Consider the following 243,793-nt stretch of genomic DNA (forward strand, 5'->3'; position numbering starts at 1 on the left):
ATTTTCTAAAGCCTAGATGGAGGGGTAACGGAGAACGGCCACACCCTGGAGTTCAACAGCATCCCTGTTCACTGCCTCTTTGTGCAGAGTTCACGGCAGACTGAGAAACACCAGATCTCTTAAATATCTTTGCCATGCCTCCTCACCTGAGATTTTCCCTGAATAGGATGCCTTCCCATCCACCTCTTAGTACAACCTTCCCCAGTTGCTATCCATATTTATGCATCATGTTGAAGCAAGTCAAAGCAAGTCTTCATGCACTGTGTTCCTTCTGGAGCCTTTTAGTTGCCACACCCAGATCTGCCAGCAGGTGGCGGTGACACCTCACGTTTTGCTCTTCCGGTTCCCAGCGAACAAAAGCCTGCCTGTCAAGGCACTGCGCTGGGAGCGATGCCTGCGAGATCTCTCTGTAGTCTACCGGGACCCAGGGAACTACCACCCCCCGTTTTTGCAGAGGAGGAGGCTGAAATTCTGAGAGGTTCAATTAACCGACCAAAGATCACACCCCCCTCATTAGAGGCAGCGCTGGAGTGGTGGCTGCCTTCAAGCCCGCAGTGTTGGCTCTGCGCTTTGGTGCCAGGGGCGCAGTTTCCTGAAGAAAACTCTGCGCCGGCCGGCTTGTCTTCTAGTCTTCTAGCCCTCCAGTCCAGGCCCCATCTTGTTTGGCTCTCACCGGGGACTAGATGACCGGGTTCCACGTCCTGAGCCACATGAGCTGAGGGAGGGCTCCCCTGGCATGAGCGGGGGGTGGGGGGGCGGGGGTGCTTACTGAACTTAATTATTGGGGGGCGGGGGGCTGCCAGACATCCCCTTGATGAAGAGGAGATGAGCAGGGCCACACGTGGGGGTTAGTCTGCCAGGCGGCCTAAAAACAGTCGCGGTCCAGGCTGGAGGGGTGATGTGAAGAGTCCTCAAGGCCCCCCAACTTCCCTGGGGTGCCCGCAGCTCTTATGAGCTGTGTGATCAGCTTCGCTTGAGAAAGTGTCTGAGACCCGGGTGGCGGGGGGTGGGGGGCAGAGAAAGGCTGGGGTCAAAGAGGTGTTGAGAGAAGGGCAGGTGAGTGAGCAGGAGGGGGATGGAGCCAGGGCTTGCCAAGGCTCTCAGTGTTCCTGGGGCACCGCCACAGGGGAGGTGATTGCATCAGCTGAGAGAAGGGAGGTGGGAGCCCCTGTGAGGAGAGGGGGGTATAGGGAAGAAGAACCGGGGGGTGTGTGGGGGAGGCGCGGAGTTTCCAGTTGGCATCCTGGACTTGAAGAACCCCGGTCCCTACCATCCCCTCAGGCTCTGAGGCTCCCCTCTGGGTTCCGGGTCCCCTTCCTGTCTAGATTATCCAAAACGAGCATCACTTGTTCAAACAGCCGCGCTCCCCCGGAGGAGAGGCAGAGACGCAGCCAGCGTGGTGGGGGGCACCTGCGAGGCTGGTGCGGGGTGTCTGGGTGATGACGGAAGCCGAGAAGCTGATAGAGCCCAGAGTCCGGTTCTGTGTAGGATGTGGAAATCCAGGAGGTGGAAGGCGGAGCTCACAGGCAGGAAAGGCGGCCCCGGAGGCACAGGAAGCGAAAAGAGAGGTCAGGGGGCGGGACCAGGTCTCCGACAGGAACCAAGGAGGGTCCCGCCCTGCCTGCAGGGGGAGCTGTTGGCCTCCCCTCCCTGCCTATTGCCCAGGAGGCTCAGCCAAATGGACCTTGGATCTCTCTCTCCCCTGGTCTACTGAAAGGAAAATGAGGCTCTAGGGGTCAGCCTCTGAAAGTGGCCTCTGATTTTTAAGAATAATCCTCCAAGGACTTCCCTGGTGGTCCTTTGGCTGAAACTCTGCACTCCCAAAGCAAGGGGCCTGGGTTCAAATCCCTGGTCAGGGAACTAGATCCCACATGCCGCAACTAAAAAAAAAAAAAAAAAAGATTCTGCATGTCACAAGAAAGACCCAGCACAGCCAAATAAATAAATTAAAAAAAAAATTTTTTTTTTAAAGTGGCCCTTGAGACATGACAGCAATACCAGCACATGTGGCTATGCTGGGAATCTCCAGAAGCCACTTCTGAAGTGGCTGGGCTGGGACTTAGCTTGAACTGCGTGACTGTGTGAGGAGTGATTGCTTATGAACCCTCTGAAGTAACTGGGACTTCAGTCTGTAGAATGCTTTTGCAGGAATTGTCTGGAATAGTGGTTCTAACGAGTAGGAGGAAGGTTGCGGGGCACGGCATTTAGAGTCCTCACTGGTCAGAAAGCCTAGGGCAAAGCACTGGAGAGGATAGGAACACAAACCCAAACAGGACAGACAAAGGGTGACTCACTCCCACCTTGTACCTCCAATACTGTCACCAAAAGAGACCCCAGGTCCCCCAACACTCCAGCCCCCTTTCAGACAGCCCTGTTGACAAAGAAAGAATGCTTAGCCCCTCAGAGTAGAATCCATACCGTCTTCGTGGCCAGAGTTGAAGCATCTCTTAGATCATTTCAGTCCTATATGAAGGGGAAGATACCTATGCAGCCCTGGGTTGCCTCTTTAATTGAATCACCTGCAGGCTCCAGAGTCTGTGTGTGGTTGACTTCTGCCCACCTCCTGACAATTCACAAAGCCCTTTAGCCCTCTCACTTGTGGAATCTCACTCAAACCTCTCATGATGGTCCTGGAAAGTGAGCTTTACCATCCCAATTCTATGACTGAGAAAGCCAAGGCTGAAAGACAAGAAGTAGCTTGCCTTGAGCCATGGTTGAATGGGGGTGAGTGGGTCAGACTTGAGCCAGATCTTTAATCCCAGTACCCACCACCCCCACCTTTTTATAATCAGAGTCAAATGATAAAAAAAAAAAATCTCAATTTGGTGAGTTCCTAAAAATTTAAGTTTTATAAGATTGTCATATATTCTGTGATTATTTCCTTCCTGTTTTTTTTCCCTTAAAATGTCATTTCTTCATGAATGATGCTTATTGTGGATTAACATTTTTATGTAAGGTTTACTTGGCCAGACTGAAAAGATATATTAATATATTGGGGACTTCCCTGGTGTTTGAACCAGGAAATCCCAGGAAGCAGCAGCCTGCAGTTCACAGTGGGCTGCTGGGTCTGCTAACACTCCCTGGGAAGCACTCGAGGGCATGTGTGTTATTTCTGTTACAGCCCCAAGCCTGAGGCGTCTGCCTGGCTTAAAGTGGGAGCCACATTTTTCTGAAATTCCCTTGCTTTTTCTATGATCCAGTGAATGTGGGCAATTTGATCTCTGCTGCACTTAAGAAGGCTTTCTTAATCTCTCCTTGCTATTCTCTGAAACTCTGCATTCAGTTGGGTATATTTTTCCCTTTCTCCTTTGCCTTTTACTTCTCTTCTTTTCTCAGCTATTTGTAAGGCCTCCTCAGACAAAAATTTTACCTTTTTGCATTTCTTTTTCTTGGGGATGGTTTTGATCACTGCCTCCTGTACAATGTCACGAACCTCCATCCATAGTTCTTCAGGCACTCTGTTAGATCTAATCTCTTGAATCTATTTGTCATTTCCACTGTATAATCATAAGGGATTTAATTTAGGTGATACTTGACTAGTCTAGTGGTTTTCCATACTTTCTTCAATTTATGCCTGAATTTTGCAATTAGGAGCTCATGATCTGAGCCACAGTCAGTTCCTGGTCTTATTTTTGCTGACTGTATAGAGCTTCTCCATCCACAGCTGCAAAGAATATAATCAATCTGATTTTGGTATTGACCATATGGTGATGGCCATATGTAGAATCATCTCTTCTATTGTTGGAAGAGGGTGTTTTCTATGACTAGGATGTTCTCTTGGCAAAGCTGTTAGCCTCTGCCCCACTTTGTACTCCAAGACCAGACTTGCTTGTTACTCTAGGTATCTCTTTCCAGTTTTGCATTCCAATCCACTTTGAAGAAAAGGACATCTTTTGTTGGTGATAGTTCTAGAAGGTCTTGCAGGCCTTCGCAGAACCATTCTGCTTCAGCTTCTTTGGCATTAGTGGTTGGGGCATAGACTTGGATTACTGTGATGTTGAATGGTTTGCCTTGGAAATGAACCAAAATCATTCTGTCATTTTTGAGACTGTACCCAAATATTGTATTTGGATTTTTTTTGTTGACTACAAGGGCTACTCCATTTCTTCTAAGGGATTCTTGCCCACAGTAGTAGATATAATGATCATCTAAATTAAGTTCACCCATTCCCATCCATTTTAGTTCAGTGATTCCTAAGATGTTGATGTTACCTCTTGCCAACTCCTCCTTGACCACTTCCAGTTTACCTTGATTCATGGACCTAACATTCCAGATTCCTATGCAATATTGTTCTTTATGGCATCAGACTTTATTTTCACCACCAGACACATCCACAACTGTCGTTTCCACTTTGGCCCAGCCACTTCATTCTTTCTGGAGCTATTTCTCTGCTCTTGCCCAGTAGCATATTGGACACCTACTGACCTGGGGGCTCATCTTCCAGTGTCATATATTTTTGCCTTTTCATACCATTCATGGGATTCACAAGGCCAGAATACTGAAGTGGATTGCCATTCCTTCTCCAGTGGACTGCACTTTGTCAGAACTCTCCACCATGACCCATCCTTCTTGGGTGGCCCTGCATGACATGGCTCATAGCTTCATTGAATTACACAAGGCTGTGATTCATGTGATCATTTTGGTTAGCTTCTGTGATTGTGGTTTTCGTTCTAGAGGCTGTGGGGTTGTAATTCTTACTTCTTCTGTCCGCCCTCTGGTAAGAGGCTTGTGCAAGCTTCCTGATGGGAGAGACCAGCTGTGGGGAAAACTGTGTCTTGCTCTAGTGGGCAGGGCCATGCTCAGTAAATCTTTAATCCAGTTGTCTACAGATGGGTAAGGCTCTGCTCCCTCCCTGTTAGTTATTTGGCCTGAGGTAGCCCAGTCCTGAAGCCTCCAGGCTCTCTGGTAGGACTAAAGATGACCTCCAAAATGACCATGTGCTTCCCAGGACTGCTGTGCCAGTGTCCCTGGGTCAAGCCGCTGCCGACCCACACCACAGGGGCTCAAATGCTCACAGACAGGTCTTACTGCCAAGAAAATCTTTTGGGTCTGTTTTTACATTGTGACATTTTAGCAATTAGTTATTCAAAATTCTTCAAGTTCTGGGAAACCTTGAGACGGTGAAAGAAGTAATGCTTCTTAAAGTTCAACAATCAAAAGAATATATTTTAATGAATCTCTGAAAGCATCACTATGAAGGTGAAAATAGGAGGACAGTTACCATTGGGTCCGTGTTTGAATGGTCATATCTGTTCCTGGCTGTGTGATGCTTACTCAATTGGCTCCCATTGATTGTGTACATAAACAGCTCATGGAAGTTATGTCCATTAGCAGGTGGCAGTGGGACAGGCTTGGTCAAGCCTGGTTTAGAAGACATAAGTCTGTCCACCAATCCATATCCACTGTTGTCTGGAGAAGCTCATATCAACCTCACTGATGACATCAACTTCCTCCCATTTTAAGTTGGAAAAGAGCTGATCCATGTGGTAACGTCACTTCCGAGGGTAAATATTATGCAATCAACGACAAGAAAAACTGACAAGATTAACATGCTTTTATGCAGCAAAAGTTATCAAGGTAACAGCTGCTCCTGTACCCACTCAAAGCCACCATCCAAGATCATCACTCTCCCCTTCTTGTTTCATGTGCCAGTAAGAAACTTCATCAACAAGTTGGCCACAGTGCCCTCCTGACAACAGGGCTGGTCCTGAGAGCGGGCTGAATATAAGGGTTTATCCCCAGCCAAGTTTACTCTGCCTTAAGCTTCTCGCAGTCAAGGAAAAGGAATGTTTGGGCCAAACTGCTTCCTGGCAAATAAGGGAGCAATGCCCACCAGAGCAGCCTTTCTGGACCCTGGGCTGCTTTTGTGTTTTTGTAATAATGTGGCCCTGGAATTGTTTGTGCTAAGTCACTTCAGTCGTGTCCGACTCTCTGCAACCCTATGGATAGTAGCCTGCCAGGCTCCATGGGATTCTCAGGCAAAAATACTGGAGTGGATTGCCATGCCCTCCTCCAGGGGATCATCCTGACCCAGGGATTAAACCCACATCTCTTATGTCTCCTGCATTGGCAGGCGGACCCCTTACCAGTAGCACCACCTGGGAAGTTCTAGCATCACCATTGTGCCACATTCCAAACCACACAGGGCACATTGCCAGCAAAAATGCAAGACTTTTTTTTTTTTTCCATGCTGTGTGACATGCAGGATCTTAATTTCCTGACCAGGGATCAAACCCGTGGCCCCTGCATTGGGAGCACAGAGTACTTAACCACTAGACCATCAGGAAAGTCCCACAAGGTTCTTTTTGTAAATAATCTTCAGTTCATGTCATGTGAATATTTACATATATTTGGGGTTGCCTCTTACCTTGGAAGAGTATAATTGCACATGTTCTGTGTTCCACAGGACCTAACCCTGTGCCAAACATTTATGTCATAAATGTTGCACTGAATGCTGGATGAGTTTGAAGTCAGCACATTATTGAAGCCCCTATGGGGCAGACTCCCTGAGAGTATTTCTTATCGTGTTAGAGTTTGAATCTATAGGAAGTATCACAGATGCTACACTCCTGAACTACACCTTCCATCTAAGCACACCGGAGGAAATTGGAAGCTGATCAGAGGAGAGTCATATAGGTGAAAGAAATGAAATCATTCGAATGTCACTTGGTAGTTCCAGAAACAAAAGTTACTCCCAGAGCATATATAGCCTGGAAGGTTCTAATCCTAACACATGCTCCTAACACATCCTAGAACAAGTTGATGGGTCCTGGCTTCACGATGATTCCAGAGAAGTCAGCAGAGCAGCTACAGTTCTGAGCACATAAATATTGAATATCATGTGCCTATAAAATACTGTGCAAGTGGAAAAAGAATTTTCACTATTTTGACCAACCACTGCTGAAAACTGTGGCTAGTAGCCTAGAGGAGAAATAATAAATTTCTTCATGGTTCACAGTTTACAAAATACTTTCACATACCATATCTCATCAAATCCTTCTAACATCCAGGTGAAGAAGGTGTTATTTTCAGAGGAGGAAGGCTTGGAAATGTTGCAATTTACCCAAGTGCAGTGGGAAAATAATGTCTCAAAACCAGAATATTTGACTCCCGAGCTAGGCTCTTTTTCTTCTCAGATATATAAAGCTGTATTTTAAAAAATTGCTTCCATTACAAAGCTTAAAGTCCGGGAAATGCCTTTTTCCCTACCCAAAGAGCTCATAAACATATAGAGGAGAACAAATTCATTTTTAAAAGACTATTATTAAAAAGGCAAAAGATACTCTCCACAGGCATGGATTTAGATCATCCAACCCTAAGAAATTTACTTAAATGAATCTAAAGGACAATGTGGACACAAACCCAAATTGGTTGAAAGTTATTATCTTGCATATTGTTAATTCAGTGCATCATGGAATTGTTTTGTAGCCTTTCTTGTCTTTTTAGGGAATTCTATCAAATTTTCAGAGTTTCTTGTGGGAAACCTTTTGCTCTCTACTTGTAATTCATTCCAGCGAGTGATTCCTGATCTGCCTTAATCGTAGTTGCAAAACACTGGAGCAAAGAAAACATCCAACCACAGAGGATGTGTTAGATCAACCCCAATGTCTTGGTTTCTCTGCTAGAGTATAGAGAATTCTCCCTTTGATCACTCAGCTGTGTCACTCTGGAATGTGAGTTCCCAGCTGGGCTGGTCTCGGTCCCTGCTGCTCCCCCAGGCTCAGGCTGGAGTCCAGAGGCCATGTGACCACAGGAGTGACAGACCTTCTGCTCAGAATTGCTCCTCCCCGTTGGTGGATAAGATGGGGAGCCACTTGGTAACACACATCACCAACACCAAATATTAAGTGCCATGCAGTGACAGACTAATAAAACACACAAAAAATCCATGCCCTTTACTAACTTCAGCTGTGGATCAAAGCAGTCTTTTTTATCCTAAGCAAGATTTCATACACTCTTTGTCCTCTTATCTCCCTATCCCATCACATCTGTATGTTGTACACACATACACACGTGTGTTCGTGTGTGCGAAGTCACTTCAGTCATGTCCAACTCTGTGCAGCCCTATAGACTGTAGCCTGCCAGGCTCCTCTACCCATGGGGATTCTCCAGGCAAGAATACTGAAGTAGGTTGCCATACCCTCCTCCAGGGGTTCTTCCCGATCCAGGGATTAAGCCCGTGTCTCTCATGTCTGCTGCATTGGCAGGTAGATTCTTTACCACTAGTGCCACTTGGGAAGCCTGCATATACACACACAGGCCCTCATTTCTGAGGCCCAATGACTGGAAGGCTATAAAATGAAAAATGATGGGGGAGGAAGGGTGGAGGAAAAAAAAAAACAGCCAGCTAGATGGACAAGCCTCTGAATCTCAGGGGTACTAGCTAATGTTAGTGTAGCTTAGAGACCGCCTAGTCATTTAATGAAACAGAGAAGAGAGAGATGCATTTGCTATTCTAAAAAGCCACAAGTCAGTAAATGCAAATGTGCCCTATTGGAGAAAACCAAATTAAAGGAACCACTGGGAATTCTCTGCATAGTTAAGCAGAACAACTTCCCCCCTTTAAGGCCATATTTACCCTTCAGAAATCACATACCCTAAAGCACAGAAACCTAGACATGCATCATTTTCAGGAAGGATGTGTTGCATTAGCCCAGCCCCATCCTTTGAAGGAAGAAACACAAATCTATCATTGTCCTGAAGGGCTGCTGCAGCTGCCAAGACAGAAAACTCCGGGGCTCACATCTGACCCTACTTCCAGGTGACCAGTGTCCTCGTGGTCAGAGGCTTGGCCTTCCTGAGCCCACGGCTACACTCCAGCACAAAGACACTTGGGGAGACTGTAGATCAGAGAAGTGCCATCCCAAACTGGGAACAGGTAACAGGCACTCCGTGGGGTGTGGCGTGCTCGTGCCCAAGTTCCTGAAATTTGCCAGTGGGTCTATTGCAACGAGTGATTCAAGATGTCTTTTTTTTTTTTTTTTTTTGCTTAAACTGCTAAGGAAACTTTCTTCCTGTTGTTCTGTCTCCATCTCCAAACAGCCCCTCTTGGTTTCAGGTCACAGAAATGTACTCAGCTTAGCCCAAGCTAAAACAGGACAGGTGTGAGGATTTTGAGATCTCATAAGGAAAGAAAAAAAGAACTAACAAAACCAAAACCAGAATGGGCAGGGGTGTATCTGCCTTTATCTGAGTCTGTGTCTCTTGTCTCTCCAACACTGGGTCTATATCACTTTTCTGGTAGGAGTTTCTCCTCTTGCTTTCTGTTCTCTGGCAAGAGATTCATTCCCACAGCTTCTAGAGGATTTGCCTTCAATGCGGGCAACTAATGGAGAGTGACACCATCTCTGATTCTCAGTTCCAGATTCCTAGAAAATATTGGGTTGGCCAAAAGTTTGGGCTTTTCTGTAAGATGGTGAGAAAAACCCAAGTGAACTCTGTGGCCAACCCAATAGAAATTTTTGAACAACAAACACAAAAAGTACCCCCAGTCTTTATGGAACTATAATTTAGTAGAGAGAAAAAGACACGAACAAAATAGGCACATAAATTTATAAATTATAAAGTGAGAGGAAGTAGTATGCAGAAGTACAGACTGTTATGGTAGAGAAGAATGGTTTGGAGGAATGATATAGACTGAATGTTTGGGTCTACCCCCAAATTCCTATGTTGAAACCTAAGCCCCAGTGTGATGTATTGGGAGGTGGGGCCTTTGGGAGGAACTTACATCATGCAGGTGGGTCCCTCATGAATGAGATTAGTGCCCTTTTAAAAGAGACCCCAGAGAGCTCCCTCACCCCTTCTGACATGGTGAGGAAATGACCGTCTATGCACCAGGAGGAGGGTCTTCACCAGATGCAGAATCTGTAAGCTTAATCTTGGACTTCCTGGTCTCCAGAGCTGTGAGAAGTACCTTTCTGATGTTAATAGGTCACCCAGTCTGTAGTATTCTGTTATAGCAGCCTGAACAGACAAATACTGGAAGGATATATAACTTGGGGGTTTAAGCTGAACCCTGAAGAAGTAGGAAGTAGTCATTCAAGGGGAAGGGGAAGAATATGGATGACCAATAAGAACCTACTGTACAACACAGGGAACTCTGTTCAATATTATGTAACAACCTAAAGGGGGAGGGATCTGAAAAAGAATAGCTGGATGTATAACTGAGTCACTTTGCTGTGCTCCTGAAACTATCATAACATTGGAAATCAACTGTACTCCAATATAAAGTTAAGTTAAAAAAAAAAAAAAAAAAAAAGAGGGAAGGGGAAGAATATTCCAGGCCAAGGAACCACACAAACGAAGCCGCAGGGCAGGAGAGAGCTGAGTTTATTTTGTTGTTGCCATTGTTGTTCAGTCACTCAGTCATGTCTGATTCTTTGTGACCTCATGGGCTGCAGCATAACAGGCTTCCCTGTCCTTCACCATCTCCTGGATTTTGCTCAAACTCATGTCCATTGCGTCAGTGATGCCATCCCACCATCTCATCCTGTGTAGTCCCCTTCTCCTCCTTCCCTCAGTCTTTCCCAGCATCAGGGTCTTTTCCAAAGAGTCGGCTCTTTGCATCAGGTGGCCAAAGTCTGTTGGAGCTTCAGCATCAGTCCTTTCAATGAATATTCAGGATTGATTTCCTTTAGGATTGACTGGTTTGATCTGCTGTCCAAGGGACTGCCAAGAATCTTCTCCAGAACCAGAGTTCAAAAGCATCAATTCTTAGGCACTCAACCTTCTTTATGGTTCAACTCTCACATCTGTACATTACTACTGAAAAAACCATAGCTTTTACTAGACTGATTTTTGTCAGGAAAGTGATGTCTCTGCTTTTTAATACACTACCTGGGTTGGTCATAGCTTTTCTTCCAAGGAGGAAGCGTCTTTTAATTTCATGGCTGCAGTCACCATCCACAGTGATTTTGGAGCCCAAGAAAATAAAGTCTGTCATTGTTTCCATTGTTTCCCCATCTATTTGCCATGAAGTGATGGGACTGGATGCCATGATCTTGATTTTTTGAATGTTGAGCTTTAAGCCAGCTTTTTCACTCTCCTCTTTCATCTTCCTTCTTTAAGAGATTCTTTAGTTCCTCTTTACTTTCTGCCATTAGGGTGGTGTCATCTGCCTATTTGAGGTTATTGATATTTTTCCCAGCAATCTTTATTCCAGCTTGTGCTTCATGCAGCCTAGCATTTCACATGATGTACTCTGCATATAAATTAAATAAGCAGGTGACAATATACAGCCTTGACGTACTCCTTTCCCAGTTTGGAACCAGTCCACTGTTTCATGTTCAGTTCTAACTGTTGCTTTCTGACCTGCATATGGGCTTCTCAGGAGGCAGGTAAGGTGATCTGGTATTCCCATCTCTTAAAGAATTTTCCACAGTTTGTTGTGATCCACACAGCCAAAGCCTTAAGTGTAGTCAGTGAAGTGGAAATAGATGTTTTTCTGGAATTCTCTTGCTTTTTCAGTGATCCAATAGATGTTGGCAATTTGATTTCTGGTTCCTCTGTCTTTTCTAAATCCAGTTTGAACATCTGAAAGTTGTCAGTTCACATACTGTTGAAGCCTCGCTTAAAGGATTTTGAGCATTACATTGCTAGCATGTGCAATCAGCGCAATTGTGCAGTAATTTGAACATTCTTTGGCATTGCCCTTCTTTGTGATTGGATTGAAACTTGACCTTTTCCAGTCCTGTGGCTGCTGCTGAGTTTTCCAAATTTGCTGGCATATTGAGTGCAGCACTTTAACAGCATCATCTTTTAGGATTTAAAATAGCTCAGCTGGAATTTGATCACCTCCACTAGCTTCCTTCATAGTAATGCTTCCTAAGGCCCACATGACTTCATGCTGTAGGATGTCTGGCTGTAGGTGAGTGACCACAACATCGTGGTTATCTGGGTCATTAAGATCTTTTTTGTATAGTTCTTCTGTGTATTTTTGCCACCGCTTCTTAATCTCTTCTGCTTCTGTTAGGTCCTACTATTTCTATCCTTTATTGTGCCCATCTTTGCATGAAGTGTTCCTGTGGTATCTCTGATTACCTGGAAGAGATCTCTAGTCATTCCCATTCTATTGTCTTCCTCTATTTCTTTGCATTGTTCACTTAAGAAGGCTTTCTTTGTAAAGTAATTAGCCTCCAACTAATAAAAATAAATGAAGAAAAAAAAAAAGAAGGCTTTCTTATCTCTTCTTGCTATTCTCTGGAACGCTGCATTCAGTTGGGTATATTTGAGAACCTTAAATGCCAGGGTGGCCCAAGGCTGAATTGGGCTGGGTCTCAGAAGTTGTGCTTTGCTAGGTCTGACAGCCAGGTTGTGAATGTTATTGGCAGTGCAATAACATCATTTTTGTACAGCATTTTTTGTTCATTTTGGAAGATCATTCTAGTGACAGCATAAATGGGTAACTGGAAAGGAAAAGTGGAAGCTGAAGGTCATTGAGGAACACCTGAGGGTCTGGAGGAGAAACTATACTGGCTTCTTAGTCCAAGATTATGGCAAGAGAGATGAAGAGAAGGATTCGAGATTAACTTGGGAGACAGACATGACCGGTGTGTGGATGTATTCTATTGGGAAGAGCAAGGAGTGAGATAAAAGGTAGAATCAAGAGTGCTCCCCAGATTTCTGGGTCTGAGCAGCTGGGTGGGTGGAAGTACCAGCACCAAGACCAGAGCCCTGCAGCAGTGAACGGGCAGCAGGGGAAACTGCTCTGCTTTGCACACATGAAACATCAGCTGCCTCTGAGACATCAGAGTTGAAGAGTAGGTCATTGTACTTGTGAATGTACTGCGTAGGGAGAGCTCTCACCAAGGATAAAATTTAGATCCATCAGGATAAAGAGGGTTTTAAAGTCATGGCAGTGGCTGAGTTCACCCAAGGAGTAAGAGTGAGAACAGTGCCCAGGGCTGAGGGTGAGCACGGTAACATCTAGAGCTTCAGTCAGTTCAGTTCAGTCGCTCAGTCGTGTCCGACTCCTTGCGACCCCATGAATCGCAGCACACCAGGCCTTCCTGTCCATCACCAACTCCCAGAGTTTACTCAAACTCACATCCATTGAGTTGGTGATGCCATCCAGCCATCTCATCCTCTGTCGTCCCCTTTTCCTCCTGCCTCCAATCCCTCCCAGCATCAGGGCCTTTTCCAATGAGTCAACTCTTTGCATGAGGTGGCCAAAGCATTGGAGTTTCAGCTTCAGCATCAGTCCTTTCAATGAATATTCAGAACTGGTCTCCTTTAGGATGGACTGGTTGGATCTCCTTGCAGTCCAAGGGACTCTCAACAGTCTTCTCCAACACCACAGTTCAAAAGCATCAATTTTTTGGTGTTCAGCTTTCTTCACAGTCCAACTCTCACATCCATACATGACCACTGGAAAAACCATGGCCTTGACCAGACGGACCTTTGTTGGCAAAGTAATGTCTCTGTTTTTTAATATGTTATCTAGGTTGGTCATAACTTTCCTTCCAAGGAGTAAGCGTCTTTTAATTTCATGGCTGCAATCACCATCTGCAGTGATTTTGGAGCCCCCAAAAATTAAGTCTGACCTGCTTCCACTGTTTCCCCATCTATTTCCCATGAAGTGATGGGACCAGATGCCATGATCTTAGTTTTCTGAATGTTGAGCTTTAAGCCAACTTTTTCACTCTCCTCTTTCACTTTCATCAAGAGGCTTTTTAGTTCATCTTCACTTTTTGCCATAAGGGTGGTGTCATCTGCATATCTGAGGTTATTGATATTCCTCCCAGCAATCTTGATTCCAGCTTGTGCTTCTTCCAGCCCAGCGTTTCTCATGATGTACTCTGCATATAAGTTAAATAAGCAGGTGACAATATACAGCCTTGATGTACTCCTTTTCCTATTTGGTATCAGTCTGTTGGTCCATGTCCAGTTCTGAGGTAGAGGAAAATCAGCTAGGAGGTCTGAGGGGCAATGACCAAAGAGGAATGAGGAAAAACCAGGCAAACAGGGTGTCACAGAGCAAGAAAGGGCGGGAATTGAAATCTGGAATAATGGCTGCTGATATAGTCACCTAGATCAACAGAAATTCAAGGATGGTGCGTGGGGATGGTGCAGCCAGTGCTCCAGAAGCTGTCTGTCATCCATAACTAGTGATGTGTGTGCATGCTAAGTCGCTTCAAGTCAGGCCCAATTCTGTGCGACCCTATGGACTATAGCCTGCCAGGCTCCTTGTCCATGGGATTCTCCAGACAAAATTACTGAAATGGGTTGCCATTTTCTCCTCCAGAGGATCTTCCCAATCCAGGGATCAAACCCACATCTCTTACATCTCTTGCATTGGCAGGCGAGTTCTTTACCACTAGTGCCACCTGGGAAGCCCCATAACCAGTGATGCTAATCCCTGTTTTCGTCCTAGCCCCATCCTTTTTACAGCTATTCTGGGTAAACTTTTAACTGTAAACATCCAGTGATCTATGTGCCTACCTACCCGTCCATCCACCTACTCATCTACTCATCCATCCATGCATCCACCTATCCATCCATCCATCCATCCATCCATCCATTCATCCATCTACCTACCCAGCCAATTATCCATCCATCCACCCACCTACCTATCTGTCCATCCACCCACCCATCCATCCACTTTTCCCTCCATCCTCCCATTCATCCATTTATTTATCCACCTATCCCTCCATCCATCCATTCATCCACCTATCCACCCATCTATCCCTCAGCCCCTCGTTCCATCCAAGCCCTAGACTTCCCGCTAAGGTGCAGGGCACACAAGGGTCCCTCAGTCCTCTTCCTTTTATTTATTTATGTATTTGTTTCTTTGTATATTTTTACTAGTTTTTGTTTTCTACCTCTGAAGGCATTGTGCAAGATTCGCCTCACATACACACCATGATACCCATTCTGATGTTTGGTCTTGATAAAGCATCTCGGATCCCAGTTTAATTACTGTGTTGAGTCCACAGTAGTAACCAGAGCAATAAGAGGAACACCATGATTGAACAGTCTTCCTCTTAATGAAGAGAAGGAGCATTTCTAGCTTCTGCATTACACACACTGTGTTTTCACACAGCCGAGATTGCTTCTAGCCCATTTAAGGCTCCTCACCCTCAGTTCACTCAGTTTCTCTCAACATTTGCATTTTCTTTCAGCCTGTCAGCATGAAAAGCTCTTCTGTAGCGATGCCTTAAACGTTAGCACGGTACCTTCACAGAGGCCGTTGAGACTCCTTCCTGTTGTGCTTCACTTGATAGCAAGCCTCATTCTCGCCTTGCACAGTCCTGGCTTAGCCAGCATCCTTGCTCACAGCCAACATCCCCCCCAACTGCTTCCTCCAGAACCACAGCTTCTCCTCCCCTCCTGCTACCACCTGGACTTCCCTTTTTATAGGTCACTTACCCATCCAGCTTTGGAACGATGGCAGGATTCATTTCAACTCCCCCACATGTCCCTTGGTAAAGAATGTCTCTCCAACACAGGAGACTCAAGAAATTCGAGTTCGATCCCTGGGTCGGGAAGATCCTCTGCAGGAGGAAATGGCACCCCACTCCAGTATTCCTGCCTGGAGAATCCCATGGATGGAGGAGCCTGGTGGGCTACAGTCCGTGGGGTCCCAAGAGTCGGACGTGACCGAGCGGACACAGAGCATGGCACACGATCCTGAAGGATCCTCTGTGACACAGGGCATAAACTGGGACGTAAGATCTGAGGATCACCCCTCTCATCTTCTACTGTGTCAAAATTTACCCGTTGCCACTGTCCTCTTTCCCTAGAGAGGTTCAAAGCAACTTACACACAGTTTTTTCACACTGCACCCGCTGTAGCCCTGGGACTCTCTCTGCCCCTCAGTCCATCCCAGTTATGCTATGTCCAGCCCAGATGCTCACACACCGAGGCCATTCTTTGTCCTTCTTTAGGGCAACACATCATGTAGCCCTCAGCTTCTTTACATTCTCTTTCCCCTAAGCTCTGAGCCAACTCCATCAGCAGGTTGCCTCACACACCTTTTGGAAGTGGTAGGATTGTAAATCCTTAGAAAAATAGATAGACTCCATAAGCTTGTGTTTGCTGTGACAGGTGATGAATTAGGGGGATTCAATTTCCAGCAAGCGAGAGTTGTTATCACTGCAATGGCTCTACCAAAAAAAAAAAAAGTTTTTTGGGGGTCTTTCAAAATAAAACTACCTCCAGTGATTTAGGGGAGGCAGATTAGATAACTTTTCAAAATGCCTTCCAGCTCTGAGTTGCTACTATTCATTTCTCCCCAACTCTCCCCTCTGATTTCAGAGGTTATGCCCTGATGAACTTACCTATCCCTCCATTGGTGTTATCTGTTGCCCCAATTTTATTGATGGAATGAATTGTACACCCCATCAAAAGCATATCTGAAGCATACTCTGGGGTCCACATTACATCTGGGAACCCTATACCCTTTTATTTCTGTCTCTGAATGACAATTAAGCATCTGGGAACATACTTGACCGTGTCTTGGATCTGCCGATTTTGCTGATTTTCTTTGCCTGTTCATCACTCAAAATTTCGAGTGAATGGGCACTTCTGTGAGGCACTGAAAGTCTCCTGAGAAATAATTAAGCCATGAAATGTTTTGCTTGAGAGGGTAACTGTGAACTCAGAAGTGTACTCCTATGAAGCCTTCTGAGTTTAAAAGCCAAAGAGGACTGACTCACGCCATCTTGCCCAGGACAGGTGTGTTGTGTGGATTAACTGAGTTCGTGCTACTCCAGGATTCACTTGTGTGATGTCCAGAAATATAGCCCAGTGTTGGTGATTCAGTGGCGAGCACAGATGCCTTCCTAAGACATAGCATCTTCTGTAACAGGAAGAAAGTGCAGGGGGCAGGGAGAGCTTGTGGGCTCTGGAATCAGACACACCTGGGCTTCTAACCCAACCCTGCCTTCACCACATCACAACTTCACAGTGTCTTTCCTGAATCTGCTGGCCCCTTACTTTCAGACTTCCCAGCCTCCAGGATGGTGAGAAATAAATATTTGTTGTAGAATTATTTTTTTAACTTAAAACCTGCTAAGCCTTGGTTTTGCTGTCTGTGAAATGGGGATAAATGTAAAGATTGCTGTAAAGGTTAGGTGTGCAAATGAATGTGAAGTGTTCAGCCGGTGTCACCAGCATCCTGTGTGCATTAAACATGTCACGACAACTCCTGGCCCCTGAATTAAACCAGGCATGTCTCACTGCAGGGTTTCATTCAAAAGAAACACAAATTCCATCACAGAAAGTTGTGGAAGGTAATATGTGCCTTTTCTGAAAGTGTCTCAAGGAGGCAGGGAGAGAGCCAGGCCCCACGGCCAGTCTAGTTCTATCTCTTTGCCCCCAAATCTCGATTCTCACCCAGAGACCCTAACTCTCTACACCTGCCCCAGCCCCCTAGTTCTCACACTTCCCTTTTTACTCCCAAAGCACCTCCAGCTCATTCCAGCCCACTTCCCTGCAACCTCGTCTGGGGGTGTCTTTAAAACCTAACTTGGTTCTAAGCCATGCTAGACACATAGTGAAAGTGTTAATCACTCAGTCATGTCCAGCTCTTTGTGACCCCATGGACTGTAGCCCACCAGGCTCTTCTGTCCTTTGAAGGCAAAAGGAGAAGGGGGTGACAGAAGATGAGATGGTTAGATAGCATCACCAACTCAGTGGACATGGATTTGAGCAAACTCTGGGAGAGAGTGGAGTTAGCCACTATCTGGGAGATATCTGGAGATAGCCTTGTGTGCTATAGTCCATGGGGTCTCAAAAAGTAGGACACAACTTAGCAACTAAACAAGACATGTGGCAGCATTTCTAAATATTGTGGAGGCTATTAACTTGAGGGAAGTTATTTTTTCCCGTTTGTACTGAACGAGACTTGATTATAAGGAGAAAATTTATAGGAGACTCTGAAAGGACGGAGGAAAAAGCAGGACAGAGTGGAAGGCAAGGTTCTTCCCTGCTTCACAAGACAGAATGGCATCTGTCCTGCCAAAGCAAGGAGGGCATAAGTGCCCAGGACTTTCCCCCAGGAGGAAGGAAGCGTCACTGATCACAGCGAGATGGAGTGGCTTTCGTTCCAATCCTCCGCAGAGTTTGTGATTACTGCCTACCATTACTTGCGAGAGCAGGGCTTCCTGCCAGAGTTCTGAGAATGCCCTGGAATGCCCCTCACCTCTCTCTTCTTTCAAACCCAAGGTGGAGTGTACATGCTGACTAGGCAGCAAACTCAATGTATGTTTGGTCACTTCACTGCTCGTCCAGGCTCCTCACTCCCAGGTCAGGCTGACTCCTCCAACGTCATATTGCATCTCCGAAAAGGACTGAAGCATTCAAGGATCTGGACCCTAAACAAAGTTAGTGTGCAATAAGCAGCTGCCCAGAGCCCTCTGGGGCCCCAAAGCCTCCTGAGGCTGTGGGTTTGATCTGGCCACCGTGAGAAGCGTATCTGAAAGCACATTCAGCAACCACTCTTCCATGCAGAACACAGAGCCTCCTCTGGTGACCTTGGCTGTGCATTTCATCTGCTGCATCTTAAGGTGGACAGAGGGTGGAAAGAGATTAAAGTTAATTGAGTGCATCCCGTGTGCTGGGAGCTTTACATATGTAATATCACTGAATTCTCAGGCTTATAATAGATAGATGCTATTATTCTCTTTCACAGACGAAGAAGTGGAAGCTGCAGGTTTTTAAACAACTTGCTCATAACACCTAGTAAGAAACAAGAGCTTGGGTTTGAAGCCAGTATCTGATTCCAAGTGTGTATTTACTTTTCCCATAACTCCATACTGTTTCTCTTACTTTGGTGTTTTACGTTAAAATTAGAGCCTGTTAACTCTTACAGGCCAACTTTACATTCCTAAATTAAAGCTTGATAGAGAAACCCTCAAAAACTCATTTGCACAGGAAAAAACAAAAACCACACACACCGAACTCAAAATCAACACTTGACCCAATGCTCAAAACGTTGCCCATATCCTGCCACTTTCATCTCCAGATTTATTTACCTAGAGCTGACTCATTAGAAAAGACCCTGATGCTGGGAAAGATTGAGGGCAGGGAGAGAAGGGGATGACAGAGGACGGTGGTTGGATGGCATCACCGACTCAACAGACATGAGTTTGAGCAAGCTCCGGGAGATAGTGAAGAACAGGGAGGTCTGCTCTGCTGCGGTCCATGGGGTCTCAAAGAGTTGGACACGACTGAGCAACTGAACATGTTCAGTATGGACACATGACCGTGACACCTGACATATGAGTCAAATAGAATTTCTTTGCAAATGGAGCAGGACACCCGTTTTTTGAGAACATTATGGTCCATGTTTCACCCCGGTGCAGGCTCACAAAGGCAGCCACAATGCCCAAATCACACTGAGCATTCCACACTGTCATTTGCCATTTCGGGAGCCAAAATCTGTGCAATATTTTTTACAAAATGTAGAACCAAATGGCAAATGGCCCTAATTTCTTCCCTTCGAAATCACATTGCCCAGTGGACTCCCTTTTGTTACCTGGTTAATGAAATTTCCACACCACCAGGTGAAGAATGGAAAAGAAATATATATCTCTGATTAAAAAGAAAGAAGAAGGGTCCCTTCACCATTACCCACCTAGTCTGGAAGTTCTGCACGGAGTGTCTGAGATGGCTCCATTAGCGCTTTTTTATAGAAAAGGTACTTCTTAACTGGCACCTGGCTATCTTGGTCTTGTACTTCTAATTTGACCTTCTCAAATGACATTGGGGTCTATAAGGTGATATGGGGGAAGGGAAGGTCTGAAAGAGAAGGAATAATTGTAGATTGAGGAAGGTCATGGGCTCCAGGATCTTTTTTCTTTTATCTCTTCCTCTGTCCCTCGTATATGGGACCAAGAGGTCTGTCCTTACTTGCCAAGCTGTTGGGCAGAGAAAAGCCTCCTGCAAAAATGAAGCAAAGCAGGCATGAAAGAAGAAAAAGTGAAGTATCATCTCCCCGACTATCCGAGGCAGTGTTTAGGAGACAGGAAGAGAAAGTCAAGCCCAAATGTCCTCCTGCATGGTGTCTCACTGCATGTCCCTGGAGGTTTTGTGCGTATGGCTGCTCCACCCATAATTAAACAAAGTGGTTTCAGAGGCTCCCCGCATGGTGAGTAACATGTGGTGGCCTCACCTCCCAAGACAAGTCACTTGCTGTTCTGCTTCTCAACTCTCCTGTGAGGTCCCAGCCAAGGACAGGATCCACTTTCTCCAGGCTACCTGGTGTACTCCCACATTGCTACCTGGTGTACCATTGATTCTGCATTAATGACAAAAGTAAAAAGGATGCTGACACCCACCAATAAAGGAACCAGAGAAACTTCTGATCCTCTTGACCCATCAGCAACTTACAACTTGAAGACAATCACTGAAAACTTAGGTTGGAAAATACATTACCAGTTGAGTGAAAGTGAAGTCGCTCAGTCATGTCTGACTCTTTGCACCCCCATGGACTATAGCCTACCAGGCTCCTCTGTCTATGGGATTTTCCAGGCAAGAACACTGTAGTGGGTTGCCATTTTCTTCTCCAAGGGATCTTCCCAACCCAGGGATCAAACTCGGGTCTCCATCATTGCAGGCAGACACTTTACTGTCTGAGGCACCAGGGAAGCCCTAGATGGCAATTAAGATTCTTAACCAGATGGAAGGCAGGAAAAGCACAATACCAAAGTGTCTCTTCTGCTCCCCCAGCTACTTGGAGCAGCGAGGCCTTACAGCCAGCTGAAGTAGACACTGTGCAAACAGTCTGTGCCAGAGACCTCAGGTACCTGTGATCAGCAGCAGGGGAGAGTTGGTTTGGATTTATAGATTCTGTAGCAGGAGATCATTACTGTATATACATATCCAATTCTGCAGAAAGAGTTTCCTTATAATCCCCTGACAACTTTCTACAAGTTTGTGCAAAGTGGGAGGCAAGGAGCTTATTGACTTAAAACCTGGACTCCAGTAGGAGATGCCCATGGGTCCCAAGAAAGTTCTAAAATTTGAGGAGCTCTGGCTATAAACCTGGTTCCTGTAATGTGAAATCCCCTCGTGTTGTAATTTTGTGCCTCAGTGTTCCTATCTGTAAATTGGAAAGAAGATCACTAGTGCATCCCAGAGGACTACCAAAATGATAAGAATTTAAAAGGTTAAATGCATACTGCAGGTATAAATTACACATGCAGTATATAAGGTTCCTTTATTCTGAGACATCAAAAAGATATATCACTTTGCTAATATTTACTGAGCATATGCTGTGAGTGGCCAGGAGGTGATGGGATGGACCAGGAGGTGATGGGATGCTGTGAGTGGCCAGGAGGTGATGGGATGGACCACACAAAACCTCCAGGGACATGCTATGAGATTGTGTGCCCGAGAGGACATTTGAGCTTGGCTTTTTCCCCTCATCTCCAAACACTGCCTCAGATAGTCAGTGAGTTCATGCTCTGCTTCATCTTTTTCTTTTTTTTTTTTTAATTTATCATTTAATTTGGCTGTGCTGGGTCTTTGTTGCTGCTCAAGGTCTGGTTGTGGCTTCTCTTCATTACGATGTGTGGGCTTCTCATTGTGGCCTCTTCTCTTATTGTGGAGCATGGGCTCTAGGGCTCATGGGCTCAATATGGATCTTCTCAGACCAGGGGTCGAACCTGTGTCCCCTGTATTGCTAGGCAGATTCTTGACCACCAGACCACCAGAGAAGTCCTCTGCTTCATTTTTGCAGAAGGCTTTTCTCTGCCCAACAGCTCAGCAAGTAAGGGCCGATCTCTTCATTTCACTTATGAGGGACCGAAGTGATAAAAGAACAGTTTCTGGATCCCATAACCTCTCTCAGGTTGCAGTTATTCCTTCTCTTTGAGACCCTTCATCCTCACATCTCTTTACAGAGCCCGATGTCATTTGGTAAGGTCAGATCACTTTGGGAAGGTCAAATGTGACGTCCAATGACATCATCAGCTGCTGGTGATGCCACAGTGGACAGAATAGCAAAATCCCTGTCCTGTAGCAACTTACATTCTCGTCATGAGAGGCAGAAAGTGTGTGATCTATGGTATATTTGGGGTGTTGATAATAACACCTTAAAAATAAAGAAGGTGAGGGAGGAGCTGGAGGGTAATGAAGTTGGGAGAATATTGCTGTTGCAGATGAGTGGCCAGATACAGTCTGTCTACAATTTGGAATTTAAGCAGAGAGCTGAACACAATGAGGAGGTGAACCATGTAAATATTGGAGGAAGGAGCATTCTAAGCAGAGGGAACAGCAAAAGGCAAAGTCTCACCACTCCTTAGTAACACATTCAGAAAAGGGACGAAGATTGGCCGCCTCCAATGGAGACTGAGAGCTGAGGTCCAGAGAGAGATAGAAACCCTGTGCAGGCGCTGAAGGGCCAGGGTCTGGAGGAGAGCAGTGTAGTGACCCAGAGGTCTGGCTGTGGTCCCCAGTCCCTGCCACTCGAGCAGGTAGCTGACAACCTCAGAGCTGAGCTGTATTAGCCTCTGTGGTTTTCTGAGACCCATATTTCTCAGACTATGTAGGTCTTCTATGTTTTTCTGTAAAACAGTTGAATCATGTGCGCCTCTGAAAATGGCAGTGGGAAACTTGGTTAGTGGTCTTATTTATACGAAGTATAAGTACACTTATACAACCATCTCATCCACCTCTAGTCTGCCCATGAGTAGGCAGAAAGCAAAGCACCACCAGGGCCCCAAACTTCCTACTCAAAGTGCCCATTACCCTCTTGCTAAATATTATTATTTTTGCAAAAGCTTTAGCTAAATTACAAGCCACTTTATAGTCTGAATATACCCCACTGTAGCATGTATATTACACTGAACTATACAATGTTTTGAGGTTTCTTGGGATGGGAATAGGTGTAAAATTACAGTCCATTATTATTATATATTTCTTTTCATTACTCTTTGTTATATTTCTTAGATCTAAGCAAAATAATTCTTATTCTGCTGACTGTTTACAACCTTCAGATATGAGTAGATGGTCCCTGAGTTTCCCCAGATCATCATTTACAAAGTTCCACCATTCAGCTCTTTTAATCGTCCTCCATAAATCCAGTTTCCCTCCTCCATCACTCTTGTATCTTTCCTCCCAACACTCACCCCATTTGTCGGTACCCGGCTGGTAATTAGATGCTCAGAGCCAAGCACAGCCTTCCAGGTGGAGTCTCAGCAGGGTCGTCTGTTACTCCAAGCATTGCTTTGCAAATCCATTTCTTTTTTTTTTTCCCTGGGTCCCACATTTCACTTCAGACAGGATAAGCCAAAGACAGTACAATGGAGAAAAGCACAGATATTACCCCGACCCATAGAATGGGTCCTGGGAGGGAGAATGACAAAACTGGGCTGTGTTCCATTTAGAGCCTAGAAACTGTCACAGGAAGATGATGTAAGGAGAGCAGGGATCCATTTTCTCCTCCATCCTCAGCGGCTGAGACATTTTGTTGTAAATGTTACGAAACTCTGCCTGGGGCTGAGCTGTCTGGGGTCTCTCTCCTTCCAGAAGTCAGCAGAAGCTGCCTCTACAGTGTGATGAGACACAGAGGAGAAGGTCCCAATCACAGGCGCGCTGAGGGCACCAGCCAGCCCCTTGTCCACACCCCTCGCCTCTGTGCCTGCTCCTTCCTCTCCCGAACCACCTCCAGGGCACTTTCCTAGTTACTTGCTCACCATATCTGGAATCCCTTCATTTTTCTCATCAGCGGGTCTAGGAAGGAGAGGAAACCACATCACTAGACAGCCTAGATGAGTTTATATGAATCAGCCACACCTTCTTGGCAATTTTGTTGGCTCAGTTTTTTCCTCATCTTGGGTGCCGACCGCAGCCCTGTATATAACATTTATCACAGGGTAGGGATCTGACAGACACCGGGGAGATGACCTGTAACGGTGTATCTGGATGTGTGTTTAAACCAGGCAGCTCTGGGCTTTTTATGTTATTCTCCCATCAGCCGTGTGATTTGGGGCAGGTGACTTCACCATCCAGGCCTCAGTTTCCTCATAGATAAGACAGAAAAAAGCATCTCACTGGGGTTCTATGAGTCGCAAGAAGGCATAAGTAAAACCTCTGATATATAATCGGCATTTATACAATGTTTGTTTCTCTCCCCTAGAGGGAAACCCGATCATGGTGACTGGCTCTGGTAGACCTCACAATCTCTCACACTTGTAAACTTCCTGTAATCATCTCTACTTAGGGAAAGTTAGTATTTGGAGAGGGAAAAAAAATTCAAAGAACACAGTCTAATCCATTAGCAAGACAGCACAGAAGTTCATAACCTAACTTTGATCAACAATTTGGAAAAAGGAGTTTCCAAATACTTGAGGGATCATTTCTCCCCCTTGATGTGATGTTGGAATTTAACTCCCATTAACCATTACAGGCTTAATGAGTCGCATCCTGGGGAAACATACCTTCTGGTGCTTAATGAACACAAAATAAAATATTTCCTTTTATCTTCGACATCTACCAAAGGCATTTCAATAATGATATTCATATTCATGATGCATAAGACCCTTCCATCAGCTCAGCAGTGTCACCGAGGCTCCTACAGAATGCCAATAAGGACGCTGAGATCCTTTCAACGAGACTGTGATATGGGAGCTGCTCCTGCAGAGGAATCACAGGGTCCCAGGTCAACAGAAGGTAAGGAACATTCTATAGTGTCTTTCCACTCGAACCAATGGAATTTGGTGGCCTTGAAATGATTACCTTCAGATAGAGCACAAATCACCCCCTGGCAAGATAAAAACAAGGGAGTGGCAATAGTGAAGGTCATTATTCCCCAAGCATGAGGTTCTGCAGTTTTCCCAGCCGGGACTTGAAGGGGGCAGACTAGGGGGTTTAAAAAGGACTAGGAAAGGACCAGGACAAGTGAAGACACAGAGGTGGTACAGGAAGTGGGGGTAGATGGTTCTAGAAGAGTGCTGTCCAATAGAACTTTCTGTTCCCATCTGAGGTTCTGCCGATGGAATGTTCTCTAAATCTATCCAAAATGATAGCTGCAAGCCACACATTCCTATTGAGTACTTAGGATGTGCCTAATGTGACCAAGAACTGAGTTTTCTATTTTATTTACTTTTAAATTCTTTAAGTTTATATAGCCACACGGGAATAGCAGCTACCATGATGATCGGTGTGGTTCTAGAAGAAAAGGTTAGGGGAAGGTTCACAATAAAGAGGGTCACACATCCGATGCCATGCTTTGAACCTTATCCTGTGGGCGAGGGGAAGCTACTGAGAAGTGTTAGACCGGAAAAGACTAGTGGCCAGATTTTTGAAGCACTGTGCAGGATACCCAAAGCACAGAAACTTTTTTTTAATATTTAATTTTTAGTTGTAAGTTAATTACAATATTGTGATGGTTTTTGCCATACATCAACATGAATCGACCATAGATACACATACTTCCCCTCCCTCTTGCACTTCCCTCCTACCTTCCTCCCCATCCCAGCCCTCTAGATTGTCACAGAGCACCAGCTTTGGGTTTCGTGCGTCATGCAGCAAATTCCCACTGGGTGTTTATTTTACATATGGTAATGTGCGTGTTTCACCTGGCAGGTGGAGCTGGTGGTAAAGAAAATCTGCCTGCCAATGCAGGAGACATAAGAGACACAGATTTGATCCCGGGGTCAGGAAGATCCCCTGGAGGAGGGCATGGCAATTCACTCCAGGAAGTGAATTCTTTCCTTTTTGGAAGGAAGTTTGGATTTTTTGGTTTCTTTTTCTGTGAAGATACAGGAGATCAATGAAGGCTTTTAAATAGAGAAGTGAATCTTAGGTAAGTCAGCTTGGGCTAATGATCAACCTCTCTGAGCTTCCAGTTCACTGTTTGGGGGTTGCAAAACTGCAGATAACGAGGTCCACCTCACCTCACAGATCTGTCTGTGTCAGGACTGTCCTGAGCAGAGGAAGTATTAATCACCCAGTCGTGTTCTCTTTGAGACCCCATGGGCTGTCCATGAACTTCTCCAGGTGAGAATACTGGAGTGGGCTGCTAAAACGCTGGTTTTCTAGATTCTTCCAGCTGCCTCATCAACACGTGGCATCTCTGGTTGAGGTGCGGCCTCCTTTCTCAGTAGTCACCCCCGCGGGCCTGACGTGGAACGACTAGAACTTCCTCTTTTCCAACCTACCCCTCTCCTCTGAACCACTCTCCTCACTGTTGCATGAAATTGGGGGTGTTGGGGGTTTGGGGAGGAAATCAGTGCTGACTACGTGTGTTAGTCACTCAGTCATATCTGACTCTTTTTGTGACCCCATGGACTGTAGCCTGCCAGGCTCCTCTGTCCATGGGATCCTCCAGGCAAGAATACTGGAGTGGGTAGCCATTCCCTTCTGCAGGGGAATCTTCCTGACCCAGAGATTGGACCTGGGTCTCCTACATTGGAGACAGATTCTTTACCATCTGAGCCACTAGGAATACTCTATAACCATGACCAAAAGAGCATCTGTCTTGTTACAGGGTTTGTTCATAATGAAATGCTAAAACTTTTAACTACCAGTAGTAGTTACCAGTCAGAAACTCTGACTACCATAATGTCTCAAGGGAAACAGCAAACTCTAGGAGATAGTGAAGGACAGGGAAGCCTGGTGTGCTGCAGTCCATAGGATTGCAAAGAGCCGGGCTAGACTTAGCGACTGAACAACCACAAAACTTCTAGCAAAAACTCAGACTACCATATTGGTGCCTCAGGGGAAACAGTTGATACTAATTATGAGTTGCTTTGATTTTGTATGAAAGAACCGCCTTCCCTCCCCCTCCCCCTCAAGACCACGCCAAAGCAGGTGGGGTAGGTTTGTGAACGACGGAATCTTCCAGGTCCACATTCAGAGAATGATTATCCTCCAGCAGGAGATCAGGGACTGAGGCTCCACTTTCCCAGGGCATGATGCAACTTCCAGCAATCAGAGCAGCTCAAGGAAAGCAGGATGCAAAAACCACACTGGGGGAAAAATAACAAACCAACCGTGTTGACACATCATCAAAAGCTTTGGAAAATATTCTGCATAGGAACAAGCTTTCCTTGTATTAAAGAGGTGGGCAGGAACATAAAATCTTCTCTGCCTCGGAGGTCCTCTGACCACTCCTCATTACCACTCACTCAAGGAGCTGTCTGTCCTTTATAAGCCATCTGTCATGGCTGGAATAAAAAGCAAAGAATGGAAAGCATCCTGGAGGAAATCGGTCCTGGACAAGCAGGCTCCTCGTGTGTGACCCTGGTGGGGCTATGCTGTGGATGCTGAGGCTTGAGAAGCTCATCTTCCAGTTGTCTTCTCTGTCTGTGAGAACTTGTTGACATCAGTGCCACATGGAAGAGAAACTACTTTCTGTTTCAAGTTTTAGAGAGATTGACTGTATAGCTCTGCCGGAAAAATAAGCCGGAGAAAATGAACTCTCAGGATATGACGCATAAATATTGTGGTTGTTATTTATTTGCTCAGTTGTGTGTGACTCTTTTGCAATCTCATGGACTGTAGCTTGCCAGGCTCCTCTGTCCATGGGATTTTCCAGGCAAGAATATTGGAGTAGGTTACCATTTCCTTTTCCAGAGGATCTTCTTGACCCAGGGATAGAACCCATGTCTCCTGCTTGGCGGGTGGATTCTTTACCATCTGAGCTACCTGGGAAGCCCATGATGAATTATAGGAAAGAGCATTTTCACATCCCAGCTCAGCTGCTAACTGCCCTGGAACAGGTTATCCAACTTCTCTAAACTCCAGTTACTTTGTCTGTGCCTGTAAAATGAGAAGAAAATACAGCTCTCTCATAGAGATGTGGCAAAGTAATATATGAGATGCTGTAACATAAAACATCTGGCAAAATGCCTGGCACAGAACTGCTGTTCAATACTTGCCAATTATCTTAAAGAACGATTATCTTAATGATCTTAATTTGTTCATTCGACAGGTATATTGAGTGCTCCTATGTACAAGGTACTGTTCTCTTTGCTGAAGGTACACGCAGAGTCCCTGGTTTCCTGGAGTCAAACTCTAGTGGAAGACACAGAAAATTTAAAAAAAAATCCATTAAAATATAATGACCATCATGTTAGGTAATGGTAAAGAAAATAAAGCGGGGGTGGGCCAGATGGAATGTCAAGGGATGCTATTTTAGATATGGTGGTCAAAAATGGTCTCTCTGAGGAAGTAACAATTAAGCACAAAATTGAAAGAAATGAGGAAGAAAGCCATGGATATGCCTGGGGGAAGAGTGTCCCAGGCAGCATGAATAGCAAGTACGAAGGTCCTGGAGCAGGAATGGCCTCAACATCCCGCAGGGGTGGGGGGCCCCGGGGGAGGGGGTGCGGGTACAGCAAGAAGCCCAGAGCAGTTGGAGAGTAAGTGGCCCAGGGAAGAGTGGAAGAGGGGTACCAGGGGCTGGGTCATAGCTGGAGTGTCCCGGGACACCCTGGTGGTTTCGTGGGAGTTTATCTTGCATCTCTATGAAGCTGAAAACCTCGGGGGTCAGTGGAACAGAGCAGTTAAGACTCCAGACTCTAGTATCAGACAGATCTGGGTTTTAGCCACGCTCACAACTTTGCATCACCTTGGAAAGATCTCTTAATCTCACTAAGCTTCAATTTCCTCCTCTAAAAATGGAGCTCATAAAAGTGCCCACACCTATCTCACTGGGTTTTTATGAAGATTAGATGAGAGAAGTTGGGAAAGGTACCGGACATTGCATAAGTGTCCATATGTTGTTGATCAGTCGCTAAGTCAGGTCTGACTCTTTGAGATCCCATGGACTGCAGCACGCATGCCAGGCTCCTCTGTCCTCCACTATCTCCCAGAGTTTGCTGCAAGTCATGTCCACTGAGTCAGTGATGCCATCCAACCACCTTATCCTCTGTTGCCCTCTCTCCTCCTGCCCTCAGTCTTTGCCAGCATCAGTTTCTTTAGCTATTACCACTGAGGACAGCAGACCCATGCTCTGCACTTTTATCCATCAGCACATCCATATGAAGCTCTTTCCATGGACATGCCTTGTGAGGTATAATCCCATACTCCCTAGCATTGTGTTGACCACACAACCCAATGTCTAATGAACTTTTGTAGATTTACAAAAGAGCAATAACTTTCTAACCCAGCAATCAATTTACTGACAACTCTATTTGGAACCCAAGAACCAGAAGGAAAACAAAACATGTCTTTAAATTCCCCAAACACCAGCCAGAAAGACTGCACACTAAAGCTCCTCCTTCCAACTCTCTGTAACCTAAGAAACCAACTGATGGAGCACATGATTGGGTTTGAAAACGTTAGGAATAAGAGCTCCTCGGCCTAACATTTTCAAACCCAATTACGTGCTCCATCAGTCGGTTTCTTAGGTTACAGAGAGTTGAAAGAGACAGTGGCCAAAGGCCAACACACTTAATGTAGCTTAATGTATAGATGGCAACAGTGCAAAAAAACATCAAATGAAAACCATAGGAAGCAAGGAGGAGAACTCAAAAAGAAAACAGGAATCTACTCACTCACCCCTTTATTCATGTATTCATTAATTCAGTTACTCAACACATATTTATGGATGACTATTGTTAACTAGGTACTATTGTTAAGAGCTAGGTACACAAAAGTGGCAAGACCCTCATTCTTGCCCTGGCAGAGCCTGTGGTGTGGTGGGGGAAGACAGGCAAGGAAACAATTTCAATACAGCGTTAAGTTAGAGGCCGGAGTGAGCACAGAACACTAGAGGGCGCTGGAAGAGCGTCGATCAGCCTTCATCCCGCAGCGTTCGTTTCCTGGAGAAAATTGGAGGCCATTTAGCATCAGGGCTCTCAGAGGCCGTGGTCCATCCAGTGACTCAGTAAGAATCACCACACTGCAATAACGGATGCTCAAAACTACAGTGTTCAGTGCACAAGATAAGGATCGTCAATGTTCCCTGTATTTTATTTCATAAAGCAAGGAATACATGAAGATTTCCATTAAAAATTATTTCAGTACAATTTTCAGTTCTTAAATTGATGCATTATCTGGAAATTTTTGCTTCATTGCAATCTTGCCCTCGTGGCACTAACATTTATTTCCTAGTGATACAAAATCTATGAGGGATTATTGTTAGGCCATAGTTTTTCAGACAATGTATGAGGCTTACTATATAATATTTTGTCTTGCATATAAATATTAGATAAAGTGCCTACTTTTTTAAAAAAACTGGTTATGGGGAAAGGTTTAGAAAGAACTATCCTTTGCTATGGGAGTCCTGTGAACATTTGGCACTTTTTTTTTCTTTATTGTGGTAAAAAGACAATATTTTAATGCAATATTTTAAAACATCAAAATCAGTGCAGAAAAAGCCACAATGAATGAAATAACAGTTTTCAATACAGTGAGGTAGGTGAGGTGACTATGCAAATTGAGGGTTGGATCCTGGTTTTTTTTTTGTTTTGCTTTTATTTTTTTTTATTTTTTGGCTGCACTGAGGCTTCATTGATGTGCACAGGCTTTCTCTAGTTGCAGAGAGTGGGGGGGCAGCTCTCTGGTTGTGGTGCATGGGCTTCTCATTGCAGTTGCTTCTCTTGTTGTGGAGCACAGGCTCTAAATGCACGGGCTTCTGTAGTTGTGGCGTGTGGGTCCTGGATTGTGCAAGCCTTAGGAGTTGTGGTACATGGGCTTAGTTGCTCCAAGGCATGTGGAATCTTCCTGGACTAGAGACTGAACCCATGTCCCCTGCATTGGCAGATAGATTCTTATCCACTGTACCACCAGGGAAGTTTCTATTTTGTTTTTATTGATGTGCAATTGACATACAATATTATATTAATTTCAGGTGTACAACATAGTGATTCATTTGTATATAATGATCACCACAACAAGACTAGTTGCCGTATGTTATCATACAAAGTTAGTACAATATTGTTGACTATATCCCCCATGCTGCACTGTACATCCCTATGACATTTATTTTATAACTAGAAGCTTGTACTTTCTGGTTCCCTTCACCCATTTTGCATGCCTCCCCCCACTTCCCACCCCCCTAGAAACCACCAATCTGTTCTCTGTACCTATGAGTCTGGGTTTGGTTTGGTTTGGTATGTTTGTTTGCTTTTTTTTTTTTTTAAGATTCCACATATAAGTGAAATTGGGTGGTATTTGTCTTTCTCTGTATGACTTGTTTCACTTAGCATGATACCCTCAAGGTCTATCTCTATTGTTTGAAAATGGCAAGATCTCATTCTTTGCTAAGGTTGAGTAGTGTTCCATTGTGTATGTATACGTGGATATGTGACAATGTGCATGCATGCTAAAGTCCCTTCAGTTGTGTCCGACTCTTTGCAATCCCATGGACTGTAGCCCGCCAGGCTCCTCTGTCCATGGGATTCTCCAGGCAAGAATACTGGAGTGGGTTGCCATGCCCCTCCTCCAGGGGATCTTCCCAACCCAAGGATTGAATCCACGTCTCCTATGGCTCCTGCATTGCAGGTGGATTCTTTACTGCTGAGCTACTGGGAAAGTGCCTACATATGGGTGTGTGTGTGATATATATGCACCATATATACCCATCTTCTTCCATCCATCTTTAGTTTGTTTCTGTATCTTGACTATTGTAAATAATGCTGCATTGAAAAAGCCTGGTAGTATTAACGCTGCCAATCTAAAACATGAATCTAAAACCTGAGTCAGTCAGTTAACTGGGCTATGTTTCATGGCTAAGTCATGTCCAGTTGTCCACTTCTTCAGTACTGAAAAATACATACAATTGACAAGTCAATGCAGTGTTGATTGTTAGAGCAAAATACTGTCAACAACCTAAAGATCCAACAACAGGGAACAAAATGTTAAAATGGAACATTCTTCAAGATTTATTGTTAAAGAAAAAAATGAGTGAAAAAATCTACATATTTTATAGTAAGTGGAAGGATGCCCAAAACATTAGTGACAATGGTAGCCTCAAAGTAAGGGTGCTGGGTGACTGAGGTTCAGGAAAGGGAAGGAAATTATTTAACACTGGTATCCTTTGTACCTTTTGAATTTTGTATCATGCGCATGTGTTACAAATTCAAAAATCTAGAAAAAAAAATTTTAATGAGGAAAAAATAAGAAATGTCATCAATTGAAAAGGCAACATGGTGAAATGGTGGAGCAGATTGATCAGGTGTCAAATAAGGGCTGAACAAGGACCCACTCCTCCTGGTTGTGTTGCTTAGAGCATGATCCAGGGTCAGAAGCCACCAGCCTGCAGAAAGAACCTGGCTCAAAAGTCCATGCTTTAAAAATGTGAATTAGATGGACTCCAAAGCAGATATGCAAATGACTGGTGAGCACATGAAAAGATGCTCAATGTCCATAATCACTAAAGAAATACAAATCAAAACCACCATGAGATACCACCTTACACCCATTAGGATGGCTACTATTAAAAAAAAAAAAAAAAAACAGAAAATAAGTGTTGGTAAAGAGACAGAAAAAAGGGAATCTTTGTGCATTGTTTAGAAACAGAAAATGGTGTGATTGCTGTGGAAAATAGTATGATTGTTTCTCAAAAAATTAAAGATAGAATTACCATCAGATCCAGCACTTCTGAGTATATTCCCAGAAAAATTGAAAGCAGGATCTCAATGGGATATTTGTACACCCATATTCATGACAGCATTACTGACAACAGCCAAAAGAAGCAACTCAAGTGTCCATCACTGAATGAATGGGTAAACAAAATGTGGTGTGAACAGACAGTAGAATATTATTCACCCTTAAAGTGGAAAGAAATTCTGACACCTGTGACAACACGGTTGAACCTTGAGGACATTATGCTAAGTGAAATAAGCCACTTAAGTCATCTCAGGAGGCAGATCTTCAGAAAACTAAGATCATGGCATCCAGACCCATCACTTCATGCAAATAGATGGGGAATCAATGGAAATAGTGGCTGACTTTATTTTGGGGGGCTCCAATATCACTGCAGATGGTGACTACAGCCATGAAATTAAAAGATGCTTACTCTTTGGAAGAAAAGCTATGACCAACCTAGACAGCATATTAAAAAGCAGAGACATTACTTTGCCATCAAAAGTCTGTCTAGTCAAAGCTATGGTTTTTCCAGTAATCATGAATAGATGTGAGAGTTGGACTATAAAGAAATCTGATTGCCGAAGAATTGATGCTGTTGAACTGTGGTGCTGGAGAAGACTCTTTAGAGTCCCTTGGTCTGCAAGGAGATCCAACCAATCCATCCTAAAGGAAATCAGTCCTGAGTATTAACTGGAAGGACTGATGCTAAAGCTGAAACTCCAATGCTTTGGCCACCTGATGTGAAGAACTGATTCATTGAAAAAGACCCTGATGCTGGAAAAGATTGAAGGTGGGAGGAGAGGGGACGACAGAGGATGAGATGGTTGGATGGCATCACCATCTTGATGGACATGAGTTTGAGCAAGCTCTGGGAGTTGGTGATGGACAGAGAAGCCTGGCGTGCTGCAGTCCATGGGGTCGCAAAAATTCAGACATGACTAAGCGACTGAACTGAACTGAATTGAAATAAGCCAGTCACAAAAAGACAAATACTGCATGCTTCTATTTCCATGAAGTATTTAGAGTAGTCAAATTCACAGAAGCAGAAACTAGAATGGTGGTTTCCAGGGGCTGGGGGGGGAGGAAGGAAGGCTGAATGGTTGTTTAATGGGTACAGAGTTTCAGTTTTGCAAGATGAAAAAGGTTCTGAGAATGGATGGTGGTGGTGTAAACATATTTAATACCACAGAACTGTGCACTTGAAAAGTGCTGAGATGGTAAATTGTGTGTAAAATACATGTTACCACAATTTAAAATAAAATTTAAAAAAATTTGAATTTGAATGTACCCAGAAACAGTTTACACCTTCCGATTCCCCTCAAACTCAATACATTTAGCAGTTTCACACATTTACCTTGAAAATCAGTTTCACGTTGACCTCACCTGTCTGGCCCCACATGCACTGAAATTTGTGAGTCTTGGCAAATGTATTTAAACTTTTTGACCCTCAGATTTTCTTGTAGGAATAATAATCCCTATCTTCCTCACATAACTGATGGAAGGGTAGGTGGGCATTTAGAAACTGAAATGGTCACTGTGATGTGCTATGTTCATCGCAGGGAAGAGCTTATCAAAGTGTTCCACCAGGTGGGTTAGTAACATAGCTTAATGCCAGAGCCAGGGGAAAGGTCACAGAATCAGAGTAGGAAAATCAAAATGAAATGACTCAGTGGGTTTATTTTATTCCCTTAAAATAGTATCAGTTGTCATCTAGGGGTGAGGGAAGGTGGAAGATTAGTAAGCAACTTAGAGACACATTACATTTGATGCAAACAAGCATGATTGATTCTCTGACATCATTCTTTTCCTAAAAGTGGTTTAAGAGTATCTTTTCCTCTACAGTCAGTCTCTCCCATCAGGAAGCTTCCATAAGCCTCTTATCCTTATCCATCAGAGGGCGGACAGAATTTAAACCACAATCACAGAAAACTAATCAAACTGATCACATGGACCACAGCCTTGTCTAACTCAATGAAACTATGACCCATGCCCTAATGGGTCATGGTGGAGAGTTCTGACAAAACGTGGTCCACTGGAGAAGGGAATGGCAAACCACTTTAGTATTCTTGCCTTGAGAAGCCTATGAACAGTATGAAAAGGCAAACAGATATGACACTGAAATATGAACTCCCCAGGTCAATATGTGCCCAATATGCTAATGGAGAAGAGTGGAGAAATAACTCCAGAAAGAATGAAGAGACAGAGCCAAAGCAAAAACAATGCCCAGCTGTGGATGTGACTGGTGATGGAAGTAAAGTCCGATGCTGTAAAGAGCAATATTGCATAGGAACCTGGAATGTTAGGTCCATGAATCAAGGTAAATTAGAAGTGGTCAAACAGGAGATGGCAAGAGTGAACATTGACATTTTAGGAATCAGTGAACTAAAATGGACTGGAATTTAATTCAGATAACTGTTATATCTACTACTGTGGGCAAGAATCCAGAAGAAGAAAAGGAGTAGTCATCAACAGTCAACAAAAGAATCTGAAATGCAGTACTTGGGTCCAATCTCAAAAGTGACAGAATGATCTCTGTTTGTTTCCAAGGCAAACGATTCAATGTCACAGTAATTCAAGTCTATGCCCCAACCAGTGATGCTGAAGAAGTTGAAATTGAATGGTTCTATGAAGACCTACAAGATGTTTGAGAACTAACATCCAAAAAAGATGTCTTTTTCATCAGAGGGGACTGGAATGCAAAAGTAGGAAATCAAGAGATACCAGGAGTAACAGGCAAATTTTCCTTGGAGTACAAAATGAAGCAGGGCAAAGGCTAACAAAGTTTTGCCAAGAGAACGTGCTGGTCATAGCAAACACCCTCTTCCAACAACACAAGAGAAGACTCTACACATGGACATCACCAGATGGTCAACACCAAAACCAGATTGATTATATTCTTTGCAGCCAAAGGTAGAGAAGCTCTATACAGTCAGCAAAAACAAGACCAGGAGCTGACTGTTGCTCAGATGATGAACTCCTTATTGCCAAATTCAGACTTAAACTGAAGAAAGTAGGGAAAACCACTAGACCATTCAGTTCAGTTCAGTTTAGTCGCTCAGTCGTGTCCGACTCTTTGCAACCCCATGAACCGCAGCATGCCAGGCCTCCCTGCCCATCACCAACTCCCGGAGTCCACCCAAACCCATGTCCATCGAGTCAGTGATGCCATCCAACCATATCATCCTCCTTCGTCCCCTTCTCCTCCTGCCCTCAATCTTTCCCAACATCAGGGTCTTTTCAAATGAGTCAACTCTTCACATGAGGTGGCCAAAGTATTGGAGTTTCAGCTTCAGCATCAGTCCTTCCAATGAACACCCAGGACTGATCTCCTTTAGGATGGACTGGTTGGATCTCCTTGCAGTCCAAGGGACTCTCAACAGTCTTCTCCAACACCACAGTTCAAAAGCATCAATTCTTTGGTGCTCAGCTTTCTTTATAGTCCAACTCTCACATCCATACATGACCACTGGAAAAACCATGGCCTTGACTAGACGGACCCTTGTTGGCAAAGCAATGTCTCTGCTTTTTAATATGCTATTTAGGTTGGCCATAACTTTCCTTCCAAGGAGTAAGCGTCTTTTAATTTCATGGCTGCAATCACCATCTGCAGTGATTTTGGAGCCCAGAAAAATAAAGTCAGCCACTGTTTCCCCTGTTTCCCCATCTATTTGCCATGAAATGATGGGACTGGTTCAGGTTATGACCTAAACCAAATCCCTTATGATCAAATCCCTTACTGTGTAAGTGGAAGTGACAAATAGATTCAAGGGATTAGATCTGATAGAGTGCCTGAAGACCTATGGATGGAGGTTCATTGTACAGTAGGCAGTGATCAAGACCATCCCCAAGAAAAAGAAATGCAAAAAGGCAAAATGGTTGTCTGAGGAGGTCTTACAAATAGCTGAGAAAAGAAGAGAAGCTAAAGGCAAAGGAGAAAAGGAAAGATATACCCATTTGAATGCAGAGTTCCAAAGAATAGCAAGGAAAGATAAAGCCTTCCTCAGTGATCACTGCAAAGAAATGGAGGAAAACAATAGAATGGGAAAGACTAGAGGTCTCTTCAGGAAAATTAGAGATATCAAGGGAACATTTCATGCAAAGATGGGCTCAATAAAGGACAGAAATGGTATGGACATAACAGAAGCAGAAGATATTAAGAAGAGGTGGCAAGAATACACAGAAGAGCTGTACAGAAAAGATCTTCATGACCCAGATAACCACGATAGTGTGGTCACACCTAGAACCAGACATCCTGGAATGTGAAGTCAAGTGGGCCTTAGGAAGCATCACCAAGAACAAAGCTAGTGGAGGTGATGGAATTCCAGTTGAGCTATTTCAAATCCTAAAAGATGATGCTGTGAAAGTGCTGCACTCAATATGACAGCAAATTTGGAAAACTCAGCAGTGGCCACAGGACTGGAAAAGGTCAGTTTTCATTCCAATTCCAAAAGAAAGGCAATGCCAAAGAATGCTCAAACTACTGCACAATTGCACTCATCTCACACACTAACAAAGTAATGCTCAAAATTCTCAAAACCAGGCTTCAACACTATGTGAACCATGAAACTTCCAGATGTCCAAGCTGGATTTAGAAAATGCAGAGTAATGAGAGATCAAATTGCCAACATCCGTTGGCTCATCGAAAAAGCAAGAGAGTTCCAGAAAAGCATGTACTTCTGCTTTATTGATTACACCAAAGCCTTTGACTGCTTAGATCACAATAAAATGTGGAAAATTCTGAAAGAGATGGGGATACCAGACCACCTGACCTGCCTCCTGAGAAATCTGTATGCAGGTCAAGAAGCAACAGCTAGAACCAGACATGGAACAACATATTGGTTCTTCTGGGAAAGGAGTACGGTCAAGGCTGTATACTGTCACCCTGCTTATTTGACTTATATGCAGAGTACATCATGCGAAATGCCAGGCTGGAGGAAGCACAAGCTGGAATCAAGATTGCTGGGAGAAATATCAATAACCTCAGATACACAGATGACACCACCCTTATGGCAGAAAGTGAAGAGGAACTAAAGAGCCTCTTGATGAAAGTGAAAGAGGAGAGTGAAAAAGTTGGCTTAAAACTCAACATTCAGAAAACTAAGATCATGGCATCTGGTCCCATCATTTCATGCAAACAGATGGGGAAACAATGGAAGCATTGAGAGACTTTATTTTCTTGGGCTCCGTAATCACTGCAGATGATGAATACAGCCATGAAATTAAAAGACGCTTGCTCCTTGGAAGAAAAGCTATGACCAACCTAGACAGCATATTAAAAAACAGAGACATTACTTTGCTGATAAAGGTCCGTCTAGTCAAAGCTATGGTTTTTCCAGTGGTCATGTATGGATGTGAGAGTTGGACTATAAAGAAAGCTGAGCACCAAAGAATTGATGCTTTTGAACTGTGGTGTTGGAGAAGACTGTTGAGAGTCCCTTGGACTGCAAGGAGATCCAACCAGTCCATCCTAAAGGAAATCAGTCCTGATTATTCATCGGAAGGATTGATGCTGAAGCTGAACTCTGATACTTTGGCCACCTAATGTGAAGAACTGACTCATTTGAAAAGACCCTGATGCTGGGAAAGATTGAAGGCAGGAAGAGAAGGGGATGACAGATGATGAGGTGGTTGGATGGCATCACCGACTCGATGGACATGAGTTTGAGCAAGCTCTGGGAGTTGGTGATGGACAGGGAAGCCTGTCATGCTGCAGTCCATGGGGTCGCAAAGACTCAGACACAACTGAGCCACTGAACTGAACTTTCCTGGTACTGAGATTTAGCCACTGAACTGAACTTTCCTGGTACTGAGATTTACCATCTCAATGCAATAACAGAATTTAACAAACATCAGTTCAGTAACAATGAAGAGGATTACTGGGAGGCACACACATTAAAGAGACATAGTTTCTGCCGTCAGGAGCTTGCCCCTAGCCCCTAGCATGCAGGACTGTTTCTTGAGGTGTTTAGCCTGATTTGTAGTTTCTACTATAGCCAGTACCATTTTCAACCCTTCATCTGTTTTGTATCTAAGAGTTTTGTAAATAGGAGCAGGTTTTTCTAGAGGTCCTTCATTATTTCCTCCCTCCGTCTCTCCCTTCACTCTGTCCCTTCCATTCCTTCCTTCCTTTCTATACTTATTGAGCATCTGCTATGAGTCAAATGCCATTGAGATATGGAAGGTACCATGGCTAATAAGACAAAATCCTTAACCTTATGCCACTAATACTCTGATTAAGAAAGTTTCCTTCCTTGCCAAAACTCTGTAGTACTCTGAAAAAGGTCATCCATCTTTGAATAATGTCCTTGAAGAAGCTAGATGACATCAATGTATCAACACACCAGGGCACTGCTTGACTCTGACCTATGAAACAAGTAAGAAAAATATTTGACTTTATAAAGAATACTGTACATATATTTATAATGCGCCTTTCCCATGCACAGCTCCAAGTGTCTCAGGATTTATGTAATGGAGGAGAAAATCATCCTCATGTGAAAGGTATGAAAACAGGTTTAAAAAAAAAAAACTCAAGTGACAAATCTCTGTAGGGTTGTCAACTTGAGGACACTTGTCGAGGAATATCCCACAGGAGTCATCTTACTTAATTTTTATCAACAAGTTGGTTAAGTGGATTTAATAAGTGATTCAAAATATGTCTGAGTGGCTGGAGCTAAAAGCACACATGGCTTTTAAGACAACCTTGACAGCCTTTTCCTGCTGACAACCCAGGGGTAAAGATGATGAACATTCCCAAAACAATAGGTCCTCCTTGTAAGGGAAGTGGTTGGTATGAAGGTTTGAACACATTAAGCCCAGCTGCTGTCTAAGATGTTGCTATTGATTCAAAGAGGCTAGAATTTAGAATGGAGTGTAGAAAGGAGCCTGGGAGATGAAGCCTTGTCTGCACTTCATAACTGTGGTTTTATGATCAAACCATTAAAATACTGAAGTTGACATGACACCTAACAAAGTCCCAGGTGTCGACTTAGAGCCTCCCAGCTCCAGAGACACCTCTCATGGTTCCTCTTGTGATGCTGGAGGTGGAGCATCTGGCTGTGTATCCTCTGCCAAGTGGTGCATTGTGGACCTCAGTCACAGTGGTGCTGCAGGCGCACCGCAGGAGGTGCCTTGTCTTCCTGGATCCAGGGCTGTTCCCTCTCTTCTTGTTCCTACAGCACATGGGACATCCTGTGGCAGTGAATTCCATGGTTCTGTTCCAGGTGGTCACCAGGAAGTTCTCCAGAGCCCCAGCCAGCTTCCTGGAAAGTACACCCCCACAGCAACTTCCCATGATTTGGTCAGTGCTCCAGCCAAACCCTAGAGGGTGGTTCATAGCTAGTTTCATCAGGACCTTACAGAACTTCTCTGCTAGCCAGAGGGCTATATAGTCATGCCCTCTGCAGGAAAGCCCAAGTCTCAGTTTGCAGGAGAGAAGGTCCTCTCTTCTAGATTTGTTCCTTCCTTGGGTGGTCTGCTCCTGTCCTAGGTTGTAGCTGTTCTTCCTATAATCTTGGGAGTTTCTTAACCCCTTACAGTAATGAATCATCTTTTACTAGTTAATACTTTTTTATATTAAACTTTTCTTGTTTGTTACAGTATGATTTCTGTTTCTTGATTAACAACCTTGATTAATTCACTGATACCCAACAGAACTGTGTTTATGTTCACCAAAAGTTATGTACAAGAGATTTCATAGTTGCACTTTTCATAGTGACCAAAATGTCCATTACCAAGAAATTGTAGTACATTAATACAAGGGAATGTTATCCAGCAATGAGAGTAAATGAACCACAAGTACATGCAGTGACACAGATGAACTGACAAGCAATGTTAGGTGAAAGAAGCAGAAACAGAAAAAATATTCTGTATGATTCCATTTATGTCAAGTACAAAACCAGGCAAAACTAATCTCCGGTGCTAGAAAGTAAGAAATGTGGTTATGCCTGGAGGGGACTAATGATTCAAAGGAGGCACAGGGATCTTGGGGGTACTGGTAATGCTCTGTTTCCTGGCCAGGGTATTGGTTATATATCATTGTTTATGCAAATTTATTGAGCAGCGCATTTTTGACGTTTGTATTTTAGAAATGATTCAAGCTGAAAAGTATTATGTAGCTATTGAAATTATAAAGTGTGACTTATTTGACTCAAATAATGATAGCTCAGTTGATAAAGAATCTGCCTGCAATGCAGGAGACCCCAGTTTGATTCCTGGGTCGGGAAGATCCACTGGAGAAGGGATAAGCTACCCACTCTAGTATCCTTGGGCTTCTCTTGTGACTCAGCTGATAAAGAATCCACCTGCAAAAAAAAAAAGAATCCACCTGCAATGTGGGAGACCTGGGTTTGATCCCTGGGTTGGGGAGATCCCCTGGAGAAGGGAAAGGCTACCCATACGAGTATTCTGGCCTGGAGAATTCCATGGACTGTATAGTCCATGGGATCACAAAGAGTCGGACATAACTGAATGACTTTCACTTCCCAATGAAGTCAAACTCATTCATTCAACAAAAAAATGTATGTACCTATCATATACCAGTCACTGTCTATAGTGCTAAGGATCTAGAGGTGAATTAGTTATTATGGTTCCTGTTCATAAAGGGGCATAGTTTAAAGGAGGAGTCTGACATGAACATGGAAACTGCAGGGTAACATGATTCACGGGTTGGTGCAGGGATGTACGGGGTGCTAGACACATAGAGGAGGACGCTGTGAATGGTGCACTGAAAACTACACACAGGTGACATTCCAGCAGCGGACTCCCCCCCGCACACTGTAGAAGCATCTGCTTACTCCTCCGTCCTCCACTGCCATAAAGGGATGAGCAGGAGTTGGCTAAAGTGAAAAGGGTGTTCCGAGCAGGCCAAACAGCATGTGGAGATGTGAGTTTTGAGTCTCCATAAACTCAGAGAACAGAGTGTTTAATGTGGCAGGAATCCAGGTAGTACTGGAAAGAATGGCAGGAGAGGAAATTCCAATGTAAACCGAGGCTTGACGGTGACACATCTGTATGCCTTCCACAGAGTGTGAATTTCACACAAGGAGCCAAGAAACAATGTATAATTAGTCTTCCAGGATGCCTCTCTACCCACATGTAGCTGATGCTTTTGCTAGTCCCTTCTCAGAATGAATCTGAGAATCATTCTTGGCCAGTGGAACCAATAGAATTTGATGCAAGTGATATCCGAGGCCACTTCAGCTTCTGACTTGATTTCTTGGAATGCTTGTTCTAGGGGGAGCTAGTTGTCTTGTGGGAAGTCTGGCTATCCTGAGTTCACCTTATTGTGAGGAAGCATAGCCTAAGAGAGGCCATGAGGAGAGACCCTTCACCAGCCCAGTCAAGACTTCGGATGACTCCAGCCTCATCTGACATCTGGCCACAACTGCATCCAAAACCCCAGTGGAGAACGGACTAGCCATGTGTCGGACATTGTCAACATACAGAACTGTGAGTGAGAGAAAATCTATTTGTTCTATACTATCTTTTCTAAATATTTATTTATTTTGGCTGCACTGGGTCTTCATTGCTTTGCACACAGGCTTTCTGTAGTTGTGGCAAGTGGGGGCTACTCTCCACTTCTGGCATGTGGGCTTATTGTGGCTTCTCGGCTTCTCTCATTGTGGAGCATGGGCTCTAGGCTGCTCAGGCTTCAGTAGTTGGGTTGCACAGGCTTAGCTGCTCCATGGCATGTGGGATCTTCCCAGACCAGGGATCGAACCCATGTCTCCTGTATTGGCAGGCAGATTCTTAACCACTGGACCACCAGGGAAGCCCTATTCTATGTTTTCAATTGCCATATTTTGGGGTGGTTTGTTACACAGTAGTAGCAATTGGAAGACTTGTTGGAATAGCACTGTGACATAAAGAGTCTGAGTTTATTTTTGGAAACAGTGTGGAGATAGCATGGAGGGTGGGCTAAAGCTACCAAGAATGTGTTAGGAGGGGAAGTGGGCATGGATGTAAACTGAAAGGAGAGGCTGGAATCTAGAGATACTTGTGAGGCAGAAGTGTTGTGAAAAGAAGACTGTGAATATCTTTCAGGGTTTTGCCCAAAGAGAACAGGTGGTGGATAATGTCCTTAATAGAAATAAGGGCCCTATTTGAGAGGGTAGATAATGAACTGTGCATATGCTGATGTTGAGGGGGTTACAAGGATTCATTGGTGAAAATGTCTGATAAGCAATTGGAAACTTTAAGGCACACAGGAGATTGGGGCTGCAGGTGTATATTCATGTACCATCTCAGTTACAAACAGTGATGGTTGAAGTTATGGAGGCGAGGTCATCAATAGAAAGTATACACAGCAGCAGGAGGAGGGACAGATAGTGGAGGTTTGTTAGGAGAATTCAGTGGACAGAGCAGGAAAAAACCAAATAAAAACTGAAAAAAGATTAAGTCAGAGAAGTAGAAAATTCATGTCATATAGGCAGAAGGACAAGAGAATGTCAAGAGCATTGAGCTCTCATTATCAAAAGTCATTGCAAGATCGAGTAAGGTGAGTCTTGTGGTATTTAGTTTTTACAATTAAGCAGTCACTAGGTATCTTAATGGAGAAGACAATGGCACTCCAGTACTCTTGCCTGGAAAATCCCATGGGCAGAGGAGCCTGGCACGCTGCAGTCCATGGGGTCACGAAGAGTCAGACACAACTGAGTGACTTCACTTTCACTTTTAATTTTCATGCATTGGAGAAGGAAATGGCAGCCCACTCCAGCGTTCTTGCCTGGAGAATCCCAGGGACGGCAGAGCCTGGTGGGCTGCCGTCTATGGGGTCACATAGAGTCTGCCACGACTGATGCGACTTAGTAGTAACAGCAGCAGCAGCAGGTTTCTTAAATGAGACTGCTTTCAATAGGCTGGCTTTGGTCAGAGTAAAATGAAGAAACAATGAATGTAGATTACTCTTTAAAGATATTTGGTGTTAAAGTGAAGGAGAACGACAAGGTAGTTTATTTAAGCATGATTGTAGGCCATGGGGGAAAAAGGAGACTTGCTGGCTGCCTGAAAGTGAAAGTCACTCAGTCATGTCTGACTCTTTGCAACCCATGGCCTATACAGTCCATGGAATTCTCCAGGCCAGAATACTGGAGTGGGTAGCCTTTCCCTTCTCCAGGAGATCTTCCCAACCCAGGGACTGAACCAGCTCTCCTGCATTGCAGGTGGATTCTTTACCAGCTGAGCCACAAGGGGTACTAAATCCCTGAGCCAATGGGAGGGATGGGATAAAAAGGTCTTCAGAGTCAACTATTTAATAGGCATCTGGCCGGGGTCCGGGCGGTGGGGGGGGGGACATCCCATAGACAGAGGGGCCTTGCAGGCTAGTCTGTGGGGTTGCAAAGAGTTGGACACGCCTGAACAACAGCACACACACTTCAAAGTGTGGTGGATGGATCTGTAGCATCACCAGCACCTGGGAACTTGCTGGAAATGCAGAACCTCAGGATCTGCACTTTCACAAGATCCCCAGATGATCATAGCTTTTAATTCTCACAACCACCAGGTAATATGGGCATTGCGGTGTTCTGTGCTTAGTCGCTTCAGTCGTGTTCAATTCTTGGTGACCTGGACAGTAGCCCACCAGGCTCCTCCGTCCATGGGGATTCTCCAGGCAAGAATACTGGAGTGGTTTGTCATGCCTTCTTCCAGAGGATCTTCCCGAACCAGGGATCGAAGCCAGGTCTCCCGTATTGCAGGCGGATTCTTTACCATCTAAGTCACCAGGGAAGCAAGATGGGCATTACTAGCTCCCATCTTCACCTATAATAAGAAACCGGTTGTCTTAGCTGAGCTGATTAGTGGCTGAGCCAAGACTGAGTACTAGAACTTGCTGAGTCCAAGTTCAGTTCAGTCGCTCAGTCGTGTCCGACTCTTAGCGACCCCATGGATAGCAGCACGCCAGGCCTCCCTTTCATCACCAACTCCCTGAGTCCAGAGTTCTTCTCAAAAGGTAGAGAAGGAAGTTCAGAAAATTTGCACTTTCTCCCAATTCAGGAGAATTGTCAGATCCTAGAACACTTCTATTTATCAATCACAGGTGTGTTAATCTAGTGCCCTCAGCTGTGGGTTTGCCCTGAAAATGATGGACGAATCCCTTTCGTAGCCTTTGGCTGCCTCAAGGGAAACAACATTGACAGCGTTGGAACTTCACTTCCCAGAAGGCTTCGCGGCTCGCTACGGCGCGAGGCATGACGGGTACCTCGCCTTTCTCTCCGATTGAGCTGCCCGGCAGAAGTGGAGTACGTCGCAGCCTGACGTACGGGCGCGCGCCATTCTGGGCAGTGTAGTCTAGCCTGGACTCGGACGCCCCCTCGTATGAATGGGGCTCCGGTTGACAGCGAACTACAGCTCCTTGACCGGCAGCGTTGGTGGCAGCCGCTGGGAAAAGGGAGACCGTCACGACCCCGGGAGAGCGGCGCTCCAGGACGGTGGTGATGTTCAGTGCCGCGACGAGGCGGTAGCCGGGCTTCCTGGGGTAGTGGTCTAGTTGGGCGCTTCCTCTGCGCTCTCGCTCCGCTTCCCCTGTCCTGGCCATGCGCCCGGCCTTCGCGGTGGGCCTGGTTTTCGCAGGCTGCTGCAGTAACGTGATCTTCCTAGAGCTCCTGGCCCGGTGAGTGACCCCCGCCGGTCGCACAAAAGAAGCGGGAGGAGGGGCGCCCCCGAGCGCCGCAGCCCTGTCCCCCCCCCCGCCCCGCCCCGTCTTGTTGCCGTTCCCTCCCGGAGGCGCGCGCGGGCCGGGGTGGAACCGCCTGCCCCCGGGTCTGCTCTGGACTACCTGGGACCTCTCTGAATTGGCTGATCCGTCATCCTATGCACCGTCAGCTCTCCTGCCCAACAGTTTCTCAGCATCCCTCGAGGGGAACCCTCGGGGTGTTTGCTGTCGTCACCCCCCGTTTCATACCCTGGAAGATTGAAGCCTGTAGAGTTTCCTACCCCCCAAGGTCGAAGGGAGCTTGTGGCAGAAGCCAAGATTCCCCCCAGCTCTTCTCGATCCTGCTAATGCCTCTTGTATGACTTGAGCAAAGCTTGGACTTAAAAAGCAGCCTGACTTGGTTTACGCTGCAAAGAAAGCTTCAGTTGTATTAAAGTAGGCTGCAAAACATTTGTTTTATTGGCCTTAGAGATGGTTATGATACTTCGCCCAGCATACCTCTTGGGGATGTAGTAGAACGAATTCTTAGACAGAAAGTGGTCTAATTGACCGGGACAAGACTTTCCAGCATTAAGATACTATTAAATAAATTAGGAAGCTTGCAATTTGAGGCGTAAAACTTTATAAATTAAGAATGGTTATGACACTTTCCCAAAGGACACTGCTGCTGCTGCTAAGTCGCTTTAGTCGTGTCCGACTCAGAGACCCCATGGACTGCAGCCTACCAGGCTCCTCCGTCCATGGGATTTTCCAGGCAAGAGTACTGGAGTAGGGTGCCATTGCTTTCTCTGTCCAAAGGACACTAGGGTAGCTTTATTGAGGCGGCACACAAACAGTGTTAAGTAACAATGTGCAAAGGTCATTGAGCAGAAACTGTTACAGAAAAGGCGACAGGTGGATTGGAAAAGCTCAAGACTGAAAATCTCATGAGTTTCAGCCTTTGGCTCTGTCATTCCCCTGGCTGTGTGACGTTTTCAAGTTATTTAGCCTCTCTGTGCTTCCCCTTTTCCACCTATAAAATAATATCTGTGCTGTTTAACACCTTGTTTTAAAATCTGCACAATTATCTTCGTTGCCCATCAGAACAATCTTATGTACAAGATAGATCAACAGTTATATTCTCTGTTTTACTGAAAGTGAAACACGTCCCAAGAAATTAGGTCCTCTTTTATCACTTGTAAGTGGCAGAACCAGAACTGGAACCCAAGAATCTAAACTCCTAGTCCAAGATCTTTTTCAGCCTTCCTGTTATTTTTAAACTGGAGTAGCCCATAGTTTTGGTCACCCAATTCCTCATGTGGTGCCTATGAGACTTGTATTTTATTTTCATGACACTATTGATTGATTAAGTTATTCTGAAGCAACCAGTTTACTTAAGGGAATTCTGTGGGGTTAATTTTTGCAATTACAGAGCTTGAAATTTTATTATGCAAAAAGTGTTGATAAAGATCTGTCATTTGTCATTCTTGGGAGTAAGTGGTGGGGGATATGAAAATGAAAGGAAAAGATGCATCCAGCTGTCAGCTGGTACACTTCAAAGGAAGGTCACTTTGGAAATTGGTTTAAAAATATAAAAATGTGATGAAATCAGGTCAGCCATGGAAATGAAGGTCAGAGAATAATAGTGTGTTTATGTTGAATATACCATTAAATTAAATCTTGCCAAAGGCTGTATGACATCAGAATATGCTAGCAACTGAGAGCCTTTTTTTTTTTTTTAACCAGTTGTGAGCCCTTAGCTTAATTATTTAGTCTTTCTGAGTCTGTTCTCTGAGCTGTGAAAGGATAGTGATAGCTCTGCCAGCCTCACAGGGTTTTGAAGGACTAAATGCCTGAAGCTCATATTCGGTTTGTTCCCCTTCTAACAACTTTTGTTTCAGTATTCGTATACTCGTTTTATTGGGCTTCCCGGGTGGCTCAGTGGTAAAGTATCCGGCTGCAATTTAGGAGATGAGGGTTCCATCCCTTGGTCAGGAAGATGCACTGGAGGAGTGCATGGCAACCTACTCCAGTATTCTTGCCTGGAGAATCCCATGGACAGAGGAGCCTGGTGGGCTACAGTCCATGGGGTTGCAGAGTTGGACATGACTTAGTGATAAACAACAACTCTGTTTTATTAACTATTCCTGAAAAGTTGTGGGTAAATATAACTGTACAGAATGTTTTTATGCATTATTCATTTGAATGTTTGCATACAATGGTAAGGGGTACATTTGCTAATTTAATGAGTGGGGCCCCAGACTGAATAGCAGTTTTTTCCTAATTTGCTTGGGCAACTCCAACTTAATCATGTTTCAGATTGAGAAAATAAGAACTGGTTGGACTAGATAGGCTTCAAGGTTCTTTGTAGATTTGGCTTCCCATAATTCCTAACTCTTATCTTGGGACATCATAGTGGAAAGCTAATAAAATTTTGTAGAGCAGGCACTGTGCTTCTTCTATGGTTTTCTTGGAATCATTAGGTATGGAACACCAAGTATGAATGGAAATACTAAAGTGACTTGTAAAGTGAGCATTTTTAACCGTTCTCTTCCAAATTGGAAAACAAATTTAGGTTTTTCTTTCTTATTTCATACCTATGATTGGGACCTATAATAAAATACAAAGCACCCATGCAGTGTATAGGGCAAGCATGAAGTAGGGAATGAGTGCCTTGACCGTCCTTCTGAGAGAGTTCACCTTCTACTTTGGAATCAAGATACACATCAGTTCCCTATCTAGGTGAAGTGTCTTAGATCAGGAAAACAATCTGAAACATTTTCTTTTTTGTCATTTTATTTTTTAATCAAGTGCCTAATGTTAAATCCAATAAGGACATTTTCTAAAAGTAAAACTTTGGATTCTTGCCAAAGAGAATTCAAACAGAAATGATTTGCAGTTAGTGATTATAATTCCTGAGGAATAAAGTTCAAGAAAATAAGTGATTTAGGGGAAAAAGATCTAGGTTTGTACTCTGATGTTTTCAAATGAATTATTCAAGTTAATTGTTCCATCGGTAGCTATACAGCATTGTGTTCTTGAAAAGTTCTGTAAATTGATTTCTTAAAAATTGAATTACGTGGGCACATTAGGGAGATATAAAAATCCTATGGAAATAGAGACAAAGATTAGATTGTCAAGGGGGGGGAATGGGGACTGGTCCCTAATGGATATGGGATTTCTTTTGGAATGTCCTAAAATTAAATAATGGATATGACTGCACTACTCTAAATATACTAAAAACCACTGAATAAAAAAAAAAGTGTGGGGGGGAACCTTCTTGGCAGTGCAGTGGCTAAGACTCAGCACTTCCAGTGCAGGGGCATGAGTCGATCCCTGGTGGGGGAAGTAAGATCCCACATGCCATGTGGCAAAAAAAATAATAATAATAATAATAACAATGATAATAATAAATAGAATAATAATAAAATAAAACACCATTTATTTCCCGGGTAGCCCTGAGAGACTTACCTAACTCAGTGTCATATGGCCCTCAGTCTCTTTAGCAATGAACTGGGCATAATAATACCTACTGTGGAGACAGGTATTATTATAAAATAACACCCATGAAGCCATCATAATCAAGGTAATAAGCATATCCATCACCTCTAAAATTTCCTTGTGTTCTTTTTTATGATAAGAACACTGAACATAAGATGTACCCTCTTAACAAATTCCGAGGTGTACAATACGGAATTGTTAACCATATGTACTACAATGCACAGGTATGTTTTGAACTTACTCACTTTGTATAACTGAAAACTTAATACCCGTTAAACAACCCGTCCCCATTTTCCCTTCCCCCTTGACCTTGGCAGTCTCCATTCTATTGTCTGCTTCTGTAAGTTTGATTTTAGATGCTTCATGTAAGAGGAGTCATGCAGTATTTGCCCTTTTGTGACTGACTGACTTCATTTAGCATGTCTTCCACGTTGTTGCAAATGATATCATTTCCTTCTTTTTTAAGGTTGAATAATATTGTATGTTTATACATTTTCTGTATCTATTCACCTGTCCATGGACATTTCAGTTGTTTCTGTATCATCATTAAGTATTGCAAATAGTGCTGCAGTGAATATGGGGGTACAGCTATGCTTTCAAGATCTTGATTTCAATCATTTATTTTTAACATTTAAAAAAATTGAAATATAGTTTATTTCTAATGTGCTGATCTCTGCTGTTCAGCAAAGTGACTCAGTTATACACATACATACATTTTTGTGGGGGGGGGGTGCGCTTCCCTTGTAGCTCAGTAGGTTAAGAATCTTAACCTACCTGCAATGCAGGAGACCTGGGTTTGATTCCTGGGTTGGAAAGATCCCCTGGAGAAGGAAATAGCTACCCACTCCAATATTCTTGCCTGGAGAATCCCATTGACAGAGGAGCCTGGCAGGCTATGGTCCATGGGGTTGCAAGAGTCGGACATCACTTAGTGACTAAACCACCAACCACTACCACATACATGTTTTTAAATATTCTTTTTCATTATGGTATATCCCAGGAGACTGGATATAGTTCCCTGTGCTATACAGTAGGACCTTGTTATTTATAGTTTGCATCTGCTAACCCCAAACTCCTCACTCAGTCCATCCCTCTTCTCCCCTCCCCCTTAGCAATCACAAATCTGATCTCTATGTCTGTGATTCTATTTCTGTTTTATAGATGGGTTCATTTTTGCCATTTTCAGATTCCACATATAAATGATGTCATATGGTCTTTCTCTTTCTGACTTCACTTAGCATGATATTCTCTAGTTGCATCCACGTTGCTGCAAATGCCATTATTTTGTTTTTTTTTTATGGCCGAATAATATTCCATTGTATATAGGTACTATATCTTCTTTACCCATTCATCTGTTGATGGACATTTAAGTTGTATCCCTGTCTTAGCTATTGTGAATAGTGCTGCTTTGAACATTGGCGTATGTGTATCTTTTTGAATTAGAGTTATCTCTGGATGTATGCACAGGAGTGGGTTTGCTGGAACATAAGATAAGTCTGTGTTTAATTTTCTGAGGAACCTCCATACTGTTTTGCATAGTGGTTGCACCAACTTATATTCCCACCAACAGTATAGGAGAGTTCCCTTTTCTCCACACCCTCTTCAGCATTTGTTTTTGTAGACTTAATGAATGGGTCATTCTGACTGGTGTGAGGTGGTACCTCATTGTAGTTTTGATTTGCATTTCTCTAATAATTAGTGATGTTGAATATTTTTTTATGGGCCATCTGTATGTCTTCTTTAGAGAATTGTCTATTAAGTTCTTCTGTCCATTTCTTGATTGGGTTGTTTTCTTTGTTGTTGGGTTATATGAGCTGTTTGTATGTTTGCAAATGATGCTACGGTTTTCATTCTGTAGATTTTTTTTTTTTTTTTTACGGTTTCCTTTGCTCTGCCAAAGCTTTTAAGGTCACATTTGTTTATTTTTATTTCTGTTGCCTTGGGATATTTACCTAAGAAAACATTGGTATGATTTATGTCAGAAAATGTTTTGCCTATGTTCTCTTGTTTTATGGTATCATGTCTTATGTTTAAGACTTTAAGACATTTTGAGTTTATTTTTGTGCGTGGTATGAGGTTGTGTTCTCACTTCATTGATTTATATGCAGCTGTTCAACTTTCCCAGTACCACTTGCTGAAGAGACTGTCTTTTCCCCATTTTATATTCTTGTCTCCCTTGTCAAAGATTAATTGACTATAGGTGTGTGGGTTTATTTCTGGGTTCTCTGTTCTGGTCCATTGATCTGTATGTTTTTGTACTAACACCACACTGTTTTGATTACTCTGTGTGTTAGTCGCTCAGTTGTGTCTGACTCTTTGTGACCCCATGGACTGTAGCCCGCCAGGCTCCTCTGTCCGTGGAATTCTCCAGGCAAGAATACTGGAGTGGGTTGCCATGCCCTCCCTCAGGGTTTGGTTACTGTAGCTTTTTATTAACAGTATTGTCTGAAGTCTGGAAGAGTTTTATCTCTGGCTCCCCCCACCCCCCCACTTAGGATTGCTTTGGCAATTCTGGGTCTTTTATGGTTCCATATACATTTTGGGGTTATTTGTTCTTGTTCTGTGAAAAATATCATGGGTAGTTTTATAGGGATTGCATGAAACCTGTAGATTGCTTTGGATAGTATTGCCATTTTAACAATATTAATTCTTCCAAATCAAGAGCATGGGATAGTCTCCCATTTCTTTGAATCCTCTTTGATTTCCTTTATTAGTGTTTTGTAGTTCTTGGCATATAAGTCTTTTACCTCCTTGATCAGGTTTATTCCTATTTTTTTGTTTTGTTTTCTGGTGTGATTTTTTAAAAGTTTTTTTCCTACGTTCTTTGTTATTTCATTGTTTGTATAAAGAAATGCAATTGATTTCTGAATGTTAATCTTGTATCCTGCACTTTGCTGAATTCATTTATTAGATATAGTAGCTTTTGTGTGGAGATCTTAGAGTTTTGTATATATAGTGTCATGGCATCTGCATATAGTGACAATTTTATCTTTCCTTCTGATTTGGATATTTTTTTATTTCTTGTTTGATTGCTGTGGCTATACAGCAATACAGTGTTAAATAAAAGTGGTGAGAGTGGGCATCTTTGTTTTATTCCAGATTTTAGCAAGAAAGCTTTCTTGCTAAAAGTATTATATTGAGTTCTGTTGCTGCTGCTGCTGCTAAGTCACATCAGTCGTGTCCGACTCTGTGCGACCCCATAGATGGCAGCCCACCAGGCTCCTCCGTCCTTGGGATTTTCCAGGCAAGAACACTGGAGTGGGTTGCCATTTCCTTCTCCAACGCATGAAAGTGAAAAGTGAAAGTGAAGTGGCTCCATGTGTCCGACTCTACTCTTAGCAACCCCATTGACTGCAGCCTACCAGGCTCCTCCATCCATTGGATTTTCCAGGCAAGAGTACTGGAGTGGGGTGCCATTGCCTTCTCTGATTATATTGACTATTGGGTATTAAAATGGCTGTGAGTTTGTCATAAATGACTTCTATTATGTTGAGATATGTTCCCTCTATACCCACTTTGGTAAGACTTTTTCTTTCTTTTTTTTTTTTAATCACAAATGGATGTTGAATTTTGTGAAATGCTTTTTCTGTATCTATTGAGATGATCATGTAGTTTTTTACTTTTCTTTTGTTAATGTGTATTACATTGATTTTGCATATGTTGAACCATCCTTGTGAATTTGGGGTGAATCCCACTTGGTCATGGTGTATGATCTTTTCTATGTGTTGTTGGATTTGATTTGCTAATATTTTGTTGAGGGTTTTTGCATCTATATTCCTCAGAGATATTGGCCTGCAGTTTTCTTTTTTGGTGGTATCTTTTGTCTGATTTTGACATCAAGGTGATGGTGGCTTTGTAAAATGTCTTTGGGAGTGTTCCCTCCTCTTCGAGAAGAATCAGTATAAGTTCTTCTTTGTGTGTTTGGTAGAATTTGCCTGTGAAGCTGTCTGGTCCTGAAATTTTGTTTATAGGGTGTTTTGTTTGTTTTTGTTTTTTTCGTTACAGATTCTAGTTCACTTCTAGTGATTGGTCTCTTCAAATTATCTATTTCTTGATTCAGTTTTGGTGGGCTGTATGTTTGTAGAAAGTTGTCTGTTTCTTCTGGGTTTTTAACTGTTGGCATGTAATTGTTTATAGTATTCTGTTAAGGTTTCTATGTGTTTCTGTGTTATCAGTTGTGATTTCTCCCTTTTCATTTCTTACTTGGTCTCTTCTCTCTTTAATTCTTGGTGATCCTGGCCAGAGGTTTGTCAGTTTTGTTCACCCTTTCAAAGAACCAGCTCTTGGTTTTATTGATTTATTTTTTTTGTTGCCCTTTTAATTTCTATTTTATTTATTCCCTCACTAATCTTCCATGGTGTCTCAGATGGCAAAAAATCTGCCTGTAATGTGGAGACCTGGGTTCAATGCCTGGGTTGGGAAGATACCCTGAGGAAGGGAATGGCTGCTTACACCAGTAGAATTTCTTGGAGAATTCCATAGACAGAGAAGCCTGGCAGGCTACCATCATGGGGTCTCAACGAGTCAGACACAGCTGAGCAACTTTCACACACAGTCTTTATTATTTCCTTCTTCTGACTTTAGATTTTGTTTGTTCTTCTTTTTCTAATTACTTTAGGTGGTAGGTTATTATTTCAGATTTTTCTAATATTTTCAGGAAGGCCTGTATCACTGTGAATGTCCCTCTAGGAATTGCTTTTAGTACATTCTATAGATTTTTGTATGGTTTTATTTTCATTGTCATTTGTTTCAAGGTATTTTTTAATTTTCTTTTTTATTTCCTCATTGACCCATTGGTTTTTTTGTATGTTGTTTAGTCCCCATATAATTGTTTGTTTGTTTGTTTTCTCATTTCTTTTCTTGTATTTGATCTATAGTTTCATGCTGTTGTGGTCAGATAAGATGCTTGAAGTAACTTTTTTTTTCAACAAAATTCTTTATTTCACTAGAAATTGCTTCATTGATGAAATCACCAGGAATTTTCAACACAAGATTTAACATCTTAATATCCACCAAGGCCTGGGCTCTGGGGTTTGCTCTGCCTCTCTCAGTCCTTAAAGGGGTTTAGAGAGAGATGTCATTAGCAGAGATCAAGTAAGGTGGTTGGAGGTCCTCTTTTCCCAGTCATTGGGCAAGCTGCTCAATTCATGTCCAGAGTAGGAAAGAGCCAGTATTTCAGAATACTCTAATAAGAATTTGACATTGCATTTTAATCTCTCATAACAGTTTCAATTTATCAACAGTATTGGTCCAAACTTATTTGCTTCTGATCCAAGTGTTTTTCATTTTGCAATTTATTTTTGGTGTCCATGTAATTTTAATAAATAATCTCACTCTTTGTGAAAAAAATCAACCCTGTGCCAAGAAAAATATCTCAAACCTGAATAATCTCATCTTGCTCTTGGAAAGAGGAAACAGGGGTTTTCCTGCTCTTTTTCCACTCAAGAGATGAACAAATCTACCCCTTGGAAGTCCAAAATGTTACTTCTGGCCTTGGAATCTGCAGTTTTTGATGGGCTGATTCAAATTACCTAGGAAGAGCAGCTGGAAGTACTAAGCAGGCAGCCTTCCTTGGAAATTTCTTCCTAAAATCAACTCTAGAGAATGGTCCATGCTTGCGTACAACTTCTGCTGTTCCATCTCACAAGCCAGGCTCCGAGGAGGCACTGGAGTTCTCAGGAGCAAGAGCAGCAGCAGTGGCCCCACAAGGTAGGGCCTCAATAGGCGAGGCTTGTCAATGATCCGCGCTGTTTGGTTTCCCTTTTCAACAACACTGACAATCCAGGCTTGAGGACCTTCTCCATACTTTGAAGATTTGATTTCTGAACAAAAGTGAGCTGCCTCTTCTCTTGGCAGATAAATCAGTAGCCCTCCAGAAGTTTCTGCTGAGGTTCCTTGAAGGAAACTAGAGCAACCTGCCAGCCTGGCTGATGGCAGCCATGTTGGTAATGATGGTCAGATTACAAATGACAAAGGACACTTCATTTCTCTGTTCTTTTACAAGGTTCTGAGTGACCTAGAATGCCAAAGCCGGTGATATCTGTGGCTGCGTGGGCATTAAAACATGTGCATTTGTCCAGCAGCAATGCTATTGAGGGTAGCCATGTTGACCATAGCTTCCTGATAGCCCAGCTCTACCTCTTCTCTGGAGAATACCATCTTTTTCTTATTCCAGCCTTCAGGATTATCCAGCCATTGGTGGGCATTGACAGGCAACTTGGGTTCCTAAGGGTTTAGTTAACACAAGCACATCCCCAACAGCCCCGCCTTCAGGCAGGATGAATTCATTTGGCTGACATACCCAGTGGCAACGCCACTGATGATAATACCACCGTTTCCCATCAGCCACTGCAGTCCTTCCTTCCTCAGCAGCATCCTGAAAGCCTTTGATCATGAGTGGTGTGATCTTTTCTGGCTCCTCCTCAGGCATTCTCTGACCCTGAGTAGCAAAAACATGTTGTCACACTCAGTAATGCCCATGGTGTAGAGGTCACTCGGCACGTTCGCGCAGGCGATGGGCCCCGTCACTGTAGGGATCTTCCACCAAGGGGTAAAAGAGGTCGGTGGTCTGCACCAGGGACAGGCCCCCGTGCCTCAGGGGTTTGACGCAGGAGTCCATCCCAATGCGGAGGGTGGGGAAGGGCGGGCTGGGTTCTGCCCTCACCGGGCAGATCGGCTTCCTGGGCCGTCTCTTCAAGGCCTCCGACCAGGCCTCGACCTAGCGCCAGTCGCACTTCCCGTCGCGTCAGTCGCGCCAGGATTTTGAGCAGCGTCTCCTGGGGGATCTTGCAGGCTCAGCCCTTCGTGCCAAAGCCAGTGAGCCGCCAGCTCCTGCTGCGACTCAACGCCTGGGGCTCAAAGGGCGGGTAGCTCGAGAAGCGCCGGCCCAGAGGCAAGCCCGCCAGGCCTGAAGAGCCTTCTCCCCCACGGCCATCGCTGCCATAGCCTCTCTGCCAGTGCCTGTCGCTGCAGCTTCCGCCATCATCCCTGCCCGGCAGGAAGGGGAAAAAGAAGATGGAGGAGGGGAGGTCCCTTTTACTTTCCACTCCAGTTAGCAAGGCGTAACAGATATTACTGCAGAGAGTCTCTCTGGCACGACTTGCGCAGCCCAACTGCTGAGGGCCACCTTCTATACTCTTAAATTTGTTGAGGTTAGTTTGTGCCCTAGTGTGTGGTCAATCCTAGAGAATGTTTCATGTGCACTTGAAAAGAATATATTTTCTTTTTTAGGGAAGAAGGCGGTTATAATGTCCTGAAAAACGTCAATTCTATTGTATTGTTTAGGATCTCTGTTGCCTTACTGATTTTCTGTCTAGAAGATCTGTCCACTGATGTGAATGAGAAGTTAAAGTCTCCTACTGTTGTATGCTCATCAATTTCTCCTTTTATGTCAGTGTTTGTTCTATGTATTTGAGTGTTCCTATATTAGGTGCATATATGTGGATGAATGTAAAATACTTTCCTTGTATTGATCCTTTTATCATTATATAGTGTTCCTCTTCATCTTTGTTTAGAGCCTTTGCTTTAAGGTCTATTTTATCTGATATGAGTATTACAACTCCTTTCTTGTCATTTCCATTTGTATGAAATATGTTTTTTCCATCCCCTCACTTTCAGTGTATGTGTGTTCTTTGCCCTAAGGTGGGTCTCATACTCTAGGCAGAATATTGTAGGCTCTTATTTTTTAATCCAGTCTGCCACTTTGTGTCTTTTGATTGGAGCATTCAGTTCATTGACATTTAAGGTAATTATTCATACATATGTATTTATTGTCATTTTAAACTTTGCTTTCCAGTTGATTGTTCTGTTTCTTTTTGTGGTTTGATAGATTTTATGCTTGTGTTCTCTTCTTTTTGGTTTTTGTGAGTCTATGTTTTTGATTTTTGGTAGCCCCCCTTTTTTCCCCCAAATGTGTTAACCCCTTCATATTGCTTTAGATTGCTTTAGGTTATAGGCTCAAACACTTTTTTTTTTTTTAATCTGTATTTTCTTATTCTCCTTGCCCACATTTTCTGATTTTGTGTCTTTTTTTATATTTTCATGTTTATCTTTCTGCTGTTCCTTGTGTTGATCATCACTGTCACAAGTAGGTTTTGTTTTTTTTTTTTTTAATCTGTGTACTGACCAATTTAAATTATTTATTTTCCAATTGTGATTTCCTCCTTCCTATATCTTCTTGCTTTTTTTCTATTTGGAGAAGCCCTTTCAATATTTCTTTTGGGATAGTTTTTAAAATTGCTATATTTGTTTAGTTTTTGCTTGTCTGAGAAGTTCTTTGTTTCTTCTAATGATGATCTTGCTGGGTAGAGTAATCTAGGCTACAGAGTTTTCCCTTTCAAGACTTTGAATATGTTTTGCCACTCCCTTCTGACCTTCAGTGTTTCATGGAGAAATCAGCTCATAGCCTTATGGGGGGGGGGGGGTTCCCTTACAATTAGCTCGTTTTAAAAAGTAATTTTATTTATTTATTTTTCACTTTGCTGGGTCTTTGTTGCTGTACGGGCTCTCTGTAGTTGCAGCGAGCAGGGGCTTCTCTCTCGTTGCGGTGCAAGGGCTTCTCAGTGGTGGCTTCTCTTGTAGAGCGCAGGCCTTAAAGTGCGGGCTTCAGTAGTTGTGACCCTCAGGCTCTAGAGCACAGACTCAGTAGTTGTGATACATGGGCTTAGTTGCTCTGCATCATGTGGGATCTTCCTGGATCAGTTCTTTATCACTGAGCCACCAGGGGAGCCCTATAGTTGATTGTTTTCCTCTTTCTGTCTTTAGAAATCTCTCTTTAGCTTTAGCCATTTTTATTAAAATATGTCTTGGTCTAGGTCTGTTTGGGTTTATCTTGTTTGGAACTCTCTGTGCTTCCTGTATCTGGATATCTGTTTCCTTCTTTAGGGTTGGAAAGTTTTCAGCCATAATTTCTCCAAATACATTTTCAATCCCCTTTTCTCTTCTCCTTCTAGAATCCCTATTATATATAGATTGGCAATTGGCATGCTTTATATTATCTCACAAGTCTTTTATATTGCTTTCATTTTTTTCCTCCCCAATTTGGCTTCCTGTCTGCTGTTTTGATTGGGTAATTTCCGTTATTCTGTTTTCCAGGTCACTTATTCTTTCTTCTGCATTATACATTCTGCTGTCCATTGCCTTTAGCTCCACTTTTGTCTTGGCAAGTGAATTTTAAATTTTTTTTGCTTCTTTATGTTTCTAGTTCCTTTTTACAGTAATTTGCATTTCTGTCAATAGCCTTTCTTAATTTCTCCAGTATTTTCATTACCTCCTTCTTGAACTTGGTGTCTTTTAGACTGAAGAGATCTATGTCATTGTTTGCTCTTTCAGGGGAATCTTCTTGGTCTTTTAATTGGGAGTGTTTCCTCTGCTTCTTCATTTTGCTTATATCCCTCTTACTCTGTGAGTTTTGAAAAAAAAAACCAACTATCTACTGTAGTCTTGGAGGGCTATTTATATGTGGGAGCATCCCTGCATAGCTTGTGTGAGTTTAATATTTTCTGGCAGGAGGGCTGTTTTGGGTTTGGGTGGTGTCTCTTTCCTCAGGACTCCTAGAGTCCAAGTAGCCTGTGCCCTGCCTCCTGAGCGTGCACTCGGAGAAAGACGCTCCTCTGGTGGGTCCACCCCCTCCTCACACACCACCCAATAATGGCCTCGCTTCTCTAATGGGCCCAGGCATCTTCCCATACTCCCTTGCTTGTGGCACACCACATCCTATCCAGCCCCTCAGGCTGTCTGCACACAGCCAACCCCAGTCCTCTCCCCAGAGTCTGAGCTCTGGAACCCGAGCCTCGCTCCCCAGCCCCCACCCACCCCAGCAGGGGGGCATCTCAGTCTGGGGAGGGCTGGGCAGCACTGCCCGTCTCTGCCGGTCTCTGTCTGCTTTGCCCTTCGCAGACGGGTTGCTGTGCTTTCCTCCAGGACTCCGGAGCTCCCCCCCTGTCCTGGCTGATCTCCCTGCAAGAGAGGGCCTTTCCCAAGGGCAGGAACCTTTCCTCCTTCACAGTCTCCCTCTCAGGCGGTCAGGTTCCCATCTCGATTCCTTTCTCTTTTCTCTCTATGCCCCACCCAGTTACATGGAGATTTCCTTGCCCTTTTGAAAGTCTGAGGTCGTCTGCCAGTGTTCAGTAGGTGTTCCGTGAGAATCGTTCCACACATAGATGTATTTTTGATGTATTTGTGGGAGAAAGTGAGCTCCATGTCCTACTCCTCCGCCATCTTGATCCAATCCTGTTATGATGCCCTTTAAAACATCCTGTGAAGAATAATACTTTTAAAGGGAATATTTTTTTTTTGAAGTAGTTTCTTTTTAACTTTCATACAATCCTAATATTCTAGGTCATGTTTCCTTCAGTTGCTTGAGTGAAGGCCAGACTCAGTGCCCAGAGACTGGAGGCATGAAGATGAACAGGACACCCTTTAACCATCCAGGAAGATGGATCAGGGCACTGGGTTCCTTCTGCCTCCTACTCCATCCATGCTTGGCAGGGATCATGTCTCATTAAGTTGGCAGCTCCCTCAGCCAGCACTTAACTGCACATGCAGAATGTTCTCAATAATTATTCATTAGTTGAATTGGCCTAAGCTGGTGGTAAAGAGGAAATGCAAGGGAAAGCAAGAAGTATAATGAGCCCTTCTTGGACCGAGTCCTGTGATTGTTGATTTCTCATTGAATCCTCACTATGACATTAAAAAGATATCACTTCTGTTTAACAGGTGAGAAAACTTGGTCAATATAAATGTCTTTAGAAGAGTTACTATATCTAGGTTGAAGGTATCCTAGTATTCTACTCTTTGCCTTTTCTCTCTGTTAAGTGCATTTCAGGGACTAGCTTATTTACTCAAGGAGATAGGCACTAGTGCTGTTCCCATTCTGAAGATAAGAAAACTAAACTTAGGGTAATTAACTTCCGCTGTCATCAGGTAAGCGGCAGAGCTGGATCCTGCGTGTCCCTGTGTGCTTCTAAGCCGTAGGGTCACAAAGAGTCACGTGTGACTGTAGCAGCTTGGCATACACAAGCTCTGTGGAGCACATGGACTCTCAGCCCCACGGCAGCCCTTAAGACTTGTGCGTCTCATGCACACACACACTCCTACACCTCCCAGACCTACCCTAGTGGTTCTCAGCTCTGGGTGCACATTAGGATCTAGTGGGAAGCTTTCAAAAATACAGATTCCAGGGCCCACGCCCACAGGGGAGGGTGGGGCCTCTCAGGCTTCTGGGTTTTTAAAGAGCAGCCTAGCCTCAGTCCCTTGTGGCTCAGCTGGCAAAGAATCTGCCTGCAGTGCAGGAGACCCCGGTTTGATTCCTGGGTCTGGAAGATCTGTTGAAGAAGGGATAGGGACTACCCACTCCAGTATTCTTGGGCTTCCCTTGTGGCTCAGCTGGTAAAGGATCTGCCTGCAGTGCAGGAGACCTGGGTTAGGAAGATCCCCTGGAGAAAGGAAAGGCCACCCACTCCAGTATTGGGGCCTGGAGAATTCCATGGACTGTATAGTCCATGGGGTTGCAAAGAGTCAGATAGGACGGAGCGACTTTCACTTTCATTTCAGCCGGAGTTGAAGAGCACTGTGCTAAAGCTAAAGTTCCCTCTCCTGTCACTTATATTTAGGCTCATAGTCTTGACTAGTTCCTTGAATGAGGGGAATGACTTACATGATTATGTATGAATTCCTGCAATGTTTCGCCCTGTCCCTCGAACATAAGGAGTGCCAAAAGAGATCGTTGAATACAGAGCAGTAGTTTTCAAGGAAACCTTCATAAGCAGTAGAGCCTAGAGAGGAGCAACAGTTCCGCTTCAGATGGAAAGCACAGTGCTATACGGGAATGGCTTATGTTTGGCATTGTTTATTTTTATTTAGTGAATTTAAGAATGCAATCCTTGGGATTGCTATTTTAATATCATTGCCACCAATAGGGGCTTCCCTGGTGGCTCAGCAGTAAAGAATCCACCTGCAATGCAGTAGGTGCAGGAGATGTGAGTTCAGTCCCTAGGTCGGGAAGATCCCCTGGAGGAGGGCATGGCAACCCACTCCAGTATTCTTGCCTGGAGAATCCGGTGGACAGAGGAGCCTGGCGGGCTGCAGTCCATAGCGGGTCACAAAGAGTAGGACACAATTGAGTAACTGAGCACCGACACCACCAATAGAGGATGGAGTTGTTAATAAATAACATTATTTTAATATATAATAGTTGTTAAATCCCTCTAATCACTAGGCTTGAGTACATGTCTTTGGTGAAGATGCAGATACAGAATTGGGAGGCTCTGTTTCATAATATGGGAATAATGGTAACGTGAGGACTGTGGAGGACCCAGGAAAACAAAGACAACTGCTCCTTCCACTGTTTCCTTCTTCCAGTGATGGGGCAGCACTACATGATGCTCAATGAAGCTGAAAACAAACCACACATATTAGGTAACTAACTTTCACGAAGTGCCTCAAGAGGGATGTCAGAGAATTTTACCACCTTGTAGATTTGTTCCTAAGCGTCACTGTGGAAGATTCCCCAACCTTACATAGATGACTGAAGCGGTTCCAGTGAATTCCAGGGATGTATGTTGAGTGCCTAGTACATTTGTGTTAAGGATAGTGGAGACTGGTAGACTGTAGCAGTGCTCCTCAGTCTTGTCTTCATCCTTGTCCCTCCCCCAATGCCCACAAAAGACCCTTTGTAGGACTTACATGCTGTATGTTTATCCTGTGCTTTATACTTAGAAAAAGAGTAAGATTCCGCGTCCCTCTCCCCCCAACCAGTTGTTGCCCCCATGGGGTCTCTGTCTAAGGGGGTATTCTTGTGGTCAGCACTGGACAGGAGTCTTTGATTGACAGCAGTCTTGGACATTGCTGGTCGCGAGGATATGTAAACATTACAGGTCAAAGTGAAAGTGGCTCAGTTGTGTCACTTTGCGACCCCATGGACTATACAGTCCATGGAATTCTCCAGGCCAGAATACTGGAATGGGTAGCCTTTCCCTTCTCCAGGAGATCTTCCCAACCCAGAGATTGAACCCAGGTCTCCCGCATTACAGGTGGACTCTTTACCAGCTGAGCCACAAGGGAAACTAAATCATTACAGAGACCTGAGTGTATTTCTGTCTCTGGACTTTGTGCCCAAGTTGACAAGAATCTGGACTAAAACCCTCTTGGTTAAGTGAGGATCCCAGTGAGAACCTATGACCAACTTCCTACAGTTCACTGGGGAAGTTCTGTCATAGTTCTTGGAATGAACATTATCAGAGTGGTTCTTCCTCCTGGCCTGCTACACCCTCGGAAGAGTGAAGGAAGAAAACTGATGTTCTCTGTGGGCCTGTTGCTATGTGTGTGAGATCCATGGGATATGAAAACTGAAATAAAGACGGACAGTGGGTAATAGAAATCCATCTTACATGTTACTCTGAACTATCAGTAAAACAAGTCTTAATGCCCTTTATCTCGGTTTTCTGTGCTTTTTTTTCTTTCTGTTATCCACTCCACAGGAAACATCCAGGATGTGGGAACATTGTGACGTTTGCACAGTTTTTATTTATCGCTGTGGAAGGCTTCCTCTTTGAGGCTGATTTGGGAAGGAAGCGTCCGGCTATCCCAATAAGGTATGGCACGTTGAAGTCTTCTTTTAGCCCTTTTAAAAAACTTAACAGCTCTTCTTCTTGTAACCATATAAAAGGAATGTGAGGCATCCTTTTATAAGATTTATATCAAAGATAGCAGTAGAATCATTCATTTTCTGAATTTAATATGTGGTGACACTCCAGGGACCCTATTTTTAGAATACAATTCCTGCCACAACACTTAAAATAACTCATTTGTGTGTGTGTGTGTGTGTATCTTCTGTGTCTGGCATATGGTCAGTTAAAGGCCTAGTGTGATAACCAATTTTTAAGTACTTAGGTATGTTATCATCCTGATGGTAACCAAATATGGTAACAGTGGTATTGTTACTTTTAAAAAAACTGATGGCTTTTGGAGATGGAAGTGGTAGTTACACAATATTGTAATATATTGGGTTGGTTTTTCTGTAACCCAAACAACTTTTTGGCCAACACAATACTAAACACCACTGAATTGTTCACTGTAAAATGGTTGGTTTTTTGTTATGTGAATTTCACCTCAATCAGAACAAAATGAATGGCAAACTAAGGTAAGATTCATATTTCCAGACCTCCATCCATTAGTCCAAATTTGTGTAATAATATTCATGGGGCCAAATAGAAACAGGACAGATCTTATAATAAACAGTGTATTGAAAAACAGTGTTCTTGCTGTGAGATGCTTGAAATCAAAGTGTATTTATTATTTTTTAAATTTGATTTATATTTTATATTGGGGTAGCATTGATTAACAATAATTTGTTTCAGGTGTACAGCAAAGTGATTCAGTTACAGATATGTATACGTATACATATATCCATTCTTTTTCAGATTCTTTTCCTATATAGGCTATTACAGAATATTGAGTTGAGTTCTCTGTGTTATACATTGGGTCCTGTTGTTCAATTAAAAAAAAAGACACATGCACACAAAAACAAAGTGTGATCCATCTAGTTGTGAGTATTTAGTAGGATAAATACCCCTGTCCCCCAGTGGCTTTGGTATCTGTATAAAACTTTCTCCTTCCAAGACCAGCATTTACATTAGCGTAGAAGCCCCCACCTTTTTTGATTCCTCTGGTTCTTCTCCTCTTCCTTCCACTATTTCTTTCTACTCTGGCAGCCAGTAGCATAGCTCAAGGACATTTCCACTCTCGCCGTAACTTTTATGCTAATAGCCTAGCAAGCTGATCTCCTGCCCATCACCTAGCTGTTCGTCCCTCCGTGTCAGCTTCCTACCATTGTATTGTAGCACCCACTTTCACAAGCGCTCGGGGTTCACCACTGGAACAAGAGTGAAGCCCAAACTCCCTAACATGCCTTCGGAGGCTCCCCATGAACTTCCCTAACAACCATGCTCCCATGTGTGCAGTTTGTGCTGGCTATTTTATTTTCTATCTGTAAAGGCATAATCAAAACCTTGCTCATGTCATTCATCCCCACAAGCAATTTCTAGGCAGTGCAATATGTAGGCAGTGATGTGGAATAGTTGGAATTAATTATCCTGAAAGAACTTGATGAAGTCTACCTCCAAATGGCATCTTTTCAAGACAGGACAAGGAAAATTGGACAAAAAAGCTTGTGAAATCACTAACAGTTTATTATTCAGAAGCTGTGACATTGCTCTTAGCAGTAACTCTGCATGTGTGTATTACTGGGTTCTGCGTTCATTGTGAAGCTCTTCAAACTTCCCAAACTGGGTAATGTTGCCCTGGCATGGCTGCCTATGAGGGCAGAGAGCCCTCTACCTCACCAGGAACACAAAACTGGCTCTTGTTAGGGAAGGTAACTTGAGACTCAATGTGTCACATTCTCCAGATGTGCAAAGGGGTAAAAGGATGGGATTTTGTGCTCAAAGACTTTCGACACTTCCTGAAGAATATGGAGCCACTTGTCCACGTTTGCCCTGAATTCTTTAGCTCTGCTTTGGGTTGGTCATAAAATTCATTCAGGTTTTTCTGTAACATCTTGCAAAAAAAAAAAAACCCAAACAAACTTTTTGGCCAACCCAATACTTCAAATACGAACAAAGCTAATGGATGTGATGGAATTCCAGTTGAGCTATTTCAAATCCTAAAAAATGATGTTGTGAAAGTGCTGCACACAATATGCCAGCAAATTTGGAAAACTCAGTAGTGACCACAGTACTGGAAAAGGTCAGTTTTCATTCCAATCCCAAAGAAAGGCAATGCCAAAGAATGCTTAAACTACCACACAATTGCAGTTATCTCACATGCTAGCAAAGTAATGCTCAAAATTCTCCAAGTGAGGTTTCAGCAGTATGTGAACCAAGAACGTCCAGATGTTCAAGCTGGATTTAGAAAAGGCAGAGAAACCAGAGATCAAATTGCCAGCCTTCACTGGATCATAGAAAAAGCAAGAGAGTTTCAGAAAAACATCTATTTCTGCTTTATTGACTATGCCAAAACCTTTGACTGTGTGGCTTACAACAAACTGTGGAAAGTTCTTAAAGATATGGAAATACCAGACCACCTTACCTTCCTCCTGAGAAATCTGTATGCAGGTCAAGAAGCAACAGTTAAAACCAGGCATGGAACAACAGACTGGTTCCAAATTGGGAAAGGAGTACATCAAGTCTGTATATTGTCACTCTGCTTATTAAACTTGTATGTGGAGTACATCATGCGAAATGCCAGGCTGGATGAAACACAAGCTGGAATCAAGATTGCCGGGAGAAATATCAATAACCTCAGATAAGCAGATGACACCACCCTTATAGCAGAAAGTGAAGAAAAACTAAAGAGCCTCTTGATGAAAGTGAAAGAGGAGAGTGAAAAAGTTGGCTTAAAGCTCAACATTCAAAAAATTAAGATCATGGCATCCAGTCCCATCACTTCATGGCGAATAGATGGGGAAACAATAGAAACAATGACAGACCTTATTTTCTTGGACTCCAAAATCACTGCAGATGGTGATTGCAGCCATGAAATTAAAAGATGCTTGCTCCTTGGAAGAAAAGCTATGACCAAACTAGACATCATATTAAAAAGCAGACATTACTTTGCCAACAAAGGTCTATCTAGTCAAAGCTATGGTTTTTCCAGTAGCCGTGTACGGATGTGAGAGTTGGACTATAAAGAAAACTGAGCCCGAAAGAATTGATGCTTTTGAACCGTGGTGTTGGAGAAGACTCTTGAGAGTCTCTTGGACTGCAAGGAGATTCAACCAGTCAATTAAAGGAAATCAGTCCTGAATATTCATTGGAAGGACTGATGCTGAAGCTGAAACTCCAATACTTTTGGTACCTGATGTGAAGAGCTGATTGATTGGAAAAGATCCTAATGCTGAGAAAGATTAAAGGCAGGAGGAGAAGGGGACAACAGAGGATGAGATGGTTGGATGGCATCACCGGCTCGATGGACATAAGTTTGAGCAAGCTCTGGGAGTTGGTGATGGACAGGGAAGCCTGGCGTGCTGCAGTTCTTGGGGTCGCAAAGAGTCAGACACAACTGAGCAACCGAATTGATACTTCAAATACAGTTTTTCTCATTTTGAATATATTAGGTTGAATTGTATGAAATTGCTGATGTTTAGCCTACCAAGAGAGAAAAGCATTTTAAATGGTTTAAGCTGATTTATATGAGAGTCATCTTAAATATTTTCTAGCTCAAAATGGGGGCATACAAATATAAAATTTTTTCATTTGTATTTATCCCTTTATCTTTCTAAGTGATTAGAGTTCCTAAATTTTTTTTAAGTTGTTGTTTTTTATCATTATGGAAGAATATTAAAATAGTGTTTCTTGAAACACATTCTATAGTTCAAACTTTTTCTGTATTAGTCTAGCTTTGTGAAGTATTTTCATATATACTTGGTATTTGACTTCATGTGATAGTGATACAATCTTTTAACATAGAGAAGATAAGCACAATACTTTTAAAATAAAAAATATCTCCTAGTCTACTTGATTTTCTTGAAATTGTAGACCCTATGTGATAATGAACTGCTGTCTCTGCCTTTCAGGTACTACGCCGTAATGGTGACCATGTTCTTCACCGTCAGCGTGGTGAACAACTACGCCCTGAATCTTAACATCGCCATGCCCCTGCACATGATATTTAGATCTGTAAGTCTGCAGACTCACATGCATATGTTTCTCTGGAAAATGAAGATAAGCAGGTCCATTAAATTCAAAGTTCCTATAGGAAGTAAAGTCTAGGGTGTAAGACTAGGTCTCATGGATGAATGAAAAGAGGCTGAATTTCATCTGAGATGGAAGGCACAAAGATAGAAATGTGAAGGTGGATGGTTTACTTTTCATTTATCAGAGGCTTATAGGCAGTTAATAAAAGCAAAGTTAAAATTTCCCCAGATAACAGATCTTGCCTTTAATTTTCTGGTTGGTTTTATATTCAGTCTTGCTAAGAATGTTATTTAACTTTTTCCTCATAACTTTTTGTTTCTTCTGTAAAATTATATTTACTTCTAGTACGTGGTATAGATTACTTCTTTTTTCTGCTGTTTTTTGAAAGCAGAGACTTGAGATAATTAGCTAAAGGGAAGTTCTTGAGGAAGGTAGGGTTTCTCCCGACGCAGCAGGGGTTTTTGTCTTTGCCTCAGGCATGGTGGGAGAGTTTCATTTAGTCTGTGTATAAATAAGGACAGAGTGTTTCCCGAGAACAGGAGAGAAACTCAAAGGGGAATGTAGTTAGGCTTGTAGAGGAATGCAAAATGGGTGAAAATTGGAATAATAACTTTTTTGTGTGACCTGAGATTTTTGTGAGATGAAATGTGAGATTCCCTAAAGGAACTTTCCAGAACTGATTATAATAACTAAGATGACCTTCAGAGCATTGTGCACAGAATAGACTTTCAATAAACACTTGCTGACTGACTGATGCCTTTCAAGAGAAGAGAGAGGTCCCTGCCCAACTTCATTCAGTTGAACAGCAGCTGAGGAGAAGCTTATTAAAGGCTCCTGTGAATTATATGGGCTTCCCAGGTGGCTCAGTAGGAAAGAATCCTCCTGTCAAGCAGGAGACCTGGGTTCAATCCCTGGGTGGGGAAGATACCCTCTAGGAGAATGGCAACCCACTCCAGTATTCTTGCCTGGAGAATTCCATGGACAAAGGAGCCTGATGGGTTACAGTCCATGGGGTCGCAAAAGAGTCCTACATGACTTAGCAACTAAACAACAAATGACAACAATAATTAATTAGAAAATCTGCCAAAAATAAGTCTGTAATATTCCTGCTAGCCCTGGCTTCAACTATGACCATATTGGGAATTAATCATTTTTATTCTTAATGTCATCTTTAAGAGGTGTTATTGTTTTCTATGATAGATTTTTATAGTTTGTCTTTTTTGCTGTCCTAAGAACAAGTGATTCTCACTAGTTATTAATCCTAACCTCTATCTTTGTAGTTGTTTTTCCCTCTTTTCTATGTTCATATTTGTCTTGAATTACATTATTTTCTTTCCTTCATGCACAAAAACTGTTGTCTCTTTTTACAGGGTTCTCTAATTGCCAACATGATTCTAGGAATTATCATTTTGAAAAAAAGGTAAGCAGTGCTCTTTTATTTTGTATATAGGAAGGGTCACCTGAGCCCCAGCCACAGTTTTGTCTGGATTCCTTCTCAGAGTGGTGATAAGTTTGCTCTTGGCCATCTGCCTTGGTTCTTGGTTCTGTCTGTGACAGTGAGGCCCATTCCTGAGGCAGTGGATCAGGGAAGAGGCCCCACCTGTATCTTTGGAGCAGCATTTTCTCTGTGTAGAATTAATAGACTCTTGTCATTAAATCTTGAGTACCATACTAACGTGTGAAGCCAGGCTTCCCTGGTGGCTCAGTGGTAAAGAAATCTGTCTGCCGATGCAAAAGTCCCAGGTTCGATCCCTGGGTTGGGAAGATCCCCTGGAGAAGGGAACGGCAACTCACTCCAGGCTTCTTGTCTGGGAAATTCCATGGACAGAGGAGCCTGGCAAGCTATAGTCCACAGAAAGTCAGACACAACTTTGCAACTACATAAAAACAATAACTTATGAAGCGAATTGATCTAGAACTTCACTGTCCCATGTGGTTATCACTGACTACATGTGACTATTTACATTTAAATTTAAATATTAAAAAGTAAATAAAATTAAATATATAGTTTCTCCATCTCTCTAGTCACATATTCATTTTAAATGTTCAGTAGCCATGTGTGACTAGTGGTGACCATATTAGCCCAGGTGTGGAACATTTCCAGATTTACCAAAGTTCTGTGGGACAGTGCTCTCCTAGGAAGCATACAACATAGCACACTAAGGAATAATCATACGTATTACAAAGAAGATTCCTAACAAAGGCCCAAGTGGCCAAGAAGAGGCAAGGAAAAGTTTTAGGACTGGTCTTTGTGACTATCACGAGCAGCTCTCTCTGGTTACAGTTGGGAAGTATCAGAAGTACATGAGGGACTTTCCTGGGGATCCAGTGTTAAGACTTCACCATCTAATTTGGGCAATGTGGGTTCCATCCCTGGTTGAGCTAAGATTCCACATGACCCCAAAGCAAAACACAGAAGCAATATTGTAACAAATGCAATAAACACTTTAAAAATGGTCTACATCAAAAAACAATCTTAAAAAAAAAAGCAGTACCTTGGATGCTGTTTCCAGGGATTTGTGTCTCACCTTCATTCAGAGCCTCACCCCTCACACCGAAGGAGGAGGGGCGCAAGGGGCAGAGACAGCACGTTTCTAAGGCTGGAACATTTCTTAGGGAAAGTTCCTTCTCACTGTTAGGACCGAAAATATGAGTTGGTACCAGCTTTTCAATGTAGTCCATACCCAACCCCAGTATTGGAACTCTGTGCCAGCTTGGAAAGTAGCTGTCAATTCAGCATGGGAACCTAGGGTTTTTTAAGTAAAAAGGACTGGGTCATAAAAAAGATAATTGTCCTGTCCTGCTGGCTCCTGGTGATGGGCTCTTTATCTCCTGAGGCTCATATATTCCCCAGATGAGAGCACCCTTGTAGTTGATTGCTTTTCTAGGCTCTTCTGTTCAAGCATACAGAGATAATGCTCAGGCTCATTACCTTTGAAGTGACCCCTGTGCTTCTTGGTAGTGTAAAATTCACTTTGGGACAGACTTGTGGTCTTTATAACCTTTGATTTTGGTGCATAGCAGGGATACAGAAGAACTTACTATAAAAGGAATATATTAGTATTCAGACATACCCCAACTGTCAGGGGACTTTATCAAACATCTAATTTTTCCTTAAGAATCTGTTCTGAGTCTGTCATCTTGAATCTCTCTCTCGCTCTTTTTGACTGTCTCCAGTGGGTCTTACCCAGAGAGCAGACATTTCTCTAAAGCTAACTATCTATATCATGGATTAGTCATGTATCATCTCCTTTTGTTTATCTTCAGTATTACCCCTTCAAGTTTATAGTGTTTTCCCCATTTCAGGATTTGAAGACCAAACCTCTATTCACCTTAACTGTGTTCTTCATGATTGTTCAGACCTGAATTTTAGACCTCTCTCTGTGATCATTGCAGACTGAAGAGTTCCTGTCTGTTTATACATCTGCTGCAGCAATGCCTGTCTCCTTGCCCACCCCTCTTCTCTAGAGTAGTGCTTTTGGCTCCTTGCCCCTCCCCGTAGCCAGTTCTGTTGGCCTTTTTCTGACACGCTGTGACCAGAACTATACAAAATATTTGAGTAGCAAACTTCAGATGTAAGGTTTTAACGTCTTTTCATTTTCTCCTGAGGCTTTTTGCTTCATCACCAAGAGCCTGAGAGGGATGTTAATTGATACTATTTTAGTATTAGTATTAGTAATATTTAATTACTAGTATTTTACTAGTAATTAACTACTAATATTTAATTACTAATATTTAATTAGTATTTAGTATTCTAATACTAAATTAGTATTTAGTATTAGTAATAGTATTAATTAAAATACTATTTAGTGTTTTAGTTAATGTGAAATGCCACCGTTATTCCTTCTAATAGTCCTATTGGTTTAGTATTACTCACTTTATCCAGCTATGCCAACATTTAAAAACAATGTTTAAGTCATTCAGAAACATTAAGACAGCCCCCTCCCCTGAAAAGGGACAGTTGAATTCTTTTCCGAGTGTGGAATCCTGCTGCTTGTCCTGGCAGTCCTTCTGTCCTGTCTTTCCTCTGCATGCTGTGTCTCTTCACACTATGTTTGGGCCCTAGAAGCCAGGAAAAGCAACAGGAATTCCGTATTAAGATCTGTCAGGCTTTCATTTAGACACAAGAGCAGGATGGGTTGTTGTGCCTGATCTGCCTTTTTTTGTTTTCTGATGAAACAGTCTACTGGTGTACCAAGTCTTGAACACTACCAGAAAGGGTGTGATCTAGAAACAAGTCAGTATTCTGACTCTTTCACGCACGGACGTAGGTGGACTCTGCTGAGAAGTGATCCTCTTGATCATGTCTTGGTGATCTGTACTTTCATGAACCATCCTACTGTCAGCATCATGCGGAAATTCATATCTGTGCTCTTTTATTTTTGCAGATACAGTATCTTCAAATATACCTCCATTGCTCTGGTGTCTGTGGGGATATTTGTTTGCACTTTCATGTCAGCAAAGCAGGTGGTAAGAGTCTGTTCACAAATGATTTCTATAGTCACTAGTCACCAGGGGTGCCCAGGTACTTATTAATGATACAATAAATGTAAGTGCTCATGTCATACAAGAATTTACGTCTTCAAAAGAGAATTACAGAGGGAAATGGGTAACATAAATATTTTCCTTGTATCAAGGCCCCTTGCCTGTAGTTCTGGTCTCTATACCTTGTATGTTTTCTTATTTCCTAGACTTCTCAGTCCAGCTCAACTGAGAATGATGGATTCCAGGCGTTTGCATGGTGGTTACTAGGCAAGTACAGTAATTACAGTAAAGCTAATTGCCTCTGCAGTTCTGTTTTCAGAGTTTTCTCCTAAGGGATATGTTTCTTGGCAAGAAGCTTCAGCTGAATAAATTATGCCATGGAAGAGAGAGGCACCTGGGACTATGTATCTCTGAACCTTAGGGTTGAAGAAACTAAAATATCTGTGTTCATGGTAGCCTGTTCTACAACATGGATGTTTTTCCTGGTTGCCACTAGTATAGAAAGAAAAGTTTGTGTCTAGTTGCCCATCATACTCTCTGGGAACAAGGGGAGTGTCATCCATTTCTTTATGATCTGTCTGCTGAGCAGAAGCTTCTACAGAAGGAGGGTACATTACAGCAGTTGGCTCTTTAAATTTCCATAGGACCCATTTCTAAATCTTAGATTTCTTTTCTTCATAAGCTCTTCCATATGGCAATGTTCCCAAACCTAACTGGTCATCAGAATCTCCTGGGTAATTTTTGAAAATACAGATATCTCTTTGTTGAATTAATTAAACAACTCCTATAGAGCTTTGCCCTCGCTATATCCTATACAGAGGGCAAAGTCAGTGATAGCAATAAGAGATGGAGACTGACCAAACGGGAAAAAAGTAGCAGTGAAAGAACTGGATTCTCCTTGCTTCTTGAGTTTGCAACTTTATCCCTTTAGGCCGCTATTCTTAACAGAAAGAGCTTTATGAGCTATTAGGAAGATACTTCCTCCAGTAAGAATAAAAGACTTTAACACACAATTCATGGGCATAGAATTAATATTCAATAAACTTAGGTTCAGTCTCACTGGTTACTAAACAAAGAAATGCAAACTGAAACCAAAATGTAGTATCTTTTTGTTTTGGTCTATTGGCTAGATATTGATTATTCTCATTGCTGCTGAGGGTGCAGTAAGGTAGCCCTATTCATATAAATTGTTTATGGTAAATTGACACAGACTCTCTGGGGAAAAAAATTACGTATTGAGCTTTTTAAATGTCTACAGCCTTTGTCTCAGTAATCCCCCTTATAAGAGTTTTTCCTAAGGGAATAGTCAACATTCTGTTTAAAGATTTATGTACTAGGATGTACGTTGATTTTAATGATGAAATAATTAGAAGTAATCTAACCATTCTCCTCTTGTTAGACATTTAAGTATGATACAGTCCGCATGATAGAATAATATGCCACTATTAAATCATACTTTTGAAAACATTTTTAATGGAATGACTTGAAGGAAAATACAGGAAAAAGATCATGAAGAAAAAGATATGAAATTACATACTAATTATGATCCCATTTCAGCATAAAGTATCTATTGGGTTGGCCAAAAATCTCCTTTGGGCTTTCTGTAAGATCTTAGAAAATCCCAAATGAACTTTTTATCCAACCCAATTTCTAAGCAACATATACAGAGAAAGACAGCAAACTATTTAGGACTAGATGGTAATATGGTGGTTGATTTTTATTTCTTTTTAAATTTTGTACATGGTCCGTGTTTAGTGTGTAATATTTGTAGAACTGAATAAATGTTTTTTAAGAAAAGAATAAATGTTTTTTGAGAAGTTAGCCAGTACGGGCATTCTGTAACTCCATGTTTGCTTTTCAGGCATTGGGGCACTGACTTTCGCTCTTCTGATGTCCGCAAGGATGGGTATTTTCCAAGAGACTCTGTACAAACAATTTGGGAAACACTCCAAGGAGGCTTTGTTTTATAATGTAAGCAATTTCTTGAACCTGGGAGAAAGGAAAATTACTGAGTTGTTTTTGTAGTATATTAGTTCAAGTATGGTATACCATCTTTCTGATGTAGTTGAAGGATCAATTTATTATCCAGTAAACTGCTTTGGGGCCCACCAACTTTGGCACTTTTAATAGCCTGCCATAGTTCTCTACAGGAAATGATTGCTATTAGTCAGTGTGAACAGAACATGTCTGCCAACCAGGAACAACCATTCCCTTCTCCAGAAGACAAGGAACCCAATGTTCCTAAAGATGAAATCAAGTTAAAACCAATATGGAAACCTGGAAAGGGAACAGAAGTTTCAAAAGTCAAGGAAAATATGTGCAGGCAGGAATTGGGGAGAACTGGGGAGGATGGGGTTTGAAGAGTAAGCTGCTTAGACAGGCTTTATTCCTTTGATAGAGAACTTAATTAGCTAATTATATGCCCTTTCGCTTCTTATTTGAAATTGCTGATCTAGAGCCACCTTCTCTAGCTTTCTTTCTCCCCACTCTTTCCTGTTGAGATAATGCCCAGCTCCTCAAGGTCTCAGGGATAGTGTTGCCTCCAGGTTCAGCAACCTCAGGGAGTCCTTCCCTGTAAACCTTTTGAACTGAAATTGCAGACAAGCAATTTGAGATATTTAATTGTAGCTACAGTATGTGGCTGGGAGTTTAAAAAATAAAGGAGCATTCTGTTTGGTTCCCATGTTTCTTTTAGCACAGTACCTGGCACATAGTTAACTGCTTGGTAAATGTTTACTGTGATTCCTTAGTAACAGTTTACTGTGGTGGTGGTGGGTGGGTGGTTGTCAGGCACGTTAATCTTTGCTTACCTATTGTTTCCACTTCCTCTTCAATCTCTCTCTCTTCATTTCTTTTCCCCTGACTTCATATTGTCCTCTAGTCTCTCTCCCATTAGTTTCATGAACTCCCTAAAATCTGCCTTCACGTTCCATATAATTTTTAAATCTGTTATATTGTTTAACCATTCTCAAAAATAGTAAGATATAGGCAGATCCTTTGGGCAGAATGACTGTGTTTCAATTTCCCCTTCCCTTTTGGTGAGGGAAGGATGCGGGCTCTATTGTTTTGTAATGACCATCAGCTTCTATGGGGCAAGAACTGTAATTTGCAGGTTGATATCACGCCATACAGTGTCAGGACTTATTAAAAGTATACAGGGCTTATTAAAAGCACTGGGTATGTGCTCAGTCACTTAAGTTGTGTCTGACTCTGTGACCCTATGGACTATAGCCTACCAGGCTCCTCAGTCCATGGATTCTGCAGGCAAGAATACTGGAGTAGGTTGCCATTCTCTTCTCCAATGTATCTTCCCAACCTAGGGATTGAACCTGTGTCTTACATCTCCTGCATTGACAGGCAGGTTCTTTATCACTGGTACCACCTGGGAAGCTATTAAAAGCACTGGATACTTTTAACAAGTCTGACTTGTTTTTCTTGACATCTCTTGTTACACAACTTGTAAAACTTCCAAACATTGTAAAAGATACACTCTATTATACATCTGTAATGTTTTTGCATTTAAATTTACATGAAATGTTTCTTCCCCTAGCATGCCCTTCCACTTCCTGGTTTCATCTTCTTGGCTTCTGACATTTATGACCATGCAGTTCTGTTCAATAATTCTGGTGAGTTTGGGGTTATCCAGTAGAATTACCTGACAGTTTCAGAGGCAACGTCTCAGTTTTACTCGTGACTTCACCTCCGCAGTTTTCATCATATCCAGATCACCCATCCCCATGCCACCTTCCTGAAATATAGTGCCATTAATCAGTGGTTGCAGCAACAAAAGCTTTTGCAGACACTTCTCAATTATTTGCCAATGAAGTAAGACAATATCTTCAAATTTTCTGTTTTGCTTTGGAATTTGTGTGCTATTTGCATTTGAATAGGGAATGTATGATGATCTGAGAATGCAAACAAATAGTAATAATACTGCAGTGACTGGAGCCATGAGAAGTTGGACAGCAGTCCAGCTTCTTTCTCCTGTTCCTCCCTCTCTGCTAGGAAAGGTGCATTTGCTCACAGATACAGGCCGAGCTGCCTCCAAGCAAGGAGGAACAGAAATGACAACGGGGTAGATAGGCCGCAAGAATAAGAATTAGTTCAGGTGTCTATAGTATGAGTTGGCTATTACTTTTTACAGTGGCTGTTTAATACATTAGCTAATAATTGTTAGTTAACTTAAAAGAAATTACCAATGTTAGGTTGGCCCCAAGATTCCTTTTCCATAAGGTGTAATGAAAAATTTGAACAAACTTTTTGGTCAACCCAATATAATCTGATTATCTACTAAAAAAGAGCATGTTATACAGACAAATGAATACACAGGGAACAAATCTTTTTAAAATTAAGGCTTTATGTTGCTCAGACCTAAAATGGTAAGTGTGTTTTGTAGAATGACAGTAGGGACTCAGTAAACATTTGTTTGCTATCTGATCACATGTTGTGAAGTTGTAACTGTTCTCTGAGTCTGCAAAGTTGTTATCTCCCATTTGCCTGCAAAAAAGTGTGTGATGACGGCATGTAAGAAAGTTTTTAAGCCTCTGAATTACTCAGTTGGTTCTGACTTAAAAAAAATTGAGATATAATTGACATACAGCTGATTTTTGATGCAGTGTTTTCTAAGGTCTCTTAAGAGACTCCATATAGCAAAGGGCTGTTGAAATAAATACATTATCAAGTTCCTTGAGATTGATACTGATTTAGTTACTTGAATGCTCCTTCTCGAAGTCACAGGGATGGGTATTTTTATAAAAAAAAATCTTTTAAGCTCTGCCTTCAACTTCTTTAGAACCATTCCTAAGTATACATTTTTTCGTCTCAGATGAAGTTGTTATTTGCAAGGAAACTGAACATCCGTCTAAATACTGTACATCATATGGATTGTCTTTCCCCAGCAAGCTGATACAGTGAATCTCTCAAGTTATTATACAGTAATAACATTTGTTGACTTTCTTTTCATTTCAGTACTTGCTAAGTATTTCAAAGACAATATAACACTAAATTATTGGGATTTCCCACTAGTCCAGACATAGAATTTTAGAAATTATTTATATACATTTTTATTTTTTGCAAAAAAAAATTAATGTTCATTTACTAACCATATTTCAGCATCACTTTGTTAGAGTTTACTCAGTTATGCTGTATAATTCAAGTGAAAGTTTTAGTGGCTCAGTCATGTCTGACTCTTTGTGACCCCATGGACAGGCTCCTCTGTCCATGGAATTCTCCAGGCAAGAGTACTGGAGTGGGTAGCCTTTCCTTTCTCCAGAGGATCTTTCCTGACCCAGGGATTGAATCCAAGTCTCCCACATTGCAGGTAGATTCTTTACTGTCTGAGCTACCAGAGAAGCCCGTATAATTCAAGCCTCCCAAACAATTTAGCAATATAAAAAGACTGATCCTTCAAGGATTACTATGTCCTTATTCTCTTTGATCTTGAATATTTTATTTCCTCCCATATATTTACTGTGGAAGCCTAATTATATAAAACTAAACATAAGAATGTATTTCAAGGAAGGAAAGTTACAGTTCTATTGCCCTACACATGAGCTAATTTCATTTTACCAGTTTCCATCCTGACACTATTTACATATATTCTCACACAGTCATAATCCTTGTGTAAATATAATTTTACACTTTCTTTTTCACTTTCGTTCTGCATTTTTTATGTGACTATATATAATCTTTGTGATTTTTGTTTTAAATCAAGTGTATAATGTCACATCTAGTTAAAGTACCTTTGCTTACATAGTCCTTGCTCTTATCACTGGGCATTGTGACTGATTTTGTTTTTCCTTTATTATAAACACCACCACAATGTATGTTGAACTTGTTTCTTCTTTTGAATTAACTAGGACTAATCCACACCTTTCACTTTCATGCACTGGAGAAGGAAATGGCAACCCACTCCAGTGTTCTTGCCTGAAGAATTCCAGCGACGGGGGAGCCTGGTGGGCTGCCGTCTAAGGGGTCGCAAAGAGTCAGAGATGACTGAGTGACTGAACTGAACTGACTGAATTCCTGAGAATAAGAACCAATGCCTTTATGACCACTTAATACCTATTGTGAAATTTATTTTGAAAACACCAATTTATACTACCACCCACTGAACGGCTGCTAGTTCTACTACCACCTTGCCAGATCAGGATATTATTTATTATAAGTGTTTAATTGCTAAGTTAATAGATATAGAATGATACAGCCTTGTAATAATTTAGAATTCTTTGATTACTGGTAGGATTGAACATATTTCCAAATGGCATTTATTTAGGGCTTGTCTCTCAAGACAAGTATCTTAAGACAAGTATACTTAAGACTGTATCATTTTGAACTTCTCTGTGTTGCAGAATCTTTCTCTGTAAAGTGGGGTCCTAGTCAGGTGAAAGGTAAAGAGTTTAAAGTTAAAATATAATTTGTTTTAAGAAACCAGTGTAATGACTCTTGAGGACAATGTAGCCTGGAATCACAAGTAAAGTATATGACCAAGTCTATTTGCAAGAGAAAAAATGTTGCTATCTCTACTATGTTCATCTGTGTTACTGTGTTCAAAGGGATGAAAACATAAGCTGTCCAAAGTGATACGATTGTCTCTCAATCTCTGCAGAATTGTATCAGGTTCCAGTCATTGGTGTGACAGTGCCCATCATGTGGTTCTACCTCCTCATGAATGTCATCACTCAGTATCCTTTGCACTCGTCTGCCATGTGCTATTTTGCCACAGAAATGTTTTTTCTTCTAACGGTGCAGTGACATGCATTTTGCTTTTGCTCTGATCTATTCTGCAGTAAGGAGGAGACAGGCCCATCTAGTGAACTCCTTTCTTGCAGGGAGAGGGAGGCAAAGAGATGGTGGTGGTGTGGAGGGTCAGTAAGTCATAAGACACCAGAAAGGAAAACCTTTGGGTGGAGGGATAGAAGTCAGTGGGTAACTAAGAATTAGTATGTGACAGAAATACTTTATGATTTCTACATGGAGTTTTCCAGTATCCTAGGATATTTCACAAGCTGCCACAAAATTCTGCAAGAAATTTCAAATTAAATAAGACCTAATTTTTTAAATGGCTCGTTTGAACCACCTTGAATGTGAAAGTTGCTCAATCATGTCTGACTCTTTGTGACCCCGTGGACTATACAGTCCATGGAATTCTCCAGGCCAGAATCCTGGAGTGGGTAGCCTTTCCCTTCTCTAGGGGATCTTCCCAACCCAGGGCTCCCACATTGCAGGAGGATTCTTTACCAGCTGAGCCACAAGGAAAGCCCTTGAACCACCTTAGGCCCATTAGAAAAACCCTTGAGCCTTTGAAACAATGGAACAGATTGTGGTTGACCTCATTCCTCGAAGGCACCTCATATGCTTGCCCTACAGAGTTCCTTTTTGGAGATGTGATCACCTTTACTGACAGTATTACCTTCTGTCATTACTTGGGAGGTGAGCTTCACTGTAAACTATGGGAAGAATCCAAGAAAAATCCCAAATGAGTATCATAGGAAGTTTTCAGGCAGCTTCAAGTTAGGATCCACGAATCGTGTGACAGGACAGGAATTCTGCAGGGTGTTCTCCTAAGGAGGAGCCTCAGGGCAGCCGCGGCCGACGCCCTGTTTTCTGGTTCCTGGGATGTGAACATTGAAGCCATGCACCTGGCCAGAAGGTTCTCCCGCTAATCTCTGGGCTGTTGACAGAAAACCGCCTTAACCCCGCCCCTCCAGGTACGTGTGCATCCGGGGCGTTTTCATCCTCACCACAGAATGCGCCTCGCTCACCGTCACCCTCGTCGTGACGCTGCGCAAGTTCGTCAGCCTCATCTTCTCCATCTTGTACTTCCAGAACCCTTTCACCCTGTGGCACTGGCTGGGCACCTTGTTTGTCTTCACTGGGACCCTCATGTACACAGAGGTGTGGAACAACCTGGGGGCCGCCAAAGGCCAGCCTCAGAAGGAGAAGAAGAACTGAGGCCGGCCTGCAGTGGAGACACCAGAGGCTAATGGGCCGGGGCCTGGCCGCCGTTTCACCTTGGTTAATGCTGAATTACCCGCCGTGTACCAGGGAATCCTCAGAGGGAGGGACTTCTCATTTCTCGTGGCTCTGCAGACGCACATTTGTGGACCCTGAGTAGATGCCCCTCTACCCTGAAGTAGAAAAGAGAACGGTTCTCCGCTATCGGGTAGCCCTGTTCATTTGTTATTTCTGTTTTGTTTACCAAAATATTCAGCACTGTACTGGCTTACTGCATTCTGAGTCCCCAGAGCTACTCGTTTTATATCCTTGGTCTCAGACAAGATTCTCCCTGCTCTGATGATTCTCTTCTGTAACAGCCATCCTCCTCCGGGGGCCTCGTCCCCTTGCTCCGTCACCCTGCCACGCTCAGCTGCACTTTTAAGTCTGACGCTCCAGGCACCCTCACCAGGAACAACTGAACGGCCGAGAGAACTGAGGCTCCGGGGATGGTGGGGCTGGGCTTTATCCCAAGAGTCGGGCAAGAAGCAGGTGCCCCTGTGTGCCCTGTGACACAGGCAAGACTGGTGCGAATCCTTTTCCACGTTTTTCCTTTTTTTTTCCGTCTGTGCAAGTCATGTGCTTTCATACCTTTTGCTTTCTGTACTTAGAACAAACTGCAGCAGTTCTCTATGGCACAGTGTTAAAAGTTGTGTGAACTGGGAAAAGAGAGACTTTTGCTCTGTCTTCACTCAGTTGTCTGAGTCATTTAGCCTCAAGGTTAGATGGTGATGCCAGGAGGACCCAGGAGAAACTGGCCAAGAGGGCACTCGGAGAGCCATGGGCTCTCCCGCTTCTACACCCAGCCAGGCACTCAGGGCGGGTTCCATGTGGGAGAGAGGTTAAGTCTTTGAAACGCTCCTTAATCAGAGAGGTTCATCTCTGCCTGGCAACTCTTTTCAGAGTTACGACCAGTCAGGCTAATGGGTAAACCAATATATTCAGTACATGTGGGTGTGGTGTATCAGGCCAAACCACAACTGAAATAGAAGGTTTTTCTTTTTTTAAACAAGGCATCTTAATGTTCTTGCTGGGTTTGGGGGTGAGTGTGTTTTTTTATATGTAGAAACCTGCCTCCCACCCTTTTGCTAATCATTACAAAGGTTTGGTTTTCCTCCCATGGGATAATTTTGAGAAAGAAGAACAGCATTAGGGTGGCGTGTGTAGGGGTGTGTATGCTCTTGTATAGTTTGTGATCACTTACGTGGAGAGGAGAACATGAAAGTCAGTGTTTTATTTCCTCTTTCTTAACAGCCCCGACCTGCATCTCATCAGATATGTGATTTGGGGTCCATCAGACTTAGCAGCCTCTCTCTTTTTGCACATAGAGGCCTCTCCTTCTGTGCTGGGCACAGATTGTGTTCTTAAATCGAGAGAGGTGGCTCTCCAGATCTCCTGGGCTCACCCAGGGTATGATGTGTTTATTCCACTATCAGGAGCTGTTCTCTGATGGGGTCTGAGTGTCCTAGAAACCCTGGGTCACTTTGGGGGAGGTCAGTTAAGCTGCCTTGGGTTTTTTGTTACATACGGTATGGATACTGTTTCTCCACCTAAGTCCCAGGGTTTTCAGATCGATTTGTTGTTCTGGACATTGACAGCTGTGCTGTGCCAGTGAGAGTCTATACTAAAAGATGCTGAATTAAGTGTGAATTTGTTCATGGACTCAAAAGGTATTTAATTTCTTTGAACTGTGTAGAGTTTCTCAGACTGGTGGTGCTATAAATACCATGTGTTAAATAGCCTCTTAAGAACAAAAGCTACTTTTCTTACTGTATAATAAAAGAACCTGTCCCCAGGGGCTGTTTGAGTGCTACATGTCTGGAGTCTTGACAGGATAACTATACAGCTTTACATGAAATAGTATCACTTTTTTTTAAAATGTGGATAGGAAATATTACAATTTTTAGTAATTGAAACAGTGTTGATGTACACAGACAGCATTTAACTGGGTTCCTGAGGTTTTAGGTTCTGGCTTACGGAGTATGTGTCTAAACACTTCTGCTGGTCTTATTCATAGGAGGATGGGTATGGATAGCTTAGGGCACTCATACAATGAAATGAGTGCATGTAAGAACACAATGCCCTGGGAATTGGTTTTTCTTTCCAGTAGTTGCATATAAGGAAATATAGCTAACAGATCCTAATTAATACTTTTTAAAAACAGTTTATTCCCCTTGGTTAACTGTTTTTTCAATCCTGGTTGAATTTTATTTCAATCCCTGTTAAAAGGGCAAATAAACCATTTTATAGAGGATCCACCTCATCTGTAACTGGAGAAGAAATGTCTGTTAAATGCCTCTCCTCTATCTCTGGATCAAGACCGTGCAATTTTGTGCCCCAGAGAGAGAGGATATGGTTTGTTTACAAGAGAGATTGATCTTTAAGACATCCAAAACTCTACCCTTAGAGCAAAGATCAAATAGCAAATGACTAGCCAGAAAACACAAGTTTTGTGTGTGTAAATGTACCTGTGAACTCACTTCATAGCTTGACCAGGGTCATAAATTAGGCAAAAGGAGAAAATTGGGGATATTTGAGTTATTTCATTTAATGTCTGCATATCCTTTACCACAGTTCCATTGTTGTATTATAAATGCTTTTTCATTTTTTATTAGGAATTTATTTTTGATCTTTTATTTTCTTTTTCATCCAGCTGAAACCATTAATCCATGTAATAAGTTTCTGTCAAGTTTTGAAGTATTTGGACACAATCTGGATAGTCTTTCCCTCTGCACAGTTACCCAAAATGAATCCGGTCCCTGAAATTTGGTCATTGCGTCCAGTGAAGAAAAACACAGAAGCTGAGTTGATCTCTGCCAGCCTCACCAAACCCCTTCCATTCTTCTGGGAAGATTACCTGGTGTTTTATAAGGATTATTATAGCTTGTGTCATTCCCTGAGCACCTTTCCTCCCTTCTGCATATTTTTTTTTCATATCCTAACCCCTACCTCCAATTTCTTCAGCAGCTTCTGGTTACTCGCAGAGTTTTCTACTGAGCGACACCTATAATCTTGTATCTATTTATGCCTCTATTCTTTGGGGCCTCTAGGTGTCTTTTGTGGATTTTTATAGGATATACATATCTGTGTAGCATGTATTTTGTTATACATTGTTTTAAGCACTGATACTAGGGGTGTGTCTATATTCAGACACAAATATCGGGCAGAGCGAATGTATGTGTAGATGAGTAAGAACAAGAAGGGTTAATGTACAAATGTTTATATACTGTTACAGCTCAAAGTGGGGTGGAGAATCCTACCGATCCTACCACATTCTTGTCTATATTTGGGAAGCAGCAGTTTTCATCTTTTGCTCTTTTTACCCTACCTCTAGCTGACTTCACTCACAATGCCAAATGTCTATGGTGAGGGGAGGTGGGCCGCATTAGGTCAGGAGTAATTGTAAACCAATAAATGCGTTCTGGGCTGGGGGACACGCTTATTGGTGGGCTAGCACATAAGCCAATGTAGCAAAGATCTGAACATCTCCATAAATGCACAGTGAGACACCCTAACATGGAGATAGGAAATCAAGATCCTACATTTGCTGTAGTTTGTTTCTCTTTGGCTAGAACTATGAGCATTTTGGTCTCAATAGCTTTATTCTGAAAAATGTGCATGGAAGTTACCTATGAGAGTTCAGTCTTAGGGTGAAAGAACTGTCAGTATAGATAAAATCCATTATGGATGTGTGACCTTTGGAAATGAGTATAAATAGTAAAGTTAATAATAAGCATTAGCGTACACGTAGTGTGCACCAGGCTGGGCTGGGAGACACTAGTTGTGTGTGCTCTTTCTAGGGCCTTCCTTACGGTCGGCACCTCAGAGAAGGGAGGGACCAGGATCTGACTTGCATCTCATGAATAAATAAATCCTCGCCAAGATCTCTTACTCCCTCAAGTTTCTGAGAAAGCTTCTAATGGTTCTTGATACCTGTTCCCACCCTTCATCAGTAGGTCAGCAAGAAAGCAAATAGGACAACATTCCTGAGATTCTAAGCCAGAGAAGGAAGGGAGGATGCACACCAGGAGTTGTGCAGATGCTGCTTTCTGCTCTCCAGTTGCCAGTGGGAGGAGGGCAGAGCATTACATATTTAGCACCTTGCATCATTTGATGCTCAACGCAAGCAGAGGCCCTCAGGGTACCATTAAAGATGCTTAAAAGTTTTTGGAGTAGGCTGCTTGGGGTGTCCCTTATATCTCCAAAGCTGGTATAGTGGGTTTGCATCAGCTGATGCCTTGAGCTCATTGTCTTTTTGTCTCCTCAGAATCACATGGAGATTTACCTACTTAAATCAATCAGCGTTCTACCAAATGCCCTCGATTTCAATCAAGTAAGGCAAGCTGCAGGGGTACCAGCCATAGGTGGGTTGGGGGGAGGAAAGCTTGGTCTCCATTTAGAAGAAATAAGACTTATACTTTTTAAAGTAAACGTTGTAATGATTCTTTGGCACACTGGATTATTTATAGCTTTTGAGATGTAAAGAAGACTCCGTGAACCAGGAGCAGCAGTAATTATTCCCCGATGTGATGAAATGTTCTTTGTGTGTTGCTTGCAATCACAAGTCATTTCTGTGCTAGTTGCTTTCATTCCAGAGAATGGCACCATCCTCCCCCAAAAGGATGATTTTTAAAGTAGGATTTTGTAACAGATTATGTGGCATGGGGCTGGGGAAAGATGATGGGGATTTGATTTTTCCAGCCTCTGAGTTCTTCATTCATGTTGTGATTTAAGAACAAAGATGGGGGGCGGGGCGCGCGGTGGCTAGACAGTAGTAGAATATGTAGAACAGCTAAGACATTAGTGAGTATTCAGATTTTGAGATGTGTAAATATCAAATGTCAGCTTCCAGCCTTCTGAGTTATTTGAGCAGAGAGTTATAGAGAAAAGGGAGATTTTGTGAATAAAATGTTTTTGCCAAACAAATTGAATGAGTCTTTTTACCATGATTTCTTAAGAAGAGCAAATTTCTGCCTTCTGAAACAACTCCTCAGACACCTGGTTTTTAATCTTGAATTGTACAATCATTGTTTCTTAATAAAAGTGATAAATATCTTGCAGGTGTTTCCAATCACCATTACCTTTCAGGTGCTTGGGTGCTGTTTCAAAAGCTCTGCAGTTTTTGCTTTGTACAGTGGTGGGACATTTTACCACAATTGTAAGCAACCTATCTTCTGCTGCCTGGCAGCTGGGTCAATCACAAACCACTTCCCCGGCTACAGGTCAGTTTCTACTTCAGAAATTTAAAGAGGCTTGGCTTACTTTGGGAGGTTTTAGAGGTTCCTGGCAGTAAGTTTCTGTAGCAAATCTCTCAAAACCTCTTTGCCTTAATAGAAGCACATTGATTTTTGTAACGTTGCAATGGCCAGCTCTCTTCTTCCATCTGTTGCTTTTAAATGAATCTTAATGTGGAAGCAACTTTCAAAGCAGTTTACTATATACTCAGTCTTTTTTTCTTTTTTATTGCAGTATAGTTGATTTACAATAATACTAGTTTCAGGTGTACACCCTAGTGACTCAAATTTTATAGACTATACTCCATTTATACTTATTATAAAATACTGGCTGTATTCCCTGTGCTGTAAAAAATATCCTTGTAGCCTATTTATTTTATATATAGAACTCTGTATCTCTTAATCCCCTATCTCTATCATGCCCCTCCCTGCTTCCTTCTCCCCACTGGTAACCACTAGTTTGTTCTATATATCTGTGAGTCTTACTTTTTCATTATATTCACTAGTTTTATTTTTTAGATAATATATGAAAATAATAACATTTGTCTTTCTCTGACTTTAAATTTCACTAAGCAAATTTAACCCTCCAAGTCCATCCAGGTTGTTGCAAATAGCAAAATTTTGTTCTTTTCTTTGGCTGACTACTGTTCTATTGTATTTATACATATCGTTATCCATTCATCAGTTGATGGACATTTAGGTTGCTTCAAAGTCTTGGCTATTGTAAATAATGCTGCTATGAACACTGAGGTACATGTATATTAATGTTTTCGTTTTCTTTGGATATATTTACCCAGGAGTGAAATTATTGGATTGTATGGTAGTTCTATCAATATCTTTAGTTTTTTGAGGAAAGAACCTCTATACTGTTTTCCACAGTGGCTGCAACAGTTTACATTGTATGTACTTTGGTATTAGTGTTATGTTTGAATTCCTCTGTTTGTGCATGTACTACAGATTTTTGGTTTGTGGTTACCATAAGGTATCTGAATCTGTAAATGTGTACGTGTACACACACATATATGTATACACACATACATATGATTAAATTGCTGACTCCTTAAACATTTTAATAACACTTCATTTTACTCTCCTCCCCTAATTAGTTTTTTACATTATATTTTATATCTGTTTTGCATATCCCTTAATTCCTTATTATGGATATATTTTACTACTTTTGTCTTTTAACCTTCCTACTAGCTTCGTATATGGTTAACTTTCTACCTTTACTATATATTTTTTTGCCTTTACCAATGAGCTTTTCCCTTTCATGTTGCCTTTGCTTAGAGAAGTCCCTTCAACATGTCTATTAAACAGCTGATTTGGTGGTGCTGGACTCCTAGTTTTTGCTTATCTGTAAAACTTTTGACATTTCCATCAAATCTGAATGAGAGCTTTGTCAGATAGAGTATTCTTGGTTGTAGGTTATTATTCCCTTTTGTCAGATATATCATACTACTCCCTTCTGGCCTACAGAGTTTTTGCTGAAAAGTCAGCTGATCACCTTATGGGAATTCCCTTGTAGGTAACCTGTTGCTTTTCCCTTCCCACTCTTTAATATTCTCTTTAATTTTTGCCATTTTACTTATAGTGTGTCTTGATGTGGTCCTCTTGGAATTGATCTGGTTTGCAACTTTACATGCTCCTTGGACCTGGATATCTTGTTTTTTAGGTTAGGAATATTTTTAGCTATTATTGCTTCAAATATGTTCTCTGCCTGTTCTCTCTCTCTTCTCCTTCTGAGATCTCTATAATGCAAATATTAGTATGCTTGATGTTTTCCCAGAGGTTTCTTAAACAGTCATTTCTTTTTATTCTTTTTGCTGTTCACCTTCAGTTATTTCCACTACTCTGTCTTGCAGCTCACTGATTCATTCCTCTGTATCATTTAATCCTCTTTATTCCTTCTGTATTCCTAATGTATTTTTCATTTCACTTATTCTTCATCTAGTTTGTTCTGTATATTTTCTAACTTTGTTAACAACTCAAAACTTTTCACTCTTTACTCTCAAGATCTTTATCTTTGACTCTTACCTTGAACTCTTTCTCAGGTATATTGCTTACCTCTAATTCACTTCTTCTTCTGGGTTTTGTCTATCTTATTCCTTTATTTGGAACATGTTCTTCTGTCACCTCATTTTGCCCAACTTGCCGTTTTTATTTTACTGTATGTGGCAGGCTGGTTATGTTTCCCAACCTTGGAGAAGTGGCCTTTTGTAGGAGACTTCTTACGAGTCTGAGCAGCACACTGCTCTTTGGTCACCAGAGCTTTATGCTCTAGTGATGCCCCATCTGAGGGGTGTATGGATCCTTCTCTTAGAGTGAGCTGACTACTATGAGAAGTCTGGTAGGCATGGCTTGATCCCACTCTGGTTTCCAGGCCCTTCCTCATGTGGAGGCTTCTGGCCACTGGCTGGCAGGGCCAGGTCATGATGCACCTGCCTGTGAAACCCCTGAGAAAGTGAAAGTCACTCAGTCGTGTCCAACTCTTTGTGACCCCATGGACTATACAGTCCATGGAATTCTCCAGGCCAGAATACTGGAGTGGGTAGCCTTTCTGTTCTCCAGAAGATTTTCCCAACCCAGGGATTGAATCAGGGTCTCCCGCATTGCGGGCAGATTCTTTACCAGCTGAGCCACAAAGGAAACCCAAGAATACCGGGATGGGTAGCCTGTCCCTTCTCCAGCAGTTCTTCACGACCCAGGAATCGAAGTGGGGTCTCCCGCATTGCAGTGGATTCTTTACCAGCTGAGCTATCAGGGAAGCCCTGAGACCCCTAAGAGCCCCAGGGCTAATGCTGGTATACTGGTGAGTGGATTTGAGTTCCAGGAGATCTCAGGACTGGTGCTCACCCACTGGTGTGAAGTCATGTCCTGGGGCTAGTTCCAGTCTACTGATGAACAAAGCTAGGTCCTGAAGTCTGGCTACAGGGTTTGGGGTGTCCTAGAGCTTGTGTTGGCCTGCTGGTAGGTAGGGCCATGGCCTCGCAGGTCTCACAGCTTTTGCCCCCTGTTAGCAGATGAGGCTGGTCCTGACAGTGGAGGATGTTTGCTGGTGGGTGAGGCCAGGGCCAGAGCTCAGGCAGTTCTGAATCTAGCGCCTGAGCCCTGGTCTGTGGCAGTGGGTCCTGGGCCCTCTAGTGGGCAGGGCTGTGTCCCTGCCCAGGTGGTTGCTTGGCCTGGGGTATCCCAGAACTGGTGCCTACAGATTGGTAGGTGGCAGTGCGGTTAGATCCTGAGGCTCATAAGCTAGAGGGAGGATTCCAACATGGTGGTTGCCAGCACCAATGTCCACATGGTAGAAAGAACTCAGCAAAATGACTGCCACCAGGCTTTGTCCCCAGGGTGAGCTCCAGTTGCCTCCTGCTTCTCCAAGAGACTTCCAAGATCAGCAGATATGTCTGCTCCTTTCAAATCACTGCTGCTGCTCTGGGTCCCTTCAGTTCAGTTTAGTTCAGTCGCTCAGTCATGTCCGACTCTGCGACCCCATGGACTACAGCACGCCAAGCCTCCCTGTCCATCACCAGCTCCCAGAGTTTACTCAAACTCGAGTCCATTGAGTCGGTGATGCCATCCAACCATCTCATCCTCTGTCATCCCCTTCTCCTCCTGCCTTCAATCTTTCTCAGTATCAGGGTCTTTTCAAATGAGTCAGCTCTTCACATCAGGTGGCCAACGTATTGGAGTTTCAGCTTCAACATCAGTCCTTCCAGTGAACACTCAGGACTGATTTCCTTTAGGATGGACTGGTTGGATCTCTTTGTAGTCCAAGGGACTCTCAAGAGTCTTCTCCAACGTCACAGTTCAAAAGCATCAATTCTTCGGCGCTCAGCTTTCTTTATAGTCCAACTCTCACATCCATACATGACTACTGGAAAAACCATGGCTTTGACTAGACGGACCCTTGTTGACAAAGTAATGTCTCTGCTTTTTAATATGCTGTCTAGGTTGGTCATGACTTTTTTTCCACGGAGTAAGCGTCTTTTAATTTTGTGGCTGCAATCACCATCTGTAGTGATTTTGGAGCCCCGAAAAATAAAGTCAGCCACTGTTTCCCCATCTATTTGCCATGAAGCGATGGGACTGGATGCCACCATGATCTTAGTTTTCTGAATGTTGAGCTTTAAGCCAACTTTTTCACTCTCCTCTTTCACTTTCATCAAGAGGCTCTTTAGTTCTTTGCTTTCTGCCTTAAGGGTGGTGTTATCTGCATATCTGAAGTTATTGATATTTCTCCCGGCAATCTTGATTCCAGTTTGTGCTTCATCCAGCCCAGCATTTCTCATGCTGTACTCTGCATGTAAGTGAAGTAAGCAGGATGACCATATACAGCCTTGACATACTCCTTTTCCTATTTGGAACCAGTCTGTTGTTCCATGGCCAGTTCTAACTGTTGCTTCCTGACCTGCATACACATTTCTCAGGAGGCAGGTAAGGTGATCTGGTATTCCCATCGCCTTCAGAATTTTCCACAGTTTGTGGTGATCCACACAAATGCTTTGGCATAGTCAATAAAGCAGAAATAGATGTTTTTCTGGAACTCTCTTGCTTTTTTGATGATCCAGCGGATGTTGGCAATTTGATCTCTGGTTCCTCTGCCTTTTAAAAAACCAGCTTGAACATCTGGAAGTTCATAGTTCATGTATTGCTGAAGCCTGGCTTGGAGAATTTTGAGCATTACTTTACTAGAGTGTGAGATGAGTGCAATTGTGCAGTAGTTTGAGCGTTCTTTGGCATTGCCTTTCTTTGGGATTGAAATGAAAACTGACCTTTTCCAGTCCTGTGCCACTGCTTATTTTTCCAAATTTGCTGGCATATTGAGTGCAGCAATTTCACAGCATCATCTTTTAGGATTTGAAATAGCTCGACTGGAATTCCATCACCTCCACCAGCTTTGTTTGTGATGCTTCCTAAGGCCCACTTGACTCACATTCCAGGATGTCTGGCTCTAGGTGAGTGATCATACTATCATGATTATCTGGGTCATGAAGATCTTTTTGTATAGATTTTCTGTGTATTCTTGCCACCTCTTTTTAATATGTTCTGCTTCTGTTAGGTTCATACCATTTCTGTCCTTTCTGGAGCCCATCTTTGCCTGACATGTTCCCTTGGTATCTCTAATTTTCTTGAAAAGATCTCTAGTCTTTCCCATTCTATTGTTTTCCTCTATTTCTTTGCGCTGATCACTGAGGAAAGCTTTATCTCTCCTTGCTATTCTTTGGAACTCTGCATTCAGATAGGTATATCTTTCCTTTTTTCCTTTGCTTTTTGCTTCTCTTCTTTTCACAGCTATTTGTAAGGCCTCCTCAGACAGCCATTTTGCTTTTTTGTATTTCTTTTTCTTGGGGATGGTCTTGATTCCTGTCTCCTGTACAATGTCATGAACCTCCATCCATAGTTCATCAGACACTCTATCAGATCTAGTCCCTTAAATCTATTTCTCACTTCCAATGTATAATCATAAGGGATTTGATTTAGGTCATACCTGAATGGTCTAGTGGTTTTCCCTACTTTCTTCAATTTAAGTCTGAAGTTGGCTTCAGACTTAAAGGAGTTCATGATCTGAGCCACAGTCAGCTCCTGGTCTTGTTTTTGCTGACTGTATAGAGCTTCTCCATCTTTGGCAGCAAAGAATATAATCAATCTGATTTCGGTGTTGGCCATCTGGTAATATCCATGTGTAGAGTCTTCTCTTGTGTTGTTGGAAGGGGGTGTTTGCTATGACCAGCGCATTCTCTTGGCAAAACTTTGTTAGCCTTTGCCATGCTTCATTTTGTACTCTAAGGCCAAATTTGCCTATTACTCCAAGTGTTTCTTAACTTCCTACTTTTGCATTCCAGTCCCCTATAATGAAAAGGACATCTTTCTTTGGTGTTAGTTCTAAAAGGTCTCGTAGTTCTTCATAGAACCATTCAACTTCAGCTTCCTCAACATTACTGGTTGGGCATAGACTTGGATTACCATGATATTAAATGGTTTGCCTTGGAAACGAACAGAAATCATTCTGTCATTTTTGAGATTGCATCCAAGTACTGCATTTCAGACTCTTTGGTTGACTATGATGGCTACTCCATTTCTTCTAAGGGATTCTTGCCCACAGTAGTAGATATAATGGTCATCTGAGTTAAATTCACCCATTCAAGTCCATTTTAGTTCGCTAATTCCTAAAATGCCGATGTTCACTCTCACCATTTACTGTTTGACCACTTCCAATTTGCCTTGATTCATGGACCTAACATTCCAGGTTCCTATGCAATATTGCTCTTTACAGCATTGGACCTTGCTTCTATCACCAGTCACATCCACAGCTGGGTATTGTTTATGCTTTGGCTCCATCCCTTCATTCTTTCTGGAGTTATTTCTCCACCCATCTCCAGTAGCATATTGGGCACCTACCGACCTAGGGAGTTCATCTTTCAGGGTCCTATCTTTTTGCCTTTTCATACTGTTCATGAGATTCACAAGGCAAGAATACTGAAGTGGTTTGCCATTCCCTTCTCCCGTGGACCACATTTTGTCAGAACTCTCCACCATGACTCATCTGTCTTGGGTGGTCCCACACGGCATGGCTCATAGTTTCATTGAGTTAGACAAGGCTGTGGTCCATGTGATTAGATTGGTTAGTTTTCTGTGATTGTGGTTTCAGTCTGTCTGCCCTCTGATGCCCTCTCTCAGCGCCTACCTTAGCATGCGAGATTTTGTGTGTGCCCTTTAAAAGTGAAGTCTCTGTTTCCCATAAGCTATTGGGTCTCCTGAAATTAAGCCCCACTGGCCTTCAGAGCTAAATGTTCTGGGGTCTCATCTTCCCAGGGCAGGACCCCCAGGGTGTGGAGCCCTATATGGGAATTACATCTCTTGCTCCTTGGGGAGAACCTTTGCAATTCTAATTATTCTCCCATTTGTGGACCTCCTACTCAGGGGTGTGGGTCTTGATTTTACTATTAACTCCACTCCTCCTACACATCTCAGTGTTGTTCCTTCTTTATCTCTTTAATTGTAAAAGATCTTTTTTGGTAGGTTCCAATCTTTAACACTGATAGTTGTTCTGTAAATTGTTTTAATTTTTAGTGCACCCATAAGAGGAGGAGAGCTCAGGGTCTTTCTACTGTGCCATGTTGAGCCTTTTCCCTATTTTTTTTTCTTTTTTTTTTTTCCCCTAGTCTGTTTTTAATTATGTTATTCAGTGGGCCTTAGGTACAGAACACTAAAGGAAAAAATCAAATAGATTAACACTAAATATAGCATACTTAAAGTTTCTCTCTATAAGAATCACAGCACACTGGACACCCTCGGCGTCATCACCGTCACTTCTCTGGTTTGAGAAGTTAAACAGCAGAGAAGCACGCAGAGTGATGAGCTGTGAGCCCAGAGTTAACACGTGTACACATTTTGAATCATGTATTTTAATTAAAAAGAGACGTTGCAGAAAAAAAAAAGAATCACAGCACAGATAGGGGAGACAAAATGGTGTAACAGAATGATGTAAGCTTACCTCCTCTCATGAAAACACCAAAAACACAGCTAACTGCTGGACAAATATCAACAGCTACCAAAAAAAAAAAAAAAACACTGAAACCTACCCAAAACAGTACCCTGCATCCACAAACAGAGAGGAAGCCTCATTGAGACAATAGGAGGGGCACGATCACAATAAAATCAGTTTACTGCAATCGCAATAAAATCACCCATAGCTGCTAGGTGGTCTGCCCACAGACTGAAAAATAATTATGTTGCAGAGGTTCTACCACAGGAGTGAAAGTTCTAAACCCCACATCAGGGTCACCAGCCTGAGGGTCTGGCCTGGGGAGGAGCCACCAGAGCATCTGGCTTTGAAGGCCAGTGGGGTGTCACTGCAGGAATTCCACAAGATGAAGGGAAATAAACTCCACTCTTGGAGGGTGTACCTCAGGACACAGGGGAAAAGCAGTGACCTCGTAGGATCCTGCTTCGGACCTACCTGCTGGTATTGAAGAGTCTCCTGCAAGGAGCAACTGAGGCTCACTGCAGACACAAGGATGTTGGTGGTGGTAGTTCTGGAAAGTGTTCACTGCTGTGAGCCTGCCTGAAAAGTACCATTTTCTCACCAAGACCTGGCCCAGCCCAACAGCCCTGGTCTAATGCTGAGATGCCTCAGGCCACATGACCAACAGGGTGGGAACATAGTCCCACCCAGCAGCAGGCTGCCTACCTGAAGTCTTCTTGAGCCTACAGCTGCCTGCTAAACAGACCCCTTGACATGGCCCTGCCCAGCAAGGGGACAAGACCCATCAGTGGAAAGGAAACCACCTAACAGGACGTCTGCACAAGCCTCAGACCAGCCTCATCAACCAGGGGACAAACAGCACAAGCAAGGACTACAACCCTGCAGAACAGAAATTGCAATCACAGAAAATCAGACAAAATGAGATGGCAGAGGAATTTTTCCCAGACAAATGAACAAGTAAAACCGCCAAAGAACAACCAAGTGAAGTGGAGGTAGGCAATCTACCCCAAAAAAGAATTCAGAGTAATGATAATAAAGATGAGCCAAATCTTGGAAAAAGAATTGGATGCACACACTGAGAAGACACAAGAAATGTCTCACACAGAGCTAGAAGATCTAAAGAACAAATAAGCAGATGAGCAATACAATACCTGAGATGAAAAATTCACTAGAAGGAATCAATAGCAGAATAAATGAGGCAGAAGAATGAATAAGTGAGCTGCAAGACAGAATGGTAGGAATTACTGTCACAGAATGGAATAAAGAAAAAAGAATGAATGTGAGGACAGTCTAACAGACCTCTGAAACTACATTAAACACACCAACATTTGCATTATAGGGGTCCCAGGAGGAGGAGAGAGAAAGGACCTGAGAAAATATTTGAAGAGATAATAGCTGAAAATGTCCCTAATGTGGGAAAGGAAAGGGTCACCCAGGTCCTGGAAGCAAGGAGAATCCCAGGCAAAATGAACCCAAGAAGGAACATGCCATAGTGATCAAATTGACCAAAATAAGACAAAAAAATATATACATATATATTAAAAAAAAAAAAAAAACGGGAAAAAACATACAAGGGAAATCCCATACGTCATCAGCTATTATTTCAGCAGAAACTCTGCAGGCCAGAAGGGAGTGGCATAATATATTTAAAGTGATGAAAGGGAAGAAACTCCAACCAAGAATACTCTACCTAGAAAGGCTCTCATTCAGATTCAACAGAGAAATAAAAAACTTCACAGCCAAGCAAAAGCTAAGAGAATTCACCACCACCAAACCAGTTTTCCCACAAAGGCTACCAGAACTTCTCCTGGTGGAAAAGAAAAGGCCACAAATAGAAACAAGAAAATTATGAATGGAAAACTTCACTGTTAAATGCAAACATACAGTAAAGGTAGGAAATAATCTATACACCAATATGATAATAAAACTAGCAATTGTGAGAAGAGGATAGTGCAGAATATTGGAAATGCATTTGAAATTAAAAAGACCAGTAAGGTAAAATATTCTTGTTTTTATATAGACTGCTATATCAAAACCTCATGGTAACCACAAACTGAATATCTGCAATAGATAGACACACAAAAAAGGAATCCAAACACAACAATAAAGTTAGTTATCAAATCATAAGAGAACAAAAGAGACGAAGGGGGAGAAAAAAAGACCTAACAAAAACAAATCCAAAACAATTAACAAAATGGCAGAAAGAACATACATATTTCCAAGTGGTGCTAGTAGTAAAGAATCTAGCTGCCAATGCAGGAGACGTAAGAGATGCAGGTTTGATCCCTGGGTCAGAAAGATCACCCAGAGAAGGAAATGGCAGCCCACTCCAGTATTCTTGCCTGGAAAATCCCACAAACAGAGGGGCCTGGCAGGCTACAGTACATAGGGTCACAAAGAATTGGACACGACCAAAGTGACTAGGCATGCATTGATAATTACCTTAAATATAAGTGGATTAAATGTTCCAACCAAAAGACAGACTGGCTGAATGGATACAGAAGCAAGATCTGTCAATATATGCTATAAGAGACTCATTTCAGATCTAGGGCCATGTACAGACTGAAAGTGAGGGGATGGCAAAAGGTATTCCATGCAAATGGAAACCAAAAGAGAGCTGGAGTAGCAATACTCGTATCAGACAAAACAGACTAAAGAATGTTACAAGAGGCAATGAAGGGCACTAAGTAATGATCAAGGGATCGATCCAAGAAGAAAATATAATAAATATTTATGCACCCAACATAGGAGCACCTCAATATACTAACAAATACTAACAACCATAAAAGAGGAAATCAAAAGTAACACAATAATGGAGACTTTAACACCCCACTTAAACCAATGGACAGATTGTCTAGGCAGGAAATAAATAAGAAAACACAGGCCTTCAATGACCTTAATTGATATTTATAGAGCATTCCATCCAAAAGCAGCAGAATACACATTCTGTTCAAATTCACATGGAACATTCTGCAGGACTGGTCACATGCTGTGTCACAAAGCCAGCCTGAGTAAATTTAAGAAAATTGAAATCCTATCAAGCATTTTTTCCAACAACATCTCTGAGATTAGAAATCAAGTATAAGAAAAAAACCCGCAAAAAACAAATACATGGAGGCTGAAGAATGTGCTGCTACTAAATAACCAATGGATCACTGAAGAAATCAGAGGAAATAAAAAGATACATAGATACAAATGAAAATAAAAGCATGATAATCCAAAACCTATGAGATTCAGCAAAAGCAGTTCTAAGAGGGAAGTTTACAGCAATATAGTCTAACCTCAGGAAACAAGAAAAATCTGAAATAAAAAACCTAACCTTATACCTAAAGCAACTAGAATAAGAAGAACAAACAAAACCTGAAGTTAGTAGGAAGAAAGAAATCATAAACATCAGGACAGAAATACAGACAGACAAAACAATAGGAAAAAAAATTAATGAAACTAAAAGCTGGTTCTTTGAAAAGATAAACAAAATTGATAAACCTTTAGCCAGACTCATCAAGAAAAAAAAAAGAGGGCTCAAGTCAATAAGATTAGAAATGAAAAAGAATATGTTTTAGTGGACATCACAGACATACAAAGGATCATAAGAGACTACTATAAACAACTATATGCCAATAAATTGGACAGCCTAGAAAAAATGGACAAATCCTTAGAAAGGTATGATCTCTCGAGACTGAATTAGGAAGAAATAGAAAAAAGTATGAATAGACTAATCAAGTACTGAAGTACTGAAGTTGAAACTGTCATTTAAAACTCCCAAGCGGGGCAAGAAGCTGGTGGGACAAATTGAGAGAGTAGCATTTACCATTTGTAAAGCAGATAGCTAGTGGAAACTGCTCTATAGCACCCGGAGCTGCACTTGCTGCCCTGTGATGACCTAGAAGGGTGGGATGGGGAGGGGGGCGCTCAAGAGGGAGGGCATATATATATATACACTTATAGCTGATTCACATTGCTGTGTAGCAGAAACGAAGACAACATTGTAAAGCAATTATACTTCAATTAAAAATAAATTTAAAAAATTTAAAAATAACAACAACAAAAAAACCTCTCAAGATATGAAAGTCCAGGGCCAGATGCTACACAGGCAAATCCTAGCAAATATTTAGAGAAGAGTTAACACCTATCCTTCTGAAACTATTCCAAAAACTTGCAGAGGAAGGAATACTCCCAAACTCATTCTGAGAGGCCACCATCACCCTGATAGCAAAACTAGAGAAAGATACAACAGAAAAAGAAAGTTACAGTCCAAAATCACTGATGAACTTAGAGGCAAAAATCCTCAATACTAGCAAACCAAATCCAACATTACATCAAAAGGATCATACACCACGATCAAGTGGGATTTATCCCAGGGATGAAGATTTTTTCAGTATCCGCAAATCAATTAGAGTGATAAACCACATCAACAAATTCAGGGGGAAAAAAACCATGTGATCATCTCAATATATGCAGAAAAAGCTAGTGACAGAATTTATTTGACAGAATTCAGCGTTTGACAGAATGGACCCATTTATGATAGTCTCTGGAAAATGCGCATAGATGGAACCTACCTCAATATCATAAAGGCCATATAAAGACAAACCGATAGATAACATCATATTCAGTGGTGAAAATTTGAAAGCATTTCCTCTAAGATCAGAAATAAGACAAGGATGTCCATTATCACCACTTCTATTCAAATAGTTTTGGAAGTCCTCGCCACGGCAATCAGGGAAGAAAAATATGAGAAGTCCAAACTGGAAAAAGTAGAAGTAAAACTGCCACTGTTGGCAAATGACATGATACTATACATAGAAAAGCCCAAAATGCTACCAGAACTACTAAAGCTCATCAGTGAATTCAGTAGAGTTGCAGGATACAAAGTTAATACACAGAAATCTGTTGCATTTCTATACACCAGCAATGAAAGACAAGAAAGAGAAAGAAACAATCCCATTTACCATTGCATCAAAAAGAATAAAATACATAGGAGTAAGCCTACCAAGGGAAACAAAAGACCTGCACTCTGAAAACTATAAGATACTGATGAAAGAAATAGAAGACAACACAAACAAATGGAAAGATGCACCGCATTCTTGGACGAATCAATATTGTCAAGATGATTATACTATTCAAGGCTATTAATCTAACACAAAGGAGGCAAGAATATACAATGGAGAAAAGACAGTCAATAAGTGATGCTGGGAAAACTGGACAGCTACATGTAGCAGAATGAAATTAGAACATTCTTTAATACCATGCACAGAAATAAACTGGATTTTTTAAATAAAAATGGAATCAAAGACCTATAAAAATGGATTAAAGACCTATGTAAGAGCAAACACTATAAACACTCTTTGAGAGGAAAAAGGCAGAATACTATTTGACATAAATTACAGCGATATCTTTCAAACTATCTCCCAGACTAATGGAAATAAAAATAAACAAATGGGACCTAATTACACTCAAAAGCTTTTGCCCAGCAAAGGTAACCATAAACAAAACTTAAAAAGACAGCCCATGGAATGAGAGAAAATATTTGCAAACAATGTGACTGACAAGAGATTAATCTCCAAAACTTACAAACAGCTAATGCAGTGTAAGATCAAAGAAACAAACAATCCAATTTAAAAAAATAGGCAGAAGATCTAAATAGACATTTCTCCACAGAAGATATACTGATGGCCAATAGGCTCAAGAAAAGATGCTCAACATCGCTAATTATTAGAGCAATGCAAATCAAAACTACAGTGAGATATCACCTCACACCAGTCAGAATGACCATCATCAAAATGCCTAGAAACAATAAATGCTGGAGAGGGTGTGGAGAAAAGGAAACCCTCTTGCACTGTTGGTGGGAATGTAAACTGGTACAGTCACTATGGAGAATAGTATGGAGGTTCCTTTAAAAACTAAAATAGAGCTACTATAGGACCCAGCAATCCCACTCATGGGCTTATACCCAGAGAAAGTCACAGTTCCAAAGCATACATGCTCTCCAGTATTCATTGTAGATTGTTCACAACAGCCAAGCACTGGAAGCAACCTAAATGTCCATTGACAGGTGAACGGACATAGAGGATGTGGTACAAATATACAGTGGAATACTATTCAGCCATTAAAAAGAATAATGCCATTTGCAGTGGCATGAATGGACCTGGAGATTATTATACTAAGTGTAGTCAGAGAAAGACAAATATGTAATATTGCTTATGTGTAGAATCTGAAAAAATGATACAAATGAACATATCTATAAAACAGACTCACAGACTTAGAAAATTTATGGTTACCAAAGGGGAAAGGAGGGAAGAGGAATAAATTAGGAATTTGGGATTAACAGATACACACTAATATATATAAAATATATAACCAACAAGGATCTACTGTATAGCACAGGGAACTCTACCCAATATTCTGTAATAACCTAATGGAAAAAATTTGAAAAAATAGGTGTAAAAAAGTGTGTATCTGAATCACTTTGCTGTAGCTGTCAAACTAACAAAACATTGTGAATCAACTATACTTCAGTATAAAATAAAGATTTTTTAAAAACCACACAAGAAAAAAGTCAGAATTAAAAAAAACATATCACAGTACAACTTCATCAGAAGGACAAGACTCAGTGTTCTTAAACAGTACTGAGCCTGTAATTGGATGTTCGGAATGGTCTCAGATGCTTCTGAAGCCCCTTCACTCTCAAGTCATATACCCATAGAGGGTTGTATTTCTAAAAAGTTACAAACCATAAAACCTAAAAACTCTAACACTTTGGGAGACTAAATCATGGTCTGAAACTGAGTCACTCAGTTGTGTCTGAGTCTTTGCAACCCCATGGAGTATACAGTCCATGGAATTCTCCAGGCCAGAACACTGGAGTGGGTGGCCTTTCCCTTCTACAGGGGATCTTCCCAACCCAGGGATCGAGCCCGGGTCTCCCGTGTTGCAGGCAGATTCTTTACCAGCTGAGCCACGAGGGAAGCCCAAACCATGGTTGAACTCCCCAGCAAAATGTATAACCTCAGTGGAGCAGTCTTCTAAGGGTACCCTGTGATTCCAGTACCAGCAGCAAAACACAAGTACAGATGCTGCAGCAGCTTCTCAGCCTTCAATATTCCTCATTAATAAGGGCTGGAGCACTTATGTGGATGTCAGAAAAGAGTCAGTTTCTTTGTCCTTGTCTTACATTCAGCATTCAATAACCTATCATAAATGAACACAGATTGAATGGAGTGTGTATTAATGTCAGAACTTTTCTTTAAAAAAAAAGCACATCTGGCTATGGAAGTATTTAATAGTCAAAGCTTTTCAGTGATGTTCTTTATCTACAAATTAACTTAATAAAATCATCCCATCATTAAAATTAAGTTATGTTCACGTTTGATTGTTTCTTAATCAGCACTTCAAGAAGTTAGCATCTGGCTTCATTATTGCATGTGACTCTGTGGTGCACAGATGCCTTCTGTAGCTGAGGGAGCATATGATGATAATTATTGGAGGTTTATTATTTTCTGTAATAGCTTCGAATGATGTTTACTGCATGAACACCCTCCTTTCATGAAGGCCACACATCTGTATCAACTTCCCAGCATCGTCAACACCGTTGCAGTGATGGGTTTCATTCCAACAATTACATGCCATGAAATAGTAGCAGTAGCAAATGTGTATTTACCATGTGTGAGGCACCTTGCTCCGCTTACATTAACTGATGTAATCCTCATGACAAATCACTAAACTTAGAAAATTACTCTAGTCTCTTAGGCACAGAGGAGTTAAGTTGCCTCAGACACTCAAATGTGAGATTGGAGTCGAGATTTGAGCCCGTGAAGACCAAGGCCAGCACCTACACACTCATCATCACCATACTACGCCACCTCTTGAATCACAGGAAGAGGCTGCCTGAGCTTCCGCTACCCTACGCCTCCCTGTTTGGTGTTGGTCTCTATGTCAACAACTAGTCGTGATCTGTTTTCTCACCATTATGTTAACATGTGTCTTTGAATTCAGCTTATTAATCTACTTTTCCTCCAAGAGTTTATGATTCATGGTACAAACAAGAGGAACATAGAAGAGGGGGGTCAGGATGGCAGAGAAGGAGGATGTGGGGCTCACCTCCTGCCACAAACACATCAAACAATATTACATCTACACGTGGGAAATCTCTTACAGAAAGCCAGCCAGAAACTGGCAGATATCTCCTATACAACCAGGGCTGCAAGATTCTCATGGAACTGGGGAGGACAGGGAGAAAACAGTAGGTGGGGACCTGTACTTCTGGGAGGAGACCCAGACGAAAAGGGAGATCATAGGGAGTAAACAAGCCAAGCCACAGACTAGGTACCCCAATTCCGGGGTCCTATGCAGGATCAGAATATTATATACAAATATACACTATATGCATTCACACTACATACAAAAGTAAACTAAACGTGGTTTAAAGACCTAAATCTAAGACCTGGAGACATAAAACTCCTGGAAGAGAATGTAGGCAGAATACTTTTGACATAAATCAGCAGTATTTTCTTGGATGAGACTCCAAAGCAAAATAAATAAAAGCAAAACAAATGAGACCTTATTGAATTTTAAACGTTTTGCACAGTCAAGGACACCATCAACAGAATGAATAGACAACCTGTGAAATGGGATATTTTCAAATGCAACCAACAAGGGGTTGATACCCCCAAATATACAAGCTATAGTAACTGTATAGACAGTGTCCCAAAGAAGCCCTACAGATGGCTAAGAGGCATTTGAAAAAATGCTCAACATAGTTAATAATTAGAAAAATGCAAATATACCACAATGAAGTATCACCTAACCCCTGTCAGAATGATTATCATAGGAAAGTCTACAAATTAAAAATGTTGGAGAGGATGTGGAGAAAAGGGCACCCTTGTAAACTGTTGGTAGGAATGTAAATTTGGTGTAGCCACTAGGAAAAACAGTATGGAAGTTCTTTAAAAAGCAGAAAATAGAACTATCAAATGATCCAGCAATTCCACTCCAAGGTATACATATGGAAAATATGAAAGCGCTAATTTAAAAAATATACATGCACCCAAATGTTCATAGCAGCACTTATAATAGCCAAGACATGCAAGCAACCCAAAGTGAAAAAATGAGTGTAGTTGCTCAGTCATGTCCAACTCTTTGTGACCCCATGGACCATAACCTGCCAGGCTCCTCTGTCCAGGGAATTCTTCAGGCAAGAATACTGGAGTAGGTTGGCATTCTTTTCTCCAGGGGACTTTGCGGACCCAGGGATTGAACCTGGGTCTTGCACACTGCAGGCAGATTCTTTACTATCTAAGCCACCAGGGAAGCAATCCAAATGCCCATCAACAGACGATGGATTAAGAAGATGTGATACACATGCAGAAACACAGAAATATTACTCAGCCATAAAAAAGAATGAAATTCTGCCATTTGCAGCAATGTGGATGAAGCTACAGAACATTATCTTTATTGAAATAAGACAAATACTATATGGTATCACTTATGTGGAATATAAAAAATAATACAAATGGATGTACATACAAAAGAGAAATAGGTTTACAGATATAGAAAATAAACTTGTGGATACCAAAGAGAAGAGTGAAGTTGAGATGGACAAATTATGTGTATGCAATTAATAGATACAAAGAACTATATATAAAATAGATAAGCTACAAGGATATATCCTATAGTACAGGAATTATACCCATTACCTTATAATAACTATAATGGAATTTAGTCTGCAAAAATACTGAATCATTAAGCTATATACTTGAAACTAACACAGTATTACATCAACTATTTAGTCCAGTTAAGAAGTCTCTGGGCTTTTTGCCATAAAAGTGCTATTTTGTATACCTAAAGTTGATTTTTTGAATCTTAAAAAATAAAGAAGAAAATAAATACCAGTAAATATAGGACTCTGACACAGTTCTGCTTCTTAAATGTCACATCACAACATTCTCATTATTCCTGATGTATGACTTTTGGGTTAATCAACATTATCAAATGTGCAGCATGAAAACATAGGTAATTAAATCACAAAACCTTTATCAGTGATTTGCGTAAGTAGCTGTAATTCACAGAATGTTTAACGTAAGCATTAATTGTTATTTTAGTTTCTCCAAGTCCTGTCTCAGAAAGCATTTAAATTATGCTATCTCATCTACCTTGATCAGTGCCATCCCTGAATTATACTTTGATAATAAACCTTCAACCATTATACAAGGATCATTACGAGAGTTTTCATTTTTAGCAATTCCGTGTCTTTGGCACAAATGGATCTTAATGCATTATACATTATCCACTGGATTGCCTAATATCCCCCTTTCAAACGAGAATAAATGTTATAGTAGTGCTCAGATTTTAGTTCTGGAAAACATTTGTCTCTGCAGATGTGTTTGCATATGTAATTTTGTCAGAAAATAAAAACTTAACTATCATCCATTTTATACACATTTCATCAGAATGAGGTTTAAGTACAAGTAATAGAGATCCCAACTATAGTAACTTAACCTAATGGCTTGGTTTTCATAGGAAGTGAAAGGCAAGTCAGGGCTGGTTCAGCCACTCAGGAAAGTCACCAAGGAAAGCAAGTAGAAGCTTTCATAAAATGCCATGTCTGCAAAAGCCCCCATCTGCCCACGATCACCAGAGGAGGATCTAGATGGCTCCTGTTTCATTTCTGCCTTCCACATCACATGAGTTCATGTCATTAGAGGAGCCTGTCCCAGAACAATGCTGGAAAAGATTTTGGGGACTGTAGACTCCAAGACCTCCAAAGAGGGGAGAGAGTAGGATTAGCTAGAGAAACAGCTGAATTGCCATTAGGCAAGCTTCCTTGGTGGCCCGGTTGGTAAAGAATTGACCTGTAACGCAGGAGACCTGGGTTTGATCCCTGGGTCAGGAAGATCTTCTGGAGAAGGAAATGGCAACTCACTCCGGTATTCCTGCCTGGGAAATACCACCGACAGAGGAGCCTGGCGAGCTCCAGTCCATGGGGTCACAAGAGTCGGACACTACTTAGCGACTGAACTACCTAGCGAGCACACTGTGCCCCGTGGCTAGACTATTAAACAATAATATTTAACTTCCAGACTAACAATTCGAGTAAAGCAGCATGCTTCTGCCTAATAAGATGTGATATCCCTCATGCAGATGAATGTCTTGCATTCTTTGCCCTTAAGTCCCCAGCTCCATTTCTAGTTCCGTCATAATTCCCCTTTGATATCCTGTGACCTGAAGCCAAAATGTAAAAGTTAACCACCACACATCTTATATAAGATGAAAAAGGTCAGAAGACAGAGATTTGCAGCTGAAAATAAAACTAATTTGCTAATGTTAGTACATTAATGTATTTCTAACAATGCAAGAAACAAAATATGCAGGCTTGTTAGTCCTCATTTTAGCTACTGTTTGTGAGGCCATCATTGGTATATATTTACAACCTGTAATTCTACTCCTTATGCTGTGTTCCCTTTGGTCGAGGGTCTTTACCTTGTGGAATGACCCAAACCTTCATTCCTGAAGGATCTGAGCCAGTTGCTGCCTGCGCTGGTGGTGACTTCCATTAACCTGTGCCTCCGGGCATGTAAGTATTGAAACTAAGGCAGTTCCCCAGAGGATGCCTTGAGTCACAGACATTTCTTATTCCCATGCTATGGAGGCCCTCTGTTTCGCCTTCATCATCAGGATCAATCTCCACCCCCTCACCCCTACCAGAACAATAACAATCCCCTACTTGACCTGTGGCTCCAGTGACAGAAGTCAAAAGTGACCAGGTGGCGGTCTCAACTTCCTCAGCTGAACCTGTGGCAACAGCATTCCTCCCTTGGGATCTAAAACTTACAGACCAACAGCACTTAAAGTTGTGAGAACAAGAAACACACGTTTTACAAGTGTCTTGGGGGTAATGGTGTGAAGCCACTTCACATCCACCTCCTAATTCTTGGACCCACATTTTCTTTCTGTGAGTGAAAAGGGACAGTGTATTGGTTACTGATCTAAGCAGACACTTGCTGGACAGCAGATTTTAATTGCTCTCCTAATGAGGCCACATTGAGGCTGAATGAAGCAAACCCAGAGCCTTTTTTTTTTTTCTTTTCTGGCTGCTGCAGAAGCAGCCAGGGCTCAGGTGTTCGTTCTGGTTTAGAACAGCTTGAGTGACATGGAGCTGGCCTAGCTTAATATGTCTGTCTCTGCCTCGTCCTCAAATGCTACTTAAACACATGCAAATGAAACACACAACTGTTTGCAGTGTTTCTGGTGTAAAAAAAAAAAAAAATCCTGAAAGTGACATTTTTTCTTTCTCTTTTGAAGGCTCCCTGGCCCCCCTGCCCCCACTCTCTTTCTTTGGTGGGCCCATTTCAAATGTGTTAAATCTAGGAAAAATGTCATCAAAAGGAGGAAAACAGGTGGGGAACAGAGAGATGAAAACACTCTTTGACAGTTCACTTCTGTTTTGCAGCTGTGAGAACTGCAGATTTGAATTGTGCTACCTCCCTCCCTCGCCAAGCTCATTAATCCTCTTAAAAACAAAAAAACCCCACATCTCCTTCCTTCAATCAATGTCAACAGCCAATTACAATCTTTCATCACCCAAAGTGTAATAACACAAATGTTATCAGGGAAGGAAACAGTTGGATTGACAAGATTAGAAATTTTCACTCCTTCTTCCTTAATCTTGTAATCACATGGTCGGCAGCAGTTTATAATAATACACACCCCAGTTTGCCAGTGAATTACTCCAGAAAGGCTTTGTGTAAATTCCCCATCATGTCATGTCTACTCTGGGCACAGAAGCACGTGTCTTCCTGCAAGAGGCATGGGATGAATTAAGATCGACTCCTTTGAGCTTTTTCCTCATCTATTAACCACTGCAGAAGGTTGTTAATTATGCAAAGAGGGGCAGCCTTGGTGGAATATATAACCACGAATGGCATTTAAGGGCGTCAGAAAATGGAGACAGCTGATGGTGACAGAAGGTATTTCACTGATGCTAAGATTAGCACTTTGCTGTCATGTGGTGGACAACAGAAGGCTCTCCTGGTGTTATGAGGATCAAATAATTGTCGATATGATTTGGGTGTTTTCCCTAACTTCTTTGGGGTGCCCAACTTTGTTATTGGTACTCAAAACCCACACTCCCCACCAAACTAGGGGGTGTGAGTGTAATGGTTTGAATTTTAGATCACAAGTAGGATTGTGAAAAGAATGACACATATAACTGATATAAAGAAATTGACTTAAAAGAACTGATTCCTAGGTCCCATCCTGCCAGGATCGTGGAGGAGACCCAAATTCTGTCTTTGCCACGACTCCCGCATCTCCCTGGGGTTGAACAGAGAACCAGGAGGCTCGTGAGATGTTTAGAAAATGAATGGGAGGGAGGTTCTGATTTCTGACCATTCTTGATGTTGGGATCCCCAAAGCCTGGTGACCCTGCATCCCCAGTGCCTGCCCTGGAAACACTTGTGTGGGTGTCTCCTTGTCTGTGTTACTCTTAGTATTTCCCTGGCTCACCCCAGGTGTGGGAGCACAGAGGCCCTGAAGGGGGAATTAGAGCCGGCAAAGGCTTTTAGTGGAGAAGGATGGAAAGTCAGAGGCAGATCAGTACTCAGAGAAACACTGTGCAACTGTAGATCTTGTTTCTCCTGCCTTGGGAAGAGCCTTTAGAGAGAGTCTGTTTAGAGCCTTCTGTCTGCCTGGAGTTCTTCCAGCTTCCAAGACGACTTAGCCACCCCTGCCACTAACTCCTCCTCCAGACTGGGGATGGTGTGACTGGTAGCCAGTGTGGTCTAGGGAGGGCCCTGGCATCTGCTGTTGCATCCATATCCACTCCTTGGTTCTAGATCCTGAAGGAAGATTCCTCCTTCCTGAGTGGCTCCAGGAATTTCGGCTGATCTTAGAACTTGTATGAGAGTAACCATGCTGCTTTCAGAGCCTCTCTGCGGCAGAAAATGGAACACACTTTCTTACTTTCCCAAAGCCCTCGTCGTCATTCCTGCCAGGGCTCCTTGACTGCTCTCATGCCAGAAGGACTTGGTATCCTATAACTGAATAGCCCAGCAAGACAGGAAGACCAGGCCTAATATTAACCAATGCTGGAGTCACACGATTGTGACATAGGATCAGATCTTGGCAGTCAACAGGTGAGTCAATGAAATCAGCATTATTTCTTACTGAAAACATATGTCCCAAACCTCTGAATCATCCTTAAGTAGCCAAAATATAACCACTGTAGGCAGTTTATGGAAGACACAAATTATCTGAGCTCAGCACGCTTAGTGCCTTGTGCTTGACAATCTCCCACCAAGAGTGTATGAAAATACAGTTATCTCAAATCAAGGATGTACACACTCTGCTGGATGCTGCAGGTTGAGTTCATGTCACATATAGCTAAGGCACAGATTACACAAACGCAGGTCACTGAAACAGTCTGCAGGCATTCAAAGGTGCTGGTGACAAACACGGTCTGTGCCTCTGCCATTTCCCGTAAACAGACTGCCCTTGGCAGATATTATTGGGAGGGTATGCCAACCGCCTGTTTTGCAAGCAGGAATATATGATGATAAGGGAAGCTTTAAAATACACAATCAATGACAAGTTACTGGTAATGGGCTATGAAGGATTAAGACTTCTCACTATTTTAAAGTGCATTATTCCAATTAATTATTGACTATCACAATTCACAAGTATTGTGACGAACTATAAAAATACCAACCTGGAACAACTTGGAACTAATTTCAAGGCACTTACAGTGTAACGTGGTAATTATACTTACTGATGGTCCCTATCACCTAGAAGCAACTACTGAAAAATACTGGTACATTTCTAATTTTTTTCTATGCCCAGATACCATATGCCAAAATCAGATAATTAAATATATAATTTTATGTCTGTTTTATTAACACAATTTTGTTTGTAGTTCTTATATTCCTTGAGATTGTGAGTTTTAATGACTTCATGTCATTCTATTACATAAATATTACATTGTTTAACAATAATGTTAAATATTAATAATGTTTAATGTTAAACAATAATATTTAATGTTTCCAAACTAAACTTTTTTATAAATAGTGATTGTATGAACACTCTTGTATATAAATCTGTTTGCCTTGATCAGATTTCTTTCTTATAGTACATACCTCAAACTAGACCTATTGGTCCATAGGCTGTGAACATTTCTAGATTCTTAAAGCCACACGGCCAAGTTTTAGTGGCTTTATAATTCACATAACTCGTTAGGCAAGTATTTTCTGAGCAAGCTGCTAATGTGCCAGGTACTGTGCTCCACCACTAGGAGTATACAGGCAAGCAAAATCAATAGAAGCCCTATCTTTACAGAACTTATACTTAACTGACAGTCTAGATCTAACCTGAGAACAAGAATCTTTGTAAATTTATGTTAAATTTCACACAGAATTAAGAGCTTTGGACAAGGTAAAAATAACAAAATGAAAACTCTGGATCTCAAAATGCCATTTATGCAAATAATTCCAACAAGTTAAAATTTGCTAAGCATTTTAGCAGCTGTCAAATTACCCACAAATTATGTGATTAAATCATAAATTATGTGTTCAGTTGGTTAAGGTTATGGAGAAATATGAGAAATTGATCTGACTCCAAATGATGCTCAGAGAAACACAAAAAAATATTATTGTACTTTCACAATTTAAAAATATAAATGACTAACTCACATGTGAAAGGAGTTGTCTATCTTTCCAAAACATTATCTAGGAAAAATTGCCCAAAATATTAGGAATGGGAAAGTTTGAGAGGAAGAGTCTATTGGGAATTTCTCTTTAATGTGCTGGGTTGAGCTACATGAATGGCTCCCCTTCCTGATCTAAATCCATAGATATTCTGGGGAAAGTGTAACAAGGAAGGGAAGAAAGAGGAAAGGAGAAATATTAACCTACGAACCAGGAGAACATATTTGTCATATATGTATCTCCTCTATCAGATATATATATAACAAAGAATATCCAGCATTTATAAAGAACTCCTAAAATTAATAAAGAATAGACACAGAACAGAACAACAGGCAAAAAGACATGAGCAGTATTTCACAGAATAAATAACATCCAGTGGCCTCTAACCATGAAAGGATGCTCAAACTCATTAATAATTAAAGAAATACATCCTAAAACCAGAGTGATATGTCATGTTGCAGACATCAGACTAGCCAACACTGAAAAGTCAGAAAATGGCAAGTGTGGACAAGAAGTATATCAGCAGGAACTTTTTACACAGTGTTGTGGAGTGTAAATTGACACAGCAGACTGGGAAAATAATTTGATGATACCTTTTAAAGCTGAAAACATATGTGTCTTGGGACAAGAAATTCCACTCCTTGCTGTACCCAAGGAGAAACTCTTGTACATGTGCACAAGCCAACAAATCCAGGACTTCACACTAGTGCTGCTTGCTTTGTGAAGTAAAAATAAATGAAAAAGACCAAAACTGCCATTGACAAGAGAATGAAAAAAAATGGAAAAGTAATGAATGAATGAAATATAGCTCTACCTGTCCACAAAGATGAATCTCAAAGATCTATCATTGCATGAGAAAAGCAAATCTCAGATGATGACAAACATTTTCATACAGGTCAAAAAGTAGCAACCACAAATAATATGTACTATTAAAAAAACACACACAAGGTAATGGCAAGCTGAAAATGGAGAATTATGGTTATTTCTGCCTCCTGGGCTTACATTTTAATAAGGAGAAATATAGCGTAAACAAGATAAATAATGAAAATTGATGGTAAGAGTGCTGGAGAGACAAATGAAGCCTGGGAAAGGGGGTAAGGGTTGGGTGGATGGGACGGGGGCTTTAGACAGATTTTACATAGGATGATCAGAAAGACCTAAGGCAGTGATGTAAGAACAGAGACCTGGAAAGGTGAGGGGAGCAAGCCAGGTGGTTATCTGGGGGAAGAGTGTCTGAGATAGGGTTACATCAAGTTCATATGTTCTTATCAGTACCTTAACTTCGTATGTGCATCAGAACCAAAAAAATCCTTCACCTTAAAGCTTCCTTGCCTTTTCTGTTTTTCCTTCGTTTGTCAAGCTTTCTGAATCAGATATTGATTGGGTTTTTAAGGACCTGCCTACCAAGCAAGCAAGTGGAGTTATTATTTAGGTAAAATTAGTGCCTCTGCCCTCCAAATCTTTATTGGCAGAATTCATAGTTAGATCAGGAATTCTGCTATAATTTACAAGTACTTCCATTTTAGGAAAAACAGATTGGATCTCTATATCTAAGCTCTATGATCCAGGAAATAAAGAATTTAAATATTCTACAGTGGCAATTGAGAATACTTTTGACTTCACAATTGGTAGGAATCACTATTTCTTATAGGAGTTAGAGAATTAGAGGTATCCATTAGGATAACAGAGTTTTCGAGAGAACTTTATAAACTTGGGTGAAAATTAGATTGGGGGCTTTAGTGTCTGGGATTCTAATTTAACATGCTGTGAATTCACCTCATCAAATTGCTGAACTAATCTCCCATGCCAACAACTGCCCAGGTTAATAAAAAAACCTGGAGCTTTTCTCATGTTAATAAATAAGAGAAAATATAAAACTGTAGACCCTTCTCCTTCTTAAATGCAAGCGAGAAGTATGTGACCTTAGCTGAGCCACTTTGATTGCATGGAGGCTTTCTAATTAGTAGATCAAATTGCTCTCATCTTTCATAGTTCTTGTTCAACAAAACTTGCTGCATATGCTTTTTAAAAGTAGTGATACTGCAAATTCTGTCTGGTGCTCCGCTGATTATTATACTGAGGAGATGTTATTTATGTGTTGATTTCATCATTTCTCTAAATGACACCCTTGGCTATCAATACAGCTTGGGATTGGGGTGTTTTCATTCATCAGGTACTATAAGGAAGAATTTTTACACATATGACCACGTCTCCAAAAAGTATGAAAGTGATTATTAGTGTATGATGTTTAGGCACTTGGAGATCTGAATGGCAAAAATGCAACCTCTCACCATTTCACCAACACTGAGTGAGGAGCCTTTGTGTAGAGGGTTTGACGTGGTTTGGGAGAAGAGGGTCAGGTCATTCTCTGGGTGCCCTCACCCACAGGGACTCTGCTTGTATCCTGCACAGAGAGAACGCAGAGCACAGAATTCTAGGTGTTGCTGGAGTTCAATGGCTTTTAGTCACAGCCCAGATTTCATTTCTCCCCTCTGAGTTTTTGGCTAGTTTTGTTAAAGACTAGTTTGTTTGGCTAGTTTTGAGTTTTTGGCTAGTTTTGTTAAAGAATTAAATATTGTGTATATATAGACTATTCTATAAATACAAGCCTATCTGTGTGTATTATATACAGAGATGTATATATTTTTAGTGAGCTTTTTATTTTAATGAGTTTTTCTTACTCTGTTTGTATTATTCCATTTATATTTTTATCCCATTTTACAATTTATTTAGTTTCTGTGTTTTCTGTTTTGTATTTTAAAATGTATTATTGCACATTCTAATGTAACACTTCTAGAATACTTAGTTTGAGCTTTTAGTTTAAAATAGTTGTTTCACCTCCTCAAATGTTTTTCATTTAATGAGTCCAAGATGTAGGCTTTTTACTATGGAATAACTTTTGTTTTAGTTTTTATTTATTCTTCATTTCTTGGTTTTTCAGTTCTTGTTCTTAGGCTTTTAAATATCTCACTAATTGAATTTTTATCTTTCTGTATTTAAATTATTTTATTTCTCACATTGTCTGCATAGAAATGGAAAGACTGACTCCTCAAGACCCATATATAGAATGAGCTTATCAATTATTATCTACATTAGGATGCTTTTGAGAATGAAAGGGAGTCCTATTAGGAATTTTGCTGGGACCATGGGCATAAACTGGGACAGCCCCAAGACCATAGGTCCTTCCCCACTTTAGCACTCCTAGGTACCATGAATCACTGTAGCATTTCTGGGTTTTCCCTAATAAATCTTTCATATTTTCCAGCAATGTGTGGCCAAAAGTACTTATAAAACTACCTAATGCTTATGGAGCATTTATCTTTCAACAGGTACTTTATGTAGACAGTTCTGGAGGGAACAGAGAGTGAACTTCTCCTGAAGGGAGACGTAGTTTCTTCCCAAACTGGGATGGTGTAGTTAGCACCCCCGTTGGCCCTTCCTGGGCTGATGTGAGTTTCTGAGTGTTCAAACACAGCAGTCTCTGATATTCTTCCTGGTGGCTTAAAGTCAGACGGATAGTTCACTGACAAAGGTCTCTCAACAGTCCTGCCTGACTTGTGAAATAATACCTGACTACAAGAAGGCTGAGAGCCAAAGAACTGATGTTTTCGAACAGTGGTGCTGGAGAAGATTCTTGAGAGTCCCTTGGACAGCAAGGAGATCAAACCAGTCAATCCTTTTTTTTATTTTTTTTTTATTTTTTCCATTTATTTTTATTAGTTGGAGGCTAATTACTTTACAGCATTGCAGTGGTTTTTGTCATACATTGAATTAGCCATGGATTTACATGTATTCCCCATCCCGGTCCCCCCTCCCACCTCCCTCTCCACCCCATCCCTCTGGGTCTTCCCAGTGCACCAGGCCTGAGCACTTGTCTCATGCATCCAACCTGGGCTGGTGATCTGTTTCACCCTAGATATACATGTTTCGATGCTGTTCTCTTGAAACATCCCACCCCCGCGTTCTCCCATAGAGTCCACAAGTCTGTTCTATACATCTGAGTCTCTTTTTCTTTTTTTGCATATAGGGTTATCATTACCATCTTTCTAAATTCCATATATATGTGTTAGTATACTGTAATGGTCTTTATCTTTCTGGCTTACTTCGCTCTGTATAATGGGCTCCAGATTCACCCATCTCATTAGAACTGATTCAAATGAATTCTTTTTAATGGCTGAGTAATATTCCATGGTGTATATGTACCACAGCTTCCTCATCCATTCATCTGCTGATGGGCATCTAGGTTGCTTCCATGTCCTAAACCAGTCAATCCTAAAGGAAATCATCCCTGAATATTCACTGGAAAGTCTGATGGTGAAGCTGAAGCTCCAATACTTTGGCTACATTACGTGAAGAACTGACTCATTGGAAGAGACCCTGTTACTAGGAAAGATTGAGGTCAGGAAGAGAAGGGGGCGACAGAGGATGAGATGGTTGGGTGGCATCATCGACTCAATGGACATGAGTTTAGAGCAAACTCTGTAAGATAGTGAAGGACGGGGAAGCCTGGCATGCTGCAGTCCATGAGGTTGCAGAGTCAGACACGACTTAGCGACTGAACAACAATCACATAAAGAAGTAGAATGGAAGGGGCTCCTGGCAGTCTGTCCACCTACTCTCTGCCTTTTTCTAACAGTGTATTCTTATGCTTTTTTGTAGTTTAACTCTTTTCTCTGTTGACAAAAGGAATTTCCTTGTACATGCAGCTCTTTCCTCTCATGATAAGGGACCTGGGAAAGATGGCTAATGCAAGGTTAGCCTTAGTCAGACTTCTTTTTTAAATGTGAGAGCCATACTTCTGCTGACCACCTTCTTTGCCAGAGCCCTAACTGGACAGCCATGGCCCTCTTGGATTGCCAGAAGTTTAGAGGAATCCATCCTACCTCCACAAACAGACCTTAGCTGCCCCTGATGAAAAGCTGGTCTCTTGCAATAATTATCACTATCATATTTTATTGAATCTAAGGTGTTATAAATTATAACATACACCATCATTTTATATTCCACCAAGAAAGAAAAACAACACTGCCAATTCAGCTATGGCATGCCATCAATTTTAAAATGTGCCCTGATTTTTTAAATATTTTTTAAAATGTGAAAAATGTGTCTCTCAGAATTGATGGAATACTTTCTTTTTCCTTCAATTTTCCACCACTTGATTATTAATTCTCCACCAAGACCCACCACAGGGGGCTGGAGACTTGAGGTTGGAGACCTCATTCATTACAATGTGATTAATTACAGCCCCACACCTCCACCCCACTCTCCGGTCTGTAAAAGGACATCTCCATCAGTCCCTCCATGACTGAGCCTGACAGTGGAAGAAAGAGGGACTTGAGTGAGCTACCTAAGATCAGACTCCAAGCTAATGGCTGAATCAGGGTTTGAACTTAGGAATTTGGACAGCAGCCTTACATAGTTAATAACCAATATGTTACAGTGCCTCTCTAAATATTTAGATAGGGCCTCTCAAACAATTTTATACAGTTTGCATCGCAGGACATTGTAAGAAATGGCTGTGTCAAACAGACTATTCAATGCCTACATGATATGGAGAATATGGTCCACGCATTTAGACAGCACCCCCTTTGGGAGAACAAGGAGAGAAAAATTCCCCAAGTCTCATTATCAAGAAAAGCTATGCTGCTCCTAGGCAATGATTTGTCTTATGTTAAGGTCACCATGAATTGTGAAACTGTGGCACTGATCGTGCTTTCTTCTATACTGTGACTAAGATCAAACCAGTCAACCCTAAAGGAAGTCAACCCTGAATATTCATTGGGAGGACTGATGCTAAAGCTGAAACTCCAATACTTTGGCCACGTGATGTGAACAGCCAATTCATTGGAAAAGACCCTGATGCTGGCAAAGATTGAGGATGGGAGGAGGATGGAACAATAGAGGATGAGATAATTGTATGGAATCATTGACTCAATGGACATGAGTTTGAGCAAGCTCCAGGAGATGGTGAAGGACAGGGAAGCCTGGTGTGCTGCAGTCCATGGGGTCTAAAAGAGTCGGACACATCTGAGTGACAGAACAACAACTAGAAAGCTTAATTTTGCTCAACTTTCCTCTAAAAATTGGGGCTTGCACTTGACATATTAAAGCATCCTCTTTCTCCTCTTTGCCTCAATATCCTTACTTTTTCATGTGTTATCTGATTGAATTGAATGCCCCACTGTATGTGTACTCAAACCTTTCTGGAATGCAGTGGTAGGCCACACAGACAGACAGACATTTTTATGAACTTTTGAAGTGTTGTGCTTCCTAGAAATTGAAATGCACATGTCTAGGTTGAAATGGCAGCATATTAGCAGCCTCCTATCCTAACTTCCCATTCAACAAATAATGAAAGACACTGCCCTTATAAAATGCAAACAAAGCAAAAGTAACAAAAGCAACTGGTACTAGGAATGAAATCTAAAGTTAAGTTCACATGCAAAGTCTTAGAACACTTATTGAGAACAGGATCCTGGGAGAGCAGAAAGGAAAGATGTCCTGGGAAAAGCAGAATAAATATTTTAAAAATGTAAAAAAGGAGTTCAGTCAGCTCTCACCTCTTGCTTTTTCTAGTAGAATACAGAAATCAGATTCCTCCATTACTTTAGAACTATTTTCTGAAATACTTCCCTTCCCTCACTTTCCCTTCAGGATTTTTTAGTTTAAGAATTTGACAGTAAGAAAGTAATCATATAAAGGAATTGGTAGTAAACATCGACACTGGTGAAAAATCCAGAGAGAAATAAAATAACATAAGAATTGAGGATAAAGCCAAAACAGCTCTTAAAAATTTATTTGGGGAAAATAGAAAGAGGGGTGAGGCTCTACAAACTGAGTCTAAAATTCCTAAGTAGGACTTCCCTGCTAGTAGAGTGGAAAAGAATCTGCCTACCAATGGCAGGGGACACAGGTTCGATACCTGGTCTGGGAAGATTCCACATGCTGCGGGCAACTAAATAAAGCCTGTACGTCGCAACTACTGAGCCCAGGCCCCAGAACCTGCAAGCCACGCTACTGAAGCCCCTGTGCCTAGAGACTGTGCTCTCCAACAAGAGAAGCCACCACAATGAGAAGCCTGTACATGACTACGAAGAGTAGCCCCCACTCGCCACAACTAGAGAAAGTCTGTTCAAGGCAGCAAAGACCCAGCATCACCAAAAATAAACAAACACTTTTTAAAAATGAAAGTCCTAATTAAATGTATAAATGTGGGAATGGAAAAGGCAGGGAGAACTACAGACATTTTAAATTCCATGATATACATCAGAGTAGGGGGAAATATACCTTTCAAATTACTATAGATGAAAAGGACAAAATATACAGCAAAAGACACAAACCAATAAGTGAAATGGTTAACAAAGACAGCCTGTCAAAATATGAGAAGAAATGATAGGAAAAGGACTGAACTTGTCAGTATTAAAAAGAAATAAAAATAGTTTTGCTCCACACCTGAAATAAAAGACAGAAACTCAAACTGAGTTAAAGAAGAGAGCATCCAGGTGCATGTTTCTTATAACAGTGAGACCAAAATTAAATTACAGAGAAAGAATAAGATTAAGAAGATAGAGTAAAATATATCAGCCAAACAGAAATAAGCAGAGGCAACCCTGATACTATCAAAGGAAACTTCAAAGCAAAAAGGATTCTATGAAACAAAAAGGACTCTTTCAGGACCCTTTTATTTTGAAACAAGGTGAAATCCTAATTATGAAATAGTCCTGAGCGTTTATGAACTGATTAAGATAACATCAAAATCTAAATAGCATGAAAACTAAGACTATTAAAAGCAAACAAAATCAAGGAAAAACATTTACTATAGCAAAAAATTATTTGATATTTAAGAAGAGACAAATAAAACTACAGTCTACAGAGAGATACTATAATACCAATATCATTTATGACAGAGCAAGTTGATAAAATAAGAGGATATATCTAGTTTGAATAATGTATAATTAGAAAAAAGTGAATTAGTAGATGGAACAAAATTTTATGCCATAGACTTTCTTTTAAATCCCATTGATGATTTTTTAAAATTCAGCACATGCCAAGGCATAAAGGACATCAATAAAGTTGATAAAATATAAATTACAAAAGCCATATTTTCATTTCTTCATTATAATCCACCAAAACTAGAACTCATAAGCAAAATGAACTCTCAAAATAACTGTCAGGCAAAAAAATAAACACAACCCAAGACTACAATGAAAAATTCTTTAGAGTTGTACTTTTCAATTGCTCAGTGTAGTAGCCACTTGTAACATGTAGTTATTTACATCTAAATTAAGTAAAAGTAAATAAACTTAAGAATTCAGTTCCTCAGTCACACTAGCCACATTTCAAGTGCTTAACAGCCTCATGGAGCTATTGATTGCCATACCAGATAAAGAAGATATTTTTACATATATCCATCATCACCAAAAGCTCTATTGAACAAGCACTGCTTTTAGAGAACACATTTTATGATCATAAGCACTTTATAAGAAAACATGGTTTTGAAAACCTCTCTATTGAAAATAAATACAGACCAATGACAAATTAGGATGGATATTTAAAACAAAAGGGGGCCACTTAGTTAATATTTAATAGAAAAAACTCTCATAAAAATATAACAGAAAACACTGACATCCTAAGATAAAAACGTAACAAAGATATGACCCAACAATTCACCAAGATGGAAATACTAATTAATAAGTGTATGAAAAATATTAAACCTAATCAATAAATTAACATTTTTCAACTATCAATTAGTAATGATAAATAATTATGTGGGAATATAAATTTGGTGTAGCCACTATCGAGAACAGAATGAAGCTTCCTTAAAAAAATTAAAAATAGACTTACCTTATGATCCAACAGTCCCACTCCTATGCATATATCTGGAAAAAACTCTTAATTCAAAAAGATAATGTACCTCAATGTTCAAAGCAGAACTTCAATGTTCAAAGCACAATGATTTACAGTAGCCAAGACATGGAAGCAATCTAAATAGCCATCAACAGATGAATGGATAAAGATGTGGTACATACATACAATGGAATATTAGCCATAAAAAACAAATAAATAAAAAAAAGAATACCATTTCTAACAACACGAGTGGATCTAGAGATTCTCATACTAACTGAAGTAAGTCAAAGACAAATATCATATGATGTCACTTATATGTGAAATCTTAAACAAATGATACAAATGAACTTACTGACAAAACAGAAATAGACTCAAATACAGCAAACAAATTTATGGTTACCAAAGGGAAAAGTTGGGGGAAGCCAAATTTGGAATTTGGGATTAGCAGATACATTACTATATATAAAATAAACTATATATATATATATATACATATATATATATATAAAATACTATACTATACTATTTTATACAGTACATAAAATAAACAACAAGGACCTACTGTATAGCACAGGGAACCATATTAAATATCTTCTAATAACCTATACTAGAAAAGAACCTAAAAAAGAATACATATATTTATATATATATGTATAACTAAATCACTTTGATGTATACCTGAAGTATTGTAAATCAACTATACTTCAATAAAAATTAAAAAATATATACATTAAAAAATTATAGTTTATGCTAATAAGAGTATGATGAGATGGTGAGTCATCTGTTAAAGACAAAAAAATAAATACATTTGATAAAATCATTCTAAAAAAAACCCCTGATTCAGTCCTCCAGGAGCAGTGGTAATTTTAAAAAAATACATTGCCTTAATGGCCCCCTCCATCCCAGCACCACCACACACATACAGATCCTTATCTAATTGACTTGGGATGAAGCCTGGATATGGATTTTTTTTAAACTTATGGAGAGAGTGACTTGCTGATCAAGCTGAGAACCATTACTCCAGAGACAACTTCAAGGTCTAGGATACAACAGAAATCCTATTTGAACTCAGGACTTGAAGAATAGGGTCCCAGTGTCTGGCTTCCCATATGGAGCTCTACCAGGTAGCCAACTGACCGAGTTCCCAATATATCCATGTTCTGGAAACTTGGCAAAGAAAGAAGGCTGCAAGGGAATCAAGGGAGAGGGGCACTAAGACACACCCTTTGCCCCAGACTGGCACAGCAGAGCAGGCGCTTTATTATGTGTTTTCATAAAGGTAATCAAAGTCACATTAGAAAAAAAAAGAGTCGACATACCTGGAGTGGTCAAAACAACAGGGCATGTCAGCAGCTACGGGCATGGTCCCTGGAGAGCAGGCAAGACCCAAGACTTTCTCGTTAATGCAGGAACCAGATGCTTTCCGCTGATGCCTTGAAAACTCTATAAATCCCTAGAAGCTGGATGAGATCCCAGGTTAAAAGCAAGAGAGAGGCAACAGAATTGAGTGTCCTGAATTGATCGAGAATAAGATTAAATTTCTTTCACATTGGATTTGACCTTAAAAATAAGAGGTTGTGGCCTGAGGTATCTGTACTCACTCACTATACACATCACTTAGCTTAACCATCAAAAAGTCCTGATAGGCAAACCTGTTATAATCCGAGGTTTATGGATGAGAGCGCGTTGATTCAGATAGAAAGCAATTTACATTTCTAACATTTTTTTGCCTTATATACTTTGATGTTATATGATTCAATTTCTAAGCGTTCATGACTGTTACCCCTTGGTAATAGGATGCGCCTATTTCAATGGAAAAGGGTGTTTTACGTATCATTTAATGATTGTTATCTTGACCTCTTATTTTGTCTGATTATAAAATTGCTACTCTGCTATTTTTCTAATTTGTGTGATGTTTCCTTTCTATGCTTCTGTAAGCGTGTCTGTTAGGTACCACTAACTTTTCTACAGTCACAGGTAATCTGGGAAGGGAGGGAAGGAAGGAGGAAGATAAAAAAGAAAGAAAAGAAGGAAGAAGGGAAGGGGAGGGGAGGGGAGGGGAATCCAGTCATAGTGAGAGGGTGGTTTTTTTTTTAATGTTTCAGTATAAGTAGGAAAAAAACTAAGAAAATAACTGTTTGAATAATACAATTGATATGATTGAATTTATATAATACATACCTCAGATTTCTGTGCCCTACAAAAGAAAACACATTTTTTTCCAATACTCATTCATGGTAAAATGTATGGTAATTCAGGAATTAAATAAAAATTCTTTTTTTCAAAGGTGCTTATCTGCCAAAAATCTACAGCAAATTTCACACTTAATATAATGAAGCATTAGAAATATTCCTTTTAAAATAAGAAGTGAGACAAGGATGTCCATTATCATTGTTTCCACTCAACACTGAATTTAGAAGTTCTCTTCAGGGAAGTTTTTAAAAGAAGAAAATGATGAAATGAAATTTTCAAAAGAGAATAATAATAGGAATGTAAAGAAGGGAAAAAATTTTCATTTTTCATGATGGAATCCTGGATGGAATCCTGAAATAATCTCTAAATATACTGTTAGAATAAATAATACATAACTATAGGAATGAATTGCATCCCATATGTCAGTCATAGAAAATATTCTAAAGAATATTCCACTTAAAATGACCAAAATAAAAGATACCTAGGAATAAAACCTAAAGATACATATATCCTTTATGGAGAAAAGTATACAACTTTATTAAAGGAATTAAAGTTTATACAAAGGAAGCATGTTTATAGGAAGGGAGATTCACTATCATAAAGAAAATAAGCCTTCCCAAATTTATGAACTAAATGTGATTCTAATTAACTTCAAATAAGGTATCTGTAAGTTTAAAAAATTCTAAAATTACTTGAAGTAGAGGATTTATGTGACAAAACCAGAACTATGTTCACCAACATAGAACTGTATGTTATTTTTCATACAAAGTTAAAAGCACATTGTATTTCATTCCTGACCACTTGCCAGTCCCCGTTTGTTTGAGAGAGACAAGCTTCATCTTGTCTTCAAGCTTCATCTAAATTATTTCATCTGGCTGACTGTCATTTTTGCTACATGTATTGCTACTTCTGTCTTGGGTATTCCTTTGGAAAAGATGTATGGATTCATTACATATTCTAATGTATTGTCTATAGACTATAAGATAAAGTCAAGCATGTATCTGCTGATATTTTTAAAGTTGACCTGTCTTTATACTTAGAAATGTCTCTTATTAGTAGGCTTCCCTGGTGGCTCAGATGGTAAAGAAACTGCCTGCAATGCAGGAGACCCAGGTTTGTTCCCTGGGTTGGGAAGATCCCTTGGAGAAGGGAATGGCAGCCCACTGTAGTATGCTTGCATGGAGAATTCCATGGAGAGAGGAGCTGGGCAGGCTATAGTCCAATGGGGTCACAAAGAGTTGGCCACGACTGAGCGACTATCACTCACTCAAACTTACTTGGTACAGCAAAATGTGAAGAATAGTCAAGATAATCTTGAGGAAAATATAAGTGCACAACTTGTCCTACCAGGTTGTAAGTCTTATTATAAATGTATAGTAAATAAAACAGTAAACATAGAGCAGAAAGCCCAGAAACAGACCCAAGCATTTATGGAAATAATACGTGAGACACGGTCTTACAGATTAGAGAGAAAAAGAGGTAGAACAACTGGAAAAAAATTAAGCCTTACCTCACACTGTACACAAAAATCCATTGCAGGTATAGACCTAAATTGGAAAGGCAAAATTGGTTAGAAACAGGCATTTAGAATAATATTAAGGGACTACAGTTACAGTTGACACAGGAAATGAGTATATGAGACATAAAAAAAGCAAAGTATCAAGAAAATGGTTGAAACATTTGGCCATATTAAAAACTTCTATTCATTAAAATATAACATTTTTAAAAGGTGAAAAGACACAGCCTTTGAAAAGATATGTGATTCATATCACTAAAGACTTAATTACTAGAATTTATAAATAAATCCTGCAAATTGATAATAAAAAGAGAATTCAATTTAAAATTGAACAAGACATATATGCAGGCAACTCACCGAAAAGCCATAAATGGCCAAAAAACTCATAAAAAATGTTCAACTTTGGAGAAATCCAAAGCACCACAATAAGTTTACATTATCACCTATTGGATTAGCAGTAAAAAGACTGTCAATCCCACTTGTTGCTAAAGATGTGGGAAAATAAAAACTCTCTTACATATTTGTGAGGGCATATTAGAGTAACAAATGTAGCCATATCTGAAAAGAAAGTGAAAGTGTTAGTTGCTCAGTATCGTCCGACTCTGTGAATCCATGGATTGTAGACCACCAGGCTCCTCTGTCCATGGGGATTCTCCAGGCAAGAATACTGGAGTTGGTTGCCATTCCCTTCTCCACGGGATCTTCCTGACCCAGGGATCAAACCCGGGTCTCCTGCATTGCAGGCAGAGTCTTTACCACTTGAGCCACCAGGAAGCCCAAAGCCGTAAGTTAAAGATCTATATATAATAACACAGCAATTTCACACACAGATGAGAACTTTTTAGCTGTGCCTTTTATAGTAGAAAAAAATTAGCATTCATCAGCAAGAAAGCGGATAAATTGTGGTACATTCTAACAGTGAAATATTATACAGCAGTGAGAAACCTTAAAACTAAACCAATACAATGTTCATGGAATAAACCCACAAACATAAAGTTGAGAAAAAGTTAATTGATGAATATATACAGTATACTGTTGAAGTCATGGTGAATAAAAGTGTATGTTGTTTAAGGATAGAGACATGTACCAAAAAGTCTTTATCAAATAGAAGAAAGTCTCCTCTGTGCCAAGATTTTATCATGAATGGGTATTAATCTTTGTTAAATGTGTATGCTACATTAATTGATCTATCATGTAATTTTTATTGTTTAGTCTATTATTATGGTAGACTACATTCGTTCATTCCAACTAGCGAGTGAATCAGCCTTGCTTCCCTGGATTAAACTCTGTTTGGTCATGCTGTATAACTCTTGATGTATCACTCAATTTGTTTTGCTGAAATTTTGTTAAAGTGTTTTTTGCATCTTTTCATGAACTGTCTCATTTTGGTATCAGGGGATATTTGCCTCAGGAAATAGATTGGGAATTGTTCCTTCCTTTTTCACTTTCTGAAAGGGATAATGTAGAATTGGTATGAATTCTTTTGTTAACACTTGGTAAAATTCTCCAGTGAAAGCATCTGAACTTGGAGATTTCTTTTTCATAGTTCAATTAAGAATTCTTTAATTATTCAACTCCTGTAATATATTTATAGGATTATTCAAATGATCTGAGAGAGGGTTCTCAACACTAGGTGGTGGTAAATGTCCTGGCTCTCCACAAAAAAATGCTCTGATACTATCATAGCAGGGAGGAGAAGGTGAGCATCAATACAGCTAGAAAAGGGTGGAAGCATTTGCTCAGATGCTGGGAAAGATTGAGGGAAGGAGAGGAAGGGGGCGACAGAGGATGAGATGGGTGGAGGGCCTCGTCGACTCAATGGGCATGAGTTTGAGCAAACTCCGGGAGATGGTGAAGGACAGGGAAGCCTGGCATGCTGCAGCCCATGGGGTTGCAACGTCAGACACGACTCAGAGGCTGAACAACAGTTCGCTAACAAGAGCGAGAGTCAGAACGGGACCGTGCCTTTCTTCGCAGCGTTTAGGTGGAGTAAAGCAGTGCTTGTCTAGAAGGTTCCCTTGCTGCTCATCTGCTCCTTCCCTAGTCTTCCAGCTACAGAGAGCAGGCTCTCTGTTGGAACTTTTCTTGTCTGCATCATTAGTGTTGTGGGACTGTAGTCTCTCCAGCGCCCAGGAAAGGAAATGTCTATGACAGAAGGAGACTCAGAGAAATCACCACTATGTCATTACTCAAGCCTCAGTGTCCTCGGGGGCTCTGCCTTCTCCCTTCTATCTCTCAATCTTACATTTTTTTAAGCTGTGCTTAGAAGGAGAAATTTTCAAAAGGCATCTCTTCCATAGTGTCTGAAATTGAAACTATTATCTTTATACCTTCCAGTATGTCTAAAATATTTCATAATAACATTTAAGAAGATTAGATGATGCTGGTGAATCTTATTCTCTAAGGTTCTTGGGGCATGAGACCCACTCTCTGCACCCCTACTTCTCCAGAGACCATTGCCTCCCTTCTCTGGCTCAGCCTATTACTCTCCTCCGAGTTCCCCCTCCCATCCTCTCCCACCCACCCCCAAGAAAAGAATTTTAACCAATTTCAGTTGAGACTAGGGCTAGGTGGAAGACAGGAGCTAATAGCATATCATGTTACATCCAAATTTGAGTTATAGCAAAGAGGGTTATTGAAGGAGGTTTTGATATTTTTTAAAAAGGAAAACATTAGCAGATTTTGATATTTAAAATATTTAACAATCAGTGCAGTACTATGTGAAGGCTATGGTTCCCATGAACCATCATGCATAGAGGATTCACAGGAGAGGCCATTTGCCAATCCAAAGGGATGTGTTTCAACATTTTAACAACCTGGTTAGTCTTGCTCACACATATCAGCTGAATACCAGCTTCATCTATAACTATTAAAAATTCTTTTTTTTTGCAGATAGCAGGAAGTGAAACTACAAAGATGATGAAAATTGTTTATAAGATTTTCATAATCAGAGTCTAAAAAGAGTAAAGTAAAAGAAATACCTGATACTCTTTATTTCTTCATATTGCTAAAGCAAGTTGAGATATCATGCTGGTCAGAAGTTAAATGGAATGCTATAATTTTTTCATAATGAGAAGAACAAAATATTTCAATCCTGTAAAGTATACACTAATGTTATAAATGGACATGTTGAAATTTTAAGACAACAATTTCCATTGGCTTTATCCCCAAACCACTATGCATGTAGCAAGGCAGAGATCTTAGGAGATTTTTGCCATCTGATATTTCGGAGCAGGAAGCAGCTGGAAGAGTCATTCATAGCAATGGGAAAAACTGAAATTACATTAATAAAAGCTAAGAATAACTTATATTTGAAAAAAGATAGATACTATTCAGAGTATCACAAAAGAAGCTGATTGAGAGAATTAGGGCACATAGAACGTTCTTTTGTAGGTAGTTGGTTGAGTGAGGAATAGCCAGGATGCATGGCCAGGTAAGACAGAGGGACTAGACATGATCAGAGAGAATTTTCCATGTTAAGATCAAACATTGAGTATTGGTCTACTTGCGGCCCTGAGGTATCGGAGGGAGGATGGGTTTGATGTTGGAACCTGGGCGACTGATGGCCGAGACCATGTGTCTTCTGTGTTGGAGAGACCCTTTTCCATGTGGAAATGCTTCTTTATATATTGCTGTAAAACATTAAGGAAAAAAATACAGTATGTATAGTTAACCCCTTGGTACACTAAACAAAGAAAATAAGCATTGCATGACATAAAAAAACAAAATAATTTTTAGAATGCATTCATAAAAAAACTATGAAAAATTAATCGGGATGGGGAATACATGTAAATCCATGGCTGATTCATGTCAATGTATGACAAAACCCACCTACAGTATTGTAGAGTAATTAGCCTCCAACTAATAAAAATAAATGAAAAAAAATAAATAAATAAATAAAATACAATTTTACCAAAATGAAAAATAAAACTATAAAAAATTAATGACATCCAAATAAGAAAAATAGGGATGAAGTTGAGAATACATCGTGTGTGTGGTTAGACAAACCTTGGGTTGAATAGACTTGCCCAATGACCCGAAGGTGTCCACAGCAAGCAATTCCTATGCTACTCTTCTACCCTGCTCATACCCTTTGCAGCAATGCCCTGCACATATTCCTTTTCAATCATATATGAGCAGACTTAACACAGACACAGACACACACACACACACACACACCCATAATCCGCCCCCCCACCCCCACCCCACACACACACTCTGAAGTCCTTCTAGAGAAACCTTATCTAATGCTCTTAAGATTGGCTTGTTCACTGAAGATGAGGATCCAGGATGAACCATGGGACTAGGTCCCTTCAGGGACTGTGGAAGCAAGAGGAGTTTGGAAGATAGAGACTGAAGGTGGAAGCATGCTGGCAACAGAGGAAGCTGCATTCTCAGTGGGCAGAGAAAGCAGTGTGGGAAGAACTAAGAGAGTGAGGCTAGAGGATTCTACAGGAAGTGAGCAAAACAGAATGACCTGTAAGATTGGGAAGACTCAGTTTATCAGGCAAAGCAATGCAATCCCAAAGTTAAAGGCAATATGGGCTTTTTTTTTAAGGTATATTCCCTTGTGGCTCAGCTGGTACAGAATCCGCCTGCAATGCTGGAGACCTAGGTTCGATCCTGAGTTGGGAAGATCCCCTGGAGAAGAGAAAGATTACCCACTCCAGTATCCTGACCTAGAGAATTCAGGGACTATATAGTCCATGGGGGTGCAAAGAGTTGGACATAACCGAGCGACTTTCACCTCCAAGGTATATTCAGAGCAAGAACAGCACACTCCTTAAGAAGATGATATTGTGTTAACAGAGGACAAAAAAAAAAGAAAGAAAACAAAAAGGCTCCTCCTCATGTTCTTCTCTTTTGTTCACCATGGAGATATTTTTTTAAGCTGGAGAGGGTAATAAAACACCTTAAACAAAGGCCTGTAAGAAGAACGCAGAGAGTAGCAGAGTCAGCCTCCCTCCTCAATCAGTTCATTTTTCACACCCAGGTAAGCTACCTCTCAGGGCGCTGAAAAAAACCGACAGGAGTCATTTTTAGAGAGTCTGGTCTTTGAGAATCCATCCCAAATGATCCAACCAAGTTGTAATGTGGGGCTGAAACCAAAATGACAAAAAGCTGAAGATAAAAGTTGCATTTATATATATAATCAATGGGACATATATTGGATAATAAAAACTTTGGCAGTTTGTGGGGAGAAAAATATTTATGTGTGTGTGTATATATACATATATATATATATGGGTTTAACTGACCCAGAACCAGTAGTGTGTTGTGATTTCTAAGAAGATAACTATGGAAAGATGTTAGCAAGATGGCAGGTTAGGAAGCTCCAGGCCCTTATTCTCCCAGGGAAATGTTAAATGAATAACTAGAGACTAGCTAAAATAACTGTATAGGAGTTCTGGAAATCAGTCAGCAATCCATAGCGACCACATGAACGCCCAATCGTGAAAAAACACATGCACAAGGGTAGGAAATCTAATGAAGTTTTTACTCATCTTTGCTCTCCCCCTCCCAGGGGGTTAAAGTACAGTTTGGGGGAAGAGAGGTCTGGCTCCCAGCTCCCTCATGAAAGCCAGAGAGAGAGTAATATTCTAACCCATCTAGGGGCAGCCTGACGGGTGTCTGCATCACCTAACTCGGAGTCCAGATGGCTAGCAGTGGGATCTCAGGGTAGGGGAAGCCAGAGCAAGCAGTGGCAGGGCTCCTGGGAAACCCCACAGGAGGCACAGACCTAAAGATGCCTGGGACAAGGGATTCCTACTTGAGGAACACAAGAGAACAGCTAAGACTCCAAGAAGACATTTAGGAAAATTAATACACTCATTTAAAAGCATCTGTGTATACCGGGGACCTGGGAAAAATAGCACCCCTGGAGATCCAGGGAAGGGGCATGCCCCAAAAGAGACTGAAAAGACCTTGATCCCTTAGGCTGGGCTAATCCTGGGCTCAGGACACACCCTGCTAGTTAGTGGAGGGCTTCCCCTGCATGGAGCCAGTCTACACCTTGGGAGAGGTTGCTGCTTTTTCAAACGTCCAGTTTTCAACACAAGATCACAATGCAGGTTAAAAAAATAGGAAAACTTGGCCCAATTCAATTTTATTCATTCCATTCATTCATTCTAATTTATTCCAACGGAATAAATCTCAAAACATTCCATTAGAAAACAACCACAATCTTCTATGTGTGTAAAAATTTATAATCATACTACCTGGCACATATCTAGCACTTACCTTCTTTCTTACACCATACCCCATCTTGCTGGTCCTGTATTATCATATTATGTCTCACATAATATATATATATTATAGTAATACAGGATATTACTATATCATTGTGGGACAGATCTTAGGAATTCCAAGGCTCAGACATTAATTGATTTGCCCAACACTGTGCAGCCAGCCCAGTGTAGAAATGGAACAGGAACCCAGGTCTTTGGATCCCTAATGCAATATTCTTTCCACAGCTCTGCCCCACAGGTAGCATCCCCCCCTTTGTTCTGGCTAGACTAGGTTTGGAATATAGTTTTCAAGTCTAAGGATTCCATTTATAAGGAAGGAGACAGGCAGAGGAGAGGAAATGAGATGGGAAAGGTCTGGGAACATGTCCTGTGGGAAGCCAGAACCATGATGGGCCATGGGGGCATGTTTGGCCCAGGGCTCCTGTGTTTCCCCAGGCTTTGAAGTGGCAGCTCACAGCCTTGAAAGGGTTCCCAGAGCACTCCCCACATCCTGTGAGATGACACAGTATGTCCACCTGAGAAGTTGGGATTAGTTCCTGGAATGTGAGACTTGGGACTTGTAAAAAATACATATATTAAGAAACAGAAATCTCAATTAAATGAAGTTGGAGCTGCGGTGTCCTGTGACCATAGCGGAGTCCACCAGGAAGAAGAAAGTCTCCTCTTCTCTCTTGGGACGGACTCAGGCAATGAAAAGCCATGGGCTCTTTGTTTACTGAAGCTCTCCCAACTCCGTTCCCTCCCTGTAGAGAGCTTTCCCCTTCCTTTGCCTTGTGAGGCCTTGCATGTAGATGGTTGTGGTTGCAGACCTCTAATTTTGCAGTTCTCAGCTTGAGCCCCAATAAACCCATCTTTGCTGGAGAAATACCTGGCAGTCTGTTTGTGTCAGGCCGTGTGCTAGGCTCAGCTGGGTCTGACTCTTGTGATCCCATGGACTAGCCTGCCAGGTTCTCTGTCCATGGAGTTTTCCAGGCAAGAATACTGGAGTGGGTTGCCATTCCCTCCTCTAGAGGGTCTTGCCGACCCAGGGATTGAATGCACGTCTCTTGCACCTCCTGCATTGGCAGGCGGGTTCTTCACCACTAACTAGTCCAGTAGATTCTAATTCTTATGGTTGATGATCACCCTTATGAGTAAAATCCTTGAAGATACTTGGTCAGCTGTCCTGAAGACACCACCTGAAGAGAAATGGTTAGAAGGTGCCTGATTCAGGACCTTCCTCTGGAGAATGCTACCTACTGTGTCCTCTTGTCACTGGCGAACTAACACATCTGTACCCTCCTTCTGGTTCCCAGGGTCACCTGAGCAAGCAGGCAATCCTCAAGTCTTCTGGGCTCAAGCAGGTCACCCCATCCCATCTCGGGTTGCTCATGGTGGCTCCTTGCCTCCAGGTCCTAGAGAATTCCCCCCAGTATATTCATTCCTCCCATCACTTGCTCACAGAGCCCTGTATGGGCTACTCTCTGCCCTTTCCATTTTCGCCTCCAGCGGTTCAGTCTCCCCACATTGTTTCAGGTCTTTATTCAATGTCCTTTATGAACGGTGCCAGAGACAAAAATGCAATGATCATCCTGTCTGAGCTAGGCAATACACATTCGCAAGTCTGTAGGGCAACTAGGTGCAAAAAGGAGGTGCAGGGGAGTGGGGGCTGAGTCTGATCCTTCAAGCCCTGAACCATCAGGATTCTGCCAGACCCCCGGAGCAGGTCAGTAACATGAAACCTTCTCTGCTTTTCTTCACCTTCACTGAATGGAGCCCAAGCTGCTATTAATAAAATAGCACCTCTCACTCCACAACACTCCTGCAGGTAGTATGGTCAGATGAGCCAAGCAGCAGCATCCACCCTAAATGGCTAAGTAACCCTGGGCACATTCTGGATCTTTTCGAACTTTGTTTCTCATCTGCTACAATGTGGGATAAATAACCCATCCTGCCTCAACGGATGGATTCTCATGTAAAACACTTATTTAATTTTTAAAAATCAGAAAACAGAAAGGCAGTGGAAAATAGATATAATTATAATGTGAATATCTATATGAGAACCATATGTAAATGACTCATACCTTTCAGGGCATGATCCTCAGTATCGTCTACTACTGAGTCTTGGTGTGAATAAATACTGTCTTCTGGAGGCCGAAAAGGCAACTCTTTTGACCATGGACAAGAATGAAGTAATTCAGGATACTGCACAGAATCCCTGGGATCCATGACACTGAAAAATGAAAAATGGATGATATCTTTGAGATGCAAAACCATGAATGGCCATATAACCATTGGGTCGTCGTTGTCAAATTATTCAGTAGTTTGCCAAAGTATCTCTGTTGAGCTTAAATTTTCAACAATACTTAGGCAGTCAAGACCTATTAGCAGATGACATATTAAGTAGTGTATATATTAGCATAAAGTTCTCATCCATTATACAAAAAATCATTGAATATTTGCAAGGAGCATGGTGAGAGGTGCTGGCATCTATAAAACAAGATGAGTCAGGCATGGATCCTGATTCCTAGGATCTTAGCGTATGTGTACATATGTGTGTGTGTATGTTCAGTCACTTAGTCATGTCCAACTCTTTGCAGCCCCATGGAGTGTAGCCTGCCAGGCCCCTCTGTCCATGGAATTTTCCAGGTTATAATACTGGAGTAAGGTGCCATTTCCTTCTCCAGGGGATCTTCCCGACCCAGGGATCGAATCCACATCTCTTGAATCTCCTGCATTGGCAGGTGTAGTCTTTACCACCAAGACACCTGGGAAGCCCTTAGAATCAAGTGCAATTTATACACTTGTGCTATTTCAAGGTCAGAAAAGATGAAAGCATGCTAGGCAGCCTGATCTGGACCATACATTGGGCATAACTGTTGCTAGATGTTAGTTCCCCTTTTAAGGACAAAGTTGGGGTGTGATCTGGATGCCTGGAGTCTCTGCTCCAGGAAAGGCCAGCGCACTTCCTATCAGCAAGCTGCTCTCCTTTGGGTTCTTACCTGTTCCTGCTTCCTCCAGGGCGCAGGGGAGTGGGAGGGGGCAAATCCACCGAGGGGGAGCTCATTCCTCAGAGGGAGCACTGTGAACAGCTGAGCTTTGTTCACGGCAAGGTTAATCATTATTTCTTGCATCTATTAATTAGCTTTTATGAACTATTTACTTCTTTTCTTTATTTATGTTTTGAGGCTCTGTTTTCCATATCAGTTTATGTGAATACATACACATTTGTGGGGGAACACAACTTGACTCAAAAGACAGATAGTTTGGTCTCTTATTTTTGGAAAAGAATACCTGTTCATTTAAAACATACACCAAGAGAAGGATCACAGCAAGTTCTGCCTTTCAATTACTGTTCCTTTGTATCAAAGGATGTAGTAAATGAAAATGCTTTGAAAGTCAGAAGTCAAAAAGTGGTGGGGTTGAAAGACACAGGCGTTACCATGTGGTGGGGGCAGACTTAAGTGAAGGTCTGATCCACCCTTCTCACCATGGAACAGTTGATAGATAAGCCCATTGCAGCCTAGTAAGCAATTTTTCATTCTTTTTTTTTTTTTTAATTCTGCTATGGACTGAGTGTTTGTGTCCCTCCCCCACTCTGCCCAAATTTGTATGTTGAAATCCTAACCCCTAATATGATGGGGCAAAGAGATAAGACCTTTGGGAGGTGACTAGGTCCGGAGGTGTAACCTTCCTGAATGGGATTAACGCTCTTATAAGAAATAGCTCAGCTGGTAAAGAATCCGCCTGCAATGCAGGAGACCTGGGTTTGATCCCTGGGTTGGGAGGATCCCCTGGAGAAAGGAAAGGCTATCCACTCCAGTATTCTAGCCTGGAGAATTCCAGGGACTGTGTAGTTCATGGGGTCCCACAAAGAGTCGGACATGACTGAGCGACTTTCAAAAAAAGACAAAAGGCAGCCCACTTCTGCCATGTGGGGACACAGCAAGAAGCCAGCCATCTGCATGCTAGGAAGAGGATCGTCATAAGAACCCAACCACGCTGACCTTTTGATCTCAAACCTCTCAGCTCCAGAACTTTAAGAAATAACTATCTTTTGGTCAAGCCACTCAGCCGATGGTAATTTGTCATAACAGCCTAAACTGAGACATTCCTTCTCTCAGTGTTCCCATCAAGCTACCCAGCTGTACTAAAAACTGAGAGCGTGAATAAATGCTCAGAGATCTACAGTTTCAACATTGTCACTATAATGAGTTAATTAATTATAATCTAGAGTATCTAGTATCCAGTGAGACGTGCAGACTTGGGGGAACCATTTAGTGGGGACTCTAGTTTTTTGTTATCAAATTTTTCAAAGGAAACCCAAAATGTTATGACAATAAGACTTAGAAATAAAGGAAGCCATTACTCATTTTTTAGGTTGGCATTCTCATGATGAAACATCACCCTCATAAAATATCCCTTTGCCATGGCAGACTTCTAAAATGACATTTTAAAGTTACATTAATACCTCAAAAATTATAAAATGCTCACTGTTGGAAAATATGGGGAAGAACAAAGAAAATAAAAATTGGCCATAATCCCATCACTAGGAGATAATAACTGATAATATTTTGGTATATATCTTTTTAGTGTTTTTTGATGTTACATATACATGAATATTTTTTAAAGCTACATTATATGCTGGATATACATTTGCATCTGACTTTCAACACACCATTGATATTATAAGCACTGATTTGTATTTCAGTTCCGTTCAGTTGCTCAGTCTTTGCGACCCCATGGACTGCAGCATTCCAGTCTTCCCTGTCCATCACCAACTCCTGGAGCTTGCTCAAACTCATGTCCATTGAGTTGGTGATGCCATCCAACCATCTCATCCTCTGTTGGCCTCTTCTCATGCCCTCAATATTTCCCAGCATCAGGGTCTTTTCCAATCAATCAGCTCTTCACATCAGGTACCAAAAGTATTGGAGTTTCAGCTTCAGCATCAGTCCTTCCAATGAATATTCAGGACTGATTTCCTTTAGAATGGACTGGTTTGATCTTGCAGTCCAAGGGACTGTCAAGAGTCTTCTCCAACACCACGGTTCAAAGATATCAATTCTTTGGCAATCAGCTTTCTTTATAGTCCAACTCTCACATCCATACATGACTACTGGAAAAATCATAGCTTTGACTAGATGAACCTTTGGTGGCAAAGTAATGTCTCTGCTTTTTAATATGCTGTCTAGGATGGTCATAACTTTTCTTCCAAGGGGCAAGCATCTTTTAATTTGTATTTAACTCTTTGTAATTTACTTCCCTGGTGGCTCAGATGGTAAAGCATCTGCCTGCAATGTGGGAGACCTGGGTTTGATTCCTGGGTTGGGAAGATCCCCTGGAGAAGGAAATGGCAACCTACTTTAGTACTCTTGCCTGGAAAATCCCATGGACGGAGGAGCCTGGTAGGCTACAGTACATGGGGTCACAGAGTCAGACACGACTGAGCGACTTCACTTTCACCGAAATTTTATTTTAATATATGGAAGCAATAAGCAACTTAATTGTATTATAGGACTAATTTTTCCAATTTAATGAATATTTCATCAAATTCTCATGGTTGGTTTTTTTTTTTAACATTTTAGGATATTAAAAATAAAACACTGATATGCTGTGTAGATGATTTAGAATTTACAGAAAAAAAGATGAAGACAATAAAATAACTGATAATTCTAGAGGAATACCCACTGCTGACGTTTTAGTGTGCTTGCTCCCGGTCACTTCTTGTATATTTTGTTGTCATGCATTCAGAGAGACCAAACCCACAAACTCCTGCTGAAGAGTTCTTTACTAAGTTCTCTATCCCTGCTCTGGCCACAGATGATTAGAAAAAAGATGGTTATCTGACACAGGAGCCACCAATTATAGACTAGCTTGTTACCTATGTTACCTGTGAGGGTTCCAGCTAGAGATTTCCACCCAAGATGACTGACTGAACCAGCCACATCTTTGCCTGAGAAGCATGGATTTAAGACCTATACAGAGACAGTCAACAGTAGTGGCAGGGACAGCTGAAGTAGAAATGGAATGTAATAGAATGCGCACAAAAGTCAAGCACTAAAATCAGTGGGAGGGCCTATATGGAGTTCTCAACCTACACATAACAGGTTTTGAATCACAGTTTGACATATTAAAATCGGGACCCAGGAAGAAAAAGACTTTTATAATAAAAATCAAGAGCATCAGCTAGCAAACATTTTCAATTGTACTAATCAGAGATGTGGATTACAAATTACAGACACCAACTCTGGCTAATTTAAATTTCAAAAAGGGAGTCACTGAAAAGCTATTGGGTAGTCTGCAGATTTAATGGAAACCTAGAGAACCAGGCTTTTAAACCTGGCAAGAGCAAAGGTAAGCAGGTGCCCAGAACACAGCCAAGCTGCAGCACAGGGCGCCACTGGTAGACGTCACTGCTTGCGCCTCACGCCGGACTCTGGATTGTTCCACCACTGGTGCCTTGAATGATCTCAAACTGCCCCTGCATCTGTGTGTCATCCCCTCAGGTTTCAAAGTCCCAAAGAGAAGCTTCTTGGGTTCCAGTGAACCTTGATTATAAGGCTGTGCCCTCCCTAGAGGGCTCAGATCTACTCCATTCGTATTCCATGGTGGGGCCTGCCTCCCAGCTTCAGGAATCCTCTGAAGTCTAGGGATAAGCACCATGACTGCAACTAACCAGCAGAAAATAATTTATTCTACTCAACAAAACTCAGCTCACCTCTTTTCAGAAGATCCAAATGGGGCTTTAAAATAATCTCCATAAAGCTCAAAACTTTTCTTGAGTTCTAATGCTGTAAAATAACGTAGATTATTGATGATAGGTGCTGGTACTAGACCCCTGAAATTGGAAAAAAGATCCACAGAATTCTGTAGTGATACCAAGCATATACACACACATTATACCTAAATACTGACTCTTACATCACAAGTAAATGCATTTGACAGCAAAATCTATTTGGAATAATGTAATGTATACACTTACAAACACATCAGAGCTTGTCTTAGACACTGGTATTACATTTTAATTTGTAGATTAAGCAAATTTGTATTTTTCTGAATATTCCTTCTCCATTAAGACATTAATATAGGCAGATTATCTTCCTGTTGGTTAGTGCATATTCTATTGTAAATCCTCACCTATTTGTTAAGTGAAGTCCAGCAGTATAGCAACTGCTATAAAAACTGAAATAGATATTTTCCAGTTTTGTTTGTAATCTAATACTTTGAAGTAATATCAGAATAAAATATTTATAAAAATTCTACTGTTTTACTTTCTACTGAACTCTAGTATAAAATATCCTTTTTTCACCTATACCAGCCTATTTTTCCAGACAGAGTGACTTGAAAGAATCATTAACTACTTTTAGTGAATAAATCCTACCGCTATTCACTCTAGACTTACTAAATAAGAATTGCTATGTGCAAAGTACACTGATTGCATATAAATGCATGCAAATTTCAAAGCACCCTTCTGCCCTTGTACGACCCATTAGAGGCTCAGATTTAAAATAACATAGTGTCCACAGCGTGTCAGTAGGCATGGCCGCTCAGCTGGTCAGGGGTCGGACAAGCCCCTACTTTAGCTGGTCTGGGGTATACTGCCTGTCTCCTGACTACCACCTGTGCCCCCTCCTCCAGTAGAACTTTGTATATTCCACACAGCCTGCCTTTAGAATCAGACTATCCAAAGATAGCTTACCAGGATGGAGAAAAGAAATCACACTTTTTTTTTTTGCTACATAGAAGACAAAGATAAAACCTAATTTATATTGGGTTGAAGATTTTCAACAGATAGCTTAAAATTACAGACAATAAAAAGAAGTGAAATTGAAAAACATTTTAAAATGGCTTTTGCATTCTGCTATCTTGAATTACTGCACTTTAAAAAGCTCTTTAAAACACTATAATTAAGGTCTTGTCAGTGCTCTTAGTAACTTTCTGAAAACAGGGGCTTCATTTTACTACTAGAACTTTCCAAAAGGTCACACAGAAAAGAGAATTCAGAATACTGAAGCCTATAACATTCGTGAGAAAATAAAATGCAAACATTTCATAAACATCCTGGTTATTCATTTTGAGTATATCTTAAAGTTGAAATGTGTCTCGTCACATGTGATAATTAATAGTACAGTAATTATTATAGCCACCAATATCTATGAAGCCTCTACTATGCCTCAGAGACTAAGTGAACCATTGCATATTAAGGATGGAGACTTCATGGGTTAATAAAGATACAACGGTCCCCATCCTCAGGGAATTTACAGTTTAATGTGGAAAGGAGACATTAAACAAATGATCCCACAAATCATTAACTACTATTGTTTTGAGATTCAGGAAGGACAGGATATTCAACAGGATAAAATTAACCTTCCATCATCAAAGCCTTGGTGAAGGTGGATACTTACATTCAAACATGACCAGAAATATCATCCTTTGCAGTCCTCAAAGACTGCAAAAAAAATCATCTGTTTCTAGCAACAGTGAGTATACTGTGCCTTTAAAAACATGTATAAATGAAAGTGAAATACAACTTCTAGAACTAGGTTTACTACCACCAGGTCCATTTTAGTACAAAGGTCCCTGGTTATGCTGACGATTTAGGATTCATCTGGTATACTTGGATACCAAAAAACCAATCTAAAGATGCCCAACTATAAACACACGTGACAAATATCTACCTTTGAAATAGGAACGTGTGCTGAGGAGGTGTGTTTCCCATTAGGGTCTGCCGGGCTGTCTCATACTGTCTCGCCAAAGACTCTCTTTCCTAGGCAAGAAATATGATCTATAATTATATTGATGTTAAAAATATGTCAGATATTAAAATAGCTATAATCATCCTCTTCTTGAGAAGGATTGCCAAATGTGTAGAAAGAAAAAAAAAAGGCCTACAAAATAATATTTGGCCAGTGGAAAGAAAGAAAACTTTATAAAACAAAAATATTTTTATGAAGATTGCAATTTAAATGTGGCAATTTTTATTAACATGTCATATTATTTCTTACATCTTTCTAATGAAATTATCTCTCGATGATACAGACTATTACTGTCTTTTTAGTTTTATCAGATTTTTACACACATAGTAACTGACTGAATATATCTGATGATAAGTATGAATCTGAAATACAACAGATTACGAGGTTTTCCTCCAGTATTTCACCAACACCCCATCACCATCACTAAATACCAAAAAGCACAAACATTTCTATTTTGGGGGATGAATGATTTACAATAGAGATATCTGACTGAGAAAGTTGTAATTACTTTCCCCAATCCAATAAAAAGTTTCAAAAATACATAGGGATTTATGCTGGGAAAATAAAATGAATTAAAATAGCTTCTCCTAAGGGCTGCAATCAGGGGTACATGAGATAATTTACATGAAAGCCCCTTCCAAATTATAAATGATGCATAAAGTCTATTTTCAATCCTAAAGGAAATCATCCCTGAATATTCACTGGAAGGACTGATGCTGAAGCTCCAATACTTGGGCCAATTGATGCGAAGAGCCAACTGATTGGAAAAGACACTGATGCTGGGAAAGGCTGAAGGCAGGAGGAGAAGGGGATGACAGAGGAAGAGATGGTTGGATGGCATCACCGACTCACTGGACATGAGTTTGAGCAAGCTCTGGGAGATGGTGAAGGGCAGGGAAGCCTGGCGTGCTGCAGTCCATGGAGTCGCAAAGAATCAGACATGACCGAGCTGAGTGACTGAACAACAACAACAAAGGCTATTTATGATCTCCACCATAACATCATAACATCTCACTAAACTTCTCTTGTGATGATCTTTAGAATCATCATGTTGCTCATTCTGCAGCATTATAACAGCTGTGCAAGAAGTTGATAACCTATGAACTATCCTAAAAGTTGATAAACACAAAATTTCAAAACAGCATTGAATTTTCATAAACTTTACAAGAAAATGAGGCACTGAAAATAATCTCAGGCAAATTCACCTCATATGTATTACAGCAGCAATTTAGCACTACCCCTGCTCTCATTCCTGAGGAGTGAATCTGTTGGTTCTTGGCAGGATTTGATTTGCTTTTCTACGAAATGACTCTGTTACATTTTATCTCCACCAGGGTTGGCAGGCGAAGCTACCAGAATCTCGGGCTGCAAGGGGCTGGAGTGTAGTTGCCATCATGGATGAGAAACCGCCAACCCTCTAACACAGAACACACCAGATCTCCACACTAGGCTCTAGAAGTTCTGGATTATGGGGGCTGAACAGTTTCTCAGGGAGGTGGCTGCAGATAAGGCATGACCTTGGGCATGTCAAAGTTCATGAGAATTTTTGACAACATGTGGTCTGCTTACCTACTCTCACATTGCCTTTTGATCATACCCTATACTCTCCAGTTCCTCCATACTGTTCATGAATTTTATGTTGAGATGCTGGAGATGAATTACAGCTGAGAACCCAGTGTGTGTGTGTTCCATCTCTGTTCCTCCGTTCTCTCTCCTGAGGACCTGAGTGCCCTTGACCAGAGAAAAGCTGCCTTTAACTGGACCTGAAAACTTTCTAGCAGGTAACATTCAGGTTGGTCATGTTTAAATAAAGCATGGATACCCACTAACAGGCAGAGCCCGTGAGGCAATGATGTGTGTTTCCCATCAGTGTGAATGAGGCTCAGTGGCAGGACAACCTAACTGGGACATGAGCTGGTTCTGGTTGTTAAGACAGACTTATCATTAAAGAATAAAGGTGGCCAAGGGACTTCCCTGGTGGTCCAGTGGCTAAGACTCTGGGCTTCCAATGCAGGGTTTGATCCCTGGTTTGGGAACTAAGACCCCACATGCTGTGGGCAGCACTGCCCCCTAAATGGATAAATACATAAAGTGGAAATATTTTTTAAAATATATTAGAGGGAAAAAAAAAAAAGAATAAAGGTGGCCAAGAATGTGTATTCTGGAGTTCACAGTCTGGATACACCATGCCCTGGGAGGTTAAACAAAGAACTTATATTTGAAAGTCTAAGCTCAAAGGAACATAAAGATGTACCATCCAAGGAGGGTGGGAGAGCAGATACAGAGAGAAAGTGATGAAAAAAAAAAAAAGAGCTGGGCTTCCCAGGACTACAAGGACAGGAGCTGATGGGCCCTGCATGTCGAGGGAGCTCCTAGGGTGTGGTGGGATAGTAGGAGTTGGCGCTGGGTGAAGGTATTTGCAGGAGGAGATCTGGAAAATACCAGAACCACTGGCTCGGAATGGAACTCAGGGTTTCAGACAAGGTGCATCGCCATGGTAACCATGAGAGTCTGGAGACCAGGGGCCCTTCCCTTCCCTAAATTTCCAGGACAGTGTAAACCTCAGGATTCTTGAACTTAATCAAAAGACTGGGACTGATCCCCACTCCTAACGACTGATATTTGATTTCCCACAGATTCTAGTAGGTGGGAACAATTCTAGATTCAATTTATTTTGCATAAACAAATGGGACATTTCCTGCACTCCAGGATCACTTCTGCAGAAGTGGCAATGATTTAGGTCTCTGTATTCCCAACATTCACAGAAAACCCATCACAAACAGGAAAAGAAAATGACCTAATGTGAATGCAGACCAGCTCCTGTCTGTCCTGACTTCTCTAAGTTCTCGAAGAAAGGGATTAGAGTAAGTTATAGGACAAGTCTATGTACTGCAAGCTTAAAAAACATGGACTCTTTGAGTGGACTTGCTTTGAAGGCTCAGCTCAAGAATATTAAAAATATCTCAACATCAAAACAAGTTTTCCCTGGAAATACATATATTTTACAGTATTAGTAGTGCTTTTCTGTGCCTGTTAACTAGAAGAACTGAGTGTCAGAGCTTTGACTAGGAGCCTGGGGGAAAGCTACTCCCAAAATCTACACTGAATATTCTACTTTTAGAACCTCATGCCTATTCTTAGAGGTGTAGAAAGTGTGTGGGGTGGGGGGTTGCCTTCAGCTGATACTGTCAGAGAACAGTTCTGGTGAAACTTAGTGTTAAAATAGCCAACGTCCTTTTTGTCTGAACTGCGTAATGTTCAGTTGCGGCTCCCCCCTCCCCTTCTATCCCTTCTTACCACTGGTGTTTTTTTGCCTGAAAGTTTGGCCCATAATTTCACAAAGTAGTTTCTGTCTGCAAAATCCAGGGACTCAAACTCATTTGAAACTCTTAACTTCCTAGAAATCTTTTCAGGTTTCAGCTGAGGTTTCTTAATATCTCCTAGGGAAAAAAAAATAAGGTTTAAAATAAAAGGCATAAAATAGGATACAACAACTTCTGAAGTGAGGGAAATGTTTTATATCTGGATTTGCTCAAACACAACAAAGTGTATACTTGAAGTCTGTGTGTGTCAACTTGAAAGTAAGATAACTAAAAATATGTCTCAAGAGTACAATAATAATTATTACTGAAAATTATAAAGGTAGTCCACATCACCTAGTAGAAACGTTCTGGGAGTATACTTTGTGTTTGATCAGTAAAGACTTATGAATGGAATTAAAGGCTTCCAGATACTTAACTGAAAAGTCCCTTTTATAATTACTTTCCTTTTGACAAAATTGTCCTAAAAGGCTAAAATAATAAACATGCAATGCTAACAATAATAGTCATAATAAACACACAATGCTAAGAAAAAACTTTTAAAAAGAATGGAATGGATGATGAGGTCACTATTTAGCAGAATTTATACATAAATGTCTAAAGTTTCCTTTGAAACATTAGAATGTCCATAGACCTAGAATATAAAGAATCTAAATTTCTATCGCTGCTCATGTATCATGGGGCCAAGTGTAAATACTTTTGGATGTATTAGGAATATCACCATTTTCAGTATTGCTATAAAGATGCCAAAATAAATCATCTCCATAGTACCAATACGGCTGACTGAACAGATGTGGGAAGCGAGCCCCAACTCAAGACAAAATTGAATAGTGGATAAAATATAACAGAAGTGTGTTTTTAACACAGAGCAAAACTGAAATTAAGAAAGAAACATTTTCAGGTGCTGGAAGTGAAGATTCCAAGTCAGAGCAGAAGACATTGACACCAAGAGGTCAGAATGTTTTGGGCCTGAGGTTTCTGGACTGAGAGGCAAGGCCAGTCGCTGTGTGCTTCATGGACAAGACCTGGGCTCTTTATTAGGTGGGAAGTTGGAAAAGGCGTGTCTGGAAATCTCAGGACTTAGTCTGGGCACAGGCTCACCTACACCGAGGATGGAAACACCCATGGGAAATCAGACCTTTAATTTTGGGCTGTGTGCTGGTACAGAATCTGAACTCGAGCTCCAACCAAACTGCATGCAATCCCCACCGCAGCCAACAAAAAAAAAAAGCAAGGTAAAAGCTGTTGCAGACAAATAAGTTTTTAACCACAGTAGGGAAGTCTAAAGCTCCACAATTCAGCACCTGTCTTGAAGGGGAGAGACTGAGAAGATGTAACAAATACATGAATCCACACCCAAGGAATTCCAGGTGACAGAGCACTGGAAAAGGGACACTGAAGTAATTAAGTTTTTAACAATCACAGAGATAATAGGAGACAATCGTTATGTGGAAACATCCTCTATTCAGTCTTCCTGATGGAAAAGCCATCCAACTCATATTGGTTGAGCACCTACTATGTGCCAGACCGCGCACTGAATGTTGGGGATAGAGCAGTAAATAAAGAGTCCTTGACCTGTGGGATTTACATGTTCATGTTGGAGACAGACAGCTAACATACCAGATAATGTCAGGTGGTGATAAGCACAATGAAGGTCCAGGAAGGTAGAAAGGAGGCAGAGTGAGGGATAGCGTGATGGTCAAAGGAAGTCCTCCTAAGGAGGTGACATCTGCACAGTGATCTAAAGTTATAAAGGAAGGCATTCCAATACCTTGATACCTTTGATATGGGACAAAAGCATATCAGGCAGAGAATGGCTTTGTATAAACACCCAGAAGCATGCTTAACACAACTGAATTACAGTAAAGAATTCAGCATGGCTGAGGCAAGGCAAACAAAACAAAAAGAGACGGAAGGGCTGACTGAATCCTATATTCATTAAAACAAACAAAACCCAAAATATTTGTTCTCTTGATGAGACTCTTAGAGCATTGTAAAGAAAAAAAAAAAAGAATAGAGCATTGTGAAAAAGATCAGATGAATCTGAAAAAAAAAAAAGATGAAATTTAAAGAAACAGAAGCTATAATTTCCATAGAAATGATCCTCTCTATATAAAAGCTTACTTAATGTATAGTATTTGTGTCAGGGTCCCTTCTTCCAGCTTTCTCACCCATAAGTCAATTGTACCATAATGTAAACAAACCAAGTTCTGTCCAATGATACAATGGAGCTATAATTCAACAGATAAATGTCTTAATGATTTCTCAGCAACAAGACATTCTGGGTAAAGATAATGTGTTTAGATTACTATTATACTACATTGAAATGCCACTACTTTCCAGACTTGGACTCCTATAGTAAAGAGTTTCATACAGTTCTTAATATAGTTTCAAATGTCTTGATACATTAATGAACAAGAGATATTACTTTTCAGTTATTAAAAAAATCATAATTACTGGTTATAATACCCTGCAACAAAGTTTCTTAAAGTGATGTTATTCAAAGTATCTAAATTAAAGTCAAACTTGAGGCAACATTAAATTATATATATATAAGTCATTGTACAGTCCACAAAAATTACCAAGTTCTTCAGTATATAAGCTATTATATTTACTTAAACACCTACAATGAAGCATAAATGAGTTTACTGATGCATAACAGATTTTCAAGTTATTTTATGGATTGGTATCATTACCAAATACAGGAAAATATAAATGAAATATCTGGAACAACCAGAACTATATCTCAAATGAATTCAAAATAACTTAGACTTTATTTAGAATTACACCCTTTTGCAGTGAATTAAAATAATATTTATATAAGATGTTTTAAAAATGAGCACAGAATCCAACCAAATAATGAATGCAGTAGAAGCCATGTACGTAAAACATTTGTGTATATTTCATAACACATTATTACACAAACGAAATAAGACCTTGTACTGCAAAAAAAGATGGAAGGAAAAAATGTTGATGATCTGATATCATAGGCACATAGTCATTTTAATAACTGGTAATAAAATTAGAATTTGGAAGTCAGATTGCAAATATTTTTAAAAATAAAAATCCCTATTTCAATAACCAATTTTTCTATAGCTGTTAAGATTGCTTGTTTAGCAAAGCAACTAAGTCACTCTATTGTCTAAAGCCATGAGACTGAACACTTTTTTTTTCTCTTTCTTTTTGGCTGTGCTGGGTCTTCACTGCTGCACGGGCTTTTCTAGTTGCGGAGAGTAGAGGCTACACTCGAGCTGTGTACATCTCACTGTGGTGGCTTTTCTGGTTGCAGAGCATGGGCTCTGAGACGCAAGGGCTTCAGTAGTTGTGGCACATGGGCTTAGTTGCAGCTCCTCGGCTCCAGGGCACAGGCTTAGTTGCTCCGCAGGATGTGGGATCTTCCCAGACCAGGGATTGAACTCATGTGTCCTGCACTGGCAGGCAGATTCTTCACCCTGAGCCAGCAGGGAAGCTCCTGAACACTTTTAAGTATACATATTTTTTAAAACAGTTAAATAAAACTTTGCAACAACAACAAAATAAATGAATCGGCACCAGAGTTTGTCTCTCTTTGAAAACTCATGGAAAACAAACAACAAAAAAAAAGAAAACACATGGAAACGTATGACTTGGAAGTAGGCTTTAATTTTCACACAAAAGTCCTCAGACAGCCAGAATCATTCCTTTCTTTCCCCACTCAAATGGGGCTTAAAAAACATGTTTATTTTGGTAGGAGTGACGTTTTTTTTTTTAATTAGCAAGAGTAATATATGCCTACCATGATTAAATACATATACATATGTAAAATGCAAATAGCTACAAAAATCTCTGTGAAAGTTTCAATGCTGAAATATGTAACCATAAAAAGGACCAGAAACAAATTAAAGCGCAATAATCTGCTACACAATTTTAAATATTTATTTATTTATTTTTAATAGGCTAGTTACACAATTTGTAGTGGAAAATTGCTCAGTGCATTAGAAAGTATTAACAAAAAACCAATGGGGCTGAAAGAAGCCATTTTTTTCCAGGACAGATTTAAATCTTAAAAGTCTTGTCATCAGTTCTTCTGAGAAAGGAATAATTGCAACTAGAAAAACAATCACTTCCCATAATATCCATAATAATTTTCCATAGCAAAATAAGCTTTTGTTGTAGAAAGCTATGAGTCTAAAAATATAGTAATAATGTTCATGTTATGCATGATAAAATGAATACTGTACTACACTATTCTAACAGTAAAGTGCTAAATTCTTTAGTGTCCAATCAAAGGAATAAGCAGTTACTTAAACAGAGAACAGATTTTATATCATAAAAGAAAGCATGTGAATGTATCTTCTAAGACAGAAATTATAAGGTACAAAAAGAATGCTTCTATCCACTGAACTCCATACTTTGAAATATCTTCAGCAGAGTTGAACTAATGGGTTCAGTATTTGGACACTGTATCCAGAATGTCCTAAATGAAACATGTAATAACACTACCCTGAATTTCAGGGTTTTTTTAAATGGATGAGTTTATCAGGAAGTAGTCAAATGACACTTTGAAGGAGATAAAATGTAGGGAAGATAAATTCAAGAGTGGAAATTATGAATAAAATCTAGATGTGTATAGTATTTGGGAAAAGGAGAGGAGAAGGAAAGAGTAGCTATGGCTGGCAGGAAATAGGATAAAAACCTGCAGGAAGCTTGAACACAGATTAAAGGTTTCTTCTCCTTGGATAAATTTCTGATGTGATTTCTGCCCAATCCTACATCCCACCTTGACTAAGTGCGGTCTCTGCTTGCAAGGGCTCAACCTTTAAGAACAACATTTTCAAAGATGTTGTTTCACTGATCACTTCTCAAGCAAATACATCTTTCTTTTATTTCTTACCTTTGCTATCTTTGTCCCTGTAAACTAAGGGACTTTAGATCTAGTAGCTCATAGAAGCCAGTCTTTGCTTCAATTTACCACAAAGAGAAACCAAAATACCCACTGTCTGGTAGTTTCTCCCTCAATCGTATACCTTGATGGCATTTATGATTTAACCAACCTGAAACGTGGAATATAAATGCCTTTGATATTATCAATGACATAATAATGGCAAAAAAATATAGATAACATTTACTGAGCACACTATGTTTCAGGTGCTATTATAAATCTTTTCTGTGTGTACATGCGTGCTAAGTCACTTAGCTGTGTCCAACTCTTTGCGACCCTATGGACGGTAGCCCACCAGGCTCCTCTGTCAATGAGATTCTCAGGCAAGAACACTGGAGTGGGTTGCCGTATCTCCTCCAGAGGATCTTCCCCACCCCGAGACTGAACCCGAGTCCCCTGAGTCTCTTGCACTGACAGGAAGATTTTTCACCACTGAGCTACCTGGAAAGCCCTATGAGAAAACCACATCAGTTGCCAAATATTTCCACCTAGTTTGAACAATGTTGTCCTTTCCAACTGAGGATAAGATGATATTAGAAAAAAAATCTTTGCTGCTTACATGTTAATGTACAAACACACATATAAGTACTTACTATGTGCCAGACATTGTTCTGGGTATTTTTCAATATATTAGCTCATTTAATCCTCACAATAATCTTGCAAACAGATACTACTAGTATCTCCATTTTATACATGAGAGCTTTGTAATTTGCCTAAGGTCACACAGCTAGATTGCACTGGAACTGGAATTTCCAATGATAATTTTGACTCAAATGTTTTCTGAAATCATGGATTTCTAAGGTTACAAACTTTAAAAACAAACAAAAGATCTCCAGCTTCTGCCAATCAGGACTGCTTTCTCATAATCATCTTTGAGATGAAAGCTTTGGCAGTCTAACATTATTTATCATCAACAGAAAGATCTTCTTATTCTCTTTTCTGAATGCCTGGTCAATAAAGAAATAAGATTTCTGGAATGATTATCTTTAAGTTGAACCAAGCAGTTAATTGAGGCTTCCCTGGTGGCTCAGCTGGTAAGGAATTTGCTTGCAATGCAGGAGACCTGGGTTCGATCCTTGGGCGGGGAAGATCCCCTGGAGAAGAGAATGGGTACCCACTCCAGTATTCTCATCTGGAGAATTCCATGGACAGAGGAGCCTGGCAGGCTATACAGTCCATGGGGGTCTCAAAGAGTTGGACACAACTGAGCGACTAACACTTTCAAGCAAGTAATTACATCCATTTACAGACACACTATGATCTGGATGAACCTTTATAGTAACAAGGTGGCCTTCAGTGTTGTCATGGAGCAAAAGGTAAGGCAACCAGCTAAGGACTTAGTGGTTAAAACACTATTGAGCAAGATTTTTTTTTTTTCAACTTAACATAAAGACTTTATACTATGCATAAAAAATTTCAGTATACCTTATCCAGAGCCCTAACACCGACAAAGAGCGTCACTGCTAATACACTGAATCCTTCTATTGTCACAGAAAATAATTCAGTATAAATCATGCCAGTCCATCCCACCTCACCCGAAGACAACCTGAGCAGAGAAGCACCTGGTTGGTTGGCCTCTGAGAACAGCCCCACAGCAAAGCTCCAGAGCACTCAATCCAGGGTCTTTCAAAAACTGCAGGCTACAGACTAAATTATGAAATCAGTTGAGTAGGTCATGAGCAGCAGTTTAAAAAATGAAGATTGAGTAGAATAGGAAGTATCAGACTTTACTGCCACAGTGAAGGTATTTCATTATACATTTGTTTCCTAGGTGTGTTTCCATGTAGGTTGTGCTATCATGAGTTATACTCCCAGATACAGGTTTTGGACTGGAAAGTCTGAAAGTCACTGATCTAGTGAATATGAACTGCAATTTTCTAGCATTAAGCTGTTTAATAAAAGAGGCCACTGGGTTCGTCAAGAGCCAGCATGGAGAGCCAGTTGTAATGAACAGATCAGAGATTATAAAAGGAACCTTACATTCATCCAGTCCAACTAACCACCCAGCCTTGGGAGGCTTTCTGTAAGATTCCCATCACAGAGCATCTAAGTTCTGAGAAGAGCCTGTCTGTTCCTCTGGACATGACTCTGAGTCCTAGAAAGTTTTCATGATGTTGAATTGAAATAGAACATTAGGGGGCTGCTTCCATAGGGACAGCCTTTCAGGTGTGGGAATTTAGTTCTAGACAATTATTTCTGAATAAATACAGGTTTGTTGTAGAAAATTTATAAAATACTAACAAGCATAAAAGAGAAAATTAAAATTACCCACAATGTAACAATCCAGAGCTGACAACTGAAACCATACTAGCAATATCTCCTCAACCTGCTTTCTTCTTGTGTGTGCATGCTAAGTTTCTTCAGTCATGTCTGACTCTTTGCGACCCCATGGACTGTAGCCTGCCAGGCTCCTCTGTCCACGGGGATTCTCCAGGCAAGAATACTGGAGGGGGTTGCCATTCCCTCCTCCAGGGGGTAACCCTCTGGAGGGTTGAAACCTCCTTCCCAACCCAGGGATCAAACCCACGTCTCTTACATGGCCCACATTGGGTGGCGGGTTTTTTACCACTAGCACCACCTTTTTCTTCTTAATACGTAACAGATATTTTCCTCTTCCACAATTTTTCTACAACATGATTATAATGGCAACATACAGCTGTACCAGAACTTTTTTGCCCATAGCTTATTTTTGTAATCCCATTTTGGCTAAATTCTTTCCAGATTTTATTACAAAGACATTAAAATGAATATCCTTGTGCATAAATTATTTCCTTACAATAATTCTTGGATTAGAATTGCTAGGTTAAAGAGATGCAACATTTGAAGGCTTTGACAGACACTGTGAAGCTGCCTCCAGAGAAGTTGTGCCCATTTGCTTTCTTAGTGATGAAACCGAAAGTGCATTTACTTTCAGCCTCACCAAGACTAGGCATTCATTCGTTTTCCATCTTTGCCATTTTGGTACCCCCAAAATATCTGTTTTGACTTACGGTGACAGTGAAAAAGTTAAATACCTTTTGACATGAGTTTTCGTCCATTTTTATTTCCTCTTTTGTAAATTACCAAATTACCCTTTGCCCAATTATCTTTTGAGATTTGGAAATAACAGATTTAGCTCTTTAAATATTTGAAGAAGGCTCTTGGCACCCAGTGGAACTATTACCTCTGTTGATTTGAATACTAGGTAGCAGACTTCTTCTAAAAAGCTGAGGATTGTATTAGCTAATAGAGAGACCAAAGTCCACAGCATTGTCTTTTTTCCCCCATAAAAATCACTTTGCTAAGGCACAAAACAAATGAAAGTGATATGAACTTTGTTTGTAAATGTAGATGGAAAATGACAATTTTTAAATATTTATATTCTATGATTAAAAACCAGAAGCATCCCTGATGCCAAGAAAATCAATAACAGCTGTTAAAAATCTCACACCAAGAGAGGAGACGACAATCTTTTCTACTCATTTACTTGAACCACAGAGAAAATATCCAGCTGCACTGACTCAGAGACGTTTATATGACCAAAACACAAACCGGACACCATCATGGACCCTAGGGAAGGATGCTAGAGCTTCTTCCAATTTAGAAGATGGGAAACTTGGCATCTTATTTTGCATTAGAGCCCTAATGAAGATGCAGTCCCGAATTCCTTAATGAGCCTCCAAAACAGCTGCTCAAGGAGGAAACCAAATCAATTTCTAACGTTTTTTACTTAAGTGAGGTATTTGTGCCTCTAAAATGCAGGTCAGAAAAAAATGGGTGCTTATCCTGATTTTCCTCCTCTCTTTCACAGTCTGCACTCCCCCTACATCCAGTCCAAATATCTCGAATCTGCCCATTCCTTCAATGATGTGCCTTGTTTCAGCCCCTTAGCATCGTGTCAGGACTAACGCAACAGCTTTCCAGTCACTGTTCTGGCTATTTTATCGCCCTCCTTAAAGTGATCTTTATGCTGACTAGATGACAGATGCCCCCTAAGATAAAACATTTAACCATTCAATGGCTCCCCACCGTTTTCTAACAGATCAAGTTTCCAGGCTCACTAGCATAGCACGAAGTGCCCTTTGGATCTGTAAATATCTACATATACCTATAGCTCTCCTGACACTTGGGTTCTTAGAAGATGCCACGCCTGCTCTTACCTCCAGGCTCAGGCATATGCTGTTCCCTTCTGAAGGAACTTCCCTCCTCTCTTGTCAGCCTGCTGACTACTCTGCAACCTTGAGGACTGAGCTGAAGGGTAACTTCCTCTTGGAAATGTTTTCTCATCCAGTTCTCACATCCCAGGCTGAATCAGTGTCCTTCCTTAGTATTCTTCTCGTGACATTCTGGAAAAGTTAATAAATGAGTTTTCTTCTCTATGGTGCTAAACCTACCCTCGCATGCTGTGGGGCCTCCAGCTGCCCCAATCACATGGTGTTGTAATTGTGGGGCTGCTGGGGCTGGCAGGCGGCCCGGATCTGGGTTTTGGTTTCCCCTGAAATGGTGGGATTCCCCGCCCCCATCAGGTAACCTGGAGCCAGCCAATCAACATGCACCTACCAAGAAAAAGGGAACCTATCAGGGGAAAGCTGAAAAGCCCGCGAACGCCCAAGTTTGAAAAAAGCCCGCGAAGGTTTGGGCCAATAAGATTACTTTGCAAACATGTAACCAATCGGCTTAAGCCAGCTACCAACTGCTTATGCACACCTTATAAATTGGGTAACAGCTTGAGCTCAGCACTCTCTGACCCCGTACCACTGCGTTGGACGCGTGGCGGGAGCCCTGACTCGAGTCAGCAATAAACTTCCCTTTTTTTGCAAGTTGCATTGTCTTGGAAGCCTTCTCTCTTCCCGCTCCGGGATTCAGACATCAGACATAACAGTAATGAACCCTCTTATCTGTCTCCCTTGATAAGAGACAGAGCTCCTTGAAGTGTCCTCATCATCTCATTCTATGTAGAAACTATCAAAGTGTCTGGCATATATGAAGTACTCAATCCATGCTTGTCGGAGGACTTGAACTAACTTCATAAAAATAAGTTATGATATCTTAAAAAAATTCACCTTATTATTTTCATCTTAGACAAACCAGATAAATCCGAGGGTAATTATTAGTATATCACAGGCTCTTCATCATACAAGAGGAGTCCTGAACCATGGATTGTAAAAAATATCAATTTTCTCTACTGCACTTGAAATAACATTTGACCTACATACAATTTTGGGGGGATATGTGTTAAGGTAAGACATGCCTTTCGTATAAGATAAAGACATATTTATACAGGCTACAGGTAATGTAGTCATCAATGACATTTTTAAAACATGGGATACCAAACACAGTTTAGTATGATACCGAACACACAGTAAGAGTGCTCACTGTCTTGTAAATTCTTCAGAGTCAGATCTTAGACTGGCTGCTTTGTTTAGTTATTCTCTTTCATGTGAACGACGGGATTCACAGAATGGAACTTATTGAGTATATCTAAATGTGCCCCTGTCCCCAGCCAGAGTAGACTGGCTGAAGAATGAGCATCTGACTCACACTGGGCCAGAGAACATCCCTGGAAAAAAAGAGAAAAAATATATATGTATATTTTAATTTTTGGATCAAGGGGCACCTAAGCTAATCCCTCCCTGATAGTGGGAGCTGCCAGATGTAAAACCAAATGTAAATTTTAGGAGTGACTGATGGTCATATTCCCTGCCAAGTGCAGAAACTGATTTAGAGTCATTTATGTCATAGAGGATGAAGCCAGGATGGAGGCAAAAACAGAGATGAGAAATGGGAAGAGTCCTGGAGATGACAGAAGTCTAGGAGCTGACAAGAGTCCAGTAGATGATGAAAATCCTGGAGATGACGAGCTTTGGATGTGTTGAAATGCTCCCCAGTCTCTCTGAGGTTCTTCTGCTGCCCTGCCCTCCCCAGTTTGGCTTTGTGAGATATTCCCCTCCCTTTCCGATAGATTTGTGCAAGCTGGCTCAGGTTCGATTCCTGACACTCGCCAGCAAAAGAATCCTGATGGTATGAACAGATAAACAAAAAACCGATTTGCCTCAATTTTCTCCCTCCTAATTCTTTTAGCCAGCTGGTTAGGCATAATGAAGGCATGGGCTAATTTACTTGGGGTTCCAGTTCAATGAGAGAAAGAAGGTGTTCATTTCAAATAAAGTCAGTTTCAGGCAGTACATGCCAATACAAATCTGAAGCACTCGATCACTTGTCACGGATGTCAAAAACCTGTGGGATTGGAATGTTTGTGGGAGAGACCAAGAAACTACAAAAGATTCCTTTCTCAGAGTTCTTTTTGCTTTTGAACCCTTGATAATGCAAGAAGCGTGAGAGAATTTGCTAATCTAGAATGAATTTTCCCAATAAAGAAGTCTGAGCATCGAAGAATTGATGCTTTCAAATTGTGGTGCTGGAGAGGACTCTTGAGAGTCACTTGGACTGCAAGGAGATCAAACCAGTCAATGCTAAAGGAAATCAAGCCTGAATCTTCATTGGAAGGACTGATGCTGAAGGTCCAATACTTTGGCCACCTGATGCAAAGAGTCAACTCATTTGAAAAGACCCTGAAGCTGGTAAAGATTGAGGGCAAGAGGATAAGGGAGCAACAGAGGATGAGATGGTTGGATGGCATCACCGACTCAATGGACGTGAGTCTGAGAAAACTCCGGGAGATGATGAAGGACAGGGGAGCCTGGCATGCTGCAGTCCATGGGGTTGCAAAGAGTTGGACACAACCTAGCGACTGAAGAACAGCAACAAAAGAAAACTTAGTGGCTATAAGGCATTGCTTCAGACAGAGCCTACAATCATATTGGAATTCATTTAAGTCTGGACACAAAGCATCTTTGCTGATAGCAACCCTTCAGACCTGCTCTATTGGCTGGAGCAGGGGAACCACTTGCTGGCATACCCCACCGCCACAGGGCTGCTTTTCCAGTCTGCGATGGCAAGCCTCAAATGAGATACTGAAGTGTATAGATCGGCTGCCTTCTAAGAATCCAGTGGTGGGCCTTCCCAGCTACACTGACTAGGGGTTGCAGGAGGAAGCTTCTATATAGACTGTAAGGCCCTGACCATAGCTTTCCATGGCTTTAGAGGGCACAGATGTCAATGACCTGGTGGCCCCAGAATGGCTCACACCTTGGTGCTCTGACTGCCCCGAGCTCGAAGCCTTCCCTTCCAGTTGCCCTGCTCCCCAGCAGATGCCTGATTCTGGGCTGCAGCCAGGCTGGTGTTCCCTGGGGCTCCCCTGTGTTTCCAGGTGCCTCTCTCTTTGGTTTGCTGCCTGGAAGCACGGTCCCTCTGGACAGAGCTCGGCCCAGTCTGGCTGGCTCCCTGCTTGGCTTGCGTGTCTTTGACAGGCTGCTGGATGGGGGCCATGCCATCCTGCTCTGGAGGATCCGAAGAAGTCTCTCCTGTCTGAGACCTACCCCTTCTGTGATCCTCTTTTTTTCTCCTCGGATGCTCGCAGGTAGCAGAGCCCTCCAATGCTGACTCTGCAAAGACCTCCTCACTCTGGGGGGGTCTCACCTTCTGGAGTTGCTTGATCACCACTGAGGGTAGTTGTATTTTCTTGAGATAATCCTCCAGAATCCTGTCTTTTCAAAGCCGGTCCTTTCTTTGACCTGGCTCCCTTCTGAACCAGGTCATCTGCAGGGAGGTTGGCATGGACCTTTTTCCTGGAATGAAGTACATTTCCCCTTTTCTCTTCTTGGACCTGGGCATCTTTAGGCACTGGTTCAGTGCCGGGTGGTTCAGGAATGTCTGGCGTCTGGACTTTTCCTCTCCGATTCCCTTGAGGGCTCCGGGGAGGGCTGGGGTTGGGGTGGCTGGGGGTCTTGAGGGGGGTTAGCTTCCTCTGGGATTCTGGCTGCAAGGCTGCACGGTGGCCTCCAGGTGGCGCCCTTTTCAGGTGTGCGGGCCCTTTAGCTGTCTCTCTGTGGCCAGGAAGTTTTTTTTTCCTAGCTCCTGTGGGCTGTCCTGGCTCGTGGTTTTGGGGTGAGGCATGCGTATCTGGAATCTTCTTGCTGGAGGAGTGGCCTGCCTTGGGAGTCTGCCTTTCCTTGGCAGACCTCGAATCAGGAGCCATGTTCTGAGGCAGCTGTTCTGAGAAAGGAGTGGAAATTCGGGGGAGCTTGATTAAGTGGGTCTCCCCTTCCTGGGGTGGGTGGGGGACAGCTGATGGCTCCTGCACTGGAGGACTGATAAGAGGCAGTTTCACCTCCTGGACTTTCTCTTCCTGGACTTGCTGGGGGCTGGGGCCCTGATGGGGGCCCGGGTTGGGTGGCTGTTTGGAATGGGGGGAGCTGATGAGAGGAAGTTTGCTGGGGTCTTCGTCCTGAGCTAGCAGGGGCCTGGGAGAGGGAGTCACGGTTTGATCTGAGGCTGTTCCGAGGGCCTCATCCCTGCTGGGTGACAGGAGTTTGGGTGTGGGCCTCCGACTCTGGAACGGAGCAAGGACCCGGGGCTGGGGCAGCCTGGTGGGAGCCAGCCAGCTTCTGGGAGTCAGAGTCACGGGGTCCCCCCTGTCCTGGGTCTGTGGGGTATCTGTTGAGTCCTGAGGATGTGGCATTTCTGGGTAAGGTGTGTCGACCCGGGCAACTTCCGCTTTGGGGACACCCTCCTCGGAAGGTTCTCGAGAGTCTCCCGGAGGTGGTTCAGGAATGACCTCGTCAGGGCCAGAGGGATCTCTGGGAGGATCATGATGGGAACTGTTGGCTGGCAGGCTGGCTGACCCGGTTTCCCCTTCCTGGATTCCCTGGGGGCCGAAGGATGCTGGGTCAGATCCCTGTGGAAGTTCGGAGCAGGGAGGGCTGCCGGGGGTTACCCTGGCCTCCCCTGATTCTTCATCCTGAGCCAGCTGAGGGCCCTGGGCCGGCGGTGGGTCAGGATGCGGAAGAGACCCTTGGGAAGGAGTGGCAGGCTGCCCCTCTTCACCTGCTTCCACCTCGGATGTCCGGGCCTCATTCTCAGGCAGATTTGTGGTTGCTGTTTTTGAAGAAAGAGCTGATTGTTGAGCATCTCCTTCCGTCCGGCTTGGGGATAAGTCTTGGGCCTTCTGGGGAAGACCAGGCGCTGATGGGCTGGGCTCTGCGGGAGGCTCCGTGCTGACCTGGCTCTCGGGAGAAATCCCCTTTGGAGGGGCTGCTCCCTCCTGAGTCAGCTCCTCATTCTGGGAGGGAGCCAGGCTCTGATTTTCAGGGATCTTTGTGGGGATCTGCATTCCAGAGAGATGCTCTGTTACCTGGCCATCCGCTTGCAGTTTCGCCAAGCGCCTTAGGGATGGAACCAAGTGTGCTGGCACCCCAGAGGCAGTCTTCTTGCTAGAGGGAGCTCCTGCTTTAACATAAAAAGAAGTTAGCTAGAAAACATCTTAACAAATGCAACAATGTAACTTTAGAAATTAATAACCAAAAATATCTTTCCTTGGTTTGTTGATGCACATAGGACCTTGAAAAGAATAAAATTACACATATAGAAGAACTTAACGATCCTTCCTCCTTGGTATACTAAGTGCGTAGAATTCTTTTAATGGAATCAGAACAATTTTGGGGCTTCTCATGTGGTGCTAGTGGTAAAGAGCCTGCCTGCTAATTCAGGAGACATAAGAGATGCAAGTTCGATTCATGGGTTGGGAAGATCCCCTGGAAGAGGAAATGGCAACTCACTCCAGTATTCTTGCCTGGAGAATCCCATGGACAGAGGAGCCTGGCAGGCTGCAGTCCATGGGGTCGCAAAGAGTCAGACACGACTGAAATGACTGAGCATGCAGAGTAATTTTTAGTCAAATGAAAGCATAGACGTTTATGAATAAACATGAAGAGGCTTCTTCACAGAACTGACATTTATATTCAGGTCTGAGAATGGGCCAGAATATTTTCTAAATGAATGACATTTTCATTTCACCAGCTTAGAGGTCAATGCTACTTTTCACAGTAGAAACTAGAGGATGGACAGCTAAGCCAGACCAAGTCCGATTGGTTTCCCTGTTCCGTGGCCTTTTTCCTTGTCCCATAAAGAAATTGTGAGCTCTGTGACGAGTACCTAGCATGGTGCAGAAGCTCAGCAGACTCTCAGTGAGTGGGTGATGAATAGAGGGAGGAAGGAAAGAACAGATCCAGTGGGATCCCACAATGCGCCATGGCTCAGGGACATGGCACCTGAGGCTCCACCATCCAAGCTGCTACCCCATCCCCACTCCATCCACCCCCCCCAGGGCAACCTCTTCCCACCAGGTCCACCCTGGCTCCAAAGGTGACTCTCAGAGGCCAACATCTGTGCCGATGTTGCAGAGAGGGGTTGCCTTCTTCAGTCACCTGCATGACAGCACACGTGAGTCCGGTCTCCTGGACACAATCACCTCAGCAGGCACTCATTCAGGACAGGACCCCTGGTGTATTCTGGTGGCCCATGGATCACTGTAACCCAGTCCTTAGGACACGGCTCTGAAAGGCTAGTGATCAGAGGCGGCACTCCAGTCTGGAATAGCCTTCAAGAAACCAGCCTCAGCTGACCTTGGGGGAGACTGGCTACTCAGAGGCCAAACCACATCAGACCTCTGAGGGGAGCCCAGAGTGGTCCATCTCCAGGAGCCAACTGGGCTCCTGGCCACCGGTCCCTCTCCTGCCACAATGCAGGAGGCATTCAGACCACTCCAGGTTCTCTCTGAACCTCCTAGTCTGGGTGTGCACCCCGTGCATCCAGTCAAGTCAGAGGTAACCAGGGACAGGAAGGAGAAGGGGATAAAGGAAAATTTTGCCACGTGGGCAAATTTTCTGAGGGGCTGCCCTGTTCATCTTTCTTAACATCCTAGTTTATTACAGTTATAAATTAAAATACGAACTTAGTCAAGAAACAAGGTTAAAATAAAATACAACAGTTAAAAAATATATCTAGAATAGGTAGGTTCATAGAGACAGAAAGTAGATTAGAGGTTACCAGGGCCCAGAGGTAGGGTGTTGGTTATTGTTGAACAGGTATAAAGTTTCTGTTTAGGGTGATGAAAAATACTTAAAATAGGTAGTAGTTATGGTTTGCAACATTGTGAATATAAATGATACCTTTAAGGCGTACACTTAAAATGGTTAAAATGGCAAATTCATGTCTTAACCACAATAAAAAGTATTTTAAAAAACAGAAAATTCTAAGAATGGTGAAATCCAATGCTGAAAGTTCTTTGAGCCCTCCTGGTTTCCAATAATCAGATACACAAGGATTTTTCCGCCCCACTTTCACAATTTAACCATTCATATAACTTGGCAAATGATACCAGGCCCCTCATTAGAGATAAAGGCACCACTTTATGGACTAGTAAATTGCTCAGTTTTCCCCTTGCTAGACTCATCAGCGCCATCATCATTTTTCTCTATCATTAGTCAGAATTCTGAATAATGATTTTCAAATAAAATGTTGTTTTATGATCTCTGTAGTGAGAACTCAGGGTGGTGGTTGGATGAGCTTTTTAAAAGCTTTACTGGAAGTACTGACAATTCCAGAAATCACTTGTAAAGAGACAAAACAAACCACATATACTGGGTTGTAAATATAGTGAGTTTTCCCTTATTTTATACACATTATATTGTTTACTCAGGATTTTTTTTTAACCTCCCTGGTTTAGAAATGAATATTACCTGTATTGTTGTGTGTGGGGGGGAGGCAATTCTGTACCTTAATTGATATAGGATAGCATCATCAACTCAATGGACATGCCTTTGAGCAAACTCCAGGAAATAGCGAAGGACAGGGAAGGCTAGTGTGCTGCAGTCCATGGGGTGGGGAAGAGTTGGACATGATGGAGAGACGGAACAACTAAAGAACTTGAGGATTTAGAATTACTCTGTGCCCAAAGTTATTATTTTATATTTACACTCATTAAATGAAAATTGAATTAGTCTCTCCTCCAGTGAAGGTTTGCACTTGTGGGTCCAGGCTGATGGGTTGCTATAGTCAGAACTGATAAAAATTGGACTTACTTTCTTTACTTCATTCCACTCTCACATCATTAAGTGTAGAATTTAAAATTGCATTCTCAAGTACAAATCAGTAACATGAAATTACTAAAGATAAAGCTATGTATTAGCAATTCAAATGTTTGGCAATCATTTTCCGTTTGCACTGACACAGGATCACTGCTTCTATGAAAACACCACTGGCCATCAGATTTTTGTCTGCAGTGCACAGTGAAGCTGACCATACAGATGGACAGTTCAGGCCCATTGCGGAAAACCTCAGCTCTGGAAGAACAGATTTTAATGTGTTCCAGAATATTATATATAGTTGTTTTGGGTTTTGCTTCTTAGAAATGGGAGTACTAATCAAATTAATGATTATTGGTGAAAGTTTGAATGCAAAACTGAGGTTGCCTCTTTCCAGTCCAATTTTTTAATTGCTAAGGCAAAACTGGCTTCATAGAATCTTAAATATTTTAAATTTCAATTTCTTACCTTTGACAGCTTAATTATACATGAAAGTGATTCCACCATACTAAAATTATGGAGTTTTGCTTTTCTGGATTCCATTTGCATGCATGAAAGTAAGGAAAGTCTCTATATAGATACACCTAAACCGCAGGACTTTGACTCAGGGTGGCCCAGCTCAGGAGGGAGGCCGAGAACCGTGAGCCAGCTGAACCTGTGGCAGTGGCCCTTCTGACGCTCTGGGCCCTTCTCAGGGAGTCACGAGGCTCATCTTAGGTGATTACGGCGAGGCCTCGCTCTCCCGCAGTGAACCTGTTACCATCTGCTCCACGCTCCCTGGCGCGCACCTCGCTGCCGGGAGACTCAGGGGGCCGCTGGCTCCACTCTCGGGCCACTAGAGACAATGTATAAGCTTCTTAATGAGGACTGTGTTAATTAGAATTTTTAAATACTTGAATAATATCTGGCCTCCACAAAATCACTTTATGTGCAAATTTATCCTTAAACCATCAGCTGAAAAATATACCTTCTTCCGCAGACGAACTGCATAAATCATATAGAGTGTTTGGCTTCTAAAGAAAATACATGATTTTCCAAATAGTAAGCTTGTCAGAAAAACCGGGGTCTATGAAGGCCAATGATTTGATACAGTAAGTACAAACCCTCCTATCTACTATTAAAAGCTGGGACTCTATTAGTCAATAACTGGACCGCCCGATTTCAGGTATTAAATGTATCAGAGAGTGAGAACACTTTTCCAAATTCCATAAGTCATGCTTTTCATTAAATCAGACAGGTCTAACCTAATTAATCCAAACAAATGGAGTTTCATAAAACCGTTTAAAACAGAAGTCTATTTCCTTATGCACACATTATCTGGTCTATTAACTTGCCAAATGGCACATTGCAATCACCAGTCAGTGTTCCTGATGGCTGCAGAGTGAGACGAGCTGTGCTGGTGGGGGGCCGGGGGGTGGCCACACCCCACACCCCATCGCCCTGGGTGCTAAGTCCTGCTCGGCACTCGCAGTTTAGAGGCGCCCTCGGTGCTTCTGGGTCTCCGCTGCTCGGAACTGCTCAGGCTCACGGGGCTGACTCATGGTTCTCCCAACCCACGAGGGGCTGATTTAAAAGCCAGAGACACCAACTTATTAATTTACAATGGGAGATGGGCCTGGTGCAGGGATGGGGCAGGGTGCTCTCACCTAGGGGACAGCCCCATAGGGACAGGTCCACGCAGGGGACCAAATTAAACATCAGAGGTTGCTGGGCTGGCTAGCAAAGATTTAAAGCAAAGGGAGCCATATTTCCTCAAGAGAAACTTACATGGAGCTTCCATGGAAGCCTCATGAGATACACTGTACAACTGGATAGGCGAAGCTTTCTAAAGAACAGAGCCTGATGCAGAGGAGGCAGCCAGGCAGGGTGAACACTGCCCACCCCTCACTGGACGTGCCCCTCCACGAACTGAGTGAAACCTTCCCTCCTCCAGGGGTGCCCGCTTTCACAGCGTGCACTTTCTTCTGGTATTTTCTATCACTTGTCTCCTATGAGACACACCCGGGAGGAAAACGCTGATCACTATATGTTGGGTGCTACCATTTTCCCACCAATCTCATTCCAGGATTCCAAGGGCACCTCACCTCGACAAAGTGTGTAGAGTTGCAAAACAACACAGTCAGTTTGAACTTTGGCAAAAACTGTGACCTGACCTGCTGCTGGCTAGCCAGGACACAACCCGGCCAGCAAGATCCTACTGGGCAGGGTCACAAAGGCTGAACCACACGACTGACCGCCTTAGCGTGCACAAGCACGAATGCAGGTCAGTCCATCGAAGAACTTCTTTCGTGAGGACATTCTTTGATGATGATGATGATGATGATGATGATAGCAAAATACATGTAACCTAAAATTTGCCATCTTCACCATTTTTAAATGGATGGTCCAATAGCATTAAGCACACCTACACCATTCTCCAGCCGATCCTCAGAACTCTTTCCATCTTGCAAAACTGAAACTCTGACACCGTTAAACAACATTCTGTTCCTCTCTCTCTCCCAGCCCCTGGCAACCACCCTCCTTCTTTCTGTCTCTATGATTTGTCTAGTCTGGGTACCTCATATAATTGGAATCATGCAGTATATGTGTTTTTGTGGCTGGCTTATTTAACTTAGCAGAATGTTCTCAAGGTTTATCCGTGCTGTAGCAGGTGTCAGAATTTCCTTCCTTTTTAGGCTGAATCATATTCTGTTGTATGTACAAACCATATTTTGTTTATGCATTCATCCACCAATGAATGCTTGGGTCACCTCCATTTTTTGGCTATTGTGAATAATGCTGCTGTGAACATGTAAAGACATCTGTGCAAGACCTTGCTTTCAGCTCTTTTAGGTATATACCCAGCAGTGGGATCACTGGATCAGATGGTGTTCCTATTTTTAACTTTTCTGAGGAACCACCATACTGTTTTCCGTAGCAGCTACACCATTTCACATTTCTAATTTCTCCACATCCTTGCCAGCACACTTTCTTTTTTTTTTTCATGGTAGCTATCCTAATGGGTACAAGCTGGACTTGGGGGAAAACTGTTAAAAACGTCTCAAAATACTCATGTACTGAAATTCTAAGTTAGGGCTTTAGAATTCCTAGATTCCAAGGAGAGGCACTCACATATCCCATTTTATTTGCTGCACATGATTTTTGAGGCAGGTGGGGAGCATTAACTCCATCTAACAAGAGGGCAAACTGAAGCTCAGAACAGCTAAGCAGCCTGTCCCAGGGGGCAGCTGGGCCAGGACCAGACTCACATCCTCTTCCATTATACTCTGGAGGGCCACATTTTGAGGACCAGAGCAGTGCAAACAAAAAGGGAAAGAATCTCTTGGACTGAACAATGCTGTCAGGCAGAACACCACCCCTGCCCCTAAGGAGCCAAACTGCCAGAAGGCTGAGTTCTGAACCGTGGGACTGACCCGTATATACTAGTACCAGCCTGCAAGGTACTGCCCAGCACATCCTCAAAGGACAGTCCTCTGAGATCCATTATGGTCACCTTGACAAACAGACGGACACATCCAGAGGGGCTGATTCACACAGCTTGCTTGTGGGGACAGTAACACCAGAGGAAGGACAGGGATTAAAGAGTAAAAACCAGCTTTAGAGGACTTCCCTGGTGGTCCAGTGTCTAAGACTCTGTGCTCCCAATGCAGGGGGCCCAGGTCTGATCACTGGTCGGCGAACCAGATCCCACATGTGACAACCAAGAGTGTGCATGCCACAACTAAAGATCCTGCATGCCACAGATAAGATCTGGCACAGCCAAATATACAAATAAATTTTGTTTCTTTTTAAAAAAAAAAAAAGAACTAGCATTAGCCTGGTTGATGAGTCCTCAAATAACAACCCATAGATTTGTTCTCCTTTCAACACAAAGTAAGTTCTGGCACGAAAGGGACAGGACCGTACCTGTGGTTGGAACCAAACTCTTGGCAGTTACCTCAGAAAATCCGAGGTATTCTCTAATGAGCTTACTCAGCTTTTGGTAGGCGACATCCAGATCATCTATAGCAGAGGAGAGAAGGTACTTTAGTGACAGACGTATATCAAAACAGAGCCAATCTGTGGCAATAATTTTTTAGTTAGATCTAATTGCATGAATATCATGGTAGGCAGAATTCTAAGACCCAGTGACACTTCACCCTTGCTTAATCACACACACACACCTTGAGTGTGGGCAGAACCTGTGAATCTGATGAGCTATGACTCCTGTGGTTATGTTAGGTTATATGGCATCAGGGACTTTTGCAAACGTAATTAGGGTTATTTATCAAGATCCTCATAAATAATTTACTATCCTAATAATAAATATCCTAGTAAAATATCCTAATAAATAATTTATTATCCTAATAAATAATTTGGGTTATTTATGAGTTTGGGCTAATCAAAAAGGAGACTATCCAGGTGGGCCTAATCTAATCATACGATTCCCCATAAAACGAGGGCTTCTGTTTGGAGAAGTGTGAGGACACTCGAAGCATGAGGAGAAACTTAATGGGCTGTTGCTGCCCTGAAAGTGGAGGGGGCTACACGCACAGGACCTGAGAGCAGTCTCTAAAAACTGGGAGTCACCCTTGGCAGACAGCCAGCCAGCAGCCAGGAACCTCAGTCCTACAACCATAAGAAACGGCCTTCAGTCAACAACAAGAATGTACTTTGGAGCAGGTTTTCCCCCAGTGATCTTATACTTCAAAAACAGAACTCTGCTGAAAGTTACTGACCTGCATTGATTACTGCATCAAAGTATCCTGGATATTTCTGATTAATTTTAATATAAAGGTCCACTCTGGAGACAGCAAATTCAATCTCTACACGACTGAATAATCCTTTTCTCCTCAAGTAGCCCTCATATTTTTGCTTGTCCATGGGTACCACCAGGATATATCGAGGCTCAAAATAGGAATGTTTTAAACTTCTTACACCCTATGTATTTAAAGAAAAGATAATAAATTAGAAACAGAGACACAATTTAGAAATCATTTAGGAAATATGTGACAACATAGGTTTAATAAGTAGTGTTGTACTGAAGAATTTGTTTATTCTGTATAATTAACTATTGTTTTCCTACAAACACCTCAAGATTGGATTACTTCTATCTGTGTATCAAATATTACGTTATCATTAGAAAAATAAGAATTCATCCTACCTGGTTATCCTTTAACGTTCTAAGGAACATGACTGTTAAAAAAGAAAATTGCTAGTGACAAATAGGTATGCTCACAGAATACTGCATATTTATAACTGAAAAGCAATTTCAATTCTACTTTTCAAAAGGTATCCTTGCAGCTGCAGGAGACAGAGATCTTACCAGAGAGAAAGGCTCCTCTGTTTCCCCTCTGTCATCAACTTGGTCCCTTCCTGTTCCTAAATCAGCAGCCTGGCGGTTGGCTGGCTCCTATTACATCTCACAGCCCATACCCAGAGCATGGGAAGGCCAGGCTCCTGATACCCTGGTAACCAGGAGCCCAGGCAAAGCAGGGAAGCAGTGGTAGGCAGTAGTGCTCTGAGGAACCGGGGCCTGGGTCAGGACTGCAGCTCGCCGGCTCCTGTGACTCTGTGCCACCTCCTCTGTGAAATGGAAGTTCTTTCAAATGGACTCTGAAGTTCCTTCCATCTCAATCCAACCATCAGTAGTTTAACTCAGTGTTCAAAATCTTTGTTTTTAAAAATTCAAGGGGAAGAAATGGAGACTGCTTAAAAAAACACAAAAAACAGTGTCTAAAAGGGTCAATGACAAGGAGAGTTTGGAAAAATGATTTAGCTGGGAAGAACCAGGAATAAAGCCTGGTTTATAGACTCAACCTCCTGGCAATGAGCAGGAGGAAGCTCTCAGGGAGGAAAAAAGTAAAACAGGAGCCAGAACTCAGAACCGCTGAAATGGAAAAAGGTAGTCAACTGGAGCTGGGGAGTGTCTGCACTCAGATGCATACTTTTTGTTTCTGCCTTGTTCAAAGAAGACATTTTCTGGGAAAGGTCTTTGTTGTTGTTGTTGTTCTGGCTAATTAGCATAGAAACAAAGCAAACCTTCTCAAGGATGAACAACCAATCAATTGCAGGAAGATAAGAACGGCAGGGTTTTAAAGTTAGGGAAATTAATGAGCTGGAAGAAACGTGAACACTTTCACTGAAGCGAGGCAACACTTATCTCCTGGACGGTAGCCCACCAGGCTCCTCTGTCCAAGGGATTCTCCAGGAATATGAGCCCAGGTTGTCATTCCCTTCTCCAGGGGATCTTCCAGGTGCAGGGATTAAACCCAGGTCTCCTGCATTGCAGGTGGATTCCTTTATTGTCTGAGGTACCAGGGAGGCCCTTGTGGGGACTGTGTGTGTGTTAGTCGCTCAGTTGTGTCCGACTCTTTGCAACCCCATAGACCGCAGCCCACCAGGCCCCTCCGTCCATGGGATTCTCTAGGCAAGAACACTGGAGTGGGTTGCCATTTCCTCCTCCAAAAGAAACTATAGAAAGAAAGAAAGTGAAGTCGCTCAGTCGTGTCCGACTCTTTGCAACCCCATGGACTATAGCCTACCAGGTTCCTCCATCCATGGAATTTTCCAGGCAAGAGTACTGGAGTGGGTTGCCATTTCCTTCTCCTAGACCCACACAAAAGACCAAAAAGGGATCACAGTCTCCTGCCCTTCAAAGTCAGAGAGGAAAAAAATTTGAGGGAGAGGTAGTCAATAGTAATGGAATACCTGACTTACCTAGATTTTGTTTTCTGAGTGTTTGGTCTAATGGGATCCTTTTAATTACTTTTTTTCTTTCTGACTAAAAAAATGTTACACTGTTCAGAGAAGGTAACTTGAAAAAAAAAATCAACTGTATTTGAAGATCTCAAATATTTAATATAACTACATATTTTTTAAAACAAATGAGTTGGATATTCCTGGTTTTACCCTGGAGTCAATTTGAGAGAGGGTTCTATATATTCTAACTCCAGAAGATCACTGTGGAAAGATGGGATATTGGGGAAGAGACAAAGATCTGCTGAAACCTGAGAGCCTAAATTGCTAAAAAAAAAAAACACCATATATATATACATGGAAAATGGTAACCAGTGAGCAGCTGAAACCAAACACCAGCCTACCCTAGGCATCTCCCCTGGAGAAGGGAGAGACAAGTTCAACAGCAGGGACCTGCCACTGTCCTGTGGGGACAGGGAGCGACCTTCACACCCTGTGGGAAGTATTTTCTCTGATATCACTTATAGAAACAGAGAACCATGCTCTAAAAAGAAAAAGGGATAATTTAGAGAGGAAATAACTCAGAAAATAAATCTTGAGTGGCTGTTTTACTCCATAGCATTTGGGTGATGTCTTGTTATCTAACTCCAGTTGAATTATTTATATCTTGCTAAGCTAATTAAAAACTTAAAATTTCACATTATTACTACTTTTTAACTTTTTGACCATGCTATGTGGCATGCAGAATTTTAGCTCCCTGACCAGGGATCAGACCTGAGCCTCCTGCGGTGGGAGCATGGAGTCTCAACCACTGGACCACCAGGGATGTCCCCCAAATCTCACCTTTTGTATGCATTCCTTTCAGGCCTAGAAGTGTGCTGCCTGCACACCATAGCCTCCTCCCCAGTCCCAAATATATACACAGTTTTACACACTAAAAAGAAATTGATTGAACGGAAAGTACTTACTTCTATTTCCATATGAACACAGCTTGCTAAGCCATCTCTTGCGATACCTTCTATGGTGTCCCTACTTAATCCGTACTTGTGATTACCATAATTATAGGTTAGAATGAATTTCCCCTGCAAGGGAAGAAGTAAAAAGACTTTCCAATAATAGCTGCCATCATGGAATTTAATATAAATTAAATGACGTGATGTCTTCTTTCTATATGAGTCCATAAAACTTACAAATATTAGCAATTACATAAGGATGATAATGGGTTTAAGAAACTTAATATCAAACTGTGATGGAGAAATTCATTCAGAATTCCTAGCTGGCAAAAAAAAAAAAGAAAAGGCTTTTGGAGATAATCTGCTGACCAAATGTCAGAGCAGAGTGAAGGCAATGAAGCTTATGGTAAACAGATCATTCTGCTCACTGACCCACTTCCTGCCAAACGTGTGCTATAAACCTTCATTACGGAGAAAGCAAAACTAATAGTTCACTCTGTGTCTCGGCCATTTTGGCTCTCCCAGTGCACCAGCTCTCCCCGCAAAGCTTCCATTCCCAAAGGCCGTCAATTACAGCCACATCCTCAAACCTTTGCATCCAGAGATAAGCAGTAAAAAACAGACCCCTCCTGCTTTTCCTCATAAACACAGCTTTTTATTGGAACTTCCCCAAATGTATTCAGCATTGTGTGTGCCCTCGAGACATTTGAGGTATAAATACTGCCTTCTCTTTATATTCTGGAAGCCCAGTTCTTTCTGAAACTGTAGGCATGTGTAAAAAAGAAAGAAAAAAAAAAAAGAACTAGAAACATCTCTCAAAATTGTCTTGACTTTTCCTTTGATGATATGATATTTACTAAACCACAAGGTGGATGCTGATGACAACAGAAGGAAGAAAAATGTGGACATCCTTGGCCGCTAGGACTCCTCGGATACATGATTTTGAAATAAATAATGAAGTGAAAACTCCTAAGGCTGAGCCCCATCCACCGAAGACCAGCAACAGCCAGCATTGTCGTTACAAATAGTAGCAGCTTGGGGGTTTGATGCTACCCTGTGCCTCCTGGCCCGGAGGTTCTGGAGATCAGTGGGGATGGGGGGTGGGCTACCTGTCGGGGGGTGGTGTTGGAAGGCCATGAAAGGGTGTCCCTCAGGCGGGATGGGCCTCTGGGCCATGTGTCTGGTGTGGGCAATGAGAAAAATCCACACCCCTCCCATGGCAAATGAAATTTATGTTATACCTCCTAAAAGTTAAAGACTCAACAATAAATATCCTTAATACTTTACCCACTCAGTGTCATACTGTGTTCTTTGTAATAAACACTATGACTCCTTTCCTTTTAATATCTATATTTTATATACATACACACATACACAGATAAACAGATATCTGAATCTCTTGTCAGGTATGACATATTTTATCTTGTTTACTGTGACTCACCCTGTTTTTATAACATGTATTTGAATCACTTTCCAGATGTATACTATGAGTTTGCTTACTTGTGTGTACAAGGGCACACAAGTGGATCCCAAAAACATCTTTTGGAAGAAGGTAGGGTTGGGAGAAATCTTGCATTGTACTTGTGCACAAAAAACAAGCCTTGTTCAACTGATTTGTTAAGAATTGAGATGAGTGGTCCCCCAGCTTCCGGAGAGGTATACTCCTGTCATGGCTTCCTGCCTGTGGATTTCTTCATACAGAGCAATCATCTTATCTCAGACACCTCCAGATCTGCGGTCTTATTTCCACCAGGGAAGAAGACGCTCTGCAGGTGAGTGACTGTGTATGTGGCCTTAAGAAGGGTTCACGCGTCTGTGGGCACATGGAGAGATGATCTGTGTTTTGGGGGGTGTGGAGTGTATACGGAAGTGTGTGCTAGTCTACGTGTGCCCATCAGAGCGGGGAGGTGTGACCGGTCCACGGCAGGTGTGCAGGAGTGGGGTGTGCCAGGGCTGTCTGTTAAGGGGCACTGTGACTTGGAAGGGGGCAGGCTGGCTGGGGAGTGTTCCGTAGAGGGGTCCTGTGTACAGAGGCTGAGTGTGTGGGTGTGACTGGTGCAGCTGACAAGGTGTCGTGAATTTCTCCTCTCTAGGTTTGTCTCTCTTCACGAAACAGCCTCAAGCTCTCTTTAAAGAGAAGATCTTAACGACAAAATTCAAGTTAACAATGATGATATCACAGTGAAGACATGCATGTTAGCAGAGGCAGTAAAAATCAGTGCTTCTCCAGTACACAAGAACTTTCGTCATGAGAGTAAAACTAGAAGACTAAATACAGTCCAGACGTATGGTGATTTCTTAGACTAGGAACTGTAGGACTTACTCGGTTACAGACATGATAAGGTCTGAAAAATCAGGGAGCCCATGGGGACACTGAGAGCAGTGGAACTAAATCAAGAAAAAATGCCCCAGACTCTACCACGAGAAATTAACAGCAGTGTGGGGAATTAGTTGTCTTTCAACCCAAAGAGTCCTAAGAGAATGCTTCTTACTAGTATCAAGATAACTCCTCAGAGTTCTATTATGGCTTTTAGAAATATAAAGTCTCAGAGTACCCTTGGTACATTAAACTGAACTTCTAAAACATAGCCCTAAGAGAGAAAATCATAAAGAATTTCCAAGATGTTCTTCTGACAAGATTAAGAGAGAAAATGGCCCAGGGACTATAGGGTTTTCTCACTTGGTTTCTCTGTGAATGCAAGAGAAAATATGTACCATGTGTAAAGTTGGGCATTCAAAAGTAAACTCACAGCAACTGCAGACCTATGCTTAAATGCTCCACAGTTGCCTGCACTGAGGTGTAAGCCAGGTCTGTTATTTGAGGATGGGGCAGAGAAAGGACAGATGAAGGAGCAGGGGGGAGAGAGGAGGGGGCCTGCAGCAGTAACAGCATCACTGGTTGGATGGTAATCTTTCAAAGGCAGAAACAGAGATTAGTCCTTAATCCTGTCCTTCACTAGGCTTCAGGGGGAAAAAAAGTGGTGTAGGATTAATGTAGTGATAGAAAGAAGATGATGATAAGATAAACAAAATTAAGGCCCATGCCTGAAAAGAGAATAAGAGGCTTACAGATTTATCAGTAGTGATGAAGATATGAGATACTCTTTAACTGAAGTCATGGGTGGATAATGTATTGACATTAATATGTACCTTTGATAGACAAAACACGCTAGGGTTGTGAGGATTCACTTTGCAGGTGAAGGGCCAAGAAAGAACAAATAAATTATTTTAAGGAAATGAACTCAGAGACAAGGTTGTTGTGAATTACTACCGATGACTAGATGATCAGGGTTTCAGGGGGTAAAGCTTTAAGTTGAATAAAACTATCCAGAGCTCCTATGAAAGGGACCAGAGCAGCGTAGTGACCCTCACCCAGGAAAGCCACAGACCTCAAAGAAATGAGGAATCTTCTCTGATCTAATGTCAAGGGCTTCCAACTGCGTTAATGACCTGCCTGCCGGCTCTCTGGGACTGAGGACTACTCACATAGCGATGTTTCCGGGGAAGGTTAAGGCTGTGTACGTGTCCAGGGCAGACCAACTGGCTGAAATGGTGTGCAGGGTCACAACAATTAGAAAGCACCAAAGATAGCAAAGAGGGAGTGGTCTGTGGACAGAACATGCCAACTCCCTCGAAGTGCTCAATTTATAAGTTAGCTGAGTAACATCAGTTTTGTGGGAGTCATTTATCTTGAGTAAAATCTGATCATAAATAGCAGCACCTGACAAACACAGATCTCAAGAACTTTTCACGGTGCTCTTTCTTCCATTTTCTTAAAACATCTCTTTATTTGGTTTCATTGGAAATTTACAGTATTTTCTCCAAGATCATAAAGCAGCATGTGGACGATGATATATCAAAGGTGTTAAAAACACAACTCAATGAGAATACATCCATGTAATTGTTCTCTTTCTTATCATGATTTCCTAATACTTCTACCAGAGAACATGTATTTCTTATGCATTACACAAAAAGAGCAGTCTTACCGTGTTTTGCATTTCATCAAAAACTTCTTGAGAGATAAAATGATAATCAACCCGATCTCCTTCTCCAAAGTAAGGCAGTCTGGTGGTGTGACAGGCCCTGAAAACAGAAAGTATATAACTCCTATCTCTTTCTATTAATTTGAAATTCAAAATGGAAAAGGGTTTGGCATAAAGTGTTTTAAAAAAATTAAAGTGGATCCACAAATCATAAAGTAACATAACCATGAAAACCCTGAGTTTGGCAGTGCTAGACACGTTCACTTGCTATAGTGTATAGGGATTATACAAATTTTGGATTCAGTTCGGATCAGTCACTCAGTTGTGTCCAACTCTTTGTGACCCCATGGACTGCAGCACACCAGGCCTCCCTGTCCATCACCAACTCCTAGAGTTTATTCAAATTCATGTCCACTGACTTAGTGATGTCATCCAACCATCTCATCCTCTGTCATCCCCTTCTCCTCCTGCCCTCAATCTTTGCGAGCATCAGGGTCTTTTAGGATGAGTCAGTTCTTCGCATCAGGTGGCCAAAGTGCTGGAGTTTCAGCTTCAACATCAGTCCTTCCAATGAACACCCAGGACTGATCTCCTTTAGGATGGACTGGTTGGATCTCCTTGCAGTCCAAGGCACTCTCAAGAGTCTTCTCCAACACCACAGTTCAAAAGCATCAATTCTTTGGTGCTCAGCTTTCTTTATAGTCCAACTCTCACAAACATACATGACCACTGGAAGAACCATAGCCTTGATTAGATGGACCTTAGTTGGCAAAGTAATGTCTCTGCTCTTTAATATGCTCTCTAGGTTGGTCATAACTTTCCTTCCAAGGAGTGAGAGTCTTTTAATTTCATGGCTGCAGTCACCATGTGCAGTGATTTTAGAGTCCCAAAAAATTTAAGTGTTGGATTACCAGCACTTTGTTGGATTATCAGCAGTAAGTTTTCACTTATTGTTCTTTACCACCTTCTGAGTCATGACCTCTAATATCACATCATCAAACTTTAAGAAATAAAACAATATTTATCACCCATATACTTTTCACCTGGATGTTTTCATAGTCTCCCTGGTCTATGGCTATTTTCTGGAATGCTCCCTACCCCACTCCTCCATCTGGTTAGCCCACTTGTCTTCAGGACTCAGTTTAAGTGTCACTCTCAAAAGGCCTTTCTGGACCCCCTGTGGCCGGGTGATGCACCTCTTCTTTATCCATGGGCAGTCTCAGTGCCTGCCGCCAACTCCTCCCCCACTGCCTTGTTCAGGACCCCATCTCCTCCACTGCTGGAGGGTGGAGACCAGCCCGCTCCTCACTCCTGCCACGCTCATCAATCTGTATGAACTTCCCGTGAGGATCCAGGATTCCAACACTGAATGGCATTCTCAGCTCAACCAGAGAGGGCCCTTCTGCCCACTGTCTGAAATAGCATCCCCACAGCTTCCCTGGTGGTTCAGATGGTAAAGAATCCACCGACAATGCAGGAGACCCAGGTTTGATCTCTGGGCTGGGACGATCCCCTGAAGAAGAAAATGGAAAACGGCAACCCGCTCTAGTATTCTTGCCTGGAGAATTCCATGAACAGAGAGGAGCCTGGCGGGCTGTAGTCCCTGAGTCTCAGAGTCAGACACGACTGAGCACACACATGCACGCAACCCAGCTCACCACACCCCAATTACTCTGTTACTCCTTCTCTTTTTTTCCCTATCTTGCCCAGGAGGATGTATGAATAATAAAGGGAGCACTTTGTTTCTAAAATTTTTTAAAATTAATTTTTAAAATTTTCTGCCATACCACAATGTGAATCATACATAAGTATACATATGTTGCCTCCTTGAACCTCCCTCCCACCTCTCCCCATCTCACCCCTCTAGGGAGTCGCAGGGTACTGGGTTTGAGCTCCCTGTATCATATAGCAAATTCCCACTAGCTATCTGTTTTACATATGGTAATGTATGTGTTTCAACGCTACTCTCTCAACTCATCCCACCCTCTGCTTCCCCCGCTGTATCCACAAGCCTGTTCTCCATGTCTGCATCTCTATTCCTGTCCTACACATAGGTTCATCCTTACCATTTTTCTAGATTCCATATATATGCATCAATATACGATATTTGTTTTTCTCTTTCTGACGTACCTCACTTTGTATAACAGACTCAAGGTTCATCCACCTCATGAGAACTGACTCAAATGCATTCCTTTTCATGGCTGAGTAATATTCCTTTGTATATATGTACCACAACTCCTTTATCCATCTGCTAATGGACACCTAGGTTGCTTCCATGTCCTAGCTGTTGTAAATAGGGAGTACTTTATCTTGTTCATCTTATCTGCCACTGTATTCACAGTGCCTGGCCCATAGTAGGCATTTACTAAGTATCTATAACATGAATGAATTAATTGAACACGTGAAGTGGACAGTAGCTGTGATGAGCTCCATTTTAAGATGACTGTAAAAATGACTTGCCCAGGGACTTCCCTGGTGGTTCAGTGGTTAAGACTTGGGAGTTTTCACTGCAAGGGGCTCAGGCTTGATCCCTGGTTGGGTAACTAAGATCCCACATGACACGTGGCATGCCCCCACCACCAAAAAAAAAAGAGACTTGTCCAAGGCCAGAGAGCAGGCTAATACTGGTCCCGGAACTAAACTGTGCCTCCCAACTAGCCCAGGACTCTTGATTTCAGACATGCTGACTTCCCAATGTTAAGTTCTGGGAATGCAAACTGATTTTTAGATTATCCTATGGCTTTAAAACAGGAGATGCAAATAGCTAGACACATGACATGCTATTTCATTGACTCCTCACAAAAAGACATGAGGTAGGTAATGTTACCATTACCGATGGTTATATTACCATTACCACTGTTATTACCTCACCACCACTGTTCTCATTTTACAGACGACGAAACTGAGACACAGCAGTGAAGTAACATGACTCAGTAACAACCACAGGATGACACCGAAGTCAGGTTCATGGGGTCGCAGAGAGTCGGACACGACTGAGCGACTGAAGAGGGTAAAGTCACAACCTCAAAATCTTTTCCATTTCAAAGTCAAAAACAAACAAGCTTTTATAATTCATACTATTGTTCCCCTGCCTTACAGTCAAGAACTAATACTATAAAGGTAAAGGTTTTAAGATCACATTTAAATTGCACACTCAGGAAAGTGCACACATTCTAAGAGAAGGCAGTCCAAACACCGTGACCTTCATTGTGCTGTTTGCTCGCACCGACATCTCTTCCCACCGCTTGGCGGGGACCTGAGACCCTCTGTTTGTTGGTGTCCTTGACAGTCAGGACAGATAACTCAGTGACTTCGCTTCGGGTACCACGCACCCTTAGAGCAGCCTTTGTACACTGTACTGAATTTGCATTTTCCAACAAAAGAATTGAGTGGCAGGGATTTTCTCAGAATTTCTAAAAGAAAGACAAAGCAAAGAAGCAATCTGAAGCTTCTAAGCAGGTAAATAAAGGGATGGCTTCACTGACGTGGAGAATGCTGATGACAGAACCGGCATCCACTGTGGAACTTTCTATTAAGAAGGACCTGAGATGACCTACGGTTTTTTGAATCTGTCATCCAGTTTTCACATATAGAGATGTTTGCTCTGTAGCATGCTGTCCAAATATGAATATCTTAAAAAGGAAATACTTCATAGTGAAAGAAATGTTTCATTAAACTTAGATAAACACGATGCCTGATAAAGAAATTTGCTTGGGCCATCACCTTTAATATGTTTCCTCTCCCCAGTCTAAACATAATTTCAATAGTAATTTACATTCCTATGAGTTTATTTTTACTAACTTACTAGTTAAATCAAGGTAAATTAGTTAAAACCTGGTTTGCGATGGGAGCCATACTCCTTGTTAGTTTCATTAACAGACAAAAGAGCTGAGTTAGCAGTTAACCTCAGACTACAACACTGGTGCTGAAAGTCTAAGGGTGAGTTACGCATTCTTAAAGGCCGATTCACTGGCCAGCTGTCATCTAGGATCCTAACAAACCAAGTCTGTGGACTGGGGGAGATGATCAGGACAGAAATGAATATGGAAGGCCTGGCCAGATAATGAAATGTCATTACATCTGGGAAGATGTAAGAAGAAGGAGCAAAAATGTCTAAGAAGAGCTAGGAGATGGCTGAGGGAGTAGAAGTTTTTTCAGTGTGATTCAGAAGCGTGCAGATTTAGAATCTCAATTCTGGACCAGATTGCCTCAAGAAATAATGAATTTGTTACTGAAAATATTTAGGCAGAGCGCATTTTGGCTGTGAGTGCATCCAAACTCAAGCACATTTATAGAATGCCATATTGTGAGCAAGGGACCTCTTTCACTGGGTGTTCACAAATGCCCAGGTATTCCCAGGGTGCTTGGTAGGCATACCGAATTGGTCCCAATGCCCAGTGCAAATGTGTATCAGTAACTCACTGGACACAATTTAAGAGATCAGGAACACAGAAGATTCCAGCATGTACTGTGTCTGATTATCAAATTCCAGGCAGCCACTACTCTGTCCACTTTCCAGTAACTACACACCACTTTCTAGTTCGTGCCAACACCTGTCACTATATCCTAACCAGTCTCCAGTTTCCAGCCTTCCATCCCCAAACCCTCTCCCAAACTGCCCAGAGGGCCCACTTTCTAAAACGCAGCTGTGAACCTGACACTCCTCTGCTTAGTTTATGGTCAGACCCCTGACTTTTTCTCTAGTCCCATTTTCTGCCATCTTCCTCCATGCTTCACGCTTAGGCAGGCTACAGTGGATAATACTCTCAGTTAATCAAATGTGCCTGTTGTTCTTTCTGCCTGGACTGCATTCCCTGCTCAAATCTCACATCCCATTTACCTCTCATTTCTTCTATCACAGAGGTTCTTCACTTCCCTCATCATAGCACCCATCAAACTATCTTGTTAGGTGGCCTACTTAACTGAATCTCATATAGGTTGTAAGCTGCTAGGAGGACAAGACCCATGTCTGCTTGTTTCATAGTTTCATCACTGGAACAAGGCACATAGATAGTGCTTAAGAAACACTGACTGAAGGAATAAATAAACCATTGTACTAGTCTGTCACATCTATATAAAGGGGCATTAGATTAGACTGCACTAGGGAGCTATAGCTCATATCATCTCATTTAGCTCAATAGCTATGGGTCTCTGATTTACCATATTATTAGTAGAATATATTTAGTAGTCAACATCATGGAAAAGGTTATAAAAATAAAGATTGCTCTAAGAAGAATAAAGTTTTGCTTTCATGCCTAATCAGATCACTTTCAAGGCCTTAAATCTGGAAGATGAACAAGCATGCTGGTATTGTTTTATGTTTCTTTCATTATCCAGCACTCTTCCAGGAAGCTACTGATCTGTGCAGTAATAGTAAGACTAGAAATAAATGGAGAGACTCAGAAGGCGTGGCCTACCTCTAGGCCATGGATGCGTGCTCAGTTGCTCAGCCATATCTGACTCTTTGAGACCCTATGGACTGTAGACTGCCAGGCTCTTCTGTCTATGGGATTTTCCAGGCAAGAATACCAGAGTGGGTTGCCGTGCCCTCCTCCAGGGGATCTTCCTGACCCAGGGATTAAACCCACAACTCCTGCATTGGCAGGCAGATTCTTTATTAGTGAGCCACCTGGGAAGTCCCATCTCTAGGTCACTTATAACTAATACTGGTAAAGAAAGAACATTCAGCCTATTCCTAAAACCAAGAACAAATAGTAAAATCAGATCCTGAGGCAAGAGAACAATCTCTCAGCCATGCCAATATTTGTTATACCACTGAGATACATTTTTAATATTTATACATCTGGATATGCAACTCAGCATGTGAATTATTTCATTGAATGTCATAGTCTTGGGTAAATGCAATTTAAAAAGGAAGACAAAATGCCAGGAGAAAATGTGCTAAATAGGAGGGAAAGAAAAGATTCAAGCAAGCGCTAGAGAAAGCGCCTTTGTAAATGTTTATGTGTTTCACAATGAGACTATATTCATGCCTTTTTTCCCCATTTAATTAAAAATCAATAAAATTTATGTTGGATGAAGACTAAAATATAAGAAAATCTAAACAAGAGCAATGGCTTGACCCTGAGGATGTGCTTTGGTTTTATCATTTGTTTTAATTAGAAAGTTGTCACATATCATCGTAGTACTATCTGACTTTCTTATTGCATGAAATAACTGGTTTCCTAATACTCTTTATGGTCCAATGATATGCTCTTTGGGCTCCCCAGGTGGTGCTAGAGATAAAACAACCCGCCTGCCAACAGGAGACATAAGAGATGCGGGTTCTATCCCTGGATCGGGAAGATCCCCCCGAGGCGGGCATGGCAACTCACTCTGGTATTCTTGCCTGGAGAATCCCATGGACAGAGGAGCCTGGCGGGCTACAGTCCAAAGGGTTGCAAAGAGTCGGACACAACTAAAACGACTTAGCAAGCACGCACGACATGCTCTTTGAGCCATGCCTTGGTGAAATTCTGAGAATGACCCTCCTATTTACAAGCCCTGACCTCTGCCTCCATGAAGATGCCACAGCAAGGTCAGACAAGGCTTCTGAGCCCATGAGGGAGGTGGGAGGGTGACTGGGGGTTTTCCCACTCAGGTTATTTTTCCACTCGCCACTAACCCCATCCAGAGGAGAAAAATAGCAGTGGCAACAGTACCATTATAGGAGCAGGAAGCTCATTTTAGGATTTTTGTTTTGTCATCCTGTGCCTCCAGACAAATTGCATATGTGAGGCTAACTATTTAAGGTCTGAGTTCCCCACCTTCAGAGTCTCTCCAAATACATTACCGTCATTAAGGCAAGGGCCTCATCAATATTGTTCCCACTGCATCTTCAGGGCCCAACACATGGGAAGAACTCGATAAATCTTTATAGAAAGAGTGGATGAACAAATGAATGAATCTCTTCATCTCTCCATGTACCCATCAGTGGAGGTTGGAAAAAAAAAAAAACCCTATGCTTCTTAGCACAGTAATTTCCCACTCAATTTCGCATATAATACCATTAATTAACTCATCCATCCATTCAGACAATCACTTAGTCATTCATTTAACAAATATTTCTCATGCAAGTAGAAGTGCCTGGCTATCTGCTGAACACTTTGCTCAATGGTGAGCAAAGCTGGCATTAGTCCCCACCCTCACTGGGCTTACAGTCGAGCAGGGGAACCAGGCATTAAGTACATCATCACGAGCATGATGGACAGACATTTAACAGTGGAAAAGCAGGATTTAATGAAGGTGAACATCGGTGGGGTTGGGGCGGGAGCTAGCTATCCAGTGAGAATGTCAAGGCCAACTGGATTACAACCTTGATGATGAGTTAACAGACATCTCCAAGAACACATCTGGCCCTGTGTGCCTCAGAGAGCAAACCACAAACAAACATGAAGGATGGGCTCTGAAATATTTGCAAGAACTGGTGTCAGACATGTGAAAGGACTTCTAAGCAGGAAAGCCTTGGATCATGTAAGTCACTCTGGTTCGCTAAAAGGTTCCACATTTACACATTAGCACCACAGTCAGGAGATATCTTTTGTGCCCTAATTTGATCGTCCATTCATTACGCTCCACTTAGCTTTCGAAGCAGGTTCCATACCGTTGTATAAGCATAAAGACACTCTGCACTTTTCAATTCTGATATTAAGTTTTAATTTACTTTTTGTTGCTTCAGGGTGTTTAGAATAAATTAATGAATAAATCCTTCTATAGTATTTGTTTCCTGGAGTTGTTCAAATGATGGATATAATTTTGGATCTCTAAATAAATGAACCTGTTTAACATAGTGTTTACATTGTTTGAACACATGTAGCTTAAGGGAAGGAACTTGTTTGTAACAGCATTAGAACATAATTTACATTTCTTTTTCTTGCCGTCTTATGTATCTTTGTAGTCATATTCTCAGCTCACTGAGAAACATCGCTAATCTAAAAGTAAGGTCTTTGCTATAGTAAAAAAAGGAAAGAGGAAACCAGTTGAAAAGGTCACAACGATAACTCTCAAACTGAGACACGGAAACCTTTAAAAAGTCTCTAAGTCCAGCCGATGATTTCCCCGGAAGGTTCTTGTGTTTTGGATATATCCGGCTATTTTAACGGAGTCATTTGGGAATCGCACAGCGAAATATCCATCCCAGAAAACTGAAAGGGTACTGAATGCTAACCTGAGGGTAAGGAAAAGGAACTCTTTGGCTGTCATTTCTCGTTCCTTCCTTCTGAAATATGCCTCCAAAGAGGAAGACTTGAGAGGAAATAAAGCAGCTGACATGCTGGCAGCTTGCGCTCCGACAGTGATGAGGAGAGGCTGTGACTGGAGCGCAGACCCCCCCCACAGCCCCCCATCACAACGTTGTGATCCGCGTGTCACACCACTCCGGCAACAGGAGGAGGCCATGCTCCAATACCACGAGGCTCAATTAAGACCACGTGTAGCTCCAAATCTTGGAGCCGGATTTTGGCTGGGGCTGAGAGCATCAAAACATTTGGAGGGTTAAAGTAAAAGAAAAGAATAAATAAATACAGTGTATATCACAGTGTAATAACTGGCAAAGCAGCTCATAAGCCTTCTATGCATGCCTTTTAACTTGCTTAAAATTAATACCCATTGTGAGCAACAGCAGACATTTTACAGCCTTAGCAGCCAATAAACTCACCCGTATCTGAAGTAAGTGCTGAACTGTCTGCAGAGGCGGTGAGCGAGTTCTCGTTTACCACATGCTTGAGGACCGGCCAACACCAGCATGGGGTACGGGGCATCCAGACTCGGCAGGGTGCTGCAACACAGGGCAGAGCGGGCACGCGCGTTAATGCATCCGGCGTGGAGAGCCGCCCATGGCACAGTCACCGAGAATCCGGCTATCCGGCACGTGCTATATGCAGACACGGGATGGAGGGACGGTCCTACTTTCCAGAGGCAAATTGATTACAAAATGTCGAAGAATTTACCTTAACACCATTTTTAGAAGGAAAAACATGGTAGGAGAGATATTCATTTCTGGTTGATGGAGTTTTCCCCCAAGAAATTCAAAATGAAAGAAATAAGACTTGCCCTCTCAGAGGTAAACTTTTTCATATTTTTTAAATAATGAATTTATTTTAATTGGAGGATACTTACTATACAATATTGTGATGGGTTTTGCCATATACCAACATGAATCAGCCATGGGGTATGCATGTGCCTCCCCCCCCATTCTGAACCCCTCCTCCCACCTCCCTTCACACCCTATCCATCTGGGTTGTCCCAGAGTACTGGCTTTAGATGCCCTGCTTCATGCATTGAACTTGCACTGGTTATCTTTTTGACATATGGTAATGTACATGTTTCAATGCTATTATCTCAAATCATTCCACCCTCGCCTTCTCCCACTAAGTCCAAAAGTCTGTTCTGTGTCTCCTTTACTGCCCTGAATGTAGGATCATTGTTACCATCTTTCTAAATTCCATATGTATGCATTAATTTACAGTATTCGTCTTTCTCTTTCTGACTGACTTCACTCTGGATAATAGGCTCCAGTTCTTATCTGTTGATTTAGAACACTGATGTGGGGACTTCCCTGGTGGTCCAATGGTTCAGAATCCTCCTTCTGACACAGAGGATGTGGGTTCAGTCCCTGTCCGGGAATTAAGATCCCATGTGCCATGGGGCAGCTAAGGCTGCACACCGCAATTCGAGAGGCCTACGTGCCACAAATACTGAGCCCTCAGGCTCTAGAGCTCAACCGCCGAAACTAGAGAATGCCTGCATGCCACAATGGAGACCCAGGGCAGCCACAATAAAAAAATTAAATAAAAGATAAAATGGCAAATTTACTATGAAAAAGAATACGTGTGTGCAAAGAAAATAATAATCACTAATGTTTACATGAGCAATTACTATGTGCCAGGCACTATTCTAGGCATCTTACGTGCATTACCTCATTTAATTATCGCAGGAAGCTAATGAAGATGATTCTATCATTCTCCCCCACTTAACACACAAAGAAACTGAAATACAGAGAGGTTAATTAACATGTTCAAAGTAACAGCTAGTAAGTAGGAGCCGGTATGAATCTAGGCATGGCTTCCAGGTCTAAAAGACCAATTTGGGCTAATTTACATAAAATCTCTTGCAACAGGCAGAGCTGAAGTGTGTGGGTTTCACTCATGACACAAATTCTAGAAATACAGACTAAAATATAATATTTTGTAAACAACATGGCTGAGGTGTAGATTCTATGAAGCACAGGGGCAGCGCAGCATAAGTTTTCAATCCCTCTGAACACTCACAGAAAAACAGAAAAACTTGAGAACAGAAGTCCATGGAAAATGAAACCAGATGAAATTTCATGGATAAAGAAACCAGAAGAAAAGCCACAAACCCACAAGACTTTTATGGCACTGGAATCTGTGCCGGAGGAAGGAGGAGGAAGCAATGGGCAGCATTTGAGAACAAGAGAACCCCCAAAACAACAGGTATCCATCGAAAAGCAGGCAGGCTGGAACTGTGCATGTCCAAAAGCCTACACAGGAAGGCTCATAAAAGCTGTATTTGCAATAACCAAAAACTGGGATCAGCCCAGATGTCCTTTGAGGGATGGTTGGTTAAACTAATTGTGGTGTATTCAACAAGGAATACTATTCAGCAACACAAAGGAGTGAACCACTGATACATTTAACAGCTTGGATGGATCTCCAGGGAATGAGGCTAAGCAAAAAAAAAAAAAAGTCAACCCTCAAAGCTTATACATATACTATATGATTCCATTTATATAGGCTTCTTGAAATGACAACATTCCAGAGAAGGGGAACAGATTATTAGTTGCCAAAGATTAGGGAAGGTGAGAAGGATGGAGGCAGCTACTGCTATCAAAGGGAAGCAATGGGATTCACGTGACAGAACTCCTCTATCTTGACTGTAAATATGTTGTGCTCAGCCATGTCCTATTCGCTGCAACCCCATGGACTGTACCCCTCAGGCTCCTGAGTCCATGGGACTTCCCAGGCAAGAATACTGGAGTGGTTGCCATTTCCTACTCCAGGGGATCTTCCCGACTCAGGGATCAAACCCATCTCCTGCATTGGTAGGCAGATTCTTTACCACTGTGCCACCTGGGAAATTACCCATTTCTATCTTGACTGGAGTGATGCTCATGTGAATCTACACATCTGATAAAATCGCACAGAACTAAATGTACACATGAGTCCATGCAAAACTGGTGAAATCTGATAAGGTTGATGGATTGTATCAATGTCAGGTTCCTGGTTTTGATATTCCACTATAGCTAAGTAAGATATTATCACTGAGGTAAACTGGGTGAAAAATATCTAGACTTTCTCTGATTTATCTCTTACAACTGCATGTGAATCTAAAATTGTCTCAATAATTTTTAAGTGATTAAAGAGAAAAAATTTTGAAAGAAGGTGATGAAAATTGAGGATAGGCAAAGAAGATCTACTTCCTAAAGGAGAAAACCAAAACCAAAGGAACAGAGCAAATATTACAGACTGTCATTCAAGAAAAAAGTTTCCCGAAAAAAAAAAATAACAGTATACAACATTCCTGAGAATATTAGCCCAGAACAACTGGGCTAGAAATGCTGTAACAATAATACTAAGGCATAGTCTAGTAAAATTGCTGGACTTTAAAAAGGCAGTGTGTGCTCAGCTGTGTCCAACTATTTGCAACCCCATATATTGTGGCCCACCAGGCTCCTCTGTCCATAGGATTTCCCAGGGAAGAATACTGGAGTGGGTTGCCATTGCCTTCTCTCAAACAAAGGCAGAAGTGGGGGGTAATTATTTAGCTAGAAAGAGAACACATGATTTATACAGGAAAGAAAATTAAATTGTCATCATGTTTTTGACAGCAATTTTTGCACGAAAAGAAAATGGAGAAGCACTTTTAATATATTCAAGGAAAAAAAGTGTGAGTCATGGATTTTATATACACCAAAAAATGATTTTCAAGTGTAAAGGGCAGATAATCTTCCATATTATCAACATGGAAGATTTTAAGAGATACTGATTGCACAGCCCTTGCTAAAGAATGTGCTAAAGAACACGCTTCATACAACTAAAATGACTCAAGAGGCATCACTATAAGGGCTGGCGGTGGGCAATAAATATGCAGTTACCCAGAGAACTAAGGCTAAATGACAGCAAAGGAGAAAGTACAGTGTGTGATGGATATATGTTCTGACAATATAAATATAGTGCACTATTTTTAAAATGGAGTGATTGACACTTATATGAAATATATACAGTAGGAAAATTCATAGAGACAGAAAGTATATTAGAAGGTAGCAGGGGGTGGGAGTAGCAGGAAATGGGGAGTTATTACCTAATGGCTAGAGCTTCTGTTCTGGGTGATGAAAAACTTTTGGAAACAGATGGTGCTGATGGTCGCACAATATTGTGAATATAATTAAGGCCACTAAACTGTACACTTTCAAGTGGTTAAAATGGCAAATTTTATGTGTGCATATATATGTGTGTGTGTATATATATATATGTATATATATATATATATTTAACCAAAACAAAAAACAATGGAGAATGGTTAACAGGAAGAACATCAGCAAAACAGTTTTAATGCTTCAGTAATTATTACTATTGGTATTCTGATACTGTTGTGGTATAATATGGGACATTAAAAAAAGTAATCATGGGATGTTCTAATTTCATCTTCTTCACTGTCTTTGGTGAGGGAGAAAAGGAGATACAGATGTAACAGAGATGAAGTTCAGTAAAAGCTCAAATGTAGTCTTGAAGCTGAATTGTATCAATTGAGGAGGTATTTTACTATCTATTTTTAGACAGAGCTATCTAGATACAGATTAGATAGACATGAAAGATTAAATAGATGTAATGAAGTGAAGTGAAATCGCGTTGCTCAGTCATGTCCAACTCTTTGTGACCCCATGAACTGTAGCCTACCAGGCTCCTCAGTCCATGGAGTTTTCCAGGCAAGAGTACTGGAGTGGGTTGCCATTTCCTTCTCCAGGGGATCTTCCCGACCCAGGGATCAAACCCAGGTCTCCCGCATTGCAGGCAGACACTTTACTGCCTGAGCCACCAGGGAAGCCTAGTAGATGTGATAGGTAGGAACAAATAGGCAAGATGGATGGATGGATGGATAGTAAAAAGAATCAGTAGATGGATCAAAGAATGGAAGGAAGGAGGGAGGGAGAGAAGGAAGGAAATCCATTTCTAGCTTCTGTCCACTAAAAGACCTACAAAACAACGACCTACAACCCAGTAGTTAAGATTGTCTCTAGTGCCCACACTGTGATTGGGAAATACCACTTCTCACTAAAATGAACCAAGGCTTCTTGGAGAAATGGCTGATTTCAGAGTCCGGACAAGGCTTGGACAACATCAGTCTGGAGAACCTTGTCATGTGAGAGAGCAAGAAAGCCCTCATTGACCACCAGGCCAGAGTCAACACTTGGCCATATCATTTGGATCCTTACTCCAGTCTCGCCAGGAAAGAGGACAGTGAGTCCCCAGCATCACAGCCTAAAAGTTCCAAGAGAAAAAGTCAGTGTTTCTTTCCTGGAGGTTGACTTCTGGGGCTGCCAGGGAGCTGTGTCCTGACCCAGGGTGGGAAGGACATGGCACGCCTCCTCCTGCCTCCACAAGCTTTACATCATGAACACTGCTCCATCCCAGGGCATCTAGGGTGGCTTGGCCATTTGCTAGTCTCTGTCTGACAGCCAGAAATGATCAAGAAATGTGTGTTTATCAGACACTGCTGTAAATTTGTTTGATACATATTTTTATATAAATGTACCCTAAAGCATGAAACAACTAACAATCTCATAAACTAGAAAAGAAATACAATGAGGACAATAAATGCCCTTCTTTTAAATCAAATGTGCTTTTCCAGATGTATGCAGATAAATGATAAATCATTTCACCTAGAGGGCTACCATAAATATATAAAACTGCCAACGTCTACATGATTAAATTACATGTAAAAAATCATGTCCTGGATGCAAAATAAAACATTTTCTCTCTGTGGGAAACCAACCGGGTGAAGTATAGGAGCAGACCACATGAAGAAGAGGAGCCGTTTGCAACCCAGAGACTTTACAAGCGTTTTTAAAATGCCTTTGGGTACTGATAGAATTTCTGTATTATACTTATAGTGTTAATGGCCATCTGCTTCAACAGAGTGTTTAAAAAGAAATGGAGAAATTGTGGTAAATCTGTCTTCAAACTTAGAGGTGAGGGTCTCTATTCCTGTGTTCAGTCAAGCTGGGTGACTCCTCCTTGTGGGGTTGATTGCAGCTCAGTGCAACCCGTGGCTGTTTCAGTTTCCCTCCGGCGAGCAGGGATTCTAGGGACTCTCTAATATAGAACCTGTGGTCATGGGTGCTCTTTGGCAGGGGTTTCTAGCACCCATTCACAGCTAAGGAAAAATGGTCAATGGATAGAGACCATCACAATGCTCTGTTGATAAGGCGAGGGTCTGGTGTCCTCTCCTATAGCAGGTATGTCGGCAAACTTTTTTTCATTTTTCATTTCACCATCTGATGTCACAGGCTTCCCTGGTAGTAGCTCAGTTGGTAAAGAATCCACCTGCAGTGTGGGAGACCACGGTTTGATCCCGGGGTTGGGAAGCTTCCCTGGAGAAGGGATAGGCTGCCCACTCCAGTATTCTTGGGCTTCCCCGGTGGCTCAGCTGGTAAAGCATCCACCTGCAATGGGGGAGACCTGGGTTTGATCCCTGGGTTGGGAGATCCCCTGGAGAAGGAAACAGCTACCCACTCCAGTATTCTGGCCTGGAGACTGCCATGGACTGTATAGTCCAAGGGGGTCACAAAGAGTTGGACATGACTGAGTGACTTTCACTACCAAGTAACAGGCTAGCCACCATTCAAGGGTCCAGATGAAAGAGGTAAACTGAATCCACTTATTGCCACACTTGGGAAAATGCCAACAAGGGAGTCCCGTGTTTGAACATGTGATGATGATATGCTATATCTGAGATAACACAGCCTGTCAAATGAAGACCTGATCCCTTCCTCAGAGAGGTGAAAAAAGGAATGGGTCACAAGAGAGATAGCCAGGGAAATGAGGAGGTTGTCCTGTGCTGACCACCCCGAGTTCCACCCAAGGCGTCTCTCAGAATACCTGTCAAAGATCCTCTGTGGCTGCATCACGCTGTTGACCACATGGGTCATGTGGTCTTGGGCCGCGACCACTTCCGGGGGAGGGTTGTATTTATTCACGGCCGAGATCTTTTCCAGAATTAGAAATGCAAAGGGGAAAAAAAATTCATTGTACAAGAAAGATAAGCTTTTCTTTACTGAAATGTTCTAGACATGCAACCAGGAATCTGTGTTCTGTCTTCATGTCTAAAGAATGATAATTATTTTAAAATATTGAACTGGAGTCCCTTGATCACCTATTTCTTTGTATTTTCTGGTTTGGGAGGGAAAAAGCAAAAAAAAAACCCAAAACAAGACCTCTAAAGTCTAAGATTACCTTTAGTACAGTAAATGTTTCAACTTTTAGTAAGAGAAGAAGTAATAAAATTCTTAGTTCTAGATTCCAAGTAGCTGTTTTTGTAGAAGTTTTCCTCCTGCCATCATACCAAGAACTATTCCTATTATCTCAAATTTTACTAAACCTCCTCCCCTTTTAATATAACTTTCTCTTTTCAAAGATATGGGCCTTTTCCTCATGACAGACAGTTGTCTGTCCCCCGGCTTTGCCATCACTCTAAATACAGTATGCTTGTCTACCACATATTTATCTAATGTGTGGTTTTAAATGTTATTCCCTTTGAAAAACATTAAAGGGAAAGAGAAATCTAATAAGTGACTCTGAGTGTGAGAATAATAACAGACCAGCATCTATAACTATTTTTAACCAAGATTTCAGAAAGGCATTTATGAACTGGAATATATCTGCCTCTCTGAATATTTATACCTGCTTTTTCACTCCCATCTCAAATTTGCATCGGGTGTAAGAAACCCCTCATTAGAGGAGATTTCAGCTGACACCTGTCAGGACAGCATGACAAATTGGCTACCACAGGTATGGTGTGGGGAGGCAGGTACTAGCATTCAAGGTCTGGTTACTCTCAAGTTATGTGTCCAGAAAAGAATCATTATCTTAAGATGGAGAATAAAGGATTTAAAATACCAGAGTAGTGATTTGAGTCCTTTACAGTGATGTGGTAGAGTGACATTGTAATTCATTTCATTATTAAGTGAAGATTTAGAGAAACACAGAATCACACACCCTCCACATATGATAATTTTCCAAACTTATAGTCCCTTACAGCTGCCAGCCTAGATACACAAAGGCTGCTTGTGTCTCCCATGGCCAGTCTCCTTACTGTACCAAAAACAGGGCTTTCACTGCGTTTGTGTTGACGCTTAGCTCTGCAGAGGGTTAAATAACTAGACTCTAGGACAAGGAAATGCTCCTTAAATAAATAATGAATGAGCATACTGTCATATGCTCATTTCTGGATTGCAATGGTCCTGCAGCAGGCGGCATGAGCTTTTGACCTATCAACTCATAAACACATGAAATGTGACTACATACCTTTTCGTCCACTTTAATCTTCTTCTGATCCAATTCTGTTAATCGAAGTAGCATAAAAATGACGAAGGAGCAATAGTCAGGTTTTTCCTGTTTAAAATATCAAGAGGGTTATTTTGTTACCTTCCTTTTCCCAAATTAATAAGCAGTAGCAATATGCTTTCATGAGCCAAGGCCTTTTACCCACTAATGCTGTCATTCACACACACACACTAAGTCTTTACATTTTCACAATTGCAGTCCCCTTATATTAACAACTCAAATGCAGACTCTGCCTTGTAACTTATAAAGCCTTTCAAATGTGTGATCTTGTTAATCTCCCTGTGAGATAAGCAGGACAAACCTGATTATCTTCATCTCTAAAGAGAAAAACACCTAAGGCTCGGGAGGTGAAGTATTTCTTTCATCTAATGTTTCATGGCCAGTGATTGAAACCCTATCTGCTAACTTAAAGGAGTTTCATTACGATAAGAGTAGTAGTCTTTATTATTAATTCATTATTTCTTTGTGTTGCTTTATATTAAATTTGTATCATTAATTATGAACTTGTTTTACAATAATAAAATGATATTCATTTATAGAACAATTCCCTTAATACTCTATCATCTGCTTTGTTAGGATTATCTGCTTTTTAGAAATATAATTAGTTATGTTGTATCAAGAAGCTACGCCTCTTTGAAGGGAAAGATATTAAGTGGGTGATGCATTTTGTAGATGAGAATACACACGAAATGAATATATAATGGCATCTTTTGTGTACTTCAAAGTGCATATGTGGGAGGGGTTTATAAATAAATGAGGTGACATGTGTGAAAGGGTTTGTGCTATCTATTTATGCAAACACCTGGATGCTCTTTATGGGTCTGGAACTGGGAGGGATGGCCACTTTAAACCCCTTTCTTTCCAGAGGATGCTTTTAAATTGTCTGCCACTATTCCCATACCAAGCATTGTTTTTACTTTCAGACCGTACTTTTCATTTTTCATTTTGATTTTTTGCCTGCCTAGTTATGCTTCTCAAGACACACACGCACAAAGAAAGGTACTCAGAGATACACACAAATTCAAGAATCTACGGCAAAGTGAGTGAAGGATATAGATTCAAAGGGGAATGAATGACATTTGCACAGAGAGGGAGGGACAGAGTTGAGCAGAAAGGATCTATCATTGGTGACAAAAAACAGAGGATCCAGAAAAAAGGAAAAATCTGGGTATTTGATATCCAAAGGTGAAGAATCACTAGGAAATATATGATTTTTTCCTATCATCATTTTACAATGCCAGTTTTACAGCAACCCCCAGGAGAATTTCTTTAGGTGTCTAATCTTAGACTTCTCCCATATATAAAATAGGAGCCACATTCCATCTATACCTCAGGCATTTTTACACTAAAAAGACATTGCTCTATAATCTCAATAGCTCCCTCTTGATAATCTTTATTACCACCTGGATGAGTCACAAATGGTCATACAGAGTAGACAACTAATATTCAATTTTAGGCTTTACCTGCACCTATGGTGGAGCACGGGTGTGACTTTGCTTACCCTTCTAATAGAGAATGGTGATAAACACACTGTATTCACATTCTTCATGTTCTATCAAAAGTATTTCATAAAGAAGAATTCCAAGAATGTTTCTCATCCCTACCCCCCACCCCCAAAACAAAGGACATCTCACCCGAATTGGATTTCTTAGGAGATTGAGAACTCGAAGGAGAGGTAGGTTTTCAATGTATTCTATTTCATCCAGCTCAGCAATCTGTTTAACCAAAGAACAAAGACACACAAACATAGACAATATTATCAACAGGCTGAATGTGCCAAGACAACAGAGAACATAATATAAGAGCAGCTAATTTGGATCCTTTAAGCTCAACTTATTTTAAAAACTGCTCTTGTGAATATCTAGCTTTTCAATGAGAATTCCATAAAGTCACACAGAACAAGGGAATTACTGCGTGTTCCTTCAATAAATGTAAACTCACAGCCACATTTTATTTTCTCCCCTCTGGATAGGGAACAGTGAGGTAGAGAGATGTTCCTCATCTAATCCATATTTAAGGCAAGAATAAAATAGTATGGAGAAACAGAGAAAATACAAAATAGGCATGCATGGGCTACATGACTCTCCCCATCACTCATCCTGTCCAGCCCCCAGTTCCCCAGTCCCCCTCCCCACCACTGCTTCTGCTGGTTATTGTGGTTATTTGTGACTGGGGAAGCCTTCCTACTGCATGTAGCTCTATCATTTTTTCAATGAGGTCACTGTTTTAAGAAAAGATAAAAATGGCAAGCTGTATGACATATTTCTTGATGTCAATGTTACATGACTATTCACCTGAAAACTCTTTGCTAAACTGTACATTCATGAGTTATAATAACTCTTGAGAAGACTCTCAAGAGTCTTCTCCAACAGCACGGTTTGAAAGCAACAATTCTTCGCCTGTGTAGATCACAACAAACTGTGGAAAATTCTTAAAAAGATGGGAATACCAGACCACCTTACCTGCCCCCTGAGAAACCATTATGTAGGTCAAGAAGCAACAGTTAGAACCAGACATGGAATAATGGACTGGTTCAAAATTGGGAAAGGAGTACATCAAGGCTGTATATTGTCACCCTGATTATTTAACTTATATGCAGAGTACATCATTTGAAATGCCAGGCTGGATGAAGCACAAGCTAGAATCAAGACTGCCAGGAGAAATATTAATAACCTCAGATACGCAGATGACATCACCCTTATGGCAGAAAGCGAAGAGGAACTAAAGAGTTGCTAGATGAAGATGAAAGAGGAGAGTGAAAAGCTGGCTTAAAGCTCAACATTAAAACAACCAAGATCATGGCATCTGGTCCCATCACTTCATGGCAAATAGATGGGGAAACAATGGAAACATTGACAGACTTTATTTTGGAGGGCTCCAAAATCACAGCAGATGGTGAATGCAGCCATGAAATTAAAAGATGCTTTCTCCTTGCAAGAAAAGCTATGACCAAACTAGACAGCATATTAAAAAAGCAGAGACATTACTTTGCCAACAAAGGTCCATCTAGTCAAAGCTATGTTTTTTCCAGTAGTCATGTGTGGATGTGAGAGTTGCACTATAAAGAACGCTGAGCGCTGAAGAATTAATACGTTTGAATGTGGTGTTGGAGAAGACTGTTGAGAGTCCCTTGGACTGCAAGGAGATCCAACCAGTCCATCCTAAAGGAGATCAGTCCTGAGTGTTCATCAGAAGGACTGATGTTGAAGCTGAAACTCCAATACTATGGCCACTTGATGCAAACAACTCACTCACTGGAAAAGACCCGATGCTGGGAAAGATTGAAGGCAGGAGGAGAGGGGGATGACAGAGGAAGAGATGGTTGGGGTGCATCACTAACTTGATGGTCATGAGTTTGAGCAAGCTCCAGGAGATGGTTAAGGACAGGGAAGCCTGGTGTGCTGCAGTTCACGGGGTTGCAAAGTTGGACACGACTGAGTGACTGAACAACCACAAAACCATATGAAGAGATTTGGAAGCTGGTCTTATGACATCTTAGGTCTTATGACTTCTTAAGTCTATTAACTTCATGAAGTCTATGACTTCATAAGACAATGTGACAGTGAACAAACAAGTTAATCTTAGAAGCTGACAATTTAATATGCAAGTCACATGAAAATGAGGAGGAACAGTTTTTCCTGTTATTAAAAATCCACTCTTGCCAGACCTAAAGACTGTCTTTTTTTGATTTTTAGAAATATAACAGCTCATGGAAGCTCACTGGAGAAAGAGTCATTGGATCCAGCTAATGAGCACCGTCACGGCTGAACAGAGAAACGTCTCCTCAGAAATGCATCTTAACCCAGATAGTCTCTATGTTTCTTTTAGGATCAGCCAGACTCTTCATTTTCAAGAAGTAAATAATGAACTTACTTGTGAGATCTTTCCCAAAAATACAACAAAGTACTCAAGATGAATAAAATTACAATATAGACCTTATTGCAGAAGAAGTGAGCTACAGGTACCAACTGAATATATCATTATTAGGAGCACACATGCTTTATTAAAAATAAAATATAATTCAGAGTGAAAGCCAATTGATAAAATTTGTGAAGTAATGTGCGCAATAAACCAGAATGGAAATTTAAATAAGTTCAGTCTCCAAATTTAGCCACGTTGCAAACATAGGCTATTGTTACAAATAGGATATGAGAATTCACTTCCAGTGTCTCTTCTCATTAAATGGAGGCAACACCAGCCTGAGGCTATTCTCTTAGCTCCAGTTTCCCTGCTCTGACATGTCAGACATTCCTAATGCAATCTTTCTACCCCAAATTTCACATGACTATATCTACTTCACAAAGTCATATGCACTTGGTTGCAGTTTAAACCTTCAAAATAATGAAATTAGGCATGTTTAAAAGCTAAGAATCACTATTTATTAAAAAAAAAAAAGTCCTTCACCTATTGCTCCAGGAGGTTTTCTAGAATATTTCTGAGCTGTCATTGAATGTGATAGCACTTGAGACATTAATAATGGATCCTATTATGTCCTCTTATGTAGACACTAAAACCAAGACATGTAAAGTATGACATTACCTTATTATCCTCGAGGTTGATCACTTCCAAGAAATCATGACCCTCTAAGCCTTGGAGGCTGCTGATCTGATTCTGGCTCAGATCGAGGATCTGCAGGACTCTTAGGTCATCCAAACCTGTGATCTTCTCAATCTGGTTATTGCTCTAAAATAGATAAAATACACTTAATGTCCTAAAGAGAAAACTGCAGTGACAAGTTTTCATTCTGGGTACTGCCTCAAACCTCTAAATCAGTAAAACATTCTTGTCTCACTCTATTCCCATCATTCACCTTTCTAAACACATATATATACATCATAGAAAGAAATCACGGTATTTTAGCTGGAAGACTCAGAACATAATATTTTTTGCTAGAGATAAGCAGATGAACGTTCATAGGAACATTGTTCAATAGGAAAGACAAAAGCTAGGTAGTATAAAATTTGGACATTGCTAACCTCAAGCCTCCATGCTTCTCTTTAGAAATATAAATTTAACACAATTCATGGCCATTTTAACAAACCACTTGAATACTACAACTCCCACATCTACTCTGATTTCAGAAATATTCTGAATATAATCACTTCATATCACAAGGTCTGTGGTAGTCTGATATGTGCTTCTGCTTATTCATGCTCTTGGTACCTTTCTCTCCTCTTGAATCCAGGCTGCACCTATGACCTGCCTTAACCCAAAGAATATGGCAGAAGTGTCCTAGTTACAAATCTAAGACTTAAAAAGGCCTGGCAGTGGCTCCTTTTGTGTCTTGGAGCCCTGAGCTGCCTTGTAAGAACTCTAGCTCCTCTAGAAATAATCTGTGGAGATGTTACACAGAGAGGAGCCCTGAGACTAGAGAGAGAGAAGAAACTCAGCTATTGCAGCATCTCACCTGAGCCCAGCCCCCAGTCAACCTGCTAGCTGGACATGGCAAGACCAGCAGAGCCACCCAGCTGAGCCTAGCTCAGATTACAGAACTGCAAAATAACAAAATGGTTCACTCATAGAATTTGTCAACACCACTACATTTTGGGGTGGCATGTTTTACAACAACACATACACAAACTAAGTTCTTAAATAATTCACACATAAACATCTTCTTAGACAATACCATGAAACAGAGAAAGAATAAAACTTAAATGTTTTTCTCTTTTCCAATCCCCATGAATCCATAATACAAATTATGGTGGTAACAACAATTTGCATTTTCTTGTACATTTCCCAACACATGAAAAATTCCTTGGGCTCATTAGTCTTTGAAGCGTAAGAATATGTCCCAGTAAAGCTAAACTCTGAGTTGAGAATCACAAAAAAGAGTAATTTTGAGGTTTCAATTAAAGCCATGTTATACCCATCCTTAAACTTTTAAAACTTTTACTGAGAACTTTATAACTAAAAAATTATAGTATTCTCTACCATCTATAATATTTTTCCTGGTACATGTTTCCTGATACATTTAATAGTAAGAGCTCATTTTCACCCAATTTTTCATAAGCTTTCACTTCAATAATGAACAAGATTTATATCCATTAATATAATTTTATGGTTCTTTAAAATATATTAATAAAATGTTGATAATCTATAAAGCTGGATGATAGTACATGGGGATTCATTAAACTATTCCCTTTATTTTTGTATATGTCTGAAAAATTCCATAATGAGAAGGAAGAATACTAATGGCCCCATTTGCCTAAGTCAGATTTCCTACTGTTCAAAAAAGTTCAGAAGGAGTAATAGAAAAAGGGAAGGAAAAAACTACACTGAACATAATATTCATATTAATTTAACTTATTGAAATAGGACCTCAATATCCTATTTAAAATATGCCCACATATCAAATTTATACATAATACACTTCTTCCTAAAGACGTTTGATGTGCCATAGATGTGGAAGATAAACTGTAATTCTTTTTTAGTGTGTTTCTGATGGCTTTCAAAGTGGTAGATGCTCAATAGCAGAGTAAGGCATAGAAATGTTTAATTAGATAGTCTATGGTCATAAAAGAAAGCAGAACTTGAGAAATATGTCAAATCAGAATTTGAGTTGAAAGTCATCTAGTCAAGTCTTTTATCTAAAGATGAAAAACTGATACTTCTCAAAGTGCATGGCCAGTTTCTGCAAGAATAGTTCTTGCATGTTTCATCATGTTGAGCAGGGAAAAGGGGGCAGTTAGAGAGAAACTATTTCATTAAATAAGTAAAATGAGAAGTAGTCTCAATGTCCCAAGTAGGGAGGGGAAAAAAAAACAAGTGACTTTTACTGAGACACAATGATTTTGTGAAGTTTGGAATGCATTGTCCTTACTTGCTAAAGGAGGTGGCTGGCAGAACAGACCATGAGTGAACCACATTTTCCCTTAATATTTATTGTAAAAGTTGATGGTAGGGAATTAACAATTGGTTTGTATAGTGAATGCCTCTTTTTTCCCCTCTGAATTTATCTCAATAAAGTGAATTACTTTCAGCAGTACAATTGTTTTACTGATATCACAATTTTTTAAAAAAGCATGAAAAACTATTGAAACAAATGAGTCTCATTTTATGTATTTTATTGATATATGGGAAAAAAGCTTTACCATTCTCAAAAATTTTAAGGAAAATGAATGATGGAAAATTCTGTGTTTTCTAGTTAATCTTGGATAATGGGAAAGGGAATGGGAACAATCCATCTAATCTACTTGTAGGAAAAGTAAGTTTTTTATGCTTTTTCTAAAAGCTGCTTGAGATGAAACTGTCAATACAGTTTACTTATTCAGTTACTGAAACAAGGTCTTAGGATAAAAGTGTTATGTGTTGTCATTCTTCTTAACGAGTTGAATTCTCATTCCCTTGGCCACAGCTCCATATCTCTGTCCACATACCATGCTTTACTTAAAGTCAACAGGAATGTAATGTAAAAAGATACATAAAGAAAAGGATAAAGTTGTAACAAGCTGCACATTAAATAGAACATACTGCCAAGAATCCTTCAAATTATCATAATTTTTAAATGTGACTTTCTTTTATAATTTTTAAGTTTGCAATTTGACTTGCTGAAGTCATTTTCCTTTACAGCTTTGCCACTGTGCCTTAGTGGACAGAAAACACGAAACTTCAGGGGAATAATTAAACTTTATCACACCTCTACTGGCAATCAGTAGTTTGCCCTCATCTAATTCACCATAAGGAGTGAAGAGTCTTGGAAAAAGCACTTCAGGCTTCAAGCTCAGGGAAAGAAAAATTAACACATAGCCAACCATCAGCTGTCTGTGGTTAAACAAGACAGAAATAACGCATCATATCTGTAAAAAATCTGCAGGTAACCCAAGATGTCATCTTAAACAACAGTTCAAGAATCTTCTATGGGATAGTTAACATAAGAAATTAATAAATTACTAGTCTCATGGCTTAAAATCCCTGCCTATCCTGTGACAGATAAAATGAAGAATAGAAAAGCCATCCAAAGGGAAGAAGGAAGAAAAAAGACTCCTAGATCATCCACAAACTACTTTATCAGCCCCCAAACTAGTGAGCTAGACTATTACTTCAAAAATACTGTATATATGGTTGGAACTAATATGATCCTGCTGATTTTTAAGTAAGTTGTCTGTTTTCATTCAGTCATAGTCACAGAGCATGTCATATAGCTTAAGGATAGTGCTCTTCATGGGGAAAAAATTTAAAATGTAAACTTTCTGAAGGGAATTCTTCATTTATTCTCAGCCAGAGAGAATAAATGAACTTTATTTATTTATTCATTCATGATAAATTATGAATAAATTTATTCATAATTCTGGTTTTCTAGAATGGGAGACTAGCATACAGTGATATAAAAGGACTGCCAAAATTCAGTGCCCAGTGTTTCACTTGAAAGTAATGAAGGTCTTTTGTTGCAATGAAGTTTTAACTGCAATAAATATTACACTTCTTCGTGTTGTTTAGTCACTAAATCATTTCCGACTCTGCAACCCCATAAACGGTAGCCTGCCAAGTTCCTCTGTTCATGGCATTTCCCAGGCAAGAACGCTGGAGTGTGTTGCCATTTCCTTCTCCAGGGGATCTTCCCGACCCAGGGATCAAACCTGCGTCTCTTGCATTGGCAGGTGGATTCTTTACCGCTGAGTCAGCAGGGAAGTCCAAATACTATGCTTAAATATCTTTAAATATTTTTGCATTAATAAGACATTATAAATATATTCCTAACAGGTGCTAAAAGTATGCCTCTCTTTCTTAGTGGTAAAGTCAGTCTTTTAAAAGATGGAATTTGTATACCAAATTAGAAAATCATTTTACATTAGCATCAAATATTCATCAAACACACATAAACCAACCAGATATGAAAAGGAACAAACAAAACTGAAGATCATGACATTTCATAAAGAAACTAGCTCTTTATAAAACTGAAAAATCCCAGCTATCATTCATATATTTACTAAGACATTAATTGGTACTTCTATAGAGAATAACATTTTTGGTAGACTCACCAGGCAAAGTATTTTGATTGGTAACATGCCTAAGCCATTGATGGTTGTGATCTTGTTGTTGGCCAGACTAAGGTAGGTAAGACTGCTACACAGCTCAAGTCCACTGATTTCAGTTATCTCATTGCCTGTGCACCACGATTATGTTTAAGGAAAATGTTACTGGAAACATTTTGAAGAAACAATGAATCAGTGTCAAATCATCTTAGAAAAATCAGACAACATCATAAATAAAAAGTACTACATGCCCAATACAAAGCATGCCAAATCTTAAAATAGTTTTTATATGTAAGCTAATACTTACATGGGAAAAACATCTGAAAAAGAATGGATGTATATATGTGTGTGTGTGTGTGTGTGTATGTATACTTCATATATACTGACTTAGCAACATATCTGATTCACTTTGCTGTACGCCTGAAACTAACACATTGTAAATCAACTACACTCCAATAAAAATTTAAAAAAAAAGAAAAAGAAAGAAGTTAGTACTAGCACTACTTTTTTTAAAAAAATTAACAGCTTTTGAGTGCACTCAGTTGCATTTGCATTCATATGTGACTCATTTAATTGGTGAGGAAAAAACAATTAATTGCTAGAGTGAAACCACCAGGGTGGTTCAAAGCTGCCTCTTTGGCAGCATTTTTCCTTTGCTCCCTTAATGGTCTTCATGAGAGACCCTTGCACTTTCCTATAGGCAGAACTTCTGAATCCAGGGTTGTCCTGGGGACGTACATGTTCTTTATCATCCCCATAACCGGGAAAACACCCCAGGAGATGTCATCTGCAGAAAATGGGTCATCTGAGATGTCAACTGAGAAAATTTGGAGATGAACAGCTTTTTGGCAAATTTCCAGGATTTAATGTCATTTCTCCACCAAAGCTCAGTTTTCCTTCCCAAGTAGCCTAAGACATCACCATTTTCTCAGCCAATTGTCATCTTCAGGGTGTCCAGTCATCACCAAGACCTGGCATTTTTTGCTTTAAAACATCTCTTCAAATATGCCGTTCCTTTTCATCTCCAGCTTAATTCAGCTTTGGTACCAGTGGGTACCTCTAACTTACATTTCTTCTTGTCTTCAAGTCATCTTACACCCTATTGTCAGGTTAAATTTTTTTCAAAATATTGATTGGATATCATGCTTCAATTAACAAATTCTTACAGGACGAATTCCAAAATTTTCACTCTGGCATTTAAGGTCCTTTACTTTAAGCAAAACCTATTTATTGAATTTCATCCCCATTATAATGCAGTGAGGAGTTCTCCAATTCTGCCAGGTCCATCTTCTTAACAGTTCAGGAATTTACATTTGATTTTCTTTCTTTTTTTTTTTTTTAATACTGCTTTCCTAATTATCTCTAAAATCTGCCCATTCTTCAGGTTTTAATTTAAAATTCCACTTTTTAAGTTTTCTCTTTTTTTAACATTTGCATTAAACTGGCATAGTAAGCATTTCTTTTTGATGAATAGCCTCACTTCTCTACTTCTATTACCTTTTATTTACATAAATAAGTACAAGTGACAGATTTGGAGAACATATATTCACAACATACAGAATAGACAAAGAATTAAATATCTAGAAAATATAAAGATGCAATAGCCCAATAGAAAATGGGGAAAGAATATAATCAAGAAATTCTCAGAAGAGCAAATCCAAGTGGCTAACATATCATAACAGGGAAAAGGAAATGGCAAGCCACTCCAGTATTTTTGCCCGGGAAATCCTATGGACAGAGGGTTGCAATCCATGGGGTAACAAGAGTCAGATACAACTTAGCAGCTAAACCACCACCACCAACATAAAAAACATATGAGAAGACTCTCAGCTTCACCTATGGTCAGGAGAAAGTAAATTAAGATGTTATTCTTTGCCTATCAGTTTTGCAAACATTTTAAAAGTTTTGATAGATTCTTTCATACCACTGGGTGAGAGGGTTCATTATGGCACAGCCTCTCTGGAGGCAGTCTGGCAGTGTTTATTATAACTGTAAATACCGGGGCAATTCCAATTCTTGGTATTCACTCTAGACAAACTGTTTCTTCCTTGAAGCCTTTTCTGGTCAACTTCGAATACCCCACCTATGGAGATCAATCTCAGAACCAACAAATGTTTTGAAGAGAAAGGAACAGACTGTAAGTATCACAAAAACATACATTTTGCTTCATAATTATCTGTAGTTATCCTAACTCTATTACTTACTAGCTATGTAACATAAGTTCTCTCTGCTCAGATTTTTCATCTGTAAAATGAAGACAACAGCAGGTTGCCATGAAGCCCAAAAGTTAGATCATGAGGAAAAAATTTTAGAAAATAAGTGTGAATGAGTTGTACAAACTATCAAGTACCTCACACTTACAAGGCATGACGTTACTGTTACTAAATTACAAGCACATGATGCTAAAGAATCACATCCTCTGCCTCCTGGCCAACAGCACACAAATGAGGATTCAGGCCAGGATGGATTCTGAAAGAACTAGGCCAGAGACAGCTGTTAATTAAGAAACTAAGAGCAATGATGAGAACATACTGCCAAACGAACTGGAAATTCCTTGATTTTCCTCACAGGTTCCAGATTCGGTCCTTAGGCGGAAGCATAAGTCTGCTTGTTGTCAGCATGCATTTCAAAACCACTTTCACAAAGCTTCCTGCCAGACTAGCTCTACAAACAGACATTTATGCTCATAAACACGATCCCTCTTTCTGCTTCCATTTTCTTTGAGCTGTTTAATCACTCCATAGATGAATTAAAATATCCTCAGAGTAGCATTCTTCGGCAAGAAAAATTAACCATGGAAAACTTCAAATGGCCAACTGTTTCACTCTAACCTAGGAAGCAATAGTCTCTAAGTCCTATTGCAGGAGCACTAGGGTCTTGGGAGCTCAGCCTCAGCAGAAATGAAGATACTCTGAATTATGATGGAGAGTAAGACAAATGCTTGTGAGTGGCTGAGTCAGGAAGGATTCCCATGGGAAGCAGGCAGGAATTAGAAAACTAGAATATGGAGATCCAGAAACCACCAAGAGATAATGGGAATTGAAAAGGAAAGCTTGTTGACTGTGTGTATAGTGATTTTCCAAGACATTAGAGACTACCTTCAGTTTACTTTCTAGCTTTGGATAGGAGGGAAAGTCTTATATTACGAAAGTACTGCAAGGGCCAGAAGGAGGAGGAATACAGATGCCCCCTGCAGTCATGGCCAGGGCTTCTACACTGGGGCAAAGGATGAGGAATTGACTGAACATTTCTGTTGATAAATACTTTCATTTCACCAAAATTTTGTTTCTCAACTCTTCACTCCTCTTTAAATTTCAAGGAATTTCAAGACCTATAAATTAAAGCTGACCTTTGAAAAACAGGTTTGAAATTTATGGGACCACTTATACTTGAGTTGTTTTTTCTCTCACTAAATGCATACTACAGATACACCATCTATAGAGGTTGGTTGAATCCACTGATGCAGAACTGTGGCTAACAAAGAACTTACTGTAAAGTTATGTGAGGATATTCAATTGCTCTGGGTTGGTCCCTAACTCTTACCATTATTCAAGGATCAACGGCAATCATGTTCTTAAGTAAAGAGTACTTTTAACAGGGGTATAAGAGCTTTCTCCACTAATTACTCCCACAGTTACATCATATGTGACTATCAGCAATGACAACAGTCAATATGCAGGACTGGTCCATCCAAAGCTCTGAGTTCAGGAATGAGTTTATCTCTCTCATCTCATTTTCTTAAGAACCTTCATGAAATGTACTTGCCCTTCCTCCTAACATTATTCTTTCACATTCTTTAATAGGTCTTGGGACTATACAGTAAGAAGAAATATAATAAGTTAAGTCATTAAAATGTTACAATGAATTAGCTTACTAGGTTAATTCTCTTAGGTATATTTCAATTTTAAAAGGCCATTATTAGGAGAAAGACTCAAAGAACTAAGAATCAACATACTGCATTCTAACTCTAAAGTTTTATGATCCTCTGAATAAATCTTTTACTGTGGAATGTTAGATCCTCATGGAAACTGAGTGAAGGAACCCAAAGGCACATAAGCATAACTTTCCAGCAAGGGAAAAGCCCAACAATATATTTTTACGTTTTGGTGATGCTGTCAGCAGTTCACAGTGTTTGACATGAATTATTCACTACTCTGGTATTTGCTCTTATTCATTTGTCTATAGTCATAAAATATGGGCCTGGTGTATAGAAAACAGTTACTAAGAAATAAGTAGGAAATCCATCACAATTCTCTTAGTGGACAGAACCACAGTGATGGCTTTAATCAAAATCAATCCTGAAGGATGTATATCACCTTACCAGTGAAAAATGTTCTTCACTCTGAGCGTGAATCTCTTTAAGAAATGAAACACGCATACACTTTAAACGGCTATGTGATAAAAGTAGTAATTATTCAATGAATTGCAACATGGGAAGAACAACGGAATTCAGAAGACTAGTCTTAGTTCAACCATTTACCAAATAATCTTGGACATGTCCTTGGGTCTTGGGCTTCTCTCCCATAAAATAATAGCACTAAAGACAAAAAAGGAAAAAGAAAAGAAAATAATAAAACAAAATAATAGCACTAGATGATCCCTAGAGTCCTCTCTGGATTTAAAAATTCTGCAGAAGAAGGTAAACTTCCAAACTCATTCTATGAGGCCACCATCACCCTGATTCCAAAACCAGACAAAGATGCCACAAAAAAAGAAAACTACAGGCCAATATCACTGATGAACATAGATGCAAAAATCCTTAACAAAATTCTAGCAAACAGAATCCAACAACATATTAAAAAAATCATACACCATGACCAAGTGGGCTTTATCCCAGGAATGCAAGGATTCTTTAATATCCGCAAATCAATCAATGTAATACACCACATTAACACATTGAAAGATAAAAACCATATGATTATCTCAATAGATGCAGAAAAAGCCTTTGACAAAATTCAACATCCATTATGATTAGAACTCTCCAGAAAGCAGGAATAGAAGGAACATACCTCAACATAATAAAAGCTATATATGACAAACCCACAGCAAGCATCACCCTCAATGGTGAAAAGTTGAAAGCATTTCCCCTGAAATCAGGAACAAGACAAGGGTGCCCACTCTCACCACTACTATTCAACATAGTTTTGGAAGTGTTGGCCACAGCAATCAGGGCAGAAAAAGAAGTAAAAGGAATCCAGATAGGAAAAGAAGAAGTGAAACTCTCTCTGTTTGCAGATGACATGATCCTCTACATAGAAAACCCTAAAGACTCTACCAGAAAATTACTAGAGCTAATCAACGAATACAGTAAAGTTGCAGGATATAAAATTAACACACAGAAATCTCTTGCATTCCTATACACTAACAATGAGAAAACAGAAAGAGAAATTAAGGAAACAATACCATTCACCATTGCAACAAAAAGAATAAAATACTTAGGAGTATATCTACCTAAAGAAACAAAAGACCTATACATAGAAAACTATAAAACACTGATGAAAGAAATCAAAGAGGACACAAACAGATGGAGAAATATACCATGTTCATGGATTGGAAGAATCAATATTGTCAAAATGGCTATACTACCCAAAGCAATCTATAGATTCAATGCAATCCCTATCAAACTACCAACGGTATTTTTCACAGAACTAGAACAAATAATTTCATAATTTGTATGGAAATACAAAACCTCGAATAGCCAAAGTAATCTTGAGAAAGAAGAATGGAATTGGAGGAATCAACCTGCCTGACTTCAGACTCTACTACAAAGCCACAGTCATCAAGACAGTATGGTACTGGCACAAAGACAGAAATATAGATCAATGAAACAGAATAGAAAGCCCAGAGATAAATCCACGAACCTATGGTCACCTTATCTTCGACAAAGGAGGCAAGGATATACAATGGAAAAAAGACAACCTCTTTAACAAGTGGTGCTGGGAAAACTGGTCAACCACCTGTAAAAGAATGAAACTAGAACACTTTCTAACACCATACACAAAAATAAACTCAAAATGGATTAAAGATCTAAATGTAAGACCAGAAAGCTATCAAACTCCTAGAGGAGAACATAGGCAAAACACTCTCCGACATAAATCACAGCAGGATCCTCTATGACCCACATCCCAGAATATTAGAAACAAAAGCAAAAATAAACAAATGGGACCTAATGAAACTTAAAAGCTTTTGCACAACAAAGGAAACTATAAGCAAGGTGAAAAGACAGCCCTCAGATTGGGAGAAAATAATAGCAAACGAAGCAACAGACAAAGGATTAATCTCAAAAATATACAAGCAACTCCTCCAGCTCAACTCCAGAAAAATAAATGACCCAATCAAAAAATGGGCCAAAGAACTCAACAGACATTTCTCCAAGGAAGACATACAGATGGCAAAAAAACACATGAAAGAGATGCTCAACATCACTCATTATCAGAGAAATGCAAATCAAAACCACAATGAGGTACCATTATACACCAGTCAGGATGGCTGCTATCCAAAAGTCTACAAGCAATAAATGCTGGAGAGGGTGTGGAGAAAAGGGAACCCTCTTACACTGTTGGTGGGAATGCAAATTAGTACAGCCACTATGGAAAACAGTGTGGAGATTTCTTAAAAAACTGGAATTAGAACTGCCATATGACCCAGCAATCCCACTTCTGGGCATACACACTGAGGAAACCAGATCTGAGACACGTGCACCCCAATGTTCATCGCAGCACTGTTTATAATAGCCAGGACATGGAAGCAACCTAGATGCCCATCAGCAGACAAATGGATGAGGAAGCTGTGGTACATATACACCATGGAATATTACTCAGCCATTAAAAAGAATTCATTTGAATCAGTTCTAATGAGATGGATGAAACTGGAGCCCATTATACAGAGTGAAGTAAGCCAGAAAGCTAAAGACCATTACAGTATACTAACACATATATATGGACTTTAGAAAGATGGTAACGATAACCCTATATGCAAAACAGAAAAAGAGACTCAGATGTATAGAACAGACTTGTGGACTCTGTGGGAGAAGACGAGGGATGGGATGTTTCAAGAGAACAGCATCGAAACATGTATATTATCTAGGGTGAAACAGATCACCAGCCCAGGTTGGATGCATGAGAGAAGTGCTCAGGCCTGGTGCACTGGGAAGACCCAGAGGGATCGGGTGGAGAGGGAGGTGGTAGGGGGGACCAGGATGGGGAATGTATATAAATCCATGGCTAATTCATTTCAATGTATGACAAAAACCACTGCAATGTTGTAAAGTAATTAGCCTCCAACTAATAAAAATAAATGAAAAAAAAAATTCTATGAATCAATTTTTCAAAATTTCATGATTCTATAATCATAGAATAAATTCCAATGAACAAACAATTGTATATATAGGTAAAGAATAAACTGCATCCTTTCTTAAACCTAAACAAATGTACTTATCCTTGATAAAGTTTATCAACTTTCATTTTGGAGTGCTTATCAATTAATCATCAGTTGCCCACCTACAAAGGACAAAATAGTAAATAAACTAAAAAGTTAATATCGTATAGTTGACATTGAGTTATTAACATAATCTACTATAATCACATTGTCAGCACTACTAGTTTGATTAACCAATTTGTTTTTATTTTAAATAACGGCTTTTAATATTGATAATTATACTTCTATTTTAATGTTATTTTAAACAAAGGTGCATTTCTTCCCCCTCAAATAGAAAATACAGATGCTCACTAAGGAAAGCTTGAACAAATTTAAAAAGTTTAAAATAGAAAACAGCTAAATTCCTAAAGCATTTAAAAAAGGACAAGCAGAATGGCATCAGATTAAAAAAACATGATATTCAAAACATAATAGAAGGGACTGATTAGGTTAGAGCTGTGGATCTCAAAGTGTGGTCCTCAGACCACCAATATCAGCATCACCTAGGAATTGGCAGAGGATGAGATGGTTAGATGGCATTACTGACTCAACAGACATGAATTTGAGCAAACTCTGGGAGCTAGTGAAGGACAGGAGCCTGGCAGGCTGCCGTCCATGGGGTCACTAAGAGTTGGACACAACTTAGCAACTGAACAACAGGAACTTGTTAGTGATGCAAATTCTCAGGTACTACTCCAGACTTACTTAAGCAAAAGCTTTGGAGGATGGGGACCAGCAATAGGTGTTTTAACAAGCCCTCCAGGGAATTCTGATAGAGCTAAAGTTTGAAGTTTGGTAAATAATTATTTTCAAGGAAATTAATTTCTAATCTTCAAATTAAAATAAGAAAAAAAAATTTTTTACTCGGCCTGCTTCTATTTACTTTTAAAACTTTGATGAATATTCTTAAAAACACAGGTCTGTGGTAGTCTGATACATGCCTCTGCTTATTCATGCTGCACCCATGACCTGCCTTAACCCAAAGAATACGGCAGAAAAGTCCTGGTTCCAAATCTAAGACTTAAGAAGGCCTGGCAGTGGCTTCTTTTGTGTCTTGGAGCCCTGAGCTGCCATGTCTCCTGTAACATCCTGATGTCTCTCTCTCAAAGATAACCCCTAGGCTGAACTGCCTATTTCTTCTTTCCTTTCCCCTTTGATTTTATACCTAAACTATATTTGGTTTTATTAACAGCCAACGGAAGTGGCACACAGAGATAGAGTTCATTCATTTTCACTACTGTATGATAATGCTGTTATGTCAGTATACCATAAATTATTTATGCTCTCTCTTATCAAGGAGCATTTGGGCTATTTCAATTTTTGCTGTTATAAGCAATGTTGCTATGAGCATTCTTACACAAGCCTCCAGGTACACGTATGCTAAACTTCCTAGACATAAGAATGAAAGGGCTAGGTCACAAAACGTGGATGTTTAACCTTACAAGACTGCACAAAATTGCTTTCCAAAGTGGTTGAACTAATTTTACAACTGTAGGAAGAAAAATAGAGATCCTCCGGACCGATGTGCTCTCCAACATGGGGTATTTTTAGATTTCTTACATCCTGCCAATCGAATGGCTGTGACACAGTATCTCATGGTCTTGAATTGCACTTCCCTGAGTACAAGTGAGATTGACATGACTTCATATGTTTATTAGTCTTTCTGATTCATTTTCTATAAAATTATTTTACATACCTTCTCCCATCTTCATATCCAGGAACATATTTCCCTTCAGCTATGTCTTTAATATTCTTCAATAAAGTTTTATTATGTTCCCTCTACAAGTCTTACTCATTTTTAATAAGAAATATATTCTTGTAAATCGTGTTTCTTTTAACGGTTGTGTTTTTTAGTTGCTTGTTTGTGGTGTAGAGTAATGCAGCTGATTTCTGTTTATTGAAGTCATATCCAACTATCTTGTTAAACTCTCAAAACTCTGTTATTTCTAGTAACTTATTGCAAGTTCTTTTACCTATTCTCTGTAGACAATCACATCATCTATAAAAAATGACTTTTTGTCTGTATCAATCTTTATATTTTCCTTTAATTTCTTTTTCTTATCTTTTGGTACTGAGTAACACCTCTAAAAGGAGAAAGCAATGGCACCCCACTCCAGTATTCTTGCCTGGAAAGTCCCGTGGACGGAGGCGCCTGTGGGCTGCAGTCCATGGGGTCGCTAGAAGTCGGACACGACTGAGCGACTTCACTTTCACTTTTCACTTTCACTCATTGGAGAAGGAAATGGCAACCCACTCCAGTGTTCTTGCCTGGAGAATCCCAGGGACGGGGGAGCCTGGTGGGCTGCCGTCTATGGGAATGAACAGAGTCGGACACGACCGAAGCGACTTAGCAGCAGCAGCAACACCTCTAAAAAATGACGGTTAGAAGTGGCAAAGGTAGCTATCTTGCCTTGTATCCTTGATTTTAAAGAGTGCTTTTAACATGTCCCCAGTTAAGATAAAGTTTGTTTCAAATATTTTTGTTGACATTCTTACCAAGTTGAGGAAATTTCCTATTACTAGTTTACTAAGTTTTTATTGTGAAGGAAAAATGGATTCCATTAAATTTTCCATATCTATTGAGTTTATGTATCTATTGATCACATGATTTATTTCCTTTAATCAGTTCAAGTTATTAATGACATTTTAAAATCTGCTACTGTTAAATTAACCTTACATTCATGAGATAAACATAACTTCATCATGGTATATTATCTTTTTCATATATTGTCAGATCCAGTTTGCTAATATTTTGTTTAGGATTTTTACGTCTATATCACAAGTGAAATAAGCCTGCCATTTTCCTTTCTCTTATCTTTCCTTGTCTGGTTTGGGTATCAAAGTAATCTTATTAGAATTAACCGTGCATATGGCCTTCTGTCTTAAATCTTTGAAAGAATTTGTTCATTTTTGAAAGGTTTGTTCTTCAAAGTTTGGGTCTGGTGGGGTTTTTGTTTGAAGATATTTAATTCATTTTAATTTGTAATGAGTTACTTTAATAGTGATAGGGCTACTCAGTGTTTCTATCTCCAAGCCAGTGCTTTGGTACATAACATGTTTCTAGGGATTTATCCACTTCATCTAAGTTTTCAAATGTACTGACATTAAAAAATTGTCTAGAAATCCTTTATCTTAAAGCTTTTTAGTCTTTTCAAAACTCTAATTACATAACTACACACAACATGATATGCCTGAACAGAACAAAAGAAAGAGGCATAGCTAGTACTATTTAAAAACGAGCCTACCCTCTTTCAAAGCTGTAAGCTATCTAAGAAGTTGTTTATGAAGGGAAGCTTGTTCTGGGTACTTGTCTTTGCATTTTTGAAAACCCAGGTGAGGAACAGTGCTACGGTACATTCTAATTTTGTGTCCATGTTCTGAATTCCAATCAGTTCTGATGTAGTAATTAAAGCTTTTTATACTTTGGAGAGAAGACTCCATTGTTACATCTAAAGTTAAGTTTTAAAAAAACCCTGATTTCTTTCTCCACTGACATTTACAAAGCCATAATAGTTTAGCTTTTTACATGGAAAGATAAATTTAGTAGAAATTGAGACTTTCATGATAGATATGTTTTAAAGAGCATCTTCAGTCCAAAATACCATTGAATAGTTTTCTCTGACACTTCCATGCTGCACATGGAAGACTATTTTTCTGGGAGACAGAATTCCAGACTGCTGTGTCACAGTGCCACTCAGGGTACCCTGGGGGCTACAAGTGGCTCTGGATACTCAATTTCTTCTGGCTGGTGGGGGCTTAGGGGGCAGCTGACTTCTAGACTAGTGCTTTTCAAGCTTTACTATCAACTCACATCACCAGGGGCTTTTGTTAAAAATGCAGATTCTGATTTCAGAGGTCTGGGGTAGCATCCAAGAGCCTGCATTTCTAAGAAGTTCCAGGCAATGCTGCTGCTGCTGCTGCTCCTTGAGGAGCATTCTTCTAGATGGCCTGAGATGACGAGATCTCCAAGCCAGACTGTGTCAGGGTTGTCAGACTATATCTCTTTGTAAATGCAATACACATACAACAGTCAAGTATAAAGTGAAGGTTCTGTGAACGGGTGCTGCTAGTGTGTACTGCTTTTAGTCTGTCATCAAAACGTTTCATTTTGATCATTTTCTTATTAGGCTACGTTCAGGAACACTTGCATGTTTCAAGAGCACCATCTAAATTCCCACTAATTGCTCATTTTCACATATAAGTTCTAAAGAGAGTGATGCTATGTTTTAAGCTTTCCATCATATACAAATAAAGGGTTTTTCCTAAAAAATATGTCTTCAAGAAAATGTATCTTCTGTTCTCCCTACATCCCAGCCTCATTACAAGTGTAGTGTGTATTAGCTGCTGCCACATCCCTGGAATGAAGCACCCGAGGGCAATCAATTCATTCTCCACTCTGCCCCGAAAAATCCTCAGGTGGGTAGAAAGATACTTACTGAGAAAGAGAAGGCACTGCTCCCTTGTCACCCAGAGAACATCAGTCTCTGGTGTAAAGAGGTTCAAGCTCATTAAACTCACAGATCCCCTGTCAACCCCTTAGGGTCCAGAAGCTGGAGTGTGTCTACTTGAAAGTAGGCACTCTGTTTGCACGGGAGCCTGGCTCATGAAACAGGTATATTGCTAAAGTTGGCTATGAATCAAAGTTTTTGGTTTAACAACTGTTAAAACATTTTTTATGGAAGCATCATTTGAAATACACTGGAGAAGATTGCTAGTTAAAGGGAGCTTTGTATGAATTTTTCTGTAAAATAAATATTTACTAATTTTGGTCATATCTGGATTTTCAGATATTGGATTTACATAAAGTAGGGCACCAGTTTAAGTAAATTTGAGGAAGGGAGTTGGGTAAACAGAACTTCTTATCTGGTTCTAGAATTAAAAGTAAGCCTATGTTTATTAGAAAAATGACTCACTTCTTAGCTTCTCAGGTGTACGAAGTTCTTGGCAAGCTTTGCTTGCAATCTTACTCTGTGGTCAGTAAGACACCTTCCTTCGTTTTGCGAGTATCGATGCCGAGCCATTTCAACGAGTCACACGTCTCTAGTAAATCTGCCCATCCGGCACTACTTCATATCATCCAGTACACACATATTAATGACACATGTATTAACTATACGGGCCTATTAACCAAACTTTCCCCATTACTCATTCAAAGGATACTGTCCAAAATTAGCTTCGTGAGAGACTCATATGCCGATAAACTGCACATTTCTGAAATCTGGTTGCAGGAAAAATCCACCTTCTGATAGAAAGAGAGCAGGATGTTATTCATCTTAACCACACAATTACTGGACAAGAAGAATGTCTTTTCTGATGAGGAGTTACCAGTTCAAAAGACACTCAGGCTAACTTACTTGCCCTGTGTTTAATCATTTCCTAGCTGGGACTCTTTTCTGTCCATTTTGGGGGGAAGTAAGGGGGAGACCCTTCCCTGTGGCCAGTGCACACACCCCCCACAACAGAAATGCTCTCCATTTCTGCAGTCACTCTCCCCATTTTCAGCATTTATTTTAAACTTTCTTGATCTTCTTTCAGAACTTAACCTCAACTTCACCCTTACTAACCACCATGTGGCCATCTTCTCTGACTCCCAGTAGCCTGTGTACATCTAGTTTATATGTATATCCTGTTTCTAGTTTCTTCACTTTCTCTGCTTCTATCTCAATTTACTCTCCCACATCACCCCCTAAATGCCAGAAATGTTTTTCTTATTTATCCCTCAAACCATACCTCTTCCACTCAGCACCCTTTCTCAAAATTGACTATTTTATTATAGAAAAGCATTTTCAAAAGTATCAGTTGTCCCTACTCAAAAATATGAGAAAGACAAACAATATTAAATAACATTAATTATTCACCTACTGGCAAAAGATGGAAAGATTTTTTAAACACTGCACTGATAACTTTGTTGGGCACATTGTAATCATTTTCTGGAAAACTATAAGCAATTATATAATAAGTACTATTCTTATCCTCTTTTGCCCTTTAAAACAGTAATTTTAACCCCCCCCAAAGTGCTAAGATTACTTTTTATCAATATGTTAAATACTAAATACTTCAAATACTAAAACCTTTAAATACTGAATACTAAAAAATTCTTTTTGAAAACAGCTCAAGTGGAAAGAGTAGAAAACTGGTCAAATTGATTACATCACAAGACTGCAAAGTCAGTAAAATAAAAGTAAGTGAATCATGTGACGAAATAGAAATATGCAAATAAAATGCCATTAGTTCAAAAAATCAGAAACAAAATTTTATGCATATACAAGTTTCAACTATGTAAAATGTATCCCATGACTGAATTAAAAAGTCAGTTTGGCATAACAAAATGAAGCTTCATGTTTACTTTTTTGTTCTATATAATAATGATGGGCTAGAAATAAACTTCTAATTATCTAGCCTTATTTACAACTGACCTCTTTGCTCATGATACCTATCTACACCCCTATCGGGACTCTATCCATCCATTTATTTACACTGGGCTTGTTGAGAAGCCTTAAAAGTGTTACGATACTGCCCTGACTCCCACTGGGAGTTCCATTGGAGCCCAGAGCTTGTAAGCAGTGCCCATCAATCAAATGAAACTTCTTCACCTACTAAGAGCAAAATCATTCCAGCAAATATAAAAAGGGTCAGGGCTCCTGTTCTTTGGAGTATGCTTTCTCTGGTTGGTGGCACAAGGCACTAAAATAATAAATGAAAGAGAAGCAAAGCTTCCCCAGAGGGTGGGATATTATACACAAGCCTCATTTACTGGGAAAAAATGGGCTTCGGGCCTCAGTCATGGGGTTCAGTGCCAGCCTGTGACCTCCCGGCAAAGGGTGAGTAAGTTATTTGACCTTTTGTGCTTCTGCAAATCCATGTGTAAAATGGGACCATCCCAGTTGCCTCACAGTTCTTACTGGGGGGATCTGGTAAGATCCTGCATTGGAAACTCTGGAAGATCTCGATCACTCCCCTCCCAGGTTCACAAAGGGGTTCACTTAGGGCTCACATAGGGTCGAAGTCTCTCATCAGGGGCACTCTGGCACTTTGCAAGAACTTTTCTAAAGGTGCCAATATATCTGCTCTTGAATTCTCTAGGAACCTTAAACACTGAGGTATCTGCCATAATGATGGAAACACATCATTATACGCTTGTCCAAATGCCCAGCCCGTACGACACCAAGAGTGAATCCTAATGTAAACTGTGGTTTTGGGGTGACCATGATGTGTCAGAGGCTGGAGAGTAACAAATGCCCCACTCTGGTGGGGACTGTTGACTGCGGGGAAGCTGTGCATATAGTGGGGGCAGGAGGTATATGGGAAAGCTCTGTCCTTTCCCCTTAATTTTGCTCTGAACCTAAAACTGCTCTTAAAAAAAAAAGAGAGAGATGGGCTATCTGATTTGCTTTAGTTTTCCTGCGCAGTCTTTTGGGGGATGGGGTGATGTAAGGTTGTGAATAAAAGAAACTCCAGGAAAGTTTTTCCCAGGAAGGGTTCACTCTGTTGCTGTGGCTGGTTCCCCTGGGGTCTAGGGCAAGATGGAAGGGACAGAGAACCCAGAGGGCAAAGGACAGAGAATCCAGACAGCTCTGCAAGAACAATTCCTGATGACCTGGAGACTGTGAGGCCCCACAATGAAGACCAACAGGCACTATGTGTGGCTTATCTGGGTAAAGGAATGAAACCCCAACAATAACTGTAACTTCAAAGGGAAAAAAAATTCACTACTGATAAAAATGTAGCGATGTGAAACAACAGAAGACAAATTAAGAGAGACATCTTCCTGGCAGTGGAGATGGTGTCAGATTCTTGACTTCAAATGGACCCAGAAGGATACTTTGAATCTAAATTAACTTGGTTTCTAAATAAGTAAAACTAATAGATAATAAAAAGCAATTGTTTTCCATTCTGCAAAATAATCTTTAATGAAATACTTGAGTCCAGTAGAAGGACACTCAACCCCAGCTTGTAGCAATGGTTCCCAAATTCATCAGCATGTTACAGCCACGTGGGCAGGGTCCTTTAAAAATCCCCACACTCAGGCTTTACTTTGGACCACTTGAATCAGAACCTCTGGGAGTGGGTGGGGTCCAGGCATCAGCAGTTTTTAAAACTTCCCAGGTGATTCCAATGTGCAGAAAATTGGGGTACCATCAGTCTGTGATCTCTCTGAAGTATGATCCATGGGTCAGCAGCAATGGCTTGCCAGGAAAGTTGTTAGAAAGGAGAGTCTCAGGCCCACCCCAGACCTCCTAGGTTAGAATCTCATTTTCACAAGAATGCCACGTGAGCTATATTCACATTAAAGCATGAGACCCTGGGTTCCATAGCAGAGTAAGCCGCTCTGTCAATCATCATTCTCGAGTTTCATTCTGCCTCAGAAATGCAGAAGCATGTGCAGAGAAGCAAGAATGAAGATGTGAAATCACTGCTTTCTAAATAGGAGCTAAGGCTGGATCAATAAGAAGGCAACACGTAAGCCCCCAGGAAATTTTTACATATTTTTCAGGTACAAAAGTGTTATACTATAACAAAAATAAACAAACAATAACTAGTATTTAAATGAAGCATAGAAAAAGGAAGGAAGTTAATTCTTTGGTTTGAACACTAGGTTTCAGCAAAGCTTCTGAAAAATATCTCCTGAAAGACTCTATCTTTTTTTCTAAAATAAATGACACACAAGTCCTTCTCCTTTTTTAAAATTCGTTTTCCCTCTACCTTATTCTCTCTGAATTCTCTTTGGGTGCTGTTTGGCTTGTTAATGTATTTCACAAATCAGTTAACACATGTAATTAGTGTATTAATAAAACCTACCTTGAGGTTTTTGGGTGGTTTGAAATTGAAGAATGTTTTCAGGTGATTCTGAGAAGCATTAAGTTCTAGAAGATAAGGCATACAGCTCACACAAGACAAATCTGGGAGGAGGGACAGTGGAAATGAATACAGAATAAGGTAAGCCAATAAAGTAAAAATTAGACAAAGTCATTAAAAACAGCAAACATCATATCAGGACATTTTAAAATTATGCTAGTTGCAAGCACATCTTAATTATTCCAGATGAATTAAATGAACAAAAATATGAATATGCAAAACAACACACACACACACACACACACACACACACACAGAGCATGGAAAACACATCATGAGCCTACAATGTAACCTTCTTCTCCAGGGCCCCCTGCCCCCACAGTGGAACTATTCTTCTCCAGGGACCCCTCACCCTTCCTGTTCCCATCTTCCAATACCTTCAAGATAGAAATGGCCAAGGTTTCCTGAGTCCCAGCTCACTCTCCCCCAGCTGCTAACAGTCAATGCTTCAAAAATGCCAGGCTTGGAGGAACTAAAGCTTTACATAATCCTCTCGATAATTAGCCCGTGAATAACTGCATTAGGTCTTTTCGGAAAGACGGCAAATGCTACAATTAGTTCCTTGTTATAAATTACATTTTGTTTCAGATGGACTCAATCTTAAATCTCATTAATTATTTGAAGTGATTTAAATTATGGCTATTATTTTACTTTGATTCTGGGCTGGTTCAAAACCATGTCTGAGTTTTGCGTTTTATCCCCAGCCAATATTCTGTACCTAGAATACTAAAGACTATTGTGCAAATATTCAGTCCTAATGACATGACATATACAACATAAGAAACAGGGAAGCGCTGCGCTGCTTCTCTGCCAATTGACAGGAGACAGACTTTGGGGCAGCAGGAGAATCAGGGAAAAGGCTCGGGAAGAGTCACATCTTAAGGATTTACAGCACCATCTCTACTAGTAATGGGCGTCTCCACCCATCTTCTCACTCTATATCACACAATCAAGCCATCACAACTCTTCAGAGGACCGCCTCTGAAGGAGAACACAGCTTCCACACCCCTGAAGCCCAGCAAAATGCTTCTCCTTTCACCAGGTAAGAGTCACCCCCAGGCCAGGAGAAGGGAGCATAGCCGAACCCTGCGGTTGTGCCATGAAGAATGTGGAGCTGGTAAGGTGAGGGTCCTCCCCACCCATCCTCTCGACATCTGTGCTTCTCAGGGTGGCAGAAGCCATGAGATTCCTACCAATTTCTACTTCATTTCTCTGGTCTAAACCACAGCCTTCTTTAGCCTGTCTTTCTCATGAAATTACAAAACATTAAGACATCAACACTTTGGTGGGAATTCATGAGCAAATCCAGGAAGGCTGCCCGTAAGAGAAAAGCTAAGGAGAAACGTAATGGCTTCACAATTTTGCCTATTTGCCTACAGTTTTGCCTATTTGTACCAGCCAAGATCAGCTCCCTGTCTGTCAGTGATTATCTCCATTGACCCTTTTCATTTCCACAGGCCCCCACGTTTCCTTGAAGTTGATCCTTCTGTGGGCAGGTACCATGGAGCACCATCTTAAAGCAGAAGCAGCAGCTACCACTTGGATGGTGAGTACATTTCACATCAGGTATATGCCCAGTGCTTTCGAATTACTCTGATAGAAAAAAATTCACCGTCTGGGTTGCTGGACTCCTAACTCTGTCTACTCTGTGTAGTGACCTCAGTGTCCACCAGATGGCAGGAGCTCCTCATGTCTGCATCCGTGGTTCTCAAAGTGTGGTCCTGTCTCTGATTTCAGGGGAAGTAATTAGAAATGCAAATTTTCAAGTCCCACCTCAGATCTACAGAATCAGAAAGTCTGAGGGTGGGGCACAGGCACCTCTGTTTTAATAGGTCCCCTCCAGGTAATACTGATGCAAGTTGAAATCTGGTTCATATCAGGCCATCAAAAAAGCTGTTCTCTTGAAAAGAAAAATATATACTATGACTTACACTTTGCTTTTGAATTGATGCTTTCAAATTGTGGGGTTGGAGAAGACTCTTGAGAGTCCCTTGGACAGCAAAGAGATAAAACAAGTTCATCCTAAAGGAAATCAACCCTGAATATTCATTGGAAAGATTGATGCTAAAGCTGAAGCTCCAATGCTTTGGCTACCTGATGAGAAAAGCCAACTCATTGGAAAAGACCCTGATGCAGGGAAAGATTGAAGGCAGGAGGAGAAGGGGACGACAGAGAACAAGATGATTGGACGGCATCACCGGCTTAATGGAGATGAGTTTGAGTAAGCTCCGGGAGAGATGGTGAAGGACAGGGAAGCCTGATGTGCGGCAGTGCATGGGGTCACAGAACTGGACACGACTGGGCGAGTGAACAACGGCACAGGCTTCCCTGGCGGCTCAGATGGTTAAGAAACTGCCTGCAATGCAGGAGACCCGGGTTTGGGAAGACCCCCTGGAGAAGGGAACGGCTCCCCACTCAAGTATTCTTGTCTGGAGAATTCCATGGACAGAGGAGCCTGCCAGGCTACAGTCCATGGAGTCGCAAAGAGTTGGACGCGACTAATACTTTTCACTTTCACTCATTTCATTCACAGTAGGTTCTTGAACACTTGATGAGTTAATAAAAGATGACATATAAGATTGAAAGAGACTGATCTGAAGAGGAAAGCTTCATTCGCTCCCAAGGACTACTTGCTCAAGGGGTAAAGATCTGAAGCCACATTTCTCTCCCTTTCATCAAGCACTAAAAATTCTTGGAGTCCCTGCAACCCCTTATCTAGTAAGTGAAAACAATCTTGGAGGTATGGGTTGTGGGGAGAGCACCTTCTAGTAACACTAAGATCTTTCTGATGATATGATATCTGGGAATTGCCTTAAATAGCCTGGGGAGGGGAGCAAGGGAGGGTAGGTGAGGCAAGAGGGGCCACCAGCTGATAATTATTGAACCTGAATATTCATTACAAACCTCTCTACTTGTGCACGTTTGTAATTTTCCAAAAAAAAAAAAGTTTTATGAAACTAGAAAAAAAATAAAAAGTGTTTCAAAACAGTAGCACTTTAGAATTAAAATATGCTGAAATGTGTCTTAGCCATTGAAAAGAGTGAATTTTAACTACTGCAGTCAGATGGGAGGAAGAAATCAGAAAATGAATCAGAGAAGACCATATCAGCGACCCTTAATGGTCTTTAAAAAAAGAGCTAAAGAAGTGAATAGAAACGTTATCAGTGAAGAAAGAAGCAGGTCAGATATTTCAAATAAGATCAGAAAATTATTACAGAAACAAGGATCAAGCTTTGAAGAAAATGTGACTAATTTCATTAAATGTGAGCAAGGTATCACAACAGCTACCTTATAAGGAACTATAAATGGCAGGGTTAGACCTGTAAGAACCTACTAACTACACAGAGAGAGCAAAGAGGGGGAAAAAAAAATTTCTGAATCCCTGGTGCTCAAATAAGAACAGAAGCAGCTAGCCAGGATTAAGATGTAGATGCAAATGCAAATTAAAGAAAAGCATCCATTAAAGGCGAAAGAAAAAGACTAATTCCTCTCCACTGAATAAACTAATAGAGGGAAAGAAATGGAAACCATCAAATATTCAGGAAGCATTAAAGAAGTAACGATCCATCTCTGGAAAGGAAAGAGCAAACATTCCATCTGATATTCTTCAATATTACTGAATGTGTCTCAACCATCACATAATACAGCATGTCTGCTGACCTCTGCATTTTTCTTTTCTCGTCAGAGGTGCTTTTTTTTCCTCATGGAAAATAGAGGATCAATGCATAAACTGATCCATAATAGCATTTATATCAAGTTTGGTAGTATTAAAGTACACTGCACTCTGCAAAGCTTAAATTTTGTAATAATTCAGTGATCCACTGATTTACTAGAATGACAATGACATACCTTCAATTTTATTTACTGAAAGATCCAACTTCTGTAGGTGAACATATCCACAGAGGATGCTAACGTCAGTTAAGTCAAGATCCTGAGAAAATAAAAGGCAAAAGACTTTAATGTGGCTTTAGCAGATGAGTACTCAGGCTTCTCAAGACATCTGGAAATAAAAGTTGACGGAGAAATCCAGAATGTCCTTTGAAAGTATTGTAGGAGTGAGAGGATAAAACCTGAAGCCTATTACTAATAGGATCTCAAAAGAGACTACAAACCCCATCAAAAATGCATTCCTCTGAAGGAAATAATAGCCTGGAAAATTAGGGTTGTTAGCAAGAACAAATACAACATGAAAAGGCAAATTAAAGCAGTGTTCATGAAGACCTTTAGAGCAGAGTTTTATATTTTATAAAAACATGCACACACATAAAAGCAAGAAAGCCAAAGCCTTTATCTTGTAGAAGAAAAGAAAAAGCAAATGCCTAGAATTCAAACAAAATGTTAGACGAGTTCACACCTAATCAAGTGATCATTAATAACAATACTTTCTACACTTTTTCTCAGGCTTGGTTTTCAAAGCTCTCTCACAATAATCTCATCTGATCAAACAAACCTGTGAGATCTGTAGGGCACATTATCCCCAATGGAGTGAGGAGGTATGTGGGGTACAGAGAAGTACACAAATAGCTTAAAATCACTTGGCGAGTCAGTAATAGAGAAGCAACTCCAAATTTCCAGAATCCACGTCTCAGATACTCTCCATGAAATCTTGCATCTACTGAACTTCCTGAGGGGTTGGAGGGGAATTTGGTCACTTGGAACAAAGATTCATGTCACTGGTCTACGCTGTGATGCCAGAGTCAGACAGAGCCAACTGATAAAGTGTCATTATAAGCAAGTTCTTAAATATAAGAATGATAAGAATGTTTAATGAAGGCCACTAGAACAGTAATAATTACTAAGAAACCTACTATGTACAAGGCATTAAGCTTGGCATGATGAGAAACACATATCATGATGGACCAGAGCTATATTTAGCCCTTATAAACTTACGACTTTGGGGAGGAGAGAAACTGTGCACACAAGTAATAAAAGAAAGTTTAAAAATTACATGTGACATAAGTAAGATATAAGGGGGGAAAATCACTAACCTGGCCAACCCTAAGAAAGTGCATTCACTTAGACAGGTTATTCGGGCAAAGTAAATCACCATATAATATCTCAAATGTAAGGAGGTCAGTGACAAAGTAAGTTAAGCTTCAGTCCATCTAGCCGAAATAAGATTTAAAGAATTGTGCTTTTTTGCAGATCAATTTAAGGCAAGGTACTGTGTACGTAAGTAGAATTTTGATTCAAAGGAACTTATGTGGGGGTGTACTGGCTGTGGGAACTATCTTCCACTCCAAAGCCCAACACAGTGCAACACACCCAAGATGCTCCCTGTATGTTACTGCCTGACTCGCGGAGTCATCCCTAAAACGTCGTGAAGTGAGAACAGTAAAAGATGAGAGCCTTCGTATGCTGTTGTCAAAGGACATGCCGCGAAACCAGCATGGGTGAAAGGGGCTTAACATTTCTTAGGCAGTTCACTTGTTCAAATCTAAGACAAAACAGCCTTGCTGGGAATTATATATGCTTGAGCCCAAGTAGGGTGCCATAGCGGAATTTCAGTGCGCTTTTTTCACCAACATATCTGCACTTACTCCGTGGACCTCCAAGGGGTAGTTAATGCTTTACAATATGAGGAAGCAGAAAGAGATAAATTGTATTTCTGTGTCTATAAAGACACAAAATGAGGACAAAAGCTGAAATCCTAAGTAATCTGCTCTTACAGCTTCTCTTATGATAAATTTAGAGCCAAGATTCTGTGCTAGTATCGAAATCTTATAAATTGATGAATAACAATACATGTTTTCTTTCATAATAAATATCTTTTGGAAAGTAAGCTATAGCTCACAGCTACATATTTATGGGGGAGGGGGGCAAGTCAATACCAAAATACTTTATTCCCCTGGATTCAGATATAAATTTTAGTCCTGCCACTGATCAGAGAAAAAAAAAATCTTAGAAGAGTTTTTGATTGGTTTTACAGAATCAAATTCAACCTCCTAGAAAGAAAGCATTGATTACTATAAAACAGACTGCTTAAGATGAAAGGGACAGACTGTGAAGGAAATGAAAACAAAGCAACTGGGCGAAGGCAGCTGATTACTGGACTGGCCAAGGCTCTTTGATGTCAAACATAAATAACTCATCACCATTCTCTGTCAAATGCAAGACTCAGAGATTTGGGACCACCAAAATAACTGTGAATATCAGAGAACACAGATATGGTCCAACCAGGGTCAAGATGGAGCCACCCAATGGTGACCTTGTCATACTCACTGACAAAGTCAGGCTGAGATAGACCTGCTCCGTCCCAGAGCCTGAGCGCCCCAGCTGGTAGAGCTTCTCAGCCACGACCTCCTCTCTCAGGACCCCATCAAATCCTCCCTGCAAACAAAACAAAACACACAGGTTGGTAAAGAAAGGACTTCCATTAGAAAAGAAAAAATCCATTTCATCATATCCAGCACTTATTTAGTATATTACACATCTGGGAGCTGAGACTGCCAAAATTTGCTGGCCCCCAAGAAAACTGTGTTGAAGACCCATGTATATTACATACAATTAAAAAATGTATCTATCCCATCAACGTCTCACTGCTGATAATACTGAGTGCCGTTCAGTGCTAAGAGCTCTCAGCGGGTCCACTCACTGATCCTCCTAACAATTCCGAGGTAGGTACTCTTAGCTCCATTTTACAAAAAAAGAAACCAAGGCTCACAAACTGCAACTTGCCTGAAACCACAGAGCCCAGAATACAAACCAGAATCTGCCTGACCTCAACGCAGTTCTAACCACTCACTGCACTTGACTGCTTGTGCACACCCCAGAGGAGGGTTGCACCACATTAAGGCAATGGCTTCTCTACATCTGGTATTCTTTTTGGAGAAAATGGGTCCTTGGGTTCACTTTGCATTGGCTAATCTTGCTGGATTCATACCATTTACAAAATTAAAAGGGTAATAATTTCAAGAAGGAGGCTGGTCCTTAGTCTACAGACACCATGAACCAGTGGGAGCCCAACACCCCCTCTCCCCCTTCTCCCCAAGAGAAGAGATAATAGTGCTGTGTCTGTGCTGCCAGCAACTCTATAATGACCAACACATTAACACTAACATTAGCATTAGGACACAAATAGAGTAATTTTTTCAGCCATACCAATACAACTAACCAATATAACTGGTACGTGGACTATGAAGGCAAAATACTCTTTCAGGTAGTTTGGACCACTTGACATTAACTTGGGAATCAGGAGAGCTGTTCAGACTCTTAGTACTAAGGATGTAAGTATGTAGGGTTGTGCTATTGTAAAAAGTTTTATTTCCTCCCAAATTTTCACTATGCTTGTTGCTGTTTTTCAGTAGTTCAGTCGTGTCTGACTCTTTGTGACCCCACAGACTGCAGCGCGCCAGGCTTCCCTGTCCTTCACCACCTCCCAGATGGACTTGCTCAAACTCATGTCCATCGAGTTGTTGATGCCATCCAACCACAATCTTGGAGAATCAAATACCGCTCACAGCTTGGTTTGAAGCCCAGATCTGACATTTTGAATATATGACTTTGAGAGACAAAGTTTTCTCTGAGCCTCATACTTTTCATCTTTAAATAGGGTATGTTATTACTTTCTCTTAATGTTTTGAAGATAATTAAAAGTAACTGTGAACATAAAGCTCTTAGCACAGTGCCTAGAACACAGCAAGCATTCCTAATAAATGGGAGTTGTTAGTACGAGTTGATGAAATCAGAAATTCTACATCTAATGTCTCATTCATTGATACCAATCAATCTGTTCACAAAATGGGGGAAAGAGATCTACTTTTCCCAACAAAGTTACTATTTTTTATAGATGGCCTGGGAAAGAATCGAGGCAAGACAGTGTCACCTTACCTCTCAAACTTTTCACATAGCCCACTCCCTCCGACTCCTGGAAACAAGATGCTACAGCATCCCTTCCTCACAGTAGGTCTGTTTTCCAACACAGCCACTGATACAGAGAATGGCCACATGGTCAGCATTGTCCCAGATCCCCAAGGCAAGTCTCTCCATGGCTACCCCCTCACACCTCTAAGTTTCCTGCCATTTGTCAGTGTCCTGTCTTTCCCTTCTGGTCTTTGGTCATTTTCAGACCTTGACTGGCCCAATCTGTATGTTGGGTGGCTTCAGAATCCCTAAGGAAGGCCCCTCAACAACCCAACCACTCCAAGCACATGCACATGTGCACACACACACACATGTTCCTTTACTTTCTCAACTCCAAACATTTAAAAATTGATCTCCAGATAACTTCAGCCACTCACTCCCCTGGCTGTGCCCTGGACCCAGTCATCATGCTAAACTGCTCCACCTTAGAAACCTCAGACCTCAAATCTTCCATTGCTCTTGGATCCCACAACTGCTCATCCTTCAGCCTTTCCAGCATCTCCTCAACTTGGTCACTGACCACAAAATCTCCAGTTTGTTCATCCACCCTTTTCTCAGAGTCTATCTGTCCCTCCCAACTATACTTCCTTCCTGACTGGGTCTCCCATGGGCAACTTCAATGTCTCTCTACCCTCAAGTCTTTGCCTCCTCGTCCTGATGGCAACTGTACCATGCAAACCCAAACCTGAATCAACTTCACGATCAACTACTGCGTTGAGGCAGGGATTATGTCATGTTTATCATCCATTTGGGGTAAAAATCTTTCGAGCTTGCCAAGCACATGCTAGACAAGTATACAAATGATTTCAGGAGTTGCATAAACTACTATAGAGGTGGGCAGGGTGCTTTGATTAGCAGAGTTCCCATTTCAAGGCAGTTCTAGTGAGGAGTAGGGGGTTAGCAAAGGCTTCCTTGGAGAGACAGCTATTGAGACCCGAAGCTGCGAGTTATTCTGACAAAGGGGAAGAAAGGGCAGAAGAGGGCCAAGAATGGTACTGTGGGCACAAGGGCCATGCACAAAACTGCAAAGGCGAAGGCAAGCATGGCCCACTGGGGAAACTACCAGGAGTTCAAACAGCTAAAGTGTAAGGTCGGGTGGGGGAAGACAGTACCTAGTACATGGTGGGCACTCAAACATGGGCTGAATGAATTAATGAGCCTATTCCCTGCCTGCTTCTGAGTGAGCCAGGAAAGACCCACAAGCATGCATTCTGGTGCCACACTCAAGTCAGCTTCTGGCTGGGGTCTCAGAGGAGGACAGTTCCTTCTCCACACACAGGGTCCTGCTCCCTTTCCCCAGAGACCATGTTCAGGGACCATCAATAGTACTACGTTTTGCCTGTGGTTTCAACCAGTCACTCTCCACTGTCATTCTCCAAGCTGTCACTTCTCCAGCTCTATGAGCACGTGAGTCCCTTCTGTCCGACAAGGGGCCCTTGGATCCTGTATGTTCCTTCCACGACAGCTGGAGTTTCCCTTAATAGCCAAGCTCCTCCAGAGTTGCTGTTTTACTCTTCAGTTTCCCCTTGGTCACTTCCCACTCATGTCTCAACTCACTTCAGTTAGGCTGCAGGCTTCGCCACATCACAAAACGCAGATGGGTCGAGATCTCCAACGGCCCACAAATAGCCCTTTTCATGGTCCACTTACCCTCTTGGCAACATAACCCTCTCCCCTGTTCTCGACTGTTCTTGCTGACTTCCCACCCATACAGCTCTTCTTTCTCCTTTTTCTCTTACCAGTCCTTCCCAGTTCCCTCTCCTAGCCCCAAATCCTCTTCATCTTCTGAGATACCTCTATCCCAGGGTTTTTTCCTTGGCCCTCCCCTTCTCTTCTTTCTTCTCTTCCTGGATGATCCCACAGACTCCAGTGCTGATTTTTCCCAGGTCTCTGACCCTCTCCTGATTTCCATGATGCACATGCCCACCTCCTGAATGCATAGCTCCACCTGTCATTATTTCTCATGGTAGTTAGTGGTCTGATATCCCCCTGGAACATTCCATAGACTTGGCAGTCAACCTAGACTTCCCATGTTCAATTAGTGTCTCATTCTAAATATGTATTCATCACTGGCTTCCTTTCTATTCCCACTGCCTTAATGCAGACTCTTGTCTCTCCTGCACAGATGCTGCTCATCTTCTCACTGATCCCGCTGCCTCTAGACTTGCCACCCTCTAATCTAACCCCCTCGGCCACAAGAGAGGTTCCCTCCTGCTTAAGGGTCAAGTCCACAGTCCCTGCAGCAGCTCAGGGTGTGTGTGCGCTTCAGTCGTGTCCGACTCTGTGCAATACTATGGACTGCAGCCTGCCAGGCTCCTCTGTCCATGGGACTCTCCAGGCAAGAATACTGGAGTGGATTGCCTTGCCCTCCTCCAGGGGATCTTCCTGACCCAGGGATCGAACCTGTGTCACTTTTATTTCCTGCATTGGCAAGCAGGTTCTTTACTACTAGCACCACCTAGGAAGCACAACAGCCCAGAGTTCTCCACAATCTGGCCTCCAGCCCATCTACCTTTTCTGTTCTTACCTATAATTCATAATTTGGAAAGATGCTGTCTGCCTGCCCATACCCCACCTCTGCATCCAAACAAGGGTTTACTTCGCTTCAAGTCTTCCGCCAACCCTGTAACCCGGCCATCACTGTAGGCATCTGTTCACAGGCTGAATAGCTATGGTTTATTCACAGTCTTATCTCACCCTGAGAGCTGGAACCATGCATGTTCTCCATCACACTCTCATCTTCCTCAGTCATCACTGTTGCTATTATGTATTACACCTAAAATCTTTAGAGAGCCCATGCTGTATCAGACATTATGTTAAGAACTTTAACACAGACTTTCCCATTAGATTTGATGTTTAAAACTATTCAATGAATAGGCATTATTAGCCACATAAAGTTATTGGCAAAGGGTGGCTTTCACACAGCAGAAACTTCTTCTGACCTATACTGTCGAAAGAGTACTGCCCATAGAATAATCGTTTGTGAATGTTTGTTCCATGAAGGCTGAATTAATGAAGTCAATTGATAGGCTATAGTTAGTAGATAAGAACAGGTAAGTTATTACCTGTGTTAGTAACAGAATAAATGATATACTGTGCTAAGTAGCTTACACATTGGATCTCATTTAATTTTCACAACTCTCCTGTGAGGTAGGTATTGTTATAATTCCCATACTGCGGATGAGACACAGAGAGTATAACTTGCTCAAGATCTCACAACGAACAAAAGACTTTATTCAGTTCAGTTCAGTTCAGTCAGTCGTGTCCGACTCTTTGTGACCCCATGAATCACAGCACGACAGGTCTCCCTGTCCATCACCAGCTTCTGGGGTTTACTCAAACTCATGCCCATTGAGTCGGTGATGCCATCCAGCCATCTCACCCTCTGTCATCCCCTTCTCCTCCTGCTCCCAATCCCTCCCAGCATCAGGGTCTTTTCCAATGAGTCAACTCTTCTCATGAGGTGGCCAAAGTACTGGAGTTTCAGCTTCAGCATCAGTCCTTCCAGTGAACACCCAGGACTGATCTCCTTCAGGATGGACTGGTTTGATCTCCTTGCAGTCCAAGAGACTCTCAAGAGTCTTCCCCAACACCACAGTTCAAAAGCATCAATTTTTCGGTGCTCAGCTTTCTTCACAGTCCAACTCTCACACCCATACATGACCACTGGAAAAACCATAGCCTTGACCAGACAGACCTTTGTTGGCAAAGTAATGTCTCTGCTTTTTAATATGCTATCTAGGTTGGTCATAGCTTTCCTTCCAAGGAATAAGTGGCTTTTAATTTCATGGCTGCAGTCACCATCTGCGGTGATTTTGGAGCCCAAAAAGATAAAGTCTGACACTCCTTCCACTGTTTCCCCATCTATTTCCCACGAGGTAATGGGACCAGATGCTATGATCTTCGTTTTCTGAATGTTAAGCTTTAAGCCAATATCTAATTCCAAAGGCAACGTTCTGAACAGTATTCTGCCCAACCTCCCTCAAGTTCATTGAGCCTAATTACATTATAGGCACTTTGTCATTTTGACTATCAGAGCCTTATAAATCTTAATCAGGCTAGGATATGGAAAATAAATCACTGAACAGAAAAGTTCAGGTATTTCATCTTAAAACTTTTCAGTTTACTCAACATACAAAAACATATGAGACACTATAAAAACTAAAATAAAATGTGAGAACATAAAATAAATATTAATATTTGGAACATAAACGAAAGAAATAATACTTCTTCCACACAGAGCCTACAAGCGAAAAAGGATTAACTAGTTTAAGTCAACCCCATCCTCCTTTATGGTTTTTAAGGCATACTGAACACAGATTAACAATGGTATTAATGAACCCCATAGCTGAAGAACACACGTTAATTAGAATAATAAAGTAAACTGGTGATTCATTTGTTAATTCCTCTGGGGTGAAAGATGGTAGAAACCATATAAACATCTCAAAGTTGTAAAAACATTGCTACAGTTTTGCAACAGTCACTGTTAAGCATGGCAAATAAATCAACAAAAGATGAACAAAATAAGTAATTTTCTATGGCTCACTTTTAAGAAAAATTGATGTTGAGCGCATGTAAAAGGAGGGAGAAGACGAGGAAAGGTAGAAGATTGGGGTGGGGGGCGGACGTGAGGGTAGAAAAAAATGGGCCAAATGTGGAAACTGAGCAAAAGGACATTACAAAAGAAGGGAACCCAAGCAGGGACACAGTGCAGATGGTCAGTGGCAGAACCAGAGTAACAGAACAGAGACAGTGCAAGTCACAGAGGGGGAAACAAGAAAAAGTAAAACAAATGAGGAATGGAGACGAGAACAGGCGTAAAAAAGAGAAACCTGTTTGAGCTCAAGGGGGAGAGAAAGGTGACTAGGAAATGAAAAGGCACAATGAGACAGAGGGGATGTCAGAAAAACATCACAGAACCGGATGTTGGAGACTGTTTCTCTATTATACCTACTTCTGAAAAGAGTCTGAAGCAATTTATACTCTCAAAGAGGAGGAAAGGGAAGAGAAAAATGTAATCTAGAGAAAAACTATTGAAATTAAGAAAATTTTTGAATTAAGGGGAAAACATGTTATAATTCCTGGCAGCCAAGACAAGGAGGAAAACCTAACAGTTTACTAAAAGAAATCAAATCAATTTACATTTTTAAAGAAAGCAAACAATTCATTAGGAAGTCAAGAGAAGGAATTGGTACGATATGAAGTGGAAAGGGGCAAGAAAGTAGGTAAGGAACTAAGGAAGGAACAGAATGATAAGTGTAAGAAGTTGCATTGGGTGGTGTTTAGATGAGACACTGTAGAAAAGAGGGAATTTGTAATATGAGTGTGAAAGGCCAAGCTGCCAACAGGTATCACTGATGGGAATGTTGGGACAACTCCCCAAATCCTAAAATACTCTCACAGTGAGCGGTGCGTGCATGTGTGTGTTGTCTGTATAATCCATTATATACCCCTGGCATAAGCAATATATAAAACTTCCAAGACACTTGGTCTTTGAGGAATAAAATGGGCGTTCCTTGTGGCTCAGCTGGTGAAGAATCTGACTGCAATGTGGGAGACCAGGGATCGATCCCTGGGTTGGGAAGATCCCCTGTAGAAGGGAACAGCAGCACTTAAGATTACTTCAAAAGGGGTTTTCTTGGTTTGTTTGTTTTTCCTACAGGAAGGAGGATGAAGGGACTAGAAACTGAAGAGAGTGTTGGGAGTATTTCACAATCATGACGAAACGGTACAGAGGGTGCAGACGTGGAACTCCTGGCAATTCACAATGCTGTAGAGGTATAATTTTGAAAAAGTTGAAGTCACAACTTTCATACAAATAGATACTTTTTGTAAGGACGCTGCGTAATGATTCTTACGGAATCACATGTGCTAATGAAAAATGAAGAGTGCGGAAATGGGGCAACGGAAACGGGGAGGAGAGGAAGGGAGTCTCAGAGCAGAAAGGAAGAGGCGCTCCTGGAGGCAAGGAGCCCTAGGAATGAGGCTCAGCCGCAGGCTGGTGAAGGGGTTCTGACCACTGGAGAAGGAAATGAGAGGGTGAGGGGTGGGGGGAAGGCACACCTCAAAATTCAGCATTTCGGATTCTGAGGACACCTCGGATTCCACTTCGCCTTCGCCCTCTTCCAAGTCGTAGTAATTTCTGTCCACGTCTGACTCCTGATAGCGGTGAATGAGGTGCTGGAGCAGGTAGGAGGAGGCTTTGTATACAGTATTTTTCGGTCTCTGCCCCATGGGAAAAGGAGACCAGCAAGAGTAACGATCCTTTTCTGAGTGCAGCACTTTCGACTGCGCTCCAGTTCGTGAAATGTTCACGCCTCCCTGGAGAGAGGAAGGCCTCGGAAACTTGGGCTCTCTCCCGGAGGTCGCCATCTTGTTTACAGGGGTTGCCTAGGAGACAGACGCCCAGGGAGGAGTTGCCGCAAGGGATTTTGGGGGCTGTAGTCTCTGCCCCTCGTGCGTCCTCCCTTTCAGCTTGCTTTGCCACTGGAGCGCAACTTAGCTTTCTGTTTGCTTTTTGTGATCTCTCTTTTTTAGTCTGTTAAGTCGTTGGCTCTGCTTCTTTTGGTTTGTCTTTCTCGTTTTTCATCTTTTTTCTCTGCACCCCGCTTTTTTAGTGTTCAACTGTTTTCTCTCGGCCTCGAGACCCCTCTTGGAGATTTTTCATCCCACCCTGAGATCACTGGTGAGCGCACCATCCTGCTTCCTTCATGAAGGGTCTTTTTGTAGTTAGTGTTAGATGTCTGTAAAGCTCTCTGTCGGAAAGGTGATAACACTGAAATTTTACTCTATGGAGAGTGCAGTGCGCATACATGATATAGAAGGCGTGGCTCCTGTCCTTATGATTTAATTGCGGATAATAAAGAGAAACTACCAGACGACGACTGAGAGCTGGTTGGTAGTTAATGTACACTTTTACTCCAAAATAATAAGCCATGTCCTTGGGGAGAAAAACTGGCAGTGGTTTAACAATCCAAATACGGGGTGGGGGGGTGGGGGGAAGACTGTCAAACTGACACTTTATCTGAAAGCCTCTGTAAAACTATAATAAATAATTGTATTAGTCAATGATCTGCATTGGTAATAATTTTTATCTTGCTGCATAAGTTCTCTTTGCAGTTTTATAAAATACTCTTGCAAGATTACAAAGCATGATTTTATGCTAGTGTGATTTCATGTGACCTAAATCCTATAGCCTTGAGCTTCACAAAGTAGACACTGTATAGAAAAAAGCAGAATGAAAATTATAGTAACTATTATTGCCATAGTGATGACCATAGAGATCCTTGCAGGAAGGTCGCTCTCATCCTCCTGGCCTTACAGGCCTTTTCTCCATGCTTCAGTGACAGCAGTTGCAAATACAAAATGATCCTGTCAATGGCTGTCAGGGGAGAAGTAGGAAAAAAATCCTTATGGACACCAGCCATTGACTCTTATTTTTCTCAGGGCTTGAGGGCCCATTAAAACTGACAGAAAGCTTTCAGAATTACCTTCCTTCATTATCTTGCTGGTCATAAATGTAAAGGCCATAATTAGAGTATCTCTTTCTGCTAGGCTCATCTTACTGCTTGCCTGCTTCTTTTTCCACTAGGTAGAATATTCCTCCACGGGGTTTTCTCTGCCCTCACCCCCATAAGACCTGGCTGGCTAACTGACAGAAGGATGAAGAGGGAAGAAAGTATAAAAATGGAACAACTCAGTGTGCTTCTTGTAGTTTTCAATAACTTAGCATCACTACGAACAAAGCTAGTGGAAGTGATAGAATTCCAGCTGAGCTATTTCAAACCCTAAGAGATGATGCTGTTAAAGTGCTGCACTCAATATGCCAGCAAATTTGGAAAACTCAGCAGTGGCTAACATGCTGGAAAAAGTCAGTTTTCATTCCAGTCCCAAAGAAAGACAATGCCAAAGAATGTTCAAACTACTGCACAACTGCACTCATCTCACACACTAGCAAAGTAATGCTCAAAATTCTCTAAGCTGGGCTTCAACAGTATGTGAACTGAGAAATTCCAGATGTTCAAGCTGGATTTAGAAAAGGCAGGGGAACCAGAGATCAAATTGCCAACATCTGTTGGATCATAATAAAGCAAGAGAATTCCAGAAAAACATCTACTTCTGCTTTATTGACCATGCTAAAGGCTTTGACTGTGTGGATCACAATAAACTGGAAAATTCTTCAAGAGATGGGAAATACCAGACCACCTTACCTGTCTCCTGAGAAGTCTGTTGCAGGTCAAGAAGCAACAGTTAGAACCAGACATAGAACAATGGACTGATTCCAAATTGGGAAAGGAGTACGTCAAGGCTGTATATTGTCACCCTGCTTATTTAACTTATATGCAGAGTACATGGGAAATGCCGGGCTGGATGAAGCACAAGCTGGAATCAAGATTGCCAGGAGAAATATCAGTAACCTCAGATATGCAGATGACACCACCCTTATGGCAGAAAGCAAAGAGGAACTAAAGAGCCTCTTAATGAAGGTGAAAGAGAAGAGTGAAAAAGCTGGCTTAAAACTCAACATTCAAAAAATGAAGATCATGGCATCCAGTCCTGTTACTCCATGGCAAATAGATGGGGAAATAATAGAAACAATGACAGACTTTATTTTCTTGGGCTCCAAAATCACTCAGATAGTGACTGCAGCCATGAAATTAAAAGACACTTGCTCCTTGGAAGAAAAGCTATGACCAACCTAGACAGCATAATAAAAAGCAGAGACATTACTTTGCCGACAAAGGTCCGTCTAGTCAAAGTTATGGTTTTTCCAGTAGTCATGTATGGATGTGAGAGTTGGACTATAAAGAAAGCTAAGTGCCAAAGAATTGATGCTTTTGAACTGTGGTGTTGGAGAAGACTCTTGGGAGTCCCTTGGACTGCAAGGAGATCCAACCAGTCCATCCTAAAGGAAAGCAGTCCTGAATATTCTTTGGAAGGACTGATGCTGAAGCTGAACCTCCATTAGTTTGGCCACCTGATTAGAAGAGCCAACTTATTAGAAAAGACCCTGATGCTGGGAAAGATTGAAGGCAGGAGGAGAAGGGGACGACAGAGGATGAGATGGTTGGATGGCATCACTGACGCAATGGACATGAGTCTGAGCAAGCTCCGGGTGTTAGGTGATGGACAGGGAAGCCTGGCGTGCTACAGTCCATGGGATTGCAAAGAGTCAGACAGGACTGAGTGACTGAAGTGAACTGAATCAGCATTTCCAGGAAAGTTAGTTTTGCCAATGTCAGTCTGTTTAGAAAAGTGTCAAGGCAGAGTTAGGTAGGACTTGTCAAATAGTAACTTTCAAAAGGTTCAAAGGGTGATTGTCGTACAAAAATAAAAACACCTGTGAAGGATTTTATTAAACTCATTAATTAATGAAGGAACCAGCAAGAGGGTAACGGAGTATTCACTGTCCACACAGAAAGACATTTTGAAAAAAGGTCACTAGGTTAGAGATAAAACTGGTTTATGCCCTATGGGACATTATGCCTTTGGTGTTAAATATTTCTATGCTTTCTCTTTTCACCTTCACACCTACTGTTATCACCATTCAACAGATAAGGTAACTGACGCTCAGAGAATTTAAATAAATGGCCCAAGGACAAGCACTGGTATTGCTATCCAAATCTAGAATGACCAAATCCACTGTCTACCTTCAACTACTACTTTTTGCAGGTGGAAAATGTGAGGCAAGGTAAAGGTGCACAAACTGCCTCAGAAGTAAAAAGAAAACATGTTATCAGCTAATGTTCTTAAGTGTAAATAAAAGAACTCACTCAGAGAATAACCCTTTTGTATAGAATCATAGCATGTCAGAACTATTAACAGAAAGAACTTAAAAGCCCATTTTATCCCAACTCTCCCTTTTACAGGTGAAAAACTGATGGCCCTCCAGGAATAATAACTTGCCCCAAATCACCTGACTTGTTAGCAGTCAAGCAGGAATTAGTCTGTACCTCTCCTTGCTCAATCTTTGCTTTTGCTGGCTCACCAAAATGACCCGTAGGCGGGACTGTATGAATAGAATCCCTAATTTGAGATTCTGGCCATCAAAACAGAAAGCATCATCTTTATAAAAGTCATTTTACCAGGTAGAGAAGTCAGAATTAGGCAGAGGGACAGGGGTGAGGGGAAGGACTACTTTGTCAAAAGTTTTCCTATTAGCATAAGACAACAATAATTGCTTCTGTTTTTTTATTGCTTACCAGGTCTGTGCTCAATGCTATAGATATGTCTCAGCTAATTATTCCAACTGCTCTCCAAAATAGGAATTGATACCCCCATTTTTCAAAGGAGAAGAATGATGCTCAAAAATGATAAGCAAGTTGCCCAGTCACACAATTTGCATCTAGCCCCAAATTCCAAGACTTGAGTTGGATCTAAAGCCCCTGATCTTAACCAATAATACTTTTTCTCTGAAAGTATGAATTAGTTTCTCAGGAAGCATTTGTGAGGCACAGAGAGCCTGGCCCTGAGTACTGAAAGCGTGTTGTGTGTGTGTGTGTGTGTGTGTGTGTGTGTGTGTGTGTGGTGGGGGGCAGGAATACCCAGGGTTTCTGAATCCAGAGAAGTACTGTGGGCAGGCAAAGGCAGTGGGATATGATAATCCAGGGGATTATCAGGGGACCTAGGGTAGCAGGGTCTCCTGTGATGGCACTGGATCCTTAGCACTGGGGTGAGAGGAAGGAGAAAGTGGAAGAGTGTCACCATGACACTCAAGAGCCCTTCTGGAGAGGACATCCAGGACAGGCAACTGAAAGGGGTCTAGAGTTTAAGTTTAAAAGAAGGTGCTACCTACCAGCTTCAGCCACTTGCTAGCTTTGCCCTGGTAGTATTATTTACCCTTGCCCCTTATGTATAATAAGGGTATATTTACCCTTACCCCTTATGTAGAATAAGGGTATTATTTACCCTTACCCCTCATGTAGAATATGTAGAGCCTTATGTAGAATAAGGTTCTCTTCCAATCTGAAGCCAGCACCCTGATGTAAGACCTCACTTCACTGAGAATGGAAAGAGGCAGAGATCAACCTCTTGTTTCCCTCATTTGGGAAGAGGATCTCCCCAGGTGTGTTGACCTTGGGCAAAGCAAAAAATGTATACCCCTCCCCAATTTTATGAGAGGAAAAACAAGTTTAATAGTGCTTCTCAGGTATGTTTGAGATGGCAGCACCTTGAACTCATGGTGTTTTTGACAGAACACTTAAATTTTCACAGAATATCCTGAAATGGAGAGAACAGATAGATTGTAGAAGGTGCCACTAATATAACAACAAAAATAGAATCCCAACTAATGTTTATGAATAATAACTATGTGCTGGGCACCCTTATAAATACTTTACATATATTAACTCATTTTATCCCCCAGAGGATCCTACAAGGTAGATATTAATATTATCCCCATATTATAGATGAGTAAAGGTAGGCTCAGAAAGGTTCTGTAAAGTATTCAACTCACTTTATCACCCAGTGGCAAAGCTCTATAGAACTCAAATGGAGAGAGTCTGGTGTCCCAGTCCAAATCCTTAATCAAAACATTGTACTTCACTCAATTGCTTTAGTAAAACTTTATGGGCAACCTTATGGACATTTTTGGGTCCCCTTCCCTCAGAAGTCATATGTTGAACTCCAATCCCTAATGTGATGGTATGAGGAGGTGAGGCCTCTTGGAGATGATGAGGTCAAGAGAACAGAGTCCTCATCAATGGGATAAGATGAAGCCAGAGAACTTTCCACCAGGTGAGGCTACTAGGAGAAGGTGGCTTCTGCAACCTGGAAGAAGGTTTTCACCAGAACCTGTACCTGGCACTTTGACCTTGGACTTCCAAACTCTAGAACTGTGTGACAAATAAAGTTTTGTCTATAAACTAGTCCATATATTCCTGTGATAGTAGCGCAAACTGACTAAGATGGGAGAACCTTAAACTTGATGCATTAATGTCATATCCTTTTATCTTTTGTTATTCATTCTATGAATAAGGGATGATTATTCATATGGAAGGGAGTTTATTATCTAATAACAGCTTAGTGGGTCTATAGCCATTAGGCAGATAATTATATGAATAATCATTTGTTTCAACTGCCATAAGGGCTAAGAGGGGAAAATATAGGAGTCATGAGAGCATCACCTGGGGTGACCTTGATCCAATATTGTGTGGAAGGATCCTTAAAATTGTCAGACATTTTGAGCCTCACGAGGATTATCAAAAATGTTGGGAAAAGACAGTACAAGTGAGAAACTCTGTCATCTTTGCAGAAATCAGCTGTCTTAAAGTTATGAAGGTAGTAATGAATTGGGTTCATAAAGCCTGATAAAACCCAGGTAGGACTTGATTGAGTCAAATAACACCTGTTCTAAGCAACTATCAAAAGCATTTTGGGAGTTGTCCCACTAATAGATACCCTGAATCAGATACTCATGTTGAGATCAAAGACAAAAACTGCAGTCTAGGAAGAGGGAATCGTAAAAGTTCATAGACAAAGGCAGAAAAATCAAGCCAAAGAAGAATTGTTTGCCAAGGATTTGCAAGCATCAGATCTTGAATAAAATCTGAACAGAGGACTAGATAAGGACTATTCAATTTCTGAGATTATCTTTACAGAGCGAAAGATGGATTTCATCAGGGAAGTCACAACCACTTAAGATCAAAACTATTAAGATGTTACAAATGATGATCAGAGAGGGACTATATGAAATCTTTTGGAAAAAGATATGAGGATGGGAGGATGTTATGCAAGGACATTCAGAAGAAGATCGAAGAAGACCAGAAGGAATTCAGGAAGAAATCATCGCATAAGGGATAGAAAGGAAAGTGCATTTTAGAGACATGAGGTTTAATAACCAAAGCATCCCAGTGGCACTAAATAATAAAAACAGAAGAAAAGCAAACAGAAGTCAGATGAATGAACTGTGCAAGAATTCCCACCATAGCCACATACTTCCAAAAGCAAAACATACTTCATCTCGTTAAGAGCAAGTCTGCAATGGTGGAGACTAGGGAAAAGCAAATCATGTAGGCTTAGATGCAAAGGACAGGAAACACCCAGATCATTATTATCAGCAATTAATCACACAACCTGTGTAAGAGGGGTCTGTTTCAAGTGCTGGAGATATAAAAGTTAAAGTTTGGGTCTCTTTAATTAAGAGATTTGTGTTGTGGTTGGGACAGTAGGATATAGAAATTTTCTAAATAAATCAGAAGAACACAAGAAACATGTATATGCATGGCAGAGTCCCTTTCCTGTCCACCAGAAACTAAACAATGTTGTGAATCGGCTATACTCCAGAACAGAATAAAAAGTTAAAAAAGAAAAAAAATGCTCACAGGAGAAGGGAAGCCCTACCTGCATGATTTCTAGTTCATGTTACAGGCCCTCAGGTAGGCACTGAATTGGGGGCGACATGACCACCACTTTCCCTTTGCCAGGCTTGGCACACAGGACTCACTCCTTGAGGTAGATAAAGTTGGGCCTCCCCGGCAGGTGCATGGGAGTTGTCCATTGGGACAAAATCTGTGTCCCAAGACAGGGATGCTCAGAAGCTTCATAGATAAGGTAAGAGTTGAGTCAGGGCTTCAAGAAGGGAAGAGACACATAGGAAGAGGTGTTGGACAGTTCCCAAATGGCAAGTGGCATAAGTAGAGGCAAAAAAAGGTCTCCTGGGTATTTTAGGAAGTCTCTGAGAAGTCACTGATTTGGAAATAAAACCTGCTCACAAGAAGAACGAAGAGTATGCTGCCTTTCTGGGAGAAACAGGGCATGATTGAAGAAGTGGATGAAATTTCCTCACATGTCAAAACATCTTAGCAGAACCAAGGAGATGAGACTTTAAAAGAGGGAGAGAGAAGATGGGCCTGGTGAGAGATTCTGACAGCCACGAGGTTCGGAAGGCAGAAACCTTATAATTAGGGACAAAGTCTTTTTCACTTAGATAATGCTTTCCCATGAGATTAATAGGAGATTCTGTTGGTCTCTAATGTACTGTATATTTTGGGCACTTTACATAATTTACATCTACACTTTATGGCCAAACTTCCCTACTTACCTCTCTCCACTGAGGGCCCTTCCTTTCTTTGCAAAAAAGCCAGAGTTGCCCAGAGTAAATGCTTTATAAACACTGACTCCACAAAAGCTTGGTCTTTCAGTGAGAATACTGAATGCAGTTGCCACTTTATTCCTTCCAAGTGAAATCACATCTGTGCAGATGAGTGACTGGAATTAAAATAGCAGGATGCCAGAACTTCCCTGGTAGTCCAGTGGTTAATAACCCGCTTTCCAATGCAGGGGACACAGGTTTGAACCCTGGTTGGGGAACTAAGATCCCACATGTCCTGGGGCAACTAAGCCTGCCTGCCACAACTACAGAGCCCACGAAAGGTCCCACATGCTGTGTTAGTTGTGTGTCCCAACTAACACTGGGTACAGCCCAAAATAAATAAATATAAAAAAGTTAGCAGGATGCCTATCTCAGAACTGCCAAAAAAATAAAAAGACACAAACCCGCATTCAAAGGGTCTAACAAGACTGCTTCAGAGTTAGACCTGGCTAATCCAAGCCAGTCCTCATGCCTGCCTCCCAGGATTACAGGGAGAATTAAATGAATGTGAAATTGACTGACTCAGTGTGGTAGACTGTAAACGTGGCCACCAGTTCTTATCCCTGTCCACACGCCTTGCTATGTGACTTTAGCCCCTCCTGTCGAGTTGGAGCCTCCTTCTCCACTCCTAGAATCTGGGCATGGCCAATGGAGCTCATTTTGGCCAACAGAACAGCAAGTGGTGCACCAGCAGAGACTTAAAAGTGCTAGGGCTTTGGGATAATGTGATTACCCTTGTGAAGAAGCCAGGGCCAGCCTGCTAGATAAAGAAAAACAATGACCTAGGTCTCTGAGGCCTTGGTCAGCTCCTCCCATTGCCAGCCATGCAAATGAAGCCAGCCTTGATCACCCAGTACCAGCAGCAGACCTACCAACTGAACCAAGATTCCTGAGGGAACTTAGCAGAAACCAGACCAGAAGAACTGCTCAGTCGACTTGAAAAGTCATGAACTAAATACATGGTTGTGTCAAGCGACTAATGTCTGGGATGGTGTTTGAAAGGCAGCAAAAGTTAACATATAGTGCATGAATTGCCTACAGTCTCACCCAACTGACTAGTGATAGATTGAATATAGAATCTTTATCTTCTGACCCTGATTCAGGTGATTATTTTCATATTGGCCTTTGCTACTGTCAGTACTATCCTCCATCAAAAACAAACCTCTGGACTTCCCAGAGGTTTGGTGGTCCGATGGTAAAGAATCTGCCAGCTAATGCAGGGTACACGTGTTCAATCCCTGGTCTGGGATGATTCTACATGCAGCAGGGCAACTAAACCCACAGGCCACAACTACTGAAGCTCTTGCACCCGGAGCCCACGCGCCAAAACAAAAGAAGCCACAGTAAGGAGAAGCCTGCGCACTGCAATGAAGAGTGGCACCCATTCGCCCCAACTAGAGAAAGCCTGCATGCAGCAATGAAGACCTAGTGCAGCCAATAAGTAAATAAATAACTTTGTTTTAAACCCAAATCTTTGCACTATAAAGGCCAAAAGAGAAGCTACAGATCTTTCCAACAAGGTAGGTATGTTAGTCAGGATTCTCCAGAGAAACAAAACCAACAGGATGTATATTAATTGCCTCACATGATTGTAGAGGATTTGAAGTCCCAAGATCTGAAATTGGCAAGCTGGATACTCAGGAGAGCTGAAAGTATCAATTCCAGCCCAAGGGCAGAAGAAGACAGATGTCCCAACTCAACAGTCAGACAAGCACTGCGTGCTCAGCTGGTCAGCTTGTCCAGCTCTTCACAACCACAACTTAAGTTCCCTCTTATTCAAGTCTCTGTTCTGTTCAGGTCTTTGATTGATTGACTGAGGCTTACCCACGTTAGGGAAGGCCATGTGCTTTATCCAGTCTACTGATTCAGATGTTCATCTCAACCAGAAACACTCTCCCAAATGCACCCAGAATAACGTTTGACTAAACGTCTGGGCATTTTTCTAGTGGTCATGTATGGATGTGAGAGTTGGACTATAAAGAAAGCTGAACGCAGAAGAACTGAGGCTTTTGAACTGTGGTGTTGGAGAAAACTCGAGAGTCCCTTGGACGGCAAGGAGATCCAACCAGTCCATCCTAAAGGGAATCAGTCCTGGGTGTTCACTGGAAGGACTGATGTTGAAGCTGACACTCCAATACTTTGGTCACCTGATGCAAGAGCTGACTCATTTGAAAAGACCCTGATGTTGGGAAAGATTGAGGGCAGGAGGAGAAGGGGACGACAGAGGATGAGATGGTTAGATGGCAACACCGACTCAATGGACATGAGTTTGGGTAAACTCCAGGAGTTGGTGATGGACAGGGAGGCCTGGTGTGCTGTGGTTCATGGGGTCACAAAGAGTCGGACACGACTGAGGGACTGAACTGAACTGAAATGTCTGGGTACCTCATGGCCCAATCAAGTTGACATATAAAATTAACCATCACAGAAGATGACACTTATGGGTGGTTTCTAACTAAGGTATGGAAAGAAAGTCCTTTGGAGTCTGTGAAAAAGAACAAGTCACAGTCTTTACTAACATAGTACCAATCAACCTGTCCAGCCAATTGGGCTTGACCATCGGCCTCCATTTCATGCCCCACTGGTCTGGGGAGCACTCTGGCTTTCCCTAAGGTCTGTGATGACACAAACCACTGAGATCATTAAAACGTCTAGGATGTACATAGAAATGGTAACAACAACAACAATAAAGCCACACCTGCATGAAAAAGTATAAGTAGGTAAGAGGTAGCTTTCAAATACTTTCCCCTTCAAATGAAACAGTTAATATTCAAAAGTAGAAAGAAGATGGTAAAGAGAAACCATACCTTGAGTCATGCCACAGGGCCTTTAAGTGAGTCACAGGATGCTGGCAACATACTTTTCTGGAAAAAAAATAGAAATCAGTAAGCATCAGAAGAATAGGTCAGGATTCTGACCTATGGCATCTCACCGCCATTAGGTATCCAGGTGTGCAAATTTATGTTTGAATTATTTATCTGCTTTGTAAAGAGCCTTGCAGATACAAACAGCTCTGAATATGCATAGTATTTTCATGACAAATAAATGGAGGCTCTGGGCATTTTTCAAAGTTCATTAATTATTGAGGTTCCCTCAAGCAGCTCTCTCTCTGTCCTGTTTTGATTTTTGTTCCTGACCAAGTCCAGTTATCGAAGAGTCCATCTTGATTGTGAATTCATTCAGAAAGAGATTTGTGGCTTTTATGAAATTCTTTTGCATAAAAATCATCTTGGAGAAATTTTATTTTAACTGTTTAGGTACTAAGCTGCTCTTTATACTATGCCTTTTAAAAATCTGTGGTAAAATACACAAAGCATAAAATTCACCATCATAATCATTTTTAAGTGTACCATTCTGTAGCATTAAGTATATTAACACTGTCATGCAATCATTTACCCTCATAATTCTTTTCATTGTGCAAAACTGAAACTACGCCCATCAAACAATAACCCCCCCTTACCAATTTGCCCCTTACCTCAGCCCCTGGAAATCACCATTCTACCTTCTGTCTCTATGAATTTGACTGGTCTAGGTATACCATATTAAGTACAATCACACGGTATATGTCTTTTAGTGACTTCTTATTTCACATAGCATAACGTCCTGAAGGATTAGCCACGTTGTAGCATGTATCAAAATTTTCTTCCTCTTTAAGGCTGAATCATATTTCACAGTATGCATACACCACATTTTGCATCTGTTAATCTGTCAGGAGACACTTGGGTTGCTTCCACATTTTGTCTATTGTGAATAATGCTGCTATGAACATGGGTGTACAGAGACCCTGCCACAAATTCTTTTGGGTGAAATTTCTGGATCATAAGATAATTCTGTCTTAAACATTTTAATTAACTGCCACACTGTTTTCCATAGCAGCTGCACATTTTACATCCCCACTAACAGAGCACAAGTTTTTCAATTTCTTCACATTCTCACCAACACTTGCTATTTTGTAGGTTTTTGTTTGTTTTATTTTTGTTTGATAATAGTCACCCTAATTGGTGTGAAGTTGTATCTCCTTGGGTTTTGGTTTGCATTTTTCTAATGATTAGTGACGTTGAGCATCTTTTCATGTGATTATAGCTCATTTGTATGTCTTTTTCTGAGAAATATCTATTCAAGTCCTCTGCCCATTTTAAAATCAGATTGCTTGTTTTTCTGTTGTTGCTTTGTAGGAGTTCATCATATATTCTAGATACTAATCTTTCATCAGATATATGGTTTGCAAATATCTTCTTTCATCCTAAGAGCTGCATTTTCACTCTGTTGATTACACCCTTTGATGCACAGTTTATTATTTTGATTTAGTCCAATTTACCTATTTTTACTTTTGTTATCTGTGTTTTGGTGTCTTATCCGAGAAATTACTGCCAAATCCAATGTCATAAAACTTTTGTCCTATGTTTTCTTTTAATAGTTGTATAGTTTTAGCTCTTATAATTTGGTCTTTGATTCATTTTGAGTTAATTTTTCATATACGGTGTTAAGCAAGGGTCTGGCTTCATTCTTTTGCATATGGACACCCAGTTTTCCCAACATCATTTGTTGAAAAGACACTATTACTTTTTAAAATCTTTTCAATCCTTAAAAACAAGATTGTCTCTTCAAGCAGAGAGCATTAATGCTATACAAGATGGGACCGCCTATAGGGTAGGCATCACTGAGCACCTGCAGTGCTTACTTAATAATCTGTAAGACATAGACACTGGCTAGTCTCCATTTCTCCCCGCCCCTTTGGTTTCCTTCCCATTTCTGTATCCCTGGAGTGGCGGATTCCTGCAGACACTATCACCTGGATCCCTTGTCCTTTGTCTTTTCACGGATTTTGGCCAATGGAAGGTAGAGGATGGGGGGATAAGCAACAAACTGGTCAGAATTTCCCTCACAGTTGCAGCTCTCTGTAACTGTGGTTCCTGTCGGAAGGTCCCCTTCCATAGCTTCAACTAAGGCACTGTTTATATACTATTCAGCATAGAGCTACATTTACAATTTGGGCATAAGAAGTAAACCCAGGGATGGATTACCTTCAGTTGAGTTCAGTTGCTCAGTCATGTCCGACTCTTTGCGACCCCATGGACTGCAGCATGCCAGGCCTCCCTGTCCATCACCAACTCCTGGAGCTTGCTCAAACTCATGTCTATTGAGTCGGTGATGCCATCCAATCATCTCATCCTCTGTCGTCCCCTTCTCCTCCTGCCTTCAATCTTTCCCAGCATCAGGGTCTTTTCCAATGAGTCAGTTCTTCCCATCAGGTGGCCAAAGTATTGGAGCTTCAGCTTCAGCATCAGTCTGGATTACCTTAATCAATAATATAAATCAGAGGTTAATGAGAGAGGGCACAAATATAAGACTACCCAAGTATTCTATTCCTTTTGATCTTGCTCCTTCAGTTGCCTCTCAAAGGAACTGTATCGTCCCTTGTCTCATTTCTCTTCTATGCATTTGAATCTAACGGGCAAACTCAATCCACACCCAAGCCTGCTTCAGTTAGTGAACTAATCTGAATGTGTCCAGAAGGGGCCTCCACTATCCAGCTATCTACTTGAATCAAATCATTCTGTAAACTACACCTAGAATTCTGTATCTTAGGGATGAATCCTGGGCACACACATAGAATGACAGCACTTCCCACACCTACCATCTACTGTCACTGCTGATTCAATTCATAAGACGATCCTTCTGCACTTACAAATATCCCCAGCTCCCTCCAGGCAGCAGCTATCAGAGTTGCAGGTTTACACCTCAGAGGAGAGTAATCAGTGCACCACCTGTGGGATAGTTTGTAAACCCAGTCCCTTCTAAGGATGGCAATATTCACAACTTATCAGGTTACATGGCTAATTCTCAGTACTTTGCCACCTCAAAAATTCCTCTTTATGTTAATATTTTAAAGAAATAAATGGATACGGATTGCAGTTATAACTATAGGTGGAGAGAACTTCTCCATGCCCAATCAGTTCATATTGATTCAAATGATGACTAGGAAGCTGGGAGAGAGAACTTTCAAATTTGATTCATATCTCCCCATCCAACCGTTTCTCAAAGAAGCTGCCAAGCCTTCTTAGATAAATCCTAAACAATATTTTATATTTTCATTAGGCTTGTTTTAAAAAATGAGAGTAAAAAGATGAAGTATTTTTCACCCTGGCAATAAACCTGCACAGGCTGAGAATTGGATGTCAGAATCTTTAGTAGCAGCTTCATTATTTAGCTGATGAATTAATAGGAATTTGTAGAAGAGGAGGTAGGATTTAAAGTTAAAGCTGAATAATAATTAGCTTTTAGTGTCATTGAAATTCTACTTTCAGCTGCTACTAATTTTCTTTTTGACCACAAAAGACATTAGTTTTTCTGAGTAAAGAAGGGGGGAAAAATCTATATTGTTTTACAACACTACCCACTGAAGAGGCTGCCACTGTAGTAAGAGGCAGTCATTTGAATTACATAGACAGGAATAGATGAACAGAAGAGAGGACAATTGGGAAAGAAAAGAATGCACTAGGATGCTTGAGAATCTAAAAGGCATGAGCAAAACAGCATTACTGTTTCCAGCAGTAGGAAAACAGGTGAAGGGGAGTAAGAAGAAACAGCATCCGGATCCCCACCTTGACACAGAGGGCAGATAACAGTGGACACCACGGTGTCCATTACTGTGAAAAAGATCAAGTGCTTTGAAAGGGTAGGTTAGGAGCATCATGTAAGGCCAAAGACAAGTCCAGCTGATGCCAAATTACAGTGTGGCTGTTGGTTTTAAGTCTTTAGGAAAGTTCAATCACTGAAATACTGGTGGGATTTAGAACTTACTTGCGGAGAAGGACTTGGATTTATAGCATAGTTACGTTTACCACCCTTCCTTCCCCTCCACCAAACAAACGATGGTCTACTACCCATGTTGCCAGGACTAGCCACCCATCTAATTCATGACTAGCAATATTAAATACGAAAATGAAATACATTTCATTGTTCAGCAAGTCCATTAATGTATTAATTGAGAGCAAAAGAGCATAAGCATTTTAAGTAGTTGACTGTAGAATCTGAGCTGTAGGCTGTCAAAGTTATAATTCTGAGTTCAACCATTCAAAAACCAAACCATCTAAGAAGAGGAAATACTACAGCATGAGAAATGTGTGGAAATCTCAGTAGGGACTACGCTACCACTTGCCAAGCCTCAATCAAGACTGTATAAAAAACTGGACATGCTTCTTGAAGGAAGTCTGAAAAACACAAGCTCTTGGAGAAAAGCAGCAAATCGAAGAGAGTCGATTCCATAAATGTTGAGCTGCTCTTCTAGAATAGAGGAACAAGAACTTGCTTTCAAGGAGCAACTGTTAAAAAGACAGCTTTCAAGAGAGGCTGAGATAAGAAAGAAACGACTCAGCAAGAAGATGGCAGCCCATTCAAAATGAAATGTGGGTGAGAGCAGCAGCCCTCCTAGCCTTCCTAATAGCTCCTCCGAGGGCTGATCTGTTGGCTTTGCAATCGCCCCTTAAAGACAAAAATGAGCATCCCATGACCTCATCAGGGCACTAAAAGGGGTCACAATTTAGTTCACGAATGGCAGTCTGTCTTAGAATTTACATACTAAACAGAAACTTCTATTCCTGGAATTTCTCTTAGGGAGACAAGATAAGTAAGGAAAGGTGCCTATGCTAACCCTTGATCTAGTGGGAGAAACTGAACTAAGTACAGATGATTCATCAAGATGGGTGGGTTCTGTAATACAATGTGAGAGATACAAACGATGGAGCCATGGACCAAGAGCTAAGGGAAAGCAGACGGGGCTGTTAGCCACCCGAACCTTTTTAGAACCCAGCCATTCTCACTATTGTAGGCTAGTTAGCAAGCACAGTGTCAACTCCAGTGAGGAGACAAAGGGCATGCCAATGTTTCCCTTTTGTTTGGGTCCCCTAGTTCGCTAGACTGGCCTGAGATGCCTCCCTTCCTCAGTATTTATTAAAAAACAACAAAACAAAACAAAAACCTCACTGTCACTGTTTCCCAGAAGATTGTGTGGGACTGTAAATTATTTTGTGTTTTTCCCTTGAAAAGAAACAGTGGATGTCAACCCTAGCAAATTAAGGAGCAGCTGTCCCCCTATATTGCCACCATTTCTAACAAAGATAAAGGGATTTCACAATAAGGGCCCTTGGTATATGGTAGGCATTATGCTAGGTTCTTTACATACTCTGTTTCTTCATATTCACAACAATGGGAATTATTATTTCCACTTTGCAAGCCAGACGACAGAGTTTAAGAGGTTAGGTGACTTGCCTAAGAGTGCACACTGCCAGTGGGTGGTACAGCAAAAAATAAAAATAAAAAATGTCTCTGACCTCTGACCTAGGTCTCTAACCCCAAAGTCCACACTCTTTCCACCGCATTCTGTGCATCCTACAGAAAACTGAAGTATAATCAAGTACCATTGAAATCTCTTAGAGGAAAAGAGCTGATCAGTTTAATAAGTAAAAATAGAAACTGATACCCAGGCTAAAGCATTCCTTGCTACTTGCAGACCTAACATCTGTTCCCTTAACCTCCACTGCACCCTCTCCTTCCCAAAAGAACTTCAACCTCTTCCAGGAACCCTGCCATCCAGCAGCCAAGTGCTGCTTCCAGGAGGCGGGCCCTAGCCAGCTGCAGCCTTTGCTGACTGAGAGCCTTGACTCATTTCAATCGATCAGAGGCCTGCTGCTTGCCAGTGACTGGTTTAGGATGATCACATGACACTTGTCTGGCCAATGGTATGTCTCCAGGGGAGGGGCGTCTGGGTTTCCTTTAAAAAAAAAAAAAATGGTTCAAAAGCAGATATGGTCTCTTCTTCCATGGATTGGTGACACTCTCACACACTGCTCTTAGAACCGTGTTAGCATGAAATCACCAATCTTTATAGTGGCAGGATGGGGTCAGAGGGAGCCTAAAATGGCCACCTTCTGCCCAGATCAAGGACAGCCTTGTGTCTTTCATTATTTTCCTTGATGATGGAACTCACTCTTGAATGTTCCCAATGGTTAACCCATTACTGGAGCTATTTACTGCTGTATTTTTTTTTTTTCCTTTTGGTGGAGTCTGGGGTAGTTAATCACTTCACATTCATTTCTGTTTTGTAATTTAGAGAGCTTTCTCTGTAAAATGCAGAGCAGTTTTGCAGAATCCATAGGAAACATCTCTCCCACGTTCTTTTATAAGATCAAACAGATCTCTGTCAACAAAAGGCAGTCAACTAGAGCTCGAGCTCTTTGATGTGATAATGAGATAATGCCGGGTGTCTGATTTCTCTGGGGCTTTTCAAGGGTCTGCAGGCTGCACCCCACGTGTCACTCTTCCTCCAGTTCGATCCTCTCTCAGCATCCTCCTCCCATTTCTCTCTCAATCCAAATGAATCTCTCAGTATTCTCTGTGTTCTTTATACTCTTAACCTTTCCACAGGACAACTTTATGCTCACAGGATACCCCAGCTTTTTATCGTTAAACTCAAAAAGTGCTTCTGAAGGACCTACCATGTGCAAAACACTAGGATAAGCACAGTACAAGATACAAGTCTGAGGGAAGCCCGTGACCTCAGGTAATGTATACTCTAGTAAGTGCCACAAAACAACTCAAAATTTTTAAATGTTAATGAAATGTTTAAGTTAATAATAATATTTTGGATATATTAGGTTAAATAAGATTTTTCATTAAAGTATTAATTTTATTAACATTGATTTCACCTCTTTCACATTTTTAAATGTGGCTACTAGAATTACTTGTGGTTCACTGTTGTGTATTGGTTTAGTAGGATTTCAGATCTACTTGTTTATGACAAATATAAAAAAAAATTTGTTTTAGAAGTAGTTTTAGAAGGATCTCTACTTTGTTGGTAGTGTTGTTGTTTGGTTGCTAAGTCATGTCCAACTCTTTTGTGATCCCATGGACTGCAGCCTGCCAGGCTCCCCTGAGCCTGCGATTTCCCAGGCAAGAAAACTGGAGTGGGTTGCCATTTCCTTCTCCAGGAGGTGATCTTTCCGACCCAGTGATTGAATCCATGTCTCCTGCATTGGCAGGCGGATTCTATCCCACTGAGCCACCAGGGAAGTCAATTACTTATGGTTTCCTGTTGTGTATTAGTTTAATAGGATATCAAATCCACTTGTTTATGACAAAGATCAAAAAAAGTTGCTTTAGAAGTAGTTTTGATGTAAGAATGAAGTAAGCTGTGTCAAGATGTCATTGTCTCATCTGTTGTTGTTGATAAGCACTAGGAGCTCAGTTGCCCAAGGGTCCTGCTGGGGGCTTATCAGTTAAAACATATGAAGAAGCAAATATGGTGAGGTGACATTTAGACTATAATACCCAGAGATGTGAGGATTATCTCAGAATTTTGATCTAGGCAAGCAGACTCTTTGTTGACCTAAATAGCTTTCCAAATCTCCTTGGGACCATGGTAAAGGTGGTTCTTGGTGACAGTGGCAAAAGTCATGCAGCCACTCCTGGAGATCACCTTGCCTGCCATCACCAGGGACCATATTCCATAGCAATATGCTCAAGCCACAAGGGACTTTGGCTTTTCTGCTAGCAGCTGGAGATCAGTTCTTGGTTGGTCAGCCATCTCTCCCAAGTACCAACTTATATAAAGGTACACAGTGAACAAAATTTGGATCTTATTCCTTTTGTCTGATACTTTGGCCACCTGATGGGAAGAGCCAACTCATTGGAAAAGACCCTGATGCTGGGAAAGATTGAAGGCAAGAGGAGAAGGGGGCAATGAGGATGGTATTGTTGAGGGAAGGGGGACCCTTTCCAGGGCCCAAAACTGGGCACTTGTCTAACACTCGGAAATGAATTGTCTGAGGAGACACATGTGCTGACAAAGCAAGAGATTTTATTGGAAAGGGCACCCGGGTGGAGAGCAGTAGTGAAGGGAACCCAGGAGAACTGCTCTGCCGCGTGGCTCACAGTCTCGGGTTTTATGGTGATGGGATTAGTTTCTGGGTGGTCTTTGGCCAATCATTCTAATTCAGAGTCTTTCCTGGTGGCGCACGCATCGCTCAGCCAGGATGGATGCTAGCAAAAGGGAGTCTGGGAAGTGGACGGACAGGTAGTGTCTCCTTTCGACCTTTCCTGAACTCTTCTGGTTGGTGATCGCTTATTAGTTCCCTGTTCCTTATCAGGATCTCCTGTCATGAAACAGCTCATGCAAATGGTTACTATGGTGCCTGGCCAGGGTGGGCTGTTTAAATCAGTGCACTTCCCCTAACAGTATCACTGACTCAATAGACGTGATTATGAGAAAACTCAGGGAGATAGTGAAGAACTACAGGGAAGCCTGGCTTGCTGCAGTCCATGGCTCACAAAGAGTCAGACATGGACCAAGTGACTGAACAATAAAACCCTCACCTCAATTAACAGTGCAACTAATCTAACCTTGGATTGGGGTATGTTATTTCTTTATTGGCTCACTAAGAGACATTATCCTGTATGCTACTGAAGAAGGAATTCATAGGGCCAGGACTCTATCTCAGGCCTATCTGTGCTGATCATGCTCAGCTGCCTCTCCAGTGGACTCTGAACTCTCTGCTTAGTACCTGTGGGAACGACAATGGAAGGATAAGACCCCTTCCAGACAGGGGAATCTTGAAGATCACATCCAGGTTACTCATTGCCTAAGAGGAAACATACCGTAATCACCCCTGTCTCTGGACAGGTCATAAACATTTTCCGTATCTATCAGGATGTAATCACAGGCTTATCGATTATTAACTGGTTGGAATGTGACCATAAGCTTATTGATTATTAACTGTTTGGAATGTAACTGCGGGCTTATTGATTATTGACTGTTTGAACACATAACATGTAAATGATGGGGTTATTGTAGTCGTATTTACCCTACCTTTGTTTATGTAAGTCTCAAGGGAATTGGGGTGGTGGGTTTGGACACGTACACATGGGGTGTAAAAGATTTTCACAAATGCTAGTCGGGGTCCTTGGCTAAGAGGAGACTCTGCCTTGGACTCGCCGGTGTAATAAACTGTACTCTACTATCTGCATTGTCCTTCTGAGTGAGTTTGTTTCCCGGAAAGCATGGCTATAACACTACTGGCTTGTGAAATTATTATAATTCCTGTTGTGAACTTGTGTTACATAAAATATTGGCAAAGACAATCTCAGCCTTTGAGAATAATTTGTCCCCAAAACAAAACACTCACATTGTATTTTTATTGGTGAGGCAGTGAGGTAGTGAGTAGTTTCACATGCCACCATGGGAGTTCTTATTTACTTTCACTCAGTTTAATAAGTTTTGGTGATGAGGTCATACGAGCTTTGCTCATGATTACCAGGCTCCCTGAATACTTAACTAAGCAAGGAGTTAAGTATGATCAGGTATGAGTTAAGCATATTCTTCTGCTACTTGCTTCACTGTTGAACTTAACCAAGGCTTTTCTTACCCTGCTTTAAAGAAAAGTGCTTTCTCATTCTGGTGCTAAAAGCATCCAAGTTCTTCTTCCCAGATGCTGCTTCTTTTGTCTCTTTCTCCCGGTGCATCAATTAAGAATATTTTGATGACCGGAGCTTTCTCTGTCAGAGAGCTCAGTACTCATCAACTAATTAACTCTCCAAAGAAAGCTGAGGGGCTATGTCTGTCTGTGCTTTTACTCTCTTCTGCTTCCTGCTTCCTGCTGTGGCCCGAAGGGCAAAGTGGGAAGATCACCCTCCGGGGCTGCAGGGCCTCAGGCTTCAGTTCATGCTTGTGTTTTTCCATTTAGGAGACCTTCCTTGATAAAAAGCTATTCATTTCATTACTACAGCCTTCCACAGAAGCAGGTTCAAGCAGTTTTTTTCACCAAATGTTTTTTCTTTGTTAACAGAACTTTAAAGAAAAACAACCCATATTTGAATAGATTAGAACCTTCAAATGGATTAAGTGTTTTTTCCCCATTTCATTTCTTGTATAGTAGAACTGTTATTTTTCAGCTGGCTTCAAAATGTCAAATCTCTTGTCTAGGTGAATAATACCATATTTTCTTCCAAGTTCAACTGCCTGCTGGACTCCTCTGCTTGGGGCCCTCATAGACACCTCACAGTCAAGTGTGTGTAGGAGAACTGAAGCAAGCAGGACCCTGTATGGGTCCTGGACATGGAAGCCTTTTTGTGTCCCCTTTCTTGACTTCAACCTCTATGACCTTCCCTGAGTCTCAGAGGGTAGATTTGGAACAGCTGCTAATCTAGGAAGGAAAGGGATGCAAAGAAGGGAGGGGCAGCCAGGAAACAATCATGCAGCCTTAGGGCAGGGCCTCAAGGGATAGACAGAACAGTGTGTTTATGCCCTTTACAAAATGAAAACCCAGCACATGAAAGATGTCAGCATTCTTCATACCAGAGAAGACCACCTGAGGCTAGACTAAAGGAACCAGAGAAGCTCATCAAGATTACCTGGGACCACATTTAAGGGATGCAGGCCTTGCACATACTCTAATCATAT

The 243,793-nt window shown here is 41.3% G+C and overlaps 2 protein-coding genes and 1 pseudogene across 7 annotated transcripts; 1 reads left to right on the forward strand and 2 right to left on the reverse strand.

Moving 5' to 3' along the window:
- The first annotated feature begins 44,700 nt into the window (after positions 1-44,700).
- Positions 44,701-83,712, forward strand: SLC35B4 (solute carrier family 35 member B4). The gene is made up of 10 exons (XM_020871935.2): positions 44,701-45,091; positions 62,092-62,205; positions 66,186-66,288; positions 67,677-67,726; positions 70,695-70,776; positions 70,998-71,058; positions 72,653-72,762; positions 74,342-74,417; positions 77,399-77,474; positions 78,501-83,712. The coding sequence occupies exons 1-10, from the start codon at positions 45,015-45,017 to the stop codon at positions 78,742-78,744; spliced, it is 993 nt and encodes a 330-aa protein (XP_020727594.2). The 5' UTR covers positions 44,701-45,014; the 3' UTR covers positions 78,745-83,712.
- Positions 54,205-56,794, reverse strand: LOC110123763 (selenide, water dikinase 2-like; annotated as a pseudogene).
- Positions 60,131-222,631, reverse strand: LRGUK (leucine rich repeats and guanylate kinase domain containing). 6 transcript variants are annotated; one of them, XR_011486899.1, is made up of 22 exons: positions 222,309-222,631; positions 214,605-214,712; positions 212,232-212,313; positions 208,326-208,426; positions 204,687-204,768; positions 192,117-192,241; positions 187,678-187,821; positions 184,773-184,853; positions 183,100-183,186; positions 181,675-181,781; positions 175,212-175,331; positions 166,559-166,655; positions 162,588-162,701; positions 159,660-159,861; positions 158,848-158,943; positions 138,035-138,177; positions 134,660-134,748; positions 132,700-132,819; positions 128,063-128,211; positions 117,362-123,383; positions 74,447-74,539; positions 72,708-72,780 (listed from the first exon to the last, which is right to left on the reverse strand). XR_011486899.1 is itself a non-coding variant. In XM_070465613.1 (16 exons), exons 1-16 carry the CDS (start codon positions 222,615-222,617, stop codon positions 150,477-150,479), a joined length of 3,681 nt encoding a protein of 1,226 aa, XP_070321714.1. In that variant the 5' UTR covers positions 222,618-222,631; the 3' UTR covers positions 140,938-150,476. The 6 variants fall into 6 exon arrangements, 1 of the variants encoding a protein (XP_070321714.1); XR_011486901.1 differs by lacking the exon at positions 72,708-72,780 and having other exon boundaries at positions 74,438-74,539; positions 117,362-117,502; positions 119,746-123,383; XR_011486915.1 differs by lacking the exons at positions 72,708-72,780; positions 74,447-74,539 and adding an exon at positions 60,131-61,006.
- Positions 222,632-243,793: the final 21,162 nt, after the last annotated feature.

Source organism: Odocoileus virginianus, chromosome 1, assembly GCF_023699985.2.
Source record: "Odocoileus virginianus isolate 20LAN1187 ecotype Illinois chromosome 1, Ovbor_1.2, whole genome shotgun sequence".
NCBI classification, from domain to species: domain Eukaryota; kingdom Metazoa; phylum Chordata; class Mammalia; order Artiodactyla; family Cervidae; genus Odocoileus; species Odocoileus virginianus.

Bases quoted from the DNA above. Each gene is read 5' to 3' on its own strand.
- SLC35B4 (XM_020871935.2), top strand. From the start codon at position 45,015: ATGCGCCCGGCCTTCGCGGTGGGCCTGGTTTTCGCAGGCTGCTGCAGT. The intron at 45,092-62,091 runs GTGAGTGACCCC...TCCACTCCACAG, and splicing joins TTCCTAGAGCTCCTGGCCCG to GAAACATCCAGGATGTGGGA. The intron at 66,289-67,676 runs GTAAGTCTGCAG...CTCTTTTTACAG, and splicing joins TGCACATGATATTTAGATCT to GGTTCTCTAATTGCCAACAT.
- LRGUK (XM_070465613.1), bottom strand. From the start codon at position 222,617: ATGGCGACCTCCGGGAGAGAGCCCAAGTTTCCGAGGCCTTCCTCTCTC. The intron at 208,427-212,231 runs GTATGTCATTGT...CCCTCCTCCCAG, and splicing joins TTCAGTAAATAAAATTGAAG to ATTTGTCTTGTGTGAGCTGT. The intron at 181,782-183,099 runs GTATGTAGTCAC...ATTCTGGAAAAG, and splicing joins AGATTAAAGTGGACGAAAAG to ATCTCGGCCGTGAATAAATA.